Source organism: Agelaius phoeniceus, chromosome Z (genome assembly GCF_051311805.1).
Source record: "Agelaius phoeniceus isolate bAgePho1 chromosome Z, bAgePho1.hap1, whole genome shotgun sequence".
Lineage (NCBI taxonomy): Eukaryota > Metazoa > Chordata > Aves > Passeriformes > Icteridae > Agelaius > Agelaius phoeniceus.
Genome location: NC_135303.1, coordinates 92,800,733 through 93,088,192, shown reverse-complemented (window position 1 = coordinate 93,088,192; position 287,460 = coordinate 92,800,733). Strand labels below are relative to the sequence as shown.

The 287,460-nt window shown below is 42.9% G+C and overlaps 4 protein-coding genes and 2 non-coding genes across 20 annotated transcripts; 5 read left to right on the top strand and 1 right to left on the bottom strand.

Annotated features, from left to right (window-relative positions):
* Nucleotides 1-37,079: 37,079 nt before the first annotated feature.
* Nucleotides 37,080-47,102, bottom strand: LIPG (lipase G, endothelial type). Its single transcript, XM_054652443.2, has 10 exons — nucleotides 46,944-47,102; nucleotides 46,657-46,829; nucleotides 45,504-45,683; nucleotides 44,793-44,904; nucleotides 43,433-43,657; nucleotides 42,806-43,048; nucleotides 42,202-42,322; nucleotides 41,389-41,607; nucleotides 40,220-40,312; nucleotides 37,080-38,655 (listed from the first exon to the last, which is right to left on the bottom strand). The coding sequence occupies exons 1-10, from the start codon at nucleotides 47,023-47,025 to the stop codon at nucleotides 38,634-38,636; spliced, it is 1,470 nt and encodes a 489-aa protein (XP_054508418.1). The 5' UTR covers nucleotides 47,026-47,102; the 3' UTR covers nucleotides 37,080-38,633.
* A 15,464-nt stretch (nucleotides 47,103-62,566) lies between these two features.
* On the top strand, nucleotides 62,567-67,076 carry RPL17 (ribosomal protein L17). Its single transcript, XM_054652445.2, has 7 exons — nucleotides 62,567-62,660; nucleotides 63,001-63,053; nucleotides 63,145-63,185; nucleotides 64,381-64,515; nucleotides 65,434-65,532; nucleotides 66,303-66,494; nucleotides 66,985-67,076. Exons 2-7 carry the CDS (start codon nucleotides 63,014-63,016, stop codon nucleotides 67,030-67,032), a joined length of 555 nt encoding a protein of 184 aa, XP_054508420.1. The 5' UTR covers nucleotides 62,567-62,660; nucleotides 63,001-63,013; the 3' UTR covers nucleotides 67,033-67,076.
* Nucleotides 62,855-62,923, top strand: LOC129133251 (small nucleolar RNA SNORD58). The gene has a single exon (XR_008535935.2). It is a non-coding gene; the product is annotated as a small nucleolar RNA SNORD58 (small nucleolar RNA).
* LOC129133250 (small nucleolar RNA SNORD58) lies at nucleotides 66,575-66,642 on the top strand. Its single transcript, XR_008535934.1, has one exon. It is a non-coding gene; the product is annotated as a small nucleolar RNA SNORD58 (small nucleolar RNA).
* Nucleotides 67,077-67,533: 457 nt separating the features above from the next.
* CZH18orf32 (chromosome Z C18orf32 homolog) lies at nucleotides 67,534-71,362 on the top strand. 5 transcript variants are annotated; one of them, XM_077171494.1, is made up of 4 exons: nucleotides 67,534-67,584; nucleotides 67,998-68,084; nucleotides 69,693-69,929; nucleotides 70,566-71,362. In XM_077171494.1, the coding sequence occupies exons 3-4, from the start codon at nucleotides 69,702-69,704 to the stop codon at nucleotides 70,638-70,640; spliced, it is 303 nt and encodes a 100-aa protein (XP_077027609.1). In that variant the 5' UTR covers nucleotides 67,534-67,584; nucleotides 67,998-68,084; nucleotides 69,693-69,701; the 3' UTR covers nucleotides 70,641-71,362. The 5 variants fall into 5 exon arrangements, with proteins under 5 accessions (XP_077027609.1, XP_054508424.1, XP_077027610.1 ...); XM_054652449.2 differs by having other exon boundaries at nucleotides 67,555-67,584; nucleotides 69,688-69,929; XM_077171495.1 differs by lacking the exon at nucleotides 67,534-67,584 and adding an exon at nucleotides 67,591-67,862.
* Nucleotides 71,363-75,865: 4,503 nt separating this feature from the next.
* DYM (dymeclin) lies at nucleotides 75,866-285,412 on the top strand. 11 transcript variants are annotated; one of them, XM_077171379.1, is made up of 21 exons: nucleotides 75,874-75,999; nucleotides 82,686-82,751; nucleotides 87,135-87,312; nucleotides 97,132-97,184; nucleotides 97,863-97,956; nucleotides 99,227-99,363; nucleotides 105,685-105,757; nucleotides 106,003-106,107; nucleotides 117,464-117,589; nucleotides 119,956-120,098; nucleotides 153,402-153,584; nucleotides 157,079-157,257; nucleotides 163,353-163,478; nucleotides 170,848-170,961; nucleotides 172,218-172,312; nucleotides 191,375-191,539; nucleotides 218,879-218,981; nucleotides 227,868-227,921; nucleotides 241,164-241,346; nucleotides 251,203-251,316; nucleotides 282,920-285,412. In XM_077171379.1, exons 3-21 carry the CDS (start codon nucleotides 87,173-87,175, stop codon nucleotides 283,067-283,069), a joined length of 2,337 nt encoding a protein of 778 aa, XP_077027494.1. In that variant the 5' UTR covers nucleotides 75,874-75,999; nucleotides 82,686-82,751; nucleotides 87,135-87,172; the 3' UTR covers nucleotides 283,070-285,412. The 11 variants fall into 11 exon arrangements, with proteins under 11 accessions (XP_077027495.1, XP_077027493.1, XP_077027497.1 ...); XM_077171380.1 differs by lacking the exon at nucleotides 82,686-82,751 and having other exon boundaries at nucleotides 75,866-75,999; nucleotides 106,003-106,095; XM_077171378.1 differs by lacking the exon at nucleotides 82,686-82,751 and having other exon boundaries at nucleotides 75,866-75,999.
* The last annotated feature ends 2,048 nt before the right edge of the window (nucleotides 285,413-287,460 follow it).

Below are 287,460 nucleotides of genomic sequence, written 5' to 3'. Positions count from 1 at the left end.
ATCTCCAAAGAAAAGTATCTTTTCAAGCCTCAGGCTGCAGCCCTCAGCCCTCCTCTGCCGGGGATGAAAGAAGCCGCAGTGCACATCTGATGTGATGGCATTCACAGACAGCCTCACTTTTAGGTGAAGGCCACCATATATTTGCCAAGAATGGCAACTTTTAAGAAATAAAGTGATTTAAGCTGGCAGATTTGACCTCCCATATCAAGCTCTGGGATATTTTTTTCTTTAAGCAAATGGGAGCGCTTGCTCCCAGCCATCTCTCATTCCTGACACATTCCCACCTCTAAAGCAAACTACAGCACCAACTTTAGGTATGTTTTTTTTTCCAGGAGAGCTTTGGGAGGCAGAGTTTAACCACGTGGGAAGAGTTGGGCCAGAACCCCATGGTGAATATTTTTGCCAGCTACACAATCCCTAATATGCACAAATGAACAGTGTTCATGTTTTGGTCCCATTTGGAAGAAGGCTTCACCAGCAGCCAAAACCTGAGCTGTGGGACACGAGCTTTGTGCAAAAGAGATGGAAAATGCACTTTTGCGCTGCACAATCACATCACCACCTCAGTCTGTCTGGGGAAGGGACAGAGGGGCAGTGGCCCTTGGAGCATCTCTGTGCAGGACCTGGACCTGGTCCATCCCTCCTGTGGGGCAGGGGCGAGGGGAGAGGTGGTTGATATGGCCAGCATGCCTCTGGCTGACCCAGGAACACGCACTATCTGTTCCAGAGCCATCCATCAATCTTGCCTTAACAGACAAGTCCTGCTGACTCACAGCAGGTTCAGGGGAGGTTACGTGGCAAAAATGAAGGATTATGAGATGAAAGGGGAACTCATAAATCTTTCTGAGGCGAAGGGCAGGCAGGGCTGTGTGCCACAGGCAGTGCAAGGACACGGTGACCCACCTCTGCCCCGTGGTCTCTCCCTCCTCACTGACACAGGCAAATGCTGTAGAAATAAAAGCCTCAGAGCCAAATTCAGGCTTCAAAATACTGATTGTGGGGGCTTATTTCCTTATTTGATTTCAAACGTTTAATCTTGGAGATGTAAAGTGTGTAGAGGAGACACCTCTCGTCTGAAATTTGGTCAGCACCATCACGAGCCATAACCCCTGCAAGGATTAACCCAGAGCTGTGCACAGACAAGAGAGAGGAAAAATGACCTAACATTGCACCCTGCTTCTCGGGTGACCCCCGATAATGTGCCCCAAATGTGTGTGATGATATATCTACTGCCTATCACCTCCATTCCTGGCGTGGGGAGAGAGAGCAGATGAATCTGAGCTGAACCTGAGCTGTCCTTGGGGGGAACACAGACTTGCCAAGGCCTTCAACACATGTTTTGGAGAGCAGTAATGCATGTGCTCAGAGTGCAGGATGATGCCTGACTATGTTTTCCTGCAGCACCAGAAATATCCTAGGAATGGGTAAGTGCTGATATGGATGACATGTTCCTGGGTTCCTTCCAGTAAAGGGAAGACGTGACAGGTTCCTTGGGGAAAGTCACCTTTCTGGCACTCAGCTCTTCTCACAAATTGTGGGGGTTTTTAGGCCCAGACCTCCCAGGATATTGGTGTTGAGACCAATAGACAGCATATGTTGCCTACTGGTTTATATGGGGGGAAATAGAAGTTTCACAGGGTCCTACCTGAAATCTGCATTAGGGTGAGCAAAAAGTGGATCACACAAACACAGAACCACAAAATGGTTTGGGCTGGAAGGGACCTTAGAGACCACCTTGTTCTACCCCTTGCCTTGGGCAGAGACACCTTCCACTGGACCAGGTTGCTCCAAGCCCTGTCCAACCTGGCCTGGAAAACTTCCAGGGATGGAGCATCAGATCTCAGATGGCTCTGGAGGGAGCTCAGATCTTTAGCACACATAGAGACACCTCTGTTCAGGTCAGGGCTGAGTTTGGTTGCTGTTCACACAGACACCTTTTGTTCTGCTGGCTGTTATCCCCCAAAAAATGCCCCGGACACCTGGTCTGCTCATCCCAGGAATGGTTATGGGGATGCTCACCATCACTTAATAGGGTGGCTGTCCTGGTGAGTTTTCCTGCCACAGAGGGATGTGGGTTTGGTAGGTCAAAGGATGTTATGTGTCAAAATAAAGGCATTTTGGAGAGAGTGTGCTCATACTGACATATCCATCTGATGCTAATTAATACAGACAGGAGATATTCTGTGAGGTTCAGAGCTGTGTGTTAGCTCCCCCCTCACAGCCCTGTGCTGGGTGAATGATGTGTACCTTTAAACCTAAAGAATCTGGAAAGAGAGTTGTGTTTTCTACCCATGGGGTTGCCACCAACTCCACTTGCTCTAGTTCGGTTTCCTCTTTTAAAGCCTGAAATAAAATGGTTTTAGTTCATTACTGTAAAATGTAAATGATGCTCCGACTTCACAAAAATGAAACATATTTCTAAAATTAGTGTCATCCTGTTTCAACTTCTTCACAGTTACACTGTGCAAGCAAAGAGATCAAACATTTGTGCTTCCCCAAAACAGAAATGGTTCATATTTAGGTTAAAGTTAGGTGGGTGTGTATCCACACACCCACACAGTGGATGAACTGCTTTGTACTTAAAAATCAGGTGGGAAGAAGAGTTTTGAACCTCAGAGGACTCCTGAAACATGCTGTGGAGGTCAAAAACCACTGGGATTTTCTGTTGCAGAGCAGAAAGTCCCAGCGTACCCTGTAGCATAGGAGAAAAAGTGAAACATGCAGGACACAAGGTAACCTTTTTACTTATTTCAGTCATCATCAGACTTTGCCTGGGGCGAAGCTGAAGTATGGATTTATGTACTACCTGTTCTTGTTTGGGCTGGAGGCATGCATGGACTCAAAAATCCACCCTTACCCGATTTCAAAGATTTTTTTAATGCAGATTCTTTATTTGTTCAATGAATGTCACCCAACGACCACAGGAAGGCAGCTGGCTGTTAGTTCCAGATGGACTCCTTCAGTTGTGAATTGACCTGCAGGAGTGAGCCAGGGTTTGTGCTTTCACCCAGCAGGCAAATCACCCAACGAATGCAATGACGAAGCTGCCGTGGGTGCTTGCGGGAGCTTGGAGCAATTAATTACCTGTGTGTTTCCTCCTGCGGCAGGAGCAGCACTGGCTGATGGAATTATCTTAACTAGCACCAGTTCCTGGAACTATCTTAACTAACACTAACAAATCTGGACAGTCTCAGCCGCCCAGAAATCACTGCTGGTTCCCACAGCTGTCAGAGAATCACGGAATTAATCACTGAATTACGGAATAAGCTGACCTGGAAGGGAACCATGGGGATCATTGAGTCATCTTACCTTGGTGTAAAGTGTTCTTCCATCTCCCACCCATGCAGTCTGGCCCTTGTCACTAAGAACATCCTCAGAATTGTCACCAGGAGATGCAGCTCACCTGTAAGGAGAAATACTGTTGGCTTCTTTCTGAAATACCTGCTTTTATTTATCCTTTTTTATTTTATGTGTCTGCATGTTGTTATTCTCAGAGAATTCAGCCTGAGTGTATGCCTGTCAGAGAATATGACTTATTTTCAAAAATAAGGGACTGTTCCTGGTTTTAAATAATTTGTGAAAAAAATAACTTTTGTTACTACAGAATGAATTCTTCTAGTTTTCAAGTATATGGTTTACTTGTCAATCTTTTCCTGAATAATGTAAAATCATACTTACTGTAATTTTAAACAAACTTAACATATATAATGAATATACATCTTCAAATTTTCAATCAGTTCTTGAAATTATGACACATTAAAATCTGCTTGAAGACCAGTTTTAATAGAATTATTTAAAGAGAGAAATCCATTGAGTTATGTTTTTATAAAAGTAGAATTCTCTCCTCATTGGGACAGGGAATGAAGACAGCAAATTCCATCAGTTTTACAGAACTGAAGAGATGGGGTTTCTGAAGATGAAAAGATGAGCTCATTTCCTCACTCAGGGTCCCACGGCACTGCACATTAATGAATCTCCTGACATGCAGTGTTCTGCTTTCAGGCACACCCTTGCCTGAAATCCTTCCCGTGTTTTTCCCATTTCTCAGCGCTGTGTTATTGGATACACCTTCTATTTACATTAAATTAATCTCTGATCTATTTTCTGTTGTGGAGGTGAGCTGTGTGTCACTTGGCTGCTGAAGGAGGAATGTTAGTCATCCCAAGTCTCTCTGTACCTGCTGCAGCAAGACAGCTTCAGGATGACAGTGGTTTTTTGTTGCTTCTTTATCATTTTTTGTTTCTGGAACAAGACTTCACAAAGTCCTCTGCTCATGCATTTTCTTACGTCTTGCTTTCTAAGTTGAGATCATCCTCCTTCTGGAAATACTCCTCTGCTGGCTGTAGGGGAGGTGTTTCCTACACCTTCAGGTGACGGCTGGAGGGAGGTGAAACTGCCCTTCCCAGCCATGTCCTGCCCACAGCACAGCACTGGCACCAGGAGCAGCACACACAGGGCTGCTGTGGCTGCCCAGCCTGGATGTCCCTGTCCTGTTTCTTCCTGGAGGAGGGCAGGGGCACACAAGGTGGGGATGAGGGAGAGGGCAGCATGCCTAGGGAGAAGGGGCTTGGAGGAGTGAAGTGATGCAGCAAGCCAGGAAGGCTCTCAAGGGGTGATCTCTCCATCCTGCCCTCTCAGCTCTGGGACTGGGGCTCTTTTGTCACTGGATCCTGATCTAGTTGTGCTTTTTATGCACAAACCCGAGCTGAGGCTGAGTAGCCTTGGTCAGGTGAATGGGCAGGAGCTGGGCATGGCCCAGGTGCCTTCCAGCACGTTTGCCAGGTCATACAAGGATTCCGTGGGGAGGGGGAAGAGGAAGGTTGTATGGCCTGTGATGTGAATGAACTCGGGGAAAGCAAGGAGAACATAACCCCAAATCCTGTGATTTTCTCTATTAGGTTATGAATGAGGAGGTGTGTTCTGCCACAGCTCCTCCATGTTCGGACAGAAACAGGAACTTGCTACTTCTGGCACATTTTGGGGGTCAGTAAGTCCCTCTTTGGGGACCTTTTCTGCATGGGAGGGTGAGGGAAGCTTTTACACTCATTTTAAATCCCCTGTGTGGAATCCCTTGTGTGTTCTTCCACCAGAACCTTTTCCTTCAGCATTTTTCTTTACAGGCAGGTGGCTGGTGTGGACCAGGGGCCAAGGAGGAGAAGGACAGATGGACGTGGGATACCAGGCTTGGGTTGGAAGCCAAGCATGAGAGCAGTGCAGTCCCTTTGCTGTGACTCCTCAGGGGCACCAGGGAGACTTCAGAGCTCCCAGACCTCCTTCTCCTCACATTATTAACTCTAATTCCCCCAGGATGGAGGTCTGGAGAAGTTCCCTCTTGCTGTCTGTGATCAAGACTGGAGGGAGGTTCAGCTGCAGGGCAAGGTTGCCAAAACCAGAGAAATGAGAAGAATTCCTTACTGTGAGTGACATTATAACTGGGTACTGATATAGTGATGCTCTGAAAAGCAGGGTGATGTCGTGGGCCATGTAGGGAGACAGAAAACAGCCAGCAATCAGAGTGTTTCAGCACAGTTGCCCTCAGAAAATGCAGCTCAGTGTGTTTTCAGGGTTTGTTTTGGTTCTCTTGAACAGCTGAACTTACTAGAGGTGAAACCACTTGTTGTTTCCTGTTTTCATAATTTGGCTTTTTTATTGTATGTCAAGGATGTTTCTTAGAAGCAGAGTAAAATCTCCTGGCCCACTTTAGCAGGTTTGGGGTTACCATCCAGGTAGCATGAGCAGCCAGGGCTCCATTGGAGATTTTGGCATCCCTTAAGAGGAGAGCAGCTGTTTAAAATAAAGAAGAGGGCAAAGAAAAGTTGTGTGAAGCTCATCTTGTCACAAAGTTGAGTAAAAATCTGGTTGTGTGTCTACTCCTGTTGTGGATATTCCCAGCCCTTCAGCTGGAAATCATCACTGATTAATAATGTTGCAAACCAAACAGGAAGTAAAAAACCTTTTTAAATGTACCAATTATTAGGAAATTGTTAAGTGCTGAGCAGAAAGATGGTGCTTTTCCACTCAGTGTGTGTGCATAACCTAAACAGAAAAAAAGCATGTACCAGGCCAACTCTTTGGCCACTTTTCCCAGAACTGACTCAACAGGGAGGAACCAACCCTGTGTCTTTCCACCAGATCCTTGTTATACCAGTATCAATACAATTGTTCAAAGCATCACAGATCACAAAATTCCAGGTTGGTTTGGGTTGGAAGGGGACTTCAAGATCATCCATTTTCACCCCCTGCCATGGGCACCTTTCACACGGCTCCAAGCCCTGCCCAACCTGGCCTTGGAGACTTCCAGGAATGAGGCAGCCACAGCTGCTCTGGGCACCCTCATCCAGGGCCTCCCCACCCTCACAGGAAACAATTTCTTCCCAATATCTCATCTATTCCTGCCCTCTGGCAGTGGGAATTCATTCCCCATTTGCCTCCCCTCTTGCTTGTCTTCCAGACTCTTAAAATTTTCAAGAATTAGTGGAGATTTTGCTGGTCCACATCGCAAGGTAGAGGATGTTGCTCCTGATGGACCTGCTGTACAAACTTTGATGAAGCTGAAGTGTAGTGGAGAATTCCTGGCCCCAGGGCTGGTTCAGCAGCAGCATTGTCTATGTCCACGAGTTAAGAGAAATCTAAGAATGGGAAAACATGGGCAAAAGTTGTTTCTGCACTTGGAAAGGAGCCCCTGCTCCTGCGGCCAGTGCCACAGAGCTGAAACCACAGTGGTTAATGAAGTCTTACAAATGGTGTGATACCTTTCCATGCCCTGTTGGGTTCAGCAGGAGTTCTGCTGCTCTCTCAGGCTGATCCTGGGTTACGTCCTTGGAGCCTGTGAAGGCCAGGAAGGAGAGGAGTGCATTGGTCTCCTCCTCGCTTCCCCCCATCATCTGTCAGCCCCTTCCCAAAACACCTTCTCGCGTTGCAGCGGCATCGCGATGTGCCGCGGGTGACCTTCTTCCCCAAACACCCACAGATAAACTCAGCTCTCCAGCTCCTTCCATCTCCAGGGAAACTCCTCCTTTTCGCGGGCTCTACAGCTGAGTCACGGAGGTCAGCACCGACGGGTGGGTTTTTGTCGTGTTTCCTGGAAAGTTCGGCAATTTATAGCATGAGATTTCTTTTAGGAGACACGGAATAGTTCACGTTGTGTAAACCTCTGCAAAGCACTCGGAGCTGTAAGTGCTGATAGAGCCACGCTGCACCAGTTTACATTCTGCAGATGGCTGATTTATGGAGGTGGCAAGCTGGTGGGGCTTTTTTCCCCTTCTAGATGCAAGGCAATTTCCTGAGGTTGAGTGCCTGTGACGTGTATCCCGCAAGAAAGATTTTTTAAAGACACCTCCAAAATGAGAGAACTGAATGCTCCAGTTTGTACCAATTTTATAGAATTGGTACAAAGTCATGTTCTCAGTCTGCAGGCTGTGGCTGAGTGAAGATGCTGATGGGGACGGGGTGGCTCCCTCCTGGTTCCTGCAGAGCAAAGGGCCATCACTGCAGGAACACCACCAAAAACCAACTGAAATGCTGAGAGCTTTAAACACTTATTTTTCCCTTGACAAAAAGTTACTTCTGTGGAAGTAGAGGTGTGCAAGCAGCACTGGGTGGGAAATGCCACTGGTGTTCGTTCTGTGGAGGTTTTTATGAACAGCCAGAGCAGCTCCCTTTAGCAGAAGACAGCTGAGTGCACTTGAGAAAGCTTTTATTTATCTGTTCTACAGCTCACCAACAGTAAACACTGTCTCTCCTTCACGAAAAATGGCTCATCCATGCTTATAGCCATAACAACATGTCCATTTCCAAATGATCTTCTGAAATTCTGTCTTCTTGAGATGCCACAACTGGATGAAAAGGGTTTGGGGATACATCTGAAGTTGAGCTGACCTTCCTTGCAAACATCAAACCTCCCTGGGTGAAGCAAAAAGAGCTGTTTGTGGGTTTGCTTTTTGGGAGCTGCAAGTGTCCCATTTATTTGGGTTACCCTTGTCATTTTGCCACCGAACTCCAGCCATGAAGTTGGGTTTTCAATAGAGGGAGTTCAGTGGAGTTTCACCTCATGCTCAGGACCTGCCACGAGCATTTACACCTGAAGCTTGGTGGGGGATTGCAGTGGCTGGGATGGGGACAAACTGAGGGGAAAAAGAGTTTTGCTGGCACTTCCTACCTTCCAGGAGATTGCCTCACCCCAAAAAATCAGGAAAAAATTCTCAGACCACTTAGCAGCAGCAACATCTCAGCTTTGCCGATAGTGGGTCACTTAACAGAGCTTTTCAGGGCTGTCCTGCCCTGTGGTCTCCTTCTGGTTCTGTTTCCTCTCTTTCTATGTATATCAGCACATGGATTATCTGGATTTAGATGTCCACCTGGCTGAGATCCTTAATAATGAGTCAGTGGCACTTCCCAGCTGTGCACAGGCCTCTGCATGTGGCTGCAAGTCCCCAGGCAGAAGCTCTGTAGGTATTTTCAGCTTTTCTAAGTGACTGAAATTTAGAAAGCTCTTTGTCACTGTCAGCAAATGACAACTGGAACACCTGAATGACAGGAAGGAGAAAGGAAATGTGGTTTTTCTTACACATATGAATACGAATTCCAAGAAATAGAAGAAAAACAACAAGAATTTGGCGGCAAATTAAAAACTCCAAATAAAATAAGCCTATTCTGGGGAGTTAAGCTTCTCCCTTTACATCCAAAATGTGGGTTTAAACAAAAAAAAAAAACCAAAACACCCTACACACCTTCACCAGTAAGAGGAAGAATATTCCTGGCCATCTCTACCCATCAGCTTTCCAGTATTCTGCATTATTTCGGCCTCCCTTATGCAAAAGCTGCAGCCTGCAGATTACAGGGACAGCTGTCTGCAAACAGTTGATACTGGGACTAAAGCTGGTGAAATCTGGAAGTGTGCCTGTTCTGCAGCTGAATTCAGCGTTGTACTTCTGCAGATATGCCCTGATGGAAAACACGGGGAGCACTCCCAAACCGTAAAAAAAAACCAACAAAAACCTCCAAAGCACCTGCAGCCTGTGTGCAGCATAAGTGATGATGCTTCACTTGCCACTGAAATCATGGTTACATGATGCTCAGAGACACACTGGTGATGGGACCACTACAAAAGCTGCACTGAAAACTGTTTTGGAAACATCTCGGGAATGAAATGCTCTGATAAAGAATAGGTTGTTCCAACATCCCTGACATTGAGTAGGGAAACAAAGCTGGCTATGAAAAAATGTAAATATTAATGCAGATAAAAATTACTCCTTGGAGAGGACACATCTGGAAATAGAGCAGCTTCCTGGTGTACTCCCCTCGTGTTGTCATTCAGATCCTCTCTGCAGGCAGCAGAGCCTGAGGGGTTCTTCAGGAGTGTCCATTCCTCCCTAAGAAGAAGGATAAATATGAGACAAGTGTCCATCATCTCCACTGACCATGGAAAACCTCTGGCTGAGACTGGAATGCCAAAAGTCTTTGCAGCCCTAGGGCACCAAGGAGCCTTCTGTGTCCAGGCTGGATGGTCCAGCTGGCCCTTTTCTCTCTGTACTGCTTGATGGAAATCACAGAATAACTGAGAGGTTTAGGTTGGAAAAACCCCCAGACCATTGAATCCAACCATTCCCCAGCACTGCCAGGCCACCACTGTCCCATGTCCCCAGGTGCCACATCCACAGGGCTTTTAAATCCCCCCAGAGATGGGGACTCTTACACTACCCAGGCAATCTGTGCCAGGGCTGGACAACCCTTTCCATGGAAAATTTTCCCCAATATCCAACCTGACACACCTTGAGGCTGTTTCTCCTCATCCCGTCACTTGTTCCGTGGCAGAAGACACTGATCTCCACCTGGCTGCCCCCTCCTGTCAGGGAGCTGTGGACAGCAAAAGATCTTCATTCTCCTTGCTGTGATGGCACCTGGGAGAGCTGGGTGAATGCAGATCCTTCTCCTTTAACAGGATCTGCCCGGGAAGTGTTTGCTGCAGCTGCTGCCTGGATACTTCTCTGGTGGGCTCAGATTTCAAGCCTTTTGTCTGCCCCGAATCGCATTGTTCTCTTATCCACGCACTCCTGCTCATGGGAGACATCCTCCTCAGGTTTGGCAGCGCATCTGGTGGGCGCCGTGACTTTGCTGGTGCTTTTGGTGCAGCTTTAAGTGCCAGGGTGGAGTCCTGGGAGCGTGTGTCCCGTGGGTCCCTGTGCCCCAGGGATGATCCCGTGAGTGAGGGATGGTGTCAGACCCATAAGTTACATCCCTGAATTACGGTGTGGTGCTGTGAAGATGGGAAGGGGAGAGGTCATCTTAATTACACTGAAGAATATGAGTGATTTTGTAACAGCTAGGAATGAATCTGGATAAAAACTATTCATTCAGCTTTTGCAAGCTAAGAAGAACGGGTCCCTAAGTATCCTCCAGCAATTTATTTTGAGTAGTCTCCAACTGCTCTCTCAAAAAGTTTCTGCTGTATTTAATGCCCTATTGCATTGAGAAGCATCTCCTCTGCCTTGGAAGGTGGCTTTTTACAGGGAAGAAATAGTCATAGGACAAGGAGCAACAGTTTTAAACTCAGAGGGGGAATTTAGCGTAGGTGCTGGAAGGAAATCCTTCCCTGTGAGAGTGGGGAGGCCCTGGCACCGGTTTCCCAGAGCAGCTGTGGCTGCCCCTGGATCCCTGGAAGTGTCCCAGAGCAGGCTGGGACAGTGGAAGGTGTCCCTGCCCATGGCAGAGGTGGAATGAGATGAGCTTTAAGGTCCTTCCAACCCAAACCATTCTGTGATTCCCTCTGAAATGCTCTCAAAGCTCTCCTTCATAAGAAAGTGCCTTGACTTGCTGCTGCTCTTTGGACCATCTTTTTCTCTCCTCAACATCATAATTACGTTAATGACACATCATCCTCTAGCCGTGGCAGCTGACCACTGGTCCCCTTTCGTCATGGCAAAATATGGGTGCATGTTTGAGGTGGGAGCAGAGGACAACGCTTTCTGACTCAGCCCTGGTCAGGGAGCTGTTGAGACATTTCCACGTTGGAACAATTTCTGTGGAAGTGCGACAGTGACCTGTAACCTGCCCTGTGTGGTCAGTGAGTAATTCTGTTGAACTGCCAAGAAGTTCCTACTGCCATTCTGACTGGAATATGGGATTTTCCTGCCTGAGTTCCCTGTTAAACAGGTGCTTTGTATCATCTGGAAATAGCTGTGTTTCAACACGAGGATCAAGTGGATTTCACAGAGGGGCTGGGATTTGCTTTCAAGCCTGGCTCATGTGACATGAAAAGCCGCTCTGCATGTAATATCCACTAATATTATTAAAGCGTGCTTCAGGGTGGGCACTCTGACAAAAAGTAGCACTTTATCACCAATGCAAAAGAGAAGGGTGGAGATTTTTTTCCAGTTTTGGGGGGGATTTTTGTCTTTCATTGTTGTTCCAAACCATGGTGCACTTGATCTAACCCACAGTAATAAAAAAAAATTTATCTCATGGACAGTAAGCTCATCACCACCCTTTGCTGATAAGAGAAAACAAACACCCCTTGCATCTCAGTGTGTTGGAGGAACAGGCTGCACTCCCTCCCTCGCCTGGATCAAGTCAAAGCAGGAATCTTGGCTGTGTCTGGGAAAGAAGGACGCCAAGAGATTTTTTTGTTTCATTTTTTAGTTGACTTATAACCCCACCTGCAAAATATTCCCAAACTGACATACTTATTTTTTTTTCAGCATTGTCCTGATACACAGTAAAATAGGATCATGATCCCCAGAAAAGTAAGGGGTATGGTGTGCTCACCTTCTCTCTTTCTGTCTCTCTCTCCAGTTTTGGGTGGTTTTTGGTGGAAAAAGACAAAGAAAAGTGAATTCCTATTTGGGATAATTTCTTACAAAATGAGTTTATTGCTGGTGGGGGCAGGGAAAAGGATCTGAAATGACAAAACACTTAATGTCTCCATCTAGCCCTTATTATTTCTGTTCCTTTGCCTTGTCCTGGCTGTGTCAGTGTCCCCTGAAGCCTCGAGGAGCAGGCTGGGAGAGTGCACAGTGAGGGGAGGGTGTCACTGCCAGCATTACGTGGGCTCATGGCACATCTCCCAACACCGCGCAACAAACTGCAGCAAATCCTTCATCTCCTGTGCATCACACCACTCTGTTCAAAGGCTTTCATTAACTCTGGAGGTAGTAAATTTTTTGATAAATCCATCTGAAGGCCTTTTTTGGGCGCTACTGTGCTGGTGCTTCAGCTTCCCAAACACACCTTCCTGCGTTTTGTAATCATGGTCTTTGAAAGATCCCCAGGGAATACAGAAACTGGGCACAAATACAAAACAAATGGAAGTAGGGAATTCTCTCTTCCTCTCTCAGCTGCTGAGATTTTCCTTTCTCCCAGCTGTATTAGGTTTTAATAGCTGATGTCAGTTGTACTGAATTTTGTGCAACAATCCAAAAACTGCAATAAAAAGTTTGTGAAGGCAGTAATACATATTCAGATTCAAGTAATTTTCTTGCCTAAATGCTGATGAGTAGAACAATAAACCACAAAAACTCAAGTATTTGTAAGTAAACCTCTACCTACCACCATTCTTTCAATTATTTTGACCATTCCATATTTTTCCTGCTCAAGGAATAGACTTTTTTTTTTTAAACTAAGGATATTTTATGCTGTTGCTACAATGTCTGTAGAGATGAGTTTGTGAAGAGGTTTCTCGCAGTGTAATAGTGCCATTGTTCTGTGGGTGATTGGTAGGGTGATTCAGGGAAAATGAGGGGCTAAAGGCACTGAGGGGCTCAGGGAGAATTAGGGAACCTCCAGATGCAGGCAGGGTTGGACCCAGGAGAGATCCTGGCACGGGAGAGCACTGGAGCTGTCAGAGCATCCTTCCAAGTGGAAGTTTGGCCCTTCTGCACATCGAGGAGATGCTGCAGGACCTCAGGTGTCTGCAGCCTCCATCAGGCAACCCCCCTGCCTAACTGCTCCACAAACGTCCCCTGAACAATCCTGCACATTCCCTTTTTTTTTTCCTGCGCCGTAGATCCATTGCCAGGCTGCACACACCCACATTTGGCAGGGCTCCACCACCCACCATGCTCTGGCGACGAGTAGCAGCAGATTTCCCATCTATTTTGAGTGGCACCGATACTCACAGCTGGAAGGGTTGGGTAAGGAGGCGCTCCTGGCTGCTCTCGGCTCCCCAGGAGCCACCAGGGCTCACATGAAATGAGTTTTCCCTAAAGCTCCAACGCTGCTGGGAAACTCACGGGATGCCATGAAACTCACTCACGAAACTCACGGGGTGCCGTGAGTTTTGGTCTCTTACTTCAGCTAGAACACCTGGATCTTTTAAGGACCAGGGAGCTAAGGAGACTGCCAAGGTCCCTGCCCTTCCTACATCTCTGTTTCACCTTTGCAGCTACCAAGGCAGGTTAAAAAGTGCAGTTTTGGCTCTGAGGTGTCATTACTTCAATGCATTGAATGTCTCCTGCCTAGCAGGAAATACTCAATCCACTTTCTTAGACCTTTTCTATGTGAGTAGAGAAGGCTGAGAGAATTGGGGTTGTTCAGGGTGGAAAAGAGAAGGCTCCAGAGAAACCTAATTGTGTCTGTCCTGTGCCTGAAGGAGCCAACAGAAAACATGAAGAGGGACTTTTCACAAGAGCATGTCGTGGCAGCACCCAGGGAATGACTTCCTACTGTCAGAGGGCAGGGACAGATGGGATATTGGGGAAAAATTCCTGTCTGTGAGGGGTGGGGAGGCCCTGGCAGAGGGTGCCCAGAGCAGCTTAGGCTGTCTCTGGATCCCTGGAAATGTCCCAGGCCAGGCTGGATGGGGCTTGGAGCAACCTGGGATAGTGGGAGGTGTCCCTGCCCATGGCAGGGGGTGGAATGGGATGAATTTTAAGGCCCCTTCCATCCCCAGGCCACCCTTCTGTGATTCTGTGATTCCATGATTCCGTGACCAGCTGCCAGACACATGAGGAAGGACATCCCCAAGCCAGCAGCTTTCCTGTCCATGGGCAGGAAGCTTTCCTGCACATTCTGCACCTTCCTTGGCTGACAGCTGAGACACAGCCTCCTCAACCCCTATGGATTGCTTTGCCAGGGAGGCTGTGGAGGAGACCTCTTGGAGGGAACCTGAGGAGCTGTTACACCTCCAGACAATCTAGAAAACACCATTTATTCTTTCCTTAGAGAATCCCCAGCATCTCCAGGTCCTCTTTCTCATTTTGTTTTTGTTTTTGTTTTTTAACCTTACAATTAAGATGGACAGGAACTTTGTTTGTTTTCTTAACAAAAGCTGAATTTCTCACAAACACAAGAAATTGGGATCTAGAAGAGCAAGAAATGTCTAGAAATGACAAGAAATGCAATAAATGTCTAGAAATGACAAGAATTGTGAAAGACACCCCATAGCCTGGCAACACTACAGTTATATACAGGAATTGTTTGATTTAAGAAATTAGGACTTTGGAAAACACATATATTCAGTAACACTGTTGTTTAGAACCAGCTTTAAATCCAATGAAAAGCCAAATATTTGAGCTGCAAACCTCTTAAATACCATCCTCTTTGGCTTTCGCCCTCACCACATAAAAATACATATTGAACCTCCATATAATTATTTTTTCTTACCAGATATTTGTCCTGTTTACAAGAAAAATGATAAAATGCACTAAGAGAGTAACCCAAATCCTGGCTGTGCCTCGCTTGCCCAAAGCAGTGTGAGTCAACATGCAGCAAACACTTTTGAGAAGGTTCTTGCTGGCACTTGTGACTTCGATTCCCATTTTCATGAGAATTAGCTGAACTGAGCTCATTCTTCCTCTTAACATCACATGGCTTTTGCCAAGCTTCACCACTGGTATCAACAGCTACAAATATTCTGAAGCAGAGGCATCTGCTTGCGCTGGGTTTTGAGTTCCCACCATGATCCCTATGCTCCAGCCTCAGAGCTGCTTAAGAAAAAGTGGCAAGGAAACAAGGAAACTGCCTTAAAAGAAAGAAGGGTGTTGTAACCATGCCCAGGAGCAGAGGTTTATAGTTATCATCCCCATGGGTAATTAGAAGACACATCTCTAAATACTCACTTTTTTGTACAGCATTAAAAAGCATGTTGCAGGTCCCATTTTGATGACCAGTCTGCCTGCCTTTGCATCCACACTCTTGCAGCCCAGCTGCAGGAGTACAAAAAATTGAACCACCAGGTAGAAGCTTCAAAAACGGTGTCACGGGAGTCTTTTTTATGACAGAATGGTTTGGGTTGGAAGGGAGGTTTAAAGGTCATCTGGCCCAATATTTTTTCATTGCTTGTCTCATGAAGCTGTAGAAACTGTGGACATAATGACATTGGCTTCAGTGGGGACAAGTTGGGCAGGATTAGAGGTTTTTAGGGCAGGATTAGAGGATTTTAAGGCAGTAAAGTCTACCCAAGCTGCAGGTGACATCTTGGGCTCAGGAATTCCTGGTGGTGCAGCTTGCAGCAGGACACGGCTGCAGAAATGAGGGTTTTTTATGTTTTGCACTTTCTTGGAGATCTGCTGCATCTGAGCACATCCATTTGCACCAGTATCACAACCACACAGTATATGAAACACAGCATTTGCAGGCTGACAACACAAATACCAGCTGTTTGCTGCACACCCTGCCCTCCCAGCCGCCCTCCCTGCTGCTCACAGCTGCTGCCTCCCTGTTTATGGGGGTCGAAATCCTACATAAAAGTTCCAAATCGGAGACTTTAAAAAGCCTTTTCAGCAGGAACACGTCTCCTTTCTAACCCTCTCCCTGATGTGGGCTGGGAAGACCAATGCAAAGCAGGGAAATAGAAACAAGAAAATATGTTAATCACTCTTTTGCCTACCAGAGAATGGAGCTGGGCCCCAAGGGGAAGTGACATTTTCAGTTTTATCTCAGAGGCACTGCTCCCTTCAGCACTGAAAAAAAATCAGTGCTAGAAACTGCTTTTTCATTACAGATATCTGAATATTCAATATGTCATTTAAATTGGCTTCGGATCTGTTCCCATAGCCACCCCTGAGGAGCTTGGTGAGGATAAACCACACAGCTGATATCTCACACCAGGTTGTTTTGTCTAAGCCCAAAGTTTCTTTGCCTTGTGAAATTAAAACAACCCTTCTTGCTTCAAGTGACTTCCAATTCAAGGGAATTTCATGCACAAGGACAATTCTGCAGCACTCCTGTTGTACATAATGATCCAGAGAGCAATCTGCTTAACCACAAGAAAACCCTCTCTTCCCCCAGAATTTGGGAGGACTGGCTTTTCATTCTGTTTTGATGGTGAGTGCAGCATCACAAGTGGAGAAAGACTGGCATTTGTAGTCTGGGAGGGATTTTAATAGAAGTAAACATTCATTTTAAAGAGAAAGAAGAAAGACTCGGAGGGAAAATAAACTTTCTGGGCTCAAAGAACTCAAAGAAAGACAAAGAAAGGGCCTTTGAAATCTGCAGGGTGTCTGTGTCCCTCACCCTACCCCCAAAAGGTACCCGTGTCTCCCTCCTTTTTTTCCCCTCTCCACCAGCCAAGTTAACATGATCCCAGACATAATTTGGATGTTTATACAGAGCATAATTCACACCACGTTCCCAAAGGCAGCAGGAATAGGACTGAGCCCAGCTGGGCACCTGCTATCCAGGGCTGGGCTCAGCAGGGTTTCCACCCACAGGCACACTGTGCTCAGGACACCCAAGCAACAAGTGACAGGAAGAAACGTCCTTGGATTACAGCAGAGCAGGTTTGGTTTGGATATTAGGAAAAATTCTTCATGGAAAGGGTTGTCAAACCCCTTAACAGGCTGCCTGGGGCAGTGATGGAGTCCCCAGGGGCACCTGAGGACACGGGTGACCGGTGGGCCTGGCAGTGCCTTGAGGAATGGTTGATTCCATGAGCTTAGAGGGCTTTTCCAACCTAAAGGATTCCATGGCAGTATCCATGACACTCCCAAAGCCCCAGCCAGGCTGCTGCAGGATGTGCCTCCAAGCTCCTAAAGCACATCCCAGCCCAGCCAGGAAAGAGCTATCCCTTTTGGCTCAGACTCTGGAACATTTCAAGTGGGGCGAGGGACCACCAAGCTCAAATCCACCCTGTCTGTGTAGGAACAGCTCTCATTTATAGGAATAATTGTGTATAGCTTGAAGAAGAGACAGCAAATCAGTGCTCTTTGATATTTCAGATGAGTGGTGTCTCCACCAGAGTACTAAATAGGAGACAGTCCCTGTCTTGACCTGTTTTCATTAAAAAGTGCCTGTTACCACCCTGACTTAGTTCCACATCCCAGATGAGAAGAGTTGTTCCACCTGACAGACTCCAAGAAGTATTTCTCCAAATTCCTTCTTCAGCTGAGCTCACCTCCTACAGAGAGCTTTTCATCCTGGATAAATGGGAAGTCAATCTCCATATTACGAATTGTGAATATCCATTATCTCATTTTTGAAATTGAAAAAAAGAAAAGTACTGAGTTGCTTCTTGTCTGACTACCTTGGCACTTCTAATCTAAAATGTTTCTGGATCTTTTTCCTGGGTTTTATATTGTATTGAAGAAGGAAATTACTGTACTTTTACATTATGATTACTTAACTTTGGTATTGCTTGTCTGGAAACCCTTTCAGAATTGGAAATTTATTGCGCTGGATGCTGAGGAACTAATTCAGAGATTCATATTTGGCAGAAATAGTGTCCCAGAGGTGATGAAAATGGCCTATATACTCAGGGAAATGCCTCTGTACAGAGAATGGACAGACATTTCCATCACACATCTGTTGTGCTCCACTTGGTCAAACCACCACCTGGAAATGTGACCCCCTGGCCTTGTGTGGGCCACCGTGTCCTCCTGCAGGACACCTGCCCCAGGCACGTGGCTGATTCAGAGCCTGAAGTTTGAAGGAGCATTTTTAAGAAAAGGTTTGAGCTCGAAGTGATTAAAAACAATAAATAGCTGCTGTGTTTCTGTTGGTATGAAACTCTCACCGTGCTAGGCGTGAGGGGGGTTAGTCCAGCGGCAATTCTCCGTTCCCTCTGATCTTTGATCCCAGCCCTAACGCGTTTCTGGGGGCGGTGCTTTGGGCAATGTAAGGGTTTGGCCTCTGTACAAGGGTGGCTGGATGGATTCAGCCTCCCAGAGCAGCCTCCAAACTGTGTGCAGCTCAGGCTCATGTTTGGATTTCATCCACTTTAGAAGTAAGAGCCACCCACGGAGATTTGATCTAATTTTAAACTTTCCAGGAGTGTTGGGAAGATTTGACAGGGATTCTCAGCTGGGGGCTGAAGTAGGTGGATAGAATATACAGATGAGATCCATGACCAGATAAATAGGATCCTAGCAGGGAAGGCCCATCATGACTTAAACACATATGCTCCTTAACAATTAAATATTTACTGTGGCTCTCATTGTCTGTCTGATCATTGATGCAATTATTGAAACACTCAGAGAAACCAAAGGTGGGGAAGCAGAGTAAAGCAGAGATTCCTGGTTATCATGGCTTGAAAATTACCTGACTCATTCCCAGACAGCCCAGGAAAAGCTGGGGAGCGCCCACTGGAAAGAGGCTTTTGGAAGGACCATGGGATGAAGGCTGAGTGAAGGAAGATTTGTTGCTTTTGAGTTTCTGCAGGTTTCTCATAAACAGAACTTCGTGTTCCTGTTTATGTATCTACTCCTTGTATGCTTCAAACCCATAATTCATCACAAATTAACTTTTTGGCAGGAAAAAAAGAGCATCTTGACTGTTTCTAGGTTGTCAAAAATCCTTTCCTCGGGGTTAAGCTGTCTTCAGTATAATTGCCAGTAGAATTTTCAATGCTCAGAGACCTACTAGGCAAAGTCCACCATGCACTGAAAGGAGAGTCTCTGTCCCAAACAATTTACATTGTGATACAAGAAAAGGAAAGCAGGCAGATTGAGAGTGCCAAAAATAGTGAAGATACACCTCTAGAGACAGTAATAGCGAGCAATCCACATCTGCCAACTGCTAAAGTCCCCTTGGCAAAGGTTTCTGTAGCAGCTGTATCTGAAATGTTTCAATCAATCCCAATTATTCTCCCCCTTCCCTCTCATGCAATCATTGTGATTTTATCTTTCTTTTTCCTCGGTTTTGCTAAATTTTGTCTGCTGTTCTGTCCTTAGCATTTTGATCATTTCCTCTGATCTCCACAGACCATATTTCTGGTTTTTTTCCCAAGACTTTGAGATCCAGGTTCCAACAGCTTAAATTACAGAGATGTCCAGACAAAAAATGGACATCTCCCAGCACTGTTTCCACAGAGTCTGTTGTGATCTGAGTCTCCAGCCCAGATTCTGGATAACAAAATTTTTAGAGTGATGCTGTTAGATATGCACAGAGTCTGGGTCAGCATAGCATGTTCTTTAGCTCATTATAAGTAGTCCTAGGCTGGTTTAGGTTGGAAAGGATTTTAAGGATCACCTCCTTCCACCTCCTGCCATGGACAGGGACACCTCCCACTATCCCAAGTGCTCCAAGCCCTGTCCAGCCTGGCCTTGGACACTGCCAGGGATCCAGGGACAGCCACAGCTGGGGGCCTGCCCACCCTCACAGCCAGCAATTCCTCCCCAATATCCCATACACACCTCCTTGTCTTTCAATTTAAAGCCATTCCCCCTCATCCTGTCACAACAAGCCCTGCTAAAAAATTTGTCCTTGTAAGAGACAGACCTCTCCTTGTGACACGTGGTGGGCCAGGGTGGAAACCTCTCTCTCTCACTGCTGCCGTAGCATGGTGTGCCAAGGTCCTCTCTGGCAGCTCCCAATCCCGCAGAAAGCAAGAGGGACTCCAGGGAGGAGCATTTTTGTTTGATGGGTTTAGCGGAGAGGCTGCCAGGTGGAAGGCGGCCAAGAGGCAGCAGACCGTGACGGACAGGCCCACACCACTTAGACAGCAGCAGTGCCCGGGGGAAGGAGCGGGCCGAGGGAAACCCCCTCACACACATACACAAAAACACACACAAAAATACACACATTCACACTCACAGACACACACACACAAACGCACGCATCCACACTCACACACAGGCCCCAGAACAGCCGAGGTCAGAGTCCAGTTAGGTACTTTATTACTCATGGAGGCCTTGTCTGGCTTTCAGGGCTGGAAGAATGGCGCTGTACGTGAACCCGGGGCTGCGCCCGCCGGCACCAAGAGCGATTTGCATTTGAAGCGAGTCACTGATCCCATTCCCAGGGGTTTTACGTGATGCATGGCTTAGCAGAGGGGCAGTTTGGTTTTATTTACGGCCCCGGGACTTGGCACATGCTGGCGGCTCCACATTCACCAGCAGCTCTGAGGGCATCAGCCTCGCGAGCCACTCATCGTTTCCAAACACCACTACAAACTTGGTCTGCACGGGAGTGTTATCCCTCAGGACTTCCCAGCCCCAAAACCCCATCATCCCCTCTATATCTGCCACTCTGAAAAGCTGAAGACTCTCCTGAGAAATTCTGCCATTCTGAGCAGAAGAGATCACAGAATGGTTTGGGTTGGGAAGAACCTTAAACTTCACCCTGTTCCACCCCCTGCCACCAGGGTAGTAGAGACACCTTCTACTGCCCTGGATTGCTCCAAGCCCATCCAAACTGCCCTTAAACACTCCCAGGAATGGGGAATACCACCAATCTCAGTTCAGTAGGAGCTGAGGAGACAAAAAATGATAGAACAGGTGAATCAAACAGTCACAGGAGATGCAGCTCAGAGCTCACGAGTAACAAGAGGTTGACTGAGGACAAGGGTGGAACCTGGATGTGGTCAATGCATGAAAAACCTCAACAGTAACAGGGAACATAACAAGAGGGGGAGTGAGAGAGCTTAAAAATATAGGTTTATTAGCTTCCTAAATATGTTTATGCTGAGTCAGATCCATGCTCTCACCAGTCTCCCATGTGATAGAAACAAATCAAGTGCAGTCAAAGAGTTGAGAAGGTGAGCTCAGCAAGGTGAACACTCAGTACCTGGAAAATAAAGCTGTTGTTTTAGATGACTGAAATGCCTGAAGTAAGAGAGAGTTACCACAGGAAAAATAATCATTGATTCATTAGATGCCTGGGCACACGGAGAAGTGGCCCCTAATACCAAACTCAGCTGCAAAGAAAGTTACTTAGATACCAAAGTAAGGCTCTGAATCATGGAAGGAATAAAAAATACCAAGAGGAGCATAAAAACTCTCTGCAAGGATGAAAACTGAAGTTGCCTTCTCTTAGCAGCCTAAACAGGACCTACACTTTTTAAAATTCATTCCAACTTGCAGTACTTGGGCAGCTGAAAATCCAGAAATCCAGGACTGGCTGTCACAGGAGGAAGGGCTTCTCCTCCCAAATCTAAAACCATGTGCAAATACAGAGGCAGAAACCTGATACACTCAGTCCTGGAACCTGGCCAGCAGCACAGGCTCCAGGACTGAGCACATCTCCCTGCTGCAGAGAGACCAGTCTCCTGAGCTTAAAAAATTATAAAGTGCTCTGTTTGCTTGCGGAATTTCTACCTGGAACACTAATTTGGAATATTATCAGTTACACATGTTTGAGGGAGTCTGGTTGTTTAACAGACATCTGTTCTTTCTGGCACAGAGACAGAGGTTTCCCACATCTCGCTGCCTCTTTCAGGATAGCACTGCTTGGGACAAGATCTCAAAAACCAAGGTTACTTGCACTAGCGCAAACCCTGGCAAAAGCAACCCACTTCTCATATGGTGAATCACCTGATTCTGCAACTGGTGCAGCCCTAAAAAGGGCTGCTTAGACCTATCCAACTTCTTAAATGCACAGTGAGCTTTTTCTAAGTCTGATCTTCATTGCATATCCTCAGCATCAGAAAAATGCTGCCTGAAAACACCCCAGAGTAACTGTGTCATAAAGGCTGGTCAGCATCCAGGAGCCTGAGTGCTCCAAATGTCATGAACCTGCAAAACTGGGCAGGAGAACAGCCTCACTCCCTGTATCGCTGATGCTCTCCAATTTTCCTTGGAATCACCCCATAATGTAAATTCTGTGTACAGTTTTAGGTGTTTGGTAAATGCTGGCTGCAATGTCCTCGCTTCCATCTATTAATGTAATTATTGTCCTCTGTGTGTGTGTGTATACAACCATTAGGACAAGGGCAGTGGCTTCCCACTGCCAGAGGGCAGGGCTGGATGGGAAATTGGGAAGGAACTATTATCTGTGTGGGAGGTGGGCTCCCATCCCTGGGAGTGTCCAAGGCAAGTTTGGAGGGGACTTGGAGCAACCTGAGATAGTGGAAGGTGTTCCTGCCCATGGTAGGGGGTGGAATGAGGTGGGCTTTAAAGGTCCCTTCCAACACAAACTATTCTATTTCATTCAAGTTCTCTGCCTCATCACAGTCCTTATAATGAGAAAAAGTGTTTGAAGCATTAGTGAATCCCACAGGGGATGTTTTGGAAGTGAAATTTCTTGATTCATACAGGCAGAGAAAAAAATTGGGGAAGGTTAGGGAAGGTGCCAGTGTTAGGTTGTGTGTTAATTTGCTTGGTCTTTTGGGGTTTTTTTAAGGTTAAGAATCCCTAGGTGTACCTAACTTCTGTAGGATCAGCTGAGGGAGCTGGAGTTGTTTAGCCTCAAGAAAAGGAGGCTCAGAGGGGACCTCATCACTCTCCACAATTCCCTCCGTGACAGGAGGGTGCAGTGAGGTGGGGGCTGGTCTATTCTACTGTGGCTGAAGTGGGAGGACCACAGGAAAAGGCCTTAAGCTGAGACAGGGGAGATTCAGATTAGATATTAGGAGCTATTTTTCCACTGTTAGGCTGGTAAGGCATTGGATCAGTTTGCCCATGGGGCTGGTGGAGTCACCATCCCTGAAAAGTGTTTGAGAGGAGCTAGGATCTGGCACTGGGAGATGTGGTTTAGGGGTTACTGTGGCAGTGCTGGGTGGGCAGCTGGGCTTAGTGATCTTAGAGTGATCTTAGAGTGTCTTCCAGCTTTGATGATTCTATGATTGTATGATTCTGTGATTCTGCTTTGTCTGAAAAACCCCACAGATCTAGGGAAAGAAATGTGGCAAAGGTGTTCTTCCTGGTACCCACCAGTGAACACCCCAGGAGACCTCTGAAAGGAGCAGAGCCCCTCCAGGTGGGTGCAGGTGTTGGCAGATGTTCAGCCTCTGCAGACCCCAAGGGATCAGCTCTGGGGGCCTGGCTGTCAGCAGGGCAGCATGAAGAAGCAGGTGCCTCACACACAGGGTTCATCACTCCAGCTCCACAACGAGCCCTGAGTCCCACCAGGGAAATGAGCCTTCACTGGCCCTGAGCTTGGAGCTGGAGGGAGCTTTTCCTAAAAATTTCTGAGGACTTTGGTGGTTCAGGAATAATGTGTGGTGTATAAGTGTTACATGGGGTTTTGGTTCAGAGACAGACCTCAAGCTCTTGAGACTGCCTGGAGGGAAGCTGTGCTTCCTGGGCTTGATAATTTATCCAGAGCATCTCTGCAGAGGTATTTAGTGGGCACTGCAGAGATCTGGGAGGCACTGATGGGTATTGTGACCTGGCTAATACACCTTGCTTGCTCTAACCTTCATTTCCCTCCCCAACACTCCTTACTGCTGGTTTATGCAGGGTGACCCCTGCCAGATCCCTGGCTCTTTATTTAGTGAGTACCTGTACAGCACCTGAAAAGATAGGATTTTGATCTATTTTAAGGTCTCCAAGATCTACTCTTTTTCCCTTACCAAATAAATCTCTGGAATAAATTCTGCTCTATTATGCAAGGCAATCTACAGCCATCTCTTTATCTTCCCTTCACAGTGAGCAGCAGGAGTAAAGAAAAACACAGAGAAAACAAATAAGCCCTGCCAGAGCCAAATGGGCTTCATATGGAGTTAATTCTTGTTTTGTTGTTGCACACACTGCAGTGATTTCTGCCCTCCTTTAATTTATCTTCCTCCAGCCAAGCACGGGCTTGCACAGATGCAGCTGAAAGTGGAACAAGGCCCATGGTCCATAAACACTTCACCCAAGATTAAAAGTGCTCCATAAATGCAGAGTATGTTGTTGTCAGCTGTTTCCAGATGAGGGGAAAAAATGGCTTATCCTTCAACTTGGTCAAGAAAAGGATCATATTGCACCACCAGACCCTGGAAATCTGGTTTGAAACAAACCAAGACTGGTTTGAAATACAAAGAAAAGTATGTTATCTTGTTATCTCTGGTAGCAAATAGGGTTCAGATGCTACAGTGTCTGACACAATTTATTCAAGATTTCTTCTCTTTTTTTACCCTGGAACATAGAGGATTTTATTAGCTAATTCCTTGTTTGGTCTTTGCCTGTTCTAAAAATTGAAACAAGGAGTTTTCCTCCCACTCCCAGTCTGCTGCCAAGGTAGAGCAGGTCATTGATCTGCTGAAGAGCTGTTCTTACCTGCAGGTGACAAATACCCAGTAATGGGTAAAAAGTCAAGGGAAAAGTGTTGTTTTCTTGCAGTGCTGAAGTAGCCTTGGTGAAGAGAGCTGGGGAAGGGGCTGGAGCCCCAGGAGAGGCTGAGGGAGCTGGGAAGGGGCTGAGCCTGGAGAAAAGGAGGCTCAGGGGAGACCTTGTGGCTCTGCACAACTCAATGATCTCAAAGGGCTTTTTCATCCTAAACAATTCTGTGATCCATAACCAAACCATTGGGGAACTCCATTGTGTTGAAAAGCAGAGTGAGAATTTGGTGCTATTAAACAGTGAACTCCCTGTTGCCACATAAGAGACATTTGCAAAAGAAACTCTGTGGATGCCTTGAGGAAATGATGGCTTTGTTAGGAAAAGGCAATATGTAATTGGCAATAGGTAAGTTCTCTTTGTACTATGTGGAAATTGCTAAAGGTTTTGGAGCTGTTCCAAGCACTCGTGCATAAGATTTTAAGTGGGGCACAATTTGGGTGAGATGGAGAAACCTCAGTTAAATTCCAAAAAGTTGTCTATTACATCCTCTGTGTTTAAGTTTGATCTAGCTGATGCTTAAAACTTCATCTTAAGCATTTAAGTTGAGTCTAAAATTTTGCTCTTAGAAGAGGTGGAGAGTTGACCATGATGGATGGGGTTTTGTGAGGCTTATTTTTTGTGGGTTGTTTTTTGAAGGACATAAAAACTTCAACAGAGAAACTGCAGAGGGGTTATCAGGTGAACTGTTTATTTGGTTTTTTGCTATTGGGTGTATCAATAGGTAGATAGATACTTCAGCTCCACAGGCCACACTCCACAGGATGCTGATAACTTAGACAAGGTCCATGCATGGACCTTCCCCTTTCTGCCATGCCTGGGCTGAAGGCAGCCACACATTCCAAATGCATCCCATGCTGTGCTTCTCTCACTTTTTGTCCCATATGCTGAGAACCTGGGGCAGGACCTTTGTGGTACATGACAAGCATGGGGTGGGAGGCACTCCCGGCTTTGTGAGGCACTTGGATGGCAAAACCACAATTTTATAACCTGAAATTACTGGTTTTCACACCAAAGGCAGGGCCAACAGTGATTTGAGATCTGCCTTAGTGTTCAGCTTTTCCAGGAGATGCAAAATGATGAGTGAAGGGTTGATTTTCAGTCCACGCCCTGCGCAGCAGGTGAGCACAGGTTAGAGAAAAGGATTTATCTACAGATCTGGAAATCTGGAGTGCTCCAAGACAGAAATTCTTGCATATGTAGAAAGCCCCGTGCAAAACCTGTGTTTCTTGTCTCTTGAGAAGGGAAAGCATCCACCACAAAGTCCATAAAATGCTGAGTTCTAGCAGCAGCTCTTGCAAACATGCTGGAGAACTGGTCTGGGGGTGCAGGTTGAGGTATGGTATGCTCTGCTCCGCTGTAGAACAGGTCTTTGTGCAGGGAGTATTATCACCTTAGACTTGTTTTCTGAGAGTTTTGAAGAATAAGAGACGTGATAACAGCAAAAGATGAACACAAAGGGGATGTCATCAAGGGACTGGCAGGGAGGACACATTCCCTCCACAGCTGGGTGCACCCTCTGAACAGCCCAGAAGAGCCCAGTCTCTTCCCTTCTTCCTTGGGCACATGAACTCCTTAGAAGTTCTTCAGGACCCTGAACTGCACCAATATAGCACCACTCTAGTGGTACTGTCATGGCCAGAGAAAAGCATTTTTTGTGTGGTTTTACAAGCTCTCCTTTCGGAGTTTCCTTTTTTGTGTGTGTCTTTGTCCTCCCTGAACTTTTTATGTAATTCGGAAGTGGCTGAGCTGGAAATTTCCTTGCTTATTTTTCAATGCTGCTGGTGCTCCGAGGACAGTTCAGGAACACCAGTGGTCTGTGGGGAGCTGCTCTGTCCCTAGTTAGTCTGTCACTTATTTTTGGCTTCCCTTTGCAATCTGGCAGCAAATGGCCCCTCCAGTTTGGTGCTCCCCAGCCTGAGCATCACCAGGCCTCTGGAGCTTGGGGGTCACATCCCTGGGCTGCTGGCCAAGGAGTCTGGTCATGGATGAGTGGAGCAAGTTGGCTTTACTGCAGTGACTAATGGGAGGCTGTCCTGCAGCTTTACAGGACTAATAAGGGGCATCAGCAGCTTTCTGGTGTGCTCCCTTGAAAGTGTAAGGAACACCTTGGGGACAAGATTTTGCCCAGAAACAGGGAATTTAAAGTCACCCCTTGGTGATCCAGTGTCAGAGACTGTTTATTCTGCATATTCCAGTGAGGTGGGAACTGTGATAATGTTCTGCTGTTGAAAAAGGTTGCCATGATAAGCATGCACCGTTCTTCACCCTTGGTCAACGCTGGTCCTTGGCATTTTGCATGGAGTTGAGGGGTGTTTCTTCTTATTCTAACCTGTGCTTGCACTCAGCTGTGTGCAGGATTGCCACATGGGTGGATGGGGTCACTCTTGGCACAACATAAGACATCCCTTGGGAGCTTCCATACACTCTGCAACTGTCCTGAGTTTGCTGTGCATCTGCAATAGGATTGTCTGACACCCACCAGCCTTTCACTTGAAAGAAAAACCACAAGATCAAGATGGAGCCAGAATAAATGTTTGTCTTTAAATGGATTTCACCCTCTAAAACCACCTTCAGCCAGGCTGGGCAGCTGGTAATGGCCTTTCCCAGCTCTCACATATCAACAAGCAGCTGATGTCCAAACCTGGAGCAGTTTCACCTGTCCTTGTGGGCAGCAGGTGCAGTGAGCACAGTGAGTTATGGGGATGATGTTGAGGGATTTCTGGCCTCAGGACCTGAGTAGGCTTCAGCTATCCTGCAGGAACAAAGACCAGCAACCTCATGGTCTGCTTTCAGCAGATTCCCAAGGGGTTTAAAGAGCATTTGGTCTCTCCAGTCCAGTCTGTGACCTTTGGGTTGTCCTTGGGTATCAGTGTTGATGACCAACCTTGGATCTACTTTCCAATTCTGTGCTATAGCCAGAGACCCTTCTTGTGGTCAGCCACCCAGTCAAAACAATACTGAGCTGGGATTGCTTCAGCATCATCTCCAGAGACCCTGAAGAGGAAACAAGAGTCCAGTGGCCAGGAAAGGGATGTTTGGTGTGCATTTTGCAATAGGTCAATTCTCACTGCAATGGGTGCAGAGATCATCTGCAGTTTAACAGATACTGGGAGTTTTTTGTTGGCTCCTGTGACTTTCCCCAGAATTTTCTGCCATGGGGCAGTAGATCAGTTCACAAAATTCAAGGTAACATCTCCCAAAATCTGCCATCTTGTGGGCCCCAACTGCTCTATCTTAGCAAATGTATATGGGAGGACTACAGAAGTGCTGGAGGGAGACTTTGTACAAGGATCTGAACAAACAGGTCAAGGAGGAAAGGATTCCCAGTGCCAGAGGGCAGGGTTAGATGGGATATTGGGAAGGAATTCCTGGCTGTGAGCGTGGTGAGGCCCTGAGGTTGCTCAGAGCAGCTGTTGCTGCTCCATCCTTAGATGTGTCCAAGGCCATGTTGGACATGGCTTGGAGCAACCTGGGATAGTGGAAGGTGTCCCTGTCCATGGCAAGAGGATTGAATGAGATAATTTTTAAGGTCCTTTCCAACCCAAACCATTCTGGGATTCTACAATTTTTTTTCCCCTGAAAGCAGGATGAAAAATGACATCAGTACATGCCAAAGCTTGGACTTGGTCCTTTGCTTTGTTTCTTGAGTCCAGTCCCATTAAAACTACAGGATGGGGTGGTTTAGGCAAGGCAGTCTGGATAGGCTGGCACAAACAGCCTCCTGGCCATTGGAGCAGCAAAATGCTGCTGAAACTGCATAAGGAGGTAACTCAGTTGGATTACAAAACAAATTTAACTTCTTTTTAAAATAATGCCAGTTTTTTTCTAAATGGAAGTTAAAAGCTGATACAGCAAAACTGGGAGAAAACAACACAGCAGGAATTTATAAAAAAACAGATTTTGTTTGTCAGCCAGAGTAGAACAATGTGCCTCTTTGTCTGCAGCATGGATTATGCAGGAATAAAATAATAAATAAAAGGGCTGGTGAATGGGGCTGACATCGTGTGCCTTCCGAAGGACACTGAATTACTAAGAGGAATAAATCATCCTTGGTTTACAAACAAACAGGCTTGCTGGTGTGCCCATCTCCCAAAGCATAAATCAGCCCCAGCTCACGCCTGGCAGTGAGCAGCTGTCCCACCTCTCTGCCAGGTCTGGAGGTGGTGCTGCAGGTGGCTTCATCCTGGCATTAAAGAAAAATCAGATGGATGGAGTGATCAGAGACCACAGCCCTGCTGCAGTACAACAACTGCAGATCCCCACCGAGCTGGGGGAGGACGTGGTCCTTCAACCTAAATTCCCAAACTGACCACAAATTTAGGTAAGGGCTCAATATTATCATATCCAACAGCTGATGGTGGCTCAGAAGAACATGGCTCACAACCCTTCCAAGCTGCTGATAGGAGAGCAGAGCACAGGAGCCAGCACTGCAATCCCAACCTAACTCAGCAACCTCCCAGGAATGGCTGATCCTGCCATGAGTAGTAGCTGCTTTTTTGGGATGCTCAAGCCAGGATCCATAAGGATATCAAGGAGGGAACCCTGTAAATTCCTTTGAGGTTTGGAATGTGTTGTTTGGCTCCTGCAGTATCTTCCAGCGACAGGAGGGTTTGATCCTTGGCAAAAAGCCTGGACTTCTGGTGGCCTCCAGCGTGGCTGGGTGCACCATGCCTGCTGCTGTTATCACAGCTCCTGGTGGGAAGTTCCACACTGCCTGGAGGGCTTTTGTTGTGCTGGGTTCACAGGTGACCTCTGTGGGCCAGCAGCAGCATGACCCAGCTGAGAGGGACATCAGTGCCTGTGTGTCCCCTGCCCACCTGGGCCTTACACCTCCCTCTGGGAGCTCAGCAGAGAGGGTTTCCTTTATGAGTTACAGGTGAAGGGAGCTGGAGGATGTGTTTCTCCTGAGAGGTCTGAGGAGAGGGTGCAGGTGGAGATGGAGCTCTCAGTGCCTCTGCACAGGGGCTGCATCACTTCCAGCATCCCCAGAACACAAAGGTTGAAGGCAGGGGGCAGATGATGGCCTGGCTGGAACAGGTTCTCCTCTATCCCTGTTTAACAAAACATCATATAAAATAATTTTCCTGATCTCAGCTGCTTTGATGCATGGCCCTGGAGCTGCAGAGACGCAGGAAGACCATCAGATTGCTAAGGCAATGCCACTGTTCATCTTACCTGGGTGTGTTACAGGGGTTGAGAGCTCCTGGGGTTTCTGCTTCTGGGCAGGAGAAACTCAGCCTCAGGTACTTCAAAGCTTACCCTGAATGCTCCTCTATACCTTTCCACTGCCCAGCTGAGGACAGGCAGAATGCTCAGAGAATTCCAGGAGTTACATCAAGGGAGGCTGCACACATGTGGGGAAAGAAGACAAAGAGGAACTCAGGACGTGGAGAGTGTTGGGATGTGGGTTGCCCTTGGTCAAGCTCTGTGCTGTGAAATTCCTTATCAGAAATTCTGGTGGTGGTGGGACCACCAAGTCCATCCTGTTCTACCCCCTGCCATGTGCAGGGACACCTTCCATTAGACCAGGGGGCTCCAAGCCCCATCCAGCCTGGCCTTGGGCATTGCCAGGGATCCAGGGGCAGCCCCAGCTGCTCTGGGCACCCTGGGCCAGGGTCTGCCCACCCTCCCAGCCAGCAATTCCTAATTGCCAAGAGCCCAAAATCTGTGCCTGCCCTCTGGCACTGGGAGCCATTGCCTGGCTGCTGTCCCTGCAGGCCTTGTCCCCAGTCCCTGGGCAGCTCTGCTGGAGCCCCTGGAGGCCCTGGCAGGGGCTCTGAGGTGTCCCTGGAGCCTTCTCTTGTGCAGCTGAGCAGCCCCAGCTGTGCCAGGCTGGCTCCAGAGCAGAGGGGCTCCAGCCCTGGCAGCAGCTCCGTGGCCTCCTCTGCACTGGCTGCAACAGCTCCAGCTCCTTGTGCTGCTGGAGCCAGGGCTGGGGCAGCTCTGCAGGTGGGCTCTCACCTGAGAGAAGTGGCTCATATTTGGGTGCAGATATTGATCTTTTGGAGGACAAACATGAGCTCACTGAGCTCTAAATTAGGCAGCAGTGCAGATTCTTCTAAAACTTGGAGGAAAAAGCAATGAGGAACATGGATATGAATCTACCGGGGAGAGGGAGGGGATCATGGATGGGAGCCAATCCAAGGATGCAAATGGAAAACATAGATGCAGGTTTTATTTCACAGATAATGATGATGCAGAATTATCTAAAAATCTGTCTTCTAAATGGTTTCTGGACATTAATGATGAAGAGCAGAGCTTGGCTTTGGCTCCAGTGATATGTAGAGGGTATGACTTGAATTAAAACAGTCTTCATTAAAATGTTTTGGGTTTCTTTAATGCTCAATTTTAGTGTAAATGAAAGAGTGGAAAATTTTTTTCTGGTTGCCTTTCCAGTTATTTCCAGTATTAGTGGAAATAACTGGAAAGGCATTAGTGATTGTTAGGCATTATAGTAATTATTATCTTAAAAAAACAGTACTTATTTAAATATCCTAAGACTATCTGGTTTTGTCCCTGCTTCCCCTCACAACTTAATCACTTGTAGTAGAGCTAAAAGAAAAGAAGACACTGTCTTTAGTCTTTTCCTTTCTTCATTTTTTTCTTGATTGCTTGGCAGCATTGCATTTACACAATCAGGTTTGTTGCTTCACCCCTCTAGCTGTAAGGATTTCTCCACTTATTTCTTATGGTCTTCTAGATGGGAAGGGCAAACAATTTTAAAGAGCACCATTACAGGGCAGCAAAAGTTAACTGAGGATCTTTGGATGAGACTGAAAAATGAGAGCCTCCTTTGGCTCATCTCTGTAAAGATGAACTGGATCTAAAGTTCATCGTGTCCTGTTAAGTAGCTGTTGGCTGGAACACAGGATCGGTCTAGGTCAGAGCTTTGATGTTGTTAGTGGAGCTGGCTTGGAGGCAGCGTGTGACTTGGACTGCAGACAGGAATTTAGGTCAATAACTGAGGATGATGAGCAGAAGTAACAGGACAAAAACGTGGACAGATTTTTAATTTCTCTAAATTTATGCCTCTTATAACCTGCCTTGCACAGCGCAGAGCATGCTCCTCACCTGGGCATTTCAGCTCAGCTTCCTTCCCCTTCCTGGAATAGCATCTCACATCTGCTGAGGTCCAGGGGAAAACTCCTTCAGATGTCAAAGGAGGCCCAGCTGGATGCACTCGTGTGTGCCCTGAGCCAAGGTCCTGCTGGGCAATGCCCCACTGGGTGACCCCAAGCCCGACAGAGGCTGCTCCGTGCTCCCAAGACAGGGAGGAAGCTCTGCAGACACAACTCCCAGAAAAGCTGTCATGTCCCTGCTTCTGCAGCCTTGGCTTTGGTCACAGAAATCATCAAGGGAAACATGTCCAGTGTGCAAGTGTGCTGCTGCTCTCCTGGGGATGGATGCTCCACCATGGCAGCCTTTGAGAGTTACAGAACCATGGAATAGTTTGGGTGGGAAGGGACAGTAAAACTCATCCAACACCATCCCTGCCATGGCAGGGACATTTTCCACTGTCCCAGGCTGCTCCAAGCCCCATCCAGCCTGGCCTGGGGCATTGCCAGGGATCCAGGGGCAGCCCCAGCTGCTCTGGGCACCCTGGGCCAGGGCCTGCCCACCCTCCCAGCCAGCAATTCCTAATTGCCAAGAGCCCAAAATCTGTGCCTGCCCTCTGGCAGTGGGAGCCATTGCCTGGCTGCTGTCCCTGCAGGCCTTGTCCCCAGTCCCTGGGCAGCTCTGCTGGAGCCCCTGGAGGCCCTGGCAGGGGCTCTGAGGTGTCCCTGGAGCCTTCTCTTGTGCAGCTGAGCAGCCCCAGCTGTGCCAGGCTGGCTCCAGAGCAGAGGGGCTCCAGCCCTGGCAGCAGCTCTGTGTGCCTTCTCTCCATAGGAATTTTCTGTTTAACTCATTTTGATTTACCTTCACTTACCTTCATTAACTTAATGTGAATTAGACCATAATAGACCAGACTGGACTAGTAGAAGAAAACTCCTGTAAGAAAAATAAACTCTTCAACTTTTTTTTTTTTTTTTTTTTTTTTTTCATGAAAACTGTTGAGAAGACATGAACAGTTCTGGTTCATGTGCAGAGCTGTTAACCAAGGTAAAGGCATCTGTGTTTTCTCTCTCTCACTGACTCCTGGATTGCTTTTAAGGCAAACTATATTTTTAAGGCAAACCTGTTAATCTTATCCTGATATCAATTTTGTTGTGTTTGAATGGACTCTTTTTCCTAAGCAAGAAGACAAAACTAATTAACTATTTGTAAAGAGAGCAGTGAGGTTTTTGAACAAATTTAGTCATCTACAAACCACCTAGATCCATCAGTCTGAAATTTAGAGATAAATTTTAAGCTTTATAACCCAACTGATTTTGAGATAATTGGGTATTCCCTCCATTGCTATATGTGAATAAAATGTGGTCCATCTTTTCCATGGAGTCTTTGATGGGTTGTTCAGTTACAGGTCTGGCTGTTTCACAGAGAGAGCAGAGCAAGGATCTTCTACTCATTAACATCTGCAGGTTTTAGGGCATGAGGCTATGATTGTTTCAGGACACTTGCCTAGCTCCAGCCCAGCTGGTGTGGCCTTTCTCTTCATAACTTTGTAGGATATGTCCGTGGTCAGCCAAAACAAGATATGGAAAGCCACATGGAAAGGAGGGGATGAAAAATCCACCATATTTGCGTTAATGTTTTGTCCAAGTCTTGTGTCATTACTTTGTCTGAGCTCGTTTGCCTGTTTGCAGAATGAGAGGCATGGCCTGGAAAACCTTGTTTTATTAATCCACCTTCCTCATTTTTCAATGTTATTACAAGTCAGGTCAGAAGAAGAGGATTCTGCATGTTTGCACTTTGTGTCTTCTTTATACAGATTGCCATAAATGTCCTGAACCTTTGTGAAACAGCTGCAAAACAACCTGGAACAGAGAGGACAGAGATAGGAAAAAACCAATAATCAAGCAATATAAATGGTCTGATGTTTAGTTTTAAACCTGGGTTTGTCCTGGGCTGAGCTGCTTTACCCATTCCTCTGGGCAGTGTGAGGTCTCTGATGCCTTTGCATCAACGTGCAGAAGTTGCCAGACCCTTTGTGTTTGCTGCTGGGCTGGATGGGACTGCTGCAAAGGCAATGAGCTGTATAATTTATGTTGGAATGTCAGCATCAGAACAGGCATAAAATTACAACTGATTTGCACAGGCAGAGGAGCAAGATCTTGGGTTTCCTGGACTGTCACAGCCATCTCTCGGTGAGGCTGCTCTTGGGGACACCTGGAAAGTTTTACTTGCTGGAGTGAGGCTGGGTCGTTGTCTCAGTTTGGGAAGTCAGCAAAAAACATGTTGTCCTTGTTCTTGGAAGGATGGGTTGGTCTTTTTCTTCCCAGACAGATCTTTTGTGTCCAGACTTTTGTAGCTTGGGAGAGATATCTGGCATGACCTGCATTGGGGACATCTGCTAAGGCACCTCAGAGCACTGTGTCCTGGTTTAGGGAGATCTGAACAGGACAGGGAGATCTGATCTAGGACACACTGCCAAAGGGAGATATTACACTGGGAAATGAGGGAGCAGCACACTCCAAATGCCTTTTGTGTTCAGATCACCTCCAAAAAGGGATGCTGGGATGTGCTTGACAGGCTGGGCTTGTCCCCAAGTTCCTCTCCAGCTCTCCTGGAGCCCCTGCCAGTGGCTAAATGGCCTCCAGGAGAGCTGCACAGGGACTGGGGACAAGGCATGGAGGGACAGGACACAGGGAATGGCTCCCACTGCCAGAGGGAATATTAGACTGGCAGAGGGAATATTAGATGGGATAATTAGATGGGATATTGGGAATTAGGAATTGCTGGCTGGGAGGGTGGGCAGGCCCTGGCCCAGGGTGCCCAGAGCAGCTGTGGCTGCCCCTGGATCCCTGGCAGTGCCCCAGGCCAGGCTGGATGGGGCTTGGAGCAACCTGGGACAGTGGAAGGTGTTTCTAGAGATGCGTCCAGTGGCAGGGGGTTGGAATGAGCTGGAGTTTAAGCTCCCAACCCAAACCATTTTGGGATTCTCTGGCGCTCTGATTTTATGGTAATTGGTGAAACAGTGCTCAGTTGCTGCTGCTTGTGAGGCTGGGGCAGCCCTGGGTGGGGGTTGAGGAGGGTTATAAAGCATTCCCCATGCCGGTCCCATTGTTCCTCAGAGAACAGCCTGACCTTTGTGGGGACCTAACCCTTGGGGCTGAATGCAGTGGCTGTGAAAAAGTGACCCCAAGGAAACCTGGGGGAGGGGTGCCAGGCAGCTCGGGCACAGTTGTGCAGCTTCAGCCCTGCCTGGCACAGATTTGGGATGTGTCTGCTCTGCCAGGCCTAAATTCCTTAGAGACATAAAAAAGATTCTAAATTCATTGGAAACTTTAAAAAAAAATACCCTCTTCTCTTTGTTTTCTCACTTGTGTAACGCACAGCTGAGCTCCCAGTGAGGGGAGGCATGCAGGGACGCATCTTGGTGTGCCAGCAGGTGTGACCCCTCAAGGTGTGGAGCAGCAGGAGCGATGCATTTGGGAGCTAACATTTGCTGTGTGAAGGGCCAGACACCTGAAGAGGATGCCCACGGATGTGAAAGAGCTGCAGTCTGCTTCTCCTCTCTTGTGAGCTTCTATTCTTCCCCCTTTTCCTTTAGAGGCCAGCTCCTGCTTGTCCTTGCAGGAGACTCACCCTGCAAGAGGCACCAGCCCTTGTGCTGCAGCTGTGTCCACGGGGCAGCAGCCAAAAAATGAGTTCCAGATATCTGGAATGACTTCTGGTGTTAGTTCCCCCCACACACTCTTTGCAGAGGGTGGAAGGGAGCCCCACAGGAACACATCAGAAAACAGCTCCAGCTCTGGGGTGCAGAATAATCAGGGGCCCTACAAGCACCAAATAGCTCTCTGCCAAATCCACCGAGGTAGTTTTCCTTGCAGACAGGCATTGCTGAGCTTTCCATAGGGAAAGGTTAACTAAGTAATTTCATGCAAATCTTCCTCAGCTCAGAGGTATTTACTCTGTTTGCAAAGTCCTTCTGCTGCTGCTGGATTTGTGCCATCAATTTGTGTCAGGCACAGGCAGAGCACAATAAGAGGCTTCCCTTTAAATTCGATGGTGTGGCTGCAGGGAAAAGCTGGGAAAACTCGGTTAGTGACTAGATTTGGGTAAGTTTCCTTAGAAGTGTTCACCAATGGGTTTGTTAGTGAAGTCAGGCAAAGGTGAAGCATTTCAGGCAAAATATAAATGACATTTAATGAAGAAAAAAGAAATTGATGGAAGAAATCAAAGGAAGAGAGGGAGGTTGAACTTGTCCTGACTAACCTGGCACAACAGCAATGGTCTTTCCAGAGTCCACTGTGCTCACTGCTACAACCATAGAAAGTAACACCAAATCCTGCTTTTCCCCAGCCAAAAGCACTAGTGGTATTGCCATGTCTGAAAGAAAGCAGCATGGGAAGGGAAGGTTAATGGTTTTGGTGGAGCTCCCTGCTGAATGTGGCTTATGGTCACTGTGGGGAAGGGCCGGCCAGAACATCTCTCTACTGCAAAGCGGAGAAGGATTTTGGTTTTCTGACATTCACTCTGCTGAAAAAAATATGATAGTACTGGTACTGTTCAAATAATGTCCTCACTGCTGAGCTAAAACTGAAATAAACCTGTAACCACAGAAGGGTTTGAGTTGGAAGGGACCCTAGAGCCCATCCAGTGCCATGGGCAGGGACACCTCCCACTGTCCCAGGCTGCTCCAAGCCCCATCCAGCCTGGCCCTGGGCACTGCCAGGGATCCAGGGGCAGCCCCAGCTGCTCTGGGCACCCTGGGCCAGGGCCTGCCCACCCTCCCAGCCAGCAATTCCTAATTGCCAAGAGCCCAAAATCTGTGCCTGCCCTCTGGCAGTGGGAGCCATTGCCTGGCTGCTGTCCCTGCAGGCCTTGTCCCCAGTCCCTGGGCAGCTCTGCTGCAGCCCCTGGAGGCCCTGGCAGGGGCTCTGAGGTGTCCCTGGAGCCTTCTCTTGTGCAGCTGAGCAGCCCCAGCTGTGCCAGGCTGGCTCCAGAGCAGAGGGGCTCCAGCCCTGGCAGCAGCTCCGTGTCCCCCCTCTCCTAGTGTTTTATGGGAGGCATCTCTACAGGGCAGTTGTAGATCCAGAGTGACTTTGCCCCATTCCTGAAGGCCCTCAGTGGTGGGAGCGTGGAGAGCACAGCTTGGCCTTGGCCACACAGAGGAGTTGGGAAGGAGGAAGAAGGAGGGTGCTAAACCTGGCTGAGCGTCTCAGGGACCTGCAGAGAGGAACAAGACCATCATAGCTGTTCTGGCAAGGAATGTCAAAGCTTCAGGTGGATTGCTCTGCACAGCTCCTGACAGGAGGGGACAGCTGGGGGGGTCGGGCTGTGCTCCCAGGGAACAGGGACAGGAGGAGGAGAGGGAACGGCCTCAGGCTGGGACAGGGGAAGTTTAGGCTGGAAATTAGGGAAAATTTCATGGAAAGGGTTGTCTTGCCCTGGCACAGCTGCCCAGAGCAGTGGTGGAATCCCCATCCTTTGAGCCATGAGGATGTGGCACTTGGGGACAGGGGTCAGTGGTGGCCCTGGCAGTGCCGGGGACAAGTTTGAACTCAGTGTTCTTGGAGGGTCTTTCCAACCTAAATGGTTCTGTCATCAATAACAAGACTTCACTGATTTTTACGAAGCCCTTTATTTTTATCTCAAGGCTCATAAAAACTGTTACTCAAAACCAAAATGTTTAAAATTTTACATATATACAATATGAGAAATAAATTATGTTTTAAGTCATACAAAAACCACAATATACAAATAGGGCTTTGAAACTTCTCTAATATGGCATGGCAACAACTCACAGATACCAAAGGCTTCTGTTTTTGAAGTCTTTGCATAAAACCATGAAAAAAATATCCCCAAATGTGCTTGCTTTGGTTGGAGTGAAGCTCTACAAAAACTGAAGAGATTTGCAGGCCTCAGAAAGACTTGCTAAGACTTCAGAACTCAGTGCACCACCTGGCAACACCATTTTTGAGATTGCCTTTCTGCATGCCAAAAGCTCAAGGGTTGTTATATCAATTTTCCTTCCAGAAAGTAAAAAAAAAAAAAAAGAAAAAGAAATAAAAGCCAAAAGCAAGCAACCAAAACAAAACCTATTTCACCGACTGACAAGGCCAACTCTTCTGTAACAAACAGGACAGCTGCAGAGTCTGTCCAACTCAAAGCCAAGCCAAGATCACCTGGGACCAGGGAATGCAACTGGGGTGTTGTGACAGTTGAGGGCAGGATGTTTGGCACTCAAAAATAAGGTCTTAATTATGCATTGGTGCTACAACAGCTTCTGAGCAGAGGTGAACCTTCTGTTCTCAGAGGTTAAAAGGAGTGGTGCAAAGCTCTCCCGAAGCAGCACGGTGCACTGCCTTCCTCCATCCCTGTGCTCAGAACAAGGACAGATCCTCTTTGCCCCTTAAAAAGGGATCCCCACATGGGACGGGGCAGCCCCGCTGCAGACACTGACCAGGCATGGAGGAGCAGCTGCCACCACCACCACCACCTGCACCATGTCCTGCCCCAGGCACAGGGAGGACAGAGCTCTGCCTCCTTATGAGGCCACATGTCAGGAAAACAGACATTTCAGTATCAGAACGGATTATTTTTAAGGCAAGCAAAGGACAACTTGAAGTTAAGTGGCATTGTGCTTATCCCCAGCCCTTCCCTGGACAACCCCACACACCTGACCTGCGCTGGTCTCACCTTCCCAGAGCCCACAGTGCTACAGGACCATGGTAACCCCTACCCTAGGTGCTAATTTGTTCTTGGCAGCTCTGTCACCCACAGTCTGATGGGCAGTTAGCGTGGTTATTTGTCTTCTCAACTCCACTGGCAGGCAGACCAGAAGATCATTGCTGAGGTCTCAGTCTGTGAAGATCTCATCCATAGTCCTGGTTAATGGGAGCAGGGAAGGGAAAATGCGGCGTGTAACAGATCAAGGTAAGGTTAAATGCACAAACCAGGCTTCTCAGGAAAGGGAAAATGGAGTTTTAGTTATTTTAGGTCTAGGACCATGGTTCATCAATTGCTCCTCAGTTTCTTGCATCCAATCCAAGATGTTTTGTCCTGAAGAGCCAGTTTCTTTAAGTGCTACCAAGCCAGGTTTCTCCCAGAGCATCTTGCCACCTGCGTGGTCTTCATGCATCTAGGTTGCTTGGCTGTGAGTCTTTAGGGGAGCCTTCAGAGCAGATTTGAGACAGACCTGGGGAAAACAGACAGCAAAAAAGACACCTAGTTAAATGCAGAAGTTAAGAGGAGTAATGAAGGATTGCTGAGAACTCATGGAACGCCAAGAACAGGTTTGGACAGCACAGGCTGGTGTTTTATTCTGCCAAAGCTGCACTTTGCCCAGTAGCTACTCAGGGAGAGACTGCAGCAGACATTATGCAGGCTGCAAGCAGAAATTACAGGGCCTGAGCTAGACCCTGCCTGTGCAGCTCCATTTGGGATGGACAGATGTTTGCAGGCTCAATCTCTAAGGAGGGAACTATAGTATTGCACTGACTTGGCAGAAACAGCTGAACAGCAAGTAATCACTCATGATTTCTGGAAGGAAGGATCATTTCCTAGAAAAAATGGTGTGCAGGAGCTGAGCTCAACTCCTCAGCCTCGTGCACAAGCTGTACTGCACGAGAAAGGAGGAAGGGCACATCTGCCAGCAATTCAGTTTTATGGGGGTTACCAAGTAGCATATCAAAACAGCCTTTTATTGTACCTGCAGGAATGTTTACTCGATCTTTCGAGACTTGTGGCAGAGCAACAAGTTCTTGCACAGGGGTTTCATTCACAGAATTGTTTGCTACCGTGCATAGCACAGCTTGCTGGTTTCTGCCAAACCTGGAATGGGACCAGCTCACATTTCTGAGCTGAGTTCTGCTGCCCAGGAAGGCTGTGCTAAGCTTGACTTCCATGCAGCTCTGCTAGCCCTAACAAGCACTTTGGCCTCTGGATTAGAAGGAACAAAGCTCCAAGTCTACAAAATGAAATTTAAGAGAGGGCAAAAGGCTGGGCTAATTCCAAATGAAAGTATCATTTAGTCAAATGAACAGGAATTCATTCAAAACATGACCAGAGGCATCCAAGGCAATCAGGTTGTCACTGCTGGGACCAGACTTTCTGGAAGTCATGCTCTGAGGACTGTTCTGTGTGTCTGGGAAGTGCCCCAGAGGTTAAACAAGCCTGAGCTGCTTTGGCAGTGGCACTCTCCTGAACCAGAGGAGATCAGCAGGCCTGGAGATGAAGCTGCAGGACTCAGGGCTGTAAAACCATGTCAACTCCTCACCTGACTCTTCCTCATGCAGCTGAGCTCAAAGTTTAACCAAGTGATTTCTTGGCAGCTCAAGGTCTTCCACCAGACTTTGAGGAAATGCTCTGCACCTCTCCCAGCTTCCCCCTGTTTTACAGGGCACTTAATAAATGACTCTTAGTTACCTTTCCACTATTGCACAGATCTGGGGCTTTGGTGGCACCTGACTTTAGCACCTACCACAATTAGGAGCAAGGACTGTGATACACCTGTTTGGCTATAAAGATGTAAAGGCATAAGATGACAATCCAAGGTCAGAAGGGAGAATAATATCACCTACTTAGCAATAGTAGGTAATATTAAAAAATTAAATCTGATAGCTGTGAATCTTAGGCTAGGATTTCTTATCTTTTTTAAAAGAAAAAGAGGTAGCAGGAGCTAAAAACACAATGAGAAGGTTCCACTCATCCCAGCCAAGCCACATGCATCATACAGAACTTCTGTTGATTGATTTCCATACCTTTTCTGCCATTCCTCTGTGCACTTCACAAACCAGAGCTCTTTGCCAGGAGATATACTGGTTAACTGTGAGTCCTCCACACAGAAAGCAAACCTAGGAGGAGGAGGAGGAGGACACAGAAGTCAAGGTACTTGCTGTCTCATGATTAACAATTAGCAGGTAATACGGACTGCAGCTTATTCTAGGACAAGTTGTTTGATTAGCCATCCATCCCACAGAACATCTTGATACACCATCAGCCCCTTGAGTTGCTGTTTTATTTCCTACTTCAATATTTTAACTGGGGATCTTTGCTTCTACTACCCCTATGTTTCATAGAAGCCAGGGTGCAGAATACCTTACAGATGACAGGTGATGCTTATTTAAAGCACTGAGAAACATGTTAAAATCATCAATGGGAAATCATCAATGTCAACTGCTGCTCTTTGACAGATCTGGGTTACCTTCAGAACAACATTAACAGAAGGTGTGGGAGCGCTGTGCTACATGCTTGGGAGCTTTAACAATTTTTGGATGCTCAGGTAACTTTCCATTTGCAGAGAATCATAGAATCAGAGAATGGTTTGGGTGGGATGAGACGTTAAAAATCATCCCTGCCATGGTAGAGAACCTTCCACTAAAATTATATGGTCAATTCTATGATCCACAGGTATGGGTTGGGTTTAGAAAGGCCCTTAAAAAATCACCTAGTTCCAACCCCCCTGCCAGATCCCATTGCTCCAGAAGGAGCAATGCAGAGCTTGAGGGGTTGGTGTCACCATGTTACTGATTGCAGTTTTAGGCCCTGCTGGTTTTAGCTATTCAGCACATTGAGCCTGTAAATAATAGCCATGACCATCCATCTTTCAGTACTTTTGGTGCTCAGTACTTTAACACTTCAGGTACAATCTAAACCACCTTGAAGCATGTTAATTTAGTCCCCAGTGGACCCCACACTATCAACATAAAGCTCCAAATCTGCTCTGTGGTGACTAGTTTTGCTTAAAGCCTGTTTGCAGCCTTGTGCTGGACAGTAACCTGCTCTGCTACACCACGAGGGAGCAATAGCTGGTGACACCAAAAAGGAAGGCAGCCCAGGATACCAACTACATTCAAAACACTGGGTTTTTTCCCTGGGCTCTGGGTTGAAGTTTCAGGTCAGTTCACATGCAGCCTAGCACAACTATTACCTCTGTTGTGTTTCCCCAGATTTCACACGTATTCGTCTGATGTGGAGCTCCTGGGAGGAATTCACAGGCCTGTACCAGTAGCTCCTCAGCTCTTTCCACAGATCATACCACGACTGAGACGTCCCCTCCCAGGTGAGCTTTATTTTCAGAAGTTCACCCATGTCCTCCTCAGTATAGACCAGGAAGGTGTTGGTAGCGTTTAGGCCAATTAGATCAAGCCTGGAAGAGAGGCAGAGACTTGGCATTTTTAACTTATGGAAGCATGCCAGGTGCTCCTTTGTTCCATGCCAGGAGTTTAACAGAGCCCCTGCAGCTTATCAAGTGCTGCACGTTCAACTGTCACCAGTTAATTACTGATTGCACTGACAGGAGCTCAGATAGCTGGCTCCACACAGCGCAGTGTGTGCTTAGCTTGGTCATCCTTCCGTAGCTCAAAGGTGGGGTTTGTGCCTGCTCTTTCCTTTGGGAGAGGCTAAGTGAGGTCAGCAGTGCCTCCAGAGACATTTCAGACTACGTCCAAATGGTGGAGGGCAAAAACAAACCAACCAACCATAAAAAAAAAAAAATCACACACAAAAAAGTAATGAGCCGTGAAGGCTAACATGGGACTGGGCACATTAAAGTGTTCTCAATTCATCCAATAATAAATTGTAATTAAGCTACTGAGTGAAAAGCTTTTTGGAAAGGTGATGAAGTGAGGCTGCTAGGCTGGGATGCAACACCAGTGTTAGCAGAAGAAAAAGAATTCTGCCATCCTGTGTAGTCCCTGTGGCCTTCATACATAGGTAAAAACACAAAGGACAGATTACTTACATTTCTAAAGAGAGGGGCTCAGAGTCTCCATTGGTGCCATGGAGGGTGACAGAGAAGGTGGGATCAACCTCTCCCAAGCCCTTATAGCTGAAGACGTGCATTTTCATCTGGTAGTGGTAGACTGGAGAGAGAGGGGAGAGCAGAGATGGAACCAGCTGTGCTGAAAGAAACATTGCTCAGCACTGCTCTGTGTGAAATAGTGTTGGCTAGCAAAGACCAGACCCTTCATTTAGTGAGACAGCTCTGATCACCTTTTCCTGCCCTTACTGATTACAAATTTGAGCTTTAAACAACAGCAGCAGCAGGCCCACCCTGGGGACAGCTCCCCAAACCTTACATTGCTCTGAGGCTGAGTTTTGCAAGCACAGCAGGTAACTGCAGCCCTGCTCAAAAGGCAGAGTGTTGTTGTGGGTGGATTCAACAGGGAGGAAGGAGTACAGTGATGGCACAGCACAGCAGTGCAGCTGGGTGCCAGCAGAGCAGCAGCTGGAGTGCCCAGCTTTGGGGCGATGCTGCTCCTCCACCTCTGCCTCCTTCCCCACACCGACTCAGGGAGGCTGCTCCCCACAGTGCTCCTGCTGGGAGGGGAAGCCTACCAGCCTACCTTTGAAGGGCATGTCAGCCCTGGTTTTCAGGTACATCTTGCTGTTCCTCTTGTGCCGGATGCGGCGCGCGTTGTAGCCGATGCCGTTGCAGCGGTTCTTGCGGCAGCTCAGGCAGATGCCCTTCTTGAAGCGACTGGAGTCGGTGCACTGGAACGCGAAGCTCTGCTTGTCCTGGTTCACCAGGGAGTCCACAAAGAGGTGCACAGACCGCTCGTGCTCGCATTTGACAACTTCACCGATTGCTGGAGAGGCAGAGTTGCAAGGGACACACTTGGTTTAAGCAGCCCATAAGATAAAGTGAGCTGTGCCTTTCTGCAGCCCAGCAGAGCAGGGACAAACTCAAACAGTTTTCCAACAGCTGCGATTCAGGAGGTTAGTGGGAGATGCTCATTTAGTCCCTCCCATGAAGAGCTTTAAGAGGATCCTAGTCCCAACATAAGACCACAGATTATGATCAGGTGTTGGAGTGAGAATGTGCTTCATTGTTAAAAGCATTTATAGTTTCTAGCAACTATCTCCAGAAGTACGGACAGTTTAGAAGGAAAAAATGGTTTTCTTTCCATCAACCCAAGTCTATTTGTGAGAAGTCTACACTGACCAGAGGCAAAAGATTAAAGAGAACTTACTCCCATAGGCAATGGCTCCCAAGACATCACTTAGGCCACAGCCAGGCTGGAAGTCTCCCCCGTTGGGGTAGATGTCAAGGTGGCCCACAGGCATCTGGATCCCAATGCTAACACCCAGTGTTTCCCTGGTGTAGGTGTGAAGGACATCCACAAAGTTGGCATCATCGGGGGAGAGGCGCCTGCTGGGGTCCACTCCTTCAAACATGGGGCCAGCAGGATCCAAGCCTGGAGTCAGAGACAGAACACAAGGGGCCAGGTAAGAAATTGGGCTATTTCATACAGAATATAGCCAGAAGCCTGCTGCTGGCAGGTCTCCTCACCACCTGATACACAGACAGTCCCAGCCTCATTCCTGGTATTGTCCCTCAAGATGTCTTCACCATGGGCTCACTGAGGGGACAAATAAAGATGCCCCTCTCCACTTTTGGGGCAGCACAACCCAATAGCAGCACCATGATCAGATTGCCTGCTGGAAGCTAAGAGCCTTCACCAGGTGATGGTGAAGAGATGATTCAAGAGGCAGCTCCAAACACCAGAAGAGGTTTAACACCCCAGGAACAGCTGGCAGCAAAGCTGCCTCAGTGACATTTAGTCTGTTGTCAGACTGCACATATGGAGGGACTAACACAATTGAAGCAGCAGCCAAGAAATATCTGCATTGAGATCCCATGGTGGGTTTGGGATGCTCTGTTAACTCCTGAGCCTCACTCCCAACCAGAAGCTGCACTCCAGAGCATTTCTACAACTTGACCGTTTGGTGATTTTTTTTCCCCTGATTAATTAAATACAGACATTTATTGCTAGGCTATATGGAATTATCACTGCCAGTGTCACATGTAAATCCTTAATGCAACTCCTTGTACTATGCCCTGAGTCCTCACATGTTGAAATCAGCTTTCCTCTGGAGCTGGAAGCAAACTCTTCAGATATTTCCAGAATGAGGGCTTACAGTTGATTTTTTTTTTTTTTAATCAGACATCCTCTGATGTCTGACAAACAGCACCCAATAGCTCTCACCTCCATTAGTTTATGAGCTGTAATTACAAAACACTATCACTGAGAGGAATAGCATTTGGATAGTAAGAGCTTGAGCTGGACTTGTTTTGAACCCACATTTAAATTCAAACAAACCCAGGACCAGTTTGTCCCGGGTAAAGTTTTTACATTGAAACCTTGCTATAATTGATGTGAGGAGGCCTGTGCTTTCCACTGCTGCCACAAGCAGAAAACTTGTCATTTCTGGAAGAATAACACCAAAACAACATTGTAGCAACACAGGAAACGAGCCTCTTCGGGGAAACTCACTGCCAGGAAGGACAGGGGAGAGACTGCTTGAAAAAATGCTTAAAAAGCCACTTGCCTGTAATTCTGCCTATAGTGCCATGGACGTGGTTGCCAGCAAAGCCAGCGACGTGGGCACCCAGGCTGTACCCAATCAGGTGGACATTCTCAAGCTTGAAGAGGGGGATCTCCTGCAAGGAAAAGAAAATATGAGAGTTTGATCCCCTCTCTTTCATGGCATCTCGTGCTGCTTCTGTCTGCAGGAATATAAAGTCCAGTTCCAAGAAGGGATTGGTGGGAGGGGGCAGATAAGCACGCTTCGTTTTGTATTTCATCAAGACAAGCGGAACGGTCTGGATGGCACTCGTGGTTTACTCATGTTCCAGCCCCAGTTATGACATCCTTTATCACCAAGAAGAAAACTTTCCCCTGGGAGCTGCCAGCAGACTCAGCCATGGCCTCAGGTGCCAAGTGCAGCACCATGGACCTCTCCTCCTTCCCCACCTCCTGCCAGGCCAGTGCTGGCTCTGAACGCCCGAGCCCACATTGCTCAGGCAGCACTCCCAAATCTGAGCTGCCCTTCAGCACCGCTGACCCGAGCACGCCTCACCCGAGGCAGTATCTCCAGGGAGGCAGGGCAGCAGCACTGCAGCTATGAGCCATCACCTGGCCAAGCCCTGGGCTGGGTGTTACAGCACAGCCTGCCCTGCTGGTGAGCGCTCAGCAGCCTTGTGCAACAGTCCCTCAATGCAAGAGCATTACAACAGAGGCTGCTCTCAGCTTGCACTACCTGTAACCAGTCAAGCAACCTCGCGATGGTTTTTCCAACAATCTGCGTGTTGTTCACAGCATCGGTGTAGAGCTGGTGGGCAAGAGGGAGCCAGTCCACCACGACCACGTTGGCATCCTTCTCCCTCTCCTGCAGAGCGGACACCAAGCTGTCAAGCCAGGTTTCGAACATGCCACTCATCTAGAAAGAGATTCAGGTGTCAGTTTCCAGCTCGCAGGACCAAGATGACACATCCACAGTCAAGTTATTTGCAAGTCATTTACATTCGCTGCTCCAGCTGCATGCTGCTCCTCTGCAGGCCCCACTACCTCTCAGCGATGCAGTAAGAGCATGCATGCAACGGAGTAAGAAAAACAGGTTTTGAGAGACTCTGGCTGTAATTATCCACTTGCCTTCTAGGGCAGGAGGAAGAGGCATTTGTTACGTGCTACCTTATCTCGCTTTTTCTCAAGAAATTCTGATGGATTGCAAAATTATTCACCAGACCTGGCAGTGCAGTTTGCATAAGCCCTGGCAGAGCTGATAAGCCCCCTGAGTGCCACACACTCAGCCTTACCAAATGCAGAATTAAAAACCTTGATAAAGTCTGCATGCCCTCTTGTTTCTTTATCAAGGAGTGCACACAGCAGACTGGGCGCTCAGCTATGATTACAGAAGGGCTATACACGTGCCTGTCAAGTCAAGTGTCACATTCACAGTGGTCACTCAGTTGGATTTTAGTCCCATGTTCACATTGTACAGCTAGGAAGTGATCTTGAGCAGTTATGAATGAGTGGGTGATTTCAGAGTTTCTAAGCCTGACCCTGAACACTTTGCTCCAGAGATCTCAATAGAGGTGCATCTTTTAAGAGACCATTGTGCTCAGAACATGAAAACTTTTCCCAAATTCCTATATTCATAGAATTCTAAAACGGTTTGGGGAGGAAAGGACCTTAAAGATTTTCTAGTTTGAGCTCCCCTGCCATCAACAGAGACATGTTCCACTAGACCAAGTGGTTCAAAGTGCCACCCAGCCCGGCCTTGAACACTTTCAGGGATGAGTCAATCAAAGAAATTCCTGAAAATAATATTCTGGAGGCACAGCCCATTTGCAGGGCAGTTTGCTCTCTCTGAGTGGGCAGACTAAGCAGTGCCCAGGATTCCTCACGCTTACCGTCCAGCCGTGAATGATGAAGAAGGTTTTAGCTGTCACGTTGAACTTGCAGTCCTCCAAGCACTGCCGCTGGCCGATGGCGAGCGCACAGCCATCCTCACCGGCGTCCGGCGAGGAGCGGAGACCGAACTTCACCCGCGCCTTCTGCTCCGGCACCCGCTCCGCGCTGCCATCTGCGAGCCCGCGGGAGAGAGGGGTCAGCAAAGCGCCTCGGAACCCGCCTGCCCCGCCGGGGGACGCGCCCGCTCCGCGGCTCCCCCGCTCCCGCGTGGACCGCGCTCACCCACCTCCCGCCGCGGGCAGCGCCGCCTCCGCGGCCGCGATGCAGCAGGACACGGCGCTGCACAGCAGCAGGAAGAGCCTCCTCATGGCTCGGGAGGACGGACGGACGGAGGCTGGAGCGGGGAAGGGATGAATGGATGGACACACGCTCGCACGGACGCGCGGCGGCGGCGGCGCCGCTTTAACAGTGGCACCATGGGGGCGGGGCCAGCCCACCGCTCCTATTGGTCACGCCTTCCGTGACGTCACATATAGTATGAATGGGAGGCCACGCCCCGCGTGGGAGGGTCCCCGGGGGTCCCCAGGACTGGCACCCTGAGGGACACAGGGGACATGTGGGGGGTTGGTGAGAGTCACAGGGGATCCCCAGCAGTGACACCCCGAGGGACACAGGGGACATTGGGTGGGAGCCACCGGGGATCCCCAGCGCTGGCACCCCGAGGGACACAGGGGACATTGCGTGGGAGCCACCGGGGATCCCCAGCGCTGGCACCCCGAGGGACACAGGGGACATTGGGTGGGAGCCACCAGGGGTCCCCAGCGCTGGCACCCCGAGGGGCACAGGGGACATTGGGTGGGAGTCACAGGGGATCCCCAGCAGTGACACCCCGAGGGACACAGGGGACATTGGGTGGGAGCCACCGGGGGTTCCCAGCGCTGGCACCCCGAGGGACACAGGGGACATGCAGCCCCGCGTGGGGAACTGGGGGTGTTTGGGAAGGGGGTCTCACTTGTGCTGACCCCTCATGCTGCAGTCCCACATTCCAGTGGGGTCTCTGCTTTCCATCTCCACCCGTGGGAACCCTCAGAATTTCCCCCCTTGGGCCCTCTGGACCTAACGGGCACAAGATGCTGCCTGAAGGGCATTGCCCGACTTGCAGCCCACCACCTTCTTCTATTGATATGCATTATTGATATCATAAGTAATTTTGAACTCAAAAATGTACCATTTATTTCTACTTTTTTATTACTGGTTTATTTACCAATTGCTGATGTGTGACAAGTTATTTCACTTTATACTGCTGCTGGCTCACCACACTGTAAGAAGAGATCATGCTCTGGGGACACATGATTTTCCTGCTCTCTTCTTCACCCCCTTCCTCAGCGCCGTGGCTCCTCTTTCTCTCCAAACTCACAGAAGAAAGCAAGGACAAAGCACCAGGGCAAAGGAAAAAGGTGCAGGCACACGATGGGCAAAGATGAGTGTGGTGTCCCACCTCTAAGGCAAAGGGAGCACCCAGGATTTGTAGATGCTCATGGTCAAAAGGAAAGACAAAAGCCAGAGGATCTGCAAAAACTTTAAAGATTTTATTAGAAAATTGCATGCTTGGCATGGAAATTGGTGTGTTTGTTCCTGGTTTTGTGGTAGAAATATGGTGGGAAGGGAAGGGAAGGGAAGGGAAGGGAAGGGAAGGGAAGGGAAGGGAAGGGAAGGGAAGGGAAGGGAAGGGAAGGGAAGGGAAGGGAAGGGAAGGGAAGGGAAGGGAAGGGAAGGGAAGGGAAGGGAAGGGAAGGGAAGGGAAGGGAAGGGAAGGGAAGGGAAGGGAAGGGAAGGGAAGGGAAGGGAAGGGAAGGGAAGGGAAGGGAAGGGGATATCATGCAAAATCATGTACAGAAATTGCTTTAGCCCTTACCAATAGACACAAATGGAGAGAATTAATCAATTAATCTGACTTTCTGACAGTGCTTTCTCAGGGCACTGAGTTTGTACTCCACATCTTTGTGAGCCTTCCTCAGCCCAAACACCTCCTGAATCTGTGTGGATTGGCAGATGGTCATTGTAGGTCACTTCCAACTGAAATACTCCTATTCTATTCTATTCTATTCTATTCTATTCTATTCTATTCTATTCTATTCTATTCTTTCCTCATAGCTCTCTTATATGTGACAGGTTGTGAATGGGGACTGATGCTCCTCTCCTCTTTGGGGATCAACCCTAGAACTTCTTCACTTCTCACTTTGCAGGATGAATACATGTTCTGGGATCTCCCCAAGCATACCCTGTTTCCAGAGGCTGGAGATGATGCTCATGTTCCTCAGGGAGCGTGGGATTGAGCAAAATGTCCTGAGGATGAAGCTTCTCCTCTGCAGCTGTGTGGTCCTTCTCGAGGAGCAGCATCCTGCCAGCACTGACCTAAAACAAAAAGGACCTAAATTTCTCAGCTGCTGTCCACTACTGGACTTACTCCTGCAGGAAATGATTCAGCCAAGCCTCGTCACCAAACGCCTCATCACTTAAAAAATTTCTGGTGCCAAACAAACCCCTTCCAGACAGCTGACCACCACGACATTATCGTGGTTTAACTACAAGGTCTTCTCATTCTCCTTCTATTGTAAAGCTCCTGCTTTTGTCTGTGCAACTCCAGACTCTGGGAGGGGAGTCCTGCTCTTTGCCTCTGGCTTCCAAGAATGACAGTAGCAGTGAGAATAGCTTAGCAACAGCAAGGAAAAAAAGTCAAAATAATTCCTGGCTGCTTCGGCTGAAGGGTGATGATCATCTGGGGAGATGCTCAGGGTCTGTTGTGATGGGCATTGTATCAACTCACAGAGTGTGGCTCGGCACTGACCTCTCTGTAACCCTCGTGGCCTGGGGGGAAGGAGGCTCCCACCCAGAGCTGCTTGGAAAATAACAGTTCGTTAAGCCAAATAATTCTAAGGGAAAATTCCTAGTTTGGTTAGTTTTTCACTGGAAAAAATCTCATGGTTCCCAGATGGAATTTCTGGATGTTGTAGTAAGTAATAAATAATAAACCAGGGTGAAATGAGAGTAATCCACTTTAAAAGACGGACGGAAGCTCAAGAGTTCCTCAAAAAAGGAAGCTCCAGAGTTACAGCACTTGTAGGGATGTTGGAGGCTTTACCTCAGCGGCTGGTGTGAGGGGGCAATGCCCGAGGAGATAGTGGCTGTCCTTGGAGGTGCCCTTCTGGCTCTCTTCCTCTCTCCCTGGCTCCATTCCTACGTGATTTCCTAAAGATCTCAGTTCAGTCCAAAAGCAGAAGAGGAATGATCATGAGTGTTTTCATAGGAAATAGAAAAATGTTTCCACTCAGCTGTAGTCACAAGCTCTTTGAAGGTGGCTGCTGGGTGGCTGAGTCTGGTTTCTCCTTCAGCACCAGACATGATGAGTCAGAGCACAGTCCTGAAATGTGGAGGTAGAAGGTACATGAGAGGAATCAAGCTTCTTTTAGTAGCAAAAAGCTAAAATCAGTATGGGATGTAAATTAGGATGCCCAAATATTTAAAGGTCTGAAGTCTGTTGGTGCTCTCAGGGAAGGACTAGACAGGTTTTACAGCAGCAGCATTTAATTTGAGAGGTTTCCACACCCATGTATCCATCAAGGAGACACTTTCAATGCTTTTTCTATACAAGAAGAACATCTCAAACTTGGGTTATGGTCAGTGTCTTCTGCAGGAGCTCAGCATCCTGCTGAGACCTGAGACAGAAAGACCTTCAAGGAGACTGAAGTCAGAAGACTTCTGCAAAATAATTGTCATTATTCTTTTTCCTCTTTTTCCCTGTCTTTAAAATTAGCATGTAGACACCTGCTTTCCTTGCAGAAATGAGCCCATTAAAGAGCTGAGCGTTAAAGGAAAAGAGAAAACCTTTCATCATCACACCTCCTCTTTAAAAATCTGTAGAGATAGAGTAATTCTGGTGTGAGTGGTGCTGGAGATAACAAGGAAAACTCACAGCAGCCTTTTGCATGAACAGTGCTGCCAACATTGCATCCCTCATCCTCCCATGGATGGCCTGCAGTGGAAATACAGCAAAGAGAAAGTTTTGCAGCCCAGAACAGAGTATCACTGCTGATATGAGTGGCTGCAGAGGGATTTGTACAGTATTCCCATAGCTAAGATTGCAGCCTGTTGTGTTCACATTGCTGGGAAGGTACAAGTGGAACACTTGGCCACTCCTGTTGTGACTCCTGGGCTTGTGAAGTGGTTAGTGAAAACAATGACATACCAATCAGAGTTAAAGATGCTCCTATTAAAATCTTTTCATTTGAACAAACTAAGGAGAGACGTCATGGCTTTAGGTCAGTTATTCAGTGTCAGGGAGTGCATTTAGAAACCTGAGAGTGTTTCACCCACTCTCCATTCTTCCTGGCTGGTTCTTCCTTTCTCCAGTGAAAGAGCAAGTAGGATTTACAGGATAAAAGGTGGGGAGAGAAAGGGATCTCTCCCTCTCTCTGTTTTTTTTTCGTTTGGTAGGTTTTTGTTTTTTTTTTTTTTAGTTATAAAACAGTTATTTCTTTCAATTACAAAACACAGGCGTATAATCCAGTGGAATTGATGCTAGTTTCTCACATGGCTCCTTCTGCCTAGTTTGTTTCTGAGATGACAGAGGAGGAGAGGTAGCAAACAAACTGAGAGAGGGAAGGGCTGCTCGGATGGCAGCAGCCTCAAGGTGTGCTGAGCTGGGGCAAAGGCCTGGGAAGGATGGGGGTGCAGAGCTGACTGCACCCCAAGATGTCTGATATTCTGGAGTGGCAGCTCTCCAGTGAAATATTATCCCAGGTTAATCCTTGTATCACTCTGTGCCTGCTCAGCCCTGGAACTCTTGGTTTGTCATCATCCCACCACACCACAATTATTTTATGCTTAGTGCTTGCTGCAGAGGGGGGATATATTATTTCTGCAGCACAGTTTCTGCTCTGGTTGTTTTTCTTCTGAGTGTCAAACAGGCCATGGTATCTTTGTTCCACAGCCACTCCTTACCCCACAAAGTTTTTTGCCATCCCTCCTCAGCCTTTCAAACACATCCCCTCTATGAACACACTTTATAGGACCAATACTTCATACCCCTGTGTAGGTTGGTTTGCTTACAGAAGAGGCTAATCTCCAGCAGGTTATGAAATCAGCTCACATGCTTCAGTGGCCTTACCCACTATTGATATCCCGGTTCGATCCCCGTTGAGCTCTCTTTGTTGGAGGTAACCCCTTCTCCTACTCCTTCTAAGCTGATTTCTTAAGCCACCTCATTCAAGTCCCACATCCCCATGGTATTTAGATGTAGTAAAAATGACTGGGGGGAAAATAAATGGCAGCCAGTGAGCCCACTAAACTGTCTGACTATTAATGGTCCTGTTAGTTGCAAATTTACTTTACCACAAAGCCCCCAGCATGTAATCCTTAGATGAATGCCTTTGATTGTGAGGGAATATTTACAGCTGACCCTGCCAGCAGTCTGCAAACCTGCAATGGGCCTCCTGTCCCACATTAAATCCGCTGGCATCTGTTCCTGGGTTCTTATCAAACACATGCTCTGTTGGTGCAGTGTTTGGGCTGCAGTGCTCGCGGATATGGTGGGCCCTGAAGAATAAATCCCCGCATTCCTGAGAAATGCTAATTCTTGTGAACGTTGTCACACAGGGTTACAGTTTGTACCTGTCTCCAGGCATCGCCGTCCACTGGGAGGTTTCCAGGAGGCTTTGATCCCTGCTGGCTGCCCCCTCCCCATGGGGGACCATGGACCACCCTTCACCACAGACAAAATTCTTCTTCCTTCTTCAAGTTTCTGCTGTTTTCCCAGACGTATATATGAGCAACAGGAATGATTTTATGATGGTTTTTATCTCTTTTCACCCCTGCCCGTGTCTTGCATGAGTCTCTGGGTTGCTGTGAGTGATCCTGCCCTCCTTTATCCCCATCAGGGCTGTGCAGGAGCTCAGGCTGGAAGCCAGAGAGAGCTCTGTGTGTCCTGACGCCTGTTTGCTGTGCCCAAGCAGACAAGTGGAATTCAGCTTGTCATTCCCAGCATGTCTCGTGGTCCGTGAGACGGATCCAGGCTGCTAGGCTGCTTTGTGTCAGACAGAAGGCCCGGTGGTGTGCGGTGGGCCTGCTCCATCCACTCTGCAGACAAGGATGCCTTTAGGTCTGTGCTGAGGAATGACGTGTATTTCTCTCTTCTTACGCTTTTAAGCAAAATTCACAGTTTTCCATCCAAGCTGGATGAATGCTGAGCATGTCTGGGCTTGAACATGGAATTGCAGCCAAGTCCATTGGCAGTGCAGAGGTGTTGTGGGTGGCCAGAGGGATATTCTTCTGCTCCTTTCTGAGGTCCTGTTTTGGTGGGACTGGAGAAACATCTCAGAAATCTGTGATTACTTGATCCTTCAGCTGGCAGATAGTGAGGCCCCAACAGAGCTTCTGCTTTAAGTTTCCTGCATCCAGCAAAGAAAGAAATACCAAAATAAGAGGAGCCTGGGATTGCTAGGGAGTCCAGAGATAAGCTGGTAGGGCAGCTGTTTGATTTAGGGATTGCTCTAGAATGCATATTCTTATCCAAAAGCTTTTTCTTCAAATCTGCAGGAATGTTTGGCCCAAGTGTGGAGTGGATGTGGTAGCACCACCAGTGAGGTGTACCCAACACTCAGCTGGGCTTCAGCACCAGCGGAGACTCTGAGAACTGGCAGAGCAGGCAGTGGCCCTCCTGCCCACTGAGATGGGTCTGTTGGACTGGACAGAGCTATGGCTTTGGGATTAGTTCTGTAATAAGCAGGTAAAAAATCTTGGGAGTTTGGAATTTTGGCAGAATAATAAGTAAGCTGACATCTCATTCTTTTCTGAAAACCCTCCAGACTAAGGCCCAAACCAGTTGTCTGGAGGCAAGTTGGAAAGGGCTCGGAGCAACCTCATCTAGTGGAAGGTGTCCCTGCACATGACAGGGGCTTTGGAAACAGGTGGATCTTTAACTTACACTGAAACCCATTCTATTATTCTATTGTTAATTTTCAGCGCTCCTAAATCCACTTTAAATCTATCTCAGGCTTCCAAAACTGATCTGTAAATCTGGATGGACACCAAACCCATGAAACTCTGAGCATGCCACTCCACTTCCAGTGGCTACTAGAAAGTAAACAAGTTTTTAATTAAAACAAATTAACTCTTTACTCACTTAAGCAAAGCCCTGTAAAAACATATATTAGTTCTCACCATTATTGTTAATTTGTACCCAGGCTTTATGACTGTAAATCTCAGATAATTGTTTCTTCCTGGGCGGTTGTTGTGTCAGCTCACAGAAATTCTTCATCTATTTCTGGTCCTGATTGCTGATTCAGCTGGTGTTTAGGAGACCCTGTGGCAGTATTTCACTGTGATTCACACACTGAAGAGGAATCGTATTTTAAACCACAAACACAGACTTTACGCACCAGCCTTTGTGTGAAGAAAAAGGGTGACAAACAGCTTGAGGACAGGAATAAGCTGCACAAGATGTGGCTGTGTATCATCAAGGTCAGTGTCATTTGCTCTCCAGCACCCTGTTCTTCCTTTACCCTTCCCTTTGAACCATTTGTCTTCTGCAACCCCTGCAGAGTGTAGAGATGGGATCTGCCAGAGGTAGGGGAAAGCCTCAAGTCACCATTGGAAATACACAGAGTCTCCTGCTTTTCTCAGTTGTTGGCTTTACTTACACCAACAGTATTACTCATTTTGATTTTCACCAGGTTGCACATTTTACTTTGACAACTCACTGCTTATCCCATCCCTGAATCCAGTCTTATTACTCAATGTCTCCATGAAAAGGACACCTACCACGTCTCTTTGCAGAGTCTGCAATGGGATGATGGGAGGCTGGTCCTCATCAGGCTCTGTTTCACCTTCTGGTCATTTATTCCTAATTGCCGAACTTCTCTCATTTATTGTGTTTATTGAGTGTGTGGAGCTTATTAGGAAGAGTCAAAGGCTCTGTAATTAAACAGGAAGAGTTTGGGGCATTTCTTAGTGCCTTGAATTTATGTTACTGTCTGTAATGTTCTTAGTGCCTTGAATTTATGTTCCTGTACAGATGCTGCAGACATTCCTCCCAGAACTTCCCAGTCCAGACAAGCAGAAAGACTGCAGTGAGGACAGGGGAAAAGCAAAAGGGCTTCTCTGTACAGGTGAGGTACACCCTGGGCTGCATCACCAGCAGTGTGACAGGCAGGTCAAGGTGGGGCACGCTGCTCCTGTGGCCCTGGGCTCAGGTGAGAGCCCACCTGCAGAGCTGCCCCAGCCCTGGCTCCAGCAGCACAAGGAGCTGGAGCTGCTGCAGCCAGTGCAGAGGAGGCCACAGAGATGCTGCCAGGGCTGGAGCCCCTCTGCTCTGGAGCCAGCCTGGCACAGCTGGGGCTGCTCAGCTGCACAAGAGAAGGCTCCAGGGACACCTCCGAGCCCCTGCCAGGGCCTCCAGGGGCTCCAGCAGAGCTGCACAGGGACTGGGGACAAGGCCTGCAGGGACAGCACCCAGGCAATGGCTCCCAGGGCCAGAGGGCAGGCACAGATTTTGGGCTCTTGGCAATTAGGAATTGCTGGCTGGGAGGGTGGGCAGGCCCTGGCCCAGGGTGCCCAGAGCAGCTGTGTCTGCCCCTGGATCCCTGGCAGTGTCCAAGACCAGGCTGGAGCAACCTGGGTTAGTGGGAGGTATCCCAAGTCATGGCAGAGGGGTGAAATGAGAGGATTTTTAAGATCCCCTCCAACCCAAATCATTCTGGGATCCCATTTTATGATTTACTTTACAGAGCAAGGGTGGCATCCCCTAAGCACAGGCCTGCTGGGCAGGTAGGACAGGGGAGCAGTAGCAGCAGACGTCCCCAGTCTGGGATATGGGTGCAGGACCCATCCCACTAATCAGCTCCCTGAAGGGAACTCTCCTTGTGCAACCTCCTTTTGCCTGTCCTTCCGTGCCGTGCTGTGCAGGATGCAGATCCAGCACCTGAGTGAGTCACGGGGCAGCTGATGGCTGAGGGTGGAGGGGAGCTGGAGGTGTGCTGCCTCTAGGGGCCCCTGCCACAGCCTAGCCCGGCAGTCCCTACCCATCATATGACCTTCCCAAGCACCGCATGTGACTGGGCCATGCTGCAAAAGACCAGGCAGAGCACAGGGGAGAGGCTGGAGAGGGGGAGGGCAGCGCAGCTAGAGAGGATTAATAAGCTGGACAGATAGGGAAAGCTTTGAAAGAGGGGGCTTGTGTCAGAGTTGTTGTAATAGCAAAGAGGGAAGTAGCTGGATGACTGGAAAACAGCCATGGAGCAAGATGGGAAGGAGGGATGACCTCAGAGGTGACATTTGGGATCCAAGCTGTTTGCGTCTTGTGGACAGGAAGACACTGCAATCGTCAGAGACTGAGGGATCAGAAACTTGGGAAGAATTTCTGACCATAAGAATTGTAAGGAATGACCACAAAAGCCATGCACTGAGATGAAAAATGCAGATGCTGCAAAAATTGCTATGGACATGAAGCTTAGATATTCAGGGCTGCTGCTTCTTGTTGTGCCACGAATAGAAAGCTGTCTGCTGGCTGAAACTTTGGCACGGGTTGTGTTAATAGGCATCATGCAAGCTCATCTCCCAGCTCTGAGCAGAACTCTGCAAAGCCGGGTCCTGTCTGTAAGGATGCTCCTGTCCCAGGTCCCTGCATGCTTTGTCTGCCAGCAGGGAGGTGGAGAAGCCCCTGAAAGGGAAAAGAGAGTTGGGCTGGAGTTTATCAGCTGATCCAGAGGAGCTCCTGAGCAGGGCAGCTGCAAAAACGGCCAACAGACTTACAGAATCATGGCATCATTTAAGGGTGGAAAATATCTCTTAGGTGATTGAGTCCAACTGCCAGCCCAGCACTGCCACATTAATAATCACAACTGTAACAGAGGAGAGGAGGAGGAGGAGGAGGAGGATTCTTTGATCCATTTTGTTTAGGAGGTACAGTGCAACAAAGGGAGCTTGAGGCTCTGCTTCACAGTACAGGGCACAGTCAGCTTTAGAAATGTTGACAGGATTCAAAGATCAAGAGAAGCTCAGGCTGGAAAGGGCCAGAGGAGCTTCCCAGAGCAACCCCCCTGCAGCTCAAGGCAGAGTCAGCCAGAGCTGGTTGCCCAGGATATTGTCCCTAGCCCACCTGCTTCAGGGTTCAACCATTCTCTTTTGTTTAAACAGAATTCCCCATAGTTAAATTTGTGACTAAATTGTGGTCAATATCCCTGATTCCAGGGATAATTTAGGTTTCATTAATCAAAAGCACATTTAAAGCAGTACTTATTGGTTATAAGCTGGACAGGTTAGGGCAAATATAAACCCAGGAATTAATTTATCCCAGGAAGTGTTTGTGATCAGGCAGTTACATGATGCCTTTATTCACTCATCATGGAGATTGTCCATTCCTGGCCATTAAAGTGAGGAACAAGCAGTCATAGACCTCCACAACCTGCGTAAATGGGTTTGCTGTCAAAAACTGCACTGAATAAACACACACTTTAGCTACAAGGTTATTTAATCACACAGGAGGTTTGTTTTACCACCGATTCTGTCCTAGCTGGGTGTGTAAGGGGTGGATGAACCCATAGCTCTGGACAACATGCCAAAAAAGTTTAGTATTAAGACTACATCACCGATTGCTGTGCTTTGTTTTTTCCTTGTTTTGACTATGATCCTGGCAGGCAGGTCACCAGCAGCGCGGGGAAGGTGCTGTGGCTACTGCGTCACACTCCAGAAGTGGTGATGGCAAGCGCAGATATTCAGCTGACACTGAGCTCCCCAGCTCTTTCCTCACCCCTGCTCTAGGTACAGCATACACATGACAAAAATTATTTAAACAGGATGTGCAGCTACTCTCTCCTTGTAAAGAATTGCCTGTGTTTTAGGAGGACCCCTAGGGAATCAAAAACATTTAAGTTGTTCACATGTTTTAGATGATACACTTAGGATGAGTTATATATGTATGTACAGATATATGCTCATAAATATATGCATATAAATACTTACCTCCTTAAGTAAGATGCTCCCTATGGAAGAATCTCTTCTTGAAAGTCACAGGGTGGAGTGGTGACATAATTGAGCTCTCCAAGTGACCAAGACAGAATTACTGACACAGAACAAATCTCTGATGAAGGTCAGTCCATTTTTGGAGGTGCATTTCCCCGCTTTCCATGGAGTGACAGGACATGGGGATGGCTTCTCACTGCCAGAGAGCAGGGATAGACAGGATTTTGGGAGGGAATTGCTGGCTGTGAGGGTGGGGGGGCCCTGGCACAGACAGGATATTGGGAAGGAATTGCTGGCTGGGACGGTGGGCAGGCCCTGGCCATAGCAGGGGTGATCCCAGGCTGGATGGGGCTTTGGAGCAAAAAGGAAGGAACAGTGGAAGGTGTCCCTGCCCATGGCAGGGGGTGGGAATGGATGATCTTTCAAGTCTCTTGCAACCCAAACCATTCCATGATTCTGCAATTCTAGGATCTTGCTCCTGTGTCTCATTGACTGGATCAGTAGATTTCTAGATGTTTGTGGAAAACTCTTTAGCTAGAGAACTTGCCTACCATGTGTCCAAGTGCTGCTGTGTTGCTGACTGTGGGAGGAAAAGGCAAACAGTGGGGGTGAGCTGTGCCTCTGGAGGAGCCAAGCATCTGGGACAAGGAGGGCAGGAGACTGTAGGCTGGTCAGCAGAGAGGATTTCACAGAAGGAAGTACAGCCGGCTGTCTGATGGTTGAAAATCCTCAGTGTTTGCAGCATTCAAGCTGGTTTCAATTTAAAATGTCTTTGTCTTCAAGATTTTCTGCTTAAACATTAGGACAAGGAACTATTTGTGTGCAATTTCATGAATGACAGTTTAATATCCCTACATAACCCTTGGACTCCAAAAGCTGGGTCTCTAAGAGAAATGCCAAGATATCTTACAAAAAGATTTGAGGAATTGGCTTCCATTCCAGTGCAAAGAACAGGTCAGGCCCTCTCCTGTAGAAGAGCAGATACAGAATGTGTTTTAGTGAGCCAGAGCTAAGCTTGGTCAGTCAGCCCCAGTGTTTCTGTGTGTTGCAGGGGTTCAGCACAGCCCACAGCACAGAGAAAACATAACTCCAGCCAGTCTTGGAGTTCACCTGTCCCTCTGGTCAGGAGGGATGAGGACTGTCAGGGACATTGGCTAATTGTCACATTTGGCTCCCAGTAGCACTGATAAGGCTGCTTGCTCACTCACAGCTAAAGACACAAAAGGACTTGTATGATGCAACTCTCCAGTACCTGAACATTCCCCACTGCCTGCTGGGCCTTTCCATAGCAGGATAAGGGATACAGCCACGTTCCAACCCCAGGAGCACAGCCACAGGAGAGAATCATGGGATCAATGAATGGTTTGGGTTGGAAGGGACTTTAAAGCTCATCCAGCTTCACCCCTGCTATGGACAAGGACACCTTCCACTATTGCAGGTTGGTCCAAGCCCCATCCAACCTGGCCCTGGACACTCCCAGGGCTGGGGTAGCCACAGCTGCTCTGGGAAACCTGTGCCAGGGCTTCCCAACCTTCACAGCCAAGAATTCCTTCCCATCTATCCCCCATCACAGGGGGAAGCCATTCCCTGTGTCCTGTCTCTCCAGCCCTTGCCCCAAGTCCCTCTGCAGCTCTCCTGGAGCCCCTTAGATGGCTTTGCCTGGAACCTTCTCTTGTGCAGGTGGACAGCTCCAGCTCTCCCAGCCTGGCTCCAGAGCAGAGGAAATGGCAGAAGCCTCTGCTGCCACTGCGATCCACCCTCCACAGGAGGATGTTCCCAGCAGGAGCTGCCAGAGCACAAAGCAGAGGCTCTGCTCAGGTCCAGGCACATGGGTGTATGGGTGTTTGCTGTCCATCCCTGCTGGGACAGCGAGGTCCCCCTGGGTGTGCACAGCACAGGCACTGGGGCTGGGCAGTACGGACAGGGGAGCAAGAGGGGTGGCAGCAGCGGAGCCTGAGGGAAAGTCCTGTGGATTTTTGGATTTGAGGTTCCCGTACAATTAGCAGGCACCTGCTTCCAATACAGGAGTTTTCAAGAATACAGTTTTGGATTCACCTGCCTGAATTTTCTGCTTAGTATCTGAAAGCTCTTTTGGAGTTAACTCACATAACCCAAATATCCCAGGCAGGTGGTGCAGTGGGGGAAAAATGTGGTGAAATCCCAACTAGGGCACAAGCTCAGCTGCCTCAGCCCTGATCCCAGCACCAGGAATGTGCTAGGCTGCCCACAAGAGCTCTTGTCAAGCTCCCAACAAAGCTGAAAACATCTCAGGGAAAGGGTCACAGCCCCAGGGCTGCCAGAGCTCCAGGAGCATTTGGACAATGCTCGCAGGGATGCACAGGCTGCAATTTTTGGGGTGTCTATGTAGGGCCAGCAGTTGGACCCCATGACCCTGGCGAGCCTTTTCCAGCTCAGGATATTCCGTGATTCTGTGCTAACCTTCCATCACTGTAAACCCTTACAAGCTGAGCAAAACAGTTCCACCTGTGGGGAAACTGAAAATGTATTTATTTAGGGTTTGATTGATGAACACAGGTGATAATCTCCATCATGTGTCAAGTACTTGTGTTTCACACCTCTCCTCCAGCTTTTCTTGAACATCTCCTTGCTTTTGTGCACTGCTGCCACAGAAGCAGCTGTGTGTAAAGGAGCTTCCCACGTAAAGACTGGGCTCCTGCCCCCCCAGAAAACAGAGGAAGGTGCAGAGGGAAGGGCAGAAAGGATGAAGAAGAGTTGCATTCGGGTGTGTTCAGAGAGGGGATTCCTACAGTGTGGTGGGTAAGGCTGTGGGAGTGTTTGAGGATCCCAGCTTAAGCCAGTTTTAATTTATTGTACCTGAAAACTTAGTGCTACATACTGTTCCCCACAGAAGCTGGAAGTGTCCAAGGCCAGGCTGGATGGGGTTTGGAGCAGCTTGGGACAGTGGAAGTTGTCCCTGCCCATGACAGGGTGTGGGATGAGATGACCTTTAAGGTTCCTTCCAAATAATTCTGTGATTCTAGAGATACTATTCAGAAATAATATCTGCCCACACCCCAGCATGTTTCAGGCTTTGAGATCAGTGCTTGAAAGTTGCTTGGAGACTTTGCAGAGAGCTTCCCCAAAACCAAAGAAAAAGGCACATTTTAAGGCAGGTAAATGGAGAGCTGCAGTAACAACTAGAGCTCTTGTGGTTTTTAGCCAGGTAAATATTTGTGATAGCTCAAATATTTTCCTCTTCCCATTTGGGTAAAGTCCTAGCTGCAGAGCTTTGGGGCTTTTTAGCCCTAAACAAGAGATCCAAAACCAGCCTCCTGTTCATAGGATTTAGATGGACAGCAAGTTCTTCCTCTGTTTATTTCCAAACTCAGAGGTAAACCCAGACTCTCATGCTGGGGAGGTGCCTGCACACCAGATTACTGCCATCTCAGGAATATGTCTCTTTTTTTCCCCCATTCTGTCATTTTTTTTCTCAATGACACTTTTGCTGCACCACTTTCAGGAAATATTTTGCTTTTATTGAGCTGCTTCCCAAGAAGTTCTAGTTGCAAATGCTGCCTCAAATGGGAAGGAAAAATATTTTATTTTAATGAGTCAGTCTGTGATTATTTTATAATGGTGCAGTAAATACCAGTTGAGGTTTGATAAATATGAATTTGAATTAATCTCTTCGCTCTGGTCTCGGGGACACCTCTGTGAGCGATGTGCTGCTTTATTCCCATCCTGAGCTGCCATCTAATGGTGAACACGGTGGTGGCTGCTGGGATGAGAGTTAGACCCTGTTAACTTGAAGGCCTTTTCCAAACGTAATAATTCTGTGCTCTCAGGTGGGGGTCGGGTTCTGCTCCCTGAAGGGACAAGGGACAGCACAAGAGGAAATGGCCTCAGGTTATGCCAGGGGAGGCTCAGGTTGAACATCAGGAGGAATTTCTTCCTGGAAAGGACTTGGAAGGGGCTGCCGAGGGAGGTGTTGGAGTCCCCAACCCTGGAGGTGTCCAAGGAATGCCTGGACGTGGCACTGAGTGCTCTGGGCTGGTGACACGGTGGAGATCAGGGAAAGCTGGGACTTGATTATCTGAGAAGTCTTTTCCAATCTGAATGATCCTGACTGAATGAACCACAGAATATCCTGAGCTGGAAAGTACCCACAAGGGCCATCGAATCCAGTTCCTCAACAATCCCACCCTGAGCATCCCTGGCAGTGCTGTCCAAAGGCTCCTGGAGCTCTGGCAGCCTCGGGGCCGTGCCCATTCCCTGGGGAGCCTGGGCAGTGCCAGCACCCTCTGGGGAAGAGCCTTTCCCTGATATCCCACCCAACCCCCCTGGCACAGCTCCAGCTGTCCCTGGGTCCTGTCAGTGGTCACCAGAGAGAAGAAATCAATGCCTGACCTTTTTCTTCCCTCACGAGGAAGTTATAACTGCGATAAATCTCCCCTCCCTCCAGCTGAACAGACCAGGCGCCCTCAGCTGCCGCTCACACGGTTTCCCCTCAAGGCCCTTCACCATTTCCGTAGCCATCCTTTTGACGCTAATAGTTGAATGTCTTTCTTATATTGCAGTGACCAACACTGCTCACAGCGTTCAAGGTGCTCAGCGCGGATCGGCGCGGGGCAATCCCCTCCCTTGGGAGGGTGGTGGTGCTGTGCCAGAGGCACGCTGATCTCCTTGCTAAAAGCACCAGCACAACGAGCTGAGGGTGAATACCGCGGTGTGTTTCTCCACGGCAACGTGAATACCGCGATGTGTTTCCCCACGGCAACGTGAATACCGCGATGTGTTTCCCCACGGCAGCGTGAATACCGCGATGTCTTTCCCCAGAGCAGGATTTATTCACAGGCTCGGCGAGGGACCCGCTCCAGGCGCGCACCGCCCTCACAGCGAAACCCGCCCCCATCTTGGGGGCGGAGCGCTCCCTGGGACCGTCCCCCCCCGCCGGAAATCTCGCGAGACGCGCGCGCGCTGGCGGCGCGCCCCGCCTTTCCTCTTCCTCTGCGGCCGCCGCCCCGAGGTGAGCAGCCATGGTCGGCCCGGTCCCGCGCCAGCCGCCGCCATCCGCCCCCATCCCGCCCCATCCCCGCTGGCACCGGCGTCCCGGACACCGGGATCGCTACGACATGCCCCGCGCCCGCGGTATTCCCCGAGATGGAGCGCGGGAGGGCGGGCGCGGATGCGGGGAAGGGGCAGGCCTGAGAAAATCCATGGCTGCGATGATGACTTTCTTAGGACACCTTTGGATGTAACTGTGAAAAGAATACGTAATTTCTGAGCAGCTGCGGCGGTAAGGGGAGTAGTCCGGGTCCTGTGTGCTAGTGTTAGAGATTAATTATGTTTCAATTGGTGTTTTTCAGCTGAGCTCTCAAGATGGTGCGCTACTCCCTGGATCCGGAGAACCCCACGAAATGTGAGTTGCTGTTTTAGGAGAGTTCGTGTGGGATTTCCCGGAAGCCAGTGAGGTTTTGATTCTAAAACTTCGTCTTTTTTCTCTCTTGTAGCATGCAAGTCCCGGGGATCTAACCTGCGTGTGCATTTCAAGGTAAGGAGTGTGTGATTAGCAGCAATCGTAAATTTATTTTTTGTTTTAAGTAGTTTTTGCTAGTTTTTCTTACTAGTTTTTAAAAGAAGCCCAGACTGGCTCGGATTGAAAGTGATTGTAAGAATAATCTCTTTCCACCCTCTGCCGTGGTTAGGGACTCAGCTCCTGTCCAGCGTGGCCCTGGAAACTTCCAGGGATGCAGGGGCAGCCACAGCTTCTCTGGGCACCCTGTGCTAGGGCCTCCTCGCCCTCAGGAATTTCTTCGCAATATTCCTCTTTTTAAGGAAGTATCTTTTTAATCACTAAAGAACTGCTGTCAGCTGTTTGTAATGGTCTCCATCCACAACAAATTAAGAGTCTGGATTCTAGAATTGTCCTTGTCTAATTCAGTTAACAAAATACAGCAGCAAAACAGTTGGAGTAAATTTATCAGACGCTGGGCTAGTGTTTGGTGTGAAATTGTCTAATTTCTCCCACTCTTTTTGGTTCCGTGCTGTTTGGCACTAGGAACTCAGTTCATCTGGAAAAGGCTTAGGTGCAGACAACAACTCAAAAGTGTTATTTAATCATGAAACTAGAACTTAGCAGATCATTTTCTGCTTAGTGTAATACGAAGTTTTAACTTCGGTTTTCTTTTTTTTTTTTATTAGGAATAGGTAGGATTATACTTAGAGCTGGCTTACACAATCAGTAAATGCTGTCTAAAAGACTGATCTTTTATCCTTAATTTTTCTTTCTGAGCCTTTTCTTCTCTTACGATTCTTTTAGAGAAAACATTGTTAACAATTGCCCCAGTGTTTCTTCATCGGTTCCTCTGAGGTGCTGTATTTGAGGTTTTAGTGAGAATTTATCCATCCAAATCTTGCCTTGTTAGATTAGTGGCCAAACAGGAGCCATGAATAATATAGGTACCAAAATTATAATTTTATTGAGACTTGCATATTTCCTAAAAAAAAAAAAAAAAAAAAAAAGTATGCTGGAAACACAAATTTAGTAGTGGCAGTCATACCAGGGGTTAGAAAAGTGGTAACAGAGTAAAAAAATGTTAATTATTAATTATTTTTTAGTCTTAGACTTGAGTATTCTTTAGTGAGTGGAAAGAATTGTATCCAGGGAGGGCACAGGCGGGGTGGAGCTCGTGCTGTCTCCTGTAAGGATTTGTTCAAAGGATCTTTTCTGTGCCCTGGGTTGGCAGAACACCCGAGAGACGGCGCAGGCCATCAAGGGCATGCACATCCGCAAGGCCACCAAGTACCTGAAGGATGTCACCCTGAAGAAGCAGTGTGTCCCCTTCCGGCGCTACAACGGCGGCGTCGGGAGGTGCGCCCAGGTGAGCTCCTGGGAACCCCGGCAGGGAGACTTGGCTCTGGGTGCTTAACGCAGAAAGGTGATGGGGACAGGGTGTGGGTGTAGTCTGTCATTGCTGGTGGAAAATCTGCATTAAAACATGGAATCACAGGGTGGTTTGGGTTGTAAGGGCCCCCAGAGCTCATCTCACTCCAGTTCCCTGGACAGGGACATCTTCCACCAGATCATGTTGCTCAAGAGGGAGGAAAGGCTATTAATTCCAGAGGATGCGTCTTCGTGGAGTGTCAGCATCCAGTTGGCAGCATTAAGTCAAGGAATTAAATTTTGTGGGGTTTGGTCTACAGCAAAATAAAGTAGATGATAATCCATTCTAATCTATATCCATAAGATACAGGGTCCTCAGCACAGGAAGGATAGTGACATGCTGCAGCCAGTGCAGAGGAGGCCACGGAGCTGCTGCCAGGGCTGGAGCCCCTCTGCTCTGGAGCCAGCCTGGCACAGCTGGGGCTGCTCAGCTGCACAAGAGAAGGCTCCAGGGACACCTCAGAGCCCCTGCCAGGGCCTCCAGGGGCTCCAGCAGAGCTGCCCAGGGACTGGGGACAAGGCCTGCAGGGACAGCAGCCAGGCAATGGCTCCCACTGCCAGAGGGCAGGCACAGATTTTGGGCTCTTGGCAATTAGGAATTGCTGGCTGGGAGGGTGGGCAGGCCCTGGCCCAGGGTGCCCTGGCCCAGTGTCCCAAGGCCAGGCTGGATGGGGCTTGGAGCAACCAGGGACAGTGGAAGATGTCCCTGCCCATGGCAGGGGGTGACACTGAATAAACTTCAGGGTCTCCTTGAGCCCAAACCATTCTGTGATAATGGCATGTTAAAGGTGTGTAGAAGGTAACTGGAATGGACCAGGCCAAAAGCAGAGTCCCATTGTTTGCTCTCTCATTCCAGGCCAAGCAATGGGGCTGGACACAGGGCCGCTGGCCCAAGAAGAGCGCAGAGTTCTTGCTGCACATGCTGAAGAATGCAGAGAGCAATGCTGAGCTCAAGGTGGGTGTTACTGAGCACAAAGCAGTGGTGTCAGGCCCTCTCTCAGCATCCCTGGCCTGGGTGTCACTGACCTGGAGGGCCACTTGCCACCTGCTTCATCCACAATACTTAAATGTAGGGAGGGTTTGGTGTGGCTCCCTGTTAAAGCAGGCTATGCGTGTTCCTCAAGGTAAATGGCAGCAGCAGTTTTTCACAGGGGAAATCTAAGTTTAAAAATTTCACACAAAATGGCTGTTCAGATACCTCAAAATCTGTGAAATTAAGACATGTGAAATCAATAGCTGACTTGGTCGGTTGCTATCTTTGTTATAGGCTTAATCTGGTAGCTTTGCAGGCAGTGTTGGAGTAATACCTTTGAGTAACCATGAAAAAACAATAGACAATGAGCCATCAGCACAATTTAAATTTTTTTGTGATGTGTGAGGGCTGGACTTTTTCATTTTAGATGATGCTTGCTTGGTAAGTCCTCATCTCCATGACACTGCCAAGCTCAGCAGTTCCATTGGCAGATCCTTGGAAAACCCTCAGCTCCATGATAGCACCAATTTGGCTGTGTCAGTGGTGAATCCTTGGGAAACCCTGAGCTCCTTGGCACCACCAGGTCTGGCTGTGTCAGTGGTGAATCCTTGGAAAACCCTGAGCTCCATGACACCACCAGGCCTGGCTGTTTCATTCACCAGCAGCAGTGTCTGGGGCGATTCCTCACATTCTTGCTGCAGAAATGAATTATTTAAAGATGAAAGTGGCTCACAGATTTTCTTCCATGCCAGGGTCTGGATGTGGACTCCCTGGTGATCGAGCACATCCAGGTGAACAAGGCTCCCAAGATGCGCCGGCGCACGTACCGGGCACATGGCAGGATCAACCCCTACATGAGCTCCCCGTGCCACATTGAGATGATCCTCACGGAGAAGGAGCAGATCGTGCCCAAGCCGGAGGAGGAAGTTGCCCAAAAGAAAAAGGTACCGGCGTTATGTGCTCTGTCTCGTGTGCTCTGTTCCTGTGATGCTGTCAGGACAGCCGAGGGTCTGGCAGAGAGGGGTTGCTGTGATGACAATCTTAGGACACCTTTGGAATGCCCATGAAAAAAATCAGTTCTTTCTGAGCAACCCCATTTTTTAATTTCCAACTCAAGTATTTAGCACTTAAAAGCCCTGAGAACCATTTTTTAATTGCACGGAGGGTTGGTTCTTTCCTCCCTCAAAGCAGCTACAGCATTATGTGTGTGAACCCTGGGTGTGTGCAATAAAATAAGTTTAGTTTAGAACCTGCAAGCAATGTAGTGTAGTGCTTGTAGGGATTCCTGTTCATGTGCAGGTGTGATGAGTGTATCATTTGTGGGGGAATTCCTAATTAACAATTCCTAATAGTTTGCAGCACTTCTAAAAGATAACTTTGAGATGTTTTGGGAAGTCTAATTTCACTGTTCTTTTTTGTGTGTTTGCTTCCCAGATCTCCCAGAAGAAGCTGAAGAAGCAAAAGCTAATGGCTCGGGAATAAATCTGCCTGGACAGATGTATATAAATAAAATCTTTTAAAATTTGGATTGATTGTGTTGCTCTGCTACAAGTTCTGACCTTGCGCTGGGCGTTGCTGTGGGTCAGGGGCAGTGAATTTTACAGAATCATGGAGTGGTGTGGCTGGGAAGGGACCTTAAAGCCCATCCAGTGCCACCCCTGCCATGTGCAGGGACACCTTCCACTGTCCCAGGCTGCTCCGAGCCCCATCCAGCCTGGCCTGGGACACTGCCAGGGATCCAGGGGCAGCCACAGCTGCTCTGGGCACCCTGGGCCAGGGCCTGCCCACCCTCCCAGCCAGCAATTCCTTCCCAATATCGGCCCTCCAAGCCGGGCCGCGTGTTCCCGCCGGCTGCCGGGCCATCCCACAGTTCCCCCCTTCCCAAATCCGGGATAATCAGGAATCTGGGCCGCGTCCGCGTTCCCGTCCGCGCGGGTGGGGCGTGGCCTGGCGTGTCACGTGATGCGCGCTGCCGCCGGCCATTGGCCGGAAGCGCCGCCCCGGAAGCGCGGGGCCGTTCCGGTGCGGGCGCAGGTGGGTGCGGAGGACCGGGCGCACCGGGAGCAGGGAATGATCCCTTCCCCACACCCCGCCCCGCACGGCCCACGGCCGCCGGGCCACGCCGCTGGCCGGGGGCTCACGGGCTGCACCGGCCCCAACCGCCCCCGGAGAGCAGAACGGCAACGCCTGACATCAGGCAGCCTCCCGGGCTCCTCATCCTTTATGGAAAACGGGGAAAACCCGGCGGGTTTGCCCCTGTGGCGTTTTCCGGGCGCTGGGAACAAAGCCGTGCCGTGCCGTGCCGTGCCGAGGTTTGCCCGTCAGTGAGCGCGTTCCGTGCCGTGGGCTCACCGAGGGCAGCGGCACCGCCCGCCGCAGGACATCACCCGCCCGGCCACCCCCTCACTCCTCTTTTCTCCTTTTTTGTTATTTTCCTTGCTAACCAGCTGGCGGAGCGTCACCAGGTCACTGGAGGAATTCGTCAGGACGGTGTTCCACGCTGATCCCAGGGATCGCTGGTGCATCAGGCGGAGGTAGGGATGATTTTTTGGGCAGGAATTTTTTAGACACGAAGTGGCTGCAGAGGCAGCACAACAGGGGCTGTGTTTCCGTGGGACAGGAGCCAGGGAATGGCTCCCACTGCCAGCGGGCAGGCACAGATTTTGGGCTCTTGGCAATTAGGAATTGCTGGCTGGGAGGGTGGGCAGGCCCTGGCCCAGGGTGCCCAGAGCAGCTGTGGCTGCCCCTGGATCCCTGGCAGTGTCCCAAGCCAGGCTGGATAGGGCTTGGAGCAGCCTGGGACAGTGCAAGGTGTCCCTGCCCATGGCAGGGAATAGAAGGAAATGATTTTGAAGCTCTCTTGTGACCCAAATAATTCCATAATTCTGTAATGATTCTACAGCCTGAGGTGTTCCCTCCAGGCATGTTCTTCAGCTGCTGGATGAATCCACATTTTGCTGCAAATTTAATACTTAGGAAGTTCTGGGGAAGTATCTGAAAATACAGTATCTGAAATAACATATCTGAAATAAAGTATCTGAAAATATATTTTTTAATAAGTTGAAAGGGTTACCTCATTTGTGTTGTCTCAATGTAAGATTCCTCTCAGACCTCAGAAAGTAGATTTAAAGTGTATTTGAAGCAGCCAGAGCAGTCAACTGGAAATTGATACTCTCCTTTTCCACAGGGCTAAAAATCCTCAGGATAACATAAAATAAAAAGCAAAACTGGTCCCTAGTGAGGTGTGCACATCTGCCTTTTCACTCTCCATCTTGGAAAGCTTTTGTTTTGCATCTTGGTGTGAGAATTGAGATGTCAGCAGCCTAGAGAGGGGGACTGTGAAGGGCAAAATTGTGTGGCAGCAGAGTGTGTCTAATGTATTACTGTCAGCACTGGCAGGGACAGGTCCAGCCCTAATTAACTGCTTCCTCTCCCAGCTGGACCTCTCTGCCTCCTTACTGTGCTTTTCTTACTTTTTTTTTTTAGCATAGACCCCAAGGTGAAAATTTTGATGCCTTGTGGGTTTCAGAGAGAGGTCATGGTTCATTTTCCAACAGTTAATTGTAGGGGGTTGGTGTGGGATCAAGTGAGGGCAGCAGGAAGACAGTAACCCATATCCTAGTTCTCTCAAATCCTGATTGGAATTTTTTTCTCCTTTTCCACTAGCCTGCCCTTCAGTGGTAGCAACCCATTGGATGTATTTGCTTTCTGCTGTTTAGTTTCTCCTTAAATAAAAATGGGTTGAGCAAAACAAACGCTTTAGACTCATAATATAGTGGGAACTGGGCTAATACTGGCAGCTTGCTGCTTAAACTGTTTTTGTGTGGCTTAAGCAAAAACTCTTATTTCCTGAATTTGTTTTCCTTAGTTGCATCTGTAGGACTGATTAATAATAGCAAATTGGTTTGTTTCTTTTTGTTAAAATGGCAAGAATGTTCCCTTTGTTGGAGGCTTTATAACATTAGAACACACAACACTTTTGAAGCTTTAGCAGCTGCATAATAATTACAGAATAATTACGTTTGAATATGAAATATGGATTTTATTTTCTTTGTAAATACTGTTTTCTCAGGTTGTGGCATACAAATGCTCCCACCTAAGCTGTTTCCCCCCCTACCCCCACCATCTCTGTCCCAGCACAGGAGGGAGCCATGGTGTGCATTCCCTGCATCGTGATCCCTGTTCTCCTCTGGGTCTACAAGAAGTTTGTGGAGCCCTACATCTACCCCATGATTGCCCCCTTCATCAAGCGTGTCTGGCCCAAGAAAGCTGTGCAGGAGCCACCAGGCACCAAGCAGGGGCCAGGAGGCAGCACTGGGGACCCTCGGGGACCTGCGGCTGCCAAGAGAGACCAGGAGGACGGATCTGGAAGCCATAAAGTAAGATTAATTCACCCAGCTAAGCAGGGAAGGGCTGGGATGAGCCACCTAGTGGTAGCTCGGGAGGGTGAACAGTTGGGTGTGCTTACAGATATTTTGGTGGCTACTTTCTTGGGAACAGCAATCACCACTGCTGTGCCATCTAGGAATTGGTGCTTCAAGATACAGTTAGTATAATAGTTGAGTCTTCTGGTCTTGGAGGAATTGTGCCTGTATCCTGAAACAGCTTAATTAATTATTATTTTTTTTAACAGCTGGCTGTTCTTTCAAAGATAAAAGTCAAATATTTGGCAAATCACCAGCAGAAATTAAAAACAGCCCCTCTCTTCAGCCAGCTCTGCCGCTCGTAATGGGGGAGAACGCTTAGTGCATATAAATTATGCTTTTATTATTTATCTTCTGTCACAATACAAAGACTCATAAATGTTGTCGCTGCTCTCATTCCTCCCTTCCCCCTGAAACAATAATTATTTGTAAATCTACACAGACACCACCACTTTTTGTTCTTGCTCCATATTTCTCCATTTATCTTTGCTGGCCTTGCTTCTAAAAGCCATTTTTGTCACCAGCTGTTCCTGTTGTAGATGTGAAGTTCTAATTTGACATCTCATTAATGACACTGTTTTTTGTTTGCAGTTGGAAAGCAATGGCATTGCAAATGGAAGTCCTGCAAAGGGATCTGCTGCAGTATATGACAAGAAAACAGCTTGAGGGAGTTAATTCCTAAGGATTTTGTTCCCTTGTGTCCAGTATGAACTGCTGATATTCCTCTCAATTTGAGACTTTTTTCTTTGCACATTTTAGCTGAATAAAAAACTTAATTGCTTGCAGGAGAGTCTCTTTTGCCACTAAAATGGCAGCTGTTTGTTTATTTAAAATATTTGAAAGCTGATGTTCTTGTATTTTTCTCGCTGGAACTACTTTTCATCTGCCAGCTATTTGATGTGATTAGAGTTTAGGTTAAATAATGTAAGAATAAATCTGTTTATGAAAGGCAAATGTATCTTAGCATCTTGATGTCACTAAGTGCTAGTGCAGTACTTGAGGCTTTCACCTTAAAGGCTTTATCTGTTCCTGGTGAAGAACTGTGGACTACATTGTGACAACAAAAGCTCATAATTTATGAAGAATTTAGATTTTTCATGTCAAATCTATGGATGAGCTAGAGGAGTTATGCTGCATACAAAACTTGCTTAGCTTACTAAAAGCAGAAAGTCTTGATGTGATACTTTCCTTAATTATTTTCCTTGAAATATTATGCCTTTTTTTTTTCCTGAGGCATGATGAAAGAGAATGTTGCTTTATGTTCTGTTGTAGTGATTTATAATGGCGCAGTTCTGGCTTTAAAAAGAAAACTCAACATCCAACTAAAACCTCTTTACCATGCTTGTGGAATTTTCATTATAATAAACTGGGATTTTATTTAAAAATAAGTCGCTTCATGCAATTATTGCACAGAATCGCAGAATTCTTAGTGTTCAGAGCTATAAACACTTCAAGTGGTGACAAAATTTTTGAAAACCTGTAGACAGGCCCCAGGCAGAAGGAGGCCCTGAAATAACTGAATTTGTGATAAAGTGAACTGGGCAAACTTTGCCTCTTCCTGGCAAGATGGATTCTGCTGCTGTCTTGCATCCCAGCTGTGAAGGGTTTTAAGTGTCCTGTGCTTAGTAAGGAATGAAAGTGGTAATTCCTGCTTTTTCCTGTCTACCAAACCAGAGAGCTCTTTAAAAGATTCAAAACTAAACTAGCAGTTCTGGATTCCAGCAGTTTTGGACTGTTCTTTATGATTTAGTTTCCCTAAAATCCTCTCTCAGTCAGGTCTAAAAATGCACTTTTTGTACAGGCAGTCCCTGACCTGTCACTGTCGTCCAGTGTTATTCTTGTGACTGTGATTTCTCTCAGCAGTTAATTAATTACTCTGGTATCTAATTTTGCCTGGTGCCCTTGGTGAGGTGCCTCGTTTCCTGCCAGTGCCTGGTTTGGTCAGACCTGGTGTGAATGGCTCTGAAGTGTTCACAGATCCTGTACCCCTGCAGCCACAGCCATGACTTTGCAATGAGCTCAGGCACAGACACCTCCGTGTCAGACCTTGATTAATGCTGTTTCTCTTCCTTAATGAGCGACTCGGTTTGGACCTGAGTTTGGAATCGCTGTTTAATCAGCTGTTACCTCATCCTTGGAACATTACCCCCCATCGGATCAGTGTATTGCAGCTTCCTCCTAGATCACTGAATCCCAGGATCATTTAGGTTGGAAAAGATCACTGAGTCCAGCCTGTGACCAATCCCCACCTTGTCACCAGCCCAGAGCACTGAGTGGCACATCCAGTCATTCCATGGACACCTCCAGGATGGGAACTCCAACACCTCTCTGGGCAGCCCCTTCTAATTCCTGACCTCCTTTTCCATGGGGAGATTCCTGCTGGTGTCCAACCTGAGCCTGCCCTGGCCCAGCCTGAGGCCGTTCCCTCTGCTCCTGTCCCTGTTCCCTGGGAGCACAGCCCGACCCCCCCGGCTGTCCCCTCCTGTCAGGAGCTGTGCAGAGCCACAAGGGCCCCCCTGAGCCTCCTTTGCTCCAGGCTCAGCCCCTGCCCAGCTCCCTCAGCCTCTCCTGGGGCTCCAGCCCCTTCCCAGCTCCGTTCCCTGCCCTGGACACGCTCCAGCCCCTCAGGGTCTCTCTTGTCCTGAGGGCCCAGAGCTGTCCCCAGCACTGGAGGTGCCTCAGTCATGCCCAGTCCAATCTGCAGCTCTTCAGCTAAACAAGAATACATGTTCTGACATCCTGAGCATTGCTGAAGGGATTGTCCCTTCCATGCTGTTTTAATATGCTGGGCATCTTATAAACAGGCCATAGTTTTAGAGTATATCCACCTCTAAACAGCTGGGAACACAACAAAAAGTCGAGCAAGAGCTTTACTGGGGCTCCTTTAATTTGTAAATGTATTCAGACAATTTATAAAGTCTGCATAATTTTTTTTTAGTTATTTAGGATATTATTACAGAAGAAAATGCATTGAAAAATAACAGAGAAAATAAAGTGTATAGTAGATTAGGCTGCAGCATCAGGCTTCCAGCTGTGTGCCAGCACCATATTTAAACACCAGGCCTTCTGCAAAAGCTGCAAAAAGGAAAACAGGCAGATAATGCAAGTAAGATTACACATTTATGGTCTCTGGAATGGTGTTCCACTGCTTTAATTAGCTGCAGTTATACCTAAAGGGAGCAATCTACATCACAAAACTTTCTGTGTGAGGCACTTCACTGGAAGCCCTGTCAGGAGATTTGTGTTATAACTCTTCTGCCCCTATTCTTTTTCAAGAATAGGTCAATAATCCTGTTGTGTTGTGAATAGCTAAATGAAAATCGAGTGAAAGCAAAGGCCCAGGTTTGGGCTGGAGTGCATGAGATCATCTGCTGGGACACAAAGGACTGCACAAAGCCTTCTTTAAGAAGAAGAAGAAGCGGGCAGAAATTAAGGAAATCCTTATGTGACAGAATAATATTGATCAAGTGAGTTGAATTTAACTGAGAAAATTCCCATGTGCTTGCTACTTGCTAAAAACAAGATTTACAAAAGGTTTAGGCACCTGATGGTGGCATGTGGACTTCTACCAGAATTCCCTAGACCAAGTAGCAGCTCCATTTACACTGAAGACTTTTAGAAAATTTCAGAGCTGGCATCTTTAGGGGACCAAAGTACTGCAAATCTAGTCCCAAGTTCTTCAGCATTAAACCTGTCTGGCTTTGCTTAAATACTATTGAGGAAAGATCAATATATCAATATTTGAAAAAACATCATTCAAATCAACTAATTTCAAGTATTTTTTCTTAATAAGAAGGTCTTAATGGTACCTTCTGTATGTTGGTTTTCACAAATTGCTGGATGCCAAGAAGTTAGAAAAACACATTTAAAAAACTACAAATATATGCCAAAAATTCTTAAATAAAAAGAATTAATTTTATGTTGCTGATTATTTTGATGGCCTGATTCTGACAGGAAAGGAAATTTTGGCATGTTAGACTGCACATGATCAGCTGCTGAGAATGTCTAAACTGAAAATAAATTCTGATCTAATGACAGTAGCACATTATGCTGTTATTGCCTAGATGGAACAATCGTGTCCCAGCTGAATTTTGGGAGCTGTTCGACAGACTGCAGAGGTTCAGTCCTCAGGGTCATTCCTTCATGATTTCTGTGCAATGGAGAACATTATTGCTGAAAGAACAGTGGCTGCAGAATTTGCAGGTGAAGGAAATGAAGAGAAATTTAATTTACACTTAGGTTAACTAAAATCTCCTTCAGTGAGAAATGACTGTTTCATTAAATTGCCTAAGACTTGAAAGAAGGGATTATCTTTGTGTAGTCTTCTGATTGCTAGAGCAATGCTTGCTGAACTAAATCATATTTTGGTTGTAACAGACTGCCATTATTCCTGTTTTCAGCGAACCTGGCTGCAGTAATTTAATTGAAAAACTCTAGAAGGCCATGTTTGCCATGATCATTTTGCATTAGAAATGCTTTTAGGTAATAGTGCTGTATCTTTATTTCACTGTTGTTTTAGAATCACTGAATGGTTTGGGTTGGATGGGGCCTTAAATCTCATCCTGTCACACCCTCAGGACATCTTCCACTATCCCTGGTTGCTCCAAGCCCTGCCCAACCTGTCCTTGGGATGACAGTGAAACACAAATTGACATGTTGTGAGTAGATGTGTTTATAACCCACAGCGCTTGTTTTTGGCACGGGGGTTGCTCTACAAAACCTTTACATTTTGTCACACAGTGTTGCACAGCCGTGCTGTTGACCAGGCCGCAGTTCTGTGGGCGCAGCCATTCCCACCCAGCGCTGTGTGAGCACGGGCTGAGCCCCAGAGCTGTAACGTGGCAGTGTTTGCTCAGGGTTACACCCACGGTGCTGTTTGCAGACCTGCTGCTGGCATGCACAGCCCAGGGACAGGGATGGGGAACAGCCCGGACGGGGATTTGCTGTCACGCACCACATGGAATGTGGGAATAAACTCAGGACTACACTGGGAAGTTCCCCTTTTAATGAGCCAGTGGGTGCCTTGGAACCTGCTGCTGATGGCACAAACCCCACTTTGGAGGTTGCTCTTGGAGAAACAATGATTTAAAGCAGCAAGAAGGCAGGACAGGGCCTGGTAAATCCTCCCACCCTCAGACATTCACTGTTGGATTCACTGGTCTTACCTCATGTCCCACTGAAAATGTGGGACAGGTGCAGGGTAGAGAATCAGAATGAATCAGAGAAGAGTTTGGGTTGGAAGGGACCTCAAAGCTCTTCCAGCGCCACTCCCTGCCATGGCAGGGACACCTTCCACTGTCCCAGGCTGCTCCAAGCCCCATCCAGCCTGGCCTGCGACACTGCCAGGGATCCAGGGGCAGCCACAGCTGCTCTGGGCACCCTGGGCCAGGGCCTGCCCACCCTCCCAGCCAGCAATTCCTAATTGCCAAGAGCCCAAAATCTGTGCCTGCCCTCTGGCACTGGGAGCCATTGCCTGGCTGCTGTCCCTGCAGGCCTTGTCCCCAGTCCCTGGGCAGCTCTGCTGGAGCCCCTGGAGGCCCTGGCAGGGGCTCTGAGGTGTCCCTGGAGCCTTCTCTTGTGCAGCTGAGCAGCCCCAGCTGTGCCAGGCTGGCTCCAGAGCAGAGGGGCTCCAGCCCTGGCAGCAGCTCCGTGGCCTCCTCTGCACTGGCTGCAGCAGCTCCAGCTCCTTGTGCTGCTGGAGCCAGGGCTGGGGCAGCTCTGCAGGTGGGCTCTCACCTGAGCCCAGGGGCACAGGGGCAGGATCCCCCCTGCCCTGCTGCCCATGCTGGGGGATCTCCCAGGCTGACACGGGAGGTGTCATGGCCGCCCCTCCCGTCACGAACTACAACTCCCGTGATGCCCCGCGCCCCGCCCCGCGCGGGCCTCGCGCACGCGCAGTGGGGCAGCGCCGGCGACGTGGAGGCGGGCGGGGACCGTGAGGGGCCGTGAGGGGACCCGGGAGCGGCGCGGGCCGAGGCACCCCCGTACCGACCCCGCCACCGACCTCGGGCCCAGGGCACGGACGGTAAGCGCGCCCTCGGCGGTGCCTTCGAAGGGCATGGGCGACGGGTGAACCCAGCGGCCGCCAGCTCCGAAGGGGGCCCCCGAGATCCCCCGGTTGCCCCGACGTCACCGTCCCCTCGTGGCGCGGGCCTGTGTCGCGATAGACGGAGGGATGCCTTGCGTAATTCGACACCGGCGCTGAGGAGAGTTGCCGGGGCACCGGCATCCGCCGTGTCCCCGCCCGGGCTGGGGCATCTCCCGGGATCCCTCACAGGGTTCCTGGGTTGTACCTGTGTCCCTTCGGGATCCAGGAACCAATCCCGCGCTGGGTCCCCTGGATGTCCTTGTGTCCCTTAGGGATCCAGGGATTCCTGCCAGGGTTCCCAGAATGTGCCTGTGTCCCTTTACCCAGATCATGAGTGTTTCCTTACAGGGATCCTGTAATCCCTTGGGGTCCCTGGGATGTCCCTGTGTCCCTTTAAATTCGTCCAGGACTGAAAAGCCAGATAAAAAAGCTGTTTTTTTCTTATGTGCTCATAATGATATTTATTGTTCATGGCTAGATGATAAATTGATTTATTTTCCGTCCTGTTCTTGATGGAGTCTTTTCATTCCTCTGCAGGATCTCAGATCTCCTGGGGCTCACTTTGCCTTCTCACTCCTACCACACTGTTTTTATACTTATGAATGATAATATATATCAAAAGTGAAACATACTTTAGTTTAAAATTGAACTGGTATCTCACCTGAGCTGCCGGGCTTTGCATTACCTCATACGCCTTCATGCCAAGCACTGTTTGTTTATTTATTTATTTATTCTTTTTAATCTGTGCTGGGAGTTTGTGGGGCCGTAATCTAATTTTTTCCCTTGCCTGTGCTGAGGGATAACGTGCTGGGCTGCATTTTTAATCATTGTAGGTGTTTGCAGAAATAAGGAAGCTGTTGATATTTCCATCAGGGGTCACTTTTGGAGTGCAGGGGGGTGGAAGGAGGCTCCCGGGTGGTTGGGTCCCGTGTCCCAATGCAGGGTTGTGTAATCCCACATTGTGTCAATTCCCAACTGAAAAGCGTTCTGGGTGCTCCAGCTGGGCCGACTAGAAAATTGCCATTTCTCCTTGGATTGCCAGGAGTTTGGGAGGCCTCCTGCTGTCATTTCCATGGGCTGTTTTCTCTTTCCACTGCTGCTGCATCAGCAGAGGCCCGTGGACAGCCCGGGGAATGATGGACCCAGCTCAGCACCGTCACCTGGCTGGAGCATCCCTCAGCTCCTCCTCTCACAGTCCCGTGCTGATGTTTTGCTAGCAGAGCTTCTAATCCCTCCTATTTCCTGCTAAATCAATAAAAAAAGTACTTGTGGCACATTACTGCTAAACTCAGATGGATCTGGTGCTTCCTTCCAGTGATTTTATCTGATTAAAAGGAAGATTTGGAGATCATAGAATCCCAGACTGGTTTAGGTGGGAAAGAACATTAAGGATCATCCTGTCCCATCCCCTGCCATGGGCAGGGACAGCTCCCACTGTCCCAGGCTGCTCCAAGCCCCATCCAGCCTGGCCTTGGACACTGCCAGGGATCCAGGGGCAGCCACAGCTGCTCTGGGCACCCTGGGCCAGGGCCTGCCCACCCTCCCAACCAGCAATTCCTAATTCCTGGTATCTAATCCAAACCTGTCCTCTGGCATTTTCTGACATGCTGTGTTTTTAAGACCTTAGGATGTTTTTAACATGCTGATGACTGACAAAAGTTACTAAAAGCAAGAAATCATGTTTGGTAGCTGCTGAACTGATGCCACAGTAGATGATTAATGATTTTAACAGTATTTTTCAAAGTGTATTCTCTAGAGTGGAAAGTCTATACCACCTCCAAATAATCCCACACTCTGGCAAGTAAAACTGAATTTGCAGTGGATCCTGAAGATAGGTGATATATTTTATATAACATATTAATGTAATATTTTTAATATAAATTATGATTGTAATATAGTATAAAATTATTACCCATACAGAGCAGATTTGTCTTTCTGCATAACATGCTTTTTTATGTTGTAGTTAGGTCTTCAGCTGTGAGGAACTTCAGAAGCAGAGACAATAATAATCCTGTTGAAAAAAAAAGCAGAGACAATAATAATCCTGTTGCAAAAATAGGGTTAATGCCCAAACTGTGGAAGAGCACAGATACCAAAATAGTTGTATAAGCTTTTACATATAGCAAAATATACCAATACTGAAACAAATGCAGGCCTTTTAACAAACATCTGAGCATCTGTTTGAAGCTTAAATGGTGCTTGAATTATCTTTTTGCAACATTACTGTGGCCTTTAGGCAGGTGTTACTTAGGTCTGATAGTGAAATAGGGAGGAAATACTTGTGTGTAACAGTAATCTTAGCATCCTTTCCATATTGAAGCTACTTGATTTATTAAATCAGGCTACATTTAGCCTGACTTGTGTCATATCCAACCCACCTGTCCATTTCAATTAGAAACAATGAATTACTATAAATTGATTTTTGAGGTAGGTGTGCTGAGTGGTTTTTATTTTAATAAATAGAGGAAAAAGACAAAGTCATCAAAGAATTCTCATATTGAACAAAATTTCCAGCACTATAATCCATCATAGATTATCAGGGAGTTGGTGTAAAACTGTTTTTGAAAACCATTTCTGTTTTTGTGGTAATAAAAGTCCCTTTTTGGCCACTGGAAGAAGATAATGTCAAACCAGCAATGTTGGTTCTGATGTGCTGTCTGTTCCTAATCTGTGAAGGCAGGTCTCAGTGTGAGTTGTGCTCATTCTTGATTTGTCTTTATTTTTAAGCTCCATATCCCTTTGATATTCTTGTTTAAAGTTCAGTTTGTTGTTCTCATTTTATAGTTCCAGCACACCTGTCCTGGCTGGCAGCAGGAATCTCATTGGTGAGAGCAAACAAAACCTTTACAGAAATACCTGCCCACTGCAGAGAGTGGAGATAGTATTTGAATTTTCACTTCTTGAAACTTTTGAAAAATGTGTTACTTACCTGTAGTAGTTTTGTAACAGGTGTTTTACACAGAAATTGCAAGGTGTGCCTGACCCAGCCTTCTTCCCTTCTGACAGTGTTTACTAATTGGATTAAAGAATTTATTTCTGCATGTACTCCAAAAAACACTAGCTGTATTTGAGTGCTGACCTTTTCTTGGGGTGTTGGATTGTAAGAGAAAGGATAGAGGTACCTTTCTTCATGATTACATTTTTTCATAATTGCCTGCACACCACCTCTCCCCCTCACTGTGACAGAATGTTTTTGTGAAACTGATGCTGTCATTCTGCTCTCAGATTGGTAGGCTTGGTGCAACATTTATTTAATAACTTGTTACGTAGGAATTTAGACAGAAAAGTGATCTTTATAGTTTTTATAGCTTTAAATTTTGTTAACTCTTGATAAATTTTATAGGTAGAGAGGCTTTTGAACCTTCAGGGAGATTTGGCCACAAGCATCATGTTTTAGCATGGGTGTGTAATTGCCTGCACTAAAAATGAACAAATTGAGGAGTCCCGAATTGATCTTGTGGGATTTTGTGTTAATAGACTAGAGATATGTTTTGTTGCATAAATTGCCTTTTTTGTAAATTGGACAAAGAGGTCTTTATATGCTCTAAATGTTTTTTTAACTGTAAAAGTTAAACAGGAGCTCTCTGAACTTGTGAAATGCCTTAAGAGAAAGGCATTTCACATGAAGGATTCAGCAAAAGCTTCCTCAAGAGGTTTGACCTGCTGCCCTGCCCTGCCAGAGCATGGTGACTGAGGGAATAGAGGACAAAAAGCTTCATTTAGATTAGCTGTGTCACTAAGGGTATGTGCTAATGGAAAGGCCAATACATGTTGGGTGGAAATATAATAATTTTGGGATCTAGTTTGCCACAAGCCTGTATTTACTTATTGGTGTTCAAGGCTATCATGTAACTTTTTAATATTTTTTAGAGCCCTTTGTATCAGAAGTTTCTGTTGTGAGGTGAAAGGTTCGAGTGGCATTTTTGTGTAAATTATTTTTGATCTCTTACAACTGTAGGGAAAAGCATCTTGAGCGAGGTTGTCCTCCTTGATTTTGTCCTCCTGTGAGTCAGTAGTTCCAGTTCAGGACATGGCTTTGAAGGCGACCTGTGAAGGTGACTAGTAGTTCACTTGAAGTAAGGTATTTTGAGATTAGTAAGTGGGCATCTGCTTAACAAAATTACTAGATTTGGTGATCAGAAATTAGCAGAAATTAGCAAACCTGGAGTTTAGAGATTATAGAGCGTATGAAAATGTGTTAGTTTTCTGAGATGGCACTGAGAAACACGATCAGTACACCTCAGTCTCATTTATAGAATTTAGGTTTTCATTTTTCTGTCATCTCCTTTCAGAGCATTTATTAAAATGTGACAAACTGTGTAGTGTGAGCTGTCAAAGACAACAGCATCCCTTGTTGAGCAGTTTGGGGAAGCACTACAACATCCGGGCTCACTCACATCGGAATTCTTCTGCTTGAAATACTCTGCCTCACCATGAAGGTTTTGAAAAATCCCTTCTTCAGCTGTGAGCAGAACAACTGTACCGTAGGTGGGACATGAAGGAAGCAGATTGTGCTCTTCAGAATTAGGCTTTTATTGATGACTGACTCCCACGGAAATGTTGTGGAAGAGGAACTGGAGCAGAAAACATAGCATCATCACTTGTTTTTTCAGCTGCTTGCCTTCCCTGTGAGGGGCCTTCTTTGCCTGCAGTAAATCTGTTGAGATTGGTCACTTCTGCTGTGTGCAGGTCTCTTCAGGCTTCAGTGGAACCCAGAAGGACCATTCTGAAGTCACTGCACTGCTGCTTGATTCAGGTCCTTATTGTGGAAGGGGAAGGCACTAGAACAGAGCAGGAGGACCAAAAGAGATGCTGTGTTTGTTCATCCAGCTGAGTAAACAGTGAGCAAGTCAGATAATTTATGTTGAAGCTGCCTAAAGACCTTGAGATGTTGTTGTTGTTTTTTTTTTTTTTTGTTTTTTTTTTTTTTTTTTTTTTTATTGCTCTTGTTCTTAGGCATCGTGGGGACCACTTCATAATTCTGTTGCATTTCTTACTGCCATCCAAAAAATGCTTCTGTCCTGATGTGCTGAGCTTTACAGGAAGACGTTTTGGTGCCTGGTCAATAGTTACTGTACTGGGCTACTGCAGAGATGGAAATAGGTTAGAGGGTTGTATCCCTGACAGGAGCCATCAAACTTGGCAGTGTCTGAAAAATAGTGAGTAGAGGAGAAATGGGATTATCTAGAAAGCTATGATAGATGGTATTGGTCTCCAAGCTGCAAAGATAGACCCTGTCATGGTCAGCCAGGTTCTCTGAAAGAGAACTTATTTTGTGTTTGTCACAACAGCAGCTTGCCTGTCTGCTACTTCTCATAAAACTGTGGTTTTTGTGGTTTTGGTGGGTTTTTTTTCTGGAGGGTAGGGGATTTGGTGTGTATCTGAACAGTTTCAGCATGCAAAAGTGAAAGGGGTGGGTAAAGGGAACTGAAGAAAGGAGTGAAAGGAGTTGTTGGCAAAAAGGCAGTAGCAAGGGGGGGGAAATTACAAATCAGTGTAAAGTGAGCAGAAACAGTCTTTCCTGCATAACTCATTAACTTAAAAATGGTCAGAAGCTTTTCTAATTGGTCTTGAAGGATGTGTTTATTCCATTCTGAAATCTCCCAGGCTGCTTGGTTGTGGTTAATTGGTGTATCAGAGAAGGTGAATTTTTAATAGTGGTTTGATACTGTTTGAAGATTGCTAAGCATTAAATTATAGCTGGAATATTCTGACTCATTAACATGCTTTAAAAACAAAGACTATTTCAATGCTCTTTTCTGATCTAAAATGGCAAGAATTCCTAAAGTCTGAGGATTGTAAAGGTTTTTTTTTCCTGAAGATCTCTTTAACTGGCATGAATTGTTATTGCCAGGTATTTCTGCATCATTAGTTTTGCTTAGGAAAATCTTAGCAATTTAATTGGTAAAATAAAAATTCTTACAGTTTGGGACCTCTTTATGTGAAACTTAGTGAGTGATCTCTGAGTATGAATGAAATATTTGCATAACTGCTTTTTGTCTTGTAGAAAGACACAATCTCATTTCTTCGGGGATTTTTTCAGCCTTTTTAACAGCACCAAAACTTCCCCAAAAGAGTTCCCCAAGCAGTGCAGGTAATAAACACTTAATATGTCTGGAAAGCTGCAAAATTGCTCAGAGAAATTGAGGCTGCCCCATCTGTGGAAATGTTCCAGGCCAGGTTGGATGATGCTTGGAGCAACCTGGGATAGTGGAAGGTGTCCCTGCCCATGGCAGGGGTGGAATGGGATGGCCTTTAAAGGTCCCTTCCAAAACAAACCATTCTATGAATCTATGAAACGTTACTGTAACACGGGTGAGTCGTCAGAATTCGAATATATTGTGCAGACAGTAAAATTCAAATATTGGAGCTGGACAATACATCCCATTAATTTAACTTCTCTGTTTTCTGTTGTATGGAGAATTATGTGTAAATATATTGCAGTAGTCTCATACCTCTGTGGCAAGATTTATCTTAGGATTTTGTGGGATGCTTTAATGTCTCATGGGATGGTCTGAAGCCTGCAGTTCTTGGATACAAATAGGAATCAGCCAAAAACCTCAGTGCAGTGTTTTGGTAATTCTGAACGAGCAGCATTACATCTCATGTTCTCACCTTTACAGTGATTGTGGCTCCTTTGCTTGGAAAGAAAACAGTGTCCATAGTTCGTAAAGCTGCAAAGTATAAAGGTAACCAGAGTCCTTCTATGTATAGAAATTTAGGTTTTTGTTAGGTTTTAAGATGTTTTCAGTATTTTCATGTAATTGTGTTGAGGACTCAATCTAGCAACCAGATCTCAGATGACATTGTAAAATCTGTGCATGACCATCTCAAATTCTTACACTTTAAAGAAATAATTTCTAAAAAAAAATCCCACAGCTATATGTAATCTATATTACTCAAGATGTCTGCAGACTATGCCAGATGGTCATGGCAAGTGTGATTTTGGAAGGGGGCAGCTGGCTGTACTGGGCAGATAAAATTCCAGCATTAGCAATTAAGCTGTGAGACCAGTAGGAGATATAATCCTGAAAGGAACTGTAATTACTGGTCTAAACTTGTTTAAATAGAAGATATATAGAGGATGACAAATTTTTTCCCAAGTTCAACAGTACACATCTGTACCTTGAGTTATGCTTAGGAGCTCACACATGGCATCTATGTGTTGCTGAATTGCTTTTAACGTTCTTTCCGATGAAAAATTATATTCTTGTAAGCCTTGTTAATAATTAATACTAAAATCTTCTAGAAGAAACAGTAAACTTGGGATTTATACCTACCCCTAGCAATTTGAGATTGGAATGAGTCCTGATGTGCAAAACAAACTCCTTTGTGTTGCTCTAAAGCCTCTACTGCTGCATTATGGAGCCAAGCTCTGGGGCTAAACAGATGCTGGATTTAATAGAGAATGACACTTGCAGACCAGGCTATGATTCTTTGGGGGTGTAATAATACTGAGTTAAACTAAATGAGTTGCTAATAAGTTGTGTCTGTTTGGTTTTTTTTGGGGGGGGAGAAGGTGTGGAGGGGCAGATAAGTAGATGAACCTTTTGTAAAATCTTATTTTAATGAACCATGCATTTATTTATTAATGTATTTAAAGGAAAGGTAAATCAGATTCATTGGTAATTTACTGCTAGAGTGAGGACTGGCTTTCCTGGAGTGAATTTCCTGTGACTTGGTGTTTATTTGGGCTATCCCACTTTAGGATGTGAGGAAGCAGAAGTTGTTTAACCTTGTTTTTTGCAGTTTCTTTGGGATCCCCTGGAGCAGCCTTTCTGTGCAGTGGAGGCTGTTATGAAATTGAAGGAAAAATCGTGGATAAATAAGTAAATGTTTTAAATACTGCTTAAAGCATACTGTTGTAAATGTGTTCCAAGTACTGATGAACCTTTTATATTATCCAGTAGCTTGAACCTCTACTGTCTTAACCAGCATGCAGGCACAGAAGCAGTGCCTCTTAATCAAAAGCAGTGTGGACGTTTAAGTGGTTACATGTTTTATGTGAGTGATCTTTTCAGCTAAAGGCAGCTTTTTCTAAAAGAAATATTTGATTTGACTGTCATTTAATTTGATATTATTTAGTAGCAGCTGAATTGGAAATGCGTTTGAGATCATGACTAGCATGTAATCAGCTAAGTTCAGGCATTGGGGTTAATCTGTTACTGTTGTTAAAATGCTCGGAAATTAAATGTTGATTTTTTTTTTCTATTTTAAATTATTTTTAGTCATTTTTCCAGTAGGATATTCATGAACTCTGAAGGAGAGACTTGTTTCCTGGGTGATTTGATGGCTGGAGTTCCTCAGAAATGTCTTGCTTATGTAAAGCAGGGCCTATGGTTCAGATTGTAGGAGCTGAAGGTGCTCAGGCTGCATCATGAAGTCATTGCAGAGCGCTTCATCAAGCTTTGGGATAGCACAAGTTCCTGACAGAAAGAGTTAGCTTTGTGTGTCTGTAGGTGTAGTCATCTACAGGAAGGATCAGTACAACTTGCTGAGGTTTTTACTTCAGAGGGGTATAGTGAGTGTAATGTACTTACGAGAGGAAAGAAACCACTTGGGCCATAACAGAGAGAAAAAATCTGTATGTTTGTTTGATTGCTCCAAGATTTGTTGGCTCTCAAATGAGTGGAAGTCAAAGCTCGCCAAGTCTCCTTATCTACAAACTACTGTCAGGTATTTAAAGCTCAAGCAAGCAGGATTATTTTGATATTTGGATGGCTTGATATTTATTTCATTTAGAGGAGAAAATAATCAGCCAGTGCCTTATTTTACTGTTGTTTTGGGGAAGGTTTGTGGAATGAAAAATGTTCTCTGCAGTTTGGAGGGAGCCAGCTGGGCATTAGGGCTGGAGGGCTCGCAAGGGGCTCCACAGCTTGTCATGTTGCTTGGGAGCGTGGCTGTGGAACTGGGCATGTTCTTGGGCACTGTGATTTGACAGACTCTGAAAACAGACAATAAAATTTTGCTAAGACTTGCTGTTAAAGCCCTCTTTGTTTTGGATTTTGTCTTAATGGTATTGAACCTGCTGGCATGCCATAGGAAATCTGGACAGCAAGCATGATTCCTTTTCAAGAATTAGCTTGAAACCTGTTCCAGTTGCTGTCATATTTCTGGGAAGGTGGTTTAAATGTGAGGGGCTTTGGGAGCTGCAGCGAGCTGTAAGAGTAGATTGTAAATAGAGAATACAGTGACTCATTTTAGGAGCACAGGCGAAGGGTTTTGGGCACTGTCAGTGCTCTGGCATGGAGAACTCAAGAGTTCCAGGTGAAGGTGGAGGCATTTGAAGGCAGAGCTCCAGCTGCCTCTTGGTTCTCTTCACCATTAGTTGTTTGTCTTGGAGCAAGTAAGCTGGAAAACATGAGCAGAGAGAATGGGAGCTTGAAACAGACAGAGACTAGACTTGCTTTTTCTCCGAGAAACAAAGGTTTAAATGTAAGGCCTTTAAGTAATTTAAAGGGACAGGGCTTGTGTCAAAATATAGCAACAGCATCATTGTAGGCTTTTGCTGTAGTTAACATGTTGCAAACACGTCAGGTTGGATGGGGCTTGGAGCAACCTGGTCCAGTACAAGGTGTCCCTGCCTGTAGAATCTCCTACAAATAAAATTCAGGAAATAATCACCACAATTTTTTTTTTGTTTGTTTTTTTGTTTTTTGTTTTGTTTTGTTTTGTTTTCTTAGGATTTCACATTTTAAGGATCTCTTTAATATTTTATATTCTACTCTGTGACTGTGCTGGCCCTTTGTTGTTTCTGACATATTTGTGTACTTTGTAGTTGCTCTAAATCTCAAATATGAATTCCATGATGGCTGCTAATGTTACAGCTTTTTGTTTGTTTCTAGTAAGCTTTCTTCATATTTACACAGTTCTTTATTAGTATTAATTGCTCTTAGAAGTATCTTTTCTGGAAGTAATTGCTACTGCAAAGTTGATGAGTGTAAGAGTATCAGTATGGTCGTGATCCTTGTATCTGATATCTTGTATCTGATACTTTGCATCTGTATCTTTGTAGAAAACGGGGGAAAAGTTGCTGCTGGTTAGTGGCTTACATCTTCTGATACAGCTGTGCCTGTTCTTATGTTTTATGCCAGCTCAGGAGTGAGTATTTAGGTTGCAGTTAATGTTGCACAACACTTTTATCTTGATGGTGATGCCTTTTTTCATACAAACTTTTAAACCAATCAGTCACAGTTATTTTGTCCCAAAAGGTAGAAGTTTATTGAAGTTGATGCCCTGGAAAGATGTGAAGTGCTTGGGATTATACCTGGCACGTAGTTGGTAGCATTGTTTTGGTTCTCTTAGTTAATTAAATTCTTTATAAAAATGAGAAGCAGCATGAAGATTTTAAACCTTCTCATTCCTCACACAGATCAAGTACAACACATATAATAAGAGGGTTTGGAGTGCCAGCTTCTGCAGTGTTCCATGAAAAAGCACTTGTGTTCCTGATGTGTTCATTTTATGGCTCTTTCCCATTGAAGTAGTTGCCTGGAAGGAACCATGTTATTTTGCAGAAGTCAGGAGATTCATGTATGGTCAGCAGTACCTTTGCTTATTTGATAACAGCATGATAAGAGCTGTTAAGGCAGGAACTTTAAAGGTGTAGATCGTTGGTGGCACGCAGAATTAGCTGCATCTTTACAGAAGTAGTAATTTTCTGTCTGCGCATGCTGAGTTTGAAAACATATTTCTGAATAGTATATCAGCTTGGCACCGCCATTAAAATTGTGAATTCTATTCTTGTAGTTTTCCCCACTGCTAGCAGCCTTGTCACTGATATAACTGTGAAGCAGTGTTCTTGCTGAGTATAATTTATTAAAATACAAGTGAGATGATGACTGAAGGAATAGCACAAAAACTTGTATTTTTCTTGAAGAAAAATTGTTGTAGTCCAAAGTCTGTTGAAAGGAAATCTTTCTAATATATTCCTATGTGGCTGATTCCTAAACCTCAGTAATTTTTCAAGGAGGTGATCTAGAACTTTACTGGTGGCTAACTCAGGGTCTGCATATTCCTTATTTGTGCAAAAGACTTAAAATATTTCTTTCTTCTTTTTTTTTTCCTCAAAGAAATGAAAATTTAGAAAAACCTTTGCCAAATAAAGAAGATGGGAGCGAATAGCAGCAGCATCAGTGAGCTTCCAGAAAATGAGTACTTACAGAAACTGTCAGGATCAGAGCCCATCTCTGAGAATGACCCGTTCTGGAATCAGCTTCTGTCTTTTAGCTTCACCACTCCAACAAACAGGTAAGAGGGTGTTGGAGAGCTGGCTTTGGTAATATGTTTATAGAAGTGACCAGTCTGAAAGCAAATGAGTGGTTATGTTAATTATTCCTGTTTTAGGTAGCAGAGGAATAAATGCCTGTGTAAAATAGGCTGTTGTCTCTAAGTTTGGAAGCGTTTTCCACCACCTCTTCCATTCCTGTGGGTTTCTTTCTTCTTCATAATAGCAGTAATTGCTACTCATTCTCCTGGTAAAGATCAGAAATAGGGTCTGTAGTGTTGGGGGAGCCTTTTTTCCTTGTTGTTTTAGGAAGCTTTCTTTTCCTTTGGTATAGCCTTTGGGTTGACTGGAGATTCCAACATTTGATGTTTCCTCTCAATTTAGAGTGAATTGTACTTCTTGCATGATTTAATTGTAGGTCAGCTTTTGAGTTGCTTAGTCTGTATGGCTTTTTTTCACCTTCTTTGCATCTTAAAAAGAAATTTGGTGTGTATTCTCCATAAAAATATTTTCTAAATACCTAAAAGCTTTGAATGCCTTTTCATTCTAGAAAGTGGTGTAGGTATAAATAAAATCAGTATTTTTTAGAGGATCCATAGCACATCTCCAGAAGTAGAGAATTTAAGTTCTTGTAACTTCTATTAGCCCAACTCCGTTGCTAAATTCCTTGGCCTGTGTGTAGATTATCAGTTTTACAAGAACAATCTGATATTGATATCTTCAGGTGTTACTTAAACTATTTTTACAGTTTTCAGCATAAAACTGGTGCTTCTCTGCAAGTGAAAGTTCAGGCAACTGGAATGGAAAATGGTTAAGGTAAATAACTGGGAAGCATTTACTAGGTGCTATTTTTGTAAAGAGTGAGGAGGAGGAGGAGGAAGTATTTTGGCTTCTGCCTGGAGAGAATAGCCAGAGGTTTGGAAGAAGGGACAGTGTTGTGGAGGGCTGTAAAGCTGGTAAAGGGCAGTACGGAATTGGGAGTGTGCAAACAAGCAGTTGTGTTTCCTCTAAGATCCCTCAAGACAAGATTTATTTACAGCCTACCCATGACTAATAAGATTGACAGTAAAAACTTATATAATACTCTGTTGTTTGGATAAATAATAATTGCATATAAAACCCCACCAATTTCTTTTGGTTGTTCTATTTTTCTTCGTTCCCCCATGCAAGTTAAGGAGTTTCTCTTAGCTTGTTTTGCAGCTTTTTTGTGCCTGTTTCATGAAATTCAGATCCAGTGTAGAGTAAATTTGCTAAAAAACCCCCTCAAAACAGCAAAGCAAAAATGTAACCAAACAAAAAAACCTCAAGCAAGAAACACAGTTAAAAAGACAAGAAGTCAAATAAAATGATCCAAATGCAGGTTGAATGTTTTAATTAGCTGAACACCAGATGGTGCTCTTGCCTGGGAGCTAGAGAAGAAATATTTTTAGAGACATCTTTTCTGCAGCTTAGTATTGGAAGGAAACAGAAATTTCTCATTTAGCTGCATCTACCTGAGACAACCACTGGCAAGTGAAATTGGAATATGTTGGCTGCACAGCACCCTCAGCATTTGTCTATATCAGATAACCTTGCCTGCAGGAATGGAACAATAGAGGTCAATGTCAATTTCTGAGATTGAAATCTTCCAAATTACCAAGTTAACTCTTTTTTTAATGAGGCTTAAGTGTCAGGAGCAAGATGCTTGTTTGTGATTTGTGGAAAGGAGCCAGTTTTCACCTGTCATACAGGACAGAGTTTTACAGTTTTCTTCTCTTTTTAAATTCACTTTTTCTGGTTTGTTGCAAAACTAGTGACTGTTTGCAAGTATTATTTGGAGCAGTTAAAGCGTTTTGTGGTTTTTTTTTTTCTGGAGGCAGTTGGTGATACTTCAGAGTAAAAGATCCGTTTCCTGAAGTTTTTGCAAAGATGGGACTGATGCGATCCCCAGAGAGAAGAAGGCTGTCTTCTCTGGGTGCTGCTTTGGATGTAATTCTGTCCTACATATGTCAGTACCATAGGGGAGGAGGCAGAGAAAATCATTAGAAGAGAATGTGGTAGACAAGTTCATGTTGGTAGGAAAAGCAATCAGCCAAATTATCCAAACAAAAACCAGCAAGGTGGGGAAATGGTGGGGCTGGGGTAGATTTACTCCTTTCAGCAACAGATGCCCAACAAATTCCCCTTGTTGTCAAGAGGCATTGGCCATAGCAAGGAAACAGTATCTGCAAAGAAGGATTCCAAAGGAAATCTGAATTAGTGTGTGTAAGAAAGTTTGTGGGGTTTTTAACACTTTTCCATGTATGCTTTTTCTAGTTAGGAACTTGTGACTAGTGCTTTGCTTTACAGAAGCTGTTCCAAGTTAGTCCAGGTGCGGTAGATCCCAGGTGTCAAACAGGGCTGGATCTTTTGTGGAACAGTAGCCTTTGTGATTTGGCTTGAGATATGGGGAATGACTGTTTTGTTACCTCAAGAAACATGAAGACATGATACCAGATCTTAAAATAGCACCACTTTCTGCGCTCTGCTTATGCTTTGTGTGTCTTGGCACTTTTTATTTCTTTATTTGTCCTTGTTTGCTTTTCTCTCTTTCCCCTTTCAGTTTGGTTGATCTCTTCCTCCTTTTATCCATGTCTCATCTTCATGGTTCTCTTTTTTGGTTGGTTTTTTTTTTTTTTTTGACCTCTACCTGACTGAATGTGTTAATTTCTCTTTTTCTGGTTCCATGTGAAATAGTTTAGCATTGCTCATTTCCTCAGCCATGCCTTTCTTTCCTGGGTTTTATTTTTTCAGTCCTGTTGACTTTTTGGTCTGTTTCTGTGAAGAACTCAAGGTAGTTTTCTATATGGAATAGTTTGTTTCTGTATGGGAAAGTGTGCCAAATACCAGTGCTGCTGACTGCAAAGTTGCTGTATCTCTGTCAGCATTGATGCAAGATGCTCTTGCCCTTTTACTATCTCTTCCAGTGTTTATATTGTTCTTCTGTAAGTTTAATTAGGAGCTAATCTATCTGGAAAACATAGCAGAAGTGTTTATTTTTTCAGCCAAGATAATTCCCTGCAATGATTCATAGCTTGGCACCACAAAACAGTTCTGGCAGGATGAGGGATTGATTTTTTGGGGCACAGCAGCCTATTGAGGTAAAAAGTGGGATTGCTTAAACCTGCTTTGCCATCCAAAAATGAACAGGAGAGTGTGATCAAAGCAGAGCTTGCTCCGAGGAGTCTAATATACTGCCTTTCTGGGCTGCTTGTTCTTCCTCTCATACTGTTGATTTTCTTAATAATTAGGCAAGTATTGAGAGAGACTATCAGCTGTAAGTAATCAGAAATGAGCTGATGGTGAATCCCTGCTCGCTGCCTGTGACTCCCCTGGCATGAGTGAGTAGTAACAGCCAGAGCCAGCCTGGGTTTCTGGCACATAAAGAAAGCCACTGGGCCTTTCACAGCCTAGGAGTGGGAGCAGATAAGTGGTGCAAACATAAATAGCAGTCCAAGGAACCAGCTTCCAGCAGTTTAGTTTTAGGTTGCCTCACACTTTTCACTGTAAAAGGTTTATTGCGATATCATCTTCCATAAAGCAAATCATGCGTGCTAAGCAGGTACTGCTGAAGTGTCTGCTGAGGCATTTCTGGTTTCAGCCATTAGGAAGTACTTGGTACTCCAATTTCACACTCCTGCATATTCCTGTCTTTTTTTTCCTTCATAGGTTTTTATTTGTTGCACAGAATGGACTTGTGGGACCTGAATTAAAATCTGTATAAATCTTCCACTTCTATACTTTAGGTGACTACCCTATCAGTCCAATAGTGTTGGTTATTGCAAAAATTAAATACAGCTTCTCTGGATGATTTTTTTAGTTTTTTTAGTTACTGTCAGGATTAAGAGCTATGACGTTTGCTTTGGAGTGGTAGCTCTCAGTCTAGGCAGACTTTGTGTTTGTCTGGATTTTCTGTGATTTGCTACCAAGAATGCAGCCTCTTCCTTAGTGGTGGTATTAGTTACAATTATTTTCTGATGGAAAACTTAAAGTTAACTAAAGCAGAACTTGCTGAAAATCATGTGCTTAATATTTACTGTTCTGCTTTGTTCCTTCCCCAGAGTTATAAATGAGTTGGTGGTTCAAGAATAATGTGCACGGGCCTTTAATGGAAAAACATAGAGATGGGAAGCTTTTATGTTTCCTTAACATGGTACATTTTTTAAATGGTACAATAAATCATATGCTGCCTTATTCTCTTTGATGTCTGTCCTCCAACTACGCCTTTAAAATCAGCATTCCCACAGTAAGAATTTAGTCAATGGGCTGGTTCTTCTGTGTTCTGTTCAATGGCAAAGAAAAAAGGCCTTACTGTCAGGAAAGCTGCTTGTTTTGTTTCTTCCCCCCTCCTTTTTTAGAGGGGTACTTGTCTGCTTTGTTTTGGGTCTTTTTCTTACCATGCTAAGGGCAGGTGTTGTGATGTGAATATGTTTCTAATTGCAGCTTTTAGGCAGAATGCTTTCTCTTGCTATGTGGAGATACTTTAAGAGAAGCCACTTCAATTTTGAAACATCTTCTATTGTGGTGCTGTTAAAAGAAAAGCTGATAAAACCACATTCTTCAAAGTTGGCTGCTGCCAGGAAACAACCTTCACTGTCTTAATAATTATGGTTTTGCTGAAGACTGATTGTTAGTGAATTTAAAGTAAGACAGCTGAATTCAACCATTTAAAAATAATCCTATTTATAATGCCACTGTTTTGGGGGTTTTTCCTTTTCCTTTTTTTCCCTTCCTTTTCTTTTTGAAGTAATATTTTTACAAAAACATCCTGCTGACTGCAGGATCCTGCTTTTTGGTTGTAAGAAGCCAGAAATAAAAATACAGAGTCTTTGAAAATGATGAAATTTTATTGATTAATTGACTGCTCAATTTGCCATTCCTTCCCATCTCTACTGAAAAGAGGTTTTCTTACAGAAAACTAACTTCCTGATGGAGAAACTCTGCACTGTGATGAGTGATTGCAAACACAAAGTGATTAAATCCCAAAGAAATAATGATTATCCTTGATTACTCTTTATTTTCACCACTGATGTGTGATAGCTGTGGTCACACAATTGCTGCCTGTGTCTGGAGCAGCTTTTAGTGACAATTGGTATGGAAAATATTCTTATTACATAGTGTTAAGATGTTACAGAAAATAATCACTGCCACTGTAAAACCTCTCCTGTTTGGATACCTTTAAAATAAACAAAGACAAACCAATTTTCTTAAAACATGGCTGTGCTGTCAAGGAAGCAAATTTCACTATTATTAACTTTAGTTTTGCTGAAGTCTGTGGGCTTATACTCTACATAAAAGAAAAGCAAATAAAATAATTTTTTTTTTTCTTTTAAGTACTTTGAAAATGCTGGCCATCAGATCACAGCATGAGGGAGGAACTCCTGTGAAGCCTGGAATTTTTTCCTAGAGTGTGTGGGAAGCAACCATGCACCTCACAAATTTGCTTGTATCCAAGTGAGCCAGTAAAGTCGGTATAGTTAAGAATATTCTGATTTGAATCTATTCTGTTTGCCCCCTGTGTTCACAGCCTGTTTGAATCCCCGCATCAGGTGGTACCTTTTGTTCATTTCTTGGAAAACCGTGGAACTGGTGAATATGTAAATATGTACTGCTCTGTGGAAGCGAGGTTGTTCAGTGCAGGTTGTGCCAGTTGAAGTACATGTGCAAACTCACCTAGGTCACTGTGATCCTGCTGTTAAAGGCCCGTGGCTTGAAGTTGGTGTCACAGAAGCCCAGAACAGTTTGAGTTGGAAGGGATCTTGAAAATCATCACATTCCACACCCCTGCCATGGGCAGGGACAGCTTCCAGTGTCCCAGGTTGCTCCAGGCCTTGTCCAACCTGGCCTTGGACACTTGCAGAGATAGGGCAGTCACAGCTCTTTTGGGCAACCTGTGCAAGGGCCCTACCTCCCTCAGAGTTTGTTCCCTATGCATGTGACTAGTTTCCATAGAGGTGTCTTGTCCAGGGCAGAGCTTCCTGGATGTTACTGGAGTGCCTGGGTTTCTTGCTGATGCTCAGCAGAGCCATCAAGCAGCAGGCAGAGTTGACTTTTCATACTCACTGCCTGTTTGTTACTAGCAATAGATAATCTGTTTCACATTGTGAATATACCAAATGTTTGTCATAGAGCAGGGAATATTTTACACTCTGTCCTTAACAAATCTGTCCTTTACTTCTATGTGTTCTAACCTATGTCACCAAATGCTACATCCACATTGCTTTTAAATCCCTCCCATGATGGCAACTCCACCACTGCTCTGTGCCAGAGCTGGACACTCCTTTCCATGAAGAAATTTTCCCCAATATCCAACCTGAGCCTGCCCTGGCCCAGCCTGAGGCCGTTCCCTCTGCTCCTGTCCCTGTTCCTGGGAGCACAGCCCGATCCCCCCGGCTGTGCCCTCCTGTCAGGAGCTGTGCAGAGCCACAAGGGCCCCCCTGAGCCTCCTTTGCTCCAGGCTCAGCCCCTGCCCAGCTCCCTCAGCCTCTCCTCATCAGACTTGTGCTCCAGATATGTATTTGACAACAGGACAGTCCGTATTCCTCCGGTGAGAGTTTCAATTCAGAGGGAATTGGAACTTTTATGTGATCAGTGCAGTGAAGCTTCACTTTATCAGTCCTTGCTCTTGTTAGGGCTGAAATACAAATAAGTAAGTACTTATTAGCAGTGTTCTCTGTGGCTTAATGAAAGGACAGATGTTTCAGTGTTGAGTTTCCATTTTTACATTCATCCATTAACCAGCTGTTATTTCCACAGGGACTGTAGAGAAAAGTTGGTACCACAGTTGGTTGAACTGTTTCTTTTGTGCCACCTTGTGAATCTTAGCTCTGGCATCTTCTGCCCAAATCTTAATGTAATTACCTTCTGTCTCTTCACTGCACAAGAAAATACCCAGGCAGCTTTTTTCCATGTCTCTCACTTCTCTTTCCTGCCCAATCAAAGGAGAGAAAGTCACTGCTAAGTTTGGCCCATGGTACTTAGGAATGAGCTGCTATTTTTTTGTACCCCTCCACAATACTGTCTCCATGAGTCCATCCCTGGGGATGCATTTCAGTGGTGTCTGTCTATTGGGGGGGTATTTCTGCTGTAATTCCCCCTCACTAGGTGTTTCGTTTGAGTGAACTGAAATTTTACAGTAGTTGTTGCCTCATCTTGAGCGTGGCAAAATTCACTTTTGTGTTCTTGTTGTATGAACAAGAGGCAGTGGGCTGTAGTTAATTTTTAAGCGTTAAACTTCATTTTAGTATGAAAAAGAATTACTGGAGTGTTAAAAGCTTTGCTGAAGATCTGAAAGCCTTGCTTGCTTTGCCACTGTTTTTGATCCTGGCAACTTGTAGAAACCAAACAACTCTGTGGAATTTTTTTGAGGACTCTGTGTGGGTTTTAATAACTCAAAAGAGAAGAAAAAAAATCTGTAAGAATGCTGTACTTTGAAACCTAACCTTACAAATTAGGGAGAAAATGAACCATAATTCAAAAGCTGAATGTCTGCATTTAGGGTTTAAATCCTGGAGCAATTACCACTCTGACTGTGTCCCCAGGATCTTTGGATAATGGGAGGGGTCATGTTCTGTTACATTATGAGTTTTCAGTACCTAAAACTCTCTACTGAGTTGTTGTCCATTGTAATATTCAGCCTCCCTGCCTGCCAGGGCTTGGGAAGGAATAAATCCTGATGACAAGCAGCCAGCTGGGCAAATTTAGAAGTTTTTGTTTTTTTAAAAAGTGTAAGGTCACATAGACCTAGAAAACTGTGTTGTCCATAGTTCCTGGTGGCGTGCTGGTGGTTCTTGCTCAATACCATTTGTTTTTAATTACTCTGCATGTTTGTAGTGCTGGAACAAGAGACCACCTTTGAGACCAAGCCTAATGTTTTTAAAGTATATATCAAAGTGTAAGTTTGTTCTTTCTGAATCTTGTGTTTCAAAGCAGTTTGTAAGAGAACAATGAATGCTGGTAATTGATATCAGGACAAGCCAATCTGCGTAATCTAAAGTTGTCTTAGGATATTCAGCTGTAGGTGAAGAGCTGTCTCAGCTGTCAGCTCACTGCACGGTAAATTAGTCTGATATACAATAAAATTTGCAGGCATCTTAAAACTTAATTTGATGTCTCTCTCTTGAATAATTTCCTGTTGAAGGGTTTTGAAATAATTTTTTTGACTGCTCTTTTTACAGTATCTTCTAGTCCTCATGGGTTGGGGAACAGCTCAAACTCCACAGCTTCCAAGACCATGGCTCCACAGGGTTTTCAGCACTGGAGCTTGTTAAGCAGCTTCCCACACAGCACCACTGATAATCTCAGGTTGATGCAACAGTGCTGTAAACTGGATTACCATGTAAATTTAAAAAGGATTGTGTTATGATTGCAAGCATTGAACTAAATTTTTTGACCATCCTTTAATTTTTTGAACTTCAGAAGTCCCTGAAGGTACAGGCTATATGTTCAGTCTGTGTAGAGGCTCTACCATCTCTTCAAAACACTGAGCAGTAGATATGATATGCTCATATGTTCATGATATGAGCAGTTCATGATATGACAAGAGGCGATCTTTTAAACTAGAAGAGGGTGGATTCAGACAAGATAGAAGGAAAAAATTGTAATGATCAGAGTGGTGGAACAGGGTGTCCTTTAGTTATTAATATTCATATTGCTCAGTGAGACATTGAACACAGTATCTGATGGTTTGTCTTGTTTTCCCATCTGTTAAGGATGCTTTTGAAGATCAGTTGCCCTGCACTGGTAGGTCAGAAGTACATGGCTGACGCAGCTGATGTGGTTTCAGTGGTTGCTGTCAGGTTTTGCTTTAGTGCTTTATTGTTCTTTTCAGATAATGTTTTTCTGAGGCATATCACGAGGCAATTAATGAAGTTAGGAACAATTTGCTGCATCTGATGTGATTGTTGTGCTAGTATAATAACATTGGTTAAAAGGAAAGAGCTGGTTAGCTTGAGGTTAAATGTCAGATTGAGGTTTCTTTTATTCATGTTTTTAAAAGTGCGTCATTTCATGTGAAATTTCTTGTAAAAAAGTTCAAGTTCTTTCTGTAGGCTGCTGTTCTGTTTGTATTTTTGGTAACACCAAACTGAGCATGGCAGCACTGAAGCTGCAAAACTAGCAGTAATAAAATACACATGGAATCACAGAATTGTTTAGGTTGGAAAAGCTCAGGAAGACCGTGGGGTCCAACCATTCCCCAGCACTGCCATGGCCACCACTGACTCCTATCCCCAGGTGCCACAACTGCACAGCTTTTAAACCCCTCCAGAGATAGGGATTCCACCACTGCCCTGGGCAGCTGTGCCAGGGCTGGACAACCCTTTCCATGGAGGGATTTTCCCCAATATCCAACCTAAATCTCCCTTTGCACAGCTTGAGGACATTTTCTCTCCTGCTGTCCCTTGTTCCCTGGGAGAAAACACTGACATAATTTCACTCTGATAGACATTTCACTTCTGAATATTAGTTTCCTTTTTTATAGTTGCTGTGCTTCGAAAGAATATTGCATTGCCTGATGTTGGGATGACAGAGCATTGGAATGAGTTGCTCAGAGAGCTTGTGGGGATACTCAAAAGCCACCTGGACACAGTCAGGGGCTGCTGGCTCTAAGAGATCCTGCTTGAGCAGGGAGGTTGGACAAACTGACCTCAACAAGCTAATGGATGGCTAAAATTAAATGCTTCATAGAAAGATTTTATTACTGTTTTGTAATGAATTTTCACTTCAAGTGAAGTGAAATACACAATTACTTGTGTAATACACAATTACTTGTGAATACACAATTACTTGTGTAACCAGTTTTGTTTTCTTTTCCTCTTATCTAGTGCTGATTTAAAGCTCTTGGAAGAAGCCACAATCTCTGTCTGCAAGTCTTTAGGTGAGATGTTCTACCATCTTTTTTCCATGTACTTTACCAGAAAAATTGGGAAACAGCATCCCTGTGCACATTCATGCCTTTATCATTCTATTTGTATATGTTGCCCTACTAAAATTAAAGCAGTGTAAAGAGTGTGTTTTTGTGTACCCCAAACCTTTACTTCCGTTGTTAATTCTTTTACAGAACTTGATATGACTGCAAGGTTTAAAACAAATATTTCCATCTCTGCTATGTCTTCTTCCCTTTGCCCTTTAAGCTGATCAGTAAGGGGAAGGAATTAGAAGATGAGAGGAAGGGGTGATATAAATGTGATCATGGTGTTGCGAGAAAGTGGAAGGTAGTTGTGAAGACCTGTCCAGTTTTCTGATGGGAGGCAGTTGTGCTGCAGACAGGTATGGGAAAGGAACAGTTTGAGTATGAGTATCCCATGTTTGGGATATTTTAAATCTAGGATTAATGGTATTTAGAGAACAATTTTAAACTAGTAAACCATGTACTAGAGAATCTTAAAAGAAGAATGCCTGTACAGAAAACCAAGACATACTGTGCTTTATTTAGAAATATTTGAGACATTGCTTTTGATTTTTTTTTTTCTAAATGTTATTTGAACTAGACACAACTATATGTGTCAGTTTATGCTTACTTTGTAATTTTAACATTTTTTTTTTCCTCACCTAGTTGAGAAGAATCCTCGAACAGGAAACCTTGGATCATTGATTAAAGTCTTTCTTTCTAGAACCAAAGAGTTAAAAATTTCAGCAGAATGCCAGAAGTAAGTTCTCAGAAAAAAGCTGTGTGTGCCATTTAATTTTTTAGATGTTCCTTTTGTTGCTAGCTCTTGAATTTTTCTACACGGCTAATTAACACGTTCACAGACCAAACCTTAGAATTCTCTTAAACTGCTGTTTGAAACAGAACAAGTGTCTAGTACTTCTCTAAACACAGAAATTAAGTGTAATAGGTAAGTAGATTACTGGGCAAAAATCCATACTTGTATGTTAGATGAACACATTTTTATATGAATGGTGTAAGATGTGGGTACTACTGCCTTAGAGATCTTTAAAAATTATCTGAACTTTTAAGCTGAACTTAAGGTATGAGCCAGTATTCTATCTTGGAAATATTTTAAATATCTATATCTATGAATATGTAAATATCAAAATACTGCTTTCAAGTTACGTCATGCAGCTGCTGTTGATTTTGTTTGCTCCTTTCAGCAGTAGGAGAGAACTCCCAATAGGTCACTTGTGCAGCACTGTGGACTTTTTTTTGGAGGAGGCTTTATGTAGTTGTTCTCTCACACCCACGGATAAATGTCCCATTTTCATCAGATCTGGGGCTGGAATTACTCCTTGCTCCCATGACTCCCATCAAGTTTTTTGCTTGCATCTAAAGTAAGAAGTTACTTGTGCCCAGATAGCTGTTGCTGTTTTAATCCTAAAATACCTTGAAAGTACAGCTTTTGGCAATAATTGACTCTGTGCTGCTGCATGGGATCCCCAGCAGGGCTTACTGGGGCTCAAAAAATTTTTATGCAGCTGTATTTCCCTTTCATTCAGAGAGCTTGGAAAATATTTGTGTGTATTGCATAAGAAAATTGTGCTGTATGGTGCTCATGAAGTCCATAAATGCCTCCTGTCACCTGAAAGCTGTTCACCTGGGAAAAGGGCTAAGGTTCAGGGAGCCAGGAAACTTTCAGGTCTGAACCTGCTGGAAGTTTTCAAATGTCTGTGTGCTTTGAGTCCATAGTGTCTAGAGACCTCTAGAAATTTGCTGAACTGTTTGGTGAGTTTCTCAAAGAGTTCTGTCTACTGTGGTGTTTTTAATGGCACAAATGTAGTTAGGGATAAGGTTGTATTTTCTGAACTACTTTTGAATACATTCCCATTGTATTTTCTCTAACATCAACTGCAGACTCCCTGCTTAAACACTTTTCCTTGCTTCAGCTGTAGAACTTTGTCTACTTGGACATTTATTTTCTTGTGGCTTTTGATGCATGTTTGCTGGTGGAGTGTTACTGATTCTTGTTTGTTCTTTTCTAGCCACCTCTTTATCTGGCAGGCTCACAATGCACTGTTCATTATTTGCTGTTTGCTGAAAGTATTCATCAGTCGAATGTCAGAAGAGGAGCTGCAACTTCATTTTACTTATGAAGAGAAAGCAGGACCAAGCTCATATGGTGGGTACACACAAGTGCAAGTGAAACATCATCCCATGAGAAAGTTAAATGTCCTGATGTTTGTAGATGTGGCACGTAGGGACATGGTTTAGTGCTGGACTAGTGAGTTACATTAATGGTTGTACTTGATCTTAAGGGTCTTTTCCCTCAGGTGCTTTAGGTCTAAATACCTTTATGATTCTATGTTTTTTAGACTCAGAATCCCAAACTTTGCTTTAAAACCAGAAATTAAGTGCTAGAGAGTTCGATTTAGCTTAATCTGGCTTTTTTTGAACAGTTGTTGAGATGTGGTGCTGTAGATCAGCCTGAACTTTAGTGATTTTCAAACAGTTTGAAAAGTGATAATGGTCCTCTTCAGAGGAATTGAGGTGAAGGTGGCAATGAATGAACATTGGAACATTGATATTGCAATTTAATGCATCTTTTCACATATTTTTTATAAACAAACAGCAGCCACAGAGTGGAATTAGTGCTATTTTTAGAGATCTAGTGAAGGAAAGTAACAGTCCTATGGTTGGAATTGACCCCTTGAAGAGAGCACCTGCTAAAATTTAGTTTGGGGACAATAGCTTATACAGAATTTAGGCAGAATTACTAAGATGGGCTGATATCCAGGAAACGGCGTGTGTATTATGCAAGATGGAAGGTGGCAGAAGAGATGCTCAAGGAAGAAGCTGTTGTCTTTGAACAAGAATAATAGAAATGCATTCAAAATCAGTGGCACTGTCTGCCACAAATCTTGGTGTAGCCCTGTATCAAGATGCTCTCATGAAGTGCGTGATGGATAATGCTGCCATGGGAGCCTTGATTTCTTTTGCTTTGTGGTAAATCATGGAATCATTTTGGCTGGAAAAGCCTGCTAAGATCATCAAGTCAACCCAGCAACTGCCAAGTCCAAGTCAAAGTACTGTTCAGTGTTTAATTGCATGTTGCATGAAGCCCAAAAAGTCTCAGAATGCTGGAGCAGAGTGAGTGGATGGTGTGAGAGCAACCAAGAGTGTCTGACTGTGGATTTCCTGCAAGGAGGACACGTGTTGAGAGCACCGAGTTGCTGCTTGCTCATCCAGCAGTGAAAACTGTTCATTAAAATCTGTTTAACTCCTTGGCTCCTGCCAGTGCTCTGGGGAAATCAGAACTGTGGTGCCAAAGGATTAAGTGCTACATGTTGAAATGGTTTAATGTATTTAAACTGTGATGAGTGATCTCTAGGAGGGAAGTCAGCTCACTGATGCGCTGGAAAGGAGTATCTGCTTGTGTATAAGCTATCTCTGCAGACTGCCTGTGGGTTTATTCCTGGATTAAAGAAATGGCTCACCTCTTGCTTCAGTGTGCAGCATGCCACAGTGGAATGGGTGGAAAAGCTGAGAGTTTTGTCAGCTGGAACCTCTGTGATCTTTATTCCTTGCACTGGGAGTTCCTTGCAGTGTGGTATGGAAAGTGATTCTTGTCACCAGGGTAGACCCATGCTTATACCATGTCTAGTAGCACTTGACTGTAATTCACAGTGACATTTATTAGCAATAATTCTGTGCATATTGATGGCAAATGTACTTAGCAATTACCTCTGAGCAGATTGTTCATGGGATGTTGTTGATTAGGAAAGTAATTGTGTGTGGTCTGCTGGTGAGGCAGGAAATGAGCTGCTCCTTGGCTCCTCTTTGGGTTTCCAATTGGAGATGATTCCTGTGAACTTCCTCAGGGTGCTGAGGTTCATAACATGCTGAAGTTACATAGCCATTGGGTTTGAGTCCTAAAAATCTTACTTTTAAATATCTACAGAAGGTGGTAATAAGGCTTAGCCTCAGCTATAGGAAGATGAAGTATCATGAAGGAATTGTAATGAACTGTTGTTGTGCTAGGGCCTGTTAAAAGTAAGCAGAAGAAAATGAAGTGGTTTGTTGTTTGTATTTTTATAATTAAGTGTTGCTTTCTTGAATTTTTGATGTCTACTTTTTGGAAAATAGAATATTCCTGTTATTGTTATATATTTTTATTATAAAATTATTAATCTATTATTAGAATATTATTGTTCCTATATTGCTCCTAATTTTACATACATTTATTTGCACTTTTATAGAGATTTTACTGTCTTTGGTGAACAGGCTTTTTAAAAATTAAGTTCTTAGTCATCCATACTATTTTTTCATTTACCAGAGCTTGGCATTATTTATAATTCTTCAATTGTGAGGATAAAACAAAGCCTTATGAAAGACATTGTTATATGAACTGTTTGATGTAAATAAAATATCCAAATTAAAAGAAGTTTTAATACCATGTCTGAATTTTGAAATCTCTGTATTTCCTTACTGCCTGGTCAGTAGTCATTGTAAAGAACAGTGCGATCACCCAACAACACAAACAACCTTTCTATGGTCCATTTTCATATGCTTTGTTCAGTCTCTTAGCCTTCTGAGAAAAGGTTATTGTTCCTTTCAGGATCATCTCACAAATCCTTTGGAAATCACTCTGCGATGGTGTTTGTTTCTCTATGAACATCATATTTTTATCCTTCTGACTGGACAATATCTTCTGGTGCCATGCTCTCTGATTTAAGTACAGAACCTGGGAGCTCATAGCACATAACTGCAGTGTCAGCACGTCAGGATGCTCACGCTGCAGTCAGCACCTGCTCTGGGATATTTGGTGTGTCAGAGAGAAGTGTATAATTATAATCTGTGAGAGTTCTGTGTATCCCTGTCACTGACTGCTCAGAAATATAGACTATATATGACATAGTCACGATTGTTCAGGTAGCAAGTTTCATATTTGCCTTATCTCAGATTTTGCAGTTCATATGCTTTCACTTTTTCTGAATGTCCAGTTCATACTTTTTCCTGCTGCACTGTGCTTGAGGCTCAGAAGAAAGCTGTGCAACCTTGCTTTGTGTCATAAAATGGGATTTTTTTGAAGTCTGAGTCCATGGGTGTACTTTAGCCTAACAAATAAATTGCCCTGAGTTGAGTTGCTGCTAATAGTGCTATTATTGATTTCCTTCAAAAGAAGGCCTACCATTAACAGAAATGTGTTCTTTTTGAGGAGTTTCAGATGGTGCAGCCTTTGCCTCTTCATCTGTAACTGGAATTTGCTTATAATTTTGGAGAATATTTCAGAATTTTGATTGCAGGAAAATCCACAGAGAGACTAAACCCATATACTTTAAGATTCAACTTAAAATGTCCTGATATCAATAAATCCCAAACTGGAGTCAGCATCTCTTCAGCTGAAGTTGGAGTTAGTCTCACTAACACAAATCATTCATCTTTCCAATGTCTGTATCCTGTAATTTCTGCAGTCCTTAACTGTAGTGACTCAAAGGTGCAAGAGAGCACATGCTGAGTATTTTAGTTTAAATCAGGCTATTGATTCGTTTAACCTGTTCCCTGAACTGTAGTAGGAAGCTTTATTCATTATCTATAGAGGAATTTTTAAACACAAGGCTACTAAGGGCTGTTTGTGACATTAAAGCAAGTACGAGGATATAGAGAAGGGGATAAATAAAAAGACATTTACTGCAAGCCTTAAATGATTTCATGCATGTTCAGCTATCACATAAAGGAAATGAGGGAAGGCAATCAATGTGTGTACTCATTATTATCAGGCAGAAGTTGTAAGTTTTTAAAAGTAATTAGAGCTGAAGACCAAGCCACAAAACCTGTGGAACCTCTAAGTCTGTTTTGCAAGGAATTATTTATTTCATTACTTGTGTCCAGGTTCTGTATGAGCAACAGGGCAGAAAAACAAGTAGCATTTAAGGTGAGGATGTACCTTGTTATGCCTGAATATCTTACTGATCAGATAAGATATTCAGGCATCCACCAGATCAGGTCTTATCAATGTAGTAGTTAGGTTCTTGAGAAGATGGAGCTGAACTGGTTTTAGAATTGGGGCCTCCTGGCATCACTGCTTTCATCTTCGTAAGCCATTTGACCTGTGTAGTGTGTGCTAATCCAGTGTCTAGTTACCCATAATGTGGGTAACTAAAAAAGTAAAAAAAAATGAAAATAATTGCATTATAAAAAAATGTTAACGAAGTATATAAATATATACATGTATATATAAAAATATATATATTTACCAAATCCGAAACAAACAAACCCCACCAAAAAGTCAAAATCTATAAAATTTCTTGCAAAATTAAATAATCCATGTTTGAGGACTTAAATACAGCTGATGAAAAAAATGGTGCTTCAGCATGACTGGACATTTTGAAACCTGTGTAATTGCTGTCACTTCTGCAGTGCAGTTTGGAAGATACACCTATGATTTCTTCTCCCTGCTCTAATTTTATCTGGACAGGTTCACCCTGTACTTACTTTCCCCAAGGTTTTACAGGTCTTTGATCCAAGTATGTGATCTATTAATGTGAATGACTCTTGTGTGTATTGTCTTTATCCTGCTATTGAAAGAGGCATTGTTTATGAAAACACAGAGTGTTCCGTGTTGATGGCTCTCTCTCACGTTATAGATTTGGCTTGCATCCTCTTCATTGTCTTGGCAAGATGAAAATTAAACAAGAATGTGTGTGCCCCAATTGGGAAAAGGATACATTAATTACTGTAGCTGAATGACATTGATTACAGCAATTAAGTTGTTTTTTTGTTTTTTTTAAATAACATCTTTCATTCTATGTGACTGTGCTAACCCAGTGTTTTCTTCCTTTATTTTGAATATTGTCTTGAGAGAAAAGCCTTCTTTCATATTCAAATAACCTTATTCTCTGTTCATATAAGTTGTGCATGCAGTGTGGTGGAAAAATTTATGTTTTAAAAATGCATTCACTTTACTTTTTTAACCTTTTTCTTCTCACTTTCTTCTGTTGGGAGAAAAATTAGGTACCTGTTGGGAACTAGTAGCAGTCTTGCTTTATAAGCATTTTCTAGGTTCAGAAAGCCTTAGGAAAATGTCACATTCAAGTTACTTCAGAATATACTATCTGTGCTCCATTATTGGCTGTGGTTTCTGTCCGAGGTTAAATACTCTGAGCAGTTCTTGGTTTTACTAACAGGAGCTGCATTGTGTTACTCATGGGGGATTCTATATAAAGGAAACCACGTTTCCGTGATAAAAAACTGATTTCCTTTAGAATGTGCAGTTCACTAGGTGACAATTTTTAATGTGTTTTTAATAAACTGATTGTGGAAAGAAATAATTTTGCTTTATAGTGAATATTCCCCCTGGTGTACTTCTTAAAATTGAGTTCTGTATTCAAGAACAAACTTGAGTTAAGCAGAGTAACACCTCTGTAACCTGGCTATAAAGCTGTGTTTATGGCAGGACTTATTTATTTGAAAATACAAAATAAACAGGCATTTGGGTAATTATTATGCTGCAATGTTGTAATGCAGGGGATCAGCCATGCCACTCCTAAGCCATTCAGCGCTATAAAACCCTCCACTTCTTTATGATGTTGTAGGTTTCTCATAATTTTATTTTTGAAAGCAGAAAAATCCTGATGAGCCAATAGATTTGTCTTCTGGTTTTTTTAGTACTATATGATAACTTCAAGTGGTTTAATAAGTTTTGTCCTTAATGAGTCTTGAAAGTCTTTTGTTACAGTTGCTTTTAAAAATTACTCATGTAAAATATGAAGTTTTATTGCTTAGAATAGTTGTAAGTTTTTTAATAATTCTGCATCACTGCATGCATTTTATCCCATTGTATATGACTAGAGAGTGATTTCTGTTTCCTTAAAATGCACAAGCTTGTCATTGAAATGTGTAAAACTTCCTCAATGGATAAATATGTATCCATGAAAACATTGTATCTATGTTACTCTGGAGCAGTAGTGATATGGTCAGGAGCTCCATTCTTTTGACATTCTTTTATGATGTTGCTCAATGAATTGTAGACAAATGACACTGTCTCTGATTATTCTTCTCTTGGATTTAAAAAATAGAGTGGGAAAATATGTGAAGTGCAGGGGATTTTGAAAGGACATTTAACTGTGGACCAGTGAGAAGTCACCAGTGATTAGTTCAGCTGTTAGTAATAACACTGTTTAATATTATCTTCTGTAAGTAGTAAAGGAAGGCTGGTTGTACTAATTATTAGCACGTTCCTACAATACCAACATCTCATTTAATTTATGCAGTTGTTATTAGTTACCTTTTTTATGTAAAAAAGAGAAGACATCACCATTTTCTCTGTTAATAATCTCAAATGCTTTCTATTTCAGGAAAAAAACCTATATCCTTTAACAGCTAGAACTTCTAGTGGTTGTTCCTTAATTAAGATATTGATCATCTGCATTTATATGTTTGAATCTTTGTTTTATTTTGGTATTTGAAAACCCAGAAATCCTTTGCTGTGTTTCTTTTTTAGGAGCAGAGTGTGAAGACCTTATAGAAGAGTTGCTATTTTGCCTCATCCAGCTCATTGTTGAAATTCCCCTCTTGTAAGTAGGCTTTTTTTTTTACTTAGTCTTCTTTTATAAACTGAGCATTTGAGAAACTATGGAACTTGTAGTAATGGGTTTTTAATGTTTAAATAGTTGTATTTGAATGTTCCATGTGATGGAGCAGTACAGATAATGATAAGCTGCTGCCAGTGTCAGCCCTGAATATTCTGTTGGAAGAAGTACATAATGAACGTCTCGCACCCAGTTCAAACCATCAACAGAAGTTATTCCGTTTGTTTCAGGTACCCCTGTCAGCACACAGACAGTAACTGGTGGAAATGGTTGTGCTCATGGTACAGGGGAAGGTACAGTGGAGGTGTCACTTCAGCTCTGGGGTATGCAGTAAGGTGAAAACTAAAGTTCTTCTGCAGTTCTGTGGGGGTTTAAATTGAAAATAAATCATACTGTGCTATTTAATACTGATTTATAAAATTTCAGTGAATTGATGTCTGAAGAAGGGACAAGAGAAATTAATAAGTGAAATGTTTCTGTAGATCTCCAGATTTGTTTACATGGCATTTTTTTCATGCATCTGTTGTATTTGAGAAATGTTGATTCCACATCTTGTTGGGAAATGTGTCATAAAACATACTTCAGTGTTTTATGTAGGAGAGCATGCTTTGTTCTTTGGAAAAAAAAAGTGTTCTTTCACTTTTGTGGAAGTGTTCTGATGAGTTTTGACTATTTTCCCCATGATAAACTTTACTAAAGGTGGAGTGAGCAGTGTCTTTAGTGTTAAATTTCATTGTAGTCTGTGTCTAAAATGTAACGGCCCAGCTGAAGCATGGCAGCTTTGGAGGAGTTTCAGATTGTCTGTTACAGTGTAGTATAGAGCTCTGCTATCTCATGGCTGGGATTGTTCTTTTGGTTGGAAAACTGACAAAGATGCAATGTTTTTTGAGACACTGCTGTCATTAAATGCAGCTCTGTCAGTGTTAACGCGAGGGATTTGTGTAGGTAGAGTGTAATGAATTAGTGGTGTGATTCAAAGTGTCATTCCACAGAGCTTGTCAGGACTTCCTGGAACGCATACACGCTTTGTTTGGAGCAGATTAGAGGAAGCACAAAGGGCTGAGAGGACTGTGATATACGGGCAAGTTCATAAATCCTGCAGGGTTTTATTTTTCTTTCTTGGAAGTACCCGTGTGTAGTCCAGTATCCTTCATAATGCCTTTCCAGCAGGAGAAAATAAGCCAGCATGATAGTTCCTCACCCACTTCCACAACTGAAGCTCTCAGCAGCTCTGTTTCTGTGTGAATCTGGTTGCTGCAAGTGGAAGCAGCTGCTGGAAGCACTTAGATTACAATAAAATCTAATGCTAAAATGTCTTGTTTAAAAGGAAGATTATAAAGCCTGTCCATAATTTAATATTCAGCTATATCAAAAACTTACATTTCATAAGAGATAAAGTGGAAGATTTTTGATTTGTGGTTATTTTTTTTTTTGTGAAATAAGTTTTTTTAGCTAAACTTCTGAAACAACATGTTGCTGATTGCTATTAAATGCTAACACTTACATATGTATTACTGTCTTGTTTATCACTAGAGTATGTTTAACAGTGTGATAATGCCTTAACTAAGAATTTTGTTCCCATACATGGAAAGGGAAATAGGTAGGGGAAAGGACATTCTGGAGATCTTGTATTCTCCAATACACAGTCCAACTATGTAAGGTGTTATGATGTATTACTTTATTATTAACTTTGTTCAAGAGAGTGATCAGGATTGCTTTCATATGAGTGTACTTCTTGCTTCCCTCTCTCTCCCTGATGAGTTATCACTAGAGATTCTTTCCTGTTTTGTTTCAAGGGACTAGTCCATTTTTGTCTTTAGCTAGAATGAATCAAGAGAGCTGCAAGCCTAGTATGTGAATTTGGGGAAGGAATAGATTGAGTGGAATAGATGAAATATTCAAACTTGTAATGATCTCTGTGTCAGAACTCAGGATCACCTGTGAGAGAACAGACAGTTTTGGCAGCTTGCAATGGCACTGTAACAGAATGTCTGTCTGTAAAGATACTATCAAAGATTAATTTTTTTTGGTGACAGACCATTAAAATCTCCATGCTGAGCTAGTCTTCAAAGTATCTTTCAGAACAGCAAAGATTTTGTTAAGAGCATTCAATAGCCTTAACAGAGGATTTTGACAATTAGTGTGTCCCTTGGGTTCTGCCGATGCAGTTTGGTGAAAGGGTGGATACAGCTGGCAGGTGCTGTCTGAATATATTGCTTGCCTGCACCCCAGTTAAAGCTTGTATTTTTCTCCTTCACTGAAACTGTAACATTATTTTTAAAGCGTGGAGGGCCATTTCCATGTTCAGAATGCAGGAACACAGGTACCTGTGCAGCTGTTTTGCACTCCTTCCTTTTGAGCTTGTTCTGAATGTCACTTCAGGTGCTTGGGATACCTGTGTGTGGTATTTTGCAGGCAGGTACATAGTTGTTCCAGACTGGTTGGAGAGCAGCCCTAATGAGAAGGATTTTGGTATATCCTGGTTATACCCCAGAAGTTGTGAGAGGCTGGACATGCCCCAGCCATGTGCACAAGGACCCAGAAACCTTCTGTGCCCTGGGCTGATCCCCCAGCATGGGCAGCAGGGCAGGGGGGATCCTGCCCCTGTGCCCCGGGGCTCAGGTGAGAGCCCACCTGCAGAGCTGCCCCAGCCCTGGCTCCAGCAGCACAAGGAGCTGGAGCTGCTGCAGCCAGTGCAGAGGAGGCCACGGAGCTGCTGCCAGGGCTGGAGCCCCTCTGCTCTGGAGCCAGCCTGGCACAGCTGGGGCTGCTCAGCTGCACAAGAGAAGGCTCCAGGGACACCTCAGAGCCCCTGCCAGGGCCTCCAGGGGCTCCAGCAGAGCTGCCCAGGGACTGGGGACAAGGCCTGCAGGGACAGCAGCCAGGCAATGGCTCCCAGTGCCAGAGGGCAGGCACAGATTTTGGGCTCTTGGCAATTAGGAATTGCTGGCTGGGAGGGTGGGTAGGCCCTGGCCCAGGGTGCCCAGAGCAGCTGTGGCTGCCCCTGGATCCCTGGCAGTGTCCCAGGCCAGGCTGGATGGGGCTTGGAGCAGCCTGGGACAGTGGAAGGTGTCCCTGCCCATGGCAGGGGGCGGACTGGGTGGGCTTTAATGTCCCTTCCAACCCAAACCATTCTGGGATTCTAAATGTAAGAAGTCTGGGCTTGGCAGGGACACTGAATTCATGAAGGCTTCAGTCTTTTCTTGGGTGTGGGCAGATGTCACTCACCTCTGAGCTTGCTCTGGTTATCAGCCTTGGCAGAATAAGCTCGTTTATGTGTACAAAACAACCTACGGTATACTTGGAAATTGCAGGTGGACTGTATTTCTCAAAATTAGTAAGTAAGGTGTGGGATGTGGAAGAAGCTAAATGTCAGATCTCTGTCCCTTATTATGAAGCATAACTTTTTTTTTGTTGTTAGGAAAGGCTGCAGAGCCTTTCTGGGGGGCAGAGCATTTCTGGAAGTGTCTCAGTTTTTTACACGGAATTTAAGAAAATCTTTCTCAAAGTTAGTTTGTATTGGAAAAAGCAAATGTGCTTTAAGGCAGAAATAGGTTGCAATAGGGACTCTGGGACTCTGCAACATTGTGGTGCTGTGTCTGAGAGTTATTAAAAATATCTTGAATTACCTTTCTGAAAAACAGGCTGTGCTGCATTGTACAAAATGCCAGGGATAAAGGTTTCAGGTTTAATTTTATAGGAAATACAGTTTTCATCAATTAGACTTGTGCAGTCCCTTATAACCCTTGTGTTACCATATGTTGATGTTTGATTTATGGTTCCCTTGGGTGTGCTATGGATACTCTGCTTTTTCTTTGGTTTTGCTAATGTTAGCACTCAAGAGTGTACACTAATGATTCGAACTGCATAGTCGGCAAAAAGATACAATGTTAGTATTTAATTGTATGATTGCTATGTAGAAACTATTGCTAACATTTTGTTGCAGGATGGAACTCCCAAAGCTTTAAATTATAAAGGCTTCTTTCAGCAGCTTGTTAAGAGCTGGTATCCATAACTGAACATCTGGTTGTTATCAGTGCATTTTCACTTCATTAAAAACTATAAATGCATGTGGAGGAAAAATGAAATACTCTGATCTAGTTACATCACTCCTAAGTAGCACCCTGTGGTGCCAGTACAAGTTAGCTGATATTTCTATTACATTCCCTTATTTTCTCTAGTTATAGTTGTTTTAGGGTGCAGTCTTAGTTGTTTGGAAATGTTGACGATGTTGACAAAATTTAAATGTTGACAAAGTTTTGACTCATTTAGGGATGCTCGCTGCATTTTATGGGAGCCTAAAAGTCGTATGTAGGAGGAGGAAAGGCAATATAATTGATTATAAAACTCTACAAAGTAACTGCAGTGTAGGAAAAGTGCCATGTACAGATGATTAGAAGTGTTTAGGCTTTCTTTTTTGCCAGCTGTGAGTAGCAAAGAGATTAAGAAATGTTTTCTGTTCTAGCTCATGAGTGCCATATTTTAATTATTTTTGTTACTTTCAAAAGAATAGGTCAGAATAGTTCTTTATAGAAAGAGTCTATTCAAGGAATTTTTATCAAGATTGTAGTAGCTCCATTATTTGGAAAACATGTGATTTTGCATTTTTGGCAACTTTGTCTAATCATCAAAGGCAAACTTCCATCTGTTGAAACTGAGGTTGAAGGTAGCAAAAATATCCGAACTGAGAGAGATTTGTGTTGCTTCACTTTGAAGAGCCTCTAAGTTTAAGACTATTGTGCTCTGTTTCGGAGAGAGCTGATTCATATAAAGGGAGTTTTATTTGCTGCTGCACCTTGAGGTGGTAGGAGAACCTTTATCTGTATCACATATTCTTACTCTGTTCTAGTTTAGTTTTTATTTTAGACTTAGATCAGTATTTTTCTGTGACCTGTTCTATCTGTTCACTAGGTGTGCTTTAATTTGTAACAAAATTCCTCACCTCAAAGCACAGTATCAGAGGTCTGTACAGTTTTTCATACATTATGCTGTGTATCATATTCCTAATAATCTGCTTTCATATATGGTTTTCTGCCCTCTTTTCACAAAAGACGATGGGTCTTTGGAAAACCTCTGTTAGCAGGTATTTGAGTCTCAACAGCAAAAACAGAGAGGGACTGTGGAGCAGGTTCTCTTTTACTTAGGCTGCATCACTGATGTGATTCCTGTGGTCTGGCTCTGTGTAGAACTCTCTGATGGTCTAATGTAGTTGTTTGATCACCTGGGTCATCTCCTCTTCCCTGGAAGAAGAAGATGGAAGCTACACCTGGGAGTCTCTGCAGCTGTCCATTTCTATAGGAATTTGGGCTGCTCTCTTGTGTTCTGTTGTTTGAAATGTAATGTCTTTTAAGTAGTTTTAGTGGATATTGGTAACAAGACATGGTGATATGAAAAATAAATGGAGAATAATACAGCTTCTGTGCAACATCTAGAAGTCCAGAATTTCTTCTAGGATTTTTAATCTGTAGAGGGAAGAAGTAAATATCAGTGAGGTGACAATGCACACAGTCACATAGTCCCAGATGGTTTAGGAACAGGTCTGTGAAAAAAGGCTCTTGAGTCATGTTAATCCTTTAGGTACTATTTCAGAGTATTTCCATATTGTTGATGCTGCCAGGGCTGGAGCCCCTCTGCTCTGGAGCCAGCCTGGCACAGCTGGGGCTGCTCAGCTGCACAAGAGAAGGCTCCAGGGACACCTCAGAGCCCCTGCCAGGGCCTCCAGGGGCTCCAGCAGAGCTGCACAGGGACTGGGGACAAGGCCTGCAGGGACAGCAGCCAGGCAATGGCTCCCAGTGCCAGAGGGCAGGCACAGATTTTGGGCTCTTGGCAATTAGGAATTGCTGGCTGGGAGGGTGGGCAGGCCCTGGCCCAGGGTGCCCAGAGCAGCTGTGGCTGCCCCTGGATCCCTGGCAGTGTCCCAGGGCCAGGCTGGATGGGGCTTGGAGCAGCCTGGGACAGTGGAAGGTGTCCCTGCCCATGGCAGGGGGTGGAATGAGATGATTTTGAAGGTCCTTCCAATCCAAACCATTCCGAAATTTTTTGTTCTCTCACCCTATTCTTCTCCCAGTTGAGAATGCCCAGTGTGGGGGAGATGCAGTACGAAATGTCAGAGATTCTTTCTGCTTCTAGTCTGTGTTTGCTGAGTGCCCCTTTGGGACATCTCCCAAATGTTTGGAGTCAGCTGTAATGACTGTAGAACATTATCAGCTGCCACAGTGCATATGTGCCATCAGTGAGTGTAAAATTAGGAGTGTTTCCAAGAGGAAAGATTATGTTCTCTTTGAGTTGTTGTACTTGTATCCTGAGACTGATAGCCAGATATTGTACTTGCTTTTCAGTTTTAAAAACTGATCCTATTCTCTGTGGTGACTCCTCTTTCACCTTTCTGGTGGGCCCTCAGGAAGCAGGGAAATGAAACCTGGTTCCTGTATGATTTGAGACTTTTTGTATGAATCAGCCCTTTTGGCAACTCTCCTAAATTAGAAAATGGGTTACCTTTTAACCTTTTAATACTCGGAGTAGACAGCTCTGGCTGGGTGAAAGTTCAGGAAAATATTTGAACAGGGAGGGGGCTCGGTCTAGGGGTGGGAGTTGAAATTTGGAGTTTGGTTTCTGACTGTTCAGGCTGTTTGCTCTGTAGGTGTGAAATAATTTATGAGCTCCCAGCCTCTGTGTGCTGATATAGAAATAGCTGCATTTCACTGAGTAATTAAAGTGTTTACAACAGCATGTGCCTTCAGAGTGTTAATTGGAGTTCGGAGCTAGATTTTCCTCTATGGTGCCTCTGTGCTTCACCTTGGTTCCTCTGTCACAGACCTCTCTCTCACAGGCAGGGAACAAAGCTGAATGATTGGGAGCACAGAAAGCACTTGTGAGCAGTGCTTGGTCTTGGAGAGAAGCCAGCAGCAGCAGGATGGTGACACATAGGTAGATTGTTGAAGTTCTTGGTAGGTGATGCTGATAGGAGGTCATCCACATGGTTTTGAATGGATAAAGCAGATGCCAGGATACTGGGGAGTTGTGGTTTTAACAGGACCATAGTTCTTGTTCTGTGTGGGGTGATTGCATCATTTGGGAACAGTATTTGGGCTAAGGTTGGACAGGGCTTGGAGCGACCTGGTCTAGCAGAAAGTGTTGCTGTCTGTGTCAGGGGGTGGAACTGGAGGAGCTTTAAAGTCCTTTCTGAAACAAACCAGCCTAGGATTTGATGATTCTAATTTATAAGTCCACCAAAGTCAATAAATAAAATAAATAAACTAAAATGTATGTTCTTGGTGGAAGACCAGAAGAGAAGTGATACTCTCTCCAATCCATGTCTTGGAAGATTTAGGTAGTGCATCAATTTCTTCTAAAGCAGTACTACTGTATGTCTAAATTCAGTGCTGCTTTAAAGCAGCTGTAGAGGTCCCAGAGGAGCCCAGGATCTCTGTTACCCACCTGACAACACAGATTAAAATGGAATGTGGTCTGACTCAGTAGAATTTATTTCCTAGAGGTTGTGGACTTTCCATCCCTGGAAGTGTCCAAGGCCAGGTTGGACTGGGCTTGGAGCACCATGGGGTAGTGGAAGGTGTCCCTGCCCGTGGCAGAGAATGGGACTGGATGAGCTTCAAGGTGCCTCCCAACCCAAACCATTCTGTTATTCTAATTTTTGTCTTTTGATTTAATAAGTTGTTATCTAATGATTACTGATTTATTTATGATTATAAATCATACAACTCTGTAGTCATTTAATTAAAAAAAATTAATTGAAATGATCTGGCATAATTTGCTTTTGGAAGGAATCCATTGATGTATCAGTTTTTCATTGAAATGTAGACACCAAACATGTGTTAAATACACACATTTGTTATGCTAGTATTGGGGAATCTTGCTTTTTGGAGCTCCTCATTCTATGAAGAATTCATTATTTAACACAATCTCGGATAGATATGACATGATCTGTATTTTCTTCAGAGAGTACATGTTTATGTATAAGGTTTGTTGCCAGAAATCAGTTTTAGCTTGGGTGTCACATGGGAGAACCTGGGCCTGCTCCATCCAGTCCAAGGATGTCACTGCATACGAGATCTGGGACCAGGAGGATCTACCAGGCATGGGGTATACCAGGAGGACAGCTGCCTGGGATAAGGGGAGAACCCAAATGCAGGAGAGAAACGATTGCCAGGAGTTCTGGACTTCAGTCTGTCTCAGATTCTTTCCATGTGAAAGATGTGTATTTCTCGAGATGTCTTTTGAGAGACAGACGTGCAGTATATGCTGATTTATCTACCTGATATGGGAATGTATCTCCCTTTGGAAAGGGGAGAGAGAGTATAAGATGAAAAAATTGAGAATAACTAATGTATCCCCAGAATAGAAAATCCAAAAGAAGAGAAAAAAACGACCTCTGCATGTTTTGGTACATTGCTTTATGATGTCCATTTACATAGAGCATGAGCTCTATCTGTAGATTTTTTATTTGTTTTGCAAGACACTTGAGAAGGAAAAAAATGCCACAGAAGCTCAAAACAACATGCAGTTATTCTAGCTTTCTGAAAGAAGTAGCTAAATAATTTTGACATGTAATTGATACATGAGTTCATTATTTCTAGTTTCCTCCTTATCTGCAAGCAAACAGTTTTCAGGGGAAGTTGAAGATCAGCATAAATTCCATGTAAAGTCATTCTATATGACTGATAGCTTTGAATAAAATAAAAAAAAAAAATCAAAACCAAGACCCCCTATTATATAGTCTCTCAATATAAATAAACAATGTGTTCTTTGAAGTTGAAAGAGGTTCCTGGTAGTTCTTGTGATCCTTTAGAAATGCCTGAGTTTCAGAAAACCATACATTTGACCCTTGGTGGAGAAAATAATTTTGCTCTGAAGCTTTATCATTGTGCTGATAAATTAAGGGTAACTGGACCTGAGGGGTTACCCCAGATATCAGGACCCTGTTTGTGTTTATGTCAGAGCAGATTTAATTTGAACAGATTCTACAGGTTTGAGTGGAGTGTTTCTCCAGTTAAATGTGCCCTGTCTGGGTTTTGAACTTAGAGAAAATGAGAATAACTCTCTAAGTGGGACTGCTAGAATTTACCTTTCTGTTTTTTTTCTGTCTGAGTTATATAAGGATATTGAAAGCAGATTTTTTTTCCTTAATACAGTACAGTAATCTCTTAGTTTATTTTTTTATGCTGATTCTTGTCAAAACAGAAAATTATTTTGTAATGTTTCCTCAAATTTGCTATTCCACTTGTGTGGGTTATAATGAAAATAAATTAATGAATGATTGAAATGGAGAAAAAGTATACTAGACCCCAAAATTTGTTTCCTCTCTGAATAGTGACCCAGTGCGTGCTGTAGTGTGTCATGAAGTTGTTACCCTTTTCATTCATCACCTTGGGGTAGGAGACATTGTTCTTGTATTCTCAGCCGATGTCATAATGATAAGTTTCTGAATGTTTTTCTTATAATATCAAAAAAGTATTTTCCCAAACTGTTGCTTTTATTTTGATAGAAAAACATTTCTCAATTTTTTTTTTTTTTTTTGCTGGTGGCTGAGCCTTTGATAATTTGATGTTATGTATGTATTTAAGTCTTCTTTGCTTTGCTTGGGATGCGTGTGGGTGGCGGATTGCACAGCTCCTCTGGTTTGGAGAGGGAGCGGGCACTGTTCCTAGTGCAGCCTTGCTTCTGGCTCGGATGAATTTGCAATGGAACCAGATCAGAGTGTAACCTCTGGCCTGATCTAATTATCAGCATTTACACTGGCGAACTTCCTCAGGAGTGGGCAAAAAGTCAGGTAACTTGCAGAGAGTAAAAGTAATTCAAAAGGACATCATGATTTTCAGGAAAATGTTACTTAGGCAGTGTGTCCTTTCCCAACCCATAACTTCAATTGTTTGGGGTTCAAATACTCAAATGAAGTGAGAGAAAATAAAAAACAGTGAATGTGCACAACCTTCATTTTTAAAAACATTTTTGTATGAGAGGTGGTGCAGTTCTGTGGATTGTGATCCAGGAAATTGTGATTCCAGTTTGCAGTTGGCTTTGAGTAAATAACTGCACTCTGGAGAAACTCTGGCCTGGAGTTGCTGCAGAAGAGCTTAACTTAAGCTGTCTGTACATTGTGATGCGTGAAATTCTTGTTTTCACACTTGACAGTAATGCGTGTTGTTTGCAGCGTATCTGGCAGCACACTTGAGAATATTAAGCTATTTGGTTGTGTTAAAAACTAGACTGATTTCTTCTAAATAAAATGCTGTATATTTTAGTGAGGACGACACCAGCTCTGATCCTGAGAGTAGTGAAAACCTAGTCCTTTCTGGGGTTAATTTGTTTTGTTTTGGGAGATTGCACTGTAGTTTTCAAGTCATTGTTTTGTTTGAAAGTGCACTTAGTTTTATGCTTATACCTGTTCTAACTGTTGAGAATAAAATTTTTGGAAGGTGACATTGTAACAAAGCAAAATTTAGCACCACTGATTAAACAACATAGATGCTCATTTGTTCTTTGATGTTTTGATTTTTAAAAATCTTAAATAGAGATACTATTGAATATTTGCATTTGACAATATTAAACAGATTTTGAATTTCCAGTAGGTCCCAGGTCAGAAAACCTTGATAACTGTTGCAGGGAAACCATTGTAACTTAGCAATACTGGATTGTGAAGCATACTGTGGAAATTAAATAGTGACAGTGGGAGAAGCATTAGAAGGACTTGTGGTAACAATACAAAACTTGATAACAATATTTCTAATGAGCTGCAGTGTGGTGCTGTTGCACCAAATGCAGTACCTCATTTTGGAGGATGTAAAAATGGTCTTTGATTGAAAGTAAGAATGATACTGGTTTATGTCCAAGTTAATTCATTGTGTTTTAAAAGCTTTCTTGCAGTCTGCAAATTGTTACTGATTTAGGAGGCAAATGCCGTTTTTCTCTCCCTTTTAAAAACCAGATTTGTAACAAAGTCATTATAGGCAGAGGTGAGAACAGAAAGCACAAGATACTTTTAATAGCGTGCCTGTCGTCTGTTCTGCTGCACAGCCTTTCCTAATCAGCCTGAGCTAAATGAACTGTGCTGAACTGGCTGGTATCTGTATTTAAACATTGCAGCTCATTCTTTGTGATTATCTTGAATACCTTGTAATGCCTTGAAACTTTCTACGTCCCTGTTACCTCAAATATACCTTTTAAAACTGAGCAATGTATCTGGTATCCTGATACCCTGAGCATTTTGTACACTTGAGCTGGCATTTGTATATTACATTCTTCTCATAGGGATCCAGTTTGCTTGGCAGATGGAGCTGTGTTGGGCTAGCTGGACATTCACTCCCTCACTTAGGGATGATGGCTTTGTGACAATTTTGTTTAATAGTACAAAGGACACAATTCTGACAGACACTTAGTATTTTGAGGAAGAAATATAGTCAGTCTATCAATCGCAACTTGAATGCCATGAGCAATGCCTCTTTTTACATTGTTTTGTCCTTTGGTGCCTGAAAAAATTGCTTATTTTTAAGAAAAACATCCATTTTTGGTATGAAATGATTCTGAGTTTCTTGAATTTGTTGTTTACATGTTCCCAGTTGAATCTCTCTGTGCTACACAGTGTATAACTTCAGGTGAAGCTACCAAGTATTCTTGGAAATCAGCCTGTAAACAACCCAGTAGATTAATCTCTGTAATTTTCCCTTTATTCTGCAGAGATATTACATACAGCATTTCTTTGGAAGCCGTGACTACTCTCATTGTGTTCCTCTCCTGCCAATTATTCCACAAAGAGATTGTGCGAGAGAGCATCATTCACAGATACCTGATGCATGGTCGATGGTAGGTCCTGCTCTGGGGTGCTGCCTAAGGGCAAAGAAAATACTGCTGGTGGCTTCTTAGGTTGTTTGTACCTGAAAACAGAAGGCAGCAAAATGTTATCTTGATAGAAAATTTGTTCTGCTCAAAATAAAAGAGATCACAAAAGCAAACATCTGTAAAGGCTCTTGGAGGGATTTGGGTGGAAATCTCACAGCCCAGACTTAAGTAAAACTAATTTGGAAATAGTTTTTATATTTTGAGGGTAGTTTCATTAACTTAAAACATATTTAGTTTTCAGGACAGTTTTTTGATTCAGCAATGAGTCTTGTAGCACTGCAGCCCAGAGAACTCAGGTCCCTCAGAAATGCTAGGGCTTTCTTGCCATCCAGATAAGCACAGTCCTTGGAAAGATGAGGACACATGCTGGGCTGAGCTGAAGGGAACACTTAGCTAGAGATAGACTTGGTTGTGTGAGTAATACCACTTGTTCTGGCAAGTTGGTGGTTGTGTTCAAGTGCTTTCACAACGTCTTACATGCATTTTAGTCAGGCTCCCATTCATTCTCTTTCAATTTCAAGTTCCCTGTGGGCAGATTTCTCATAAATGTATTTATTCTCTGCTTTCCTGAAATTTCTACTAGGTGCAAGAGACAGATACTACTGTGACATGCAGGGGAATGAGTGAGGCTCAGCTTGGAGCACTGGGCAGAAACATCAGCAGGATAGAGCCAGAGCCTCAGGATGTGTGGGGTCTCCTGGTACTTCAGTCTCTGGATGGAAGGAATCAAGGGTTTGGGGGAAAATGGGGAGTGTTTGGGGGAAGATTTAGTATGTGGTCTAAGAGGTCTGATTTGGGAGTAGGAGGAGCCTGACCTCTGGAGAGAGATGTAGGAATTTGGTGGCTGGGAATCAAGAGCAATGTGAACAGGTAGAGTGGTACTGGTGTGACATCCCACCCCTAAGGAGAGGGAAACCCCCAGGGTTTGTAGATGATCATGATCAAAAGGAATGACAAAAGTCAGAGGATCTGCCAAGTTTTATTAGTAAATTACACACTTGGCATGGAAAACAGTGTTTGTCCCTGATATCCCATGTAAGCACAGTGGGGTTTGGATAAAGGTGGGGGGGTGCTGTAAAGGGAGAAGGAGAGGGACAGAGAGAGAGAGAGAGAAATTGGATCAAAGAAGGGGACAGAGAGAGGAAGAAAAAAAGAGAGAGATCACCAGTCCTGACTCCAGTGTGGATCCAGCTGATGGGACGTCCTGGGGCCCTGGGCTTTGTGGGGCACATTTAAATCTTCCACTCTCTGGGGAGAAGTTTCCCACCTTTTGTGCAAGTCAGTTCTCATTCACAGTGGTTCTTTCAGGCCTTTCTGGAAATGGGTTGGAGGCTTTGGGGTCTTGGATGGGCTCAGAGTTCCCCCCTGCAGTGCTCAGCCCTTCTGGCCCTGTCCCTGTCCCTGTGCCAGGCCAGGCTGTGCTTTCCTGCAGGAGCCACCAGGAGGTTTGTCCCTAAAACACCGCCCTGCTCCCACATGGCCCCTTCTCCAGCCACATCTTGGTCTTCCTCAGGTGTGTTTCTACCAAGTCCTTGTTTGTTATTCCTAAAAACCCTTGGTTGGCTCCACACCATGCAGCTGTTGGTGTTTGGGACATGCACATTAGCTCCTCACCTTCTCAGATTCTACAGGTGGTCGGAGGGTCCATCCTCACAGAGCTCCTTCTTTTCAGCTCTGAATCAGATGGGAATTGGAGCCAGCTGCTTGCTTTTGTGGAAATGCTACTCCATTTTGGAAATACCGTAACCTTCTTGTTAAACCCAACAAATTCTACTGGCATTTTTCAGATCCATTGGTGTGAGGTTGGTTGTTTCATTGGTCTTTGCAAATTCCTAGAGTTATAGAATCCTTGAGAATCCTTGAGGTATGAAAGGGTGTTTAAGACTGGTTCTGAGCTGCACACACAGGCAAAAACATGGTGGGTGTGGAGAGATGCTGTTGGTACCCTGTTCTGTCTTACAAGCATGGAGTGAAAACTGAAAAAATACAGCATTCCTTTCCATTGCTTTTCCATTTGTGTCTTGAGGTAAGTGAATACAATGATTCTACAAACGAAATGGTTTATTTATAAGTAGTATTTAAAAAACAAAAACCAAAAGACAGTTTTCATGATCCTGCTGTGGAAAATGCTCCTTCAGACCTTTGCTGAAGTCCAGGCAGCTTTGCATGGGGAAGACCTTTGTGTTCTTTTCCTTTCCAGTCTGGTCAGCACTGGGAGAGTTACTGACCATCTTTAATGCCAAACACTAGCATTTGCACCCTACCTGGACTTTGTTGTGCCAATTTTTGTGAGTTGTGAGTCAACCAAATTTATTTTTTTTCCTTTCCAGTCTCCCATACACCAGCAGACTTGTGAAAACTTTGCTGTATAATTTCATTAGACAAGAGAGAAGCCCTCCTCCAGGGACCCACGTCTTTCAGCAGCAAACAGATGGAGGAGGACTGCTCTATGGAATTGCATCTGGGGTGGCAAGTAAGTCTGATTTTCTATAAATTGTACTTCAGACCATATGAAGTATTGCCTTCTGTGTGCCCTCTCTTGCAGACACACCTGTAGCCCATTTCTTTTTCAGCAAGTGATACCAGTGTAGAAAAGCTGTCCACAGGCCTGCATGGCCCATCTTGAGATGTGTTAGAATCTGAGGCAATTATACCTGCAGGACAGCAGATGGTAAAAGTATCACCTAGCCCCTGGTTTTTTTACTGACACATTAAAAAAAGCCTCAACCAACCAAGTAGTGCCCTATTTGATGAATCACATACTTCAAGTTACTTAAAGTGTTGCAAGAAATAGTTTTATGTGCACATTTTATTCTTTACAATTACTCTGTGCATCTGGTGACCTGCTCTGTGGCTCTGCTTGAGCAAAAGGTTGGGTTAGGTGGTCCCAAGGGGTCCCTCCTAGGAGGGTTCTTTGATGTGAGGGAGCAACCTAGATAGGAATTTTTGTAACATATTGTGCCTTTCCCAGTAAGTTGACTAATGTTTTTTCCTGATAAGTATGACTAGATTCTGACCTTTCCCAGACTGTTTGCTGTAGAGAAATACTGCCCGAAGAATAGCAAAGACTTGATGCCATTTGTTGTTCAGAAGAAGGTTTCTCATTTTTGTTATACTGTACACTTTGTTTTGGTTGGTGGCTGCTCCCTTCCCCACACCAGATGTGTTTTACTGGTTCATAAAAATCTGTCCTAGAGGTTTTTTCTTTTCCACTGAATGAGAATAAAACATAATACAGTGCTAACAGCAAAGGTAGATATTATTTTCTTTCTCCCCGATAAACTAGAGAACACTTTGCAAGTCAGTTGCTGTTAAAACCGATACTATTTATTTAGCTCTTTTGTGAAATCAATTCACTGGCAGCCTCCTGAGGGAATATTAAAGTTCAGGCCGCAAAGGGTCTGCCAGAACTTGCATTCGGAGGCAGTGCCCGGGAGCCTCCTCAGGGCGGCAGTAAAAGCGCACGGCTGCTGCGCTCAGCTCCGTCCGAGCTCCGGGCTAACCCTCCGGGGCCGCGCCTGGCTTGTGTCCCTAACCTAAACCCTGCACAAAGCAGTGGCTTGCTTTGCGATTCACTTACACGCACGCCAGATTAATTAAATTGTTCCTTGCAGTGCTTTATTCGAGAGTCCCATCAGGTATATTCTTTTCCTTCGTTTCAATTGCAAGGAGAAATTGCTCTTAACATGTTTTTCTGAAGCAGTTTTCAGTATCTGGATTGTAGTTTTTCAGTTTTTGCTGCATATTTTGGTACATAGTATTACCTGAGTAATTTCTGTTATTTATGTTATTATTAGTACTGATCTCTCTAGTGTCTTTCTGTGTCAGTGCTGCCACAGGCAAAACACTTCTTCCCCTGTTCTGGTTACTTGACTGATTTGTAAATCCATCCATATTGCCACCCCTCGAGCCTCCCTCTGTAACACTTCTTACATGATATCCCCTGTGACTTTTTACCCGTTGTATATTAAGTTTCCATTTCTTAATGCAAACTCTTAAGATTTCAGCCTACATCTGTTCTTGTCTTTTCCTACACTCCCACCTCCTTCACTCCTCTTGAACCATTCCCTTAGCAACTACCTTGGCGTACGCCTACGCTTGTTTTCTTGCTTCTTTCATGAGTACCTGAAGTGCCATCTCTTAGCCCGGCAAATTAAGTGTCTTCATTTAAAGCTTTAAGAAGAGGAACATTTTTAAAGAGCTTTTGAATTTCCTGCCTGGGAAAAGGGAAAAAAGGAGTACCACATCCTGTTAAAAAACAGAAATGTTTTTTCGATCCATGCCCAGACAGTTGCTTGAGATTTTTTAAAAATTATTTGCCTATATATGATGTTGGACTATAGGTGAAATGTAGGCACAGTAGGGTTGTAGAGTAAATGGCATATTTGCCTGTCTTATCTCTGAATTAACTCTTATCAAATCAATACTTTGGTTCATGTAGCCTCAGGTACATGGGTAGAGCACAGCACAAATGAAGATGCAGCAACATGAGGTGACAGTCTGTTAGGGAACAAAAGGGAATTTTGAGCAATGAACAGCTGTGGAAAACTTTGATGTGATTTCTGTACTGTATTACTTTTTTGTGTTTTGTAAGCTTTACATGATAGAAATTGGAAGAATGGAAGAATTGAAAACTCACGTCTGTGTTGCTCAGTGCCTTTTAAATACCACATAATGCTTAAAGTAAGTTTACTGAAATAGTCTAAATACAATCTACTTAGGATGAAAGGAGATAGGAGTGTGGTTTAAAAAAAAGGTATTTTTAATATGACATTTTGAGGCTTAAAATAATTATTGTACTTGTTAATTATTTTACTTGATACCACAGTCATCTAAATTATCCTGTATAATGTTACTCCTATTTTGTAGTCACTTGCACTGCAGCAGGAGATCAACAAACTCTTACAAGCACCGTATTTTAGATCCACCCTCCTTTTCCTTCCTTGTGATTCAGCAGGAGTGATAATTATACATGATATGAGCAGAATTTTACCCTTTCCCACAGTTAACCTTCTCCTGCTTCTCATCCTTTGTAGCCTGTTTTTCTTCCTCTCATGAGCTTCCTTAACTCTGAAACCATACAACCAACATCCTCACACCAATTACTTCTGGGTTTGGCCTCTGACTGGATCCAGGTTACCTCTGTGCAAGGACCTTTTTCTATCCTGGATATAAAATACCTGGATTGAATTGTCCTGCCAATTCTGTTATGCTCCAATAATTAAAGAAACAATGGTGGTTTTGGAAGGAGGGGAAAAATAATGGTATTTATTTTTGTGACTTCATAAAGGAGATTTTTCTCTACTGAGTCAACTTTGCTTTGTCTTTGTGGTCTTTCAGTAGGTGTGCCCAGTAATTGTAAAGTGCTGCTAGATCTGGGGCAGTGTTGTGAAGCATAAATGACATTAATATGCATGGCAGTAGAATTTAGATATTAGAAACTTATTTATTGGAAACCAGAAATTAATTATTCTTGGTTCACAAAGCGCATTGAACCAACTTACCCTCAAACCCAAGTTTTTTTTGTTGGCTCTAAGTTCCCTCTTCTTTTTTGTTGAGATTTATTAACATTTGCCAATTCATAGTCTACAGTCAACTAAGTTGAGACAACTTTTTGTGGACAAGCAATATTTTTTTAAATTAGTCATTTTATTGCTTGCAAAATAGAATCCTTGTTAGAGTGAGGAACTGCCAAGCAGATGATGTGCTAAGGCAGGGAAATGATAGTGCTACTCAAGACTGTTGAAAAATAAGTCAATTTAGATGGTTTCCTTTTAAATAGTTGATCCAGTTTATACTTTGCTATTAAAAACAACTCCAGACACTAATGCATCTGGCAGAAGTTAGGAGTTACTGCAACAGTGGGATCTAATTGACTTGGTTTGTGCTGTTAGGGTGTTTATAGATGTGAGGGGTACAATGCTGTATCTGTAAGGAACTCACGCAGAGTCACTAACCGGATTCAGCTTCATTAATCACCCAAGTCATCATCATAACTAATCTGCCACACAAATGCACTGTTGTAGCATTAATAGAAATTGCAGAATTCAGTGTGTAGTGGTCAGTCATGGCTTGTTTTCTCGTGTCTGTACACTTTTTGGTTGGAACTAGAGAAATATTCCTGGCCATTAATGACGTTATATTAGGCAAGTATATGCTTTACTCAGCATTAGGATACCTGAAGGTATCAGACCTCTGTTGTACATCTGTGATTTATATACACTATAGCTTATTCTATTGGGGTTGTTTTTTTTGGTGCTACTTTCTGGTTAATAGAAGCATTTGAATGGTAGATTTTAACTTTACAAGAAAACTGTTTATTAATATTTAGTGTTTTATGTTACTATCTTTTTCCTCTTCAATTTTGTGTAGCCTGATTGGAAATATCTACATTAAAATATATCAAAGTAGAGAGACAAAAAGATACTAACAATGTGTCTGTTATTTCTTATTCTTATGATTTTACCAACCTTTACTTCTGCTAGCAAATGCTTCACTCTGCTTGCTTCTACCTTCCAGATCCTTTTTGTGATGTGTCACAGATCTGGTGTCTATCTCTGGTGCTTAGTCAATGCTTAATTGCCTGTTCATGCCCACCACAATGGAAATGTACATTCGAGATTTCTTTTCCAGTTCTGTCTGTTCGTGTTCCTTCTTGCTTACAGTCTGTAAGTGTCATCCTCTTGATGCTGTAACTATGATATTTTCCCCTATCTGAATAGGAAGAAGTTTCCAGATCTTTAATCTTTCACTTGGTGCCTGACACAGAGCAAAGTCTGTGACTGCAGTTCAAGCACAGGTACCTTGAGAATAAATAGTTGAGTGCTCTGGTTGTGTGGCAGGGACAGTTGGCAAGAGCTGCACAGCAAACTGGTGCCAGAGCAGCTTCATCCTGCCCAAAATCTGTGCTTGGGAGCTACAAGGACCACAGAAGCTGGTTTGAAATTGGGTTGCTGCTGCCTGACCAGTACCTCAGTGTTGTCTTTGAGAGTTTTCAAGTTTTTATGACAAAAACTCACCTTCTGCCTTGATCGCATTGGTACAGAAATACATTGTGTCTGATAGGTATCTCAGGAGACCAGATATGTGCTCACTATCAAGCTCTTAGGCACTTCCTTTGATGTACACTGTGCCATGTATGTTCTGTATCTTGAAATGTAATTTATCTTTGTGTATTTGGATGGTGTGAGAGTATAGAATGATTATACAGCAATAGCTCTTCTGGTGGCATTTGGCCCCAGCTCCACCAAGCTCTTGGGACTTTGAATGACAAGGATCTGAAATCAGAACAATTGTAGTATAATTAAGAAATAATGATTCTCTAAGGGCTGGAGACCCTCTGCAGTTGGGGTGTTGAGCTGCACAAGAGAAGGCTCCAGGGACACCTCAGAGCCCCTGCCAGGGCCTCCAGGGGCTCCAGCAGAGCTGCCCAGGGACTGGGGACAAGGCCTGCAGGGACAGCAGCCAGGCAATGGCTCCCAGTGCCAGAGGGCAGGCACAGATTTTGGGCTCTTGGGAATGAGGAATTGCTGGCTGGGAGGGTGGGCAGGCCCTGGCCCAGGGTGCCCAGAGCAGCTGTGGCTGCCCCTGGATCCCTGGCAGTGCCCAGGGCCAGGCTGGATGGGGCTTGGAGCAGCCTGGGACAGTGGGAGGTGTCCCTGTCTATGGCAGGGGTTTGGAATGAGATGATTTTTAAGTTCCCAGTTCAACTCAAGCCATCCTGAGAGTCCATGAAATTCTTGATCCGTCCTGTTAGCTTCACCAACATTATTTTGATAGTAAATCACTATTGGTCAGAACTAGCTGTACAGGTAGCATGGGCTTTGCTCTGTGAGCTCTGCTCTTTGCACATACACTGATGGTAGTGACAGCAAAGCATGCTTTCCCAGAATAGCGATTTATACTGTCATTTCCTGGGCTTGATAGTTCTGAGAAATCTGTGATTGACTCTGAAGGGACTTAGCAGTATCTGCAGGGACGTGTCAGAGCAGGGATCAGACTCTCTTTGTGGGACCCAGCAATGGCACCAGGGGAACTGATGCCCAGGAAGATCCACCTGGACATGAGGAAGAACTTCCCTGTGCAGTGACTGAGCGCTGAAACAGACCAGAAGTGTGGTCTCCCTTGCTGGGCAATATTCCAGACCATCTGGACACAATCCTGTGCCATTACTTTGGGATGACCCTGCTGCAGGAGGGAGCTGTGGTCCCTTCCACCTTCACCCATTCTGAGATTCTGTGAAACTGTACATTTTTCTTTTATTTTTGGACAGGCTCCTGGGGACCCTTGACTGCCACCACTCCACCCTCGTGACAGTGACAACATTTTTCATACTTAACATTGTGGAGGCTTATGTGTTTTTAAAGTCTGTAAAGCCTCTTTTCTGTGATGTCTTCCTGGCACTGCCCAGGCTTGTGTTGTGCGGGGAGCTGTGCTGCAGCTCTCTGTAGCCTGTCAGCTGTCTGGAGCAGGGACCGTCAGTGCACAGCGCAGCGAGGCTGTGGTTCATGACTAGAGCTTCTGATTTCTGTGGTCATACAAACCCTAATTGTAACCATATGCTTCAGCTTGTTTACTGGGAGTGCAGCAGCAAGTTTCACGAGGTGTGTTGGTGATTTATCTCCCTGACATTTATCCTGATATTCCAAAACCTGAGCAGCTTCAAATAACCCATTATAAAAGAGAAGAGAAAACCTATTGGCTCAAAAATGATTTTTCTTTAATTCTTTAGGGGAAATTGCTTGTTAAAGGAAACCAAGAAGCAAGCTGATGTATTGTAACAAAGTTTTAAAAGTTCATATTTTGCAAGGATTAGGGCTAGAAAAAAGGAATTTTATATGGCTGAGAAGGAGGTATTTCTTGCTTTCAAAATTCTTCTTTGCTCTAGAGAATTATGGAAATAGAAATTGAGATAGACAATATTTATAATTAAAGAATGTCAATAATCAGCTATGTAAAAAAAATGAACTTGAGAAGCAAAAGCAGTTATGTTTGACTTTTTCTTAAAGTCCTATAAATTTTTTCTGGTGGATGGTAAGAAATCCATAGCTCTTTACCTTATAATTGAGTGTCAACAAGAATGTTCATTTCCTACCTAATCTTTATTCTAGCAATAAATGTGAAAAGGCTTTAAAAAGTATTTTTCAGGTTCATTTTTGAGCACATTTCAAATTATAAAGATGCTTGACCATCCATGCTGTCTAAGAAATAGTCCAAAATCTGTGGGTTAAAGGTTCAGTACCTTCTTCCTGTGGGCTGCTGCACTTCTTGTACAGTGTTAACAGATACTGGGCTCAGGTGAGAGCCCACCTGCAGAGCTGCCCCAGCCCTGGCTCCAGCAGCACAAGGAGCTGGAGCTGCTGCAGCCAGTGCAGAGGAGGCCACGGAGCTGCTGCCAGGGCTGGAGCCCCTCTGCTCTGGAGCCAGCCTGGCACAGCTGGGGCTGTTGAGCTGCACAAGAGAAGGCTCCAGGGACACCTCAGAGCCCCTGCCAGGGCCTCCAGGGACTCCAGCAGAGCTGCCCAGGGCCTGGGGACAAGGCCTGCAGGGACAGCAGCCAGGCAATGGCTCCCAGTGCCAGAGGGCAGGCACAGATTTTGGGCTCTTGGGAATGAGGAATTGCTGGCTGGGAGGGTGGGCAGGCCCTGGCCCAGGGTGCCCAGAGCAGCTGTGGCTGCCCCTGGATCCCTGGCAGTGTCCCAGGGCCAGGCTGGATGGGGCTTGGAGCAGCCTGGGACAGTGGAAGGTGTCCCTGGCCATGGCAGGAAGTGGGACTGGATGAGCTTTGAGCTTTTCCCTTTCAACACAAACCATTCCAGGGTTTTTTGATCTTGAACTTTTTGATGGTCCTCCTTCTGGATGGCAGATGCAGATTTTGTAGCATTAAGGACTCAAAAAATTAAGTTTTTTTGCACTAATATTGGATGTTAAAATAACACCTACAACTTACAGCTCCATAAGGGATTTATTCTTCATAATTTTGACAATACCTGCACTAAAGTGCTCAGGCTTTGTTGTTTACCTGCATGATTTCTCATGAAAATGGTTGAATAGGTAAGGAAAAAGGATGATCTGTTTGTTTCCACATGCAGTGATGCCTTGCATCATGCCTTATGAAAGGTCTAAATTTGATGTCTGATAATTGACAGGTGCCCTGGACAGATTGGATGGATAGGAGAAACTGAGCTGCATTGTAAGTCAGGATGAAGAGCATTGATAAAGCACAACAAATTCCTTGGCTTTCAATTGTTCTTTCTTAAAAACTGTTTTTCAGGTCTGCTCATGGATTAAATCCATCCGAAGCTGCTTTTGTTAATAAATTACATGTTACTGAATAACACATTAACTGTTTCCCTTTCATTGTCCTGCCAGATGTCTGTGCCATATTTTGGAGTGGGAGTATTCAGGCATCAGATCACTAATTTTAACCATTGTCCATGTTCAGCAGAGCAGGGGAGTTACACTGCCTCGCGTGTGAAACTCCTTTTAATAGTTAAATTTTGTGGTTTTTTTGATTGGTTGTGTGTGTAAAGACTAAAGGCTCGAAAAGGCAATGCTGTGCACTGCCTGTCTGGAAATATTGATTAGCTAGCTCTATTTTCTGGAGATTCTGTTTTCTCCAGTAGACTACTGTGAAGGTGTCATGTTATTTTGCATTTTTTAAAAGATTTTATATTTATTTTATTATTGATACATTATAGGTAAAACAAGGGTAGAGGAAAGGGTGTCTGTGCTTTTTCTGTTTAGTTCCCTGTTCCCTCTCACCTTTACCTTCTGCTCTTTCCCTGAAATAAATGATGATAGATTTTTTTTTTAGTGCATCTGCAAGGAGAATCTGTATTTTAACCCATTCACTAAATAACTCCTGAAGTCTGGTTGACTTTTTGACATGTAAAAGGTGAAAGAGAAGTTTATGAAATATGTTCAGCATAGAATGGACTCGTGAAAGGAGAGGCACATTTTAGATGTGGAAATTCTGTGTCATGATCAAATTAGTTCAAGTTCTGAAACAGTTTTATTTGCCTTTCAATATTTTTTTCAGGGGAGAAGCTTTAATCTGTGATGTCAGTCTACTCAACTACAATGCTTAAATATAAAGATATATAAATTAAATATATATGATGCTTACTTAAGGAGCCTGCAGGTGAACTCTGATTTAGTAATAGTACTTAGGAGACAAGAATATTCCCTGCAGAAAGTGGTACCTGTCTTGCCAGTGCTAAGCCCCTGTCCAGAAGGAGATGGGTAATTAACGACTTTCATAAACAAGTCATTAATGCAAGTAGAAATTGTTGTTCTGGCTTTTGAATGTGCATGGTGTGAAGGAGTACTGTGCTTTTAGGAGATGACTGGTAGGTTTTGCTGGATCTCTGAGGGAAATTAGGGAAAACAAAATGTGTTGTGGAAGCAAAACTTTGAAGAGCACCAAAACCCAGAATCAGATGGATACTTGACTTTCTTTAATCTGTAGTGAAAATATCTGTGTGCATTTCTGTGTATATTTGCACTTCCAAGTTGCAGTCTTGCAGAAGCTTTGCTCCTTGACTCATAAAATCATAAAACTCAAAAGATCATGAAACTTGGCTTTTATTTTCCTAAGCAACCTTGTTTTAAATTGGTTATTTGCATTTTTTTATTGTGGTTGGTATGCAAAGAATACATTGAATTTGAAGAATGTGAGACAAAAATATTTTGAAGGATAAAGAAATCCCATCCCTGGAAGTGTTCAAGGCCAGGCTGGACAGGGCTTGGAGCAGCTTGGCCTAGTGGAGCAGCTTGGTCCCTTCCCATGGCAAAGGACTGAAACAAGAGGAGCTTTAAGGTCTTTTCCAACCCAAACCATTCTGTGCTAAGAGGAAATACTGTGGAAGTCTTGGCTACAAATTATTTTGTGATTTTGAGGTGCTACAACCTCACTGGAGGTTTTAGCACACACCACCTCGATGTGGCCCAGAGTATGTTTTCTTGAGCCTTATTGAGAATGTTCTTAAGAGCACATACTTGCAGTATTGACTATATGGACTGAAGTGTTTGATTTTGAGGGTTGATTTCACAAATAATTTCATTTTCACAGCTAATGATAATTAGTTTCTAATGAATAATTTTTGTTCAAGAGGGGAAAATGTTCCTCTACTCTTAAGCATAAAATACTTGGAAGTCTTTCCATCTTTCTTTTATTTCTATGGATTATAGTTGTACTTCCTTGTTTTTGTAGACCCACAGAGGAGCTAAGCTCTGCACAGAATGATCTAAGATTTAATGAGGCCTTTGACTAAAATCTTTGTCTTAAACCAACAAAGACAAACCCTTAATGCGATTATACCATCGTTATTTTTTACCTAATGTTCTAGAAGACCCAGTGGTAATTGAATGTGTTCTGCCAAACTGTAGTTTCCAACACAAGTATGAGATTTTTACATAACCTGATAAATGGCTATTTTTCCTTTTGAATAAGCCATCAAAAACTTTTTCCATCTTTCTGCGAAAGACTTCCCAGCCAAAGCAGAGCAAAGCCAAACAGATCATGTGCTTAGCAGTGTATTAGTAGAAACTATTTTCACAGTTGCAGATTTAAGTTTTATTTCCTTGTCCTGAGGCCAGTTACTATTGTTGAGTAATTTGGTACTTTCGTGATTGAGGTTTAAGTTATTGGTATGTGGTAGTTGTAGCACTGAGCATGAACATTCATTTTTGTGACAGTTGGGGTTGTTTGTCAATTTTTCTCTTTTAAGCGAATGGCATTTTCCAGAGTGACTCACTTTGGGGAAAGAAAAATACTATTAACAAGAAAAGAATGTGGCACCTAGGAATAGACATCCTGGTTGAAAAGAATGGATTTCCATTATTGAAAAATAAATTTCAGCATTACATGGAAATTCAATTAGCATCCTTACAGGAAAGTGTGAATTTTTGCTTGCTTCTAAGCAATTAGATTTTTATTTGGATTTTGAATATACATGAAGGCCAGAGCTGTGCTGTTGAGAAGCTCTGTCAGCTGGTGTCTGGGTGGTGGTGATTGTGACAGATGAGGGGACGTGGCTCAGGCTGAAGTGACATGCTGCTTTCGTGCAGGCTGACTGGGTGAAGGGCTAGAGCAAGAGGGAAGAAATGTTACCAGCACCATAGCTGGAATGCAACTTTATTCATTTTATCTTTCAGCAAATATTGGAGTATAATAAAATTAAGCACTGTAAACCTAAGTGCTGTGTGAAGTAAAGGAAAGGACTTAGATAGATGAGAGGCTGAGGGACAGGCACAGAAGCAAATCCCTTGTTGCCTGAGTGTCCCATATTGCCTCCTGGTCCTTTCCATCTTTGTTTCTGTCCTGTAAGACAAAGAATGGGGATGTGTGGAACTGGGAAGGTGGAGCAGCTGTATGTGGGAGGATGACTGACATCTCTCACCCAGGTATGACTTGGCTGCTGACATGAAGCCTGTTGCTTACATGTAAATGGCTGTTGTGATGCAAACCCATTCCTGATGTGAACGTGTATCCAAGAGTTAATGGAAAAAACTTCCTTTGTTAGACTATTGTTAGGGGCCTGCTTATGCCAAGAGGAGAGCAAGTTGGTCTGATAGGCTCTCACAAGTTATTTTTATTTAGCATATTAAGCAAATGCTTTCATATTTGGTCTTTCTAGATAGCATTTTGTCCAGTATTTTTGCCAAACACTGCTCTTTTTCCCCCTTGATTTTTCAGTATTTTGTGAGGTTTGAGGTAGACTATTACTGGTAGAAATGCTGCAGTACAATGGACAGATTTTCCTTGGCTGGGATCCAAACCCTGTATTCCTTTAGTGGATATTAATAATGACAGAGTTGAGACCTTGTCACTCTTGTGCTGAATTAGGTAAGTAATAAATTTAAAACTAGGTTTCATAAGAGAATTGTGGTCAGGAACAGGATAATATTTTCTGTCTAAATGAAAAATTTCAGAATGAGTCTGACTCTGGAATGATTCCTTGAAATTGTTAAAAGACTGGATTTCATAGCATTCCAGCTAATATTTTGGATTTTTGTTCAGCAGTATGAGACTCTGTTGCTGATAAATACATAGACCTATACTCTCAGCCTCAACTGAGAGTTTTTGCTTTCCTGTTGGTCTTAATTCACACAAAACATGTCAGGAGGATGGCCTGAGCTGGTCTTCATGCTCCCTTCCAACCCAAACCATTCTGTGATGTCTGTCATACAGCTGGGTTTGAACCTTTGGGGAAAGGTGGATTTATAGATTTGTTTAAGCCTTTAGAACAAACTAGTTTTTAGCAGATCTGAATTAGGGCTTAAATGAGCTAGGACTTTGGAGGCAAGAAATAGCTCTTACACAACTAGTTCTAGATATTACTGTACCACCCATGTAATATCTGCCTGAATACAATGCTTTGTGTAGTGAGATTCAAAAAATAATGGAGAGAAGGTTAGCCAGTAGAATAAGAGAGAAGTGAGTAATTTGTTGAGAACCATCTTTGTTGTTCTTTTTCTCTGTGTTCTCAAGGAAGATCCTGTATTGCAGTTACCAGGCTTGCAAACTTCTTTTGGACTGGCAAAGCTCTTAAACACAAATCTTACTAGGGGCTGCATGTCTAAAAAGTTGTTTTTTCTAAGTGCGTAAGCTGATCTTGCGTTACTCTCTGAATACTTCTGAAGGTTTTGTGTAAACATATCAGAATCTGTACCATTCTTTGGAAACAGAGCAAGCCCCCAGGACTGCCATGAATCATCAAATCACAGAATCACAGAGTAGTTTGTGTTGTAATGGACCTTAAAGTGCCATGTCCCTGCCATGGGTAGGGACACCTTCCACTGTCCCAGGCTGCTCCAAGCCCCATCCAGCCTGGCCTGGGCACTTCCAGCGATTCAGGGGCAGCCCCAGCTGCTCTGGGCACCCTGGGCCAGGCCCTCAGCACCCTCACAGGCTGTAATTTCTTCCTAAGTAAAGAATTATTTTGGAGATGATGATAGCAGATTGTGTGGTATAAAAGTGTTCATGTTCCTCTACGTGGCAAAGGATGTGTATTTATAGCTTTGCAGTGTGTGGTTCTGGGGTCTGGTTATGCACAGGGACGTCGTGTGCTTGTGCAGAATCCCAGTAACTTCAGAGGAAATCTTCAGATGAGACCCTGAACTTTCAACCTGTCAGTTTTAGCAGTGGTGCGAAGTGCTCCAGGGAAAGAAGGGACACTTCTTGATCATGCTCTGAATTCATAGTGATGGAGGAAACAGAGGAGCATTTAATTTTTCATAGAATACTGCATGAACTGTGTTGGGTTTTTAACACAGTTTATGCTGAAAACAATCAGAAAACCACAGTTAGAAAAAGTGCATAATTAACATATTTAACCGTTTGAAGGAGAAACTTTGGTGCAACATTCCAGATGCAAAGCAGGTATGTCAAGTGGTGCAGCACACGCAGAGCACATTGATGTCTGGTGGGAGCGTTGAAATAAAATGTCCCCAACCACCTCCAGTCCTGAGAAAATACATGACATCTTTCAGATGAAAGAACTAAAACCTTAATATATAATTTTAGAATTTCTTTATATCTACTTATTTAAGTAACATTATGAAGAACTTTCATTTCTGTGGTCAGCAGCAAACACTTGGGTCATTTGTGTTGAGTGTTGTTTCACAGAAAAGTGTGGCAAGAGGAACAAAATAAGTCAAAAGAAAACAGTTTTACTCAACAGAGAATTGAATTTATTTTGAAATGTTTGGAACTACCTGTAGTGCCCGGGCAAGCCAGATATGATGATATTCATGAGAAATTACCTATACAGGAAACTTACATTTTAGAACCTCTGAAATGATAAAAGGACAACTGCTATAAAAAAATGTCTGGAAAATAAAATTGTTAATTTTAACAGTGTAATGAGTTTTACAATAAATTGCATAAAGAGTACTTGCTAGGATATATTAGTAAACTGTTTATGATCTTGGTGGTGGTGGCAGTCAGGCACAGCAGCTTGAACGCCTGTGACAGCTCTGGTTGACAGAATTTGCCATCATACTTCTGAGACCTAGTGACTAGTCCAGAAATGACATGTATAACTGCATGTATCTAACCAGAAACACCACCTATACTGTGTAATGGATTAAAGATTCCTTTGGTTTGGGCAGGCTGTCCTTGGAGAAAAAGTAGTTAGCACTGTAAGTACAGTGCTAAAAACACATGTATTCTCTTCATCCAGAAGATTTTCTTGGAAGCCTTGTGTCCTAGTATGGAACCCGTACTAAATTCTAGCAGGAGGGCTTGTTCCCAAGCATCTATTCCAAATAGCTGATCAGTGGAAGTGGAATAGATGCTCACAAGTCTTATCACCTGCAATGTCCTGGAGGAAAAAGTAAAAATAAAAGTTCCCCTTCTTAGTAATTGATTGGCCTGTGGTCTCAGAGTCAGATAAATCGAAATTTCAAGTGTCTTGAGCAATGATTTTTGGACTTCTTGATATTAGTACGTGGTTGTAGTTGTGTAGGCTCATTGGCCCAGGAGACCGTTGGGGCACTGGGAATGAAGCAAAGTCACTGCTTATCTTGCTGAACTGAGTGCTGCTTTTCCACACCACATATGGAGAGCAAGACATGGACACACAGCATTCTGTCAAAATCCGTGTGCCTGACGTCATAGCTTTTCAGACACTAGTCCAGACTTACCATGAAGTTCTCTCTTCACTGAGGAATCTAATTTGGTGGAAATTATGGATATTGGAAATAAATTATGTCTTTAAAAGCTGTTAACTTTCAACAGCATGGCTGGTCTTCATGGTGAGCCACTCTGAGTGTGAGTATGTGGCTGCCCCCCGCGGAAGTGTCCAAAACCAAGTTGGACAGGGCTTGGAACAATCTAGGCTCATGACAGTTGTCCCTGCCCATGACAGGGGTGGAACTGGGTGATCCTAAAGGTCCTTTCCAGCTCAAACCATTCTGTGATTCTATCTGTGTCTCCATGCAGGAAAATGACTTTTTTTGTAAGTTTCCTCAATGATCCAATCATTTAGACTCAAGGAAAATGAACAGCAACAAATTTATGGTTGGACTTGACCTTAGAGATCCTTCCAACCATATGATTTGATGATCTGTGAAATCTGGAGTAGTTTTTTTAAGTTAAAAAACCCACCTGATGAAGGAGAATCCTTAAAAGAATACAGCAAGTCTAGGACTGTACCAAACAGACACATTCCTTTTCTTGACTAAACAGAGGACTTCATTGCTACTAAGTCTCACCTTACTTGTGATTCTCCACGAACTTTCCTGTTGCCAAATATTTTATGAAATGAATCAGATGACTGTGATGAGAAAGCTTTTGAGATGACTTCTAGTCAACCTCTTTGTCTTGGGACCAAGAAGTGAGAGGTGGCAAGGTGTTCCATTGGCATTTCCAGAAGCAGCATTGGTCTTCCAAGGTTTCTCTCAAACAGCATCTGGAACATCTGCTCCTAAAATCAAATGTAAGATCTGCACACAAGTTCTAGTGGCAGGTCTGCTGTTTCAGCCAATCTCAGTAACAGTTTGGTGATCATCGAGTGGAGTTTGCCAACATGCTTGAAGATAATCTGACTTCGCTATGGAGAAATCTTTAGTGGTTTCAGGCTTTTTTCCCCTTCTTGACTTCCTCTCCCATTTTTCAGTTCAGGGATTTTGTGTGCTGTCTTTTCTGTAAAAAGTTAAATTTGGGATTTGCTGCACAACATCACCCTTGAGGTGGTGTTTGTTATTTCTTGGTGCAAGCAGCCTGGGAAGCTATAGAGCCTCTGATTGTTGTCACTGTTGTTTTTGGACAGGAATCACATGTAATCTAGGTTAGAGAACTGCTTGTTATGTAAAGGCTTTATGCAATTGGAAGTGCAGCATTTTACATTTTTGCAATTAAGAGAGTTGTCCTGAAATAGTCTTAGCCTAGATGGAAAATGTGCTCATTAGCCACGTTCCTATTCTTGCCCAATGTTCTGTTTAATTTTTCTACAACCTTTTAACATGCTGTGGCTGCTGTCAGTGCATTTTTTTGTGTAATTGCTGTATTGGTTCAAATTGCTTATTAATGAAGATTTATATAAATTTTTCCTTTTCTGAGATATATTTGCCTTCCCTATCCCAAATTCGAAAACATTCTGAAGCTTTGCAAAAGTTGTACTGTTTCCCAAACAAACAATTTTAAACTGCTGTAGCAGTCACAAAACAAAGTCCTGGTGACAGCACTTGGTAGAGCCGAGTGATTTAATTGCAGCATTAAAATGAACAAATGCAGGGAAAGCTATTGTGTGTGGCTGGTCTGGGTGTGTTTGCCATTTATGCTGGTGCTGCTTTATGAATAGAAAATACATTATGTTTAATATGGGCTCTCATGGGACTGTGGAAGTTTACTGTCTCAGTGCATCAAGTGATAGGAAGAAAATAAGTAGTTACCTATTACTCTTGTCTCTTCCCCCATGGTTTTCCTGTTCCCTTCGTGCACTCTGTTGACTTAGAAATGTTTTTTAGAACAGAAGGTAAACTTACTTTGAACAATGTATAGGCAGTAAAATGTAATAATTATTTTCCTGAGTAGTCAACTAAAATGTTTTAAACGTAATCCTGTGTAGCTTGTCTAGTCAGGATAATGATTTGTCATATAATATGTAGCTACTTGGGGAATTTTTGTCCTTGCTAAATAGAAAACGTTTATCTTTGCCATTTGGCTTCTTAGTATTTTCACTGGAAGAAGAAAAAATAACCTTATGAGCTTTTGCAGTTTGTGTATTGGAAAATAATGTGGTCTCAATCACTCTTACAGTGTCTCTCTTCCTGTCTTTTTAATAGCATCTTTTTTTCCCTTCTGTGTTTTGCACTCTCTCTCCCCACCACAACCACCACCAGTCTGCTGAAACTGATGGCATGCTCAAATATTTGGAGTAATTTTTTAAGTCATTCCAGCATCCTATTGGTATGTCAAGAACTGGCATTTGCAAATTGCAGAAGTCAATTTTTAAAGCATAGAAGCTTTGTAGAAGTTAGCTTTGGCATGTATGTAGAGTTCTCCAGTTAATTAATTTTAAATTAGATTTTCACTGTGGTTTGGCACGTACTTGAGACAAGCACAATGCAATTACTAAAGATGGAAAATAAGTACTAAATAATCATTTCACCTTATGTACAAATCAATCCCTTTGTCTTGTCACTTTTTCTGCCTTAGGAGGCATGCTTTGAAAAGAAGTAATGACTGTACAAATTAAAACATATAGTTCTGTGTGGTTAGTATGGGTATTGTGCTTGACAGAATTCTTCATGGAGCATGGTGTCCGCAGTGGAGCCGTCATTGTGTCCTTCCACAAGCGTAGGAAGGGATTTTATAATAGGATTGAGTGCCAAATTCTTTTCTCTTAGAGTGCCAAATTGTAAAGGACACTTTACAATTAAAAGCGGTCCACTATCCATCAATTGCAATCATGTGTGTGTGGGGGGGTGTCTTTATCATTAAACTCTTATGACTGTGTGAGAGGTGTGGGAGGAAATAAAAGCTTGGAATGGAATAGTTGATATATTGTACATTTTCTTTTTCCAATCTGTTCTGGATGTATTTCGGGGTTCTTTAATTCATGTTTTCCTCAAACAAATCGATGCTGTGCTTGCTTAAAAGTATATTAATTAAGCAGTATCTTGTTTTGTTTTGTTTTTTCTTTTGGGCTTGTTTCAGGTGATAATTAATAACTAGTTAAGAAATTCCATAGACACTGTTTGAATGCATAAAGCATGTTTACCCAAATTCATGCTGATTTTAGATATTTGAGTTCGAACTGGAGCTTTTACTGCTATAACTACATTGGAATATTCCTTAATGTGGAGTCAGGTGTTTCTGCAACTGCTGATGATGCTTCTTTTATTTACTTAAACTTGAGCAAGAGAAGTTTGGCTTACCTGTAGTTGTATCTGTGGTGAGGATTCTTAGGTGTGAAATTCTCAGGGCTTAATGTGGCTGTTGAGTCTTACAGGATGATATAAAAATGCTGCATTTCTTAAAAAATTGTGAATTTCCCCCTGAATTTATCCTGATCCTTCATTGGAAGGCTGTTGCTCCAAAGGCAGCCTCCTGTTGGGCCTGTGATGTCTGACGCTTTAGGGGAAGGGAGGACCCAGATGTTTGGGGTCAGAAGGAATGACAAAAGTCAGAGGGTCTACAGAAGTTTAGGAAGCTTTCCTAATGAATTACACACATGGCATGGAAATTGGTGTGTTAGTCCCTGTTCTTCTAGTATGAGCACATGGTGGTGGATTTTGGATAAAGGAGTATAGTGAAAGGGAAGAGAAAGAGGGGGATGAATTAAAGAGAGGGAAGGGAAGGGAAGGGAAGGGAAGGGAAGGGAAGGGAAGGGAAGGGAAGGGAAGGGAAGGGAAGGGAAGGGAAGGGAAGGGAAGGGAAGGGAAGGGAAGGGAAGGGAAGGGAAGGGAAGGGAAGGGGGTTTGTCCAAGAAAAGTGCTGCCCTTCTTCCATGTGGTCCCTTCTGCAGCCATATCCTGGTCTTTCTCATGCATGTTCTTACCAACAACACTTGGCTGTTGTTCCCAAAACCAGTTCTTGGCTGGCTCCACAGCCATCCAGCTCTTGGTGTTTGGGACATACACATTAGCCCCTCATCTTCAGGGCTTCTGCAGAGCCCTCAGCTGCTGGAGGGGACCTGTTGCCAAGGGAGGGCACCACAGCAGTTGGTGCTGCTTTCGCAGTTGCTTTCACTGGTCATGCATCAGATCTGTTGATGGAGTGTGCAGAAAGTGTTGGGAAATGCACCCAGAGCAGTTCATTTGCCAGAGCCTGACCTTCCCAGAGTGCTCCCTAAAGGCCTCTATGGCTTGTTGGCCTCTTTGAGGAGCTGTCAGATTGTTTGGAAAAGCTTTTACTGTTGATTTTTATACCTTTAGCAGGCTGTTCCCAAATTACTTTTGGCTCAACTTGGTCTGGTTTAGCATTGAACTTGCCAAAGCTTATATACCTTTTTTTCCCTGGTTTGGAAAAGACTTAATCTTTTTACATTTTGTAGTCTCCTTTCTCTGCAGTTGAGTCATGGTGCTTTTTTGTCTGTTCAGGGTCTCTAACAGAGACATCCCCTCTAAGCCCTGATGTAGTGACTTGAAGTTGTCTTGTTTCCACCTAGGAATTCATAAGTTCAACCTGTTTTCTTACCTGTTTCTTAATCTTTAGGGTAAGTGCTAAAAAACTGCTAACTGGGAAAATAAATCCCATTTTGATACAAAACTTGGAAACTCGAAGAATCCACTGAGTGTTTTATAGTTAAAGCACTTGAATTATGAATTTTGGACAAATCTGTGTGGGAGACTGATAGGTGTTTTTGTTTTTAGGAAAAAATCAGATCATAGAATCGTAGAATCCTGTAAGGGCTTTGGTTGGAAGAGACCTTAAGAATAATTTTGTTCCATTCTCCTGGCATGGGCAGGGACACCTTCCACTAGACCAGGTTGCTTCAGAGCTTAATGTAGCCTGGACTTGGACACTTCCAGGGATGGGGCAGCCACATCATGACCTTGGAACAAAGATTTTTTTCTTGTCTGCAAAAGAAATGGAAGTAGATATATGGGAGGTTTCAGCAGAGTTTACTCTCAGCTGGAAGGTAAATCTGGATCAAATTAATTCTGCCAAAGAATGAGAGATGTTGTAGACACCGCAGCATTTGACAGTTATTTGGTACTCACTAGTTCTGTGTGTGGATGTGTATGTATATAATAGAAAAACTATAAAATACAAATAAAATGCAGACTGTACAGAAACATATGAACATTCTTACATTTAATAATAGAAATATAAATGACCCAGTGTACTGCATCTATATATTTAGTGTATTTATACAAAAATATACCATTTAGGGATCAAAATACTTAGAGATATAAAAATGAAATGTGTAAGTTACATATGAGAATAAATTGTTTCATAAATCTAGAATATATTGTATCAATATGACATTTAGTTAGGAGTCGTGCTGTTTGCATGTGGTAATTTGTAAGATTCCCACTTAATTTCAAGTGGTTTTATAAGATGTATATACAGCATATACAAATATGACATATGTAAATATATTAAACCAAATGTATATGTAGAAATGTAGATAATACAAAATAAAAAAATATTCCTAGGAAAAGCTGTTTTGGCCTGCAGAACTTCAAGTTTGGCATTAGGTTTATCCATCTTATTCACTGCAGGCTTCTAATTTCAGCCTCAATAGTTTATATTTATTGAACTGCTTCTCTCAGCAATTGCCATTCTGAGAGGATCTGTCAAGCAAAGATCTGTCCTTTATATATCTATATAATTATATCTGTATAATTGGATACATTCTATATATCTATATCATTAGTTAGTTGTATGTAAATACAGAATGGGTGTGTAATCAGTCCCAGTGTGTATCTAATCTGCTCTGACTCTCTTCAGTGGGTCAGAGATCTCAGGAAATTGGGACATCAGCTCAGGAACAACGCACATTCAGGCCAAGGGCATCAGGATGTAAAGGCCCTTATTAAGTAGAAAATTCTCATTTTTATAGATAGGGGAAAAAGAGGAAATAACATGCTTGAAGCTTGGCTAAAATTACACAATCAGTTGACATTGCAGCTGGAAATAAAATTCCACTGTCCTGATCCTTATCCTCATGTTTGAAATGCTGGGCCTTGCTTCAAGGTTAATAAAACATGCTGTTTGCATGTGATAATGTGTGTAGGATTCCCACTTACCAAATAATTTCAGGTGATCTTATAGGATGTAAATACAGCACATAGGTGTTTCTCATTGTCTTACCTTGCTAATTGTAATTGTTTTGCACAAGGCCCTGCTATCAGCTCATGCCAAACAGTTTGGTGGCATTTGTGATTTTCCATAAATTCTACTGATTGTTGTGGGAATGTAGAGTGAGTTTCATCCTGGAGGAGCAAAGGGTCCAGGGACACCTCAGGGCCCCTGCCAGGGCCTCCAGGGGCTCCAGCAGAGCTGCCCAGGGACTGGGGACAAGGCCTGCAGGGACAGCAGCCAGGCAATGGCTCCCAGTGCCAGAGGGCAGGCACAGATTTTGGGCTCTTGGCAATTAGGAATTGCTGGCTGGGAGGGTGGGCAGGCCCTGGCCCAGGGTGCCCAGAGCAGCTGGGGCTGCCCCTGGATCCCTGGCAGTGCCCAGGGCCAGGCTGGATGGGGCTTGGATCAGCCTGGGACAGTGGAAGGTGTCCCTGCCCATGGCAGGCAGGGGTTTGGAATGAGATGATATTGAAGGTCCCTTTCCTCCCAAATCATTGTGTGATTTTGTGTGTTTGGGATAGCAAAAATGTTTCTTATGATAAATACTATAATATTCAAATGATCTACTCAAAACCTAGTAGCCTAAAAAGGATGTCTGTGCACAGCTGCTGATGATGGGGGGCTATATAGCTTGTCTGTATCATAGAGCTTGCCTGGGGTACCTCGGGATTGCCAAGGAGCTTCCACACAAGTGAGATCTGCATGCAAATCTGGAGATGGTGGTACCAGGTGCCACCCTCAAGGGCAATCGTGCTGCTCAAATTTGCTTTTTTAACTCCTAGATTGATCTCATACAGAAGGAAAATTGCTTTGTACGTTATATTAAAAAGTTGTATAAACTCCTCTTTCTCAGGCACGGGCATAGCCCTGTTGTAGGTGATGGCAGAGAGGCAGGAGTAGCTTGTCCTCACTATTTCCTAACTGTGCTCCCAGAGAGCAAACTTCTTTTCCCTTTATGGCTTGGCACTATTGCAAAATGCTTAGGAACAGGAAAAGCCCAGAGGAATCCCTTGCCCTGTGGTAAAAACATTTTTGGGTACTGAAGAAGAAATATTATGGAACTGAACGTGTGTGCTAGAGAAAAAATAAAGTGCCTCTAAATATATTTTTTCATATAAATGCAAATCTGTATGTAATTCATTCCATAAATTCGCAAATCAGTATTTGGAACTAAAACTTTCTCAATACTATATACGTAATTTTAGTCTTTAATAATAAAGTTGATGAGTGTTAGCACATGTTTCTGTATAATTTCAATGTTAACTATCAGTTTTTGCTGGGAAAAAATATGCAGGCAGACTCAGTAATACTTAGTCAGCCTTTTTCTCCCCCCATAGTGTTCTGTTTTCATAGTAAATTGACACACCGAAACCTTTCCCTGCACCATCCCCTCCACGCTGGCCATCGACCCAAAAGAGAGGGAATTCAGTCGGCTTTGGATCCATAAGAGGGCTCCAAGCAGCGTTCCGCGAGCGGCAGCGCTGTGGAGCTGGTGTGGCTCCAGCCGCGGTGTCTGGTGACAGAAACGTGTTCCTGTCTGATGCCGCTGGAGTTGATGTCAGTGCGAGCGCGGAGCCAAAGGGCAGGTGCTGACATAAAACAGCTCGTCAGCCTTGGCAGCAGCTCACGCCCCGCTCCGACATGGAGCAGGGACACTGGGTTCTTTCAGCTGAGGAGGCATTTTCTGCTAGTCAAGATAATGAAAAGTTTTGCCTGTGGCATGCTTGTTCTGGGGGTAGGACTTCATTCCTCAGCACTGCTGCTTTCCTCAATGCTTCATCATTAAAACTGCCACTTTAATAATGTTCGTATGGCTGGAGCTGGTATTGATGCCTCAAGATAAGCTTATAGAGCACTTTCTGTAGTGAAATCCAATTTTCAATTGCTCATAGTTTTTTTTCAGACTTAGTTGTTTGTGGTGAAACTTTTCATGCTGAGTATCTTCCTTAGGCTCTTTTTTTTAGATTTTTTTTTTTTTAATTTTTTGGCACTGCTTTAATTGAAAACAGTTCTTCTGTTTCTGAGAATGAGGTTAGGGAAAAATGTTACTTAACCAATGCTGAATTCTTACATCTGTTTTATTGAGGAGTTTTAGAGCCTTCATGCCTTGGAACAGGCTCTTGAGATTTGGGAAGCGGGGCTTAGGGAGTGAAGTTGTGGATAGAGATGTGCCATTTACAATCCCTCTTAAAGTTTACTAAATCTGGCCAAGTTACAGGGTCCCAAAACTTGCCATTTGCATACATTGAACAGAAACTTGTTGAAAAACTGGCAGCAAAATTGTCTGAATGTTGAGTTTTCATGAAGTGTGTTCCACAGAGTGTCGTGCCAGTGAGGCTCAGGATGCAGCACCCCTCGTGAGGTCAATGAGGCTGTTCCAGGATCCAGGGGGGACTTTCCCTGCTCCATGCAGTTGCTGGTGGACCAGGTTTCAAGCAAGAAAATTAAGACTTAGAGTTTTCCTTGTCACTGGAGTAGCAGGTAGTGTAGAGGAAGAAGTTACTTCACACAAACAAAATGTTACCTCTTAAAGGACAAGGAGGGATTAAGAAATGTTGGGTTAAAAAACAACATGTCCATTGCACTGTGGAGAGGTGGCAGTCTCCAAGGAGTGTGAGCAGATCTTCTCAGAAATAAGGGTGGCAGGCAGAGCATTCCTAAGCTGTGGAACTCCAGATCTTTCAGCTGTGCTTATATTAGAAGTTCTATTTAATTGTTTTTGAATGCTCTCCTGAAGGCTGATAGAGAAGCTGGCTGGAATTGCTGCAGGTACCATTGGTGAGGTGCTTCACAAGTTTGGAGGAATGAAACTTAGGTCTAGGAGGAAAGCAGCAGGTCTGTGCTGACTTTACTGTGCTGGCTATTCCTTGTTCCTCTCATAGGGAATATGAGTGAATTAAGTGCCTGCAGTCACACAAACCAGAAGGAGCAGTGTGTTAAACTCACTTACTGATACAAAAATCTAACTGCTCTGCAAAAGTAATTTCTTGGATGCCTTGACCTGTCTAGCAACTTTACAGGTCACTTCTTTCATTGATTGTCTGCATTTCTTCTTCCCCCTTCCCCACTATGTGTGGGGATGAAGTTCTCCTGAGGGTCCTACATCAAAAGCATTAGTTAATATCAATACATTGATCAGCACTATTTAAAAATAATACTGACAAGATGTTTGCTTTGTAACATGTTTCAATGTTTGTTTCTGCCTCGTATTTTGCCTGATAGAGTCAACAGAAGATGTTACTGGAAGTTCCACAATTGGTTGAATGATACACATTCAATGTGTTCCCTTGCATTCTGACAAGAACAATAAAATACCGGGATGGTACCCTGGGCAAAAGCCAGAAGAGTTTTCTATTAAAAACAAAAATAAATAAATAAATAATAATTTAAAAATAAAAGACTGAACAAAACCTCTCCAAGAACTAATCTTCTCTCCCCAAAATCCCACCAAAATAACCAAAATAACCCAAACCAAAACAAGCCCCCAATCCCCACCATCCAAAAACTCTTTTTAAATGTCTCTTTGTGAACTTGTTGTTGGTGTGAGGTTTGCTGTTCCAAGGTTGATAGATGATTGAGTCAGACAGTTCCTCTAAAATTAAATACAACACTGGGTGGATTTGCAGTTTTTCCCACATTTCTCGTTCGTTTTCCTCTCTCTCACTCTCTTCAAGCTTGCACTTAGTTTCCCAGGTTCCAAGTAGTCATAATACTGTGGTATTTTGCTCTTGTATAATACCATAAAACCTTAATTTATTTTTTCTTGATATTGTGGTCACATTTGCAGCTTCACTTATACTGGACAGTCTTCAAATGTGCAGCAGGAATATTGTTCCGTCTCAGAAAATGTATCACTTGTGTCCAAAGGAGTTGAAATAGGTATTGCCAGCAGCAGGTCTAATAAAAATGTGAAGATTCCTTGCTTAAGATGTTCCCCTCCTATAGTTATTTTAATCTATTTCTAAAAGTGAATTAATGGCTTGTTAAAATTATTCCCAGCCTTTTTTGGCCTTTTGATTCAGAAGTATGTTATGTAATTTGCTTTGCTTAATTCTTCAAGGTGTCTGTCTCTGGGTATGTCTACTACTCATACTCCAATTACATATAATAAAAATGTCATCAGGGATTTCCAGCTAACAAAGCTATTCTGTACTTCAGCATCTCTGGGCAAGTAAGAGAAGTAGATCCCATCTGGAAATGTTAAATTTATCATTGAGTCATGGAAACATCAAGTTTGGGAAAGACCTCGAAGATCATCAAGTCCAACTGTAAATAATATATATAGTTACATATATATATGATTTCACTGAGTTTACAGGTATTGACTTTGGTTTTGTATGTTTTTGTAGTTTTTCAGATTAAATACTTTTCAGGGGTGTCTTTTTACATTTCTGATTCCTCTGTAATGTCAAAAGCTTTCATGAGAATGCAACTCTGTAGCTGAGCTTCATGGTCTTGGGAGAAGGTGATTTTCTCCTTATTTTAAAATTCAAAACAAGAAAAAGAGTAATAATGCAGTAGTTAGGGTTCCTGCCCCGAGGAAGGCTTGGATCATTTTAAATTTCACAGTAAAAATCTCCTGAGATGTAGTGATAAAAAGGGAGATGAATGGTTTTAAATGAAATAAACACTGTTTTTGCAGTGAAATGAGGGATATGCTTATTTATCAATCGATGCAATTTAGTGTTTGCAATCTTTTTCAGTTCCATGACATTTGAAAGGTCGTGCAAAGTATTGGAGCTGGGATTAATTGCAGGAAGCAAACTGGAAAAGACTTTAAAAGAAAAGAAAGAAAAATGTGTGTATGTAATTTGGCTGGGCAACAAAGGAGACCTGACTGTGCCTTTTATTTAAGGGCTGTAAACACTGAACTGGGGCAGAAATGTTTTATGGTATTACATAGAACCACTTAAAGGAATAAGTAGATGAAGCTGAATAAAGCAATGTTTAGCTGAATATTAGGAAAAAAAATCTTAACATTGAGTTTTATTAGATTATGGAACATGCTTCCCAAAGGATGTGGTTCAAGCTCCATTACTAGTCCCTTAAAATTAGTCTGGATAGAATAACAAGCTGTACTGGAGAGAACACTGTTGCATGGATAGGGGATGGACACAGTTACCTAATACATCCTTGCATTTCACTTGCTTCCATGATTCATTTCATGAAAAACCACTTCCAGAATGTGTTAATGACATCACAGCCCCAGGCACCTCAGACTCATCAGTGCTCCTCTGGCTTCAGAGGGTTTGTGTGGAGATTTCCTGGGCTGTCTTTTCCCCACTGGCTCCTCCACTGCACCCCAGCCATTTGCTGTGTTTTTTGTGTCCTGCTGCAGCACTGGGAGCAATGGTGACATCAAAAAGTTGAGTGCCTGGGATGTATTTGAAATGTGTGGTTACAGAGACATGAGCTTGGCTATTCCTGCAGAGGCTGGGACTGGGACTGGGGCAGGCTGGGAGCTGGTGTTGCAGAGCTTGGCTCCACAGAAACAACTACCTTCTGCTGTTCTTGGCAGGGAGGATGAAATACTGGTCTCCTTTACAATAGTGTTATTAGGTGTGAAAACCTTAAAACAATTAAGTCATACTCAGTCATGTATTTCAATGAGCCAGTTGAAATCTATGAAATATAGAGCAGTTGTTCTGTTGCAGTGATTTGTTGAGAAGAAAATAACTTGTTTTTTAAATCACTTCTATAATTCTTTTTGACGTTTAAAGAAGTAATCTAAAACGTGCACTTAATCTTTCTATAGCATTTCTGTCACTTTCCTGTAGTATTTAGGAATTAAATACTTAAAATATAGTAGTAAAACAACTGAAATATAACACAGCACCTGAAATGAAGCCATGGCAATCATCTGTGTAAATTGTGTGCCTTAGACCTTGCACTAAGTGGTAGTTCAATGGGATTTTAAACCTGAATATGGAGTTCCAAGTGATCACACTTACTCTGATACACATCATGTGCCATTCCTGTGTTCCAGACGAGAAATAGAGTCAAGATGGATTGGTACATAGCTGTTGTCTCAAAATGCTTTTAAATGTAGTGTCTCCCACGTGTGAATTCTTGCTGCAGCCTGCTGATGACTTAGAGAGGAGCTAGCCTACCAGTGTTTAAAATACAGATTTATTTTGTGAGACTGTCTGACATCCAGAAACTATTCATTTATTGCTGTTTGTAGAACTTCTCCTATGTCTCATGCTAGCTTGGGTTAATCCTGTTAGTCCAATGCTGGACAACGATGACCATGAAAAATATTGCTGAAAATTAAAAATTGTTACTTTTGCCATTTGTGTTATCATGCCAGGTGAAATGTTTCAAAAAACCTATCATTTATGAGAACTCAGTTGAAAAAGTAACTGCAATTTAAAAGTGACTGCAAACAAAAAGTTACTGTAGTATTTAGGACAGCCATTTTTGTGCTTCTGAGTTTTTACAATTTCCCTACTTAAAATGTCTACAGTCACCAGCTTGACTTTTTCAGTCACAGGTTGTAGTTTGTGTGTATGTCAGTGTGTTTATGCTACAGATGAGTTTAATCTTGCTCAAGAGTGGAATATTTAACATGCAGGTTCATAAACCATGTAAAAATGATTCCATATTTCCTATACTTCAGCTTTGCTAGTTTCTTTCTGTAATGAATCTTCACAAATCTGCAGTGGGACTTCCCTAAAATTAATGTAGCTGCTGTTTTTATAGTTTCTTAAGCAAGTGTACCCTAGGTTTTTCACAATTTGCAGTTTAAGTTCTTTAACTAAAGATCTGAGATGTTAGAGATGTGCTTTATAAAGTATAAAATGCCCCTGATACAGCACTTGCCTCACTGATCCCCGTTCATGATTCCATGGACCTCTTTTTCCTCTCCCATTCATTATCACATAACATCCCCGTGGCAATTTGAGAAATCGCTTGCATGGAAAAGTAATCGTAGGAAAGTATTTATGTATTTTTAGCTTTCTTCTAACACAATGTAGCAGCTGGAAACAAGGACAAGAGCCAGCACAATGTGAACTGCCAGCTCTCCGTGGGCCACCAGAAAGTGTTCATCAGACCACAGTGTGAGAACTATTGAATTGACTTAAGAAAAGTGACACACATAATAAGCGTTAAAAAAACAACAACTCAAGTTCCCAGTGCTGCTGCTTGAGTATAATAAGAATCAAACAGTAATTGTAATGATTTTTAATAATATGCTATTTACTGGTTTTGGTGGAGGAACTACATGATGGTACAATTAGATGCAACGAAAATCACTTTTGCTTTAATTCTTCATCATCTCTATTTAGTGATGGCTTGGATTGGACAATCTTGCAGCATTGCAAGCATTGGACAATCTTCTGGATGCTAAAAGTTTCAGAAATAAGAAAGCAGAATGTGCAACTAGGACTTGGACGTATTACTAACCATAAGTTAGTTAGATCTGTTCTGTTTTGGGCTTTTTTCGTTGTGGTTGAGTTTTCTTTCTGATATTTAACACTGGCTTTGCCAACTTCTGTAGTCTCATCTATTTGTGTTCTTTCCATTTTTGCAACAAGGGAGCAGGATTGTTGTTTTGGAAATGTCGAAATGACAGGGGCAGATCAAGAGACCTTTTGAAAATTTTCATGTCTACTAAAACTCTTACTTTGTCCTATTCAGTCTCAAAAGCAGCCTGGGGGCAGCACCTCAAGTTGGTGCCCTCAGCAAAATCCTGTTGAAAGTAATAAAAAACTCAATAGGAGGATGCTAAATATGTTTGAGAGGATGTGGGTTATGTGATGGGGAATGAGGGAAGGATCTGCCCTCTTACCAAGCTCCAGTGAGGAGTGACAGGACCATACTCAGAAAGGCTTTGCCAGTATTAATTGCAATTTAATGCCTATATTTAAATGCAATGAAGGATGTTCAAAGGAAAGGTTGAAGTTCAGTGGTTACTTTAATTGAATTTTTGAGCTACTATTAGATTAAAAAAACCCCTAAACAATACTAATTTCCTAGAAAGAAACTTGGAAGTAAGTAACTCTAATTTCCTGGGCATTAATTTAATGCTCTGTCCAGCATGAGAAGTCAGAGAGTTTGTCTTCTGAGTCTTGACACTGAAGGTTGAAAGGTGAATAATACATTTTGCAGAAGAATTACAACTAGTTTAATAACTAATCCAGGAGAGCTCAAAAATCAATTATAGCTCACAGTCGGTTGATCTGCTGACTTAAAGTAATGGTAGATAGCGTTAGAAGTTGTTGACTGTACGTTGCAATGCTTTGTACGTGTGTGATGAGTTTTTAGAGTACCTTCTGCACCCTTAGTTTCAAAATATCTTCAAAGTCAAACTCTTAAAATTCTTCTTATTCTTGTGAAACTATAAATAAGTATGTTTAAACTTTTCCAAAGTAGGTACAAACATGAACCTTACTTGTATCTCATTGTGTAACAGAGACCAAGCATTAGGCTGAGATTTCTGCAGTTGTGTTTGCATCAAATAACAGTCAGGTGAAAGAAAGTTCTATTTTGATGACTGTGTCATAACTTCATTTTGCCATTAAGTGTTGTTTCACAGACTGTCAAACTAGATTAAAGTGCTGGGTTTGTTTTCATGGCTGTAAACTGTGTTTCCAGCCATCTTACAGAAAATCTCAGCTTCTCTGTTGCAAAATAACATACTTTGCTCTTATGACCTGCTTTTCTTGCTCTGCCTTACACAGAGTTGTATGGACCAGGAAAAAAAGCCGGTGGTGGGTAGTTTGGTGAAAGAGAAGGGCAAAAATGAATCTGTTAATTTGGTTTTAAAGGTAAAAGCATTCAGATTTTTATTAAAGTATTCGAGTATTTTCCAGAAATAATTGGCAGAATTTTACAGTTCTCCAGTTGACAAAACTTCTAGCAATGTGGTTCCATATGGGACTGAGTGAAGATATGAAGTTAAATCAGTGAATCTCAGAGCTGGTCAGGCTGGAAGGGCCTCCCTGCTCCAGCAGGGTCATCCCAGAGCACAGGACAAGCATTGTGTCCAGAGGGCTCTGGAATATCCCTGGTGAGGGAGGGAGACTCCACTCCTGTCTGGTCTCTGTTCAGGACAGAAGTTGTGCCTCCTGTGCAGGGGAATTGCTGGGCTCAGTCCCTGCCTGTGGCTCTGGTGCCATTGCTGGGCCTGGAGCAGAGCCTGGGCCCTGCTCTGTCCCTCCCTGCACACAGGGACAGACACAGGGACAGCCAGGGCTGAGGGCCCTCTCACAGCCCTGAACAGCCCCAGCTCCCTCAGCCTGTCCTTAGAGATGGTCCAGGCCCTTCAGTATATGTGTCACTCTCCACTGGGCCTGCTCCTCCTGTACTGGGGAGCCCAGAGCTGGACACAGTTAGAAATGATGGACAAATATTAGAGAAATGCATGAAAGTATTCTGCAGAAAACAGTAAATTGTGTAAGTGAAGTAAATGATCCAAATACCTAAATGTTTGTCTTGTTTTCAGCTTGGATGAAGTTGCAGTGCTGGGTAATGTTGATACCAGCCTGATGTTTTAGTTGTTGCTAAGTCATGCTTACTCTGCATCAAAGACGTGTCATCTTCTCATAATTTCAGAAGAAATTTTTGTCTGTGAGGGTGGGACGCCCTGGCACAGGTTTCCCAGAGCAGCTATGGCTGCTCCCTCCCTGAAAGTGTTCCAGACCAGATTGGACGGGGCTTGGAGCAACCTGAGATAGTGGAAGGTGTCCCTGCCCATGGCAGGGGTTTGAATGGGATGAGCTTCAAGGTTTCTTAAGATTCAAGAAGCTGGGAGGGGGCACAGCCAGGACAGCTGACCCAACTGTTGAAGGAATATCCCATATCCTGATATGCTGAGCAGTAAAACTCTGGGCAGTTTTGCCCAGGGGTGGGTGGATACTGCTTCAGGGTCTGCAGCAGGTGATGAGCAACTGCACTGTTCAGCACTTCCTCTGTATATTCTATTATTATTATTATTATCATCATCATCATCATCATCATTTTCCCTTCTTTTTAGTCCTATTGAATTGCCTTCTTCTCAACCCGTGAGTTTTGTGTTTTATCTCTTATTTTGTGTTTTTCTCTTCCTCGTCTCACCACAGAGGAGAGAACGATTTGTTGTGTGGTGCTAAACCACAACAACGTTGAAGAGGCTGTTTTGGGGCTGTGGATTATTGACTTCATCAGACTTATAATTGGGTCCAGAAAGGTAGTATTTGGTATTGTAGAGCCTTTTGAAGATTTTATAAATCTTCAGAAGCAGTGTGCCTCATGACGCTGTTTCAGAGAATCTACACTTCCCTCCTTTCACAGTTTAGTGGTTTAGTTTTGAGAACCCTAACTTATCTTTGCCACCTCCCAGAGATGTAGCAAGCTTTACAAAAACATCTGGAATTTGTATTTCTCTTGTGGTATAGAAAAAATTGACAAGAGGATAGAAGTAAAATAAAAAAAAACCCTTCAATGTGAAAGAAATCCAGTCTATATGTTGAAGCATTTAGGCAAATTTCACTTCATGCCTGTAATGACGCCTGGCAGAACTAGTACTGTTGCTGTCATCTGTGGCTATCCTGTTGGCTTAAACAAGAATTTTCATGGAATCACAGAATCCTGGAATGATTTGGGTTGGAAGGGATTTCAAGGCTCATCTCATTCCCAACCCTGCCATGGGCAGGCACACACCTTCCACTATCCCAGATTACTCCAAGCCCTGTCCAACCTGGCCTTCATCCCTTTTAAACATGAAATTTTCTTCCTTTTGTTCTGTCTCTTTTTTCCTGCGATGTTCTGAAGAAGCAGAATCTGAAATATTATTCTGTCCATGCTGTATCAGTGTCTATTCTTCTATGTTTACTATTACCTTCAGATCTGAAAAGAATATAAAGGAAAGCTTCTAAGAGAGCACAGCATAAGTTACTTTGTTTTGTGTGTTAAAGAAGTTAAATATAGTCTTGTAATTTTGAAATATGCATAAATATAAAATTAGGTTTAACAAAGTAATATTTTAGATATTGTGAACATACTGCTACATAGAGCTAGAAACTTCCTGTTCCTCTGTCCTCCCAGGCTCTTTACTTGTTTAGCATTTTAATGTGATGTTTATGATCAGAAATAATATTTTACTTTAAAATATTTTTAACTTGAGTGTGTTGGAAGCATCAGCTGATACTTAGCACCTAATGTGATGCTGCCCTTGCAACTGAAAGGAACGTTATGAACCTGTAACATGGGATTGGTTTTCTGGAGGACTTGCCAACACACAAGAGAGCTTCAGGAGGTTACTTGGGCCACATATTCATGTGCAGATGTCTCTTGGACATCTTGACCTTGTTCTCCCTGGTGGAAGATGCAAATTAATCACTGGTGTTTTGGCCATATCCCTCTTTTTCTAACTATTGAGGAAAGATGTAATGGCAGATGGCAGCCACAGAAGGATGGGGTGGGAAAAAATCAAAACCACTAAAATTTAAGAATGGAAATCTGATGAATTTTAGTTTCTTTAACATGTGATGATAAATTTGCAGTTGTTTCAGGGTTTTTAAAATAGTTTCTTTGCATGTTACCTCTCTGGTTAACCCACATGAAAAACTTCATGGTCAACATCATTCATTCTGATAAAAACTGTGGGTGAAAAACATGGTGATAAAGGATTACTAATGTAACATGAAATTTTTGCTAAGAAGGCTGCAATTACAGTAGTTTTTATTATAAGAACTCTCTCAAGCTGCTTAACACTGAGTGGCATTAGTCCCCTTGCCTATGACATGGCAGTAATTGTCCTGCAATTGTCCTAATGAGGGAGCACTGGTTTGTTACATAATCTGACTGTATAATTACATTTGAAGAAAAATACTTATTGGAAGGCTTGAAATCTTGTAGGGCTAAGAGTGCTTGAAATTCTTTTAACTGGTTATACTTTAGTATTTTGCATTCAAATGGCTTAGAAGTTTTATCATTTACACCTTGAATCTTGATGACTAGAAGACTGGAAATTAAACTTTCTTAATTTTTCTGTTTTCTTTAAGAAGTTGTATTGTATTTAATTTTTGATTTAGGCATTAATTAAAAGAGGAAATAAGGATTTACCTTTTTTAAGTAAAACTTAATATTTTTTAACCTCTATAACTCAAAGCTTTGACCTGTTAAATTTGATTAAATGCTTAGTCTCTGTAATAAAATTTCAAGATACACTCAAAAAAATTAACTGCTAGGCAGGCATTTGAGGTGAATCTGATACTGTGTCATTGGGAGGGGCTGCTTCTTATTTCCTTGGAATGAATGTATCAAGAGCCCAGTTGTGATAAACATAGAGGTTTTATCCTTTCTTCTGACTTTGTACTCCAATAATGCTGAGTCTGCAGCATCTCTGTTTCAGTTCTAGTGCTTTTCTTAGTTTTTTCCAGTTCTGTAATACACTGCCATGAGGAGTGGCAAGGGTATGAGGACTAATAGACTTGCTGGAGAGGGATGAGGGGAGTCCTTTAGTCCTCCTCTGATGCTCTTTCTCCTCTAATCAGTATTTGGGCATGTAGCTGGTGATTTGGTTTCACCAACGCTGCTGTAATTAGGGACAGGAATTTCAAATGCTGTAGTTTTGTATTGGAGTTAATTCTTTTGCTGCTGTGAAAATGACTCTGCATTCAATCATCAAAGTTTAAGGAATGTGATAGTGAGAGTTTTTTCAAGCAGCCTCTGGGGACATTACATTGGCTTTGTACATTATGCCTTACTACTGGAGCTGTACATGCACAATGTACAATTGTGGAATCAGAGAATGGTTTGACTGGAGGGACCTTAAAGCTCATCCAGTGCCACCTCCTGCCATGGGCAGGGACACCTCCCACTGTCCCAGGTTGATCCAAGCCCCATCCAACCTGGCCTGGGACGCTCCCAGGGATAGGGGAGCCACAGCCACTCTTGGAAACCTGTGCCAGAGGCTCCCCACCCTCACAGGGAAGGATTTTGTTCCAATATCTAATCTAAACTTACACTCTAAAATAGCCTTGTTTATTAAAATATGACGAAACCTGTTATTTGTTGTTTTCTCTGCAGCTGGCCTGTGGACAGTGTTCACACTGGGTGGAGTGGGCAGCAAAGCATCGGCACAGCTGGAGCAGTGCTCCCCTCTGGCCAGCCAGAGCCTGCTGCTGCTGCTGGTCCTGGCCAACCTGACTGACACTCCAGACACCCCAAACCCCTACAGACAAGCCATCATGTCCTTCAAGAACACACAAGGTTTGTATCTGTTCTTACTTCTGAGCCTGAGCTGATGAAGTGGAGTTTTAAGATGCTGTGATTGCTTAAGAGCTTCTCTTTCCAAGATTTGTTGTCCTTCCAGCACACCCATGGAAGAGCAGTAATAACACATTTTTATCAGGGAGTTTTGAGGTGGAGTTCCTCAGCTGTTGGGACTTTGTGGTGGGGGCAGAAGGAGGTGACTTCATTCTTCTGACTTGAGAAATACGAGAAAGCTTCATAGTCCTGGTCCAGTTTACTTCCTGGACTGGAAGTTTTTGAAGATTTCTACTGACCTTGATGATTCTGTGACTCTATACTTTCATGAAATATACATAAAACTAACCTATAAGTAGATTGATTATCCAAGAGTCTGCAGGAGTCCCCTAAAAGTTTGTAGCACTTTTTGTCCTGGAGTCATGGTCCTTAGAGAGACGGTAAATAATTAAGTTGCTGCCTGGGTTTGCTGACTGTATTCTTTTATTTCAAATGTAAGAAAAAATGTTTAACATAAACCCTTCCATGAGTTTTGTATGTATGGGAGATTTCAGAGTTGTTTTGGTCCTTGTCTGGGTTTTGAGAAGGCAGGATCCAGTCTGTGTGTCAGGTAACTGCAGGTGCCATGTGCACTGACTCACAGAGGGTCGTATTTGAACATGGGAATGCCCTAACACAGCTTGTGCTATCTAGATAGCTCAGTATGCAGCCTGTGCCTTTCACAGAAGCACAGGATCATTTAGGTTGGAAATGCCCTCCAGGTCCAACCATTCCCCACCAAGGCCACCATTACCCCTTGTCCCCATGTGCCACATCCACATGGCTTTTAAATCTCTGCAGGGATGGGGACTCCACTGTTTTCCATGTGTACTTTATCCACACTTAAATCTCTGAACCTGAGCCATGTGGTTTTACCTTTCATTGGCTTTGTGCAGGTTGGCACTGTGCACAGGGCTCAGTAGCTGTGTGACAACCTGTGAAGCCACAGTAATATCCTGAGTTATGCACTTTCTTCTGGGGAGTTTTTGTATTCCTTTGTCCATTAAGTTTTAACCAGGTTGAGCTCTAAATTAATTCACCATTACCTATGAAAATTTATTGGGTTGTGAAGGTGGAGGATTGTTCTCATAAGAAGAATTCTGAGTCCTAACATGCTTCTTTGATTTATTGGATACCATTTACAGGTGGTTGAGATCAAATTGTTGATAAAGCTTTTGTTTTGTTCTGTCTTTAAACTGCAAGCTTTCTTTAATGTTGCATTTTGGTTGACTTTGTTTCATGCCACCAGTAGCCAGTAATGTATTTCATTAAAGCACGCTATACATACATCATTATAAAATTTTGAATTAACTTATTTTGTGTCAAATGTAGCATGAAAAGCTATATTTTCTCTACATGTGTGTGTTGATGGAATGACTTATTGTTTCCCAGAAACTTGTTCCCACTAGCAATACTCATAATTGGGCTTAAATTTGATTTCTGTGAACATTCTAAGGGGTTTGTAAGAGGAAAGTAATGTGGAAAAAAAGAAGCTAGTTGCAGTAATAATATATACTATAAAAGGAAAATTGGCATTTTTAAAAAAAAAATTTCTATAATTTAATTGGGACAAAACTAGAAGAATTCAGGATGGGGTTTTTTTGTTCATGGTTTAGAATAGTTTAATTTTTCTGTTGATCAGCTTAATGTTCTGCAGAATAATACAGGATATGCTAGTGTTGCTGGTAAGTTTATTTTATTCTGCTTAGAATTTTATTTTACTGGACTTTTTAGTATCCTTTAATAAAACTGATAGTGAAATGCTATAAATCCCAGTGGCACAGCTTAAACCTTCACAGAAGTGAAGCTGCAAAGCCAAGGGGAATGTCTCAGCTAATGACCTGTGGCACCAAGGACTGAATTGTTCTGGTTTTGCTGTCTACATCCATGTTTTTCCTCCTGAAGGGCAATTCCTGCCCAAAGCAGGAAGGTTTTAATCCAGCTGGTCCATAGTCATGGTCAGCAGTTGAGGAAGGCCAGGCTGGCCTTTCTCCGGCGCCTGCGGGTGCGTGGTTTTGGGACAGGCAGGGTTTCCATTGCCGTGGGGCTGTGTCTCCGCGTGGTTCCCAGCTCCTGCAGGCAGGAGTTCTGTTTGCTCCAGGGCCTCCTGCTGCCTCCAGCTCAATGGCTGGAGCTGTCCCCCCTTGCCCTGGCCAAGAGGAGTGATGGCTCCCCAGCACGCTGTCTGCTGGGCCCCACAAAACCAATGGCAGCCAGGGCTCCTGCAGGGCTCCTGCAGCAATTCCAAGCACTTTTTCCATCCAAAGTGGGTGGAAATGTTGTTCAAAATACATGACAACTGCCATGCTCTTCTGTGTTGAAAGCTACTTAGCAAACTTCAATAGGAATATGGTCTTAAAATCATAGAACCACAGTGTGGTTTGAGTTGGAAGGGACCTTCAAGATCACCCAGTTTCAACTCTCTTGCCTTGGGCATGGACACCTTCCACTATCCCAGCTTGCTCCAAGCCTGTCCAACCTGGCCTTGGACACTTCAGGGATCCAGGGACAGCCACAGCTCCTCTGGGAAACCTGTGCCAGGGCCTCATCAACCTCACAGGGAAGAATTTCTTCCTGATTTCTCATCTAAATGTCTTCCCTTTCAGTTTAAAACCCTTCCCCCTCATCCTATGGCTATTTGCCCATATAAAAATTGTCTCACTCTCCATCTTCTTCAAAAGCCCCCTGTAAGTACTAGCTTTCTCTGTTTCCACAGGGAATTTCTAGACCTTAGGGATCTGTGCAGATGGACGTTTTTGTTGAGGCTGGTAAAGGTTCTGTTAACAGAAATCTGTTTTATTTTCACTTCCAGCACTGGCACAGAGTGTGTTGTGATTATGAACAAACTGCTGTTACTTTGAGGGATGTCAGACAATGTGATGGGACGTTTTACATCACTTAACTCACCAAACTCTCCACCCCACACCTCTTAAGTCCTGACACCTACATTTCACTGAGATATCACAGTAATCTTGACCAATGCACATCCACCCTTTATACCAAGAGAGGGATGGATGGGAGAGACTCTGCCTTAATGCCAGAGAACTAAACCTGTAAGTTTGATGTGCAGGGTTTGGAAGATAATCATTGGTACTCTGTTTCCAGAGAAGACCTTGTGTCTGCCTCCATTCCAGCAGCTCCTGGGATCACATTCCTTCTTAGCAGTGGAAGTCATATAGAGGGACAAAATTGTTTTATGAAAAAATGTGAATGTTTTGTGCAGGTACTGGGGTCTTACTGAAGCACATATGGGAGGACAACCTCAGCTTTTTGGCAAAACTGAAGCTTTACAAGACTCTATTATGGTTTATGACCATTGGTAATAAGAATTATGGGTGATTTTTGTTTCCTCCTTTCTGTGGTGTATTAAATATTTCCCCCAGAGATTTTGTAAAATTAACAAATAACTGAATGATAAATGTATTTGTTAAAGACTTTATTTTATTTCTTTATTTCAGATAACACTGCTTTTTCGTCATCAAATCCACACGCTTTCCAGATCAACTTTAACAGTTTATACACAGCTTTATGTGATCAGCAGAAATCTGATCAAGCCACTCTTCTCCTATACATGCTTCTGCATCAGAACAGCAATGTGCGCACCTACGTGTTGGCACGGACAGACATAGAGAATCTGGTGAGTCTTGCTCTGCCTCCTTTATTCTCCTTACGAGGGATTGGCCATGCAAGCTTGGGTGTCACCAGCTGCCAGTGGCCTCTGTTCTGCAGTGGGAGCAATAGGTTCTGGATCACTCATTTGCCAGTTCTAGCTCACTTATGCATTTTTGTTGCATCATCTCAAGAGTGTGCTGCTGAGCGTGTCACCGCAGCCAAGGGTGGTACTGCAAGACCATCTTGGATTCCCTCTTTCTCTGTGCCACTATCATGACTTAGGTCAAACCTGCCCACTTCTGATCATTGTGTAGAGAAACTGGTAGCAGATATCATTCCATTCATAGTTTTATTTATCGCTTTTGGATATTCAGGCCAAAAAGTTACACAAGCTGTCTCTGTGCTTTCAGGAGTAATAGTTAACAAAATGAGCTGTGACTGGACTAACATGCCAAATGTCTTACAGGGTTGACCTAAGACTGAAACTCCTCAAGGAGCAGCTCACAGATTTTATAGAAATACAACTGTAGTGCCTTTTAGCTGCTTAAATAGGATTGTGGTTAATGGCCAATATAACAGACACCTGGTATGGTTTTGTAGGTTATAAATTAGCTTATGCTCCCCACTTTAGTAATGTCACAAACCACTTTAACAAATCTTACTTATTAAAAAGCATTCCTTTAATAAGATAATGGCTGTCTAGGGGAATTGGTAACAGAATAGAGGACCCTTTCCATTTTAAGATTTGAAATCTTGCCAGGTAATTAGATCCCTTGCCTGTTTGATGGCAGATATGGAGTGAGTTTGGTTTCAGTCCAAGTCCTAGCAGATGTATTGCTAAAATCGGAGTTGATAGACACCACTGTTGGCAAACTGGGATGAGATGGTTGATGCTGAATTGATTCAAGACTGAGCTCCTGTGTCCACGGCAGATTATGTAGGCAAGGGCTGAGTCATTTCGCATGAATTCTGTGAACAAATGGCCACGTATAATTTTTGGGGCTGCTAGTGTGTGATATAACAAGTTAACAGCTGCTAACCATAACAATTTGCTGTATCTTTAGACAACAGCATATACTAGAATGGTTTGGGTTGGAAGGGACCTTAAAGCCCATCTTGTTCCAGCCCCTTGCATGTGGAGCAATGCCTTCCACTATCCCAGGTTGCTCTAGACAAGTGTGTGCATTGTTTTATAATTATGGTGTCTGATACACTGTAAAGCTTCCAGAAAAAAAGTGTGGTACGTCTGTCAAAACAAGTCAACATGCAGGTACTCAGGCACTCTGCAGTGCAGGATATTTTCATATATTATCACCTAAAAAAAAAAAAAAAAAGTCAGAAAATCCCAGAAATTATCAACAACTTTAAACACTTCTTGGGAAAAGCTGGAAAAATTAGAAAAGCATCACTGAAAAGTCAACAGTATGCTTTTGTGGGTATTTTGATTTTTTTTTCAATACCAACATTTGAAACTTCTCTTATTTTGCTCTTCATGCTGCTTCTTTGTGATCTCTACTGACAAGTTACTGACATCTTTGTCCAATCCTCTTGTTTTTATTGGGCCAGTAGATAAGGATAAGCAGCAACCAACTGAGAAGAGCAGTTTTAATTGCTCAGTAAGGCAGGCTGAGCCAGACCCAAAAAGAACTGGGAGGGCTGGGTGGGCTAGTGGATGAAGAAATCATGACGTCCTAACTGCAGTCCTGTGTTGAAGAAGGGTAATTCAGTCTTAGACTTGATATTGAGATAAAGGGACTTGAGTACTGGAGCTGGCTTCCCTGTGTGGCAAGTGTGGTGCTGATACACTGTGTACTATTCTGGTGTTGTACTTCCAGACTGTACTTCCAATAGTCTGTAACTAAAAATAATTACAGACTATTGAAAAATGGATCCCTCTTGAGAAACATGGAAGTTTTTTTTTTGCTTTAAAGTGAGCAGTAACACTGTGAGAGGCCTGGGAAGCTAACTCTAGCTGGTCAGAGAAGAGCTTGGGGAGCCTCAGGATGTGTATGTGCCTTCATAAAGGGGAATCCTTCAAAAAACAGGAATCTCTGCTTGCAGAGAGGGATGGTAAGAATTGAAGCCTGGAGGTTTGATTCCCACTATCTGGAGATATGGGAGAAAAACAGTAAGGTCATTAATCCAGAGTCAAAATGATCTTTGAATGAGGGTGGAGGACTTTTTAGAGGCATGTGGTGTAAATCAGTGGCCTCTTCATGCAGAGGCAGCTGGATGAATGCTATATAAGCTATATAGGTGCTGTGTGAGAGGTCACGTCCACAGGCAGCTCAGAGTTCATCCTAAACTTTAGGGGGTTTTACAGGTTCTTCCTATTTCACTGCACTCAGTGCATCCCATATGTTGTGTTTTCCCCTGTTTTGTCTCCCTTTCTGTGCCCAGGAAGCATCACCAGAAGGTGCTCTGTAACATTTCATAAGGATTTTCTGAAATGTGTCTCTGCTCTTTTTCAACTTTAGTGTAACTTTTAAATTAAAAGTTTTTCTTAGCTGGTATAACAGATACTGTCTCAGCTCACTTCCTCATTTGTATGATTCTCCCTCTGCCAGTTACAGCTAAATACCTTCACCTTCTGTTCTGTTGGACTTTGTGTTTTATTGTTAATAAAGAACCTTTTTTTGCTCTTAACATAATTCTGCTTGGCAAAATGATTAGGATCTTTGTGTGTCCTTCTTTACTTCATTTTTAAAATAACTGATTAAATATCTGATGTTAGAGAAGTTTACATCTAGTATTGAGCTGTCCTTTTCAAAGTGCGTGTAGGGATCCTCCAGAAAGTGGTGAGACAGCTGAAGCAGAGGGCAGTTAGCACATTTTTTGATAAGCATAGTGTTCTGGTCTGTGGATGGGAGTCTGTCAAGCCTTCTTCTGTTTGAAAGAGCAATTAGCACCAGTGTTGCAAGTAAATATACCAGTTAGATTTCTGCATGTAAGAAATGAGCTATTCGATGTGTTTTCTTTGGCTGCTGAGTTGAGATTTTGTTGCTGTTCAACATCATTGGAATGAAATAACATCCATGATATGTATTTATATCAGCTGATGCTACAGCAATATTTTTCCCTGTAGTATAAATTTGTCTTAAGCAGGTTGCTGCTTGTATTTTGTTGAGTACTAAAGACAATCTATTTTTAAACTTTACCGGGGAAACCAACCTTGGACTGGATATAGCACCTGCAATTTCCAGTCTCTGTTTTTACCTGCCACTTGTTTTAGGGATTAAAAGTAACTTTTTAATGGTGGCTGTTTCTTGCCAGTTAAAAGCTGCTCCTGAGGGAGGAGTGTTAGTAGTGGTGCAGTAGAGGTGGTGTGATGGTTGTGAGAAAAGGGTCAGCAGTACAAAAGAAGTGGTGGCTCTCTTCTCAGTATAGGGTTGGATAAAACCATTGTGTAAGAAGATAGGTATAAAAGTTTTAATCTATGTATGCAGCATAGAAGTATAGAAATGTATTTTGGTTGAGAGTCTAGATAAATTTTAATATAATTAAAATATTAACTGAGAGGATTCTTTCGGAGGAATCTGTCTCTTCCAGAATCCTCCTGGACTCCTTCCAGGCATCTCTCAGGGTTCTTTGAATTCTTCTAGGGACCTGAGACCCAGGTTTCAGCCCCAAACATCTTCAAGGAAACTACCTAAAAGTCTTCCTCTTTTGAACAAAACTGTCTCCTCCAGGTTCCACCCAGGGCTTCTCACAAGACTCCTCTCCCCCAGAGTATTTCAAATTTTACATTTTCATATGATTAGAACTTTAATTGAATCTTTATTGTATCTTTTTTATAGAAGTGGTGGCTTGTTAACTAGTTTTTGTTTTGAGAACAGTAATACTTGTCCTAAAGATGTGTGTGCACCTCAGGAATCAATATACAAAGGAGGAAATGTTGTAAGGAGGAAGAATTATGAAAAGTGTACAAATTGATTCTGGTTCCATCCACAAATGGCACATAGGAGAGAATTAAGTTGCCATATGCCTCCCTGAGTCTTGTCCAGTGTGTAGATGGCGCAGAGCCTGAAAGAGGAGTGGAAAGGGAAACGTGGCCAAAGGAGTGGAGGTTTTGGAAGCAGCAGAGGTTTTTTTGGGGCAGGAGGACTGATTGCCATGATCTGGAGTGGCAGACTACTCTTCAGTAGCAAGTATGGAGCTTTAGTAACAGCACTTTCACATATTGGCTTGTAGGGGAATGGCTGCAATGTCTCAGTATCATGTATTTTTAAATGTAGTTTGTAGCCACACACTTGTAGGACTTGGAGCACTTGAGAACATGAATGGACTTTTTCAGTTACAATTAGTACTAATATGTGTAGACAGAAGAGATATTTTGAGCTGTTCTGAAGGAGTATGTTTTGCCAGAGTGGTTTGTATGGTTTGACACAACCAGACTGAGTCACAATTATCTTTGAAGGTCCCTTCCAACTCAAACCATCCTGTGCTTCCATCTGGGATCTGTCTGGAAAACTAAGTTGTTCCAATGGTTACCTTCAGCAAGGCTTTTGTTGTTCTCCCTGCAAAGTTGTAAATGCAATTCTTCATTAGTTTTATGTTGCTTCCAGCTCTATCCAGCTTATTGTAATAACTCTTGGACTTAGAAATGACAGAACTTTTACAGTGCAAAACTACATGCAAGTGTTGGAGATGGAAACAATTTGAATGGTGGACCAATACAGTGATGTTTGTCTCTCTCTCTCCCCATCCAACAAAAAAGACAATATTTTTTGTCTATGTGCTAATTGGAAGTTTTAGGGAAAACCTGGTCTTTACTCAAGACTGATATTCAGAAAACACAAAGATGGTACTCCAGTTTCCGCTGGGGAGAGAGGTTTCTGAAGGATCCTTTGAAACAGCAAGGGAAGGATGTTTGCAACATGTAATTTTACAAAAATATTTTATTTTAGTATTGATTTAATATTAATAAAGATGTTACTGTAAGCATATTCTCCTTCAGCTTCTGCTGTCATCTTTTCTTGACCCTGACCAAAGCATGTGTCAAAAAGTTTTGTGGCCTGCAGTATTCAGAGCACTCTCATTTCATCCTAATAAAAACTGGTTTAGTATGTCCCAACTGCTTCGAGGATGGTTGACTGTAAGAGAACATTTTGGTAACTTCAGAGGTTTGTGAAGCACTTGGTGTCCTGGCTGCTCACCAGAATAGGTTTCACATGATTCATCCAGCTGCCTTTGGCCTGTTTTGAAAAACAGCAAATTTTTAGGTGTCTAGAAGCTTCTTGGAACTGAGGGCTTTCTCCAGTTCCTTTTTCCAGGGCTTTTTGTGATTTCGGCCTATTTCTGCAGACCAGGGAAGCCACGTTGTACTGAGCCAGTAGAAAGCTAATTTTCATTTGGTAGAGAGACAATGTTTGCATCTGGATTAACTTTAGACTAGCATTCAGGTATGCTTGCTGTTGCAATGAAATCTCATTTTCATTATTATTGCAAGGCTTTGGCTTAAGCTGTTCATCCTGGTGGAAATGTTGCAAGACCTTGGGCTGAACTCTAATCATAATGATCAGTCAGTTCTCTTTGGCTGCATATTATCTAAAATTGGAAAAACTGGCCTCTTCTAGTCTTAATCAAACCCAAACTGTTTTTTTTTTCTGGTATTATCTTCACACACTAAAATGGAGTTTATCTTCCATGTCTCAAAATGCCTCTGTTCACCTCAGCTTTGATGTACTTGGCTAGGTTTGAGGAGGAAAGGCTTTTCAGAGCAGGCTTGTGGTAGCACAGATGGATAGACACAACTGTTTTCCTGCTTGGACTGGTGAAAATCTTGTCTAACAATTCTCTTCTCCCTGTAGTGTAGAGGGGAGGACTGAAGCATTTGGAGGTTATGATAACTGCTATGGCTGGGAATCTCATTTACTAGGGATTGAAATTCCATTTCTGACCACAAGAAAACACTTGTTTAGACTCTCTTGTGTGACAGAATGAAGCAGATGAAAGGTGTTTGGACACTGTATATCGCTGGTCAGGGGCGGTTGTTTCCAGAGGGAGGAGTTGGTAAGAATTGCCAAGGGCAGGGAAATACGTGGGACCTTTAGAGCCTCCTCTGTTTAGTGTCTGAGGTATTTGAAGACTAAACTGATACCCCTTTTTCCTTCCTTAAAGGTTCTGCCAATTCTTGAAATCCTGTATCACGTTGAAGAAAGGAATTCACACCATGTTTACATGGCCCTTATCATTTTGCTGATCCTCACAGAGGATGATGGCTTCAACCGATCCATTCATGAAGTGGTGAGTTGCTGTTTTGGTAAATAATCCTTCGGCTCTAAAAATAATCTAAATATTTACTGCTAAGAAGATACATCGGCAAATCTGTTCCCTCAGCAGAGGCTGTATGAGTTCATCCAAATTTGATGGCATACACATCTTTCTTTTGTAAGAAGAAGGAACCTGAAGACTGCTTTCAAAACTTTTCCCAAGTGAAATGAACAAACACACACCCTCCTGTAGAGAAACTGCTGCAAATATCTCTTTCTCTGTCTCTTTTGGTGTTCCCTGTTACAAATTAGCCTAGTAATAGCTGGGCAGGCTGCCTCAAAGGTGCTGAATGTTTGCCATGGAAGTGGAGGGCCTAGAAGAGGAAAAAAAACAGGAAACATTTTTTTTATTTTTTATTTCTCTTGAAAAACTTTGCTTAACTAGTGTGATGCAGCCTTTAGCTGGAGTTGTATTTTCCATACTAAATGTTACTTCCTTACTTGGCACTTCTTTTTCTGTCTCTCTGTTAGATTAATTTCTATTTTATGTTGTCAATATAGCAGCAGCCAAATTTTTACTAGCTTTGATGGACCTTGACCATCTGTGCAGGAGAATACCTTGGACAATTATGTCCTAGTTTCCCAGCTTCTAAAGTTATGATACTACATGAGATATTTGCACTGATTTAATTTAATTTTTTGACTGGGAAACAGAAATTTTCTTTGGGGGAAATTATTATCTTTGTGAATTATTATCTTTGAGAAATTGTTGAAATGCAAAATGCTGAAAGCAAGTTTCAAGGTTCCTAAACAGAACTCTCTCCCAGGTGAATTTCCAGACTTACAGTATTTTTTCTCTGAAATGTCATATTATTTAGTATAGCTTGTGTGTAGAGAGCAGGAAGAGATGATTTTAATGCAGTTTCCTGGGAATACATTTTTGGAAGCAGCTTTTAGGAGCACCTATAGTGACCATACAGATGACTGAAATATTTTCTTGAAGCTTTTTCCTGCCTTCAACTTTGTGTGCCTTGAACCTGTACATGTGCACCAGAGGTGTATGTGTGATGTGTATTTTTAGGCTTTGTGTCACAGAGCCATTTATCCTCTGTCTTAAACTGGGCTTGTGTAAAGTTGGAATTTAGCAGTCAAAGTGTCATTCCTGCCTCAGTCTCTTCTCCTATTGCTCTTTGTTCATTTTAGAGGCTTTACACAATAAATAAATTCAATAAGTCTTTCAATAAATTCCTTACTGGATGAGTAAAAGTGGAAGATTTCCCTAAAATTCCTTAATGAGAATCCTGCTGTGGAATGAAAACATAAATCAAGTTTTCTTGTCCGGTTTATCCTGCCTTTCAGCTAACCATGCCAGCAGAGTTGTAGTGTTCGCTTGCAATGTGGATATTGGTTTACTACTTGTATCTTAATAAAAACACAAACCCCACCTTGTTCCTTTAACCCTGCACTGATCTTTTTGCAGTCATGACTTTGCTTCTGCCATTTTCTCCACAGTTTTTTTGATTTTACTTCAGACGTTCAATAACTGCTTCTTTTCCTCTGTGGTTGTGTTTTCCTGCTCCGTAGTGCCTGGTTCCATTTGTTAATAGTGCTGTGTGTCCAGAGTTTTGCTGGATTTGGTTCTTAGGTGGATAATGAGAGGTGGCTGGGAGGTGCTGCAGGCCTGTGCGTGTGAGCTTCTCCTACACATTCCTACAGATCCCAAGGAGGGAAATGAGTGTAAGGGAAAAATAGTTTCAAAGTCATACTTACAAATGCATTCCCCTCACCCATGTCTTTGAGTTAATTAAGTTGGTGTTTTCAGGTATGAATGAGCAAGTTACTGTTCAAAAACTCTAATGTTAAGTATGAAATTAGTCTCATACTTGCTTACATATTGACTCCACATATCCTAAAGCCTAAGAGGGTATTATAGGTCTGCAAAATGATGGGAGTCAGAAAATCTGTGTAGGCTTTTCTGTAAAATGTAAGCATCTAGCATCAGTTTCATAAACCTCATTCATGCAAGTACATACCAGATTTTAGCAGTTACAGCAGAATTTTTTTTATTCCCTCCATCTTTTTTTACCTGGGTAAAAGATGAAGAAAAAAAGATGTGCTGTATTTTAGATCAACCTGTTTTTCTCTCTGCTGTGTATCCTGTGTACTGTTCTTATAAGAACCATGACTGTGCAGTTCATTTATGGGCTATTTTCCTTTGTGGCATTTAACCCACATTTATTTATTGATTTTTAGGATTAATTTTAGTGAGCAAAGTTTTATAAATCTGGTGATTATACCAACTGGTAAGGAGCTCAGGAAACCACAGAAACTCTTTTTGACTGCTGTAGGATGCTGAAGCATTTTTTATTTAAAATGAATGTGGTCTTAACTGCCTGGAAAATATGATCCAAATCATAGGTCCTGTCCCTGCAATTGGTTTAATGCAGTGGGGTCACTGTAACCACACAGAACTCAATTTCTTTCACTAATAATAACAATAATTATAATAGCAGAGTAAACAAGTAAATGTAAGAATTCCCCAGAGGGACAAGTATTGGTGATCTTTTGTCTCTGATTTATGAAATTCTAAATATAATTACATCAGACATCAAAATAACATCATAAGGTATTTTATGTAGCAGTAACCTTATTGTGCTACTGTAGCACTTTATGCTGTAGTAAATGGTGATACACTGTAAATCACGATTTAACTGTGTTTATTTTTAGTGTGTTAAAAAATATCTCATGAGTAAAGTTGTGGGAAACTGAGAATCTCACTGCTTGGTATATGTAGAACTGAGCTCCTGCTCTTTGCATCTTTGCAGTTCGTGCTCCCTAAGCTGGAACTATCCAAGAGCCTGGTATTCAAAAGAATAATCAATCAAAACATTTTAATTTATTTTAAAATTATTCTTGCAAGACAACCCCAGGGAGTAAGCTTTTTCTTTTCTTACCTTTTTAACTGTTAACTTGAAAACCAATGAGATTGGTCAGCGTGGGGGCACTGGTTCCAGGTAAAGGATTTTGAAATTTAAGACATTTTCATGCTTCATGCCTCTAAAACCCAGAATGGATGGTGGTGATTGCTCCTGTTGTTTTTGAAATAGCCATTTCAGCTCAGGTTGCTTTCCCCAGTGTAGATGAGAGCTAACAGGTTCTGGTATGTAGCTTCATAACTGTGAATTTATATATATATTTTTAAGAGTACTATTTCAAGGACTAGTTATCTCAGTAACTATCTTTTTTCCCAGGTTGGTGTTTTCAGAGTTTTAGGGAAGGTTTCATTGAAGGTTTCTGGGGTGAGACTGGAGCATTAACATGTCTTTGTCCATACTTTCAGCTTTCAACACGTTACTTAATGAGCCCTGGTAACTTCATGTTTTGCATTAGGAATCTGAAATTTGGCAGGTGGCCTTTGTGCCAGGGCTCTGCTGCTGATAATATGACTAAATGTGACCAAATTATCAGTCTCTGGGCACAGGGAGCAGCCTGTTTCCATCTGCGCAGCAGGGACGCAGCCGGAGGTGGCCTGACGTCTGTGGAAACTGAATATTCTCATTTTGCTGCTCCCAGAGCCATCTGGGCTGTGTGCATCCTCCCGTGCCCAGGGATCACGTTATCAGCTGAGATAAGCAGGGATGAGCTGCAGCTTGTGCAAGTGCAGCTCCCAGCTCCCGTGGGACAGGACTGTGCTCCCAGGGATGTTTCTGCTGCTGCTTGGCAGGGTTTGAAACCACACAGAACCCTTTGGCTTGGAAAAGCCCTGCAAGGCCATCGAGTCCAAACATTCCCCCAGCACTGCCAAGGCCACCAATAACTCAAGTCCCCAAATCCCATCTCCACATGTTGAGGAAAATGTGTAAGAATGGGAGCCCTGATGTGACAACCCTTGGGAGAAATTTGAAACAGGCTGGGACTGGCTGTGCATGGAACATGGGATGGTGCAGTAGGGGAGAGAGACAAGAGTTAAACAAGTAGTAGGTAAGATTTTGAGATGCTGAGAAGAGAGATGAATAAAGAGGCAGGACAGGAACAGTGACAAAAAGCTGAGGAAGGTGAAGTCAGGCTTCTTTTTGATGACAGACTGGGATGTACAGGGTAGGACAAAGGAGAAGACAGGATTAGATGGGATATTGGGAAGAAATTTTTCCCTGTGAAGGTGGTGAGGCCCTGGCTTCAGTTGCCCAGAGCAGCTGTGGCTGCCCCTGAATCCCTGGAAGTGTCCAAGGCCAGGTTGGAAAGGGCTTGGAGCACCCTGGGATAGTGGAAGGTGGGTTGAGCTGTAAAGTCCTTTCTAACACAAAGCATTCCATGGTTCTCTGATGATAAGGTGTGGGTGGGGGAGTGGAAGCAGATAAAAGAAAGAGCTGAGAAGGAATGGGGTCTGGGAGGGCAAGGAGGCAGGAATAAGCTACAGGGAGGGAAAACAGGAAGGATGATGGCTTCTATATACAACAGAGACCCATGGTGGATGAGAAAGATGTGTCTGGAGATGTTGGAGGGCCCAAGGTACTGCTTGAGACTACTTAACTTGTCCCAGTCACATTCCTCTTATCCCACCGGGACACACTGTGGGAGAGAGCACATGATGGAATCTGCTCTCAGTTCCAGCATAGAGTGAATCATGAACTTCCACTTTGGTTGGTGAAGTGCAGGGATATGCCCCACAAAATAGCAACAAAGAGGGTGGGAGGAAACATAGGGATTATTTATATGTGGGAGGAGGTTGCTTTGCTATTTCACTCATAAATCAGAGACTAGAAAAATTAACTTATTAGAAATTTAATCAGTTAAGTTGATGTTTTTTTGGCCAGAATAAGTGTATTTTGTCTAAGAGGGGGGAAAAAAACCAAACCTAAACTCTTGGGTATCATTTCAGAGCAAATTGAGTGAAATTAGTTCTTCAATAATCATCAGGAAATACATCCCTTTATGTACTATTGGTTTCAATTTACATTGTGTGTCATGTCAAAACAAATAGTATTTTATACTACCCATTTTCAGTGCTGTATTTTTTAAAAGGTCTGTTACATTTTCAATAAGCATTTAAAAGTCAGGAAATTAAATGTGCAACCACAACTTATCCCTGTTATATTTATGTATTACTGAGAGTAACCATTATTTAATGATCATATACTGTATTCTTCATATAACAATATGTTTTTCTTCTGGAAGGTTTCAATGCTGAGCTTCAGATATTTGAGCTTGAGATATTTGCTTGAGATACTTGTCAAAGTGGTTAATTTATTTCTTTATATAAAATCTTCTCTTGAGAACAGGTATATTCACATAGTCATAAATAAGCTGTTATTAAGAAATTATAATTAAGGCAACCAGGATGGATGTCTACACTTACGTTAGCATTTTGCATTTGTGAAGTAACCCATGAACTTGCTGTATCTTACCATATGTTTATGCTTAGCAGCCTTGGGATGATCAAGTTCTCCACTAGCAGAATATCTTCTTGCAGTGAAGTTCGTACATGCGATTCATTAATTACTTACACTAACAGCTTTTAAAATTTTCAGTTGCCTTTTTTTGTGAAAATATGTGTGGATTTTGCTTTGTCTTTCAGGCATTTCCTGTTAATCATCAATGTTGTTCATTCCAGCTAGTTGTCCTTGTTTACTTAAACTCTTTGGATTACTTGTTTTCATTTATACCATCACCACTTTGTCTTAAAATAGTATTAGTAACTTTCTATAACCCGAAATTATATTGGTTTCCGCATCCACTCATCACCTGCTATTTGTGGAAACCTTTCTTGTAGTGATTTCAGGTTTCCTATTTGTTTCTCTGTCTTGACCATTCTCCCCTTAAATATCTCTCAAGTCTTTCCATCTTCCCCTTATTCTGATTTTTTTGATCTTTTTAGCAAAAAGTGTTTACTACACCTCAGCCAGTACCTGGGGATGTTTTGTCACCCTTGCCATAAAAGTGTTTTCCCCATCTATAGGTTATGGTCACTGGCTTCATTTTATCTTCCTTGTGGGAAATTGGAAGGTGCTGACAAAGAGCCAGGTACTGGGCACATGTGATAGTGGAGATGCTTTTAAAAAATTATTTTAAAATTTGTTTCAAGTATCTGAATTTTATTTTGTCTCTTCATATATAATAAAAAATTATTTTTATATCTCAAACTTTAAGCTTACCAATAAACATGAATCATAATAAGGATGCTATTTCAAATGTCTCTTCTACTCTGAAAGAGCTTCCAGAGGTTCAGACTCACAGAATGGTTTGGGAAGAGACCTTAAAGTTCATCTCAGGGTTCCAACCCCTGCCATGGGCAGGGGCACCTTCCTCAAGCCCAGGGTGCTCCAAGCCCATCCAACCTGGCCTTGGACATTTCCAGGGATCCAGGGGCAGCCACAGCTGCTCTGGGCACCCTGGGCCAGGGCCTGCCCACCCTCCCAGCCAGCAATTCCCAATTGCCAAGAGCCCAAAATCTGTGCCTGCCCTCTGGCAGTGGGAGCCATTGCCTGGGTGCTGTCTCTCCAGTCCCTCTGCAGCTGTCCTGCAGTCTCTCTCCTCTCTCTGAAGTCACACAGGGCAATAGCTTTGTGTGCAGTAGTCCTTGTTAAACATATTTATGTTTTGACCGAGAATAACCCTGAATTTATAGAGGATCTTTTCCATGTTTTTAGGACAGTTCCTGTTGAGTCATTTTTACCAATCCTTCAAGGCAGGGTGTTGGGTACATGTGTTTCCTCCATGTAGGTTGGCTGGCTACAAGGAAAGAGTGGATTGATTCTCCTTCTGCAATAAACTTGGAAATGGTGATTAACTTCATCCACCCTGATAGTGGAGGGCAGTGAAAGACACAAAGCTCTTAATCTAGCTGATGACTTTCTCTTAGTATTAGGGGAAGAGACTTCATACTTTTCAAGGGAAAGCCTTCAGTGTGAAGCCAACACACAGTTGATCTGCCCCCGACCATCAGTGTGTGTGCTGTTGCCCATCAGTCGGAGCTCCTGTGTGCTGCCTCTTGCCCAGCCAGTGATGAGGGAAAATGGCAAGGCTTTGGCAGAATTATTCAGGTGTCTTGGGTGTAAATGGAGACTTCATAAAGTGTCAGGGGTAAAGATGAGTATATAAGTGTGGTGGCACAGGGCATAGAAATTAGCAAAGTGCAAAATGTAATCATCTTTCTACACTTGCTGTGTTTCCATATGACTTAGAGTTGATGAGATCTACTAGGTGATAATGCTGCAGAGGTCTGACTTTTTTTTTTTTGTTAATTTTGTTCTAATTATGCTTTAGAGTACAAAAATTAAGTAACATTTGAGACTGGAAACTAATTTTCATGTCTTAAGGAATTTGAGACTCCAGACAGTTTCCTATGTTCTTATTCAGACCTAGGTGCTGAAGAGCCTTTTTCTTTTAACTTTTTCTTTTTGCAGATACTGAAAAACATTACTTGGTATGCTGAGCGTGTCCTAACAGAGATCTCACTTGGGAGTCTTCTGATACTGGTTGTGATAAGAACCATCCAGTACAACATGACACGGACAAGGGTAAGAGTTGTGTTGAGCACTTGTGAATTCCTAACCTCAGCAGCTTGAATTCAATTTCAAACAGGGGGTGGGATTTTATTAATTCTATTGCATCCAGTTGTCATCTTGTTTTGCAGGAAGAAAGAAAATAGATCAGCTGTGTTAACTAAGTATTTGTGAACCTCTAACACAGTTTCTGTGTTGTCTTCCAGTTCATTGGGTATGGTTCTCTAAAGACCTTCATTCAGGCATCAAGCCCATCTTCAGTTTAGAAGAAAGAGTTCCTTAGTTTCATGAGAAGAAGTTATTCCTAATTGGCTATTTACCTCTCTGAATGACTTAAAAGAGGAAATTTCAGGTCTATTTACTGTTAGTTTTTTAGGAAGTGTGACAGGGACTAAGCCAGAGGACCTCTTTGAGCTCTGGCAAAGCAAAACTGCTTTAATTTCAGAGCCTTATAGCCTAGATTGACTTTGTGCATTTTTCAATGCACAATGGGTTTTTTTTTTTTTTTTTGCAAATGCAAACATAGTATCATGCATTTCTGAATATTTTCAACAATTCAAGGCATGGAATTTATTACATTAAGCCTTAAATACATTTTAAACTGCAAAAATTAAGGGTGTTACTTATACGATAAAAAGAATTGGAAGGAATAAGAACAAATTTGGCATATATTCAGAGTATTTAGAATCTGTTATGTTATGTAAATGAATATTTTAGACTTGAATAGGGAAATTAATCCCCTTTGGATTGGATAAGTGGACAAATTTCATTCTGCAAGAACCCTTGACTTTGAAAGGGCCATCAGATAAATGCTTATTTGGCCAAATGGTTTCAGGGATGCTGAAATGGGGACCAGTGCTCTGAAGTAAGTTATGATTGTACCTTACTTCAGAATTGTGAAGTAGGAAGTTTTAGGATAAGACTACAAAAGGGAGAGAGAGAAAGGTAGAGAGGAAGAAAATGTCTTTGTGTATATGTTACAGCTGTGGTGCAACTGTAAATGAACATTGAAAGACAAATACAAACATACCTATACATATACGTGTGTATACACTCTGAAATTTGTATGGAATCACTCTTTTATAAGCCTTATATTTTAAGAAAACATGTTCAAACCTCACCAAGTATATACGCTTTGCATTTCTTCCTGTGCTTTAAAAACAACGTATATTACTCAGTCTTTTGAATTACTCCTGCCGGAGTTGTCAATGCATATCCAACCAACATTTTGATGTGTTGGTTTTTTTTATCTTTCCTCTTCTTTCTGACAGGACAAATACCTTCACACAAATTGTCTGGCAGCCTTAGCAAATATGTCGGCACAGTTCCGCTCGCTTCACCAGTATGCTGCTCAGAGGATCATCAGGTAAATATAAAGACCCTGCTGGAAAAATCATCTCTGCTGAAACTCTGAAGTAGAGAAGCTTGAATTTTGTATGCCTTAGTAGTACAGAAACATTAATTTTATATGCCTTAGTAGATATCAATGAACTAAACAGCAGAAATGATATCTGAGTAAATAAATAATCCCAGAATAAATCTTACTTGCTCTATATTTGAACCTGCTCTGAATGGACAGTAAAAATACTAGTTTCTCTGTCTGAGAAACTTCTGCCTTTTGATCCTCTTAACAGAACAGCTCAATGCCTGCCTTCAAAACAGAAGGTTTTCAGGGGTTTGTTTGAATTACAAATTCATTCATGTATTCAGTTGTTATAAAAATGCACTGAGTGCTGGTTCTCAAGTGCTACACAGCATGGATTCTCTACAAATTTCTTCCTGCATATTTGGCCAAAGGTCTATTCTTAAAATCAGATATAATTAAATGATCATTTTGTGACAAAACCCTGCAAATATGGGCAATAAAGCCTAAATCTATGCTTTCCAAATAATTAAGTTTATTATCCTGTATAGTAGTCAATAGTCAGTATCTGCTGTGGTTGTAATACAAGGCCAGAACTTTGAAGAAGCAGATATTGAAGTTGGTCCTTCCTATTGTGTTTCTGTGCTGCAGAGCACATTGTAAAGGCAGGTAACCCTGTGCCAGGCATCCCCCTCATCTTGGCAGCCAGCCCTGCTCCACGCTCCAAGGGAAACTAGGAAGGTCCTTTTTAATGTGATCTGGAATAAATTGTTACAGGGCTTGTCAGGTACAGACTGCGTGCCAAAAATAATAATTGTGTACCTGTACACTTTGTCAAGGACTGGGTTAACATGACATACGGCTTGTTCTTAAGGATTTAATTCTCTCCAAGACACTTCTTTGAAAATGGTTGGTGGTATAAGTAGGACAGGTTACCAATGAATGCATTGTGTTGGTGCCTTTCACCTGCCTTACACTTGCCCTCTTTTCATACCCTTGGCAGAAGTAAAGAGGGTTCAGAGTTTGAAATGGAGCTATTTTCCTCTTTCTTGACACATACATTGTCTTAGATATTTGCTGTGCTCATTTCTCAAATCATAGACTTGAAGTCTATGTTTTCCAAGCCTTTGAAATGTTCTGAAATCAGAGATCCTGGTGTGGTGTGAGATACAATTCTCTGCCTCTCAAAAACTTGGTCTGGTTCTTACTGTTACACTTCATTTGCCACTTCAGAGCTTGGTCCTGGGTTCTGATTTTGTTCTGTTTTATTCTATGGCTGTTTCTGCAGCCCAAAGTGAGGTGTATCCTTCTGGGTATATTAGGGGCAAGAAGCAGTTACTTGCTAGTCTCAAGACCCAAGAATTTCTCTTTCACTCATTTCATGCAGCTTTTTATTAGGATCCTCTAATGTTTGGGAGCCTTATTCCTAATGTCTCTCAACCTGAATAGTTACAACATAACTTTAACAATGCTGCTTGATTTTTAGCTGTGATATTCTTATTAGAAGCAGACAAGATTTGTTCTGCTGCCTGACACTGATGAGTGCAGAAAGAAGGCAAAGGGGTGAATGGCAGAAAAAAGGGAAAGGAGATTCTGTCAGAGTGCAAGATCATTGAGTCCAGCTGTTGTAGTCCTCATCCTTGGAGGTGTTTAAAAGCCATGAGGCACTTGGGGACCTGGGTCAGTGGTGGCCTTGGGCCCTGCTGGGGAATGGTTGGACTCAATGGTCATCAAGAGCTTTTCCAACCTAAATGGTTCTATAGTTCTATTCTATGATTCTGTAAATTAGTCTGAGATCTCAGTGCATTTGGAGAATGGTATGTTAGTTATGTTAGTCTGATAGGACAGCAGAGAGAAGGATGCTGGCTATCTCAGCCATTTGGTGCTGGCAGAGTTGGAGCTGTATTGTTCTGCCTGGAAGTAATGTAAGGGTTGGTAGAGAAAATGGTCATACTCATCAACTGAAGAAGCAAATCAAAGGCAATAAGATCTGTATTATGTATACTATAACATTCTTAAATAGTCCAAAGGCATTCCATGCTGTTGCTTTTAAGCTTCTGTCTTGTTGTAGCCAGGCACTCCATATTATTATAAGTGGAAATTGTAATGAAGGAGGTGACTTTAGATTTGAAACAGAACCAGCAAAAACAAGAGGAGTATTAGTGAAAGAGGATCTCATTCTGGAGTTAGAAAACTGTACATCTGGACAGTAGGGAAAAATGACCACCAAGACTGGAATTTAATTTGTCACTGTGGTCATGATTGCTTGTAAATCAAAAGACACGACTTTAAAAATGTATTAAAATCTGTTGTAAAGTGTCCTATGGGAGTAGGACATGAGCAGGCTGGAAGGAAGAGCCAGTTCCAGGAGCAGCCTGTCTCCTGTTAGACTTTACTGCATTTTCTTCTCAGAAACTTTACAGCCTTGGGCTCCTTGGCAGGTTTAATCACGATGGAGGGAGTATTTTAAGCTAATTTCCTCTCAAAATACACTAGATTTGCTATGAAGTTTCAGTTACAAGAAAAGCAGTACAAATACATGTATTTCTTAAGGGGCTGGTATTTAAGTCATATATGGTTCTTCCTTTTTCTGCCTTAAGAAGTCTGTTATCCACAATTACTAAATTTTGCCAGCAGTGATGGACCCAGCTTTCATGATGACAAAGCAGAATATATATATATATGTTTATGCTCCTATTCTGCTTCACCATCAGAGTACAAGCATCTTAATCAGAAAGCGTTTTCTGCGAAGGACAAACAAAACAGTATTTATATTACATGAAGTATTTCAGGGTGTAGGTTTCTAAATTAAGTAGCTCTGAAACACTTAAAATCTGCTTAGCAATACAACTGAATAGACAGTCATAATTTAAACCTCACCAGATGCTCTAATGACTCCTTCCTTAATGTGAGAATTAATTCCATTTCCACACAGGCTTTTTCCTAATCCTATTCTGAGCAGAGACAGCCAATTGTTTTAAATTCTGAAGACTATTTTCTGTGAAAGAATGAGCTGGGAATATTCATGTAGTGCACTTAAGAGCTCAGTAAAATACAACTTCATAATGTTGGGTAATTTGTATCACGTTCCAGCAAAGCATGAAAATTGTCTGATTTGTGTAAATCTATCACAAGCAGCTGCTGGAAGTTAAAAATAGAAGTATTAGATGTTTCCCTAGTAAGATCCAGGGTTCACTTAGTGTTGGATGTCCTCTGTTGTAGATTGCCTTGACTTTGAAATCCTTCCCTTCTCTGATCCCTGTATGGGCCATTCACTGAGGAGTTGGACTCAGTGATCCTTGTGGGTCCCCTCTAGCTCAGAATATTCTGAGATTCTCTATGCACTGCTACCATGGGTTTGTGTTTAATTACTCAGAGCTTTTTTATCAGCAGATTGCTGAGGGTGGTACTGCACTGTACTGTGGAGTGCTGCTGTTTGTAGTATCTTAAAATTATATTTAAATGTACCTGCATAGTAGTGCGAGTATTCAGTTTGTCACTTAACACTGCAAGTCAGTTTGCATTAATTCCTTTAACCTATTTGGCAACAGCTTTTGTTCATTATATCTGGCTTTTCTGCAGCTTGCCTGACTGCTGTAGTATATGGAACACTTGGAGGGTCTTCTTCAGATCAGCTGTGTTCTGGCATCTCCTCTCCATGTCATTCTAATAAAATTAGTGACAAGAAAAGGGCTGATCACTTCAGGCAAATGCTTTTCCTGTAGCTTCATGCTCTGGAATGTTTGCTGTTTCCTAAGCAGGCATATGCCACTAGAGGTTGCCATGCACCTCACTAATTAGACGTGGACTTTTAACATCAAATGATTTCATGGGGCTAGAAACACCATCCAGTGTTCCTTTTTTTGTACATAACCACCACAGCTGCTCATGTGCAGGGCTGTGTGAGACACTAAGAATTCTGTTGTTGCACTTGTGTTGATTTCTTTGGTAGTCACAGAGGTTTCAGTGAGATTCAGGGAATGACATGAGTAAAGAGGTTTGTGTAAATTCTCCTGATGCTGGTGGGAGTCAAGTGGAATTAGAGAAGTATGTGTGCTTTAAAGGGGTACAGATCAGAGATGTGTGTAACTTGTGCATGCTGTGGGATGCAGTAGGTTGTACTTGAGTGTCATCACAGCCCTGCTGTACCTGCTTGGAGAGCAAAGTTGGAGGCCTGTGTACCAGCTGTAAACATTGCTTATTTCTTTTTTTAAATAAGTTGTGAGGAGTGTCCTTAAACATCAATGCTTGTGAAGTCTGACTGCATTGCTGTAGTTCTTCACATCTGAGAGGAGGATGAAGCCCTGAATTCCCTTTTTACTCTTCAGTAAAAAAAAAATCTTCATCTTTTTGTAGGGTTGATTATGTTTCTTAAGCTACTGTGAAAATTGCTACCCTTGATGATACATACTGCTGTATTTGAGAAGTTTCAGCTCCCCAACCAAACCATTTATTTGCTTTATGGTTTTCTATGTTAGTAATTTAATTTCTTTGGTATGGTTTCCTCTTACAGAAGTCTGATGGGATTTTCCTGAACAAAAATGTTTATGACTGTTGTTTAGGAAAAGGAGTACAGGATGTTACTTTAAACAGTGCTTTTAAAGCCCTGTTTATGCTGAACTGAAAATTGTCTTTAAGCTGTAATGTGTGAGTTTCTAGAGGAGCAATGAATTGCTACTGCAACATATTTCATACAATCCCAGAATAGTTTCAGTAGGAATGGACCCTAAAGCCCATCTTGTTCCACCTTCCATTCCATGGACAGGGACACCTTCCACTAGACTGGGTTGCTCGAAATCCTGTCCAATGTTTTTCTTAAAGTAACTGTAAATAAAATTTTTCCTTATACCTAATACAACCCTGCCCTCTGGCAGTGGGAGCCATTGCCTGGGTGCTGTCCCTGCAGGCCTTGTCCCCAGTCCCTGTGCAGCTCTGCTGGAGCCCCTGGAGGCCCTGGCAGGGGCTCTGAGGTGTCCCTGGAGCCTTCTCTTGTGCAGCTGAGCAGCCCCAGCTGTGCCAGGCAGGCTCCAGAGCAGAGGGGCTCCAGCCCTGGCAGCAGCTCCGTGGCCTCCTCTGCACTGGCTGCAGCAGCTCCAGCTCCTTGTGCTGCTGGAGCCAGGGCTGGGGCAGCTCTGCAGGTGGGCTCTCACCTGAGCCCAGGGGCACAGGGGCAGGATCCCCCCTGCCCTGCTGCCCACGCTGGGGCTCAGCCCAGGGCAGGGTGGTTCAGGCTGGGGCAGGTCCAGCTCTCACCCACAGCACCCCCAGCTCCTTCTCCCAGGGCTACTCTTCATCCATTCTTTGCTGAGAAAAATTTGTATGAATAACTGTTTCAACAAAGAAGAAAAATACTTACAGAGCGGCAAGACCTGTGTGATCTGACCCGTATATTAGAGGCCACATTGAACTGAAATATCTGAAATTGTTAGTGTGTGAGTGTGATGAAATTAAAATTTGCCAATTGCTTAATATCATTTAGTAGTGCCAATAATGAGATGTAATTGCTGGCTCAAAATTCTCTAGGCTGCTCACATAGGAAGATAAACAAATTTGTCTCCCACACAACTTTAGACTCTGAACTTTCTGGTTTTCCTGCCTTTTTTTCTTTGATGCCCACAGTGCTTTTGGGAAGCTCTTTAGCAGAGAGCTTCCTCTCTACCACTGGAGAATAGTAATGGGATAGTTGGAGCAGAGAACTAGTGAGATGGAGTTCATAAAATCAAAGGTGCATCTTAAGGGGAAAAACTTGGAAGCATAATCCAGGTTGCTGCATTAATGCTTCAAACTTGTTTGCTTTCTAATTTAATTCTCATTTGGAAATGTGGCTATAGAACAGAAGTGTTTCATCTCATACAGGAGTTGTGATATTTAAATTATAAGATTTGAGCTAAGTTGGCATTTTAGACTTCAACTGAGATGTCTAAATTGAGCAAATAGAATTAGGTGAATAGAGTATGCAGTAATTTTGTTAAGCTCATAGTTCTGGCATCTTTCTTACAGCAGGGAAATGAATGGGGTTAAATTAGAGCAGTTTTTCAGATTAAAAACTTCCTAGAATTGTTCCAGATTTGGGAGTTGAAGTCTTTTGACACTAAGAAACCTTATTTTGAAAGGCTCTTTAATTCCAGGAATGTCAACTTTCAGTAATCAAAAAGCAAGATAATGCTAGTAAGATGTTCAGTGACTGATTTATAACCTACACATTTATTAACACGTAACACAAAAGCTAATTCCACCCTCCTTGATTCCTTCTCCGTTGGTACGGTTGGAACATGGGGTTTGTGTTGCTTAGGGCTGCACAGCTCTGGGGATGGTTTGAAACACACAGGTTTGTATCACACCATGGACACCAGGAGCCTGGGCTTGGGTAGGCTGTAATGGTACTGTAGGAATGATCAGTAGGCAAGGGTTTTATAACCTGGGTTCAAATCTTCATCTCTTAATTGGGCCATTAAATTAAATCTCAGTTTACTGATCTCTTAATCATACCAGGGAAGTGTTCACAATGGCAGGCCCTAGAGAAAAGAGACTGCTCCTGCTCCCACGGCAGCAGACATTGAGAGATTTCACAGGTTAAATTATAACATAATAAACGATGAAGCTGCTTGGAATTAGTGCTCTGTGGCCAGAGCTTTTAAATACTGAACCCTCTAAGCATCAGCTTTGTACTGCTCAATAGTGAACCCTCTGAGCATCAGCTTTCCCATTCCTTTTTTAATCAAAAGAAAAGAAGAAAGGAGGGAATTGAGGGTAATGAACAGTTTCACTAAAGCAGTGAAATCTGCCTCTGCAAATAACATGAGGGGAATAGTCAAAAATCTCTGGTTTCTGATAGTGAAACTCAAGTACCTCCAGTCTGAGCTGTTCAAGAATAAAAGATAATTTTTTGTCCTCTTTCGAATCACATATGGGTTATGCTAGAAAGAAATTATCTTAATGATAGTTATCACAACTGTATGACTATTTTCTAAATTTTCTAAATGTGATTTTTAACCTCAGGCTTATGTTAATTTCACTGTCAGTGCAGGAAGCTCCACAGCCCTACTCTCCAATTCCATGCTTTAGGGGAGCCTGCTGATAGAAAAGGTGGCTTTTAGTAATTCCTATCCCTGATTATTTCCATCCAGTCCTCATGTCACTGAGGTGAACAGGCAAAGAGCATGTCTGTGGATATGGCTTCAGGTTTATCTGCAACTTAACCAGCTTGTTTAATTTTCTGTGTTTGCTTTAAAGCAGTAGCTGATGACCTGTTCGTCCCAACAAACTTATATTGCCATTTGATACTTGGACTGGTGAATTTGTTACTTTGAAAAATCTGTATTGATTTTTCTTTCCATCCTTCACCTGGGTGGTATTTACCATGTGCTGTAAGATACAGGTTCTGGCAAGAAATTCTCTTCAGAATAGAAGGCTGCAGAACTGACTGGTTGACTTTGCCTCAGAAATAAGAATTAAAATCCTCAAAGACAATTTAGTGCTTCTTAAGTTTGAAATAGTTTGTAACATTTTTCTCAGAAAAGAAAGCATTTATTGTCTAGCCTGGATGTAAAATGGCTTCTCTCTGCCAGAGGGCAGGTTACATGGTATATTAGGAAGAAATCCTGGCTGTGAGGGTGTGGAGCTGTGGTTCCTCCTGGGTCACTGGAAGCGTCCAAGGCCAGGCTGAATAAGGCTTTAAGCAACCTCGGATAGAGGAAGGTGTCCCTGCCCGTGGTAGGGGGATGGAATGACATGATCTTGAAAATCTCTCAACACAAACCATTCTATGTTTCTATGATAAAATTACACTCTGTTTATGATAAACTGCTTTATAATGAGAATTTTTTTGACCCCTATGTAGTGCAGCAAAAGTGGTAATCCCATTTTTATTAAGCATTCCAAGGAGAGTGAAAACTAATGTCTTCTCAGAAAAAGGGCCTTCATGATATTCTCATGCTCAGGCTGTGTTTGAAAGAGGGCACTGTGGAAATGGAACATCAGGCAACTTCAAGCCCCTGAGCCTGAGCTTTGCTTTTCACCTGTGGGCTGCCGGTAGCCAAGGCTGTGTGTGCAGTAGGACACCTGGAGACGCTCTTTGAGTCACCTGGTGAAACCTTGGGCAGCTTTGCCTTCTCTTCCTTGAACTATCCACAGGCACAGGCTCCCTACTCTGTGTGCAGTGTTTTTTATACCCCTCATTCTCTGCTCTGTCACTGTTACTCCCCAAACCCACAGAGGGTCTTGAATCCCTGGAGTGCCTTTTATTGGGAGACAGAAGCGATTTATAAAGATCTCAATAGCGTTAAATAAAAGAAACATATGCTGGCCTTATTAGTAGCTTGTTGACCTAGATTAGCTGTGGGGAAGCTTATAAGCTGATCAGCCATTCCAAAATTGGGAGGTGTCATTGCAATTAGTGGGAAAGGCTGTGACAAAAGGGAAGACAGCAATTGTTCTGACAAGGGAAAAGAGAATATTAGTAGCAAATGGGCTCTTGCTGGTGTGACTTAGGGATGTAAATAGAATGAGTTAATTTTTTAAGAGGAAAGAAGCATCCTTTATTACTAAGAATTGAGTGTATTTGTGGTCAAATGTACTAAAATGCTGCTTTAGCTATGTCAACAGCAAGAGCAGTACCCCATGTGTGCTTGTCTGTTTTTGCCTGTGTGTAACATATGGAGGTGAGGTTTTAGGCTGATATCAGCTGTTTCCAACATGGAAATATCATTGAACTTGGTTTAAGCCTGGTTGAACCTGCTGGGGATTCTGGGTGGGCATCTGATGGGACAGTAATACCCTTGTCCCCCATCTGGCACGAGCAGTTGAGTGCCCCACATGCCGTTGGAAGTGTTTGCAGCCCAGGACCCCAGCTCACGGGTCATGGAGGCTCCCCAGATGGACAGATTGGATCAGTGTGAGCCATGGAGGGGTACTGAGGGAGCGGTTGCCTCTTTCTGTGTCAGGGTTTTCTCACATGGACCAGAGCAGTTAAACTATCTTATCTCCTGCTCTGCAGTTAATGGCCACAGATCTCCTTTAAAATGACAGTTTCATTGCTGATTTGGCTTTAAAAGATATTTAGTATCAAAATGTGCACCACTCTGAAAGCTCAATTTTGTACAAGATAGTTTGTTCTTCTGTGGACCACTTTTTGTGTCTCTGCTGACTTATAGGCAACAGCCAGCAGGATAATTGTGTCATTTTTGGGGGGCAAGGCACTACTACAACTCATTTGTCTTCCACCATCCCAAAAAATCATGTGGTATTTCAGAGTCTTACAGACTGCTAGTCACTGCCTGGCAGGATGTATGATTCAAATCAGCATAGAATTGAGGTGTGTTGAAGCCTTTCAGGGCATCCAGAGCGTCACATGTGTCACACAGAGCTGGAGTTAGGAGGGAGAAGGCCCCATTGTGACATCTTTAATATTATGAATGGCCCTTTCATCGTTACTGTGCCACATAAGCTCTTTGGAAACAGTATAACTTGATAGAGTGTTCAAATTGGGGAATTAAACTTCTCTGTTTTGGTGTAACCTTGAAACTGTTGATCTTGTGAATCTCTTCTGATAGAGAAAAAATATCTGAGTAAACCTGTAGAGAAATAACTATTTTTGTGATAGACTTTCAGTGTTGTTTTACAGATGAATTTACAGAGCAGACTGAGGTTGTTCTGAGTTGTGTCACTTAAGTTTTCTGCATGTTTAATGCTACAGGACGCAAAAATGAGAAATCAAGTAGGATTATTCCACTCCTGCTAATGCAATTTTGATTTCTTTTAGCTGGAAAAAAAATTTAAGGCCACTGAAGTATTTGCTGGGTTGTGTCCCATTGTATTATTTGGGATTTTGATTTCTAATGTGGGGGTCATAGAATGGTGAATCAGAAGGGACCTTAGAGATATCAAGATGTGATCTTTATAGATTTTGTGTTATAAAAAGACTGTTTTAAACCAATCAGTTGTTCCACAAAAGATTTTTCTGAGATTTAAAAAACCGAGGGAATTCTTTTAGAAACTATTATTTGCCATTCTAGTAGAATCCTAGAAACTGCTGTCTTGTCTTCTCAGTTTGTTTTGAATGGAACATATTTATGGGACAGTGTTCCTTAACAGAAATAGAGGTGACTCAAGATAATGACTTGCTTGAACCTGCAATTTATCCTCAGTTGCAGGGTATTTGGCTCATTAGTGCTTTATTCTGATACAACATGTACTCTTTCCTGCTTAGAAATTTTCCCTTTAGAAAAAACCATGCACTGTGATCTGAAGAAATGAATAATGAACTTTTAAGGATTTATCTGACAAACTAAAATGGTTCTAAGTAAACATTAGTATGGAACAAAAATGTAGCCAAAAATACAGCATTAATTGTATTTTTATTTCCTTGTCAGGTTGCTGCTTATTTCACATTTTAACTGATGTCATTATATACGTCTAGTATTTTTCCAGCTCTGCACTGCAGTGAACTAATAATGTCCCTCTCCGCTTGTGTGAAGTCAGGATAGGTATGAGTGGCTGCAGGGAGGGAAGCAGGGCTGTGTAATACCCAAATGATCGGTGTCAGTGCCCTCCAAATGCCTCCTTCCTTTCCACCACACATAGAAATTTTCAGTTCTTTCGGACCCCACATTTCAGTGAGGATTTTCAAATAGGCTTTCTAATGGATTTTGGGAATAGAAAATAACAATCTATGAAAATTCTGAGTCTCTTAAGTACTCAAGCTGAGGTATTTCCTACCACCGTGTATTTTCCCTGGCATTTTTGTGGCTCTCAAAGACAATATTGCACATTGAATCATCTGACATTTGTAAATGGAGGGTGAAACTACAGGTATAAGCAAAAGAATCAGGATTTAACAACTTTAATGTGCAGCAGGTCTTTATAACCATTGAATGACTCAGCCTATTTAATGGTAATGGCCTTCAGCGAGTTTAGGAAATAACAAGCTTTTAGGTAAAGTAAGTGCACTTAGTTTTGTAATGAATAAACAAATTTACTATGAAGTTTTGTAGAGGCATGCTCCTGTGACTCAGTTGTGTGCTGAGGTCTGTCTGCAGGTACCCCAGTTAGCAGGGGCTCGGATGGATGGATGGATGGATGGATGGATGGATGGATGGATGGATGGATGATGGATGGATGGATGGATGGATGGATGATGGATGGATGGATGGATGATGGATGGATGGATGGATGGATGGATGGATGGATGGATGGATGATGGAGGGATGGATGGATGGATGGATGGATGGATGGATGGATGATGGATGGATGGATGGATGGATGGATGGATGGATGGATGATGGATGGAGGGATGGATGGATGGATGGATGGATGGATGGATGGATGGATGGATGAGGGAGGGATGGATGGATGGATGGATGGATGGATGGATGGATGGATGGATGGAGGGATGGATGGATGGGTGGATGGAGGGATGGATGGAGGGATGGATGGATGGATGGATGGATGGATGGATGGATGATGGATGGATGGATGGATGGATGGATGGATGGATGGATGGATGGATGGATGGAGGGATGGATGGATGGGTGGATGGAGGGATGGATGGAGGGATGGATGGATGGATGGATGGATGGATGGATGGATGGATGGATGGATGGATGGATGAGGGAGGGATGGATGGATGGATGGATGGATGTTGGGTGGGAGGGTGGGTGGGGCAGAGGGGCTCAGACACCGCTGCCCTCGCGTGCTGTGCCCTCTGTTGCCGCTTCTCCCGATGCAGGATTTTCCAGGTTCAGGCAGACGGAGATGCAAATGCCTGTGTTAATGAGGGTGTTGTAGCATCCCTGTAATCCCATGCAGAGCCTGTGAATTATCACAAGTGTCTAGCCAAGGGATAAAAGCACAGGAGGTTTCCAAAACAACATTCCCATAGTAGCATCTCTTAAGCTGCCGGCGATATGTGCCTTCCAAGCAACCAGTGCATCTGGGTGATTAAAGCCTTCGCCTTTGTCTGAAACATCAGAACTGAATAGACACTTCCTCTGAGCTCTTTTAGATCTTTTTTGCTTATGGGTTATCAGTTATTTCTGTCTGCTTTTAATATATAAATCCTTTTGTTCTTTCTGATAGAACTTCATCTGTACAGAAGTAATTTGGTCTTTTCTGTAGAAGAATCTCATCTATTTCTCATTTTGTTTTCAGTCTATCAGACATCTCCAGAACTTGTTTGGCTTTCATTTCCTTGCCCCCCTTCACTATAAATACGTTCATGCATAAAGATAATACTCCTCTCATAAGCCTGTCATGTACTGTGGCCAGTACTGTGACAGAGTGCTGCTTCTGGGCATGGGAACTTACATCTGTGACACATTATCACAAATAATCACTTCTTAAGCATTTAAATAATTTTCATCCTTTTCTATGTTGTTATGGCACCTTTAACCCCATGGTGACCCCTCGCCGCCAAACTGCTGTTTTGCAGTAATGTAATTTAAAATCCTGTCATCACTTTATAATGTAAGATATAAATTTAGGGATACTTGCATCTTAAAAGAAGGCCTGCAGGAATGAAGTATTTTTCAAAATCTATGAGAATGTTACTTAGCAGAGGACATTAGTTAGGGATCAGGGAAGAAGGGAAGTGTCAACAGTGGAAAAGATTCAAGTCAGGCTTACTTGAGAACTGACATTTCCATGTCCACAGGACCTGGTAAAACACATCCAAGCGTGCCATGCGTGTTGACCTGTGCCCATACAAGACCACTGTGTGGGATCACATCTGGAAAACTGCATCCAGGTTTTAGGCCCCTAGACATAGCAGAGGGGCTGCCAGACTGGAGGGAGTCCCGTGGAGGGCTGCATGATGTCTGGGAGCTGATGTGGGAAGGTGGGCTGAGGGCACTGGGCCTGTTTAGCCTGGAGGAGAGAAGGCTTTGGGGCAAGGCTACAGTAGGGGGTTCACAGAAAGGGTGAGCAGCATTCCCATGTGTATGAGAAGGCTACTGAGAAGATGGAGCCAGGCTTTTTATACAGAAGGGTGTGGCAGGAAGATGAGAGAGAATGGTCAGGAGGTTTCAGGCTGAGGGAAAAATGCAATTTTTCATGGTCATGGCAGAATTGGCACAGCAGCACAGGGATGTTGTAGAGTCTCTCCCCCAGAGGCATCTGAGACAATCAAATAAACCTCTGTTCAGGTGTGGATACAGTTTTAACCCTGCTCTGAGGAGAAGGTTGGGCTAGAGATCCCCTAAGGTCTTTTTCATCTTAATTGTGACTCTAATGTAAGAATATTAATTCAAAAAAATACTTAAACTGTATGAAAAATGAGGAATTTCTTAAGCAGTTTATCTGTGCTAACACCACAGTGGCAGAAACTCACCCCAAAGAAGCCCAGAACATCTTCCCATGAACCTGGGCATGTTGGTCTTTCAAAATGTTCTTGGTACTGAAATACAAATAGATAATTAGATTTCTGCTGTGGTTCGTCAGTACCATAGTTCATCATGTCATCAGTGGCAGTGTACTAAACACAAATGAAAAGTTCAATCCAAAATTCTATTTTTGCATTATGTATATGATGTATTTTGCTGTTGCAAGAATCACAGAATCCTAGACTGGCCCATGGTAGGAAGAGATTGTAAAAATCATCTCATTCCAACCCTCCTGCCATGGGCAGAGGCACCTTCCACTAGACCTCATTGCTCCAAGCCCTGTCCAGCCTGGCCTTGATATAGGCAGAGAAATTATTTGCCTTTCAGCTCTTTATGCCTTATGAAATAACATTAATTTGTGACATATCAGGCAGAATAGAAATCAATTCTCATGGAGTGGATGATCTAATAAGTTGTTGTTACCATATATTTGATGTTTGAGTACAGAATGTATTTCGCTTGGGTTTGTCTTTGGGAACAGAGGAGTAGTGACTAATAGGACTTCCTAGAACTCAAATTATCAAACATGAACAGTAATGTATGTCGTGACGTTCTGCCCACGTGTACCCAGGTAGTTCAGTGTGTTGATTAACATGTGCTAGTTTAATTAGCTTATACTTTCATTTATTTTTCTTTTAAAGACTTTCATATTGGCTTTCCTGTAGAGTCGTGTTGTAACATAACTGCCTTTTGAAAATACAGTGATTAAGTCTTCAAGCTTAGGGAAAGATGTTATTTGCTGTGCATTTTTTAAATTCTGCCGCAGAAACAATATGACCTAAATATTTAATCAGGCTTAGTAGAATTGGCTTTTTTTATTGCTGCAGATTAATCTAGTTTCTCTGAGCTAATACACATGGCATGTATATCTTCAAGACCTTTCTTTTTCTCAATAACGTTAAAGATTTATAGCTCTCATAAAATCTGGCATGTGCCAAGAAGAAGATTATGAATTACGATTACTTAAACTGGGAATTTTTCTTTTGAATCCTGTATATGCTGTTTCAGCCTAGGTTGTATGTGTAGAGGGGTTAGTGAACACTAGTTTTATACCACTTTTCTATACTCTGTCCAGCTTGCTTCCTTTCTGTGTCATTAAGATGTTGGCCTGGTGCTGTTTACATTTTTGCCTTTGCCTATTTTAAAATAACAGTTGTTTTCACTAGAGAAAATATCATCTTTCTAGCTTAAACAAATAAGTGGCTTTGCGTGTTTTGCTTAGTGCTGTTGTCTTGTTCAAATCTTAAATTTTGGATGAAAAAATGAATGTAAATGTATAATGAATTTCTGCAGTTCTTGTTTTCAAACTCTTATTTTTGCTAGGCATTTAGTCTGTGGCTGTAGCCTTATGTTCACTTCTTGAGTTAATGTGGAGTTTGAGTTAAATATTGGAAGTGATATGATCACCTAAGCCAAAATAATTTCAGTGGCCAATTAGGATGTTTAAATTTTCAGAGTACCTTTGGAAGAATCTTCAGCAAAGTCTTGCTTATTTGTTGGTTTTGACTATCTGATGGTTTCACACAAGTTGCTTGGAGGGCTTCCATATATCAGGGGGATAACTAAAGCTGCAGGAAGCTGTGACATCCTTTGTGCCATGGCATTCCCAGAGGGAAAACCGCATCCTGGTGTGGTGTACATCACACACAGCAGAAACAGTTGGTCAGGGGAGGGGATTGTCCCACTTTGCTCAGCGTTGTTGCAGTGTCATTTTGGGCACTGCATGCAGTTCTGGACACACCATCTGAGAAGGATGTGAAGGTCCTTGGATGCTTCCAGAGAAGGGCAACAAAGCTGGCAAAAGGGCTGGAAGGAATGTCCTGTGAGGAGCAGCTGAAGAGTCTGGGCTGGCCTCCTTTGGAGGGAAGTAGGCTGAGGCACAACCTCATTGCTCCCTGCAGCAGCTTCCTGAGGAAGGGAGTCACCTTTTCTCCCTGGGATCTAGTGATGGGAAGGGTGGGAATGGTTCAAAACTGCCCAGGGGAGGTTCAGACTGGACATTAGGAAGCATTTTTTTACGGAGAGGTTGGTCAAACCCTGGAACAGCCTTCTTGGAGAGATGGTCCATCATGGAATCCCAAAATGGTTTGGGTTGGAATGGACCTTTAGTCTTGTATCATTCCAACCCCCTGCCATGGGCAGGGACACCTTCCACTGTCCCAAGGTGCTCCAAGCCCTCTCCAGCCTGGCTTGGGCACTTCCAGGGATCCAGGGGCAGCCACAGCTGCTCTGGGCACCCTGTGCTTATGCTGTAGCATGGTTTAACTTGGTCATCCCTGAGCTGGTCAGGCAGTTGGACTAGAAAGTTGTAGGTCCCTTCCTACTGAAAATATTCTCTTCTATTCACGTGGCAACCTCCACCTTCCCTCTGGCTCTCCGCATCAAACTCCCATATGTTTTAAAGTGTGTCTTTGATGCTCTTGCTTAACTCCTGTCATCAGAATACCTTTACTGACTGGGGTAAGAAAAAACTTTTCTTTACGTTCATCAAATCTGCACTTAATTGCAAATAAATGTAGATATTCTGGGTTAATTTTTGTATGTGTGTAGAAATTGCATGTTTCCCCTACATTTGCCTGGGTTTCAGGCAGTGAGCAGTGAGTACAGTAGAGGGTCTCAGTGTTCATTTTAACTACTTCTGGTTCAGACAAATTTAAAAAGCTCTCAGGCAGAGGACCAGAGCTCCAGGATTACAGAAGATTGGGGTAAATGGGTGAGAGTATTCTCACAGCAGTCAGATGAAGGCATTCACCTCTTGATGAGAACAGGCTGCCCTTGCAGGATGGCAGAGGAGAGGACAGCTCAGAAGTTGGGGAGACTTAAAAGCAGGATCAATTACCCCTTTGAGGCAAATTAACTTTTTTTTTTCTTTTTCTAGGAGGTTGATATGGCTGACTAATGTGGTTTATTTGAGGTTTTTTTCTTTTTCTTTTTTTTTTCTTTTCTCTTCTCTTTTTTTCTTTTGTCAGCCAATACTGCAGCTTCCTCCCTGCCCTCTCTATACCAGCTGCTGGGCAAGATTAGACAGTGCCATGATCAGAGAAGGAATCACTGAGGGATGCCAGAAACATGAGAGGAAAAAATTCTCAGGTAGCTTACAGGCTTCATCACAGGTGTCAGGTTCTCTGTGCTGTCTCTTACAGTACCAAGTTACTTTAGGTATGTTTTTATTCCAAAATTCACATTATCGATGGTTAGCAAGTGAGCATTTTTATGGTGGTTTTGGTGTTTTGTTCAATTTTTGTCTCTTTTAATTCTGCATCCTCAATGTGTAGTAGAGAAAATGAAAAACAAACAAGAAACCTATAAAAATACCTATGAGATTAAATCCTTGGAGCCTTCTAAATGCTGCTTTCTGACTTTATAAAGACTGAATTTGGTGCGTTGCCATGATGCCTGTGAGTTTTGAACTTCTTCTGTTATCTTAAAGGTATTGTTGGGTTTTCATGTTTACACACACACACCTGTCAGGCACAGATTTTGGGCTCTTGGCAATTAGGAATTGCTGGCTGGGAGGGTGGGCAGGCCCTGGCCCAGGGTGCCCAGAGCAGCTGTGGCTGCCCCTGGATCCCTGGCAGTGCCCAAGGCCAGGCTGCACAGGGCTTTGGTGCCACCTGGGACAGTGGAAGGTGTCCCTGCCCATGGCAGGGGTGGCGCTGGATGATCTTTAAGGTCCCTTCCAACCCAAACCATCCTGGGATTCTACAATGGAAGACCTGTTCAATTTCTTGATAAATCTAACAAGACTGAATAACTGGAAGGAGTTTTCTAGTAAGAGGCCTGGTTAAATATAGTAAATGGTAATAGTGGGCTTAGAACCATTTAAATTTTCAAAGCATCATCATTCTAAATTATGCTCTCTATTTTGTTTTTGGAAAAAAACATGTAGCCTCTCCAGGTAGCTGGAAGAGCAGGCTTGTGGGTTGAGGGTTTTCTTTAGTATGGGACCCTGTAAATCCTTTATCTTGTCCATCCCTGGCCTATGGAGTGAATAGAATAGCCTGCCTTGCTCACAGTGTGCTGTGGTCAGGAAAGCAGAAAAGGCAGGAAAGCTTAGGATATGGCATCCTTGAGCTTTTCCATCTCCTGACAATTATCATGTCTGCAAATGAAGTGCCAAAAGGGATCTTGTGTTCTTAAACTTCCAGAGCAAACATAGGACTGATGTAATCCAGTAGTGTTGTTTAAAGCAAAGCAGAGGGAGGTTGGTTTTGGTGCAGTCTTGGGCTGAGAGTCCCACTGATTGCACTGATTAGCTGTTGGTGGCACTCTTTTTTGTCTTGTTTTTTTCCCCCGAGGTACACAAATGTCTCAGGAAAGTGTTTCAGGCGCATGTGAGTGACTATGTCACATAGGGATTTAGAGAGACGGTAGCCTGTGAAATGCAGGTAGTTGGGTTATGTATAACCCCTGGGCCAATTTTCCAGCTATGATGCCATGAAACAATGGGTTTTTTTGATTTGGATGGAGCCTAGAGTTCAGGTGTTGTTGGTTCTTGCCAAAGTTAGCAGAAGAGACTTGGTTTCATAAATCTCCATGGGAAACTTTCCCAGTTTAGCACTCCATGGATATGTTTGTCCTGGAGAGAGCTGTGTCCCCTGGCTGCAAATGAGGACAGCAGAGCCTGGTAGGACCATCATGAGCTGACCTTTTTGTCTCTCAGTATTTAGGGCCAGTTAAAGCACTTTCTGGACAACTTAGAATCACAGAATCATTAAGGTTGGAAAAGATCGCTGGGATTACCAAGTCCAGCTGTAAGATCACTGAGACACATCATCACATCACATCATCATACTTGGCACACCCTGGGCTGTGCACTATTATGCAGTGAAGTACTTTCTATACAAAACCTATAATAAAAGGTAGTTGAGGTTATGTTTTCTATGTGCCTCAGAGTTTTCCAGTGATGCAGTTTGTTGCAGGTGAACAGCGCTAATGAATTTATTTTCCTTTCCATTATGAGTGGGAGGATATCCTGTGCATAGGCGTAGGGAATATATCTCTAACACAGGTGCATTCAGTGTTGCTTAATATCAATTTTAAACATTTTATTGCTTGCTCTGTAGTTACTTCATAGAAGTGACTCTAGCTCTTCATGGAAAAGCTGGCCAGGTCTTAATTGAGTAACTCTGTTATGATTAAGCATCGCATTTGAGCAACTAGAATTAAATACAGGCATGCTCTACCACTGAAATCCCAGGCTACAAGAGCAATAGCTCAGGATGTTTTTTCCCCCTTTAAGTCAACTGTCAGTTTTCATGAAAGGCAGTTAAATTTTGTTAAAATTCTTAGGTCTTTTTTAAAGGTAACCTTTGTAAATCAGGGACCAGTCTCCTGCATTTATTGAGAGAGATAAAACTTCTCTTAAGATGATACTGGGAGCAAAAAACAGGGGGGGGGGGGGAGAGAGAAATGACACACACACCCAAAAGAAGCTCAAATTCTTGTGTCTAATGTGTGAGACTTGGCAAATTCCCCGTGCAGCAGTGACAGAACCAGCATGTGGGCACAGGGGCAAACAGATCCCTCTGTTTCTTGAAACTGTTTTATGTCAAACCGCTCCATTGCTTTCTTGGCATCTTCCATTGACTCTTGGCACAAAAGCCAGGGATGTTAAACCATGACTTAGCTTTCTTAAAGGCAAACACCTCTTTTTTCTGTTTTGTCTCCCTCTACCCTTGTCTTTCAGTTATACCTGCCGCCACTTGCGGAGATATGTGTATGTCTTGGACAAACTGTATTTCCCCCACTCCCACTGCTCTACGCTGCAGCATTGCTTCTCGACCCTCAGTGACAATGGAGAGGAACTCTTGTCTTTAACTTGTTCTCACATTCTCAGATCCTATGCTTCCAGGTTATTAACCTCTCCTCTCCATTTACTGCATGCTGCATGCCCTGTGACTGATCTGTGCATGTTTTCAGTTAACTGATGAATAATTTTAATTTCTAAGGGGGTAGTTTGTGTCTTTATGACATCCTTGATGTATATTCTAAAAAGTGTGTTAGATGGGAGTCTACTAATGGTTTGGTTTGTCTTTTTAAATTTAGAATGCAAATTCTTTGGCCTTTGGAAGCTTTAAATGCTTTTTATGTTAAAGTATTTTAATCCATTTCCAAAGCCTTGACATAAGAACTTGAGCTGTGATTCACAAAACTTCCATTGCAGTTGCACAGTTTGTTTGGAATTGGTGCAGAGGTTACATGCAAGTGTCTAATACTTCTTGACACCCATTGTTTTTTTTGTAACGTTGTCCATATAATTTGCTTTTCAAGAGTAGAAATGATAGAGCTTTTGCCTCAAGTTCAGGAAGTTTTTGTGGAAGTTAATCACACGATTGTTTGTGCTGGAAAAGCCCTCTAAGATCGAGTCCAAACACTAGCCAGCACTGCCAAGGCCACCACTTACCCATGTCCCCAGGTGCCACATCCACACAGCTTCTAAGCCCCTCCAGAGATGGGGAATCCACCTCTGCCCTGGGCAGCTGTGCCAGTGCCTGGCAACCCTTGGGGTTAAGAAATTCTTCCCAATATCCAACCTAAACCTCCCCTGACACAAATTGAGTCCATTTCCTCTTCTGTTGATTGTTACTTGGGACAATTAAAGATCTCTCCTTTTTTGTATGTCTGATTCCTTTTGATTATACAGAATAAGAATTAGGAGAATCTGTCAGCCCCAAATCCTTCTGTGTGATAGGGAATTATAGATGTTCTACAGAAACTGTAAAAAGGGTGAATATAAAAGTAAGTCCTACTTGCCATACCCAAAGGATTTCTCTTAGCTGTTTACTCCAAGTAAAATTTAAAGTTTTACTATTACATTGTTGATGCTGTGGATAATTAAATATATTAACCTAGTCCCTAGAAGCTTTGGGAAAACAAGGGGAAAATTGCGTGACAAAATTGATCAGAACATGGAAGGCATCCAGGGTGGAAATGCAGCTTCCCAGCAAAGCCAGCATACAATAGCAAGGGACCACACAGTAAACATAAGTAAAACCAGCTTGATTGTCAAGGGAAGAAAATACGGCATGCAAGCTGAAATAGCTCTTTTTGTACAAAAGAAAAAAATTATAGTAGTACATAATGATGGAGAATTACTCTGAAGATCTCAACAGGACATGAAAATCTAGCTGTCCCAGGGGCATTCTCCAGATTAATTTGGAACAGGGACATGGTATTAAAGTAGTCAAAGGCCTGAGATTTCAAAGGCTTATTTAAAAATGAATACTAATAATAAGTGCAGTCTACACTACAATCTTCTTTCAGATGTAATGTTTGACATGTAGAAATGATATCCTGAAAATGTAAAATAAGTAGTGTAATTCTTCCAGCTTGTTTCCATGAAATTTTTGTAATTCTGTACAGCAACAGCACTACACATTGAGCTGAAAAAATCACCCTTGGCAGACTGAGTTCTTCTCCATGGATATTGCATCTTTCAGGTGTTCTGTGGATGAAAATAAGCACTGATAACACTGTATGTGTTTTCATGTAACAAGCCTGTGAAGTTTTTAGAGCAAAAACATTCATCTAGTTACTCCCCACTTACCACAAGTGATGGAGATATTTTTTACTGGTATCACTTTCTGAAATAGGGCTTATGCATCAGTTGAGGTATATTAGAGTACATCAATCTTGGAGATTGTAAAATCTCAGATTTTCATTGCAGGTTATCTTTTTCTGAGCTAGGAGGAGAACAGAGGATTTAAAATAGAAATTGCTGCTGGAAAAATATAGAGGTAGCTGTTTTTTATGGCTAATTCTCTATTGTTGTTTTGATATTGGATGATTAGAGAAGTACAGTCAGGAAATTTGCCTGTCTAAGTCTGTAAGTAGCATGGAATACAACAAAATAAGTGAGGTGTCAGAAGCTTTTTGTTTGAATCCATGCATCCATCCTCTATTAAAGTACTACAGTGTTTTATTGTGTGATCAGCCCATTTAGAGAAGAGATGGAATTTACAAATTACTGAAGGCAAAGGATAATTAATTATGGTGATTCATAAATCACCATCCCACCATCCAGTATTCCTGGCAAAAAATATAAATTTTAGTCCAGAGCAGAAGGTGTCCAGTGATGCTCTGATACCCACAGATGGTGTTGCCTGTCTTTGTACTTATCAAAAAATTAGAGTTTTCATTACTATTTTGGTAGATTTTATGTGCAAATATATTAATGTTTGCATTAAATATGTTCAAAAGCAGCGTGGGCAGCAGGGCAGGGGGGATCCTGCCCCTGTGCCCCTGGGCTCAGGTGAGAGCCCACCTGCAGAGCTGCCCCAGCCCTGGCTCCAGCAGCACAAGGAGCTGGAGCTGCTGCAGCCAGTGCAGAGGAGGCCACGGAGCTGCTGCCAGGGCTGGAGCCCCTCTGCTCTGGAGCCAGCCTGGCACAGCTGGGGCTGCTCAGCTGCACAAGAGAAGGCTCCAGGGACACCTCAGAGCCCCTGCCAGGGCCTCCAGGGGCTCCAGCAGAGCTGCACAGGGACTGGGGACAAGGCCTGCAGGGACAGCAGCCAGGCAATGGCTCCCAGTGCCAGAGGGCAGGCACAGATTTTGGGCTCTTGGCAATTAGGAATTGCTGGCTGGGAGGGTGGGCAGGCCCTGGCCCAGGGTGCCCAGAGCAGCTGTGGCTGCCCCTGGATCCCTGGCAGTGTCCCAAGGCCAGGCTGGATGGGGCTTGGAGCAGCCTGGGACAGTGGGAGGTGTCCCTGCCATGGCAGGGGGTTGGTAACAGATGGTCCTTCAGGTCTTTTCCAACCCAAACCATTCTGTGTTTGTCAGGTTTTCAGTGTTCCATAGATGTGTGTGAGAACCTGGTGGTGATGTGGCACAGGCACACCACATCCCACACTTACTGGACAGCCAACATTGGTTAAAGCAGGGAAGAGGGAATGCAAAATAGCACATATTTTGCTGTCCCACAGGGAGCAAGCCCACTGCACCAGATTTCCAGGCAGCTTTCATTGGGATTTAGTGCCAGTGTTGCTTTGGGTCTATAGCAAATTCTAGAAACATAGTGGGTACAATACCCATTTTATTATGCACAGCATTAGCATAGCATAAATATTGAGCCTGGGTTTGTAATGCAAAATTCCTAATATCTAATAATTCTGTTGTGACTGTGCTATGTATTTTTTATTGCAGCAACTGTGCTTTGTGATGTGAGATATGTTTGCCACTATTACTATTTCCTTTTGCATTTCATATTCATCATGTAATGTTTTAATGCTCGTGTGTGTTCCTGTTTTCTTTTAAACCTCTCTGGGTTGCAGTCAAGCTCAGGAAAATTGCTTTTGAAGGCAGACTGGCTTAGTGCATGTACTGGCAAAGAGGCAGCTAACAAGCAATGATTAGTTCTGGGATGCTGAACAAATTATGGACAGTTTTAGTTTCATAACAAGCTTGATACTGTGTGTGAAACCAGGAAATACAGTTTTGCTGAACTTTGTAAATTGGGTAAATATGTCTTAAAGTTGCAGAGATAAAATTTATTATGGATTAATTTTAATTAAGGGTTTTTTTCCTAAGTAAAAAAGACCAAGAAATATGATATCAAATTGACATTAAGTTTACCCATTTTGCTTGTCTTTTATTACTTAATGCTAGGTTTGTTTAAATAGCAAAATATATCTCATAAGATTATAATGCTGCCTTTCAGAAGTGTTTTGGCATTGTCTGAAGTGTATGGAGAATGAGCTTTGCAGCCATCCTTCTCCCATGCCATCAGAGTCAATGGAATTATACAATTACATTCATTTAAGAATGTGCTGCCTTATTGGGATCGCGGCCTTGGAGCTTAGCTTTGAGAAATGCTGCTAATTTACTAGAAATGGTTCTGTTGCTGCAACCTGATGCTCAAGTGCTGCTTAAAGCCAACTTGAATTTTTTTATCCAGTTTCCAGTTCCTTTTTCCTTGGAGTGCGAGCTGTGCTGGGGCACAGAGCCTGGATCCCAGTCCTGTGTCCTGGTATGGATTACTACCCTGACAGTGCAGGAAAGGTGTCTAGGTATCATCCTCAAAAACAACTTAAGCATTTGCAAATCTGACATATTTTCTTTGACTTTAGTCTGTGAAAAGAAGGTGGGGAAAAACATAAGTCAAATGTGTTATTATTGAACCTTAAATGGCTTTTGCTTGGATTAATTGGATTTACTCTGTGGAGATGTGCAGCAATTCATATTCTTTCAAATGAGGCTTCGCAGATGTGAATTCTTTTTTTCCAATAATCGTGAGCATTTGTTGCCATTGAGTTTTTAGGCAGTTAGTGTGAAAAACACCCTAAGTTAGTGCGAGTAAAATAGTCAATGCATCAGCCTTGTTTAGAGTCATTAAATGCTTTGGGTTGGTAGGGACCCTAAAGTTCATCCCATTCCACCAGGGAATGGTACCAGGGACGCCACCCACTATCCCAGGTTGCTCCAAGCCCTGTCCAGCCTGGTCTGGAACAATTCCAGGGATAGGACAAACATTGATCCTTACTTCACTGTGAGCTTAACCTGTCAGAGCTTTCATAAATGGCCCCACATTTGTCATAGAATTAAAAGTAGAGTAATGAAGATGGCAGAATCTGGGCCTGTCACAGGCAAGAACAGCTTCACTTCATTTATCACTAAAGCAGGCTATTTTTAGAATGTTAGATAGCATAGTTCAAAATATTTTTCCCTAAAGAAAAAATTATTTCTCCAATACATGTAAAAAATTGTTAGATTTAAGCACTCTTCAGAAATAAACAAGCTTGTGGGTTTTGGGTTTTTTTTACAATACTGAATAAAAACATTATTTTTCTGCAGGATTTTTAAATAAGATTCTGCACTTTGCTTCCAAAGTTGGCATTTTACCAATGATCTTTTCCCTTCTCTTTTTCCTTTCTATTCCCCCAAACACCATTCAGTGGTCTCTGCTCATTATCCTGCCAAGCTGAGAGGCTATGGGGACTGGATCAGTACCATTCAGGGACTGCAGTGTCATTACATTATCAGAAAGTATCATTATGGGTGGGCTGGGAAATTTTCCTTGTTATTGAAACATGGCATAGTATCTCCAGCTTTTGGAGGCAGAGTTGGAAATGGTACATTTTTGTGACAATGAACATTTTTTTTTGTCTTAATGCTGTGCCACTGATAAATTCTAACTGCTTCCATTACCAGTGTTAAACCTGAACTCTTAAAGGTGGTCTTTTTTCTACTGGGCTTAATATGCACAGTTTTACTTTTTATTTTCAATGCCTGCCCAATGCTGTGAGTTGCTGTAATTGTCAACCAATAGTCATTGAGTTCAGTAGTTATGGTGTATTTTAAACTTCAGTCTTAGGCAGACCATGGAACAGCTGAACAGAATTTAATTAAGTCACTTAAGAAGTAAATAGAAGCAAGAACAAGTGAAAAAAAGACAAAAGAAAAAAAGACAATCACACTGCACTAATATTTCTTCAAGGATTCAGGCTGGCTTGTTAATACCCATATGCTGATATTTCTCTAGAGTGGCTTGTAAATTTCTATGGAAACTCTGTTCTCTGATCTTCCATGCAAGATGATTTGTGGGGCTCAGTTTCTGAGCTGGGGGGCACAGCTCAGTAGATGAGGCTTTTTTTTTGGCTGCTGTGTTGGTGTGGATCATTTCCCCAAAATCCAGCTCATTTGATAATTTTTCTTTGGGGGAAAAAATAAAATTAAAAAAAAATAAAGGTCAGAGGTCTGTTGAATTAATATAATTTAATATTTTATTGCTTTGTGATTTTTAGTCGGCTGCTCATAATTTTGTTGGAGGCTTGGAGTTGTTTATTATGGAAGGATCACTTTACACTCAACATCGAGTGACTTGGCAGAGCAGAATTGTTTATAAATAATTCTATTACAGATTATTTATCTTTGTACTGCATAGCATAGTAATCAAGAAGCCAGTGAGATATAAAATCAGTGGTGTGGATATTCATTGGGTGAAGAACTGCCTGGCTTGCAGGTCTCAAATACAGTTTAACTGGATGTTTATCAAGTGAGTGCATGTCTAGTGGAAACCCTCTGCATTGATTTGTTAAGTCCTGCCCTATTTAAAATTAAGTACCAAAAATAGTTTTTAGGGAAGGAGCAATCAGTGTAGGGGAGAGATTGCTGATATGAAAATGTAACTGTCTAAGCTTGATGAAAGCAAGGTGTATTTTCATGAAGCTGGTGGAATTCCACGCACATAGATCATGCTGCAAGATAAAAGGAACAGGTTCACTTTGAAACAAATCAGAAGTACTCTATGGCATTTTTATGAGTTTGCTTCTTAAATTATTTGGAAGATCAAGGGTGAATAAATCCTTCAATAAGAGAGCGCTTTAATAAGATTTGTCAGGGGAGGTTTGGGTTGGGTATCAGGGAAAGGCTCTTCCCCAGAGGGTGCTGGCACTGCCCAGGCTCCCCAGGGAATGGGCACGGCCCCGAGGCTGCCAGAGCTCCAGGAGCCTTTGGGCAGCACTGCCAGGGATGCTCAGGGTGGGATTGCTGGGGTCTGTGCAGGGCAGGAGCTGGGCTGGGGGATCCTGGGGGGACCCTTCCAGCTTAGGATATTCTGTGATCCTGTGCAAAAGTACAATGCACTCCAGTAGCTGGAAAGCAAACCCAGCTGAGACTGGTCTATCTTTTTTTACATGGTATGTGAGTCACTGGAATAACAAGGGCTCTGGATTTCCCTGGATTGGAATTTTTAAATGAGATTGGATACTCTCCTAAAAGATATGTCCAAGTCCAGCCAAAGCTATTGGGCTTGAAGGAGGAAGTAACTGAGGGAATTCCTATGGCTTGTGCAGATGAGTGGATCAAAGTGGCTTCTTTTGGCAAAAAAAATGGAAGTTATAGGCAGATTGCCATGCAGGGTTTTGTTCATTCGTTTGCCTTATAGATTGCTTTAAAAGGATGCATTTTGATTTGGAATCTTCCCACTAAAAATTATGTCTTCTCAGGTTCCCCAGGTGATTTGACCCAAATAGTACAAAACAGAACAGGTTGCCAAAACACTACATTCTCATGTACAAAGAATGAAATTGAATGGGGAAAAATTACAAGAGTGAGGTTCTTTCTCTATAATAATCTTTATTCCTCCCACCCTGGTAAAAATCTATCACAGGCATTTTCTAGATGCATTCTCGTGTGAAGCTAAAACACATCTCGATCAGTCAGAATTATTTTTAATTGGATGCTTATGAGCCCACATTCCCATGAGATGAAACTGGAACAAAATTACTTTCACACATTTCCATTGTAGCAGTATGTTCAGAGTCCGGGGGTTTGCATTCCTACGTAACGTCTGGCATTTAATCAGCATTGGGAGGGTGTCTTATTCTTTGGTAAGTATGTAAATAAGCTATTGTTTTGGGAGTAAAAGGAGAAAAATGCCATATCTTGTCCAAAGAGTTCAGGAGAATGCTAACAAAATGCGTGTCAGTCTGAATATACTGAAACAGCTTATAGGTGAAAGGAGAAAGAATTTATGCTCATCTCAGCCAGTTTTATCCTTAGACTAAAAAACCTTGCTGAGATCCAGCCCCTCTGTCTTTGCTAACCTCCCTGGACGAACCTCTCCAGCACCTTCCTGAAGTCAGTGCCACTGGCAGCAGGGAGTGCCCTGCAGGTATTCTTCACTTTCTGCATCTAGGTGATGCACTCGTGTCTGTTTTGATGTCCCAAACAGCATTGCATGAACTTTGACTAGTGAAAGCAGCTTAGTAAAATATTTAATTAATGCCTAAATATAGAAAATTATTCACTTAGAAAATGACAAACATATGTTACTGATTCAAAACGTCTTCCAATTTCTCAAATTAAAGAAAGTATTGACAGCAGCTAGAGTTGTCACAATTGATAATTTTGATTAAGATGTTCCAGTCAGAACGCTTGAAGCATCAGAATGTATATATTTTTCCCCCTTTTAAGTAGGAGTATCTACATCTTGATATCAGTTGAGAACTAAATGTTTAAACCACATTCGTGGGTTTCCTGAGAGAGATCTGGGTGTCTACCCAGAGCTGGGCAGTACCCTCAGTACTAAAATATGCAAAGAACTTTGCAAAGCTTGAGTAACAAATGATTCACAAGAAGAACGGTGCAGCAAACATCTTTGCAGGTATCTCCTGGAGACAGAGATGGATGAGCTTAAGGGATTCAAATTGTGCATATGAATAGTGGTGATGAGTGAAATTTTAAATTTTGATCAAGGACTCTGAAGAGCAGAAGCAGCAAGAAATTAATCTTGTTAATGTAGAGGAAAAGAGGTTTAAAGTTTTATGCTTTTAAGGTTGGATGCAAAGTGTCCCACTTCATAAAATATATAAAATTCTAGTTCAGCAGTTATTTTTAGTCAATAACCCCAACAATCAGCAGTGCAGTTAAAAATGAGAGAACCTCACAACATACTCGTAGCTTCATAGGAGGATTTCACTTGAAATGTAATTTGGTTAGTGGGATGTTGTGCATAAGAAGGATATCTGAGTGGTCTGCTGATGTGGGGCTGGTACGTTAGTTTAAAAGTGATGAGTCCAGGAGATAACCCTTATATAGTGAAACCCAGGATGTTTTCCAGTAAGCCCAAATTGTCTCAAACCAGATGTTGTGATATGTGCTGCAGAGATGTTCTGCACAGGAGCCATAGGGGAGACCTGCTTAGTGAAAATACCTGAGAGTTTATATTCTTATAATTAACTGCAGCTGTAGATAGCATGAGTTTGGAAGTTTGGCTTATTTTGATTAAAAAATTTTTTTAAAAAATATTTGATTAACAGTATAAGTGATTAGAGGCATCATCCTCATGGTTCTCCTTCTGAAGTAGTTTTGGGTAGTCTCCCAGCTGCCCAGCTGTTGAATCTAAATCAGTGACTCTCCATCAAGGGGGCAGGTGCCACCAGTGAGGGGTCATAAGCACATTACAACAGAGGCAGAGCCCCTGGGCTGCTGGGTCCTGCAGACCTGGCCTGGCTCCCCATGTGGCTGGAACAGGATGGGGAGTAAAGGAGTAGGGAACACTGCTGACCTGCTTATTGAAGGTGTAACACCTGAAAAATTGGAAACGGGCATCCAGATCCATTCATACTGACCTCAGTAACCCAAACCATTCCAGATCTGCAGAATTAATAACACTGTAAGAACAACTCCTTATTTTAATTTCTGGCTTCTGTTGAGAACATCTGAAAACAACAACTGTTATGTCTTCTAAAATTTTGGTATCTCCCTTCCTCACCACAGCCTATTTGACCAAGAAATGCAGAGAGAGGCTTGGGGGGAAGATTTAGTCAGCTCTTTATTCCAATCCTCCAAAGGATTGATTTAAGTTGTGTAAGGAGTTTTTGGATCTTCACTCTGCAACAGGATGTAGGGGGTGAGAGCTGTGAGCTATTCTTAAGTGGTTTTGTTCTTTCGTGTTTGTAAGCTGAATTTATGAGAAAACATTGATGAGAATGCTCCCACTGCAGCAGCCACAGATCAGAAAAAGCAGTGGGAGAGGAAAATAAGAACAACCACAACTGGTTTCCAAAGATGACTAATCCTCCAGGCCCAGTGTAACCTCCAGGACAGTGATTAGCGTTTGGCTTTTCTTCTGCTGGAAAAGTTTTCTGGGGCGTCAGCCTAGCTGAAAACTGGTTCAATACATATAACTAATGAAAGATTTTAAATTTCCCATTTAATGTTCCTGCCTTGTGCACTTGGTTACTTGAAATACTTCTCGGTGCATGATGTGCAGTATTACATTTTGCCTCTATTCTGCAGTTACCAGAATATTTTATAAATGAGGAAAATATAGTTTTATAGATAAGCTATGGTAAGGTGCCTCTAACAGACCTGTTAGCATTAGTGAGGTAGAGTTTTTGACTTCCAGTTGGTCAAAGTTCAGTGATTGCTTCTCAGTCTTGCAGAACACTTTTAAGGGAATTCAACATGGGTATTTTCCTTTTCACCAGAGTGAAAAAAAATGCAAGTCCTTGCTTTTAGCGTGACATTCACTCGGCAAAAAATTAAAATTGGTGTTTATAAAAAGCTTCCAACCTAATAAATAAAATCCGATCTTTCCAATACTGCATTCTTGTAATTAATCAACAAGCCATCCTCTTGCTACTGCAGGATTTTACCCTGAAGTATGTATTCTGTAATTCTCTGAGTGCTTTGTAGTACAGTTGTGGCTTTACAGGTTTCTACATTGACTTGGTATTCATTCCCAGCAGACAGTTTTCCTTGCATTTTGTTGTTTATTGAGTTGTGCTCAATGTTTGTGCTCTGTGATTTCAGGGAATCATTAAAGTGCCTGGTTAGGAAGCATCTTTGGAGATTTTCATGTCCAAGGGCAGGGTCACCAAGAGCTGTATGCCCAAGGCTACATCCAGTTGATGTTTAATATCTTCAAAGATGGTGACTCCACAAGCTCTCTGTGTAACTTGTGGTTTTTCTCTTACAGTTAAATGCAATTTCCTGTATTGCAATTTGGGCCCATTTCCTTTTGTCCTTTCTCTGGGCATCATTGTGTCTGGCTTAATCATCTCTAGATTTTCCCATCAGAATCACAGAATCACAGAATCATCTAGATTGGAAAAGACCTTCAGGTCATCAAGTCCTACCTATGATCTAACACCACCTTGTCACCTATCAGATATTTGTATGTTCTGAGACCCCTGTGAGCCTTTTCTTCCCAGGCTAATCAGAGGCTTCTCAGCTTCTCTTTGCATGTGAGACTCTCCAGTCCCCTCATCATCTTTGTGGTGCTTTGCTGGACTTGCTGAGGTGTGTGCATGTCCCTGCTGCTTGGGAGCCCAGTGCTCCAGGTGAGGCTTCTCAGTGCTGAGCAGAGAGGGGGGATCACCTCTTCTTTGGGCTGGTGGTGCTGTGCCTCACCAGCCCAAGGTGCCCTGGGCTTTCTTTGCTATGAGGGTCAGTTGCTGGTGTACCTTCAATTCTGTGTTCCCCAGAAACATGGGGGCCTTTGCTGCAAAGCTGCTTTGTACGTGGTTGACCCTCAACACCCAGGATCTGGTACATCCCATCATAGCTTCACAAGATTTCTCTTGGAGTGTTTATCCAGCCTGTCCTTGTCCCTCTAGCAACCCAACCATCATGTGCTTCAGCTTCTCCTCACAGTTCTGTATCACCTGCAAACTTGCCAAGGCTGCAGCCTGCCCCACCAGCTGGGGCATCAGTGGAGATGTTGGGAAACACTGGTCTCAGAATCCCAGAGTGGTTGGAAGTGATCTTTAAAGGCCATCTTGTTCCACCCCCTGCCATGTGCAGGGGCAGCTTCCACTGTCCCAGGCTGCTCCAAGCCCCATCCAGCCTGGCCCTGGACACTGCCAGGGATCCAGGGGCAGCCCCAGCTGCTCTGGGCACCCTGGGCCAGGGCCTGCCCACCCTCCCAGCCAGCAATTCCTAATTGCCAAGAGCCCAAAATCTGTGCCTGCCCTCTGGCAGTGGGAGCCATTGCCTGGCTGCTGTCCCTGCAGGCCTTGTCCCCAGTCCCTGTGCAGCTCTGCTGGAGCCCCTGGAGGCCCTGGCAGGGGCTCTGAGGTGTCCCTGGAGCCTTCTCTTGTGCAGCTGAGCAGCCCCAGCTGTGCCAGGCTGGCTCCAGAGCAGAGGGGCTCCAGCCCTGGCAGCAGCTCCGTGGCCTCCTCCGGAATCATCACATGGAGTGCACCACTTCTGGCTAGGCTCCAGCTGGACTTTGTGCTGCTGACTGTATCTCTCTGACCCTTTTAGTTTAGCCAGGTTTCTGTCCACCTCCCTGCCCATTTATCTAGTCTCTACTTCATCACTCTGTACAACTTGGCTTAATTGTAAAATACCATGATTATCTTGATTTTATCTTTGAAAGTCTTTATACTGTCTGTGCAGTTGTTCACATTTACAAATTGCTTCAGTATCCGGGATAGTTTTGGCATTGAATTAAGATTTCAGATTACACCACCAGGGTTGGGAAAACTCATCTGTGATCTATGCCAGCACTACTGAGGCACCTCAAATGCTGGGGACAGCTCTGGGCCCTCAGGACAAGAGAGACCCTGAGGGGCTGGAGCGTGTCCAGGGCAGGGAACGGAGCTGGGAAGGGGCTGGAGCCCCAGGAGAGGCTGAGGGAGCTGGGCAGGGGCTGAGCCTGGAGCAAAGGAGGCTCAGGGGGGCCCTTGTGGCTCTGCACAGCTCCTGACAGGAGGGGACAGCCGGGGGGATCGGGCCGTGCTCCCAGGGAACAGGGACAGGAGCAGAGGGAATGGCCTCAGGCTGGGCCAGGGCAGGCTCAGGTTGGACACCAGCAGGAATTTCAACATGGGAAGTAGGGTCAGGAATTAGAAGGGGCTGCCCATGTAGTCCCCATTCCTGGAGGTGTCCAAGGAAGGCCTGGACATGGCACTCAATGCTCTGGGCTAGGTGACAAGGTTGGGCACAGCTTGGACTCTGTGATCTCTGAAGTTTTTTCCAACCTAAATGATTCTGTGGTTCTGTCACCTGGATAAATTGAAATTCACAACAATGTTTGTACACGCCTAGAAGGACTCTTACTGTGTCTCTTCTGAATATCCTATTGAAATGCAGTTTATGTTTGATCGTATGGCCTAGCATTTGTTTCCCAAGCAGGAGTGGAATTAGCATCCCAACCCATGGTAGTTGTACTTGGTTTTTGTGCAGTATAGAAGACGAAATTTGTTAGTGTTTGCTTTATCATGATGAAGTCAGTTCCTGGAAATGTTGTCTTAACTTTGGGAAAAACAGAGAATGACCTGGAACATCACAGAAATGTGCCTTTTGAAAAAGTGTGTTTTGGGGACGGCAATGTTTTGGAATTTAGGAGGATTTTTAGATTGATAGAGGCAGGAAGAATTACACAGCAGAATAAGATTTATACAACTGAGTGGGAGGTAAAGCTCAACCTCTTTCTCTGTGGGAAGGAGGTTAATTTCCAAATAAATTGAAGACAATGTAAATTTAATTACTGTGCAGCTCAAAGGACTGGGACTTAAAAGCTATCATGTTAGTTTTTAAGATGGAAAAATATTGCACAACTGCAAGAGTGCTGAAATAAATAATTAAATCAAATCTGTGTTAGTTGTCCCACCAATTCTGAGACTTGAGGATGTCTGAAGGCAATAAAATAATCTCTCTTCAAAATGACAGGTTCAGCAGTGGGTAAGGTAATTTCAGATGACAGTGTACGTGGGAAATAACGACGTATTTCCTACTGAAAAGTAATGAACAATAGCTTTAAAGCTTTATCTAAATAAAATCTGCTTTTTCTTAATAGGGGCTATTCATGCCCATATGACATTTCTAGATCTCATTGGTGTTGTCTGTAACACCTTTTTCACTGAAGAATAAAATTGAAAACATTGACAGGCAGACTAGAGTGGAGAAACAGGATTGCATTTCAGCTCTGTCAAGGTTTGATTGTGAAACTTGGGTAAGATGTGACTTTTGCTAGATATGGAAAATATTTTAATAAAAGATGAGGAGATGGTCCAAGCTGGGGATCCTTCAGGATGCTGACAAACCTTTTCCTGCTGTGAGCTGCGGTGATTTTGATCACACATGTTTGTTTGGGAGAACAGTGGTGGTGATGGAGACAAAAGCTGGGAGAATGCAGCACTCCAAACATTTTTCCTTCCTTAAAGGCTTCCAGATTATCCGTTCCAAGATTGTCATCTTCCTGCAATGATGAGTAGTTCAGAGCATTTCAAGCTGTAGTATTTCTAAATGCTTCTGTACATGCTGGAGACCATGGTATATTCTTGATACCTATATACTTTTCTCTGGAGATGTGTTTTAACCTTTCTAGGTCCTTGCTCTAGATTTAATGGAATCATTTAGGCTGAAAAATCCCTCTGAAAGCATCAAGTCCACCCATTCCCCCAACACTGCCAAGGTCACCAAAGTTTTCACATTCACAAAGCTTTTAAATCCCTCGAGTGATGTTTCACAGGTTGTTTTCCCCCACCTTTTTTGTTTGTTTGTTTGTTTGGGTTTTGTTTGGTTGGTTTTTGTTTTGTTTATTTTTATATTTTTTCCTTATGAGCTATAGAACAAGGGAGAGAAAATCACTAAACACTGTGAATTTGGGATGTGATGTTAGGGAGGTCAACTTTACTGTTCATAATAAAGATACATGGAAAAAGAAGCAAGTGAAAGGCCCTGGCATTATCTCTCAGACATACATAGGAAAGGACATGGGTGTTGTTGAGAGGCTGGAGCTACCAAGAAGAGAGAAATAAAGAAAATAAAGAGAAATGTTAAATAACAGGAGTTAAAAAATGCTGTGGGCTGATTTCCCAGGATGTTGGCACAGCATTTACACTGAACTGGGCAAGGGCAGGCTGGGACTTCCTAAAGCCAAGTTAACCTCCGTGTAGGTCATTAACTGTAGCTTTTTCCATAGTGAATTGCACTCTTATGAAATGCTTCATTATCTCTTGTTTTGTTCAGCATTCACTGCAGTTGGGTTCTGACTGGATATTAACATCCCTTACAAAAAATTTAATATTCTTGATAAATGTTTTCTTTCGGTGATGCAGTATTTTTCAGGATGAAAATACCTATCTTTAATTTCCTATCTATTTTAACCTCAATTCTCCTTTGAAAAGTGGTTTATTTATGACAGGCTACCTTTTGCATGTTTGTTTCTAAGAAGAGAAATTCACAGAAATGCTTCAAAGGGGATGATGTTGACATTAGAGTGAAGGATGTAAACATTTTTATTTGAGATACATATTTTTCAAGTACTGTGTTGTTACAGCGTGTGTTTAGGAACAGATAATAAACTTAATCTTGGTCTTGTATTGAAAAACACTTGATATCTTACGTTATTTGATGTTACATTATTTGTCATTATCCTGTGTTTTTATTGCATTTTTCCTTTTTTCAAATACTAGTATGCCTTCATGTACTTCTGAAAATGTTTAAGCATTTCATCTCTTGGAAAGTATATTGATCTGCACATCAGTGCTGTTTGCAGAGAGAAGTATTTCCAACAAATACCATGGGAGGAAGGTGTGGGTGTTTTATGTAGGTGCATACACTAGGTCAGAGGATCCCAGAGTGGTTTGGGTTGGAAGGGAGTTTAAAGCTCATCTCATCTCATCCCCTGCCACGGGCAGGGACACCTTCCACTGTCCCAGGCTGTTCCAAGTCCCATCCAGCCTGGCCCTGGGCACTGCCAGGGATCCGGGGGCAGCCCCAGCTGCTCTGGGCACCCTGGGCCAGGGCCTGCCCACCCTCCCAGCCAGCAATTCCTAATTGCCAAGAGCCCAAAATCTGTGCCTGCCCTCTGGCAGTGGGAGCCATTGCCTGGGTGCTGTCCCTGCAGGCCTTGTCCCCAGTCCCTGTGCAGCTCTGCTGGAGCCCCTGGAGGCCCTGGCAGGGGCTCTGAGGTGTCCCTGGAGCCTTCTCTTGTGCAGCTGAGCAGCCCCAGCTGTGCCAGGCTGGCTCCAGAGCAGAGGGGCTCCAGCCCTGGCAGCAGCTCCGTGGCCTCCTCTGCACTGGCTGCAGCAGCTCCAGCTCCTTGTGCTGCTGGAGCCAGGGCTGGGGCAGCTCTGCAGGTGGGCTCTCACCTGAGCCCAGGGGCACAGGGGCAGGATCCCCCCTGCCCTGCTGCCCACGCTGGGGCTCAGCCCAGGGCAGGGGGTTCAGGTTTGGGCAGGTCCAGCTCTCACCCACAGCACCCCCAGCTCCTTCTCCCAGGGCTGCTCCCTCTGCTCATCCCCAGCCTGGGTTGATCCTGGGGTTGCCCTGACCCAGGTGCAGCTCCAGCACTTGGCCTTGTTAAACCTCAGATGTTTCCATGGGGTGCTGCTCGAGCCTGTCTGGATAATGTGATACCAGATATTGTAGTGTCAATTTTGAATTCATGATCAACTACCATACCTAAAATCCTCTTCTTTATTCCTTCAAAGGTATTTCATGCCTGGCATGATTTATTCAGGAAGGAATGCATGAGCAAAATTTGAAAATTGAAATTCTGTATGTACTGGTTTGAATACACATGTCTTGGAAATTGCAGTTTGTGTTCCAAGATTGAACATCCTGTGTGAAATTCCTGGTGAAGGTGTAGGGAGAATGATTAAGATTCAGCTCCAACTTCAGCTTTATAGTAGTCCAGCTCAAACTATGTAAATTTTTTATGTCTGGAAATTCAGTAAAATGAGATATTTGAGCCAAAATCACTAACATGATATGGATGGACGTACTCCATTGAAGGAGAAATATATTATGCTTTATGCATATTTTACAATAAAAATTGACTTCATCAATATTGGAATTTGACTCAAAGTTCAGGAAAGAGTAGATAAAGGTTTTATGAAAAGTTTAATTCACCGTCTTGGTTTCAAAAGTGAAACACAATCTTTAATTAAGTGATTGTTCATTGTGCTTTGTTTTGAATGTAGAGTTATTCACTGGTTTGGGGTTTTTTACATTGTCTTTATTCTTTGTGTGGCCTCAGGCACACTGAACACATGCCATCTAACTTTATCCAGAAGACAGAAAATGCTTATTTCCTTAATAACTGTTCTTTTTACAGCCCGTGATACTCATAAAAGTTCTCAGTGGTTCACAAGTGAAAATAGAAATTATTTATAAATACGGATTTGGGAAAAAAAGATTGCTACCCACTATAAACAGTTATGGAAGTTATCCACAGATATAAATGTATTGTCTTGCATTTTTTTCCTTTATGGGGCACTGAAAGTTTACAAATGGCCTTATTGTTATGCAAAAGGGAGTCCTTGCATCCAAAATTGTGTTTGGGAAAACATCTTAGCTGTGACACCTATGTCAGGTTTGAATTTTTGGTCATTTTTGTAGTGTCCTTAGCAATGACTTTATTGTGAAGTTGATCGGTACAACTGATTTTCTTTATTTCTTAAAAAAAAAAGTTTCCAGTTTGTTAAAATTGTAGAGGTTTCATGTCAGTAGGATAACCAAACAGACTAAGTGATGAGGGAGGGACAGCTAGAGGCTTTCCATGCCCACTAGCAGAATCACTGTGGAGGGAGAAAGAAGTGATCAGGAAGGACACCTGGCCAAAGACAAGGTCAGTCCATGAGGAAAGCAATAAACTCCTTCCTGTGGTCAAAGAGACCTTTAGGACAGGGACCGAGAGAAAGGAGGGAGAAAGGAGACAAAGGCATAGGACAAAAATAGCATTCTCTGTCTGCAGCATATGATGGGTCCTCCTAGGGACTTGTTTCTTGTTCTGCTTCGACACCAAAATTCAAGTTTTATGAAGTTAGATCAAAGCCTGGAGAAGAGAAGGCTCCAGGGGCACCTCAGAGCCCCTGCCAGGGCCTCCAGGGGCTCCAGCAGAGCTGCCCAGGGACTGGGGACAAGGCCTGCAGGGACAGCAGCCAGGCAATGGCTCCCACTGCCAGAGGGCAGGCACAGATTTTGGGCTCTTGGCAATTAGGAATTGCTGGCTGGGAGGGTGGGCAGGCCCTGGCCCAGGGTGCCCAGAGCAGCTGTGGCTGCCCCTGGATCCCTGGCAGTGTCCAAGGCCAGGCTGGATGGGGCTTTGGAGCAGCCTGGGACAGTGGAAGGTGTCCCTGCCCATGGCAGGGGGCTGGGGGTGGGATGGGCTTTAACGTCCCTTCCAACCCAAACATTCTATGACTCTGTGATATTTTTTCCAAGTTTCACAGGAGATTGCAATTAATTCATTGTAACTGTGCCAGGACACTAAACAGCCAAACCCTTGCTGAGCCCACGGGGCTGTGTAAGGACAGGGTGGTGCCAGAGGTGAGCGCCGTGAGGGCTCTGGGTACTGAACCAGGGCTCCAGACTCATGTTCTGCTTAAATCTTAGAACAAAGAGGGCTGTTAGCAACACCCATACCCTGTGACCTTCTGCAAGCAGAATGAGTCTGTTGTCTCCTAAAGTGGACCCAGATTCTTTCCTGTCAGAGTGAGTTCAGAGGGCACAGCAATTCTCTTTCCAAGTGTAGAAAGCACCCAAATACGTGCAAATAGATACAAATACATACAAATACATACAAATGTGCTTGCACAGCCAGTGTGTTTGAGCAGAGCTGTGCCAAATCCAAGCTGCTCAAAGGATAGGGATTTGGACCTTAGGTTGCACAACAGCAGTGTCTTTCTAATTTTCATGTTGTAATTTCTTTGTTAGGGTTTTGGGTGAGAGTTTTGCTCAGGATGCTTTCTCCAGCAATTTCCTCTGATTCTCACCCACAGAGTTTTGCCTTCATTCAAGGCAAATGTCATCTCTCAGCAGCTATAAGATCCTTACTCTTATTGAATGAAGTGCAAGTAGATAAAATTGAAATATTGCGGGATCTGCCATTTGATATTCTTATAAAATAGTAACAGGACAAACACAGTGATCATTAAAAGGAATTACATGCATACCTTGAGACACCTAAAACAGATTTGAGGATTTTTAGCTCAGAGTAAGCCTTGTGTTTAATCTGAGCTTTGCAAATATATATTCTGTTTATACTGGACTGCACTGATTTTTCCTCCTTAGCTTTCAGCCTTTCAGAATTTAGTTTCCTGCTTGCCACTCTCTTGAAAAGTACAGGAGAGAGGTGGTGCTCAGCGAAGCACCACCCTGTCAAGTCAAAATCATCACATTCTGTAGGATTTTCGTGCAGGAATTCAGTCCATGATATATCACAGTCTGCTTATTGAGTTTCTATTCCAATACAAGCTAGAGTTAGGTCCTAGCCCACCTCTGCCCTGTTAGTGTGGAGTTACATACAGTTTGTGGAGTTACAAGGATGTTATTTGACATGCCAGACAAAAGGGGAGTAAAACGATCTGTACCAAGATACAGGGGAAGGAATTTACTGCTTTCTGTTCCTTCTACTTCTCTAGCAATGGGAGCATCCATTTCCCAACATTGGCTGGAAAGTGGCCATGAGATGCCGAACAATTTATGCCTTCAGTTGAAAAATACATTTCCTGGTCTCTGGAAATTAAACTCTTGGCTTATTTTGTAAATATTTACTTTTGTCTTGCCACATCAAATTCCTTTCTTCCATATTGTTTCTAGTGTCATTGTCTTTCTAACTCCATTTTGGCAGGAAATCCTGTTCGTTAATGCAAAGCCTCCCTTAATTGTTCTAAGTTGTTTCTGATTTTGCTTATAAACCTGCAAGTGCGTGGTGACTTCTTGTTTTTCTACTTAATACAACAATATTCTAAATAATAATGTTATCCTCTGTGAGGCAGAATTTGACATGGCTTTATAGCACATGACTTACAGATCTCTGCTCATATGTAAGCAGTGGCAGATAAAAGGGTACCCTAAAATTAATGAGATGTTTTGTCATGAAGATATCTTGAAGTATATAATTTGTTAGGATCAAGTTTAGGATTGTAGAATTAAAAGAGTCGCCTTTTATGTTTGCTGTTTAACAGGGAGATGGGATAGAAATAATTTTCTTACCCAGGCTGCATTAAAACCATTTGTGATGCCAGAGAGCAGCTCAGGTGAATGACTTTTTACATGGGCAGATATCAACAAGACAGCTTTAAACAGAGGGCAGGTTCAGATTGGATATTAGGAAGAAATTCTTTATTTAAAAGCGGGGGGGTGAGGCCCTGGCCCAGGGTGCCCAGAGCAGCTGTGGCTGCCCTTGGATCCCTGGCAGTGTCCAAGGCTGGAGTGGGCTTGGAGCAGCCTGGGATAGTGGAAGGTGTCCCGGCACATGGCAGGGGGTGGCACTGGATGAGCTTTAAGATCTCTTTCAACCCAAATCACTCAGAGGTTCTATAGTTTGGGATTCACCCTAAAATAGCTGCCAGCTGTGGCACACAGCTGTTTCCAAGGGGACACAAACTTATATTTTTAAGAAGGCACAAGATAAGAAAAGCAGAAAAAGGTCTGATCACTGTCCAGTAAAATCGGAACATGGCAATGCCCTCTTCGTGTGAATGTTGTACTGTTTGGGGGTTCTTTTCATTCCCTGATCCCTTGAACCCTCTTTGTCCATCAGAGTGGCCCATGCTAACCATGTTATTTACATCCATATTTGTGGAGTCTGCACACTGTGAGTCTCTCGATTTCACATAATCTCAGAAAGTAAGAACGCACTTTATATCCATCACAAGCCAGATGGACCTAATAGTAAATATAGCAAATCTTTATTCAGCAGAATTTAGTAATATTTCACTTTACAAGATTAGAAAGAAAGATATAAAGTGCGTTCTTACTTTCTGTTTATTCTGTTATTTAATATTTTAATTGGTTAGATTCTGTTTCCTGGGATCCTAAATGTCTTCCAGGCTTTAGAGTTGGTCTCAAATAAATAAGAGCAGTACCCCTCTATGGAGTAAATGGCCCTGCAAAGGCCTTGGAGTTCTCCATGGCTATTGTCTCTCTTTATTTCTATTTATGTGCCATTGTAGCTTGGATAATATGAATGCCTCAAGGGCTCTTTAGTAGACATGAGCACAGGGGACTTAGGGATTTTTCTCTGCATTTATTTGTACTAAATGGATTTTTCCCAGTGCTGGGTTGCTTAAGTGCTCACAGAGCACTTCTCCATTGCCCACAGACAGGCACTTGCTTACAACCTGTCCCCCATACACGTCTATGGGACAATGCATTTATTGTATTTCAAGTGGAGCAGCACAGTGCATTTATTTTGTTCTGATGTCTTGTATGACACTTCACAGACCTTTATTCAACCAGATGAGCATTTCAGGTTGTTTGCTTGGAGACATCTGTGCTGGTACATATCCATGTCTAGAGTTCTTGTGCCACAGCACACACTTTGTTTTGCTGTAATCCTTTTTAAAAATAGGTCAACCCAAGAGATGTTCCTTACATACACAGAAATCAAGGTATGGTTTTAACTTTTAGATATCACGTTTTGAAAATAAAATCTTTTTAGAGCTTTTTTCTAATATGATTGTCTCATTGTAAAATCCTTTTGTTTAAAAGGAGTATTTTTAGTGTAGCAAGGTTTTGATGTTTAGGGCTTTATACTTAAGTCTTTAAAATAGAGAACAATAGTACATTTTGCATGTATATAGGAAGAGTGAGAAAAAGCAGCATAGAGTATTGCTGAATTCTTTGAGAACATTCATCCTCAAATTTTTTGATCCATGGAACTGTTTTTTTTTTCCATTACCAGATAGTGATTTGTGTTTGGGTGCTGTTCAGTTTGTTTGCAGCACTTCTGAACTAGAAGAGTGAGCAGAAAAAATTCAGAACATCTGAATTTCCAAACTTCAGATAAATTCTGTGGAGAGGTGCTTTGGTCCTCAAGTAGTTCTTTACTCAGCATATATAGAATATTTCTAGATATTCAGATAAATGAAAATTCGCCTTTTGAAGCCCAGTAGTGATTTGAATTGTGAGAAATCCAATCCTTACCCCTTCTTGCTGTCATATAACATGATCTGACTTTCCTCTGCTAATGTCATCAGTTTGTTTCTATCCGTGCCACTTTTTTCAGGCTTCCATCTCTTTCTTTGTATCACACCATCAATCTAAGCTCATCTCATACCCTAGGTATTGAGATTGTCTTCTTTCCTCCCAGGTTTTTCTTCCCTCTTTGCCATTGCTTTGACAGTGCAAATAGGAATTTATTGCACCTTGAGCTGGGCTCCAACATCCTTTGTAAGGGTGCCCATGTAATGATAGTTAAGTTTTTAATAACTTTTTTTTTTTTTTATTCTGGTATCTTGTAGAATACTATGTAAGCAAAATTCCTTTTGCCTTTTGCATATTTTTGTTTTTTTGATCAAATCACTCTTCTCAAATCCATTGAATAAATGAGTTTTCAAGAATTTAATGGAGAAATATGTTTTCTGGTTTAGATCCTGTGCATTTTCATACAATTGTTTCAAAATCTTTCACGCAGGATGCCAGGGGCACTTGCTGCACAGCACAACTTTACTGGATATAAAATCACAGAATTGTTTTGGTTGGAAAGGACATCTAAGTTTGAGCCCAACCCTGCTCCCCAGCACTGCCCAGCCCACCACTGCCCCATGTCCCCAAGTGCCACATCCACATGGCTTTTAAACACCACCAGGGATGAAGACTCCACCACTGCTCTGGGCAGCGGTGCTAGGGCTAGACAGCCCTTTCCATGAAGAAACTTCTTCTAATATCCAAACTAAATGCCCTGGAACAACCAGAGCCATTTCTGCTTGTCCTATCACTGTTATCTGGAATAAGAGACAGACACCCACCTGGCTTCAGCCCCTTTCCCAGTTCTGTTCCCTTCTCTGGACATGCTCCAGTGCCTCAATGTCTTTCTTGTCATGAAGGGCCATATTTTTGTTAAAACCAAAGACAGGTACTCTTTCAGCAGCTTTGTTGCATTATAGGCAGCTGTTTTTTCTTTGGTCATCCTTAGCTGCTGCTCCCAGGGTGAAATCCTTCATACTTAGGGAGCAGCTGGGATTGCTTCTTGCTGCCTTAAGTCTCAGCAAGTTTATTTTGTGTCCAACTTCTCAAAAGGTAAAGAAAAATTTAATTAAAATGCCTTTTCTCTTTACTTATCACTCCTGTAATGACTGTGCCATTTGCAAAGTTTAATTGTAGTATTTAATAGAATCACAGAATATCCTGAGCTGGAAGGGACCCCCCAGGATCCCCCAGCCCAGCTCCTGCCCTGCACAGACCCCCAGCAATCCCACCCTGAGCATCCCTGGCAGTGCTGCCCAAAGGCTCCTGGAGCTCTGGCAGCCTCGGGGCCGTGCCCATTCCCTGGGGAGCCTGGGCAGTGCCAGCACCCTCTGGGGAAGAGCCTTTCCCTGATATCCCACCTAACCCTCCCTGGCACAACTTCAGGCCATTGACATTTCTTTACCCTTGATGTATATCGATATAAGTCACTTTATATATTCTCTCTCTATATTGAAAGTATTTTGATGGCTTGATCAAGTGTTTATTAGCTTTTGTTATTTAGATGGCCTAAGAATGTATTCCTTTTCGGACTTATTAAGAATATTTTTCAGACTGTTGGGATGTCTCAGTTCATATAATGCATCCCATGTTACTTCTTATTATTCAACTGTATTAATTAAAAAAAAATCTTACGTGGAGCATATAAATGATTTGTAGAAGCCTGTTACAACACAGGTACTGTGCTTTATTTTTCTTACAGTCTCGTTGAAAGACCATTGACAAGGTGTATTTTTTAGTGTTGGTGATATCCTCCTTAGAATGAGTTTGACAATCACTGTTCCAGTATTATGCTCAGGACAAACTGACATGTTGTTGTTCTGGAGCATCCTATTCACTTCCTTAAAATAAAGTACACTGCTACCTTTCCTTCTCATTGTTCAAAGCTTTCAGAAAACATTTTGGCAAATTCTAACTTCAGATTTCCTTTCAACTTTTAATTTTAGTTCTCACATATTTTTTTCCAAATTTAGTTATAAAAGCTGCATTTTATACATTGGGGCATTTTGATGTGAAAAGTGTACTTGATGAGCTTTTTCAAACTGATGTAAATTAGACTTTTTGAGGCAGTTGTTAAATGTGTTTCCATATTGGCTTTTTTTTTTTTTTCCTTTTGGGATCTATACGCTTTGTGGAGTTGACTTTTTGAAAGTGTTAAGTTCATATATTACTGGTTTGCATTTTATTGTGTGTGCAAATAGCACTTAATCAATTCACTGGTATTAGCAACCATTACTATTTAGTCTGTATTAATTTCTTTTATTTATTGAAGTTCAGCCCTGAGTTAAATTAAAACCTGCTGTGCAAAGGGAGGTAAGAAATCAATGTTGTTTTTAATTCCTTAAAAACAAACAACCACGGGACCTTGAGACTTTGTTCAGCCTTTAGACTTCCTTGTTGGCTGAGCTCATCGCTGCTGCGATTTGATGGTCTGCAACAGATCACATTATCCTAGAATGGTGTGGGTTGCAAAGACCTTAAAGATCACACTGTGTGTGGTCAGGGGCACCTTCCACTAGACCAGGCTGCCCCAAGCCCTGTCCAGCCAGGCCTTGGACACTGCCAGGGACCTGGAGACTCCCAGCTGCACACAGCTTCTCTGGGCACCCCGTGTCAAGGACTCACCCCCCTCACAGCCAGGAATTTCTCCTGATAATGCCAGCTGATGTGTCCTAATCTTCCTAACGGATGCCAGCTGTTACTTCATCTTGCTCTTATTCCAACTTGCTGTTTTGCTCACTATGCATTGGCCTGGATGTGCTTCTGTGAGGGAGAAAGGAGTTGAGATGAGGGGTACCAAGATGATTTAATTGTTCTGGACATAGCTCTTTATTGTTATGAAAAGTCCATAATGGGTGAAATTGAAGGGCTGTCAGGCTCCATAGCCTGCCTGACAGTTGATGGAGAAGAGTGGATGAAAGAGGACAAATATTCTGGTAGAAAAATCCATATTCTTGTCAGCCTGTGCACGCTGCCCTTAGTGACCACACAGTACATATATTTTTCTTTTTGATCTCAACTTGGCTTTTAGTTGGGCAAAAACAGATGTGTGATGAAGACACATGAGGGAAATTTGGGAGACAGTCACAGCTTCCACTTCTGGACCTTGTACCTTGTTGTGAGGAGGGGAACAACCTTGTTGTAAAGGATTTTTGCTTTTTTAAAATGGCATTATTCATGCCTTGAAAATCAAAATCAAGCTTAAAACCTTACAAACACTGGAGACATGGCTGCTGCAAAATAAAGCAACTCTTCTAGAATGCAGCATTTGTTGGTGATGAAAAGTATTTATGAGCTAAACTTCGTAGAAATGCCTTTTGAGGGTTGTAACTAACCCTGTGCTGAGACTTTAAAAATTAGTCTGATATTTATCAAGGTGGTTTTCAGAGCTAGAGACAGAGGCACAATAATAAGTGAATGACTTGGAATTGAGGTTTTGCACCAATTTAGGGAGCAACAGTATTTCCTAGGAAGCTCCAAATCCATTCCTAATCACAATATCTGGCCTTGATTTCTTTTTTTTTTTTTCTGTGTTTTGCTGTAGTGTTTTTGTGGGGGTGTTTGAGTTTGCAGTTCTATGCATTTTTATTATGAAGAATTTAGTATGAAAAATCCTGCCATATATCCCTGCCCTTGTGCTTACCTAAGGGATGGTCCTTAAAGAAGGATTACCAATGGATGGAGGAGAGAATTTTACTGAGTTTTTCTAACCTGGATATCTGTGTTATGGGCACCGGTCCCACAAAAAATTGTTCCAGCATGGTGTGAAGGACATGAGTTTGTGGCTGGGAAGCAGAACTTTGCAAGGGGAAAGACAACAAAAGCCTCTGCACTGCTGCTCTTTAACTAGAAATCAGCCACCAAGATCTTTCTTATGCCATAAACTCTACTTATAATACACATAATTATTAAAAAAAACGCCTTTAAGGAATATATAAGGAAATAATTTGTCCATTATTTTCCTTTCTGCTTTTTCCCAGCACTCTACATTTCTTTTGGAATAAATAAATTTACTTTTTGATATTCTGGTTCCATGCAGAGTACCACTGTATGTTCATTTTCCTCTTCATATGCATTGGACACATGCACTTTCAAAATCTTGATCCCTTTTCCTTGTTTATATTTAAAATTCCTTTAAAGCCAAAATGGTTTATGTGTTTTGGAGAAGAATCTACTAGCTGGAAATTTGCTTTATTCCAAATTCTTCCTCTTTGTGAAATTATCTTCTGGAGCAGACACCAGATTTTACCTGATTTTGCTGCATCCCACCATAAGCATCTCCAGCTTGGTTTTAACTGATTATTTTGTCTCCACAGCACTAGATGGTGCTGATGACAGTATCTCTGAAATCTGAGTCTTCAAAGATACCCATGGTTGCAGAAGTAGTTTGTTACTGTTTGCTACCAAGGACCAGTTTGCAGATCCAGTTATTGATCTGAAAAAAAATTTCAGTCTGTGAGTGCAATAATAGAACATGGGAGAGGGAAAAAGGTGGAAAGCTACCAATATATCTTAATTTCTGTGTTGCTTCTTCCCCTTTTAGCATGGAATGTTCTAATGGTATTGACTAATAGCTGTGAGTTAGTGTAACTAATTCCTGGTGGCTGTGAGAAGTGTTGGAAAAGCCTTTTCCTGAGGCTCTTTAGCAATGGGATGACAAGAGCTCATGACAAGCCAGCCATTCCACCCCCTAAAACACACACAGTCATCCTTGGAAAACCTGATAGGAGTCCTGTAATGCTCCAAAAAGAAGTAAAGAAGTCCAAATGATGTTTTTAAATGCAGAAAGCCTAAAAACATCTGATACCTAACAAGAGCAAATGGCCTCAGGTTGCACCAGAGTAGGTTTAGAATGGATGTTAGGGAAAAATTGTCCACGGAAGGGGTTGTTGTTTCACAGGCTGCCCAGAGCACTGGTGGAGTCCCCATCTCTGGAGGGATTTAAAAGCCACTATTTAAAAGTGGATGTGGCACTTGGGGACATGGGTCAGTGGTGGCCTTGGCAGTGCAGGGGGGATGTTGGACTCGATGGTCTGAGAAGCTCTTCCAGTATGGGGATGTGTTCATCTATTAATTGATAGCCATGTTTGAGCTGTCCAGGGCTTTAGAGGAGTATCTGACTCCTTGCTGCTGCTGAGCATTACCTGATGGTCTTTGCCCACTGCTGCTACTTCCACAATTCTCCTTGTAAATCTGGTTACACCATCCTCTGTGAGTGTCATTGCCCTGCTTTTTTCCAGAATGCAAGAAAAATATGTTTATTTCTCTGTATGTGTATGGACCTCTGATTTAACAGATTATAAAGCTAAGGTAATCCTTTTTCAATTGACTTAGGCTAAAATAAATTTGAAAATAATATGTACTAGTAAAATGCAATAACTCAGCCTCAAAATACACAAAGCTTTTATCATATACTCAGATTTCTCCTGTCTAAGCAATAGGTTATTAAAATGGATAATATATGAGATACTTAAGTATATATTACAATGTATTGCATGAGGTGCTGCACTTAAAAATTGCATTCTAGTGAACACAAACTATTTATGAACTAAAATTGTATGTATGCCATTCCTTCTGTGACAGTTTGACTTTTAAGAATTTAATAATGAACGGAAAATGTTCTTCAGAGCATATATTGTAAAGAATGTTTCTGATTCAAACTCTGCTGTTACTTACCCAGCTGCTAAATAAATAAATAAATAATACAACTGTGCATTACATTCTAAAAAGTTTGTGTATATAATAAGACTCCTTTCTGAACAGTCTTAACTATTTCAGAACACTCTCGTGAAGTTATTTTAATTTCTTTTTCCCCCAGTCTATTTTCTCTGTTGTCTAAAAAACACAACAAAGTGCTGGAGCAAGCCACGCAGTCCTTGAGAGGTTCCTTGGGTTCAAACGACTCTCCACTTCCTGATTATGTGAGTATCAAAATCAATGTTGTAATGGGTGCTTTGGAATTCAAGTCATACATCCCTAAATCTGCAAAGAATCCTCAGAGTGTGGCAGCTGAGCAACCACCAACATCAAAATACAGGAACCTGTATGAATGATGTCATGTCTGAAACGTCTCTAAAAAACAAGAATTACACTTAGAAATGGCAGAACAAAACCACAGCTATGCAGAGGGAAGAGACTTACTGTCAACTCATGCTTTTCAAGCCATTTGTAATTCAGAATATTTAAATCACACCATTGAAAACGGCCTTATTAAGAAGTGGGCTTTAGCATCCACAGAATCTTAAAATGCCTAAAAATGATTGAAAACAATTCCCAGTGAGCCTCTGAGGGAGTACTGGAGTCATGGGGTAAATTAGTATGTTCTGAATACATGGATACTTTGAGTTCCCTTCAGTTTGCTGAGCCAATGCCCACAAGTAGGCAACAATTTTGTATTTAATTGCATGGCTTGTTGGGAAATTTCTGCTTTGGGTGGAAGAAGGAGACGTCTTGAGAGGACTTGAATAATATCTTTGTACTGCTGAAGTATCTTTGGTCTGTACTCATTTGAACCCTCACTGCAGTACTGTGTGCAGGAAAGAAAATCATCATTTGCTTGGGATTTTTGAGGATGAAAATGTATCAACTGTTTTATTTTCAGGACTAATGCATGGTCCAGAATATGCCTGCCTGTGACTTTGCATATTCTATTACTCTAGCATTAAATATAAAAATACCTAAAAAGATAATTTGATATAATAGTTTAATGACTTAAATAAGGAAACAGCATGATACACATTTCTGCAAAACACATAGGCACACACAGGCATGTGGTAACATACATATGAAGATGTATATTTTAAGATGTGTAAGAATACTTGCTTGAAAAAAAAAAATAATGCTTGAAAAATATTTTATAGGTTTTGAACTTTTTAACTTGCTGGATGTAAACAATACTGCAGTTAAGGAAAGGCCCAGGGGGAAAAGCTTTCTGTATGAAGTTGTCCCCTTACGTTCAGAAACAGCTGAACAATGCAGCTGATAGAGCTGGGAAAGCTCCCTGGAGTACAGCCAAGAGGCTTAGATACTCCACCGATTTTTTTTTTCTTTTTACTGTTAGTATGATGTAGGGATGGAAGGGGAAAAGAGAGCCCTTGGAAAGACTGGTATAGGGGAGAGTAAATTAAGTTCGTGGCCTGTATTTTGAAACAATAAGGTAAACTTTTAAGGCATGGCTTTCTGGTCCTTTCTTTTTCCTCTCCAAATTGCTCATGTTACAGCTCAGCCTGAAACACAGGCAGTTGACTAAAAAAGTTGAGGCCAGATTTCATCACTTCAGCATATTCTGCTTCTGAAAGCCTGTGTTTATATTGTGTGTAAGAACAAGGAGGAGTGCAGGAGTGGAGGGGGCTGAAATGTCAGAAGTCCTGGAGCACGTTTTACCTCTGTATCCCAGTGTGGAGCTAAGGAAAAGGGTGATTCCAATGTTGCGTGCTCTGCGCAGGTTTGTTTGTTGAGAGGTGGAGGTTTGCCTAATAAGCAGCTCTCTTGCCAGGTTCTGTTCGGACCAAATCTGTATTTTAAAAATGCCTTTTCCACCATTTTTTCATTCACTTTAATTTAGAAATTATTCATTTTCTTACTGTGCTCTGTAATCCAAATGGGAATTTGCATGGAACCCCAATCCAAGGGTTAAATCACATAAAATTATTCTAGGTGCTGTTTAAGATGCTGTCTTAAATTCTATGTGTTTGAACCATAGTACTCTGTATATTCTAGTAAGTTTTTTGCCCAATACACAGTTCCTAAGCTTATACTCCCTGATGGTGGTAGGAATATACTGAGTTCTACCTTTACATGTTTATTAATGTTCTTTTTGTGAGTTATCTGCTGCAGTCTGCCACCACACCTACACTGTGGTGTAACAGTGGAGCTGGGAACTGGAGTAAGGAACTGACCCCATTAGCCTTGATATTGTTCTTGCTGGGGTTTTTCTGGTTTTTAAAAAAGAAAAGAGCAACTTGTTTCATTTATTGAGGCTGGACCAGTATCCTGGTCCTTTCCTGATAAACTCTTGTCAGTGTGGTGGATTCAGGAGCAGGATGGAGAAGGCAGCAGGACAGAGACAACCAACCCCTGTCGTTATTGCCTCAAAGACACAATTCTTTGTTCAGACTATTATTCATTGTTGGATACAATCCTTTGTTAGACTATTATTCATTGTTTTTGTAGCAGCATTGACCTGTTTTGAAATACTACATATAATCCAATTGGAAATGGGAAGAGTCCACTTAAGTTTATCTTTCGTACTTTCTTGCATTCAATGAAAGCATGTTTTCCAATGCTTTTAGCAAACAAGAAAACTGGTAATACAATAATTGAGAATTTTGCTTCTTTCAGTTCAAATCAAGACACATTACTTAAGTAAACATATCAATGATTTTCTTAGTAATTTGATTACAGCCTAATGTAATTTATCAAATCAGAGGTACTTAACAGCATAACTAGAGACATGCTAACTTCTCTTGGGAAGTAACACGTCAGATGTGTTGTTGGAGCTACCATCTACACCAAAAATTTCTTTTCAAGGATTTCATAGTATTCTTTATGATTTTTGAGTGCTTTCACTGCTTTTTAAACTACAGCTGGTAACAAGAGTTCCTCCTTAACTCTTTCTATGGAGAAGAGAGTAAATTTTGATTTTTGGCAAGTTCATGTCATTTTCTTGCTGATGTGAGAAAAAATAGTTTCCTTAATGCAAAAATTGAGGAAATAAAAAATTAAATGTAGATATAGTATTAGATTCAAGTAGTTTGGCAGACGACATCACTTGAGTTTTACCTCCTGAATTTTGGGTTTAAAAAAATTTGTTCTAGCCAGATGAAGCTTAAATGTGTTAGGAAAAATTCTAAAAATAATCCCACTTAGTGGCAATATATTCAATTATTTAGTACACAGCATTATAATTTAAACAGCACATCAGTGGTGGATGAAATTTGGGATAAAAACCTTGTAGAATAATATCAAACTTTTCATATTAATAGATACATTAACCAATATATGGAGAGCCATTCTTTAATCCTCTGTCCAAAATCTGTTGGAATTTGGGTTATTTAGCATAGAATGAAAGCATGTTGGCAACTCAAAGGGAAAAATGTAAAAAACACAAATGTAGTGAGCTTTGTGTGTGCATGTATATGTATAAAAATATATGTTTTGATGTGTAGTTATATATATAAAGTCTGCAGTAGCAAAGCCTGGTAGTGCTGGAGACTTCCCAATCAGAGCTGACTTTTCATGACTCCTTCCCAATCCAGTAAATTTACCCAGTCTGCAAAGCTGGCTTTCATGGAGGGCTGGAATTCTGCAAATGTTGATGAGTTTTTCTCTCATCTTGATAACCAGAATTAAACTTCGCATCTGGATGATGAGATTTCTGTATTATTTTCTTTTCCCCCTCAGTTTGTGCTCCATAATGGGCTAAATGAATTCCAATATTTAGATTCTTCTTTGATTTTTCCCTGATTTATATGGTAAATAGAAAGCAGCTGTCTGTTTAACCATCTAACTCTTGAAACTCCTAGGCCCCTCGAGCGTCATCTGGAAGTAATGTAGCTTGTAAAACAAAGCTAAGAAGAAAAAGCAATGTTTGTTTTATGTGGGATGAATGACTTCAGTTGGGGTCCCTCTAATTCGGCCATTATGGGGGTTATTAAAAAACAGTATTACAAAAGTGGTTTCAACGAAAAAGAAATTTCGGGGGGTGGGAGCTTATATCTTGTAATTACATTTGATTATATTCAAACCTCCAAGTACTTCATAAATAGTCCTTCGTTTGAGTTTCCCCAAGGGAGAACCAGCCCAGTCTCCCCCCTGTACATCAAGAGATGTAAAAAGGTTCCCCTGCATCATTTACTTCCTAGGAAAAAAATGCCTGTTATAATTAAGAGCTCCATATTTATCTTAGAAACTTGAAATTGCTAAAGAGTAGGTAAAATCAGGTGCATGAACTGCAGTATTTGCTGTCTTTTAAACATAATGGAACAGATCTAGAATCTATTAATGTTCTAGATTCAGTTACATGCAGAGAAGTTAATTTTTAATCCAGTATGAAAAAAACAAGTATTTTATTCACTAATGATGTGAATAATTTGACCTTTAAATAAATGTTGTGATGTTTAGGGGATTAGAAGGAGATGATCTGTAAGCCTTTCCAGCCCAAATGATTCTATGATTATATGATTCTATGAATCATAGAGCCATTTGGAGTGGAAAAGACCTCTAGGTTCATCAGGTCCTATAATATGTTCTGTGCTTGCATATCTAACATTACATGAGGTATCCTGCAGCTCTGATTTTTTTAATTATCTAAAGAGCAGTTTAAGGCAGAGCTCTGCCATCACATAGAAGTGTTCTCCTATGAACGTGTGCTATCACGAAGAAATGGGAAGTCTTCCCCACAATTATCTGATGACTCCAGAAATGATGCAGAAATGAAATTAAACCTACTTCCAAATAAACTGGTCGGCTGTAATAGAGTTAGTGTGATGCAATTAACATTGTTCAGCTGGTAGTCTGTAAAGTACTGCTCGGTGGTAACTGCTAAGAACTCACAAAATATGTAGAATGGATACACTGCTGGCAGAATGGGAAACTTTTGCCAAATTAAATCAAGATTGCTAACTGAGATATGTCCATATTTGTCAAATACTGGAGTGAGGAAAAAAAACTAAGGTAGTTCTTGGGGGTTTTTTTTTTTGGGGGTTTTTTTTTTTGTTTGTTTGTTTGTTTTTTGTCATAATCTTTCTTTAAAATTCAGAAACCACCTACTTACTACCCAAAGCACTGCCTAGGTCTCTTCAGTGTTTTTATTGTCTCTATTTTCTTCCATTTCAAAATGGCATCAGGAAACCCAGTAAGATTTTTTTTTAATAGCTTAGTCATGCATCATTAGTAGTCTAAAAAACTTCATTTTTGTGTGTGAATTTTTAGTTTCTCGTGTTGTCTAGAGGAATAAACTTAAAATGTGATTATACAAGAGAATTTTTATTAGGGTGTTGTTTAATGAAAGCATATGGTAAAGCAATATAGTACTGGGTGGGTTTTGAATAGTATGTGGCTTCTAGCTGTTCAAGTTGCACTTAATAGGAGAGTCACCTTGTTTTGCAGGATAACACCTTCCTTTTGATTACTCTGACTTGATGGCTGATGAAGTAACGTTTTCAATATCAGGTTATTCTTGGGTTTGCCTGTCTCCAGTATTGAGCAGAGGGCCTAAAAATACTTTTTCTAAATATTAGTCATACCCTCCTTCACATGAATTATATTTTATAGAATATTACTCCTACCTAATCCCCCTATTTTTATATCACCAAAAAATAGCTATTTCAGAATAGACTGAAATAACCAACCTAACCCAAATCTAAAGCAAGCTTTTCTATTGAGTAATAGCTGAATTCTGCAGTTCTGTCTGAATTCTTAATCAGTTCTTTCCTTTAAATGAATTGAAACTTTCATAAGAAAATGCTGCATAAATTATCCTTAAACAGAAGAACTATCCAAAAATCCTGTGAAAAAAGATGTTGGTGAAGTTCAGTCTCTTTAAACTTCTGTGTATTACTATGAAGTACTAATAGTTATTTGCAGCTGGCTTTTGCATTATTATGTCTTTACAAATACATTGCTTGTGATTGAAAGATTTTTACATTAAATATATTGAAGAACATCAAGATGATGTTCCTCAATAGGATGTTGGTCTTTCATCACCCAGGACATCCACAAAAGTGCCATTGGTGTCTGGTATTTGTGTTACACAGACGGTTTTAAGCTTTATTTCACTTAGAAATTCTCATTATTTTGGCAAATAGGGATGAAAATTCATTTGGTGTGAAAGAACATTTACTGTGGCAGTAGCATCTTATAATCATCTGATTGAAAATCTTTCATTCTTCAGGTTTATGAGAAAGGAAAACAAATAAGTGGAAGAACACCTGCTGAATTTCAAAACCCCTTGTTTTGCTTGTTAGAAACATTTGAAATAAACCAAATATGATAATAATTTTTTTACTTTTTCTACTTTAATAGTTGTAGAGCTTTAGGACATTGTCATTATTTTGCAGTAAAGGGTATAAATTATGGCATTTGTTCAAAATCTGTGCTCAAACCCCATGTTTTTTGAGAAGACTGCTTAAATGAGTGTTCTTAAAAGAAAAGATGATTAAACTGAAGAAATTGTAAGAGCTTGTCTTATAAAAGGATGAGATCTTGGGGTTCCTTTGCACCTCCCTAAGTTAAACAGGAGAACTTTCTCCTGCACAGCTAATTGGGTTGCATTTGAGAGAACTGGAAGCCTGGGAACGCTGGTATTTTAGAAGGGTCTTAGGTATAGCTGTAGATAGAAAATTTGATACATTATTAAGATAAAGCCCTCATAGGCCTCTCTATAAAACTGTTTATTACTGCCATGTAAACCAACATTTGTTTTATTTACACTAATGGCAAGTATTGGAGTGTTTGGATGAAAAAAGGAGCAGTACTGATCCCCAAAGCACCCTTCTTTGATGATTTGGCCATTAGATGCTTTTCCTGCTGCCTCTTTCACATGAGTGGTTTGTTCAGGGTTTCTCAGAAACCAATTATTCACCTGGATGGTTCATCTTGGTCAGACGTCCACAGACAAACAGAACAATCTAATGCAGTAGCTCTCCAAAGAGTAGGATTTATTTTTATAACAGCAATCTATTTCAACAATGCATTAAAACAATTTTCTGGTGTTCCTAACGCAAGGTTTTGATTGAAAAATGTAGTGCTTAAAAACCATAAGTATGTGACCATATGTTATAAACATCCCAGTAATTGTTTTTTTAAACATGCAGCCGTATAAAGTAGAGGAAATGGACGAGGAAGAAAGTATGTACCAAACCTTTTAGGCTGTTTGGTACTAAATATCTAACTGGAATTGGAATTTCTATGTGCTGCTTTTTCTCTGTGAGATATTGGCGGAACACGTTGTACCTTCCATTTCCAATTTCTCCTCTTTGTATTTTACTGGGACATTTACAGACTAACCAGTGGCATTTTTGTATGTTTTTAGTTGTTTTAAAAAAAGCCATCCATTACTACCAAAGGGTACTAAGAAGTTATTTAAAAAGTAACCAAACATAGATCTTTAGACTCCTTCATTGCAGATATCTGGGATTTGGCACTGGAAAGACAAAGAAAATAATAGAAATTAGGGTGATCCAAGACCCAATGATTTTGAGAAACATACTATAAGAGGAAGATAGTATGCTTCACATTGGATAAAATAACGGAAGAAGTTATTCACTTGTGGAGATGCTGCTCAAATCTGTCTGAACTAAAGCATCCACACCTCAAATGCTGGGGACAGCTCTGGGCCCTCAGGACAAGAGAGACCCTGAGGGGCTGGAGCGTGTGCAGGGCAGGGAACGGAGCTGGGAAGGGGCTGGAGCCCCAGGAGAGGCTGAGGGAGCTGGGCAGGGGCTGAGCCTGGAGCAAAGGAGGCTCAGGGGGGCCCTTGTGGCTCTGCACAGCTCCTGACAGGAGGGGACAGCCGGGGGGATCGGGCTGTGCTCCCAGGGAACAGGGACAGGAGCAGAGGGAGCGGCCTCAGGCTGGGCCAGGGCAGGCTCGGGGTGGATATCGGGGAAATTCTTCATGGAAAGGCTTGACCAGCCCTGGCACAGCTGCTCAGTGCAGTGGTGAGTCTCCACCCCTGGAGGGATTTAAAAGCCATGTGTATGTGGCACCTGGGGACTTGGGTCAGTGGTAGCCTTGGCAGTGCTGGGGGAATGGTTGGACTCCATCTTGGTGGGCTTTTCCAACCTAAACGGTTCTGTAATTCTATAAAATCTTGAAACGGGACCATATTCTACTTCTGCAGAGCCACATTTATTACACGTAGTGTCCATGCTACTGAAGCAAGTTAATCTCATCAGTTTACAATTTATCTTCCCGGAGAGGTCTTGTGCCCCCTGAGCAGCATTTCACAGTGTCATGCTGAGGGCAATTCTCCCACTGGTGGCTGTTGTTAATATTACCTATAATGTTACACAACTGCTGCTGATTGGCAGTGTGGGTGGCCAGGAGACTGAATGATGGGATGAAGGCAAGGAGAGTATTTTAAAGGGAATGAGTCAACCATATTAAAAGACAGTCTTGGTAAGAAGTGAATAAGAAAAAGTCTTGGATACAAAAAATTATTAATATAGACAGAAATCCAAAACCAAAATTGGATTTTGAAAAAGGATAGGCTCCTCTCTGCTGCTCATATGAAGTATCACAAAGTAGGTTTATTGGAGCAAAATAAGCCACTTACTGAAAACCGATTTCCTCATCACCTGGCCTGAAAACAGCATTAAAGAAATGTAGAAGGGAGAATTTACATTTTGTTTATCCCCATTGGCAAGAGTGGATTCTTGTTCTCTGTGAAATACCTTCCTGAAAAACCTCTCAAAATTTAGAGAATATATTTACAAGAAACAGATATTTATAAGAGTCTGTTACTCATTTTTATTGAATTGTATGGACACCCTAATGTTTTTCACAGGTGTGATTGAAAAGATAAACTTTTAATTCCCTTTCATGTAATTAGCTATTTCTCCTATTTTTCTCATTTCTTTGTTGATTGATATGCTAAGTCAGGTTTTAAAACAGGAATTCTTCCACAGAATTGGTAAATTATAGAAACAGTAACCCAGACTTTGCACAAAAAGTAGCAATTCTTAACAATCTCTGAGTAAGAGTCACAGAACTAGGGGTGTTCAGCCTGGGGAAGAGAAGGCTCTGGGGAGACAAGCCTCTAATCCATTGCTGTTGTTTAATCCTCCTGTATTTGTTATCCCCAGCACTTTTGGGAGATGTCTGATTGCCTTCACTTCTCTGAAACAAAGTTGATACACGTAAGATACCTTTTTTTTTTTCTCCATTTGCCCTTCAGATATGTTACTGGAATGTGGTGGAGCTCTTCCAGAGCTCCTCTTGTTCATATTCGGGCTGGAGCCCAAACTGGGTGAGCTGTGGCCCACTACTGAACGACATATTCTCCAAAAACATTGTGTTCCAATGCATTTTTGTGTTGCTATCAAGCTGGCACAGTGTGTACTGTGAGCCTGTTCCACTCCAGCATTTATGTGTTTGTTAACCCAAACCCTTGACCTCAAAGATAATGTTGGCTAATAACAAAAAACAGCCGTCCTGTTCTAGAGAAAATAAGATGTATTGTTACATTGCAGGTTCAATTTGCTTTATTCACTGCAATAGGACTCATTATCTGAAGTATATCTGTTCTCTCCAGATAAACTGTGGAGAAAATGGATGTTGCAGTTCCCAAAGGCAGGTCTTTTATCTACTCACCAGCAGATAATTTGTGGCACTCACAGAGAAATAAGATGCTTACTCAATGCAGCCAAAAAAAGTTATCTGAACAAATAATGACAAGTTTTCCCATTCCAGTACTAATCTTCTAGATTTTGATAAATTGAGTCAATAGGAAGAGTCATGTTACATTCCCATGGGAAAAAGCTTTGTGGAATTTTTCTGATATGTAAAATTATTTTTCTGCAATATATTAGTCATCTTAATGTGTGGTAAGTTAATTAAAGTTTGTTAGAAAACTTAGTGTAAATTATAGGTAACCAGTTATAATCACAAACAGGATTTTGGTGAGGAAGAGTTGAGGGACTCTGGGATGGATGTACAACATCCATGTACCATGTACCCAGGTACTTCACTGTCTTTCAGCAGTAATCTCTCATCTTCTCCCTGTCTGTCACTGCTGAGCTTTATGAACCAGGTTACACAAAATTAACTTTGGTCCCAAAATAGACAAGGCTTCATAAATATTTCAGGAAATTTTATTTAGTTGGATAATGCAGTGTTTACATATTTCCATCAAGAGCATTTTGCCTCAAAATTTGAGAAAATACCATCTGTTGCTCATAGTTCATTTTGGAACAAGTTCCTCTGTACATAGACTTCTGCAATTATTTTCTCTGAGTTTTGGGTTTTCCACATCTCAGTTAAAGGTTTGTTTTTTTGGCATTCAGGCTGCAGCTGCTCTGTGCTTCCAGAACATTTAGCAGCACAGTGGTCAGCAACTTCTGTGTTTATCAGAACTGATGCAGTGTCTTTGTGACCAAATGTATTTCAAAAATAAGATGGAATGTAGTAAAAAGAGATTTAATCTAAAAGATACCCCATTTATTTGGTTTGTTTGCTGTCAGCCCTCAGAAGGCTGTTTCTCATCTCCTTACAATTTCCATTTTATTTAGCTCAAGAGAGCAGTTCTTGAAATTTGTTCATGGAGGTTTTTTTGGGCCCAGGTTAATATAATAAATGATACTTTTACTGGCAGTGACTAGTTTTGAAGAATTGGAAAGGTAAGAGGAAAACAAAACCACTTTCTTACATTTTCTAATCTTAGAAGAACTTATCTCCTTTATACTGAAAACCACTTCAAAGCTCAATAATGTGATTTTTCTGAAAGGTTTCACATATCTTTGTTAAGCTATTCCCTTTAATTTTCAAAATATTTAATACCACTGAAAGAATGAATATAGCACATGTGCTGAGTGGTGTCATAAAGAATTACTTCTTTAACCATGCTGCTATCTTCTAATGTATCATAAGAAATAAAAGCATTTTCCATGATTTATCTTCAGCTCTGGTATAAGATGATGGCTGTAAAGCAGCTTATTCCTGCTCACAGGAGTTTGGGCATCTTGTGCCATAATCCCTTGTCAGCTGTCTGCTACCTAAGACCTGACATTTTCTCTCAAGCACTGATGCTCTTTACTGCTGAACCATCATATAAACTTTCCTGTGTGCACACTGTAACCTTCTGCATGAACAGCAACAGGTTAAATCAATCTTTTTTGTAATTACTGTTTTTAGACATGCCTAATACTGTCAACAGGGGTTTTTTTCTGTTCTGTGGTGCTTTTCTATTGTTGTCTTACCCATTTTAGTGTCCCTTTGCAGTGATTTTTGGTGTTTGAGCAGAGCAGGAGTCTTGCTCTGTGGCAGCAGGGGCAGGGTGTGGCTTTAGCAGTAACACCATTCCCTTGCCTCCTTGGCATTTCTCAAATTGTAATGATGGATATGTCTGCTCTGCAAACCCCTTCTGACTTTCTTATGCCTCCCACAGAAATTTCAATAGCAATTTTCATCCCAAGGGCAGGAATACAGAATCTTTTGGCTGCTGAGTAGAGAGAAGCACTGACTTTTCCCACTGACATCCTGTGCATCATCAGGACCGGAAACTCTTCTGCTTGGATAGTATGGAAATTATGGAAACTCCATTCAGTCTCTGTTTGTATTGAGTACTTGGATTACACAGTCTTGTGTGTGAAGTTTTTTCTCTTAGATAGGGTCAGAATTATTCAGATTGGTACTTTCAGTGGGAGAAAACAGTTCCAAGACATTGATGGTTTTGCTGCTGTGTCATAGCAGAGATGCTGAACCATGGGATCTGATCAGTGAGGAACCATATGAAAACTTAGGAATTCAGATTCTGTGAAGTTGACAGCTTTAGTCAGGGATCAGTACATATTCAGTCTGTTTTGGTACCTTCTCAATTAAAATTGCTTAGACACTGAAGGTTGGTCTGCAAGACCATAGAATTGTAGGATCCATTTGCTTTGGAAAAGCCCTCTCAAGTCTGGATTGGAAAAGTCATTGAGTCCAACCATTCCCCCAGCCTGCCAAGGCTACCTCTGACCCAAGTCCCCATGTGCCACATCCACATGGCTTTTAAATCCCTCCAGCGGCAGGGACTCCAATCTGGGCAGCTGTGTCAGGGCTGGACAGCCCTTTTATGAAAGAAATTTTCCCTACTGTCAAACTTGAACTTCCAGCACTGGCCCAGCCTGAGGCCATTCCCTCTGCTCCTGTCCCTGTTCCCTGGGAGCACAGCCCGACCCCCCGGCTGTCCCCTCCTGTCAGGAGCTGTGCAGAGCCACAAGGGCCCCCCTGAGCCTCCTTTGCTCCAGGCTCAGCCCCTTCCCAGCTCCCTCAGCCTCTCCTGGGGCTCCAGCCCCTTCCCAGTTCCGTTCCCTGCCCTGCACACGCTCCAGCCCCTCCATGTCCCTGTTGTCCTGAGGAGCCCAGACTCATTCCAGGATTGGTGTAACCTGTAATTACTGAGAGATTTTCTCGAGTGAGAGCAGGTGGTTCACAGGAAACATGCTAATAGTTTTATATGAACTTTTGCAGACAGTGTTACCATTGTTACTGCTAAGCATAATATCAAGGATGAAGAAAATATTTGGTAATATAGTCGGGGATTATGCTGGGGTGAGGGTACTGGTGGATAAATTGCTTCCTGCAACTGTAGTGTATCGTATGTAGTAAAGTTTGGGAGGTGTGAAGGAAAAACATTAAGAAAACTATTGGGTTTTAACAGCTAATTGGTGGGGTGTTTCTGGCCATTTGCAAGATGTGATGTTTTGCCATCTTATTCTTCTTCATGATAAAAATATAGGTTTCTGTACTTCAATTAACATCACATAGGATAAAAAGAATAAGAGCCCATTCCAAAGAAGCATTAAAATATGGTAAGGGTGCTTAAATCTGGAGTTAACTATGAAGTCAAACACAAAACTGAATGCCTGTATTAGCAAATGTATTTTCATAGGAAATTGTTAAATTTGCTCCTTTTTGGAGAACTACTCACTTGCTTCAAAAGGATCATCAGAAATCATCCCTAAGATACACGTTAAGGTCTACAGATTTCATTAGGTACTATTTACATTGTTATTCATACTACTGTTAGGTTTAATGCATAAATTGGAAACTTTTTCTTATATGAGACCTGCATTGCTCCTGAGGGGATCCTACAAAGTGGAAAAGTACTTTTTACTAGAGAATGGAATGACAGGACAAGAGTAAATGTCTTCCACTGCCAGAGGGCAGGGACAGATGGGATTTTGGGAAGGAATTTCTGGCTGGGAGGGTGGGCAGGCCCTGGCCCAGGGTGCCCAGAGCAGCTGTGGCTGCCCCTGGATCCCTGGCAGTGTCCAAGGCCAGGCTGGATGGGGCTTGGAGCAGCCTGGGACAGTGGAAGCTGTCCCTGCCATGGCAGAGGGGATGGAGCAAGGTGGTCTCTCTCCCTCCCAACCCAAACCATCCTGTGATAGTTATCATTCAGTGATAATTGTCAAGGTTTCAGTTCTTGCAGCACTTACTGCTGTGTAATTTCTCCAAACAGTTTTACTGGTGACATTTTGCAGCTAAGCTGAATGTGTAGGGCTGAAATCAGAAACTTTTTCACTTGAGGAATGTCTTTAAAGTTCTCGAATTCTCCTCAAGGTAGATTGGTTCTCTTAATTAAAGCCTGTATCATGATGATCTATTTTACCTTTGTATGGTGGAGTTGGGGTTGTGTATGGGACTTGTTCTTTCTTGTTCTACCAGTCAAACTAAACGAAATCTTCCCATAGCTTTAGGGAATACTGCTAAATTTCATGGAGAAAGGGAGAAATCTTCATTTCCTTTCAACAGCAAGAAAACCTCATTAGTATTTCAAGCATTGTATGACTAAATAAAAGTTCACAGTTTTAGTTTTCTTAGTAGTAATGTTGTCATCTTCTAGTAGCAGCTGCTTCACAGGTTTTGTGGGATCTTAGACAATGATTGGGTTCAGTTTTACTAAATACTGTTTGTATTCTGTTGTCATTGTTGCATGTGGTTTGGGAATACTGTCTTTGAGTGTTAGAGTTCCCAGCTGGTGACTTCAAGGTATTTTGGGCGTTGTGGTGGATCACCTTATGCTGAAGCTTCTTGTGGGGCTTAGACAAACCTTTGAAGCTTGACCCTGGGTAGAGATGTCTTCCGGAGTAATTTGCCTTTTCTAAGCTAGTTCGGGTGAAAATCAGGTTATTTGATTTGATTCATAGGAGGCTTGGACCAATCCGGTCTAGTGAAAGGTTTCCCTGCCAATAAACCTTCCAAACCAAACCATTTTGGGTTTCTGTGATTCTGGGAATTGCAAAATCCTCAGTAAACAGGTAAAAAGGACACAGGGCTATGAGAATGAAGCATCACCAAGAATCAGTAAAGCACTGAAGGAATATGGGCAGTTTTATAGTAATTTTTGGTTGATTCTGGAGACTGACTTTGAAGGAAGTGGAGGATAAGTTAAAATATTTCAAAGTAAAGTGGTGTAGGATTGGAATTTCAAACACAGGAAGGGCATGGATGGAAAAAGAGATGAAAGTGATGGGGTGAGCAGGAGATGAGCAGTGGGTTAGCTGTAGGTCAGCTGGATAATAAACACAGTATGGTGAAGTCATGCAAGAAGTACCAGTGAAGCAGCTGCACCTTCCCTGAGTTATATTTGTGTCCTCAGAAATGGCTCAGTATTTCCTGGGCCAGTGCAAGTTGGGAAAAGCAGGGTTTTGGAGCAGGAAAGCAGTTGGGCTTGCTGCCTTGGCAGGTGTCCTGTGGTGTATTTTCCTTTGGAGCAGACTGCTCCTGGGCCTGTTTCTCTGGGACAGGACACACACTATGGCATTTCCTCCTTGTCATGGGCTGTGGTGGGTGTTGGCACTGGGATATGGGCTGGAAATGCCGTGTTCCTTGTGGGAAGTGTGCTCCCACACAGGCTGGCTCGGCGTGGCTGAAAACCTGCACTCTCAGCTTGCCAGTTGCTCGGGAAGGAGAGGAGGAATGTCAGGATGGACAGTTTATTTATCAAAGTGTCTGGCAACAAACAGCTCTGCTGTGTGACAGCAGTGCTTTCATTTCTAAGCAGTGATCAGAGATGGCAGGGTTAATACTTGAGGTTATAATCACCATAGGCCCTGCATTTTTTCACCTTGTACCTACTTTACCAAAAGTTGTCTAAGCTTGACATAGAACAGCCAAAGAGTGTTGCCAGTAAAAGAGATAAAGATAAGATTCTGGTCACCAAAGGCTTGGCTTTGAAGTTGCTTTGCTCACTGAGGGTAAGAACAGCTTTCTTGTGAGCTTCCTTCATTCCTCTCTGTTCTTCCACTCCTTTGGCAGAGCAAGTTTATTTTGTTGAAGGTTTTATTTTCTGCTGAAAGTGCAGGAAATTCAGACAGCTCTCTTGGAAGCTCCCCAAAGCTAATACAAACAAGATACATATGCTTCTCTTAAACTAACTAAAAATAAAGTAAATTATTTGAAAATATTTAACTATAGATATTCCTCAATAAAGAGAAAGGGAAATTTGTATCATTACAATTGTGGATGCTGATAAATTATGTTATCAAGGTGAAATTCCCTGTAGCATCTATTGTCTATTCCTCACAAAAGATTGAGGGGTACCACCCTGAAATCTGGAATATCTGCATTACAGACACAAGTAGTAACTACTGCATGTCCAAAAGCATAATTCATTGAAGTATTCTTTAGCATGTACAAAGCCAGATGAAAGAAAAATGTAATGTAAAATGAACTGAAACTATCTGTTCAGCTATACTTTGTGTTCATGCAGCTTATGGATCTGGAACAGTTTACCAAATTTTTCCTGTTGGTTTCTCCCTGGTAAAAAAAATCACAGAACTTGTCTCTTTGGGGTTAATTTGGCATTCTTAGTCCTTTTGATATCTGTTAATTGTGCAGTGTATGTATGGTTTTCTTTTTTTTCATTGCTGACAAAATTGCCTTTATAGTCATATCTGCGTCATGAAGGAAGTAGTTGTTTATGACTATAATTTTTTATAATTTATGTTCACAAATTGTTGAATCTCACTGAAAATATTACAGATGAAGAGCTATAGTGAGTCATCATGGACAGGGGCTCAGCATGGAGAACAGCCATAATTAGAGTTGGCTGCGCAGCCTCCACCCTCACCTTTTCTCTATTCCTACATCTATATGAGGCCTTCAGCCTCAGCTGTGAAGATGATGGGCGGTCCCACAGTGTGGATGCAGCAACACGGACATGGTGCAGTCCTTCCTGACATTCCAGGGCCTCCAGGGGCTCCGGGAGAGCTGCACAGGGACTGGGGACAAGGCCTGCAGGGACAGCAGCCAGGCAATGGCTCCCACTGCCAGAGGGCAGGCACAGATTTTGGGCTCTTGGCAATTAGGAATTGCTGGCTGGGAGGGTGGGCAGGCCCTGGCCCAGGGTGCCCAGAGCAGCTGGGGCTGCCCCTGGATCCCTGGCAGTGCCCAAGGCCAGGCTGGATGGGGCTTGGAGCAGCCTGGCACAGTGGAAGGTTGCTCCATGGCAGGGGATGGAACAAGATGGCTTTTAAGGTCCCTCCCAACCCAAACCATCCTGGGATTTTCTGAGCTGCAAAGAGGGGCAAAGGGAGCTGATGTCCTTCAGGGGTCACTCAGACCTAGCAGGGAGAGTGGTGAGTCTGAGATGGTTTTCCTTCTGTGAATTGTGGAGTTCCTGGGAAGGAAACTATTGCATCATGTCCAGCTGTTTTAAGTAGCTGCTTCACAGCTTTTGCACACTGTGTGCACTCCTGGCTCCACTGGAGAGGGACCAGCAGTGTTGGACAGAATGAGCTAAAGCCACCAAGCTTTGACACAAAGCAACTTGCACTTTTGAAAATTCAAATGTCAAAGCATTTTATTACTGGCAGCAATTTCCACTCACTAAAAGCCATTCATTGTCATAAGCAGTTAAGTTCAGAATTGTGTTAGGACATGTTTTTTTTGTCAGCCTGCATTTCCATCAAGTATCTCTTTTGCAATTACATGTGACATTTCCACTTTATTTCATCAGGTTTCTTTGAATTAAGACTTCAGCACAATATGTTTTCTTGTTGTTTTCTTTTACCCTGTTTACATTATGCAGTTGTAGCATACTCCGTTACCAATCCCTGCTCAGGTTTTGCTTTTTTTAGGCAGATAAGCTTCTTCCTGCTTATTGTGCTAGCTATATAATTAGCAGTTATTTAGCTGGAAGTATAATTTGGCTGGAAAATTGCTGTGATGTGAATGCACAGTGAGAAATGTGGCTTTTTTTAGTACAAACAAGTGACCTGGGTGTCTGTACCCATTGTCATATGGTGCATAACACCATTAACATGGATCTTGCCACAAAGGAAAAGTTGCTCTCCAATTTTTATAAAAGTTAGAAAGTAGACCTCTTTAGGCTTACAATTATTCATTGCTTTGGATTGGGGTTTACTGTATATCCAGATAAAAGGGAGGAAAACCAGATCATTTCATTTAAGTGAATTTCAGCTTGCTATAAAGAAATATATAATCATATCTATAATATATAGTCTGAAGCTTGTAATTGTCATGTGGACATTATATGAGACTTAAGTTTGTTCACTAATGCTTCTTAGAATCATGGACTCGAGTCCCTGAATGGTTTGGGTTGGAAGGGACCTTAGAGCTGATCTTGTTCTCCCCTGCCATGGGCAGGAACACCTTCCACTATCCCAGGGTCCCCATCCAACCTGGCCTTGGACACTTCCATGGATAGAGCAACCACAGCTGCTCTGAAAACCTGTGCCAGCTGTGACTGAGTGTGCTGCATATCTTCCTGGGTTAGTGATCAAAAATGCAAAATATCATTAAGAAATCTGTCACCATCCATGCTGTGCAATACCCTGGGGACCACTCTGAAAAAGGGCGGTGCTTGACTTCCAGTCAAAAATGGGCTAATCAAGGAGCTAATTTCATCATGGAAGAGAAACACATGTCCACCTTTGCTTATTGATGCCATTTCATAGCATCACAAGTCACCAAAATTCTGATTTTTCAACCAGCTATTATTTTCTATATAAACTAACTTTGGAGGAAAGAAAACAGAAAGCTGAATAATTTTGCCTCTGTTTATATTAAACAGTACAAACCACAAGGGATGGTTATGCAACACTAAGCTGAATTACACAAGACATGCCTCCCTTTATCTCCTCAGAACTGGTAACATTTAGAGAGTGGAGATTTGCATTCATTCATGATAGAACTTTTTAAATCACTTTTTTATGGTCACAATAATTAAAATGAATTCAATGTCAAATTGAATTAAAAGGATGAGCGCTCAGAATGTTCCGTTGTGGGAACCAGGAGATGGGGCACCATAAATTAAAGAGGTGTTTGGTGACGCTGAGTTTTTGCATCCTCTGCTGACAGTGATTTGTTTTTTTGATGGGTAAATATGTCTGTAAGGAACTAACTGTGAGCGAATGCCTGGGGTTTCATGGTTAGGCTGCTTGACTTCTCTTGATATTTAAAAGCTATATACTTTCCAAGTGGTTTCGCACATCAGGATGGAAGTATTTAATTCTGTGGAAGTGTTTGCCCAGGAGGATACCATGCTAATTATTAACTGTATTGCAGTAAAGAAAGCAACAATATTCCAGGATGGTCAGATCCAGGAACATCCAGCTCTGCCCATCATTTGCCTTGGCTTTGAACTTTTGTGTGTTCCTTGATAGTGTTTATCAAACTCAAATTGTTTTTCCCCAGATAATGTTCTCATTCATCATGTTTTCCCCTGCATCCTCTCAGCTTATTTCCATTCTCTTTTTTCTGGCATGATTACTTGTTTTTTCCTTTTACCAAAAGACTACCCAGACGTGTACCTGGGCGTGGGCCTAAAAGACGTGGCTGTCTTTTAGCTGTCACTGGTTGGTTTATCCCTTGTTCATCTAGAACACGACCAAACATCTGTCTTTTTGCTTTAAAAGGTAGAATCTTTGCAAAAAAGCACCACATTTAACTTCTCTCCTGAGAAGGAACATGAAGTGACTACCTAGAATTACCCACAGTAATGCAAGGGCTGTGCCTACATTCCCGTCCCCTTTGCAGGCATGATTTCAGTCTCACAGAGTTGGTACTGAGCTTTTAGCTTCCACTTTTCTTTTTAATGATGGTTATAATTATTTCTATGGGAATAAACCAAAAAAATAGGTGGAGGAGGACTGGTACACATCGATGTTGACAGAGGCATTATCTAAGCCTGGCTTTGTAAAGGAATGTTGTAGTAATTTTAAATGTGAGTGCCACACTGAATTTGTCACTTGTAAGCAATAGGAAACTTTTAACTCCTCTTCTTTAAATGTACTGTTCCATAGATTGAAGCATGTCTACATTTCACAAATCAATATTTGACTTCTATTTTTATATAACAGCTAATCCAGTAAAAAAATTGGTCTTAAAAGGATGTAAGCATCCTCTCTGCTGAGGATGATGTGTTAGTCCTTACCTTGGCCACACACATTCAGCATTTCAGCTGTGTTCAGCTGCTCTGAAAGTAATACACAAGGTGATAAACTGCAACAACAAAATGTTAATATAACTTTATTTATGCCTATCTTGATACTATGTCTGGATGCAGCGGGTCTGTGGTTTGATACTGATGATATAGAGCAACGAAACCACATGGCATTTTATCAGCATTTCTCCACTTTCTCATCCAAATGCTGTCCTTGGATTTATGCTTGTTTTTTCCTTTGTTTTGAAAACTTTTAAACCCTTAGGAATGAGTCAATCTCTAATTATAGGAGCAGACAGTTCTCCTGATAATGTATGCGCAATACAGGGATTCAGTGCCACGTCTCTGTCTTTTATGGACATAGTTCTTCTTAAAAATTCTTTTTTGTGTATTCTGTTGTGACTAAAAATCTTCACTATATCTCCTATTTTTCTTCATGGGGAGGTCCCAGATTCTGCACATGTAGTAGCTGAAATACAGAAGGTTCATTCTGTCCATTAGCTCTTAAAAATGTTAAATGGTTAACAATGCTTTCTTTTTCAATTAGCTGTATGCCTGGGGTTTAAGCTGAACACACCTTTTATTAAAACCCATTTAGTTTTTGAAAAGCAGTTGTGTGGTTTGTTACCTTTCTGGTAACTGGACAGATCTCACTTGAGTCAGAATCATAATATTTCTGTGTAAGTCACCTATTCTGTATTTTAGGATAGTGTCTTGGTCACTAGCTCACCCTGCTGCACTGGGGGCAGAAGAATGCCAGTGCTCAGAGTTTTTAAAGAGTTTTTAAAAATATACCATAATACAGCATATTCTGCAGTAAATCTGATAGGCAAGCACCATTCCCCAGTTGAGTTAGGTCTGGATTTTTCTTCAGTTACCAGCTGAAGCAGTTATTTCTATTTTTGTCTAATATTTTCCATTACATACCCTTGACAACACCTACCTGGGATGCTGTTTCATAGCACAATAGCTAGGTAACTACAGGCAGAGGAACCACCTGTATTTTGAAAGTAAAGATTATTTCTGTCATAGATTAATGTGATCCCATTGACAGCAATCAGCTTTGTAAGGGTTTCTGCCATCATTGTTAGGTACACTACAATGCTAATTTAGGTGGCAAAGTCATTAAAAAATAGGAGATACTTACATTCAGAAAAAAATCTGCAACCTTCACTATCAGGTATCATTGCTAAAGAAGGAATTTTACTGGAATGCGTGCACAAGATATTCCTTTTCAAACAAGAGCTTCAAAAAGCTTCCACTTAAATCTCCCTTTTACATGTAGAAGACAAGGGTTGGGGATAACCAGACTGTAGTGTGGGAATAATGATGGGATCTCACTTCTCCATGGTCCTCAGTGTCACAAAAGAAATGGAGCAGCAGGTTAGGGGCATGGTGCTGCCTTCTACAGGGCCATCTAGGAGAGGAATTTGGGACAAGGGATGGAGAGATTGGACAAGAGGGAATGGCTTCCCACTGCCAGAGGGCAGGTACAGATGGGATATTAGGAAGGAATCCTTGGTGTGAGGGTGAGGGCCCCTGGCACAGGTTTCCCAGTGAAGCTGTGGCTGCCCCTGGATCCCTGGGAGTGCCCAAGGCCAGGTTGGATGGAGGTTGGAGTGGTCTGGGATAGTGGAAGGTGTCCCTGCACACAGAAGGGGTGGAACTGGCTGAGCTTTAAAGTTTCTTCTACCAAACCAAACCCAAACTGTTCTGGGACTCTGTGAGCTACACTTCTAGGAAGAAATGCACCTTGCTTCCCATTGAAAGCAGCCAGAGCAAAGTGGTAGCAAAGAATTTTGCTCTTTTTGAGTCTAAACAGGATAATGAAAATTCCTGTGTTCTCTTCTGTCTTGGAGAGAGCATACATCTGCCACATGACAATTCCTACAGTGCTGCTTAATAGTAGAAAATAACTGTGTGCAGATTGAATGACAGCCCAAGAAAATGCTGTAAGTACTGCCTTTTTGTGAAGAATGTAAGTGCCTTGTGATAACTCAGAAAGTGAAAACTTTGTGGGCAGTTGGCAAAAGGAAATGTCAGTGGTTTAATTGTTCATACCCAGCAGAAAAGCTCAAGCTGGTTTAGTATGGTTCTCATTCTTGCCAGACACGTAGTTTCTGGCCAGTTTTTGATGTGATGGAGACAACCTAAATGATACAAACAAGGTAGAAGAGCCCTTTGTTTACCCTATTCCAAGGCAGGACAGACAACTCTGCAGTCAGAATAACTGTATTGGAGATATCCTGGTGTGAAGCTCAAGAAGGGAAATCCAGGCAGCTGGCAGGAGTTCACATGCCAGCTTGTTCAGCTTAGGAGGTCTGAGTTGTCAAATGCACTGACAAAATGAAAAGCTCTACAAGTTAATCTTAGTGTGAAGGCTTAGTGCACTACAAAAGGAGATTCCTTATTTTCATTTGTTACAAGTGTTCTTCAAGAAAATAATTTTAAAAAAGAATCAAAGAAGATAAGTCTGGTAACAGTGACAGATGTTGAAGTTGCAGTGATGTTTGATATAGTCAGTTTTTCTTCTTCTGCCTTTGCTTTTTCATCCACTGTTTTTTATTTCTGTTACTTTTTCTCTCTTTTCCCTATCCCTCCTTCCTGCATAGGGGCTCAACAGAAAATGTAATAAATTAATTATATGCTGAAGTGCTTTTACTTAGAATAGGAAGGGTTGAAAAGACTGTGTTCACTTAACCCTTATGAATTTGACTGATTACAATATGGTAATGTTTTATGTCATGGCTCCTGTTGGGAGAATCAAGCTATGAGGCTGAGTACTAGTATGATGCATTTCAATTAAAATTTTGGTGATTATTGGAGAAAACAGATTTCTTTCCAGACACATGGATGCCAGATTTGCTCACCATAGAAACATTACCAGCTAATAGCTTTATTAGTAATAATTACTTTTGCACTGCCTTTATTACTCGATATTTTACAATGGAAGAGGGCACGCTGACCTTTCACTCCTTTCTTAAAGGCACAAGACCTGAATGTGATTGAGGAAGTGATCCGGATGATGCTGGAGATCATCAACTCCTGCCTGACCAACTCCCTCCATCACAACCCCAACCTGGTGTACGCTCTGCTCTACAAGCGCGATCTGTTCGAGCAGTTTCGGACTCACCCCTCCTTCCAGGACATCATGCAAAATATAGACCTGGTGAGTGATAGCTGACTTCAGAGATGGTTACACTTGGTTATCTGGGCTATTCTTACTCTTGAGAGGTGGAAAATATTTATCACTTCTTCCCAGTTTGTTTTTAAATGTTGAATTTTTCTTGTCTGTTTTTTGGGCCTGCACACGCCTTCTGGGCAGTGTAGAAACACTGAGTGGTTTGGGTTGGAAGGGACCTTAAAGGTCATTTAGTTCCAGCCCTCTAATTTCTTTAACAGTTCTTTCCCACATCTTTAACTCAGGAGAATCAGAAGGATTTTGAGCTGCCTCTGGTAAGGAATTCCCAAGCTGTGACACATCTTTCACCCTCCAAAGGGAGAACAATGTCAGCTTCTCTTGACTGCCCCTTGTTAGAAACATACCTTTCAGGAGAGCAAAAGCTAATTTTCATCGTCAGACAATCTTTTTTCTTTTCTCTTACTCCTCTCACCAGCCTATTAATGATTATGGGGAATTAATTTTAAATAACTGAAGAGCAGGCATTCAGCTGTCTTATTCCTTGTCTGTATCTGAATGTGTGTTGTTTCCACCTGCCAAGTGTTTTCTTCACAGCAGCCTTCCTCTTGCATAGGGAAACATTTTAGAAGAAAACAGAAGAAAATAGCTGTGGATAAGAAATTGTTACTAGTGTGACTCTCTGTGGAGCATGACTTTGGGAAACAGTTGTTCATTATTTCTGCATCTGATAGAGGTTTTAATGTTCATATGGAGAGCCTGAACTTCTGCTAGAAAAATTCAAAGCACTATAAATTTTTCTCTGTCTTCTAGTCAATGTTTGCAGAGGTGAGCAATGTTTGAAGCCACACTATGACCACTGGGTGCAAAATACTGGAAGGGAGGGCTGAGCAGGGTACTAAGTCTCTGAATGCAGTGAATAGCATATTATTGTGCCTAGTAATCTACAGAGTTTTTGGTTTGATTTGCTTTTAATTACAGGAGATTGACAGATATCTGATTGCCCATAAAGGAAAATCATTTAAAATGTTGAACTGAAATCCTGCTCTGTACCTATTCCTTCCTCTTCTGTTCTCTCTTCACATTTTCTGGTCATGCAAGAGTTTGGGGAGTGGAGAACTTGAAGCTCAAAACTCTCCAAACTTTCAGCAGCTGCAGACTACAGGCAGCATGATACTGTCTGGATGATTAGAACAAGATGTCTTCAAGTTGTGAAAAGAGGATATGGTGCACTGAAGATAACAGTTGTCTACATTCCTGACTGAGATAGGGACCTTCTCTGGTTACTTGCCCACATCCAGGATAACTGATGGTGGCCAGATCCTTCTGCTTGCAGCCCTGTGCCTCCCACAGACAGCAGCACGTCCTTTCCTTTGTAACAGTTAAATGTAGGTTTTCCTCAACAATTTAAACAATTCCTCCCCAAAACTATTTAATATTGGGTTACAGCATAATGCCAGTTACATTCAGAAACTATTTAAAGCTTTCCAAGGGAGCATGTTGAATTTTTAAATAGCTCCTTTGTTAGAGAAGCAAGGACGTCAAAAAAAGAAATTTTTTAAATTTTTTTTTTTTTAAATGTACCTGTCACCATCTGGCAAGTGGTAAGAGCTGTCAGGCTTGTAGATCTGAATAAAAGATGAGATTCATCTGACTCCTTGTCTACCCTGTCACGTCCTGCACTTCATAAACAGTACTGGCAGCACCATACAGAACCAGTCTTTTTCCTGTGTGCTACAGCCAGAATGTTCTAATTGGTCTTGCTGTCCCTTGAAACAGTCAAGGGACAGCAATGTGTACAGTAAAACTGGCAAATCATGTCAGTTTTACTGTACACATTGCAGGGAGCTTGTCTGGGAGCCACGTGGGCAGGATCTGAGAAGAACCAAAATGAGTTTCTGTCTCCAAGAGCTTACCAGGCTTTTCTCTGCAGTGGTGGAGCTGGGAGCTCCATCCTCCCAGCTGTATGGGACTCTGTAGATGTCTAAAATGTAGCTGTGCTCTGAAAGGAGTCAGAAAAAATCTTTAAAGATTTGGCTCAATAAATTTCTAAAGTGTATGTTGCTGAAAGCTGGGAGGATATACTCATGGGGAGGATCTCCCTATTCTTAACCTGTTCTTATATTCTTATTTCAGCATCCATCCCAGCCTTTTTTCAGATAGAGTAGTGAGCTGGCCAGGCTTTTCCTGTGACCAAGGCTGGTTATTCAGAAGAGGATGGACCCACCAACTTCCTGCATACTGGGGAGCTGTGTTGGCTTTCAGGCTGTTGTGATCAATGAAATTTTGTGGCCTAAATTGTGTAAATTGTCAATAGAAATGGTAAATGTTGCCACTCTTGGTAATGCAAGAGTGGTCAAGAAAAATTACCTTTCTGAAGCTCCCCAAGTATGTCTGCAGGGGCTCTGCTCCATCCTGACTCCCTCTCTTGGTACTTTCTCTGGTCATAAACAGCAAAGTATGTTTGGATTATCTGTACCCCTGCTGCAGTGGAACCAGGAGTGTAATTTTTGACAATGGCATGTAATGACAGGACAAGGGGCAATGGCTTCCCACTGCCAAAGGGCAGGGATAGATGGGATATCGGGAAGGAATTCTTGGCTGGGAGGGTAGTGAGGTCCTTGCGCAAGGTGCCCACAGAACTTGTGGCTGGCCCATCCCTGGAAGTGTTCCAGGCCAGGTTGGATGGGGCTTGCAGTAAACTGGTCTAGGAGAAGGTGCATTGGGATTGGACTAGATGGCCTTTAAAGGTTCCTTCCAGCCCATGCCATTCTGGAATTCTATGCTTCCAATCGTCAGATAGCTCCAGATAGCTCACGTGAGCAGTAGGTGCCTGTTATGCACTGTGTCACTGTGACACCCTCTGCTCCAGCAAATTCTGCCCACCAGCTGATGAAAGATTCTCTGACTGTAAACTGTAGTCCAGATTTGCATTTCATAGAGAAATACTAACAGACAGTGTGATAATGTTTAATGCGTCAGGAATCAGACCAAAATACAGAGCATGGAAAGTCTGTAATGAGTTTTAGACACCAGAACAGTTGCCAGTTTGCCTTGTCAAGAATGTATAAAATAGATATGACATGTAAAGACTTAAATGCTTATTATTTTTACTCAGTTGGACATAATGTACTCATCAACCAAAAGGAAGCATGGAAGAGGTGAAAAGGCTAAAAATTTGAAGAAGAATTAATTGGAGAGTGTACTGGGGATGTAATAATGAGTAGTTGATGGTGCAAATAGAAAAAGGCATCTACTGCAATTCTGTGTGTGTATACAAGCAAAGAATAACACAGAGATGTCCTCTAGGCCTAATCACGCTGGTCACTTCTTAGCTGGATTACTCTGGGTTTAGAATCTCAGAACCATTTAGGTTGAAAAAAACTTTCAAGACCATTGAGTCCAACCATTCCTCAGCACTGCCCAGGCTGCCACTGTCCCATATCCCCAAGTGCCACAACCACACAGCTTTTAAACTCTTCCACAGACTGGGGATTCCACCACTGCCCTAGGCAGCTGTTTCAGAGCTGGACAAGCCTTTCCATGGAGGAATTTTCCTCAATATCCAACTTGAGCCTCCTTTCCTCCAGGCTCAGCCCCTGCCCAGCTCCCTCAGCCTCTCCTGGGGCTCCAGCCCCTTCCCAGCTCCGTTCCCTGCCCTGGACACGCTCCAGCCCCTCAGGGTCTCTCTTGTCCTGAGGGCCCAGAGCTGTCCCCAGCACTGGAGGTGCCTCAGCAGGGCCGGCACAGGGACAGGCCCTGCCCTGGGGCTGTGTCACAGCCTGGCTGGGACAGCCCAGGGGCCATTGCCCACCTGGGCACACGTGTGCTCATACTCAGCTGGCACCATGAAAGAAATTCCAGGTAGAAATAAGAGCTGTAGAAAACAGAACGTCTGAAGGTGCTGATTTGCTAAAGTGATGTGGTATTTTTCAAATAAAATGCTGCTTTGAAGGGAAATGGAATAATCTCCTTGACATACTTGTGGCTTCACAGGTCATAAGGAAAGACTTTTCCAAGGTTAGGAATAATGGAGCACTGTGGTGGGTTTTCAGGGACTTCAGCATTGGAGACCTCTGGGGTTTGGCAGCATGGCACTGGGGCAGAGGACAGACCAGCACAAGGCACAGGTACAGGCACAGGTAGATGTGGGGATGCCTCTGCAGCCCCACCATAGCTCAGACCAGAGCAGGAATTGCCCGGGTTACCTTCAGTACAGACCTGGCCACATTAGCTCTGGGCTTTTCTCAGGATTTGGACCATTCCGTTTACTCTGGAGATACACATAATGTCTGTGTGCTTCATTAATGAGGCAAAAGTAGGTGAATGTATAAGGGTTATAAGTATAGGGACCACTTCTTATTGAAAACTACTTATTTGCTTCTGTGTTTTTATAAATAATCTAAAAATCACCATTGCCAGTTGACTGGAAACATATGGGAACCATTAATGCTGTGCAGAAGAAACTGAAATCAAAATACCTTCTGCTTCCTATTACTTTACCTTTTATTTTAGAAAGTCATTTTAGTAGGAGATAGTGCATCTTGCTTATCTAAAATGGGATATTCCTCTTCTGAATAGTGAACAAAGAGGAATGCTATGGTTCCTCTTCTGGCCTTGTGCAGAAATATTTCATCTGGGAGCTGTCCATATGCCTCCACTTCAGAGGTGGTCTGTAATTTGGTCAGCCGCTTCAGATATGTCAGGAATTTGGTGGAGACTCTTCACTTATCATTCCTAAAGATGTGTTTGGTTCAAGGCCACGGCGAGAACTCCTTGGCTTTCACTGCTCTCATATTTCCTACAAGCGAGCAACTGATACCAGGTGGTGGAACAGGCATAACTAGAAGCTGCTAGAATTTTGTTTGCAAAATACTCTGATAGACATCAAGAGCTTGGGAGCAATGGCTTAGTGATGCAAAGGATTCAATTGATGCAATTTCCTACAAGGAATTTAATTCTTCAAAGACATTTCCCTACTAGATTTTAAAATCAATCAAGTTGCCTTCACTCTGGCATAGCAGCCTCTGTTGTAAGACCTTCAGGACTTAAAAACTAAGTTTTTATGGCTTTCCTTAAAATTAGTAAAACCTTGATCCTGCTGATTACCAGAGCCTGGCTACATACTCTAAGGTTTTGGTGGGTTTGGGTTAGGGTTTTGTTGGTTGTTGTTTGTTTGCTCTGGGGGGGCTCTTTTAGCCTGTTTTTTTTTTCCTCACTCCTACACCCTAGGAATGGAGAGCAGAATACCTGGAAAAGCTCATGTGTCCTTGAGCATGCTCCTCATTTCAAGGTGGTTCTGAAAAATACAGTACTTCAGGTTTGCTGATTAACCTCCTGTGTTTCTCCTGCTATTGAATCATGAAGCTGTTTCACCCCTTCTTAAATCAGCAAGGGTTGGCTTTGCCTCTCATTGGCTCCAGCTATGACTACTGGATACCAAATGTAGCTGTGATTTATGTTTCCCTATGGAAGCTACTTAGCTGAAGTGCTAATCCTGTGGTACTTTACAGTGAGAGGTTTGTTTTCTTCTTTTCTTCTCCATTTGGTGTGTCATTAATACACCATATTACTCTCCCAGTGGTGAACGTGGCTGGAAATAAAATTCTCAAAGTGTTTCTTTCAATCACTTTCAAAGGGAAACAAAATTGACAAAAACAGGTTCAAAACTTACTCATTTTTTGCCAAGTGATTTTTTTCTTCTGTCTTTCAGAACTGACCTTTGCAGTTGCAGGCAGAGGAGGCAGCAACGTGTGTTGTACTGTTATTTTTAGCTAGAGGAGAAGGAGAGGAGTTGTCATGTTGATTAGGCAGCAGCCCTGCCTGGGCTGCTGCAGGCCTCACAGCACTTCAGCATCTGCTGATAGAATCCAAGTGGAGAAAACATTTTGCCCTTGATAGCTCTGCTGTTGGCATGCTGTAAAGGGAAGTATTTTGTTACTTCAACCTTGCAGCCCAATTGAAAACAATAGTTGGGTGAAATAACAGACACTGTGGTTGTTCTCTCACAATCTCAAAAATAATCTCCAAAGCCTAAAATATTGCCTTTAAATGAAAAATGTTTCTGAATCGTTCTAATCTTGTAGTACTTTTAATCTCTGGCAATACCTTGTAAGTTTACGGTTAGGAAAACAAAAGGAGAAAGTATGATTTTCTCATGGAAAATAGATCTCTAGGAAGAAGTTCTCACTGCGGGGGTGGTGAGGCCCTGGCACAGGTTTCCCAGAGCAGCTGTGGCTGTGCCTGGGTCCCTGAAAGTGTCCCAGACCAGGTTGGATGGGGCTGGGAGCAGCCTGGGATAGTGGAAGGTGTCCCTGCCTATGGCAGGGATATCCACTGGATGATCTTTAAGGTCCCTTCCCAGCCAAGGCATTCCATGAGTCTATGATTAAAACCAGTTTTGGAAATCACTGTAGAAAACAACATAAGTTTTGTATAGAAATATTAATGGTTTTTTAATAGAAACCCTGGCAAGGCCTGAGCTGGAAGTGGCCAAACCAGGTTCCCTGTGCCCATTGTACCACAGGTCTGGGTACCTTAGGATGGACTAAGGTACAGCCAGGATTAGACTCTGCACAGGGCAAGGCTCTCCATGCCTTTTATCTGGACAGGGATCAGATATTCCTGATGAGGGGTTGTCTAATCCTGGATTAGATGTGCCTTTTAATCTCTGCTAATGTGGAAGCCAGACTGGAGAGAGAGCTCTTAGAATGGGTTATGTTACTTCAAGCAGAGGCCTTTCAGTGCTCAGCAGGACTAGGAAGAGAGTAATTCACAGCAACTTGTGGGGTTTCTTCTTACTCTTCTTTTTAAGCAGTCTTTGCAGTTGTTTTTGTGGGCCAATTGCCCAAATAATTAGGAAGAAAATTAATTTTCAGGGTACCAGGAAAACATCATCTCTCAGCCTTATTTGCCCCAAGATTTGGGGTTTTTCTATTCATGCAGTCATATGCTCAGCTGGTTTTAAAACATGTACTAAAACCTGAAACTCATTTAATACTATTCACCCAGCTTATTTTTTCTGGTTCATTTTACTTTCAATGGGACAAAGAGTGGAAATCTGTTAATTTTAATTTTTATTTTAAATTCACCTCTGTTACTTAAGTGTAGAAGATAATTAAAGCTCTTTCAAAGGAAAAGGCTACTCCTCCTTAATATCATGTTGAGCTTTTATATTTTTATATCTGACTAGATTAGTAGTAAAAGTGTTAGACTGTCTGCTATAGAGGTGGGAGCTTGGGCTTGAGAGACATAATACTGTGTGTTTTTTGGTTTTATTCCTGATCTGGAGCTAATAAGAAAATGCCTTCTTTAGAATCTCCTCTGTACAATTAATCTTTAATTTTTTCTTTTTACTTTTCTGTTTTGTTATTTCATTGGGATACTCATGGGTACCTCACTGTCTCATTGGGGTATTGTGCTCTCAGGGTCCAAAAGGGAGGTACTTCATTTCTATTTTGTTTGAAGTAGTAAGGCAAATAACTCCTAGAGATAAGTACCATTATTAAAGTAGATATTTTTAATTTTAGTCATCAACTACACATCAAAAATAGCCATTCTGAGTTCTCTAAAATGCTGACATAGCCTGAAAATACTGGAAGCCTGTCTTGCTTTTGTTCTTTTGAAATATAACCCGAAGAAGATTAGTACCTTTACCACAAAAACATAAGTCTTTCAAAAACATGTTAAGATTGAAGGGTTTGACTTCCCAAAATGGGAAACGTCAGAATTCAGGGAGTATCTGTGAGCTTCATTCAGTTTTTTTACTTGTGTGCATTATGATAGTATTTTATCCTTTTGGTTAAAAGCTAAATATTAAGTTTTGCTTTTGTTGTGGTTTAGCAGAACTTGAGCTAAAAAGGCAGTGCCACTGGGATGGATTCTCTGCAGGAGCCTGCCCTTGGCGAGGATGGGTTTCACCAGTGATTACTGACAACAGAGGAGTGTTGAATGCAGGAAGATGTTTTTTTCTTTCAAAGTCTGTGGGCAACTTGCTTGTTCCTCTGTGAGCTGTGTATCCTCCACCAGCAATTTGTCCCAAACTCTGTGCCAAAACTGTGTCAGCCTCACTCTGAGGTGCTCACGCTCTTTGCACAAGCTGTTTCTTGCTGTTTTACTCTGTTATTTCTGGTCCCTCCCTCCAGCTCCTTTCCTTATGACCTCAGCACATCTTCCTACTCCTTTTTTTCTAAGGATCAGAGATCACAGTGCTCCACCGGGTCCTTATCTCTAAGAATGTAAAAGCCTACCTGCAGCATCTGCCAGAGGCAGTGAAATTCTCCCTTTCTGCTCAAGTATGGAGATAATCGTAGGGACAGCACAGAAGATTAAACCTGAATTTTCTCTTGACTGGTTTGTATACTTCTGTTGTTAGAAACAAAATAAAACAGAAAAACCAAACCAAACACTACAATCCCATGACAACCCCAAAAAGCAACTTCCAGCAACTGTAGTCTGCCTCTGTCTCATTCACTTGGTGCAAGAGTTTCTGGAGATCCCAGCAAATCTTCCAGCTCAAAACAAGGGCTGGGCTTTTTGTGGGGGAAGTCACAAACAGGAACAACAAATTTGAATCTCACAGTAATCAAGCCATCAGCTGTCTTTGTTTTATGAACAGCAGCTGAGCTGGGAGGCATAATTAGGGTAATGGTTTCTGGCTCCAGCTGTGTCTCACTACAGAACAAAGAGAGCTCAGCAGAGATTTCGTAGTATAATACACTTTTCCCCACTTCTGCTTGGGAGAATTATCGAAGATTACTCGATGGACTGGGACTGTGACTCAGATACAAGTGAACATCAGTATTTTTCCACAGAGGGTGTTGAAAGCTCACAGGATTTTGCAGAACCTGCCATCAGCATTATGCTTGCCTCCAGCCCAGGGGTAGCCAGGTGCTCTGGTGTAGACAGGCTTTACCAAGTGCCTCTTGGTATTTTTATAATTCTTCCAGAGGATTGTAAGTAGGTGTTGAAATTTTTCCCCAGACCCTTTTTGTATTTCGAGTCCTGGATCCCTTGTGTGACTAAGGAGTTTCCCTGGGATAAGGTATGGGGTTTGCAAAGTATATTCTTTTTGGATGAAAGGAGCTATAGAAATGGAAGTTTTCTGATGTCCCACATGGATAACTGCCAGTGGGATGTCTGCTTCTGCTGTGACCCACTGAGCTTGGAGAGGGATAAAAGTTAAAGCCTGACCTAACTAAGTTCTAGCTAACAAGGACCAGCTGGGTCACAGAAAAGGAGGTGGGAAGGGAAATATGGGGGAAATGAGCTTGGCTTTACCAGGGGGATGTTTGGAAGATGACAGGGAATTTGCAGGATTCCTTAGGCCTAGAATCCAGGATGTGTGGCACTTGGGGTGGATACTGGGTGGAAGAGGAGCTTGGTGGATTTCCTTCTCATTATCCACTTGCTGTGGCTTTGAGTGCCACACAGCTCCCAGGAAATGCAGTCTCTCATATTGAGATACTTAACAGTTGTGTTAAAGCCTTTTGTCCAGAAGTCAGTGAAACAATAATGGTTTTACTTTAATACCTTACAATGCAGCTCAAATCATAGAAAGACTGGAAGAACTCAAAAGCCTGATGGGCAGAATGGACAGAAAGAAATATAGGCATGTGTCAGTGCACAGTACTTGAAAATGTAAATTTATTAATTCAGCTGTGTGTGTTATATTGTAAAATCATCTGTCTGTTAAAAATGACTGCAAGAGGATGCTGAGAGTTGTGCTAATTTGACATTAACAAAGTCTCCCTGGCTGTGACACAGGCAATAATGTGATTATTCTTTAAGAAGTGCAGGGCTGCCAAAAGAGAAGATGACAGCTTTGTGTATAAATTGATCCAAAGATCTCTTCTATTTATTTATGTGCTGTGATGTTTCATTCCAGGTGATCAGCTTTTTCAGCTCCCGATTAGAGCAAGCTGGAGCTGAGCTGTCAGTGGAGCGAGTTCTGGAAATCATCAAGCAAGGAGCTGTTGCTTTGCCCAAAGACAGGCTAAGAGTAAGTGCTCAAGACCTCATCACTTAAAGTATACTGTTCCTATCAATTACACATATATGCCCTTTATATCTGTAACTTCAAAAAATCATCTCTCCTCTCAGTAGTGACTGATAAGTGATTACACTGTCAATTGCCATATGTGTATGTTTTCATTTAAATTCCCAATTTCTGCTAAGTGTTTGGGTGAGTTTTTGTGATTAGTTATTAAATTGAAGTGTGTGGAGGAATTAAAATTTGCTGAAGCTAAGGTTTTCTTCAACGTATCCTGAAGATGCAGGCTCCTCTCTCCATCTGTTGTTTAGTTACACTGTAACCAAACACTGGTAATTCTCTCTTTTGATTAATTTCCTGTTCTGTCTCTAGTGTTCTTTTTCTGTTTCTAGTGTTCTCGTGCACCTCTGTCTTGTACTATGTTAAATGCTATAAAGATAAATTTGGAGGGCTTTACTTAACAATTACCCAACCTAGGGAAAATCAGTTCAGGACCTGTAAGTCTGATCAACATGATGATGAGCTTTCTGTATAATCCTGAGCAGTCCCCTCCATTCCTTTCTGAGAACCTCTCAAATCTCTTGAGGGATTTACCAACTTGACAGGTTTTGTGAGGCTAAAATCCATTAATGGCTGTGTGATGTTTAAATACTGCAATAAAGAAATCTGTGTAAGTGGGTAAGTAAGCAAATGGGAGCTGTGTGTGTGTTTTTAAACACGATGAATCTTGTTTGTCTGTTATGCCAAGTGTACTTTAAATACTGTCTGTTTTCTGCAGAACTGTTTTTGTTGCTACTCTCTCTGATAAGAGAGTGAGAGCACTATTTCTTTTGTGGTAACTTTAGTAAAATATCCTCTGATAAGGCACACTGAGTCTGTACAGCCAGTGGCCATGGCTGGTAATTTATTTATATGCTGGTAATTTTAAAACACCCAGTGGGAATTTTCTGGCTGGCTGCATATACTAATGTCTTTCCTGCAGTTCCCTGTGTCCCTGAGATGGCACATCTTCAGTCACTCAGGCTGATTCCTTCAAGAGAGGGTGGTCTAGAGTCCAGGTCCTGAGCCACAGTACAGGAATAGCCTGAGTGACACCAGAGCAGGTGTTGGGTCCAAATCCAGCCCTTCAGGTTGTCCTTTCTGTGTGGTGATGCTGTGAATGCAGAGGAACACTGGAATTTCGGCGGTTTCTATGACAACTTGTTCTGATGTGCAGATAATTAAAAGCTCTTATGTTGAGGCTACACCCTTCTTGACACAGAGCCATCACCAAATCGACTTGCTGCTTAGGAAAAAATGAAGGTTTTCTCAGTTACTGAGTGTGCCACATTGACTGATATGTCAGGCCACAATTTACAGAAATGCTGTTTCTGGAGTGAAATCCCATCAAGTTTCAATTTTCTGCACTAACGATATACAGTATTCAAAATTCTATGTTTATATTGCCACTTAAAGCTCAAACCAGCAGTTTTTGGTGTGTGCCAAGCTCTGTAAGTCCTCACCAAGCAGTCAAGTACTTCCATTTTTAAGGATGCTTAGTGTTGCTTGGAGGATTTCCCTTTCCTCTGGAGCACTTGAGTTTTGGGACAGACTTACAAAGGGAAGCCAGCCTGGCACATCAGTCTTCTATACTGACCACTTACACCTACTGGGTTTTGTCTTTTTGTTTTCTTTTGATTTCCTTTATTATTCTTTTTTTTTTCCCCAATTTCTTTTTTCCCTTTTTTGTTTTTTCTTTTTCTTTTCTTTCTTTTTTAATACTTTTGCTGAGCAGCAGTTTTGCCAGAGCAGGTTACTTTTCCATGTAGAAAAGGTGACATTGATCTTGGGATGGGGTGTTTGTATTTATATGAGTATGTATGTGTGTATTGTCATGCATCAATTTGTACATGCAAATAACATCCTTTCTTTGCAGAGGTAGTGATGAGGAGCAGCACATGTTTCCCTCCTATAGAAATGGCCTTGTGAGTCTTTGTGCCCTCTGTTCATGTGCCTCTCTCCTGGGAGCCTCCCTTTTCTTCAGGTCTCCCCATTTAAGTCTGAGGTTTTCAGGGGAAGCTATTCTAAAGCTCAACAAACTCATATTAAGATCAGACTGAAGATATAGTTACACAATAGCTCTGGCAACTCTGAGGCACTTCAGCAGCTAAGTAAAGGAGAAAGCTTTAATCCTTAGGTCTTTAATGACACTCTCTGGGCAAGTCTGGATGGGTGGGAGCAGCCCTACCTGCTCTGGCTTTGATGGCACCTTTCAGGGAGTTGTGCAGAGCCACAGGGTTCCCCCTGAGCCTCCTTTTCTCCAGGCTCAGCCCCTTCCCAGCTCCCTCAGCCTCTCCAGCCCCTTCCCAGCTCCGTTCCCTGCCCTGCACACGCTCCAGCCCCTCAGGGTCTCTCTTGTCCTGAGGGCCCAGAGCTGTCCCCAGCACTTGGGGCAGCTTGTGCTCAGCCAGTTTGGACAACATCTGGAGAAATTAGGAATCTGTTGTTTCTATGTCGACACAACCTACATGTAATTCCAATGTGGAAAGCTGTGGAGTTCAATCCCAAGAAAATATCTATATGTGTGTGTCAGCTTTGCAGTTAATTGCTAACTAATTTTTAAGCCATCCTTGCCTTTTGCCACAGCATACTGAAGTGCTGTAAAGTACAAGAGACCCTGCAGAGATATTATTCCTGCCTCCTAGAAATAACCATCTTCAGCTGAAGCACTCTGGGGGAGGCAATTGAAACATGGATATGATTTGGAAAATGAGGGCTGAGGCAGAGCTTTTACTCAGTCACTTCCCTGCAGCTCAGACAATGATGTTTTTTTCTCGTGTGTACCTAATGTATGCACGGATGTTTTCAAGTGAATGTTTCCAAGTTGCTTATCTTGGCCTTTGTCGAGGAAGTGAGCATTCAAGAGGTGCTACATGTATTCAGGTTCTGAGTCTGTTGCTTAGCCCATAGTTCAAACATGAATCAACATCAACTAAAAATAACAGCACTTAGAGCCATGATCCTCATCTGCATAATGGAGCTTATCAGTTTGGGAGCACACCCTGGTGCTCCTGCTCCCTTCCACTGTGGGAAGCAACACGGGATGCAAAGTGAGCATGGGTGGTAGCAGTAGGTCATGGATAAATATATATATGTGTGTGTGTGTGTGTCTGTGTTAGGAAAGATATCCTGAATTTTCTTAGCAAATAATTATTGGGAAATAGGAGATCTAACTCAGATTTTCCTTCCAATCCTGGAGCAGTCTGACTGGAGACAAACAATATAATTAACATTATTTTAAGCATATGCTTTTAGCTGTGTGCTGTGGAAGGCCAAGAAAGTCCAAGCTGAGCAATTAGCCTTTTAGAAGACTTCTGCACAAACAGAGAGATAAAGGGCAGGTGCTGAAATCAAGAGCTGGTTATTTCTCCCTCAGTCTGTGGGAGGAGATAAATGGAGTTAATATGCCCGGGATGGAGGCAGAAGCCATGGTGTGGAGATAGAGCTGTCTCCTTCGCAGACGAGCAGCCCACAATCCAGGCTCCCTGCTATATTGCAGAAGCTTATTAAAGGCAATTTAGAGATCATAGTGATAGGTGAAAATTAGCCTCATTCTTTCTTTCTCTTTATTTTTTTGAAAGTTCTCAGGCTGCCTTCCTTCCCTTTGGTGACCTATCTGTACTTTCAGGATTAGGAGAGTGAGAGAAGCGGGACCGTGTCTGGAGCCTGTGACTTATCTCAGGATTTCAAGGGGAGTTAGCCAGCAGATAACAACAACAGCTCTTCTGCAATAAGTGGGAAAACTTGTTTCAAATGCCAGCTAGTGACTGGAAACTGACATTTGGTTTTATGGAATGATCACACTTGGGAGGCCATGTTTAATGCTTTATGAAAGAAAAGTTCCCATTACCTAAGCCACTTAAGATGGAGATTTGTTTTTCATGAGCATTTTCTGATCTGCTTGTGTTTTTCCCCCACTCCTTTTCTCCCCATGTCAATGAGTATTTTGTCATCAGTGTGCACTTTGTCAGATGTTCTTTGTGTGCTATGCAGACATGCCATTATGCCATCAACTCTCACAATTTTGATATGGTACAAAATTTAATATTTATTGAAGTGCATTTGAGTTCGATGGGCATTAAAATTTCACAGAATATGTAAAAAGAGCAGAGGTAAAAGCCTTCAGTCTCTTGACAGAACAAGTTTCACTTTAGGTGTTAAAAGCACTTCTCATAGGTTTCCCCTTCTATTAACAATGTACTTCCAACTCCATCAGCTTCCATTTGTTTCACTGAAAAAAGCTGCTAATCACTGAGGCACCAGAGCACAGGGGAAGAGTAAATTGTCATCATGGTGATGGCAGATACTGCTTGGGAGGTGGACCAGAGCATCTTTATATCTCTGGCACATCACCCCTGGGGAAGCAGCACCAGAAGCTTAGCTACAAGAAAATATCATAAAAAAGAGATGGTTGTTGAATGAGGTGGCAGTGAATTCAACAAGGGATGTCAAGCACAGGTGCTTTGGTAGAATTGCAGATTCATTTAGGTTGGAAAAGCCTTCCAAGACCACCAAGTCTCACCATTTCCCCAGCACTGCCCAGATCACCACTAACCTGTGTCCCCTAGAGCCACTCCACATGGCTTTTAAATCCCTGCAGGGATGGGGACTGCAACACTGCCCTTGGCAACAAGGGATTGACGGAGCTTAATGTAAAGAAATAATCCCTGGTGTCCAACCTGAGCCTGCCCTGGCCCAGCCTGAGGCCGCTCCCTCTGCTCCTGTCCCTGTTCCCTGGAGCACAGCCCGACCCCCCGGCTGTCCCCTCCTGTCAGGAGCTGTGCAGAGCCACAAGGGCCCCCCTCAGCCTCCTTTGCTCCAGGCTCAGCCCCTTCCCAGCTCCCTCCCCTGCTCCCATCAGACTCGTGCTCACGGCAAATCATGAATCAGGAATGGCCATAAAAGAAAGTGCGTGTGAAGTGCCCAAAACCAAAGGAACCTAAACAATTTCTTGGCTTCGGTACTGAGCTCTCTTTGGGAGAATTTTCTTGCTTCTGCAGATGCTCCTCCCAGGGAGGAGACATCATCTGTTGATCAGTCATGGTGCCATCACACCTGCAAAGGGACAGGACATGGGCATAGCACCCCAGGTGGCAAAGGATATTGGAAGTGTTCCATATATATGTACTTCGTTGATCCAAAGAAACCATCCATTGCCCCATCTTCTATTAGACTTGCTCCTGATTACAGGTTTTTTTTCCTCCACAGTCCTGTTGTCCTTAGTCCTGAGCGTTTGGTATTTGGCCACATCAAGATGCTGGATTCAGGATCCAGATCAGCGGTCTTTAATAATCCAAATTAAACTTTGGGGCAGATCTGTAATTGCTTTAAAAGCTATGTACCACTTTCTTGTGTTTGTTTTACTGCCGTAACACTTTTGCTGCTGTGGAGTTTTTGGTGGAATAGTTCACAAATTAACTCTGTGTGACACCATAAAAGTGTAGGGACAGAGGAGTTACAGAGACCAACAGCTCCATTACAGGGTTCTACAGCACAGCACTAAGCAAAAGAGACAGAAAACTTCCTTAAAAAATAAATTCATCCCGTTCTTCCTGATATTTATCTTTTTCTTTTTTTTTTTTTTTCTGGCTCAAAGGTCAAAGTTCTTATTACAGTGGAAGCTGATTGTGTCTAATACATCCTTAGGTCTGACGCTAGGCAGGCGTCTACAACACAGACTTCCTTTTGCTGACCCCCAGCTGCTGTTAACCCTTACCCTGAAGAAGATCAGATTAGTGACAGAAGTGTAAGAAAGTTTTAAACAAAGTGCCTTTTGGGCCTTTCCAGAACACTAACCATATGCTAAGAATAAGAGTATTTATGGATTGTATATTTCCTTTTGACAATTTATACCCTCAATTAAGATGTCAGACTTGCCTGCTTCCGTGAGCTGACCTGTAAGTGATGGACAATAACTCACATTTCTTTTGAAGGCATTTGTTTTAGAGGTCAGCTTCTCAGAGACCTTGAGTAGAGAAGAATATACTCTGCATCCCTTGAGAAATATTATTTTGGGTAATCAAAATTCCAGGGGGAAAAAATGATCTTGAAAGTTTTGATGGGCTTTGTGGTCAGAAAATAACTTATCATTGTGAAACTGTGAGCAGTCAAAGACATGTCTGCACTCAGCTGACTCTGGCTAATCTTATAGTGGGACTATAAACCTGTCTGTCTGTCTGAGCCAGGGCAAACCCTTATTGCAGGTGCTTTTCTATTAATGTAAGCCTTGCTACTTAAATTGGCGAGAATGAGTTGAAACTAAACTGGATGACACCACTTTATAATAAGTATGTCCACGCAGGAGTTTCTATCATTTAAATCTGTTTAATTAAATGGCGCAAACTTGTGTGTAGGCAAGATCTAAAGTATGTGAAAAATACTATGGAAAAACTGTGATTATTATAGTGCTTGAAGTTTGATACTTGCTGACATAATGCATTGTATGGGAACTCTTGGCTTTGTAGTTTGAAACCTTACAGGAAGAAAAATAACGGCATCATCCCAGAAGGGAATGAAAGCTTTGGGGGTTTAGTTCAGAAATAAATACCACCCTCACTTTGAAGCATTAATATGATAATCCACAGAAATGTGACTTTAGTAGGAAGTAGGGTTCAGTAGCTAATTAGAATACATAGCATGTTAACAAAAAATATACTCATGTGCCTGGTTGCTTTAACACTGAAAAAGCCAGTGGCCAAAGTAAATTCACTTTGCCATCTGTGGGTTCAAAGTCATGGAATCACAGAATCATTTAGGTCCAAAAAGCCTTCTAAAATAAATTCCCCCAGGGTGGCCAAGGCCACCACTAGTTCACATCTACATGGCTTTTGAGCATGTAAGTGATCAAAAGTCTTTGAAACATGATAACTCGTGTTGTTCCATGGTTAAAAGTGGATTTTAGCAGTCTTTAGAGAGCCTTGTTTGTAGCCACGTGTAATGCAAATACAGCTGATGAGTTGGATTGAATACCAACAACACTTCATTTTCAGAAGCATCCTTCAGGTATAATGGAAGGAATCAGTTAACTTAGAGACTTTAATGAAAGAGAAATAAATACTGCAGTCCTTAGCAATGTAGTTTGGCTTGAAACTTGCTATCCACAGAGCTTATTTTCATATTGCTGAATTCAAGGTGTTTCAAATGTTGGCATAGGCTGGCAGCTATCAAGCATTTATCAGGCATATTTATTTATTTTTCAAAGTTTGGTTTAATATTTTTATATGAAAAAAAAACCCTAACATGAACTCTTCATACAGTTACCCATTCCTGCAAGTGTTTGCATGGATTTTAACTGTCATACATGTCAAGATTTGGATTTCTTTGGTGTGGTGTGAGACGAGTCCCTTTGCATACAAGGTCTGAGTTACAGCTGAGTATTTTATCTGCTTGAGTGTTGCCAGGCCGAGCACCGTGGCACTCACAGCCTCTCCCTGGCACTCCCAAAGAGAGTTCACTCGCGCTGCAACTGACACCACATTTACATGTTACTCTTAAGGCTGTTTGAAAAGGAGATGTGCTTTCCACCTTTCCCCAGTTGTCCTACGAGTGTGAAAATTATACAATATCACATTCTTTAAATTATTTTTGTAGCATTAGGGGGAAAGGGACAAAAAAAATAAACCAAAACACCAAAAACCACCCTTCAAATGATTCCAGGAAACTAAATTTTTCAAATGTGAATGCTCCTGAGAACCCAAACAAGATGGGTTTGCTTTTACACAGCAGCTGTCAGTCAATTTTGGGATTAAAACCAGCTTTTTAACTTGAGTTTACTTCAGTGGTTATAAATTCTTTCATGGGGGCGGAGAAAAATAAACAGTAATTTTTGGCATTGTTGACTAGAACAAGAAAAAAACCCAGCTATTTTATTTTGCTTGTCTGCCTGGCATACAGTTAAAAACATATTAATGCTTTTCTGACACCTCCCTATTGAAGAGTAATATAAACATCACTGCAGCATCAACATAGGAAAAAAAGCATTAGCAAACTTTTGAATCTCTGATCTTTAAACTGTTTCTCATGTAATATCAGTTTCTTATTGTAAAGCACCCAAAAATCCCTTTGAACAGAAAACAGTAATCATGCTTTCAACTTAGACCATTTGTATAACAGCTTTTCTTCAGAGATGAAGAATAAACTGAGAACTTCAGTCTTGTTTTCTTCCTAGTCACTGAAGCATTCATTTTCATGGGGAAAATCCTGCTTCTACTGGAAAGTTTTGCTGATGACTCCAACATTCTCAAGGTTGTTCAGGCTGTATCTTCATGCTTAGGAGATGGTACCAGGCATGATGCAAGCAGGACACCAGGCAGGCCCCAAGGCTCTGTGTATCCCATGGCAGGGAGTGTGTGGTTCACAGTGACTGGTATTAGTTAGGAGGAAGGAGGGACTGTGTTTCATGTTCCCCTGCCCTCTCCCTGCTTTCCCTGGCTGCTGCTCTGCAGGGCTTGCATTGGTTGCGTGGTAGCTCAGGAAGTGGTGCCATGGTCAGCAGCCTGGTGAGGATCTCATGCCATGAGAGCTGCATGTGACCTGAGCAGCAAAACTGTGTCTGTGAGCTCCTGACCTTCAGCCATCTCAGCTGGAGTGGATTGAGAGAAGCAGCTCAAGGAGGAATGGGATGGAGGTAGAGCTTTGTTAGCAGGTGCACAGTCAGCTCAAAGAAGCTGGGAGTGAGCCACATCAAATCCATCAGCTTTTGCTCACTCTTGTCCTGAATAGGTTGCCTTTTGTCACCCTTCTTGGTGAATAATTTCCCTTACACAGGTTACAATTCAAATAAGACACTGATGTCTGAATCCCTTCAATGTACTTTGACTGTTTGTTGTAAGTTTAAGTTAGATATTGGGAAGAAATTCTTGGCTGTGAGGCTGTTGAGGCCCTGGCAGAGGTTGCCCTGTGCCAGAAGCTGTGGCTGGCCCTGGATCCCTGGCAGTGTCCAAGCCCAGGCTGGATGGAGCTTGGAGCAACCTGGGACAGTGAAAGGTGTCCCTACCCATGGCAGAGGGTTGGAACAGAATGACCTTTAAGATCTCTTGCAACTCAAACAGTTCTGCAATTCTATTATAAAAATACTAATCCTTCTGTGCTGGGATTTGCTTCTGTCAGCCAGCCTGTGGCACTCCATACCTGCAGTGTTATCCTCCACTTTAGTGCCACATCCTGAAGAGAGCTGGAGTACGTTTTGCTGCAGTGTTCCTTGCTCGTTATGCAATGCTGTGCACAGAGTCATCACAGTCTTTGGTAGAAGCACAGCAGCAGCCCAAAAAGGATCAAGGATACTTTAAAGGCGGCAGAGTTGTGACTATCAAAATGCTCCAAAGAGTAGCAAATCTCTTTTTTATCTCCTTCAGGTATTCCCACCGCTCTTCTCATTTGAGGTTTAAAGCATGCATTAATTAATGCTAGGTAAAGTCAGGGAAGGAGCGTCAGGAACGGGGAGTTTGTTTGGTCTACGTGTGGGTGTTATGTCTGAAACAGTGCTCTGGTGTTCCTCCAAGGCCACGTACCTTGTTTGCAAACCTGTGCAGATAAAGAATGTAGAGAACTATCATTCTTTTATGCTGTTAGCTTGTATTTGTCACAGCCATGAGCAGAAAGCACCCAGCAAGATCCCAGCAAAGGAATGAGTAGTGATGCTGTGATAAAGGACAGATTCAACCAAACGTCTGGCATTTTCTTTGGGAACAGGAAAGAATTTATCCTGGGCTTTCCAAAGAACTAGAACATGCTGTAAAACTGGATTCGGACACATTGAGAGCAGCATAATATTTATATAAAGATATGTAATAATAAATCTTTCGTTTCCCCACCTTCCCATTTATTATTTTGTTTTTCAGTGATGGGATATTGTGCATCCCAGTAAACTCCAAACCCACAGTACTTTCTCCCTGTCACCGAGACATCTGGTTGTGCTGGGGGAGCTAATCAATTGCAGACATAGTTACTATTATAAGCCTGCAAGCCACTTGAAAACTTACCCAGGATTTTGGTAATGAAGGGCCTGAAGTTATTATTTGAGCTTTTTCTTTTTTTTTTTTTTTTTCCTTTTAACTTCCCTTCAGGGGTCATCAGACTGGCAGTATTTTTATTCTTTTTTACAAGCTCAAATTTTAGACTTTTGAAAGTTCAATTCTGTGTATGTCAAGCTACTTGAATTTCCTGTAAAAATGTTGGAGTTGTGAATTGATTTGTAATAATATGAAAGAGAACAAACATCCAGGTTAACTCTGTCTGAAAAGTTAGTATTTAAATAGATCAGAAACTCAGGTCTGATTTTGGGTTGGGGCACATTTGTCATTTTGCTATTAGAGCTGATATTTACTGTTAACATTCAGTAAGACTATTAGTCACATTTATGAAGATAACTTTAAAAAGAATTTGTAGCTCAGAATGAAGAACGATTTAATACTTGAGAGTGACGTTCAGCTCTTGAGGAGACGCACCCTATAGCTCCAGTTGAAAACCCCTCCTTCACAGCCTCACTGATGCCAAAATCTAACCAATAATGAATGATTTATCATTCTGTATTTGGCTTTTTCCTGTTGGAAGGGTGGGGGCGAGATCCTCAGCTCCAGAATACCGAGTCACTCCTAGCACTTGGCTCTGAAACACATAAACAATGCGGACTGTTACGAGTCCCATCTCAACGCCCGTATTACACGGCCATGTGTTCTCAGAGTTCCTAGAGCCTGATGTCAGGCATGTGCTGGGGCTGGTGTATTTTCTGATTTTCTGGGGGTCTCACATGCGGCTGGAGCGGCTGTGCCGTGGCCTGGGCTCGCAGCGCAGTCTGGCAGCACCGGCGTTGCGCTGGTGCCGCTCGGCTGGGCGGCGATAAGCAAAGAGACAGTCTGGCTCCTTCCAGGAGCCTCTCGGTCATGTCTGAGCGCTCGGCAGTTCCCAAAGCCTCTGGCTGACTTTCCCCTGTGGACCGTTCATTTATCAGGAAATGGAATTGGTTACAGGATTTCGCGCGCTGCCAAACCTCACTGACGAAATCGGCCCCGTTCCTGCTCTCAGAAGTAGGAAGAATGTGTTAACTCTTTGTGCTGATGCTTGTTTTTAGTGCTTTTGCTGAAAAAAAGCCAGGTTCCTTCCTACTTTTAAGGTTTCTGGAAATTGCTGACACACTCTCACCCTTTCTGAATATACTACTAATGCAGGATAATTTTGCCTATTACGTTTAGCTCTTTGCATCACAGTTACCACTGTCTTTATAAATATTATTTTAGGGCAATTGAGTTATGTTAATGGGAGATTTGCCTACTGAATTAAGTGTATTCTTGCTTCAAAAAATGTCTTCTGAATTAATGGAGTGAAAATTAAAATTTATTAAAAACATAAACAATGCTTTGTTGTTTAAGGGATGCTTTAAAGCCTAAGTTATATGTATAATTTATACATAACTTGTAGGAGCTTAACCAGAATTGAATAGAAATATGTCTTTAATTATGCATATAGGATGACAACAAAAAAACCAAGTGCAATTCTTTCTGAGTGTGTTGCTGGTTTTGCATATAGTTACAAACTCAGCTTGTGTAATGGCAAGGTAAACACCACTCTTTTTAGATGCTATTTGGAGGTCATTCTTTCATTATGGATCAAGTTTTCAGGAAACTTTAAAAAACAAATGCACTTTTAAAAATGCAAATGCATTTTTTTGTGACTTACCAGACTCCAGGCTGCTCTGAAATTTGTAGGGCAGAGCTAGTTGTCAATCACAGAATCATCTGGGTTGTAAGAGCCCTCTAAGACCATCAAGTCCAGCTGTTCCCCAGCACTGCCAAGGCCACCATTAACCCATGCACCAAGTGCTGGATCCACACAGGTCTTAATCCCCTCCAGGGATGGGCACTCCACCACTGCCCTGGGAAGCTGTGCCAGGCTGGTCAACCTTCTCAGTCAAGAAGTTTTGCCTAATACTCAACCTAAACATGAGCAAATTCTCAATTGTGCAAATTGCATTGAGAAACAAACAGCCGTTTTGGTTTTATTAATTTATTTATATTGATAGGAGCTACTCCTGGGGATTTTTCATTTCTCCAGTGGTCAACATCTGTCTCTTAAGACCCCATAACTTTGTCCCTAATTAGCTGAGCTCACTCCTTTTGCAATGCTTTTTCTGTCACGCACTGTATCTGTGTGTTTTAGAGGGGATGGAGAAATGACCATTTGCAGGTTGTCTGCTGGTGGATGCAGGTGTCTGTTCCTGTACCACTTGAATCATTTTAGTTTGTCCAACGATGTGTTGCACTGGGAGCATGTATCTCATAACACATCAGTCTGTTTTAATGCAATCAATAGTTGTACCCTCTCATGTATGAAATTACTAAGCCCAGAGGTAAAGCACAGTGCACATATGGTAATTATTATGTCTGGAAGTGGTTGCTGCATTAATTGATAGCAGTAGCAAGTAATGCAGCCTCACTTAATTTCATCACTTCTTATACAAAAATCCTGTAAACAGAATTTTTCCAGTCTAATATGGTAGTCTCCTTTTTATTATGAGCAAATCACTGTGAAGTATTTAGAACTCTCTTCGTTCATTTTGCTTTGTGGCAATTTGTGATCCTTTGTTCCACAAACAAAAAGGGGCTGAAAGCAGCTCCACAACCTGTGAAAGCACCGTGTGAGCCTCATCTGCCACTCTGTGAGCCGTGGTTGTTGTTGCAGGAGCCGCCTGGGGCTGGTGCCAGAGAGGGACCCTGCTCATTGCCTGCATCCTGCGAGCCTGAGCCACTGCAGGGGAGGATAAGTGGGTGATTTGGCCTCATTACCAACATAACTGAGGCATAAAATTCAGATGTTTTCCAAGCGGTGTCTGCAACTCAAGTTAACATAAAAATACTACGAATTTAGCATTCCTTGCTTTTAAAAATTTGTGGTTTAGTAGTATAAATATAATTTTCCATTTTAAAGTAGTGTGTCATAAATACTCCTGGAGGATCTCAGAATGTTGGTCCTTTCCGTTGTGAACAGGGAAAGCCATGATGGCTAAGGGCTGTGCATGATTGGAGATCCTTCATTCTGTCAGTGAGAGGCTGATGATGTTTAAGGCCATCAGAGTTGCCAGTAACACTCAAATCTCCTTGCATTATGTGTTGAAAAATGAGTGACTTCGTCACAATCCCAAAAACACCTTTACTCTCATCTGGGGAAGCTCCAAATAATTTAGAACCATGTTTTGGGTTTAGAACCAAGCCAATGGTTTGGATTGAAAAGACTCAAAGCTCATCCAGTGTCATCCCCTGCCATGGGCAGGGGCACTTTCCACTATTCCAGGTTTCTCCAAGCCCTGTCCAACCTGGCCTTGGACACTTCCAGGGATCTAGGGGCAGTCACAGCTGCTCTGCTAGATCTAAGCCAGAGCCTCACCTTTCTTCAATGCTTGCTTAAAATCTTAATTTTCTTGAATACATACAAGATAAAGGACTGGCTGAAAATAGGCTATTTTGAAGTAATAGATAGTAAAACTAAATCATATAAATGCAAATATAATGAAAGCCTTACGTGCAGGGTTCTCAGAAGCACGGGTGAGGGTTTCACTGGCATCAGGGTTATGTCGACAGCTGCAGTTTTAAAATCAAGTATGTTGTCTGTTTTTATTCTCTCCTTTACATCTTGCTTGTAGTTAGATTACAGTTCTCTAGGAAAGATGCGTCCTGTTCGTACAGAAGGCTTGTTTATCCTACTGAAATCCAGGGAAGCACATTTCATTCCAGGATGAAGGAATGCATCAGAGATGGGTATTGCACAAGAATCCAAGGTAGTTTGGGAGGGTGGTGCTTGGGTGAGTGACCTGGAGTACAGTGATTCTGCAGTTCAGGAATGAGGTGCATTGGCCAAGATGAGGATGAAGGGTGGGCTAGCACAGGACACTCCTATTCCCAAGCTGCTGTCTGCATGGAGACTAATATTTACATGGAGGCTTACTGTCTGTCCCCTCCACCCCTGAAGATTATTCCAGTTACCTTCTGGAAGCTGTGTTCTGGATTCAGTCACTTCATTCCCGAGTCATTGCTTTCTTTGCAAAGCTCAACAATTGCACTGGAATGAAATCACCTTATCCTGGATTTGCCGTAGCTGCTTCCAAAGAGCTGTTCCATAATACTGGTATGCAGGTTAGTCTCCTGCAGAAGGCTGGGCAGTGTTTTGGCTATCCCAAACCAGTTTACAAAAAAAAAAAAGGTTAAACAAAAATGTGCAGACAACAAGGTCATACCTGCCCAGCCAGGACTACCCTGGATGAGGTAACAGTAACAATTTAATTGTATAAATTCAAATGTAATAAAATTAATACAGTAATATTTACTGTGATTCTGAGACTTAATTCTTCAATAAAAATGGGAAAGGGAAAATAAACCAATTCTAGCAGCAAGGTTGATCAGCAGTGCAGGAGTTTGCTGTTTCTCTCCCATGGTCTTCTTCACCTTGCCATGACTGGAATTCCCTTTGCTGCTCTGCAGAGCTGTAACTGCAGTCACAGCCCTGTACCCAGCTGAGCTGAATAATGCCTCAGCCTTGGCTGTGGCACTCTGTGGGTTGTAATTAACTAGCTCCCATTAAGGCAACAGATGAAAATTCATGCAGTTACATGCAAAAGCATTAGAAGATGAAGTAGTGTCATGTAACAAGAGGTGTTAAAGGAGGTTTTGTTTCTTTTTTTTGCTCAGGATAAGGGTAAAAGTTTTAAACTAAAAGAAGGTAAATTCAGAATAACGTATAAGGAAGAAACTTTTTATAATGAGGGAGGTAAAATACACATTGCCTGGAGAGGTGAAGGATGCTCCATCCCTGAAAGGGTCCAAGGCCAGTTGGATGGGGCTTCGAGCAACCTGGAACCTGTGTCCCTACCCATGGCAGGGGATGGCACTGGATAAGCTTTGAAGGTCCCTCCCACACCATTCTGGGATTCTATGACTCTATTGAAATAATTATGTAATTCATTATGCTACCTGTAGAGAGCAGAAAAATATTTCTGTAAGGGACACGAGGGAAGTCTACTGCAAAGATCTTCTCCTTCCTTGGATCTGAAGAACCTGGTTGTGTTCCATTGGTGACAGTCAGAGTGAGAGGGACCCTTTCAGCATCTTCATCTCATACCCAGTGAAAGGTGCTCCAGCTGGTTCTCAGCCATGAGCACACTATTGGGCTTTGATGAGCAGAAAACTTTGCTGTTAGGAGTGAAGTTTTGGAGGAGAATAATGTAACTGGTGACATTTTCTGTCATCCATGATGAGGAATGTATACCATCCTGTTGCTGTCCATATGGAAGAGCATCCTTGCACAAGGCAGTAAATGGCTGATGTTAGGTGCTCTGCAAGCTTTGTGGAGGGGAAGGGTCAGGAGATGACACACAAACTCCAGTCTGCTAAAGGGAGTGGGGATTGCCAAAAGAGATCAGTGAAATATTTCTTTATCCACAGCTGAACTCTGGCCTTTAATTGCAATGTGAAATAACCAATGAGGTTAGCAATAAGTTCTGATTCAGAACTTATTCAGCTCTTCAGAGCTCTTCAGACACTCCATTGGCTGTCTGTGCATCTATTTTAAATCAATTGTGCAACTTAAAAATAAAGAACTAGTCCCAAAATTTAATTTTTCAGTGGCACTTAGAAAGATGGTGTAATTTAAAACAGAAGAAGAATGTTTTGGCTAGATATTAGGAAGGAATTCTTGACTATGAGGGTGGTGAGGGCCTGACACAAGGTTTCCCAAAGAAGCTGTGGCTGCCCCTGGATCCCTAGAAATGTCCAAGGCCAGTATGGACAGGGCTTGGAGCACCCTGGGGTAGTGGAAGGTGTCCCTGCCCAAGGCAGGGGGCTGGAATGGGATGAACTTTAAGGCCCCTTTGAATCCAAACCATTTTACAAATCTCTGACTCTCTTACTTTGTGGGAAGGAAGGGCACAAGTAAGAGACTTGGAGCAGAAAAAATTAAGCTTTACACAAATTCTAACATGAAACAGTCTGTCTTTGTGTATCTGTTGTTTGGCACCAAATACATTAGATTGACTGATTTCATTCGTTTAAGGAAGCTGCTATAAGAAAGAGATACCAAGTACAAGGCAGAAAGCAAGCTCTGGAGAGCCAGGAGGATGGGAAAGCAGTGTGAGAGTTTCCAAGTTGCTCCCCATGGCAACAGAGCTCTGACCTGGGTAAACAACTCTCTGCACGTGTAAGTTTTTCAAAGCTACTTCCATTCTGCTAACTGCTGGCCTGCCACATCATTTGAACTCTCTTAACCTTCAAGGGTGATCCCATTTTTTCTGAAAGAGAGCACAGAGGAGCTTCCCTGCCCAGAGCTGGAGAGCTTCGGCTTTGCAGGAGATTGGCAGAAGCCCCACACTCATGAGCAGCCCAAAACTCCCTGTCCAACACATCTTACAGGAGGGCTCCCAGCCAGAGCCCAGCCCCTGCTCACTTCAGAGCTGTACAATTGCTCAAGCTAAATAACATTCCCCAAGTTTCCCTCCCTAGAAAGCCTCCCTATACTTTTATTACGTTTTTTGCTGTGACTAAATCTGCCTCACATGTGTTGTGCAGCCTCCCCTCCCTCCATTGCATATGTTGTGAGTCCAATGAAAAGCACAGTGCCAAAGGCACTGCATTCGCATGACGTGTTGTTTCCAAATATCTTGCAGCTTTGGTCAAAATAAAGTAAAATTACACTGAAATGCCCTGACCCCTTTCTTCCCCTGCTCAGTTGAAAGCTATTTCCAACCCATGTGTTCCTTTTCTACTGCAAAACTTCAGTGTAGACAGAGTAGCTGAAAAGTACAAAAAGTTGCATTTAAAATGAATTTATTCATTTGTTTGATTAATAAAGTCCCACACTGTCCCCCCTCCATCAAGAAAAAGAAGTATTAACCACTTTTTAAATAAATGAAAAATTTTGTGTCAGAGGCCAACAACTTTATCCCAAAAGGTGCAAAATTTAATGAGTTATGACAACTAAATACAAGATAAAGGGAGAAAAAAATCACGTAACTTCTAATTATTCTCATCCAATTGCTCTTCCACTTATAAGGTTTAGCTGTCTTTTCTGAATTAGTCTTTTGAATTAAGTTTCCATAATATGTGGCAGATTGAGAAAAACAGTCCTCAGAAAATTTCTGCCCTGGATGACAGATGAACTAGATAATGGAGTATAATCTCTTCCATTTTCATGATTTTGACACATTTTCACTTCTGTGTGTATGTTTAAATCAAGGAATCAAAATAAGTTTGAATACAGAATATAAATCCCAGACAAAATTACAGCTTTCATTGCAGTGTTGGGTTAAATGTAAACAGCAGGAATGTTACAGATATCTTCTAATTAAATGCATAAATCAGAGGAATGTCTTGGATGTTTACAGCAACTGCACCAAGAAGTGAGAATGAGGAAGAGATGTACTTTGTCAGCTGATGGCTGTGTCCCTGGCATTCCCATACAGAGTTTAATTTTGTCACAACCTTTGCTACAAGTTGCAAAGCTTCTCTCCAGTTGATTTACAGGCTGTTTGTTCCTGCTGAGGATGATTAGAGATGGAAATGGCTTTTTCCTGGCCAAGCAGGGGTTTCTCATATCTATCATCATTGCTGAGGACTCTGGTGTTAGGATTTGGAGGGCAGCTGGTTTAGACCACCCTGCCTTTTTTGTCACTGTAGATGTTCTGGGGTATCAGATGATGGTATTGAATCCTAAATCCACGTGGATTTAGGCTGGGTTTATGGTAAGATTTTAATTCTAAACCCACAATCTGTTGAGCTCACAAACAAAGGCTGATTTTTCTTGACTGTGTCCTGTGTCCTTGTGCCTTACAAACCCTACTATGCTCCCTTCTACCCAAGTTTTCTTCTTGTCCTTTAAGTTAGAAAAGCTCTCTTGAACCATTGAGTCCAACCATTCCCCAGCACTTCCAAGGCCACCACTGACCAATGTCCCCCACAAATGCCACATCCTTTTAAACTCCATGCCACATGGCTTTTAAACTCCTCCAGGGATCCAGAGGCAGCCACAGCTGCTCTGGGCAACCTTTGCCAGGGCCTCACCACCCCCACAGCCAAAAATTTCTTCCTGATATCCCATCTAACCCTGCCCTCTGGCAGTTTAAAGCCATTGCTCTGATATTTAAACTGTGGGGAGAACAACCAACCTGTGGATTATCAGCTGCTGAGACCCAATTGACAGAAGGGGTTGACAGGGGCTTGAGACAGACAGTGTAGCAGTGGGGAGAGAATTTCCCATCTTGATGATGCTGTAGCAGCAGCATCCAAAGCTCCTCTCCCAAAGGAAGAGAGATTTCCCTTCCTTCACTGCAGCATGTGAGCTATCAAAAACCACAGCAAAGATGGTTTTTATAGATGGGAAACCAGAGGCGGGATAGTTATGGGTAGTTCGCTGAGGGAAGGTCCCTCGAGTCCATAGGAGACTGGCAGCTCCAAAACATAGAAGGAAATTCCGTGTTTGTGGAGTGGGAGGAGAGCACAGGCCTTCAACTTACACGTTGTCCTTGGTGTGAGACCCACAAGATCCAAGGGGTGCCTGTAGTTCTGAGCAGAGTCAGGCAGCAAAACATTATTTGAATTCCTGGTGCTTATCTGCCCCACCAGGACTTGCCAAGCTGCTGAGCTAAGACCAGCAAAGCCTGATTGTTGTCACCAGGGTAAACAAACCTGGCTTGAATGCACAGGGAGGAAGGGGGCAGTTAGGTTCAATAACAGAGGAACATAGTAGCATTTATGAAAGAATTCCCCAGCCTGAGGTGGGGAGTTCTCTAGAAATGTTTAATTCATGGCCTAAAGACAGTCTTTACCAGAGTAAGTCTTAATACAAGAGAAGTCTCAGTGAAGGCAAACAAATATAGAAATGCTGCATCTAAAGCATAGTGAAAAAGAAAACACGAGTAATTTTAATTCATTATTGAAACAGCAACTCACTTGGGGCCCTTTTTCAGATTGAGGTGATTGTTTGCATTAGGAAAAAAAAATGCAATTTCACTATAGGAGAGTGCTACTTTTTAAACTGGTGGCTGCAGGATGACACCAAGCATACAGATCCCTTTTGGTTGCAGTCAGCTCCTGTACTCAGACAGTCAAGGAGATTGCCCAGTTGGCCAGGTTCAAGATTTGTAAGGATGTCTTAACACCTTCAGGAATCTTTGTCCTGCTCAAACTTAGCCTTTCTCCTTTCTACACACTGCTTGCCTCTATCATTTATAAAGGCATGTTTTCAATACCTAATTTGAAATTGCTATTGCAACCTTCATTATTATAATGGAATATAGAATAAAATACAGCATAGAATGAGCAACCTAAAAATCCATTTCATAAAAGGCATCCTGGTTATTTCTTGAGGTCAACTTAACACAACCCCCCTCCCCTGATTTTGGTTTGTCTTCAAGGACTCTTGTCATTAGGGCAATTTTTTTTTGTAAAGCTGTGAAGTCCACATTCACAAAATTACTGTGTAAACATACACATTTGGCACCAGCTCCTTGGCTGGCAGTCCTGGCAGAGATAAGGCTGCAGTCTGGCACTGTGTGCTATGGCTGGAAAGGTTTTACTGTCACTTGACATTTCACTCCTCAAGACAAATAAATGGGATTTCCTGCATGCAGCGGGGCAGCACTGCTCATCTCGCAGCACAGTCTGTCTTTTTGCAGAGGCTTGAAATACTTAAGAAGGGAGTATGTCCACTGGGGTGTACATTTTTCAGTTTGGGGAGATTAGGGAGCCAAAGGTCTGCCGGCTCAATAGGGTGTTAGTCAGCACGTCCTGAGCTTCAGGCAGATAAGGGTCCACTTCCTAGGCTGCCCTGATCTGAGAGTTAACAGTTGGTGACAGCAAGTCTGTCTCTGTTCTTTAGTCATTGTTATAATTTTTTGTAATATTTACAGGCCTGGCTCTCTCAGATTAAAAAGTACAAAATCAAAAGGAGGTCTTCCTCCGTGGGCGCTGGGGGTGGGGGAGGATGTTTGGGCTTGGCATGCGGCCCCAGTGCCGCACTGGGTGGGAGGGACCGGAGCAGGATGTCGGCGCGGGCCTCAGCTCTGTGGCTGCTCTGAAGGAAAACTCAAACCTCGTCTAGTGGCCTTCCAGGAGCCCTCCACACCAGGAAACATGCTGTGAATGTCAGCGCCCAGGATGCAAATCAAAGGTGTTAAGCTCAGCTGGGAAAATGGGCCATGTCTGTCTGGTTGATGCACGAAGCCAAGGCCTAGTGCAGTGCAGTGCATCAACCCTTGTACAGTGATAACGGAGAGGAGCGGGGTCCCAGTTGTCCAAAGGAATGTTCTTTTTGGCTTGGCGGGATGTTTTGGAGGCAGCGTTGAACTGATGTGTAGTGAAAGCATGTCTGGGACCTCATCACTGGAAAAGTATGCAAACTGAATCACTGTGCTTTTCTCCTGCCACCTTTTGTGTTGGGGGAATATGGTCTACACAAATAAATGAGAAAACAAAACAACTGTGACATGGTAGTAACTCTAGATTTGGGGTGAAAGAAACAGGCAGATGGAAACAGCATTTTGACCTCTCAGTCTTTTGTGGTTCTGCTGGATTATCCCAGGACTGTATTAGAGCAGAGAATGGTCATACAGTAGTTTGCAAAAGGAAAAATTTTAAATTTTGAAATTAGTGGGGTTTATACTGTCAATGTGCTTCAGTCCCTTCCCAGCTCAGATGCTGAAGAGCAGAGAGGGTGCTGGAAACTCCATAGATGGGTCACAGTCTCCATCAGCAAGAGCAGTGTGGGACCAAGACAGATGACAAAATCTTCAGCTCCTTCTCCAGGGTGGAGTAAGAAAAACCTAACCCTAGGCATGACAATCCTATGAAAAACAAACAAACAAAAAAAAAACAAACAAAAATCCCAACAACAACCAAAAAAAAGTAAGAAAAGGATAATATTTATGTATTACTGCATCAGGATATGTACATTGTCCATACAGAGTTCGTGCATCCCTCTGGCATCAAGGCAGAGTGCCAGAGGAATCAAGGGTTCTGTGCCCTACCAAAACATGAAAGTGTGGGTCATGTTCTTAAAGTCCAGTAGTTTCCTTCACTGTCACATGCATATCCAACACCTTCTGCTTGTTTTGTGTTGCTGATTGCACGGCACACACCATGGCCATGAGAGTTTTATTTGCACAACAGTTGGATCTTTGGTGGGAGTAGGAGCCGGGCAGCAGGGAGAGGTTTATTTGGGGTTTGTTTCAGGACGGTGGGATGGTGCCATAGCCTAGGTGGGGCAGCCATCCGTGATGTTATCTGGAGCACAAAGCATTTCCATGATAAACAACATTCCTTGTATTTTAGACTAGTCTGCTATCGAAGTCAAAACAACTGCTCCGGCTTAAACAGTAGCTCTCACTGCTTGAAATGTAAAATACATAATTGGCTGTAAGGTTTGTCTAGAGCAGATTCTCCATGTCTTTTAATATATAACTACACATATTAGTGTACATTCATTATTCAGCAGGGTTATTTTCTGTAAAGTTTCTATCATTTATGCACTTCATAGGCCCTTTTAAATCCTTTCCAGTGAGTTTTTCTTTATTGTTAAAAAAAGTTTAATAAATTATATAGATCAGACTAAAAGTGTCTAACTCACATTTCAGAAAATAATTAGCAGATGGTTGTCTCTGACATGAGAAGTGGAATATTGTTGGGCATTTGTAGTATTGGCTTTGTGTTTAAAAAAGGCTGATGAAGGGAATATAGATCTGTCATTTTTATCCCAAAGTTGAAGCAGACTTAGTCCAGATACACAACTTAATTCTTCTCTACTGCCTTCACTTACAATATCTCCAAGAGGAGGCTTTGCCTTTCCCAACCCTATCTCACCCTCCTTTGAATTCTTCCACATTGTGGAAGAATAATAAAATAAAATAAACAAATTGCCTGGGAAGAATTATTCTGATCTTTGGCAAGTCCTGAACCATAAAAAGCCTTTCTTGTTTCATATAAGGGTTTCCCACTGACCAGGTGATACTGGGGCTCTGAGAGCACCATGAGCTTTTTCTGGAGGGAGCAGGCATCTTAGGATCTCACAGATCACAGAATCACAAAATTATTTGTGTTGGAAAAGCCCTCTAAGACCATCAAGTCCAACTATTCCCCCAGTACTGCCAAAGCTACTGCTGATCCATGTCCCCAAGAGCACATCCACACAGCTCTTAGATCCCTCCAGGGATGGTTATCTGCTCCAGATCTGGTTTACTGCAGAACTGATCTTCCCCTGCCTTCTCTTCCTTCCTAGACTTTATAAATACATCTTCTGTCTTCTGCAGAGTGATCCAAACAGTGCATGTGCATGTATGGACTTAGGACAACTTGAGCTTTTGCCCAGTTTGAGATCTTCAGAGTTGTTCCTCATGAGTTGTTCCCAACGGATTTATTGCTGCCAATTTCTTAAACTTTACCTTTTGCGCACTTGAAAAGTGGCAGAATTCATAGAATCAAAGAATCACTGAATGTTTTCAACTGGAAGGAACCTTAAAGCTCAACTTGTTCAAACCCCCTGCCATGGGCAGGGACACCTTCCAGGTTGCTCAAATCTCACTCATAAAATTCTGGAAAGAAAAAAATACAGCCTTGACTCAGCTTTGTTTGGCAAGTGAGTGGTATTTTGGGGTTTGGAAAGTCTACATAAGGTGCAGGGTTTAATTCTGAGACTTTGGAAATTTATGTATTTCTGAGCCCTTCTTTGAGGGCACTGGTAAAGCATTATGGCCTTAACTGTGAGTTGAGGCATCTAAAATCTAGTTCTAATCTTGTAACCTTTTGTTAGCAGGTCTATAAGTTTTCTATATAAAGGTGTCCATGATGAGTGATTTCTTAACTTATTTCAGTTTTAACAAAAAATGTTTGCTGAAAACCTACTGTTTTTCGTGGTTGTGTAAACCTTGCACATTAATCTAGAGAAGAATGGCTTGCAAGCTGAAGCACAGGAAGCCAGGGCTTAAACTTATTTGCATCTTCCTTACCAGTGTTAAAAATAGGGACTACTGTTATGAAATGTGCATTTTCTGCAAATCCCATGGTAGAAAAGGCTTATATGTCTGCTTCATATCCATAAAAGTTTTTATGAGTTGATAGACTCATCCCCATTTGTGCTTTGGTGCCCTTTAATGCCACTGAGAAATGGGTTCAGGGATTATTCAGTTTTTCAGATTTTAATTCCCTAAATTCAAAAACACACAAAGGATTTTAGTTATTTGTCTGAGTGGTTGGTCTATGTACATAAAAAGTGCTAGAGCAAGGTCAGGACCAGAAATGTTTCTGTCAGTTGGGTCAGTAGCTTTGTTTCTTCCATGTGTTTAACTCTCTTCTTGGTTAGGCTTTTTTTTTCAATGTTAAAAACATCCTTTGTTTGAATTGTTGTCATTTTGAGTTGTTCACTTTTTGCTCTGACCTGTATTCTTTCTTCTAAAATGCCACTGTATTTTCTGAGAATTACCGTTCTTTCAGGTTACGCCCTGAAGTGAATGAAAGTTCTGGTTTTTGTTGATGGTACCTCATTTACACGTCCTGCTTTCATCCTCATGCTTCAAGTGTATTACATACATCAATCTCTTTCTTTTCTCTTTATTTGATAAAGCAAACATGCATTGTATTTTCTGCAGTGTTGCAAATGTCCTCGTAGTGTTCCTGTTGTTTTCTGTCTCCATGGTCTGACAAGTTTGGCTCCTGGATGTTTAGCAGTCCTCTTGGAAATGTTCTGGAAAGATCTGTGTCCATCTCGACAACATGGCATAGAGAACATTCCTGACAGGGAAAGCAAATTATAGTTAGAGCTGTAAATCCTTGAACTGTGACTATAAATGTCAGGATGCATAAAATGTATGTAGAGATTAATGATACTTAACCGTGTGTGATATGTAGGTTTGGTTCAGTCTTTCATCTTGGTTATCTTTTCCTCCCATTCCAAAATTTCTTCAGGTGGACACAGGATCTCTGAAGCTGAGCAGAAACTCAAATCCCTCAAACTAAGGGATTGAGGGACATTCACAGAATCCTACAATAGTTTGGGTTGAAAGGAAGCTTGAAGCCCATTACATTCCAATCCCCTGCCATGGGCAGGGACACCTTCCATGTCCCAGGCTGCTCCAAGCCCCATCCAGCCTGGCCTGGGACACTGCCAGGGATCCAGGGGCAGCCCCAGCTGCTCTGGGCACCCTGGGCCAGGGCCTGCCCACCCTCCCAGCCAGCAATTCCTAATTGCCAAGAGCCCAAAATCTGTGCCTGCCCTCTGGCAGTGGGAGCCATTGCCTGGCTGCTGTCCCTGCAGGCCTTGTCCCCAGTCCCTGGGCAGCTCTGCTGGAGCCCCTGGAGGCCCTGGCAGGGGCTCTGAGGTGTCCCTGGAGCCTTCTCTGTGCAGCTCAACAGCCCCAGCTGTGCCAGGCTGTCTTTATAGCTGCTGACCAGTGGTCCTGTTTGTTTTTGGTGCTGTCTAGAAGTAGCCCAGAGTCCAGGTGTTTCTGATGTGGAACCCAACAGATCCTGAAATACCAGATACCTGACCTTGTCCTAAGCTCAGATATCTGCATTTATACAGTGCTTTTCGAATCTGTGCAGATAGCAGCCTGGTATGAAGACAAAAATGGCACAGTTTGGGACTATTGACAGCATTTCTTTCCTGGAAGGAAAAGAGACAAGTGTATATGTGTTTGTGTCTCTGAATTTCTAGGACTTTAAAGTTCTCATTATTTGCCATTCTATTCCAGACAGAAAAGCAGTCTTCTTATGGTACCCTGCAAAGCTTTGTGCCCTGGCAGGTTTGCCACAAATATTTAACTCATTTAACTAATTGTGGTTTTACCAATAATTATCTAGGCAGAGCTGTTTGATTGATTTTTCCCAAAATGACCTGGCTTCTCAGTACTCTATAAAAAAATTGGTAATTGCTGAACTCTGACCAGAGGCACGTCTGCTTCTCTGGCAGTAGTTCACATCTGACTCTGAAAATTCACTGCTGAGCATTTGTTTTCCTGCAGCTGTGGTTGTACAAACCTTTACTCAAAGTGATCTGAAAACAGAAATCACCTATCAATGAAACTTGCTGAAACAGTTCTCTCTCTATAGATTAACTCCCCTACCCTCCTGGACCTGGAAGATTGTGGCCCATTAGAATGTGGGTTACCTGTCTTACAGAATTTTGCTCCCTGGGAACAACGATGTTGTCTACTACAGCTTGTGTAGTTGCTTAAACTTTCATCATTCTATTATTAGAAATAATACTGTATTTAATATATATTTAATAAATAATATGTAATACACTTATTCTATTTAGCTTGTGCACAGATGGTTTTGAACCTCTTATTTCCCTAAGTTTTATATTTCTTTTTCCACCTCCCTGCCATGCTCTGAGCCCCCATTTTCTTCACTGTCTTTCTGTTTGCACCTATTCCTTAGGCAGATCTCTGAACAAGATGTGTGGCTCACACTTAGTCTAGCACATTTCCTGTTTGCTTCCTTCATCTCCCCACCATCATCTTCTATGCTGTGAGCCTGAGGAGGAGAGAAAGATGGTATCAGGCAGGTGTGGTGTAGCCCGTACAGATACTTCACCAGAGCCACACGCTTTCTGTCTGCAGTCAAAGAGAAGCACTGCAGACACGAACAGAACCTGAGAGAAAGATCAAACAGCCTTAACGCCCCACAAGAACTAAGTAATTGCAAAAATTCAATCTGTCAGTATCTTGGAGCGAGCACCGAGACATTTTCTTCCACAAATTGTGGTCTGTTAAAGAACTCAAGTCCTTGCATTTATATAAAACCCAAATATATCAATGTTTCCATATGTACCTGTGTGTCCATACCATGAACAGTGTGCCAGGCATGATTGTTGAGTTGTTGTCAAAGATCCTTGGCCATTAATTTGACTTAGATTGGTGTTCTGGGAACCAGATTTCCATGTGGCATTGAGGACTTGGCAGTCAAGTACAGGTGTCACTCCTCTGCCCAAAATCCTCACAGATTGCTATGTTTGGTGCAAGGCAGGTTTTAGGGGCGATCCTTGCTGGGGTAAATATTCATTATAGACCCTATAACAGAGGCTTGGTACAGTGCTGAACCTGAGCCCTCTTTTTTTCCCCTGCCATTTGATGTATTTTGCTAATGAGGTCCAATCCTACAGATGCTCTGCAGGCAATACTGCTATATTTAGCAGAAACAATATGAAACACATAATTTGCCATCAAGTCATTAGGTTACCAAACAAGATTCATGGTAAGCTTTTCAAACACAGAGAAATCCCATTTTCAGAAAGACTTTGAAGCTTTGGATTGATGTAAAGTTCACATGAATTTGACTCTCAAATGTGTTTAGACTCCTTTGAAAACAGCACTTCTCTGCTCAAAGAGTCACCTGCTTTTGAAAATACTGACTCGTGCTTGATTGCTGTTTCAGAAACCAGAGTTTCCAACCAGAACTTGAGGAAAAGAGGATTCTCCAGCTTTTTATTAATCCAGCTCTTTAATTTCTTTATTTTCCACAGTGACTGCCCCATATCTTTGATGAATGCTGCTTTTCATCCCGCAGAACATCTAGATCAGGGAAGAAGCAAAGACATTGCTCTTAAAGCAGCTCCATCTGCCCTTGCCTGTGTTATCTGAGTGGAGATCATCAACTGACATAACACTGTAGCCTTAGAGCAAGCTCTGAGGGTTCATTTGGAGGGAAGGGGATGTTTTATTTAATGTATGGCTCAAGCCTTATAGCTCAGATGCCACTGAGCTGCCTGGAGCAGAGCCAGGTGCACTGGCCGTGATGTTCCCTTCCTCAGCGTTAACTGAAAAAAACCAAACCAAACCAAAAAAAAAAAAAAAAAAAACCAACGAAAAAACCAACAAAACAAAAACCCAACAAAACTCCCCAATGTTGTTGTACTTCTGTGGTGGGGGAGTTACTGCAGTGCAGTTCTGTGTCTGTTCATAGGACTTCCCGTGGTTTTTCATCGAATCATATGATTGACAATGCAGACAGTCTGCAAAGCTCTCGGTCTGTCTCATTTGTACCCTCGTCCCAACCACGAAATCTGACTTCTGCTTTGTCTGGGAGAAGAAAACAAGATAGGGTGATGTGGTGGGGTGATTCACTGGAGCTGATAAGTGGTGTCTGTATTTAAACTGTGCCGTTCAAACCGTAATGTTACCTCTGTCTCTCACGTTTTCAAGGACTTTCTCAGGCTGATTTATTTTAAACTATCTGGGGTTGTCTGTCCATCTGTGGGGTGCAAGAAATGCAAATACTGGCTCCAATGGACCTGTTTATGTCAAGGGAAGGAGTTCAGTAATTTAAATAATGAACATTGTTGTATATTGGATCAAAACAGGGTTTGGTTTGGGAGAGACTTTAAAGCTCATCTCATTCCACACCCGGCCATAAACAGGGACACCTTCCACTGTCCCAGGCTGCTCCAAGCCCCATCCAGCCTGGCCCTGGGCACTGCCAGGGATCCAGGGGCAGCCCCAGCTGCTCTGGGCACCCTGGGCCAGGGCCTGCCCACCCTCCCAGCCAGCAATTCCTAATTGCCAAGAGCCCAAAATCTGTGCCTGCCCTCTGGCACTGGGAGCCATTGCCTGGCTGCTGTCCCTGCAGGCCTTGTCCCCAGTCCCTGTGCAGCTCTCCTGGAGCCCCTGGAGGCCCTGGCAGGGGCTCTGAGGTGTCCCTGGAGCCTTCTCTTGTGCAGCTGAGCAGCCCCAGCTGTGCCAGGCTGGCTCCAGAGCAGAGGGGCTCCGTCTTTCCACATCATCCATCCAAACAAACAGGGCAGTGAAGGAAAAAAAGGGATGATTCATCCCATGCCAAGGTTTTTCCTCTATCATTAAGATTGCCATTTAAGATGCCTTAGCACGGTCTCTCTTTTTAAGTGGTGCTAAAAATCTGGTTCATTGGAGTGTCACCAGCTAGGGTGCCAATGTCTTTCCAGAAGTAAGTTGAACACAACAGCAGCAAGGCAGAAGAAAATAGATTTGTGCACTGCAGGTTTGATGTGCCACTTTGGCAATTTTGTTAACTGTGATAAAGTCCTCACCACTGCTGGCTGGGTTATTTCTGGGAGTGCCCTGAGACCCATGTGGCCTGGTTGCTTCAGTGTCATCTCCTGTGTGTCTGCAGCACACAGCCAGGGCCCAAGGCTCCTGATCACTCATTTGAAGCAGGACATACAGGAGACAAATGGCACAAATATGAATTTAAACATTCCTTGGACTGTTACCTGAAAATCTTGAAAAGCTTTTTGAAAATCTTAAAGCTTTTTGGCACCAATCAAGCTTTTTACATGTTGTTTAAATCCTGCTGTTACAAATTGTTATAAAGTCATTCTCTTAAAGAAGAAACTTTTGATGATTTTGTTTGTTAACAAATTCTGTTTTCAGTGAACACTCTGTTAGTGAAACAGTGTGGGTAGTTTTTTGTCTCAACAGTGGATTGCTGCCATGGTTAATCTTGCAAGTTACTTCATAGAATCATTGAGGTTGGAAAAGCCCTCTAAGATCATTGAGTTCAAACATTAACTCAGCAGGACTGTGTTCACTACTAAACCATATTCCCAAGTGCTGCATCCACACCCCAAAGATGCTGGTGCAGTTCTCTCCATGCTGGACCTCTAGGATTTCTCATTTTAAATGAATGAAGAAAAGAAAACATGGCCAGCACACAGCTGTGGGTCGTTGCAGTCATCTAAAGAATGTGGGTTTGAATTGCTGGCCTGGAATCCTAATTTTTCGTGTCTCATCAGCAATGCATTGAGCTGTCCTGAGCCTGCTGTTCAGGTGGACCCTCAAAAATCCATCACTCGTAATGTTATCTACATTCTTTTTATGTAGACTCAATCAAAACTGTGTATATGTAGTGGCAGTGTGTATTACTGCTCTCCTTAAAAATCTCATTCTCCTTGTCTGCATTTCCAAGACACCCCCACAGGCTGTTCAAAGCACATGTTGAGTGTCAGAGAGTCCAGGCTGACTGCAGTGAGTTACACTCAGCCTTTAATCTGAAATTGATTATTAAATTGCTGTGATACGATTGCAATAAATGGCAACATCGATCAGCCTGAAGAGAGGCTGAATAATAAAATCAATGCATGGCTTATTGCCTGAAAATATGAATGCTACCTGAGCCATTTTATGCTGCCCTTCCAGCTGAGAGATAATGGGATAGTAAGACCTGAGCATCTCAGATGCAGCTGTTGGAATTTCTGATGTAATTTTGCGTACTGTTTTGAGGCTGAAGATGTTTTTTAAGCTGCACAGGAGCCCAAGAATGGTCCCAGGCTACTGCCACAAATGTTTGCAAAGCCAGTAGCTCCATCTGTGACCTGAAGGTGAAAAAGAAGGCTGTGTTTAATTCAATTCAAATTAGAATCTTGAATCACTTTCCCCTCCTTCCCTCCCAGAAGGACTACCATGGGCTGCATCCCTGGTGTGAAGAGTGGCAGCTGTGTAAGACTTTCCTCTGGCTGGAAGTGCTGCCATGGTGTAATCGTGAGGTTGAACCATTCATTCTGCTGATGCAGGGCTGAACAGAATGTGCTCCTGTCTACACTGACCACAAGCCAGGAAGTTTTGGAAGGAAGTGGGGAAGATTACACTGAGGATAAGCAGAGTAGAATGTCAGGGCCTTTTTAAACAAAATAAATACTAATGAAAATATACATGAGGGCTTGGTTGGGGGGGTGGTAGAGCGGGAAGACAGGGACAACTTCAGAACTGGGAGCCGAGTTGGGAAGGGATAGAGAATGTCAGTGAAAAGGAGGATCTCACAAGGCTGGTGAGAAAAGAAAGGTTAGGTGAGCACAAAAGAGAAAAGTATGCTAAAGAGAGAGGATAAGGATGCAGCGGAAGGGAGTTGGCATGGCAGAAGGCTGAGAGATTGGAAGTGAGAGACGGGGGGTGAGTATGGGTCTAAGGTACCTAAGAGTGAAAAAACCAAAGTGATGCAGAAGATTAAGCAGGCTGGTCAAAACAGACTCGGAGAAGAGAGGTTGTAGAGAGGTGGTGGAAAGTGGTTTAGATGCACAGAACGGCTGTGGGAGAGTTCTCTACCACAAACTGCATGTCTGGCACAGGAAATTAAACTTGCTGATGTACCTTTGAGATTTTGGGCTTTGAACTCAACAGGGGTTAGATGCAGAGGAGCCTTTAACAGCCCTACCTTTAGCTGCCTCACTTCCTTGAACGGAGATAATGCAGAATCCTGTAGGTTGGAAAAGCTTCCAAGATCTGAGTTCAGCTGCTCTCCCAGCACTGCCAAGGCCACCACCAACCCATGTCCCCAGGTGCCACGTCCACATATTTCTACAACTTTTCTACAAGTGTACATGTTTTCTGACTCCAAGAGTACAAATAACATGGGAGCATTGAAGTTAAATACCAACCCTGAAAACCAAGTGTCCAAGAAATGCCCCCTCAAAGGAGACTGATCCAGCCAGAATTCTTGTACCCTTAAGGCAAGGAAACAAGACACTGAGCTCAAGAAATAGGATAGGGAATCCCTTCATTATTAATGGGCAAAGAGGCTCCTTGGCCATTGCTGTGCTTGTTCTGATCATGTCACACTGAGGAGTTTATTCTTAGTGTTAGCCACAGCCTTATAAATAATAAAATGGGTCATGTTTTATCTTACCCCAGTGATCATTGTAATGCGGCTTTTGCCTGAGACTCTGCCAAGCTCAGACACAGGCAACATTTAGAAGTGGATAAAGTGAAGAGCACAATGCAAAAGTAGACTCAGCTCTTTCCAAAATACACACTTACCAAGAGTGAACCTGGTGGGTTTGCAGTGTGCACTGCTTTGGGAGGGAAAAAATTAGAAAAATGGGAACTTGAGATTGCAGCATATCTGTCTCTTCTCTCTGGTACTGGGGACAGGACCCAGGGAATGGCTGGAGCTGTTCCAGGAGGTTTAGGCTGGGTATCAGGGAAAGGCTCTTCCCCAGAGGGTGCTGGCACTGCCCAGGCTCCCCAGGGAATGGGCACAGCCCCGAGGCTGCCAGAGCTCCAGGAGCCTTTGGGCAGCACTGCCAGGGATGCTCAGGGTGGGATTGCTGGGGGTCTGTGCAGGGCAGGAGATGGAGTGGGGGGATCCTGGGGAGTCCCTTTCAACTGGGAATATTCTGTGATCCTGTGATACCATAAGCTGTGTTTATGCTTTAAGCCTTTTCAGAGGATTCTCCTGCTAAGGAGCCAAGTACAATTAATGGCAAAATGTTTTTTAAGGGAAAATGCAATAAATATGTTTGTACATGCACAGGCAAGAAGGCTTTTGAGGGGCTGCTAAAAATGAGTTTTCCTTGAGACCTTTGGGTTTTGTAAAGGATTCACGTGTTTAGTGTGTTAACAGGCAAATGGATTGTGACCAACGGTAAAAGGCTCAAATACAATATGCTAATGTAGCATTTAATTCAAAGAAGAAATTATAAATGTTCTCTTTATCCTATAAATATTTTCCTTGGGTTCTAATGGTTTAGTTCCTTCCATTATTTTTTTCACCAAACCTCTTTCTTCAGTGTTTATGTGGGCTGTGTGTTTGTAAGCAGACATGCAAACCTTCCCTCACTGGACTCTGGCTTCTTGTTGCAGAAGTTCCCTGAGCTGAAGTTTAAGTACGTGGAGGAGGAGCAGCCTGAGGAGTTCTTCATCCCCTACGTGTGGTCCCTGGTGTACAACTCTGCCGTGGCCCTGTACTGGAACCCCCGTGACATCCAGCTCTTCACCATGGACTCGGGCTGAGGGACACCCCGGCCAGGCCAGCCCCGCTCCATCCTACAGGAATCGAACCTCTGCACCCCTTCCAACCTGACCCCCTCCAACTGCCCCCCTGACCCCAGAGCCAGTGTCCAGCCCAGCCTCATGCTGGGACAGACTGGTGTGGGGCACTGATGGCTTGTAGGCAACCTTGTGTTTATAGTCCGTAACCTAGAGCTTGTTTGATGAAAATGAGGCCTTACACATGGGGTATGATGTTACTACCAACCACAAACCTGATCGTCCTTTTAACTTAACAGGCTAAATGAGATTGCAGGCTTTGATTTGGAAGCAGTATTTGTATTTTTGGCTCTTTGGAGCGGGCAGCTTCCTTGGGTCAAGCTTTTTACGGTCTCTTGGATGCTGCCGTGGGGTGCTCGTTACCTAATCCTTGTTTCCACTCACAGCCCTTCGTTTCTGTGGCACTGGCTGCAGCCCTTAAATTGCTGTCTACACTGTCATCCGAGGGAACTAAGCAAGCAGCATCTTAATCAGGTTAGCTCCCAGGCAGATTCAAAACACTTGATTTAGATGTTTGTGGGAGGATTTTCAATAGCAAGTCTTCTGTTGTTGTTGTTGTTTGACTGACAAATACTCTCCAGAGGGCAAGAAACACCTGCTTTCGGAGTCAAGTCCCTTACAGACTTGTTTTTCTGTGCTCCTGTACAAAATTGTTCCTGGAAATTGAACGTGTAAGGGGAAAAAAAAGTCCAAAGAAAATAATTACAAGATTGTAAAATAGACCAGTGTCCTGTAAATCCGTGCGTAATGGTGACAGTGTGTTTTGGGGATCCTTGACAAAGCTCTGTGTTGAAAAACCTCCTCTTGGCTTTTAAAGTTTTATGGCAGAAGTATAAATTTATCTGAATGTAGAATACTACTCTCTTTTTTGGTTGTTTTCAAGTGCCCTTTCCTGATATACCTGTTTCAGCAGTGGGAAAAGCAAAAGAAAGTGGTGTGATTTTGAAAGAAATCTCATTTTTCAAAGTGGGGATCGTATTTTGGGGATGCCTGTTGCACACACGTGCACCCACTCTCCTCATCCCACGTGCTGCTGTGTGGGGGACTGTCAGCAGTGCATTGCATGCCAAAACTTTAATTTCAAGGAATTAGTTCTTGAAGATGCGTGGCAACCCTCTGTATTCACTGCCTGCTCCAGCATGTTCTGTTTGTTGACCTGAGGAATCGGGTGCGTTTGCTTTCAGAAAGTCCTTTGAATGGCTTTAAATAGAATTTCTTGCACCGTTTCATCCCTCTGAAGGATGTGCTAAGATTGTACTTTCCTTTTATCTGCTTATTTAGAGACAGAAGTCCATTTGAGTCCTACACAAATGGAAATGCTGGCTTATAAAAAAAAAAAAAAAGGAAGAAAAAAAAGCTTTCCAAATTTATTTAAATATAGCTGCAAAGGAATATATAGAGCCCATGAGCATTTAGGGCTTTGAAATGGCAGAAGCTTTTGAGAAAAGACAATGGTAAGACTGGAGATGCAGTGTTTTCTTAGGCAAATAGGAGAAATTAATGAACCATGACTGAGCTGCACATAAGTTGATCTGTATTTTGGATTTATTCTGTTTTGTTTTGGTCTTTGAGCAAACATCAAAAGGGGATAACTATTCTTGGTTACTGTAGTGATTTGTAATTTTGTCTTTATTAAAAGACTAAGAGTGTTTGTGAGTCAACAGGGCTGCCCAGATTTGGAAAGGTCAGTCTGAAGATGCACTTTTAAACCGTGGATTCTAAAGCTGCTGGGCTGGCTCAATGTTCATCTGTTTTAAACACTCTGGGGTGAGCAGCACCAGAGAGGCCCTGCCAGGGCAGACACTGCTCAGCCAGGTGTCAGACTGCAGAAAACCTGATTTGTCTGTGAAAGGGCTTTTTGCAAGAGAGGAGCAGATAAAGCAGCAGTCTGATAGAAAAGGTCCAGCAGCTGCTGAACCATCATCGGCATCGCACAGAAATTTCTCTCTCGCTGTCCTCCCGTTGTGGTGACACTGAGGTGCAGAGGCTTTGCTCTGATGGTGTAATCCCCTTGTGTGTTTCATGAAATACCCTGCTCCTGGGTCCCAGCTGGTTTGGAACAGCTGGAGTTACCACCTAAAGCCAAAACAGCAGAGCCAGACCAAGATTTAGGCAGAAATTCATGCTGGTGCCATTGGCTCTCCCAAGAGCTGGAGTGTGACGTGGGCCTGGCAGTGTCCTGACATCTGCAGTCTGGTATGGTCACAAATACTCTGTTTTTCCTTCACCTTAGGGATCCTTTTCATTACTTTGTGTGAAAGATTTATTATGCGTAATTACAAAAATAAAAAATTATGAAACAGTAAATACAGGGTGGTGTGTTCTATGTCACGGGTCTTGGCGTGGTCATCAGGCCCAACCTGATGGAGGTTTTATAATGTCCTCCATGATGCGCAATTAAGAAGAGTGTAAATTTATTTGTTGTATAAAGTAAATCAGTGTTCAAGTCAGTGTCTGGTAAAAGAAGGAACATGTCATCTGCAGTGTCCCGTGGAATGTCACCTCTTGCCAGCTCAGCTTTAATGGTCACAGTGGCCATGGCCTGGAGGGGCACTGGGAATGCACAGTCATGGGGGAAAGCAGAGGAGGGACAGGGTTGTCCACACAAGACCAGACCTGATGTGTTCTGCTCCCTCAGATTCCCTTTCCTGTCCATTTCAGCTGATGGTGTCTCTGATTTTGGGGTGTGGGGTGGGTGTTGCACCAGGGCCTTCTCCTGACCACATTCATATTTGGGGTGTCCTAACTGTGGCCTTCCAGTACCTACCTGCATGTACTGACAGGAGAGCTGGAGAGGGACTTTGGGAAGAGGCCTGGAAGGACAGAAAAAGGGGGAATGGCTTCCCAGGGCCAGAGGGCAGGGATAGATGGAATATTAGGAAGGAATTGCTGGCTGGGAGGGTGGGCAGGCCCTGGCCCAGGGTGCCCAGAGCAGCTGGGGCTGCCCCTGGATCCCTGGCAGTGCCCAGGGCCAGGCTGGATGGGGCTTGGAGCAGCCTGGGACAGTGGAAGGTGTCCCTGCACATGGCAGGGGGTGGAACAAGGTGGGTTTTAAGGTCCCTTCCAACCCAGACCATTCTGAGATTCTATTACAATACTCTTGCTCTGAGTGATGATCACTGCTGTCACCGCCTGCCTGAGCTCCCTGAGCAGCTCTGGAGAAGGAAATCCATCACTCCAGGGCTGGGCAGGAGAAGGCAGGTCTGCTCTCAGAGGACCATCCCTTCCAGAAGACCAAACAGGCAGAAAAGTCAGCTGCTGTGTAAGTTGTTGGTGAAGAGGGAGTTGTGGAGCCTCATGCACATGTCCCTGGTGAGGCAGAAACCCTCCTCCCTCAGGCAATGGAGTGAAACTCTGCTCTTGCTGTGAAAGAGGGGGTGAGGGGGGGGCAGCTGGAAGAGATAAATGCACTGGGCATCATTCACTTTGGCAAAAGCAGTCCAAAAACCTGCCAGATTTCTTGGTCTTTCTTGACCCTAATAGCCTAAAACCAAAGAGTATTGGCAAGTTACGGGGGGAAAAAAAAAACCCAAGCTGTTTTGTGCGTGCCACTAGATTGTTGATCTACCAGTTAAACAGGAAAGGAAGAAGCAAACAACTCCCCTCCCTTCTTTGGAAACTCTAAAGATTTTGTACAACCTTTTCTACTGGTTTTATCATTGCATATGTTGTCTAATTCAGCCAAGTAAAGGTCAAATCTCATATTTAGTCAGCCCCAGGCTCTCTTGTAATTGATTGGGCTTGGTCTGAAAAAACTCCACCCTCTGTGCTGGAAGAGCAGGAGTTTTCTAATGCATTTCACTTCCTAGAATCACCTGACCACTGCAAATCCTTTCCCCTTTCTACCCATTCCTCCTTTGGCCACCTTACCTAAAAATGTGTACCGTTGGTACTGGCATTACTATAAAACTCTGCATCCCAGCTGCTTTTGTGCTGGATTCATTGTTAATTTTGGGATTCGAGGGAGTTATTATTACCATATTTATTGTCTGTTATTGCTAACAGCTAGCAGTGTTGAAGGTGACAGCTGCACACCTGAGAGCAAAACACAACAGCCTCGTCCTGAGCCCCTGGGTTCTGAAGCCTCAGCTCCAGACAGGTCCTGGCAGCAGCCGTGGTGGCTGCGAGCTCTGGGTGTGCTGCAGGTGTCCCTGGAGACTGAATCCCAGATGCCACAAGGTTGGCGGTGGAGGTTAGGCTGGATGGGGCTGGGAATTACTCTGGGCTTGGCCAGAAGGCTGAGTTTTTAACTCTTAGGAGTTGCTCATTGATGGTGCCTTTGCAACAGGCCACTCATGACCCCCAGATGTGTGTGACAGGTTCGGGGAAAGGATCACAAGGCTGGGAGCTTCCCT

What these genes read in the sequence shown, in the direction of transcription:
- CZH18orf32 (XM_077171494.1), top strand. Translation starts at nt 69,702, where the DNA reads ATGGTGTGCATTCCCTGCATCGTGATCCCTGTTCTCCTCTGGGTCTAC. An exon ending in ACGGATCTGGAAGCCATAAA is followed by an intron (nt 69,930 to 70,565) that starts GTAAGATTAATT and finishes TTTTGTTTGCAG; the next exon opens with TTGGAAAGCAATGGCATTGC.
- DYM (XM_077171378.1), top strand. Translation starts at nt 87,173, where the DNA reads ATGGGAGCGAATAGCAGCAGCATCAGTGAGCTTCCAGAAAATGAGTAC. An exon ending in GTCCTTCAAGAACACACAAG is followed by an intron (nt 153,585 to 157,078) that starts GTTTGTATCTGT and finishes TCTTTATTTCAG; the next exon opens with ATAACACTGCTTTTTCGTCA. An exon ending in TCATGCAAAATATAGACCTG is followed by an intron (nt 241,347 to 251,202) that starts GTGAGTGATAGC and finishes GTTTCATTCCAG; the next exon opens with GTGATCAGCTTTTTCAGCTC.
- RPL17 (XM_054652445.2), top strand. Translation starts at nt 63,014, where the DNA reads ATGGTGCGCTACTCCCTGGATCCGGAGAACCCCACGAAAT. An exon ending in ACCTGCGTGTGCATTTCAAG is followed by an intron (nt 63,186 to 64,380) that starts GTAAGGAGTGTG and finishes CTGGGTTGGCAG; the next exon opens with AACACCCGAGAGACGGCGCA. An exon ending in AGAGCAATGCTGAGCTCAAG is followed by an intron (nt 65,533 to 66,302) that starts GTGGGTGTTACT and finishes CTTCCATGCCAG; the next exon opens with GGTCTGGATGTGGACTCCCT.
- LIPG (XM_054652443.2), bottom strand. Translation starts at nt 47,025, where the DNA reads ATGAGGAGGCTCTTCCTGCTGCTGTGCAGCGCCGTGTCCTGCTGCATC. An exon ending in TCATCATTCACGGCTGGACG is followed by an intron (nt 45,684 to 46,656) that starts GTAAGCGTGAGG and finishes ATCTCTTTCTAG; the next exon opens with ATGAGTGGCATGTTCGAAAC. An exon ending in GAGCCCCTCTCTTTAGAAAT is followed by an intron (nt 41,608 to 42,201) that starts GTAAGTAATCTG and finishes CCTCTCTTCCAG; the next exon opens with GCTTGATCTAATTGGCCTAA.